Source organism: Sinohyriopsis cumingii, chromosome 7 (assembly GCF_028554795.1).
Source record: "Sinohyriopsis cumingii isolate HCF-2022 chromosome 7, ASM2855479v2, whole genome shotgun sequence".
Taxonomy (NCBI): Eukaryota; Metazoa; Mollusca; class Bivalvia; order Unionida; family Unionidae; genus Sinohyriopsis; species Sinohyriopsis cumingii.
The window spans coordinates 31,030,596-31,318,953 of record NC_142967.1 but is presented as its reverse complement, the minus strand read 5'-3'; the positions used below and the strand labels follow the sequence as shown (position 1 = coordinate 31,318,953).

At 38.3% G+C, this 288,358-nt stretch overlaps 1 protein-coding gene across 1 annotated transcript; it reads right to left on the bottom strand.

Moving 5' to 3' along the window:
• Positions 1-61,820: 61,820 nt before the first annotated feature.
• On the bottom strand, positions 61,821-199,001 carry LOC149794969 (protein mono-ADP-ribosyltransferase PARP14-like). Its single transcript, XM_089964629.1, has 16 exons — positions 198,762-199,001; positions 194,124-194,245; positions 151,428-153,609; positions 144,600-144,812; positions 143,871-144,116; positions 138,816-139,052; positions 132,925-134,514; positions 127,659-127,813; positions 126,650-126,883; positions 123,523-123,744; positions 111,384-111,468; positions 96,870-96,995; positions 86,606-86,671; positions 84,267-84,446; positions 73,122-73,301; positions 61,821-72,867 (listed from the first exon to the last, which is right to left on the bottom strand). Exons 1-16 carry the CDS (start codon positions 198,931-198,933, stop codon positions 72,722-72,724), a joined length of 6,156 nt encoding a protein of 2,051 aa, XP_089820755.1. The 5' UTR covers positions 198,934-199,001; the 3' UTR covers positions 61,821-72,721.
• Between the last annotated feature and the right edge of the window lie 89,357 nt (positions 199,002-288,358).

The window sequence follows — 288,358 nt, the reverse complement described above, 5'->3', positions numbered from 1 at the left end:
TAATTCGGACGAGACTCTTCTTGGTGTTGCGAAGGTCGTCCACCAATAACATCTTTTTGCATCCAGTTCCTTGAGGAGGAGAGACGTGGGCCATTTTCAGTGTGGCTTTACCATCGGTGATGTCAAACTGGTCATTAGATTGTTGCACCTGTTGTATCTTGTCCATGACTTTGGAAGGGGTCAGTTCTGCGGGTCTGCTAAACTCGATCCAAACAGGGGATTTCAAACCGTCGTGATCTATGGATAGTGTCAAGCGATCGTCTTCTTTGGCTTGACATTGTCGCTTGAGTGCGGTGAGCAAAGAATCCCACATCTCGGTGATAAACCCTTCTGCTTTCTCCAAGGGTACGTCGGCCTTGAAATCTTTAAACTTCACCGTGTAGGTGTAAGCCGTGGTTCTAAATTTTCTAGAGGAGCGCTTTTTCGTCTCTCGAATGGAATAGTACTTTTCATGGTTGACTAAGGGTGGTGAACTTGGTTTAGAGGGTTCGGATTCTGGTTCACTCATGTCCTCTTCAAAATCACTGGCATGAATTTGTGCCAAGATTTCAGCCCTGGTACGAGGCGATAGATCACGTTTCTGCCTCTTACTTTCTTCTTCTTCTTTCTTCTCGAATGAATGGGATCGTTTCATCTTGAGTGCAAAACGTCAAATGACTCAAGTTTAAACACCATAGACTAATTTATAGTCTTGGCAAACCAACGTATATAAAAAGGGTGTGTGTCTTGTCCTTTCACTATTCATTTCACTCTCAAGCCGAGCACAACGATGGAAGAGACTACCCAGATGGAACGTTTCGTCAGAGCTTTGCGAGGGGTCATTAGAAAATTCTCTTCAGACCAGCCGACGGACTACTCTCCTTCCTTTCGAGATAAAAGTCAACATACTTGCTATATCTGTCAGAAGAAAGGGCATTGGTCTTCAGAGTGTCCAGACCGTCAAAAAAAAAAAAAAAAAAAAAACAGGGGCTAAAAAAGACAAAAGTCAAGATACCTGTTATTATTGTAAAGAAAAAGGACATTGGTCTCCAGATTGCCCAAAAAAGAAACAAGAGGAGTCAGAAGAAAAGAAGGATTCTTCAGAAGAAGAGAGGGATTCTTCGGAAGAAGAGAGGGATTCTTCGAAAGAAGAGAGGGATTCTTCAGAGGAAGAAAGAAGACAATTCTATTTAAAAGAGGCAAAGAAACAGGAGAAGAAAAGAAGAAGGGAAGAAAATGAGGAAAAAATGGTGAAGAAATTCAAAAAACAGAGAGACTAAACAAGGAGAAAGAAGAAGTGTACGAACTTTTTAAAGTGTTCTGTGGTGAATTGTGAATTGGATTGTAAAAAATGGATAAAAGAATACATGAATGATATAAGGTAAGTGTCTTTGAGTTTTGATTTTAAAATAAGAAGCTACACTCAAGCACTCATACACAGACACGTACTATAAGGGTAAAATGGGTGGGGTTTATTTTTGAGTTATTGGCAAATTGAAATTGTATTTCTTTTCGAGAAATGTGGGTGGCCCTGAAAAGGGCCTTTTTTCTTTATGGTGTAGGAGTGAGTTTAACCAATCAACTTTAACTGCCTTAAGCCTTTGCCACGGCCAAGGCCTACTTATGATGATTGGGTTGAAATCACTAAGGGTGGTAGGACAGGCTTAGTCACAGGGTTGGCGTGTTTAGCTCGGGAAGGTCGTATTCTCTTCGGTCGTGATAAAGAAGTCTGATACATTTGTTTCAGACTTCTTAACTCCGCTAAAATGTCCAACAGTACCGTATCCGTTTGATTTTCACCCTCTTGTTTCTTTGCTGCTACTTCTTCTTGCTGTTGTTTTTTTCTTACCTCTTCTTGTTGCTGTTGCTGTTGCTGTAGGAGAAAAGCTTGTTCCGCTTCCTTTTGTCGTTGCATAAATGTCTCCAATTCTTCTTTCTGTCTCTGTCTAAAATTCTCCACTTGCGGTAATGAAGAAGGTAACGAAGGTTCCGGAACAAATTCTTGCGAGGTAAGAAAATCCACAAAATCCCAATGTACCTCTTCTGAAAGTAAGTCCGGGTTCCCTTGGGCAGTCTCCCCTGCTGGTGCACCCCAATGGATCGTTTTCTGAGTTTCCGTCATGTTGAATCACTGTCGCATAGATTGACTGCACACAAGCGCTAGCGAATCTATATAGACCAACTGACGTCACAGACTGCTCTCTTCGGATTGGATGCGAGCTGACTGAATTTTGTAACGCGTGTTCGGATTGGTGAATGAACTCAATCCGTTTCAATCCTACCTCTGCCTATAAATAAGCGCAGTTCAGTGCAATGATTCACTTGTTCTCGTCGCTTCAAGATGTGGACCGATGTGCAATCTTCTACGCTTGTGTCTTCCATGATGTTTAGGACGGACATGCTCATGTATGTCAGGTCCAAGTGGACTGTTGTTGATAGGACAGATACTAGTCAATGGATGAGGAGAGTTTACATAGAAAGACAAGGATGTCTCAATAGGGTACTTGTGTATGGACCGGCAGTTAGAAGGAGTTTAAGAAGAAGAAGAAGATGTGACAGATGCCATCTATGTTAATATTAATATTAACATAAACCCAAAGGCCCTTTTCAGGGCCAGCCATATTTCTCGAAAAGAGATAGCCTTTCCATTGCCTACCCCTTTTTTAAAACAATTTAAAAAAAAAAATCAAAAAAAAATCCCATGTTCAATTTCCCTTGACGCTATAAAGTCCCACCCTGTTTAAATTCCTTTGACGCTAAACCGTCCCACGATTTTTCTCCATGTTAATTTCCCTTGACGCTAATCTGACCCACGATTTTTCTCCATGTTAAATTTCCCTTGACGCTAATCTGACCCAGGGGTCTCTGTAATGCTAATTCCCATTGACGCTAATGTACCCCACCTTACTACTTACGTGTCTTTTGTATGAGTGCGTGAGTGTACGTTCTTATTTTAAAATCAAAACTCAAAGACATTTACCTTATATCATTAATTTATTCTTTTATCCATTGTTACAATCCAATTCACAATTCACGACAGAACACTTTAATTAAAAGTTCATTGACTTCTTCTTTCTCTTTGTTTAGTCTCTCTGTTTTTTGAATTTTTCACCGTCTTTTCCTCTTCTTTCTCCTCATTTTCTTCCCTTCTTCTTTTCTTCTCCTGTTTCTTTGACTCTTTTAAATAGAATTGTCTTCTCTCTTCCTCTTCTTCCTCTGAAGAATCCCTCTCTTCCTCTGAAGAATCCCTCTCTTCTTCTAAATAATTCCTCTTTTCTTCTGACTCCTCTTGTTTCTTTTTTGGGCAATCTGGAGACAAATGTCCTTTTTCATGACAATAATAACAGGTATCTTGACAGTAGTATAAGGGGTGAGAATAGCGACAATGGGAATTAGCATTAAAAACACCCCCTGGGTAAGATCAGCGACAATGGAAATTTAACATTAACCACCCTGGGTAAGATTAGCGACAATGGAAATTTAACATGGGCAAAAAACCCTGGGTAAGATTAGCGACAATGGGAATTAACATGGGGAATATATTTTCGGCCTGTCTAGCGACAAGGGGGAATTAACATGGGGAATAGAGTTTGGGCTTGTCTAGGGACAAGGGGAATTGAACATGGGGAATAGAGTTTGGGCTTGTTTAGGGACAAGGGGAATTGAACATGGGAATAGAGTTTGGGCTTGTCTAGGGACAAGAGAATTGAACATGGGGAATAGAGTTTGGGTCTGTCTAGGGACAAGGGGAATTGAACAGGGGAATAGATCGTGTGACTGTCTAGGGACAAGGGGAAATTGAACATGGGAATAAATCGTGGGACTGTCTAGCGTCAAGGGGAATTTAACATATAGAAATTGAACATGGTGGGTCTGTATAGCGTCAAGGGGAATTAAACATGGTGGGATTGTCTAGGGACAATGATGGTAGAGGGTCAAACACAACAGAGACAGAGACATACATACACTAGCACAAGCGTGAGATTTATATATAAAGCATTACCAAGACCTGAAATCTTGCTGGGGTGTTCAAAAATTTGCATAATTGTAATGATGCTATAAATAGCTATAATCAAGGAAATGCTCAACGACAAAATGGATGTGACTAAAAGTAACGCTAAAATGACGAAATTGTCCCAGAATTTAAAGGAAAATAAACATATCCCCGAAAATTAAGTTACAATGGTTTAGACTAAAATGGATACAATTAGTAACTACTTACAATATCAAGTTTGTGTGACGATCGTGGATAAACACCCATGTATCTATTTATAGCTATAATCAGCTAAAATTCATATGAAATCCCACTATCTACTTATACTACAACTTGTTGGTTATTCCTTTGGAAAATCCCACTATCTTTTTATAGCCTCAGCTTGAGTGACGTTCCTGTTTATGAACTCTAGTACATAAGTATAGCCTAACCTATGGAAATCCCCAAGTCCATATTTATAGTCTCGAAATTTCCAGCGTCAGTGACGTCACTGTACTGAACACTAGGGGATAAATGTCAACAGTGTTGCAAGTGGCTGACCTGAATACACACTACTGCAGGTAGGTAGGTAGAGTGTATCTGATAGGGATAAAGTGAGTTTTATGGGGACAAACAGAGACCAATACACCCACACACACACACACAACGAACGCGCGCAGACATACGCGCGCGCACACACACACACACACACACAGAGGGAAGAGGAAAAAACAAACCCCAAATATACTATCATCACAGAAGGGAGATAATACAAACCTCAAATAAACTATCCACACAAACGTACGCGAACCCATACAAACCCCAAATATACTATCAACACAGAAGGGAGATAATACAAACCCCAAACAAACTATCCACACAAACGTACGCGAACGCATACAAACCCCAAATATACTATCCGCACAACGTCGCTAACGCATACAAACCCCAAATATGCTATCCACACTCGGGAGGAAGAAGAAAAAACAACCAAACATACGATCTACACAACGTACGCGAACACACACACACACACACACACACACACACACACAGAGGGAAGAGGAAAAAACAAACCCCAAATATACTATCAACACAGAAGGGAGATAATACAAACCCCAAATAAACTATCCACACAAACGTACGCGAACGCATACAAACCCCAAATATACTATCCGCACAACGTCGCTAACGCATACAAACCCCAAATATGCTATCCACACTCGGGAGGAAGAAGAAAAAACAACCAAATATACGATCTACACAACGTACGCGAACACACACACACACACACACACAGAGGGAAGAGGAAAAAACAAACCCCAAATACACTATCAACACAGAAGGGAGATAATACAAACCCCAAATAAACTATCCACACAAACGTACGCGAACGCATACAAACCCCAAATATACTATCCACACAACGTCGCTAACGCATACAAACCGCAAATATACTATCCACACTCGAGAGGAAGAAGAAAAAATCAACCAAATATGCGATCTACACAACGTACGCGAACACACACACACACACACACACACGCACACCACAGAGGGAAGAAGAAGAAAACCATTATACACTATCCACACGCAGTGAAGAAATAACCCTTTATATATACTATCAACAGAGAGTGAAGAAAATAACCCATTATATTCCATCAACACAGAGTGAAGAAGAAAAAGTTTTTTGAAAGCAACTAAGCCCTCACCTGCAATGACCAACTCTGCCAAACACCTACACCCCACCCACCCCCACTCCCAACACTACAAAACCCATTTAACCCGTTATTTTATGGCATCAGTGTGTGATTTAGAAAACATCAAGACACAAAATGATGGACGAATAGACTGACTATTATTTACGGACTTGCGTGCCTAAAGAGCGTGCGTAAAGGAAAACATCCTTCCATTTCAATTCTAACTAAAACATGATCCAGAGGGATAGAGAGAGGTGAAAGAGCACAATTTCATAAAGTGTGAATAAAAACAAAACACGCCATCCTTATTATACAATGTCAAGACCAAGAGACACTTACGTTTTCTTTCTGGTCTATTCTCTTTTAGAAGGTAGTATGAAATTTCACATGAGGGCCAACGCATCGGCTCACATTGTCAATTTTTCCATTTCCATGTCTTTACTGGCACAAGTTCTTCATCATCTTCAATTTCTTCTTCTTCTGAATCCCTCTTCTCTGTTTCGTCTTGTTTTTGTTTCTTCTCTTTTCTCGTAGGGCACTCTGAATTCCAGTGTCCTTTCTCCTGACAACGATATTAGGTATCTTGACTTTTGTCTCTCTTTCTTAGACGAAGCAGGTATTCTGGAGACAAATACCCATTTACCTTTGCAGATATAGCAAACTTCATTAGCACTTACACACTTTCGTATGACTCTCATCAAATCAACGACCAAAAGAGTAAGTTTTGTTGCCACTTTCGCATGTGAATTATGCTTTCGTATGACTTTTAGCAAATATTTGACCAGCAGGTCGATCTGTGCTGACTCTTCCATCTTCTTGATCGTTTGAGAGCGGAATGAATACTCTGACGCTAAGACACTCTCCTTATATACATGGACCTGCTGCGTATGAAACCTAGTCAAATGTAATTTTGCAATAAGATGAAACGATTTCATTGAGGAAGTAAAAAGCAATGATGTACCGTATCGCCTCACACAAAACCTGAAGTTTTAGTTCAGATCCGTGTCAGCGATTTCGAAGACGACATAACTGAGCTTTAATCAATGCTCTCCAATTATGCCACAAAACCACGAGTCCTGATTCACGCCAAAAGAAATTTCGTTCGGTCCATAAAAAATAGTATCACATCTGAGAAACGCAAAAACGAACTTCCAGAAAACTGAGAACGACGGCTTACACCTACAACGTAAATGCGTGAGTTCAAGTAGTGCGTAAAACTTAGTCAAATTAGATTTTTATAGTCAAGACGAAACGATCTCTTTTCGAACAAGAAAGCAGACACCAAGCGACAATGGCGATCCGTGTCACACAACACTTTTCAAAATGTATATTATCAGAGGTTTGTTCTAGCGATATGCACGGTTACATTAAATGTTGATGTATTTTGCAATAAGACGGACACAATTTCCATGGGATCGCCCATGGTACGATTGTTCGTGCATTAGTTTAATTTTTAAAAATATTTTTTTTATATAAATCGCCTATAGGATAGACCCAGTAAAGCATGGCCATTCTCGTCACTGTCTGAATAGCTACTCAAGTCAATTCGAAGCGAACGCGCTAAGAAAATAAGTATAGCCAATGAAATGGCTTACAACGGGTGATGCATTGTTTTCTTCTAGGACTGTGTGGCATAATAATCCCTATGTTCTTGCGTTGTTACCATTACAGTGCAGACAGACTGAAATGTGAACTTACAAGCCCTCTTTGTGTGTGTTGTACCATTTCCTCTTACCACATCAAAATACTGAGCGTCACAGTATTGGTTCGCGTTTTCAAGCTGACCATTTTTTTATATCTCACTTAAACATTTCGACATAAACATTCACATCGGTAGAGTCAGAACAGACGTGTTACAGTATTGAGGGGCATGTTATCTTTTCTTTTTCAAACTAATAAATTTGGGGTTTGTATGAAGTAAAGAACCGAAAGTACAGTGAAACTCAAGGATGATGACCCAATCTGTCTGTCTATTGATGCGTGTATTTACTTAAGAAGAAATATGACCTCTAAAACACAAAGAGATACGGCAAGCATGATTAGATTAAACACAACGATGTTATTTCTTCACTGCGTGTGGATAGTGTATAATGGTTTTCTTCTTCTTCCCTCTGTGGTGTGCGTGTGTGTGTGTGTGTGTGTGTGTGTGTGTTCGCGTACGTTGTGTAGATCGCATATTTGGTTGTTTTTCTTCTTCTTCCTCCCGAGTGTGGATAGTATATTTGCGGTTTGTATGCGTTAGCGACGTTGTGTGGATAGTATATTTGGGGTTTGTATGCGTTCGCGTACGTTTGTGTGGATAGTTTATTTGGGGTTTGTATTATCTCCCTTCTGTGTTGATAGTGTATTTGGGGTTTGTATGCGTTCGCGTACGTTTGTGTGGATAGTTTATTTGGGGTTTGTATTATCTCCCTTCTGTGTTGATAGTATATTTGGGGTTTGTTTTTTCCTCTTCCCTCTGTGTGTGTGTGTGTGTGTGTGTTCGCGTACGTTGTGTAGATCGTATATTTGGTTGTTTTTTCTTCTTCCTCCCGAGTGTGGATAGCATATTTGGAGTTTGTATGCGTTAGCGACGTTGTGTGTATAGTATATTTTGGGTTTGTATGCGTTCGCGTACGTTTGTGTGGATAGTTTATTTGGGGTTTGTATTATCTCCTTCTGTGTTGATAGTATATTTGGGGTTTGTATGCGTTCGCGTACGTTTGTGTGGATAGTTTATTTGGGGTTTGCATTATCTCCCTTCTGTGTTGATAGTATATTTCGGGTTTGTATGCGTTCGCGTACGTTTGTGTGGATAGTTTGTTTGGGGTTTGTATTATCTCCCTTCTGTGTTGATAGTATATTTGGTGTTTGTATGCGTTCGCGTACGTTTGTGTGGATAGTTTATTTGGGGTTTGTATTATCTCCCTTCTGTGTTGATAGTATATTTCGGGTTTGTATGCGTTCGCGTACGTTTGTGTGGATAGTTTGTTTGGGGTTTGTATTATCTCCCTTCTGTGTTGATAGTATATTTGGTGTTTGTATGCGTTCGCGTACGTTTGTGTGGATAGTTTATTTGGGGTTTGTATTATCTTCCTTCTGTGTTGATAGTATATTTGGGGTTTGTTTTTTCCTCTTCCCTCTGTGTGTGTGTGTGTGTATGTGTGTGTGTTCGCGTACGTTGTGTAGATCGTATATTTGGTTGTTTTTTTTTCTTCCTCCCGAGTGTGGATAGTATATTTGGGGTTTGTTTATTCCTCTTCCCTCTGTGTGTGTGTGTGTGAGTGTGTCTGCGCGCGTATGTTGTGTGTGTGTGTGTGTGTGTCTGTGTGTATTGGTCTCTGTTTGTCCCTATAAAACTCACTTTATCCCTATCAGATACACTCTACCTACCTACCTACAGTAGCGCGTATTCAGGTCAGCCACTTGCAACACTGTTGCCATTTATCCCCTAGTGTTCAGTACAGTGACGTCACTGACGCTGGAAATTTTGAGACTATAAATATCGACTTGGGGATTTCCACATTTTGTAGCTATACATATATACTAGAATTCATAAACAGGAACGTCACTCAAGCTGAGGCTATAAAAAGATAGTGAGATTTTCCAAAGGAAAAACCCACAAGTTGGAGCTATAAATAGATAGTGGGATTTCATAGGAATTTCAGCTGATTATAGATACATAGGTATTTATCCACGATCGTCACAGAAGTTGATATTGTAAGTAGTTACTAATTTTATCCATTTTAGTCTAAACCATTGTAACTTAATTTTCCGGGATATGTTTATTTTCCTTTAAATTCTGGGACAATTTCGTCATTTTAACGTTACTTTTAGTCACATCCATTTTGTCGTTGAACATTTCCTTGATTATAGCTATTTATAGCATCATTACAATTATGCAAATTTTTGAACACCCCAGCAAAATTTCAGGTCTTGGTAACGCTTTATATATAAATCCCACGCTTGTACTAGTGTTTGTATGTTTCTGTCTCTGTTGTGTTTGACCCTCTACCATCATTGTCCCTAGATAGTCCCACCATGTTCAATTCCCCTTGACGCTATACAGATGCACCATGTTCAACTTCCATATGTTAAATTCCCTTGAGGCTATATCCCCCAGGGGTTTCCGTAATGTTAAATTTCCCATTGTTCCTAGACAGTCCCACGATCTATTCCCCATGTTAAATTTCCCATTGTCCCTAGACAAGCCCAAACTCTATTCCCCCATGTTAAATTCCCCTTGTACGTAGAGTGACCCACGATTTTTCGCCATGTTCAATTCCCCTTGTACGTAGAGTGGCCCACGATTTTTCGCCATTTTAAATTTCCCTTGTACGTAGAGTGGCCCAGGGGTCCCTGTAATGCTAATTCCCATTGTACGTAGGATGGCCCCATTTACTACTCACAGCATTTGATATGTAGGCACCTGTCCTTAAGTATGAATCGGTACGTGATTATCAGTTTTATTCTTATGACGCAAGACAACCAAATCAGCGGGGGAGAATCGAATTACAGGTTCAGGATACAAGTAGATATTTCTTGCCCGCTGAGGCGTTTATTGAAGTAGAAGGTGAGTAGTGAATAGGGGCACCCTAGCGTCAATGGGAATTAGCATTAAAAACACCCCTGGGCAACTCTAGCGTCAAGCGAAATTTAACATGGAGAAAAATCGTGGGCAACTCTAGCGTCAAGGGGAATTTAACATGGAGAAAAATCGTGGGCAACTCTATCATCAAGGGGAATTGAACATGGGGAATAAAGTGTGGGTCTATCTAGGGACAAGGGGAATTGAACATGGGATTTTGTTTTTTTTTAAAATAAAAAAAAAAAATAAAAAAAGGGTAGGCAATCGAAAGTCATTCTCTTTTCGAGAAATGTGGGTGGCCCTGAAAAGGGCCTTTGGGTTTTTTTCTTCTTCTAACTCCTTAACTTCTTCCACCATCCTCTTATTTTTTCCATCATTCCTTTCTTCTTCTTCTTTTCTGTTTCCGGTATCCAGTCCGGGTGACCCATGGCTCGGAACGTCTGTTGGATTTTTATCTAGTTAGCGTTCAGTTTCTCTTGTTCTTCCTTTTCCTTTCTATTTTCTTCTTCTTTTCTATCTTTTGCCCACCTGTCCTTTATTTTCTCCACTTTTTCATCTATCACCTTTCTCATCTTTTCTTCCCCTTTTTTCAATCTTTCAACAGTCCTTTTGACAAAGGGCCACTCTGACCTTTTTTCTATCTCTTCCATAAACCTTCTTACTTCTTCTACCTTCTCCAGGGCCTCTTTTAATGTCCCCACTCTGACATAAGGGGGATTTATTAGCCCTCTCAGTCTCTTCACTTCTTCTTCAATTAATCCTTCTATCATCTCCCTGGCTAATTTTACACACTGGTTCTTAACCTCCAATCTCTTTCAATCCTTTTAACTCCATATTCACCATCCACCATCCAAAAATAAACATGCCTTAAATCATTGAACAGTTGGGACACTTCCATCTTCTTTTTTTATTCTCTGTAGAATGGTTTGAACGACGAATACTGTGGGTTCTTATAGTAAAAGCGCGGACGTGATGGAAAACATCCCCAAGACATAAAATTGATCTTGCCTAGATCATGACCAAACAACGCGCGGACGTGAAGGAAAACATCCCCCACTTTCTCATTTCATATAATAAAACCCAAACTATACTCTCCACATACGCTAAGAAATAATAAAGAAACCCATAATCTACTATTCACACAAACTTACGTGAGCAGTTACAAACACAAACACAAACACACGAACACATACACTCGCACTATTAAAAGAAGAGTTAGTGTTTATATTCACACTACTCTACCTACACACACATTGGCAAATTGATGGTTATTTCTTTTCTTGAGTATTGGGTAGCCCTGAAAAGGGCTGGTTTTTTTGGAACTTCATGGACACCTGGTTAATGGTGGCACCTTCCAGGTCTGGCGCCACATACACATCTTGTTCCCCAGTTGCTTTTTACTTTTTTTGGGGAGAGAGCAGAGGCAGGATAAATAGCTTCAGAATCCCAATTTTCCGTCTCTGGGATTCTGACATTTCTTCTTCTCTCCTTTTCCTCCTCTTCTTTGTGTCTTCTCTCCTCCTCCTCCTCTTCTTTGTATCTTCTCTCCGCCTCTTCTTTGTATCTTCTCTCCTCCTCTTCTTTGTTTCTTCTTTCCTCCTCCTCTCTCATCCTTCCCTCTTCGACAATGGCCTCCGCGGCCAGTTCGTTCAACAGGCGCCTGGCATATTCCAGATGCACATGAAGTTCCAACAGTTTCGCTAGTCTGGTGTCTATTCTGGTGTTGATCAATCAACAAGGGTAGCTGGACTGCCGAACGAGTTTCAATTTATACTAAAAGTGCGGACGTGAAGGAAAACATCCCCCTAAAAACATAAAATTGATCTTACCTAGATCATGACCAAAAACAATGCGCGGACCTAAAAGAATCACTCACTCACTTTTTTTATACTTCCCATTCCTATTCTAAAAAAATTTTTTCATTAATCACTTCAATAGACTATTCACATACGCAAAGCAATCCAATCAAACCCCCACACTTCAAACACCAAAAAAAAAAAACATGATCTTAATCTACTATCCATACCAACGTACGTGAGCACTTACAAACACACAATCTTATACACAAACACATACACTCGCACTATTAAAAAAAAAGAGTTAGTGTTTATATTCACACTACTCTACCTACACACATTGGCAAATTGATGGTTATTTCTTTTCTTGAGTATTGGGTAGCCCTGAAAAGGGCTGGTTTTTTTTTTTTTTTTTTTTGTTTGCTATGGCAATCTTTTAGTTTCTAAGAATGCGATGTCCTCTGAGGATAGACTTTCTGGCGATAGGTCTGCTTCTTCGGAAAGAGAAGAAGAACTCTTTGGTGTCGATACGACAATCGACAAAGCCTCTGTCAGGTTCAGGTTGTTGCTGCTGCTGCTGCTGTTGTTGTTGTTGTTGCTGTTGCTGCTGTTGCTGCTGTCTCTGAAGTCTGTACTTCTCTGTCCATTCTTCTTTCTCCCTGTTCACTTCTTCTCTGAAGAGCTCTTCTATCAGGTCTTCAGTAACTTTTAATATTCTCACATTCTCTATCTCTTCTGGCTTCGGTATCAGACTGTGTCTGACCCTATGCAAATTCACGTAGGCTTCGTTTAGCTTAGCTAGTTTGGAGCACATCTTCGTAGGAGGATGAGTCGACAATGGATGGTTAGACTGGAAATTACCCCGGCTCTTAGTCAAAGCACGGACGTGAAGGAAAACATCCCTCCACGGTTTTCGAGCCGCAACGTTCAATGACTGTCATGAGAGGGATAGTAAGAAGTCAAAGAGCATGAATCAAACATTCTTATAGCCAAACAAAAGACAAAGGCATTTTTTCAAAACACAACATTTTTTATTCAAAAATCACTGAACACTAACCAACAACAACTCTAACATTTTTTAACAATAATCCAACATTATAACATCAAACATTGTTTTCAAAAATGACAAACATTTTTTCAATTCACAGTCTACTTTAAACAGGGCTGACAACGTTGTGAATGAAATTGTGATTTCCACTGTTGGAAGTCATTAGGCCATTGATGGACACTACGTTTCCTAGCTTGAGACAAAAGATAAGCATAATGGTCACAAAACCATCGATCTACTTTCACATCGTTTCTAGAAGAAGAACGAGGTTCAAAATGAGTCACTAAATGTTCTAAGGAATAACCCAGGCTGCGATGATGCAGAAAATACACACAGTAGTGTCCACACACCAAGGAATCTGTGCCTTGTAATTTCACATTATTGGATCGGGTGGTTTGAGCATTTCTTCTCATAAAGTCAATAATATCGTCTTCCAAATGTGGCAATCCGTACGAATCGAAATATTCCAGACATCCTTCTTGAGGAAAGTAGACGGCTACCCAGTGGGTTCCTGGGAGATGACTGTCGTCCGTGTTGATCACGTAAGCTTGATGGTCTTGAGGTTTGCGATGAGGGAGTTCATCTTTAGCACAGACGACAGGATTCCAAGAAGCCGTATACGAACTGTGGTTCAAAAGGTAATAAAGTTCCCAGGTATCCATTGTTTTGTGTGTTGTTTTTTTTTCTTCTTCACAGGTAATAATATGTCATCAATTCGATCCTGACTTTTTGCTTGAAAATGTTTGACAAATAACCGTTTCTTCGTTTTGTCTCGTCACTCTGATTCAGGAGAGCTTCGATACGATGGGACTCTTGAGTGGTTAATGGTGGACAAGAATGTTCACGCAAGTCTTTATACCACTGGTGTAACACGTCTTCGTCCGAGATGAGACTCCAAGCATCGTCCAGGTACTCGTCCAATTTTTCTTCTTGACTCAAGATCAGGCATTTATCGTGTTGAGTTTGACTGGGATGATCGTTTTGACATCCATAGCAATTTTTCTTGATCAATTCCGTCATTTTTTCCGCCAAGTGTTTAGCAAAACAGCAGACTAAATGGGCTTCTCGTTCTGCCCATCTCGACTTCTTCATGATAACTTCTTCGTCTTTGTCTTGAGATTCTCCTTCCACGGTCTCCTCACATTCCATCTCCAAAGTTTCTCCACTAGGTAAAGAGGGATAACAGTCTTCCATGGCTTCTAATAATCTAGAATGACTTCTCTCAAACTGTTGATTTCTATCGTATTATCGAATTCTGCATACAGGATGACGTTCACCGTCTCTGTTAGATTTGTAGTAAACTGAATTTCCACACGAATCTGGCCAGATTTTATAGGGTGGAAATGTCCCTCGTCGCTGCCTTGGTCTGGAGTGAAATCGAAAACCCACAAAGCGTAGCCTCCTGCGTAATCCTCGTACGTAATGCCGTGACTGGTGTTGGTTCCTAACTGACCAGTGGCTTCGTACAGGGACAAGTACGACCTCAAGTAATTCTTCTTGTCAAAGTTAGGTTCGAAAGGTCGGGTACACAAGGTCTTGCCATCGCGACTGACTTCGATCTTGGACACGTGAAAGTGTTTAAAGTGGAAAGGATTTTTAGCCAAACTTCCGTTGAAGGCTGCATTCTCGACAATACCAAGGATCAAATGTTTGGGTAACTGTCCTTGGAACAGATGATCTTCGATCATGGATCGCAGCCCCGTAGGAATGGTGAAGGTTTTCACTTCCACGCGTCGTATGGGATACTTGGCGGTCGTTCTGCTCAACGTCTGACTGATGTCGTTACCCACTTTAGGTAATACTTCCACGCATCGTACGTAGAGCCTGGCTTCCTCGATGACAGTTTTGTAAGCACTAGTACCTATCAAATGGAAAGCGGCACTACTACGATTCAGTCTCAGGCGGAGATTCACTCCGTTCAGCAAATACTTTTCTTGTAACCACATGTCCAAATGCAAACGATCCATCAGTTCTAAACTATCTCCACTTTTGATTCTGTCTCTTCGTTCTACAAATCCCGCATTGTGTTCTTTGCTTGTATTAATTTCGAATTCTTCAAACTGGCCTGCATCGTCAGCTTCCCATACCACACAGGCACTGAGATGAGTGTCCTTGGCGTCTATTCCGTACGTCAAGAGATTTTCCAGGTACGCTCGATAAGGGTAAGTATCCATGCTGCTACTGACTAGTTTGTTATTCAAGTACGAGTCCACTCCACTGAACAAGGAATGCATGAAATTGTTGACGGGAGCTATTACCTCATCACCATCTAGGGGCGTATTATCCTCATCGACAACTTTGACTTTCAGGTACAAGTAACTGCTATTCAGATCGATGTAATCTTCGGGCTGTCCTTTGATTTCAAACTCGATGGGAGCTGAGGCTGTCAAAGAGGAGACGGGGTGAAATTCCACCCACTGGGATTCTTGCATGGTCATCATGGTGGGGGGCATGGCAAACAGATCCAGTTCCGACTTGGAACAAGCGCAAGACTCTCGGTGCATCATTTTTTTCTGTTTTTTTGTTCTTTCTCAATAATCGAAAACGTCTAAGTCTCGAACGGTTCTTCTTTTCTTTGTTTTTCTCGCTTTAGACGTGTGAAGTCTGGTGAAAGGGTATTTTCTTCGTCGTTTCTTTCTGCCTTGTCCTTGCTGAATGCCTTACTCGGTAGCGTGCAGGGTATTTATAGGTGTTTCTCGGCGACACAAAATGTCTTTGCCCGTTTGCAGCAAGACATTTTTGCCAGGCCTCATGAAGGCTTCTTTAGGGTTTTTCTTGTCGATGGTGACATTTTGGAGAAATTCTTTGCCTTGCGTCAGTGCCGCATCTTTCAAGGCGTGCAATCCACGTGTCACCATCGGTTTCAACACCGGGGCCACCGAACGAAAGGCCGATTTTAAGATATCTCCTAAACCGTGTCCTCGCTGTCGAGCAACCCCTCGGTACACTGGATACATGACTTACGAGTCGTGAGAGAACCGTTTTCGAAAATGAAGTTTCACCGTAACTTTTCCTTTGGTGAATGGAATATTTTGTCCCAAATCTCCTTTTATAGCAATGTTGGCCGTGTCCAAATACGACTTGCTGACAGGCAAATAGTGAGGATGTACAAATTCGCGGTGGACGTGGTAAGTGTTTCCACCTTCTTCGTCAGTGTTCGTGGCAGAATCCACTTTGAAAGGAATGACACGCAGTAACGGTACGGAGGTGTGTCCCACCACGTTGTACTCCACCACATCGGAATACACGAACATCAAATTCAGTCCTTGATTCAGTTCTACTGGGGTACGAAATAACTTGCTAAAAGAATCGTTGTCGTAAACGATTGGTAATTCGTTTTTCTTCATCATGGTCATTCTCATGTTCATGTCTCCGCCCAACATGTCAAACAATTCAGGACAAAATAAGAAAGACATGATTTTACCCCCCTCAGGAAATTTCATCAGGAAGCGACGAGCTGTTTTGTGGTATTCCAGGGTGACACTTTTTTTGACATACTCCAAAGCTTTCAGAAACACGCCGGGCCCCGAGTGGCCGAGTGGTCTAAAGCGCTCACCGTTACGGATCACTGCCATCTCACCTCTGTCTGCGTGAGTTCGAGTCTCAGCCTCGGCTAACGTTGGTACGTGAGAAATCCTGCCAGTAGCTTCTCGTGGGTCGGTGGTTCTTCCCGGGGTTTTCCAGGGTTCTTCCTCCACCAATTATACTGGCCGCCATGTATAGCCTATCTTGTGCTGAAAAATGGCGTTAAACCCTACAACAACAACATCAGAAACACGCCATTAAACCTGGTGGCTATGGTGCTGACCAAATGTTGACCACTAAAATAATAGCCTGGGGATATGAGCAAGTGATAGGTAGTGTACTTTTGATTTTGTGTACGGGATTTCTTGTCATATTTGACGTTGGTATCCAACCAATGTTGCATTTGCTCGTCATGAACTTCCACATCAAATTTATTTTGATTGGGAAGGACATTGAGGACTTGGGTCGGGTGAATGATTTCCACTAAAGCCATTTCCCAATGGGCTTCGTGATCTAAGGGGATGGCTTGAGGTAATTTGGCCGTGTAACAGCACAACGTGTTGTTGGGAAACACCTCCATGGAACTGTCACTGGGTAAGGTTAAGTAAAATTGGTTTTCGTGACTCATAATTCCAGCGTTCTGTGGCTGTCCGAGGGGTTACTGGACGTCAGAGGCGTGTCTCCGTCCAAAATGGGGTTCTGGTTGTGGTTGTTGTTGGAGTGGTGACTGGTACTGGCACTGGACACAAGGTTCCCGTGGTTCCCGTTGGAAGAGAATTTCAGAGAGGGATTGGGAAGCAGGTAACCGATGCAACTGCTCAATAAAATGGTCCACAATTGTTTGTCTCCTTGTTGCAAATTCAAATTGGCGATGGCTGCCCCGATGACACAATACACCACGAAGATTTGGCAGAAAAAGACGATTTGCGTTTTAGGCACACGTTCTCCACACCACACCCACAAGGGTTGTTTTTGTAAATCTTGCACAGAAGAACTGGGTGAAGGAGTGGTCGCAGTAGCTGCGTCTGTGTGAAAGGGCATGATGGTCACTTCTTTTTATAGTCGATGATTTGCGAAGCGTCGATCCAAGAATCAAAACTGGGTGGATATCCTTTCCAACGTACTTTCACTTCTTTGACACGTCGTTTGCCTACTTTACGGGTTCTGCGTTCGAGAATGCTCTCGATGTCGTATACGTCGTCTTCCTTTTTGGTGACACGTTGTAACTCGGGCAAATAAAACGTTCCTTTGAGTACTTCTCCGTTCATGTCTTCCAATTTATAGACGGCAGGATGATGGCCATGCACTCGTCCAGTGACACGAAACAATTCGGTCGTCCAGTTAGGTAAGTAACCTTTGTCGAAAGTGCGTTTGGTTTTGCCAATGTGCACCCAATCTCCTACGACCAACTCTCCACTTTTCTTGGGGACAGCCCTCGTCGGGGACGTACCAAACAGGCGCTCAAACACCAACACTTCGTTGTCGGGAGTCACGTCTTGCGGGGCACGTCCGATGCTTCCATGGTAAGATTGGTTGTACGCTTGCACCAGGTGTGGTAAGATGTCGATGTACTTCAGAGTGTGGTGATGCGTAAAATATTTCCACATGCGTTCTTTCAAAGTGCGTTGAAAACGTTCCACGATGCTGGCTTTGGTTTCGGGATTCTCGGTGGTAAAAAAATGAATGTCACGTTTCTTTAATTCTTTTTGGAAAGCTTGGTTCAGAAATTCGGTACCTTTGTCCGTTTGCCATCGAAGCGGGTGACGACCGTTTTGTTTCAACACCCGTTGCAGGGCTCGCAGTAACACGCTGCTCGATTTAGAAGTCAAGGGTACGACCCAGGCAAATTTGGAAAAGACGTCGATGACACAAAACAAATATTTGTAGCCACGATTGTAGCTGGCCAAATGAGAGACATCGGCTAAATCGGCTTGCCATTGATGATCGATGCCTTCCACTCGTTTGCGACTTCTGGCAAACTTGCGTCGAATGGGTTTGTGTAAAGTGTAGGTAGCTTGTTCTTGTAACCATCGTTGCACTTGAGGTAAACGGAGACTTTTCAGTCGAGTTTTGGCAGCACGATACAATTTTTGAACTCCTGCGTAACCTGCAGGATGCGAGGGATCGTAGTAAATGCTGGCTAAGACTTTTTCCATTTTTTTGTGTTAATAAGACACCCACTCTTGGAGGATGCTACTCTTTTTCTCTTGGGGTATTTTCTTGGATTGCAATGCTTTGCGTGTGCGACCGGCAATAGGTGTTGAAGAAGAGGATGTCTGAGCGGGGGATATCGGTTCTTGTTTCACTTCTGTCTTCACTTCTGTCTTCACTTTCTTTTTCTCTTGTGATGAAGAAGGGGTGGCCATCATCTTTTTAATCCATCCAATTCTGGAGGTAGGTGGTGTTGTTAACTTGCGTACTTTTTCTGGTGGAGTTTGAAACCCTTCTTCTTCTTCTTCTCCTTTTTCTGTCTTGGTCACTGGTAGTGGTGGTACTGGTACTGGTGATGGTGCTGGACTTTTCATCAAGGTCTTAAAATCTTTCAGAGTGGGTAGAGCAGTTTCGCCTAAAGCTTTCTGGTGAAAGAGTTGCTGTCGTTGCAAGAGTTGACCGTACTTTTGCGATTTTTCTGTTTCGGACAAATCTTGGCGATCCATCAAGGACTGCAATTCGTGTTGTAACTGGGGCATCTCGCTCAAAATGGGATTGGGAGGTAAATGCGGGGTGTGTTGTTCTTGCCAACGATGGTATTCCATCCATCGTTTGTAAGGCACTAAAACCAGTTTTCGTCCTTCCATTGGGTTGTCAGGGGTCAATTCTGAGATCTTATGACTTCCGAGGGCCTTTTTATCTTGCTCCCACCAGTCCTCCCAACATGGTTCCCAAGACTCCTTTCAGTAAGGGACCTAACAACATGGGTAAAATGCCTCCACGTTGGACCAACATCTTCTTCTTTTGACGAATGGGAATTTTCTTTTGAACCATTTGGCCAAGAACGTGACGATGTTTGCCTAAGCATTGTTTCTGGTGTTTGGACAAAGGGATCGTGCCTTTCAAGACGTTCAAACAACATTCACACACGGTATCGATGACCTCTTTGGAGGCCGATTGAATGAGTTTTTTTCGTAGGGGTGGAGAAGCTTTGGACAGGACAGATAACATGTCCCCATGTTTGACTAAACGAGGAGGCAGTCCTTTCCTTTTCTTTCCTTGGGGTTTTCTGGAGGGTGACATCTTCAGGAGCACCAAAACACTGATACCCCGACTTGGTCACAGGCCTTTTTTATACTGGAACGCGTCGCCACTGATTGTCTTTACGTCGTATCAGTTTGAGGACAGGCATGACACGTCGTGCAGGGGTACGTAACGGACTAAATCGAGCCAGTTCTTGCTTGGACAAATCCAGTAAACTTTGTAACATGCCCGATCTTTCTTGGACTTTGATTTTGGGAGAAGGTACTTTGTAAGCAGCAGCCACTGCCAGTAAATTGGAGGGTCCTGCCACTGGGGAAGTTCTTTTTGGGGTCATCAACGGAGAAGTTCTTGGTGTGATCAACGTCTCCAAGTACTCTTCAGTTCTTGGTGTCATTAACGGAGAAGTGGATGAACGTGAGGCTGCCGAAGACGCAGTCACCGCCGTGGCACGTCGTGGTTTGCGAGTGTAAGGTTGCTTCCTGGCCGAAGAAGTGCCTCTCTTTCGAGTAGTTTTCTGCTGTGGGCTTTTCTTTTTCTGGGGACTTTTTCTCTGTTTCTTTTTCTGGGGGCTTCTTTTCTTTTTCCGGGGTGGTGTCTGGTAAGAGGAGGGTCCCGCCACTGGAGAAGTTCTCCTTGGGAACCTGGTCTTTTTCTTCTTCTTCTTGGGGCTTCGTTGGACTTTTTTCTTGGGGAGAAGATTGGGGGCATTAGGATCCCATCTTAAGAGAGAGCGAATGATGACCCCACCTAGAGTACCGCTCCCTCCAGGTTTCAAAATGATTTGTTTTTTGGTTTGAGTGTCGATGCGGGGATCGGCCAGTTGGACCAAAGCGACTTTGTTTCGATCGAAAAAGCGTTTGGTTTGACGAGGAATCTGAATGATTCCTTGGAGTAATTGACGTGCCGTCACCGTGAACCATCGTAAGACTTCTTTGAGACTAGCTTCTAAGACACGAGCTCGTATTTGTGGATTTTTTTCTCGACTGATGCCATAAAAGGCACGAATCAATTTGACGGGAAGATGCGACTGAAGGGACGTCATGTTCAAAATGTGTGTGAGACAGACGAAAAGGGTCTGAGGTTATTATAGTTTTTTTTATGGAGTGAAATTAAGTCGAGGACGGAGACGTGTACAGGACAGGCCCTCCGTCTTGATACCAGTGGTGAAACAAGTGGGTACGAAATCGCAAATCCTCGGGGGTCGTAGGTTTCAAATCGACGAGTAAATAGGCGTGTGGCGTTCGAGTGGCATCGTCGTACGCCTGAGTCAGCCAAGGCGTTCCTAACTGTTTGGCTAAGACTTGCACTTGCGATTTATCTCGAGGGCTTTTAAACAAGACCACGTAATGCGCATTGAGACTGATGGTGCGATAGGCTTTACTTTGTTGAAACAAGTTTTGGGTGATGTAAACGACACTGGCATTACGGTGATGCCCTTTGCGCGTAAACCACAGTTCAATTTCTTCTTCGTCTTCTCCTAACATGTCGTCGAAAATGACCAAATGGGTTTGACGGGAGTCAGAGACGATGCCGTCGTCTTCTTTTGGAATGCCTTCCACAAACACGATGGAATCGCCTTGACTTTCTCGCAAGAGGCTGTACGCCGATTGCCACTCTTTGTAACACCACACGATCCGTTGAGGTGGCCGATCGATCAAATGATGTTTATGTTCGATCAAACGTTTGACGAATTCGGTTTTGCCTGAACCGCTAGGTCCAGCAATGAGCATGTTAAAGGGATGGCGAAGATACAAAGTCTCCCAACTGGCACGATCTAAGTGTTCGTCGATGACTTTGACAGTAGAGGAAGAGGGAGCAGAGACAGCAGAGGTAGCCATGGTGTGAGAAATGTCACTTGTGACACGAAAAACAAACAAGACAAGAGTTTATATACTTTTTCAGAACACGTTTATTGAATGTTTTTTTCAAACATGAATACGAAAGACAAAAATACATAAAAGCCAAAGGCTTAAGTACAAGAATAAAAGGCACATGATAACCATGAACGTGGAATAAACACAAGTGTCTGTACAACATGTTTTGGGTAAAGTTCTAACCAGTTCTATAGTAGGGGGTAAGGTCACACAAGTGTCCTCCCGAAAGGGTCTTTCAGGCCTGTCCACGACAGTCCCGTCCTTGGTGACGGGTTCTTCTGGCACCGTCACTAACACGGGTTGAAAAGTAACTTTTTTATTTGAACAACTCTCGTGCATACTGGGCCACTTCTTGGGTCCAAGCCTCAAAATCCCATTCTTTCCAGGCACGGACATCTGTCCAATGGGGATGTAAGTCACAAGATACACACACATCGTCATACACGTCTTGGGTAGCTAAAAGTTGACGAATCTTTTTTTCCTGTTGAGGTCGAGAAGTATCCAGATGAAAACGCAAGGCTTTGAGCAAAAGGAGTTTTTCGTGACCATTTAAGGCCATGGGGATGTGGTAAGTACTGTTCGTAAAGAATCCACAAAGAATCGGCTGGTAGACGAAATCCCAGAAAACAAGTCACTAAGACACACACCACTTGTCGACCCAAATTGAATGGATACAGTTCTTGTAATATTCGATGGTAATGATCCACTGTTTGAATATGGTCATTGAGTTCCTTCCACGGAATCTGTTCAATAATATGTGACATAATCCGTGGCATGGCAACTTGATTTTATAGTCTCTTTGTTTCGGAAGCAATAAACGTAATTTCTAACTTGACATGTTCGTTCTCCAGTAGGGAATTTAAATGTTACATACTGTAACTGAAACGTCAGAGTTTGTCTAGATGTTTCGTCTTTCTCTAGGCAGATTCCATGTAACAAATGTTGGTAATCCTTTAACTCGTCTTCCTCAATACGTTGCAGTAAGTGAATCTCGAAGTAACCAAAATTACGAACGTCTAGTTCATCATCATTCACAAACTGAAAGTGTTCAACAAGGTCTGACCACTGAAAAAATTTCTGACGAATCAGTCCTCTTATACCATTCAGGTACCATGGTTAAAGATCTGGTGACGTAACGGATGCAACTGTTTTTTACGTTTCACTTGTATTTTGACCAGTTCTCGGTAAATCCTTTCTCTCAACTCCACAGGCAAGCCCAAAATGTTCTCTTGTAAAGTATCCATAAGTATATACACTGTTTTTGGAATCCTTGGGTGGTGGCCAATAGCCTCGTTTACCTTTGTGCCTGATGTAATATCCACTCATAATCAGTCTTCTTATACTTTGGAACAGAGCATAATTTAAAAACGGTTGAATAACTTTACGTTTGCGTTTCACTTGTATTTTAATCAGTTCTCGGTAAATGCGTTCTCTCAACTCCACAGGCAAAGCACGAATGTTCTCTAGCAAAGTATCCATGAATAGGTCATACTAAATCCTCTTTTGTCTGACACAAGACATGTACTGTTTGCACAGACATGGTTTTAATTCATTGTCGAATCTAAATCGTTTAGTTACTAATTTACACGTTACAATTCGTTCAGAAGTTTCCTCTTTCACCAAGTTGACACTGCGTACAAGATGTTGGTAATTCGTTAACTCTTCCTCTGGAATTCGATGCAGTACGTTTACAATGTAGTAGATAGAATCGTCAATACCAAACCATTCCTTTTTAAAACCAGGGGCTCGTTGATCAATGTCTGTCCAATGGAACACTTTCAACTCAATCAGTCCTTGTATAGCATTCAGGTACCAGTGGTTCAAACACCGGTGACGTAACGGATGCAATTGTTCTTTACGTTTCACTTGTATTTTGACCAGCTCTCGGTAAATGCGTTCTCTCAACTCCACAGGCAAAGCACGAATGTTCTCGTGTAAAGTATCCATGAACAGATTATGGTAAGTTACTTCAATGTCTCGGTCCCACTAAGGGTAAGTAATGACAATTCGGTGACCATCGAGCATGTTCTACGTAGGCCGAATCTTGCGGTTCACAGTGGTGAAGTGACACACCGCAACTGAAGCACTTGACTTTATCTCCTTCGCCCAAGTAGAAAAATCCGGCTCTGGCTAATTCTTCGGGGGTCGGTCTTCCCAGATACTTAGGCCATTTTCCTTTGAACGATTGAAGACGATTTTCAAAGGCACAGTATTCCGACAAACGCACAGGAAACGAATATTCGTCTTTCACAGGTTCGTTTCGATGAGGGTTGGGTGACATGAACAGGAGTTTGCTCAGGGATGGATGACATCCGTAGGGGAGTAGACGTGAAGGTGAACATTCCCCTTTAAAACAAAACCCAGTAAAATGTCCAAGAGGACGAGAGGCATCACTTTCGCATCCCTCAGGTTTGACACGCACAACATCACTTTCCATGATAGGGGTAGTGACACTAAAGTTCCCATGATGCTTTACGGCATCGCTAAGGTCACAACGTACAGCATCGTACCCATCGCAAGGCCCACAATCGCATTCCACTTCAGAAGCCCCACACTTGAATTGTGCCTTTCTAAACAACTTGTTTTGTGTTTCTCTGAAAATATTCATCTTGTTCGCTCGGTCTTGGTAGTCACAATGAACTATCAATCTTGCCTAGGGTTCCTTTTAATATACAGACTAATACCGACGTGTCCATACGGTAAGGTGAAATGATTGGGAAGTCGAACTCGCTTCTGGTACACGATTTGATAGACTTTTTCCAAGGGCCGACTGACGATGTGGTGAGTGGGTAAACGTACAATCTTGTTCGGTTGATAGGTGGTCACTTTAAAGTGTTCATCCTCTCCCGATTGCAAGGCTTCTTTCAATACCCAAAAGTTCACCACACGACTGGTACGATAATTCAGAGTGAGTCCTTTCACTTTGCACGTCGTGTGCACTTCTCCTTGTTTGTCACGGTATTCGTAGCCGTAATTTTTGGGACCGCCACTGACGAAACTTAGAATCATGTCGTCGGGATGCTCGTCTGTCCAGGCTCCTAAACGGTCTCCTTCGATGTTAGGGTGGTGTTGACTCGGGTGATGGATCTAAATGCAACTGTCCGTGTCAAAGTACAGGACGCGTTCTCCTAACAGTTCTAAAGCTTCGTACAATTTTAAGCGAGCATGGGCTGTCACGTAAGCCGCAATGATGACATTTCCAAAAGGGTCGTCTTGTACAAAGTCCAGATCTTCTTCGTAATTGACCAAGATCAAATCCTCTCGAACGACGTCCACGTGTTTCATGTATTTGGTTTGATCGTGAATCATCTGGAAGTAGCGGGAAGGTTCTGTCAAATACTCCGTCTTGGGTAAACACGGTCGTTGTGCCATTTTACCCCACAAGCAATTTAACATTACTTTGGCAAACGATCGCCTGCCTTCGTTTTTTTCGATGTGGTCTAAAGAGATGCCTTCTTGTTCATAGTATTTCTCTTTGAATTGTATTTGGTCTTCGGGAGTGTGACACCAGGAAGGATAGCCGCTGGCTTCTTGTTTCAGTTTCAAAACGGCATCCACGTAGTCAGCGAAAATGCCTTTCTGCGTGGGATCACCCTTGTGGTATTGTTGTGTCTTGGGAAAGTGACAAATTTCGTACACTTCTAACAGTTGGTATCCCATGTCCAGAGCTTTGATCAATTCTACGCTGACCCAGGTTCCCGTCAAGGCACGTTCTTCCTGGCTGTGCTGACAAGGTTGGTCTTGGTTGCACGTTTCGGCACAAGTACGGCACAAAGGAAACATCAGTTTGCCTTGACAATGGTGAGGTAAGACGGGATGGTATAGGTTCGTGGGAGGCAAAACTTTACACTTGATCAAGCCTTCGTATTGTCGAATGATTTTCAGGTCGATGTGTTCCGTTAACAATTGCGGGTGCCCTACAGGAAAGCGACAATATTTGCACACGTAGGGATACAGCGAACACACGTCCAAGTATTTGATTTCTTCTCCTTTCTCTTCGTCGGCTTGGTACAGCAAACAGGTGGCATTGGTCCTTCCTCCGTACAAACTATCCCTAGGGTTCAGCGGGTCCATGAACTGGTAACTTTCCACGAGGCGTTTATACTCGGGATCGGTTTTCATACGGTGATCGTACTCGTGTTCCCACATTTCCACCACTTGGTATCCTTCCTGTTCTAACTTTAGGCGTCGCTGACAAGTGTCCTGGTACAAGTCTTCCATGGTTCGTTGCAAAAACTGATTTTTAGTGCTACGATCAGGGTAACAGACGGGACATCCGTGAAATAACCAACCGTTAAACTCGTACACGATCTTGGGGTTTTCTAAGTCTCAGCCATCGACCGAATACGTTCCGATGGTCTTTTCACCCCCTCCGTTGCGAGCATGCTGAATCCACTTGTCTTTCTTGTCGCACAAGTAATGTAACCAACGTAGGGCTTTGACCGAGTATTGACGTTTGACATAGTGGGTCGTTTGAGGGCTGATGACAGCTACGGTGTTTTCAGGCATGAATCGTTGCCGGTACACTAAGGAACACGCTTTGGCAATGGTTCAAGCTTCTTTCAAAGGATCGACCCCTCCGTGTTCCATGAACAGTTCTCGAAATTTTCCACAGCAACGCCGTAAAATATCCACGTCGGAACGACAATACTTTAGCATTTCTTCCTGAAAGTCGAAAGGGTCCGAGGCGTGAGCCTGGTACCAAGCGTAGAAAGCTTCTCGTTGTTCGGTACGCATGTTGTCGGGGTCATAATAGTGAGCCTCAGGTAAATGGGGTAGAACGGCGTGTTGATTGGCTTCCGTATTGAAAAAGTGTGGAAAGTACCCTTTAGCCATTTCTGTCATTCCAAACGTTTTAGGCATTCGGCTCAAAGGCATGGCCAAGTAACTCATCGAATCTTTAAACTGTACTTGTCCCACTTGCATGAAAATGATTTTGGCTCCGTTCAAAGTGACTTTAGGACGTTCGGTGCCTTGTTCCGTATAGTATCTCAAAAGAAACTATCCATCGTATCCGGAAAAAATGTGAGCCATCACCGTGGCATGACGATGACAATCTCCATAACGTTCGATGTCCTCTTAGCTCCACGTCTTGTCGATGGGGTCTAAGACCCATTGGGCAAAATCGGCTAACGTGTTCGGTCCCCGAAAGATTTTTTCACGCCCTCCGGGAATCTTGCTGCAGTGAGGGCAATGACTGAAAATAGGTTCTTGAATGCACTTCTCGCACGCTCGATGAGCCACGCAGAAATTAGGAATGTGAATGCCAGTCTCTTGCATGCATTCGAAATCGAAAAAGATGAAATCGCCTTTCTTCTTGTGACCATCCTCTTTCTCTGGTTGGGGTTGGTATTTTTGCACGTGGCATTAGTGTTCCAAGTGCACGATGTGGTGACAAATGTGACATTTTTTTTTCCTGAACATACGTGTGCCTTGACAGTATTGGTACATAGGCCTTGTCCACACGTAAGGCACAATCTCAGCAGTTGACAAGGGCATTTCTGCTGTGAACCTTGTGTTTTCAAATGTTGTTGGTAACAGGTAGGGCTGACAAACGTGCGCAGACAAATTGAACAAGGCACTGGTCCTTCGCTCATACAGGGTGAAGAGGCCAAACATGCTGAACATTTCAATCGCAATGCTTGTGTTGCTCTCGATTATTATGGCCATAGTTACATTTCTCACAGTAATAACTGTATCCCAGGAATCCAGTGATACTGGTAATGGTATCGAAATGGTCATCGTGATAATAGACATGAATGTATTTTCCGTCCTTAAAGTCTTGGCCTCGAAACAACAGAGGCCCACGCACTTCTTGAGGGTGCACTTTCAAGGTGTAGCGTGGAGCTAGGACATCTTGCAATTTTTGCATTTCAGGAATGCCACAGGGTGTGTCTTTGGACAGGCCAGCTTGTTGTAACAGGAGTTCTGCTTCGTTTCGTTGTTTGGCTAGGTCCGATTGTTGAATAGTTTTCCAGGCTCTTTTCCATTCTGCCGTGTCGTTCTTGTTGGCATAGGTTCGTCCCACCACGATGGCTCGGGCTAAACACATCTGGTCTTGAGGGTTGTTAATTCGGACGAGACTTGTTTTGGTGTTGCGAATGTTGTCCACCAATAAGACCTTTTTGCGTCCAGTCCCTTGAGGAGGAGAGACGTGGGTCATGTCCAGTGTGGCTTTTCCATCGGTGATGTCAAACTGGTCATTAGATTGTTGTACGTGTTGAATCTTGTCCATGACTTTGGAAGCAGTCAATTCTGCAGGGGTACTAAACTCGATCCAAACAGGGGATTTCAAGCTGTCGTGTTGTATGGAAAGTCTCAAGCGATCGTCTTCTTTGGGTTGACATTGTCGCTTGAGTGCGGTGAGCAAAGAATCCCACACTCCAGTGATGAACCCTTCTGCTTTCTCTAACGGTACTTCAGCCTTGAAATCTTTAAACTTCACCGTGTATTTGTAAGCCGTGGTTCTAAATTTTCTAGAGGAGCGCTTTTCCGTCTCTCGAATGGAATAGTATTTTTCAGGGTTGACTAAGGGTGGCGAACTTGGTTTAGAGGGTTCGGATTCTGGTTCACTCATGTCCTCTTCAAAATCACTGGCATGAATTTGTGCCAAGACTTCAGCCCTGGTACGAGGCGATAGATCACGTTTCTGCCTCTTACTTTCTTCTTCTTTCTTCTCGAATGAATAGGATCGTTTCATCTTGAGTGCAAAACGTCAAATGACTCAAGTTTAAACACCATAGACTAATTTATAGTCATGGCAGACCAACGTATATAAAAGGGTGTGTGTCTTGTTCTTTCACTATTCATTTCACTCTCTAACCGAGCACAACGATGGAAGAGACTAGCCAAATCGAACGTTTCATCAGAGCTTTGCGAGGGGTCATTAGAAAATTCTCTTCAGACCAGCCGACGGACTACTCTCCTTCCTTTCGAGATAAAAGTCAAGATACTTGCTATATCTGTCAGAAGAAAGGGCATTGGTCTTCAGAGTGTCCAGACCGTCAAAAAAGAAAAAAAAAACAGGGGCTAAAAAAGACAGAAGTCAAGATACCTGTTATTATTGTCAAGAAAAAGGACATTGGTCTCCAGATTGCCCAAAAAAGAAACAAGAGGAGTCAGAAGAAAAGAGGGATTCTTCAGAAGAAAAGAGGGATTCTTCGGAAGAAGAGAGGGATTTTTCAGAGGAAGAAAGCAGACAGGAGAAGAAAAGAAGAAGGGAAGAAAGCGAGGAGGAAGAAGAGGAAATGAGTGTGACGGTGAAGAAATTTAAAAAACAGAGAGACTAAACAAGGAGACAGAAGAAGTGTATAAACTTTTTAAAGTGATCTGTTGTGAATTATGAATTGGATTGTAACTATGGATAAAAGAATAAATTAATTACATAAGGTAAGTGTCTTTGAGTTTTGATTTTAAAATAAGAAGCTACTCACGCACTCATATACACGTACTATAGGGGTAAAATGTTTTTTTTTTTTTGAGTTATTGGCAATTGAAATTGTATTTCTTTTCGAGAGACGTGGGTGGCCCTTGAAAAGGGCCTATTTTGGTGTAGGGGTGAGTTTAAGCAATCAACTTTAACTGCCTTAAGCCTTTGCCACGGCCAAGGCCTACTTCTGGACTGCGTACTGTTGATGATGATGATTTGGTTGAAATCACTAAGGGTGGTACGACAGGCTTAGTCACAGGGTTGACGTGTTTAGCTCGGGAAGGTCGTATTCTCTTCGGTCGTAATAAAGAAGTCTGATACATGTGTTTCAGACTTCTTAGCTCCGCTAAAATGTCCAACAGTACCGTAACCGTTTGATTTTCACCCTCTTGTTTCTTTGCTGCTACTTCTTCTTCTTCTTGTTGTTTTTTTCTTACCTCTTCTTCTTGCTGCTGTTGCTGTAGGAGAAAAGCTTGTTCCGCTTCCTTTTGTCGTTGTATAAATTTCTCCAATTCTTCTTTCTGTCTCTGTCTAAAATTTTCCACTTGCGGTAATGAAGAAGGTAACGAAGGTTCCGGAACAAATTCTTGCGAGGTAAGAAAATCCACAAAATCCCAGTTTACCTCTTCTGAAAGTAAGTCCGGGTTCCCTTGGGTGGTCTCCACTGCTGGTGCACCCCAATGAATCGTTTTCTGAGTTTCCGTCATGTTGAATCACTGTCGCATAGATTGACTGCACACAAGCGCTAGCGAATCTATATAGACTACGTGACGTCACAGACTGCTCTCTTCGGATTGGATGCGGGCTGACTGAATTTTGTAACGCGTGTTTGGATTGGTCAACAAACTCAATCTGTTTCAATCCTTCCTCTACCTATAAATAAGCGCAGTTCACTGCATTGATTCACCTGTTCTCGTCGCCTCACGATGTGGACCACAGTCGAATCATCCACCCTTGTGTCTTCAATGATGTTTAGGACGGACATGCTCATGTATGTCCGGTCCAAGTGGACCGTTGTCGACAAGTCAGACACCAGTCTGTGGATACGAAGAATGTACGTAGAAAGACAAGGTTGCCTCAAGAGGACACTGATTTATGGCCCTCGAGTAAGACGCAGCTTGAGGACAAGAAGATGTCGCAGATGCCCTTTATGTTAAGGGCATATTAACATAAACCCAAAGGCCCTTTTCAGGGCCACCCACATTTCTCGAAAAGAGAATGACTTTCGATTGCCTACCCTTTTTTATTTTTATTTTTTATTTTTATTTTTTATCTTTTAAAAAAAAAATCCCATGTTCAATTCCCCTTATCCTTAGATAGACCCACACTTTATTCCCCATGTTCAATTCCCCTTGACGCTAGAGTTGCCCACGATTTTTCTCCATGTTAAATTCCCCTTGACGCTAGAGTTGCCCAGGGGTGTTTTTAATGCTAATTCCCATTGACGCTAGGGTGCCCCTATTCACTACTAAGGTGAACTTGTAAAGGCGGATGATACTAACTACGACATCAATGACCGAGCTGGTTTTGTAACAATGGGATTATGGCGTTGTTTAGTAGTGCCACATACATGATTGATGGAAAAAATATTGAATCATTTCAGAATGATGTTGATGTTGCTACAACAATAATTGGTCTAGCGTGATATTCTGATGATTACACAAGATCAGCTGGTCCAACAATGATGTTTGCTAAGGATATTACTGACAACGCTGATCATATCAGGTATGCTAAAATACGAACACCAAGAGATACTGCATCTGATCCACAGCCATTTGCTGATGGTCCTGAATACGCAGCCAGACCAGCTGCTGCTTTTGATATTGTACGAGGTGATAACACGAGATACAACTTGGGATTTGCAACACGCCAAGCAGCGTTGTCAGGAGATAATAGAAATATTTCGTGTGCAATTCCATTATCTCACATCTTTGGATTTTGTAGAAATGTTTGAAAGGTCATCTTTGGAGCTAAACACACAGTTGTGCTCGCAAGAAAAGGTAGTGATAATGGTGCAATCTGGCGAGGCGCTGGTGCTGCTGATGCCGACAAAGTAAATATAACGAAGCTTTCATTGTGGATGCCAGTAATGACTCCATCTATTACTGAAGAACAAAAATTACTCTCTTTTATGGATCAAGGCGGTAAATCATTGTTATCATGGTTGACAGTAACCACAGATGCTGCTCAAAGTTCTGTTAATGGTTTATTTGCATGGCATATAGCATCACAACAAGGTGTTTCTGCACCACGGCATATTTTTATTGCGTTGCAAGATAATGCTAGGACGAATAATCAAACTCGTTCACATATGATATTTGACAAACTTGGAGTTAATGAAGTTTCCTTGCGGATAAATGGACATCAAGAACCAAGAACCAGCTGAATATATATTATTAAATTTTGATCAAAATCACGTAGCGCGTGTTTATCATCGTTTAATGTCATTTATGGGACGCGATCAAAATATAGATACTGGGTTGCAAATATCACAGATAGATTTACAACATTATATCCGATTAATTACTTTTTGCTGGAGCATCTTGATCTATCAAAACAGTCTGTCGTTGATATACACTTTCGAGCTCATGTTACTAGACCTCCTCCTGATATAGCTGGTCCACCCCTTATTCGCGGCACCTACAAAGTAATCACGGTTATACTCAGCGATAAAGCCATGTTACTTGAAGGTGGAAGTGGTCGAATGAGAGTCGTTGATGCACCAGTGGAAAATCTTTAATCATGTTATTTAGAAAAATATATTTTATATAAAAATATCGTATAGTCATGTTAATGTTACTCTGACTCCTGGTCAGGTAAAAAAGCTTCAATCAAAAACCACCAACAAATGTGGAACTAAAATATCACTAAAACGAGATCAGATTGGTGGTGGTCCAAACAAATTATCGTTGACAAATAATCAGATTAAACATTTCAATAAAGCCCTAGAATAAAAAACTGGAGTTCAGTTCCATCTTTCTCCGAGCGCCATCAAGGACATGGTTAAAACGGGTGGTATATTTCCACTTCTTGTGGCTATTTCAGCGTTATTAGCTGCTGCTGCTCCAGTAGTAGTAAAAGCAGCCGCATTAGGTGCTGTTGGAACAGCTGCTGGAATGGCTCTAAAGAAAACAACAGGAAATGGGTACAAAAAAAGGGACGCGGCCTAAAATTACCGGGATCTCGTTGGGGGAGAGGTCTGAGGCTTCCACGTTAGATGTTCCAGCATCAAATTTTGATTTACTTAATGCTGCTAAAAAATTAAAAATAAAAGCCTTTAGAGGTGTTTTATGCGAGATCAATTGCCGCACCGACCAAACAATCTCGAAACAGATATTATTAATCTCGACTCGAATTAAGGACCCGGTACTCATTGGGTATCATACGCGGTTGATCCACGTGGAATTGTTTATTTTGATTCATACGGGTTAGCTCCACCTGTTGAATTTATTAAGTATCTTGCACCACTTCACGCAAGATCCTCTGGTTCCAAAGTTTGGTATTCAACGCTACCCACACAAACAATGACAGATCCGCCAATATGTGGCCCTGAGGCAATTAATGTACTTAACGCTATATCAAAATCATCCAAACCGCCACATAAAGTTGTGCATGATTATACAAGCAACCGATTCGTTGCGCGTAAAGCGTTTTAAACAGATCTTGGATTATAATGGTTGATACTTACGGAAGAAGATCTTCACGCGTTGAGAAAAAAACCGGCGATGTTGATCTGTCAAAGTACGCGACTAAAGATGAACTTGCTGATATCATGAATCTTGCTGGAGTTGACCCAGATGAGGTTGTTATTTTTCAGGATCGATACGGAAAACTAAAAACGAGCAACATCAGATGGAATGATATAGTTCGACGAGTACTCGGTGCAGTTACGGATAATATACCTGTATTTACTGACAGCGGCAAAATCAGGGATTCAAGTATATCGTTTACAACCATCAGAGATGAAATTGCAAGAAGCGTTGCTAATCGCGTGAGAAACACCTGTGACAGAATGACGGGTGAACTCAGCATGAACGGAAATAAAATAGTAGTTTTGAGAGATCCAACATCCGACGAAGACGCAGCAACAAAAAAATACGTCGACGTCAACTACAACACCGTAGATGGTAAACTATCCACGTTGCGGGCCGAGTATGACGTTCACGTGGGCGCGTTTGCAAGATTTCGCAGAAACCATCTAAAAACCGACGAATCCATAGATAAGTTCTTTGGAACTCTGCACGCCATTGACATACAACTCCTTGATATCAAAACTAACCTAGACACGATCAAACGAACACAGCAAGACATCGTAGCGGGGATTCCTGATATCGTTAACAAAACCAGTTTGATTAAAATTTCAGCCGGAATTACTCCCGGGCATATTACCAACATCGTATACACAGTATCATTGGGATTTGCAACATGGTCGCAGCAAAATAAAACTATCAAATATACCACAACAGTCACTGGCGTGTACAGGCTATCTGTGTTTAGTGCTGCAAAATTTGAAATATTTACAACGTATCCATGGCGTCATTCAACGGATAGGTTTTCCGGGGTTGTATCTGTTATATTAAATAGCGGAACCGAAGAAATATTTATTCTGGAAGCAGCTGATAAGAAATTAACCGCAACATATTACCGGTGGTGTTTGGAATTTGTAGCTGAAACACCTCAATTGGTGACTGCATAAAAATATATGGACGGTGCACAATACAGGTACAATCAAGCGCGTGAATGGCAGGCAGCATTAAAAGATCGAGTCGAACAATATACAGTAAAAGTAAAAAAATATCGACGACGATTAGTTATCGTTGATGTGATTGCTTATTCAGTATCCGCTGTTGTTGCTGGAACAGGTGTTATATTATCAGCGGTGACAATGATGGCACCAGTAGCCGTAACTATTTGTATTTCAGCAGCAACAACTATTGCAGGTGTGCTCAATATCATCGCAAAATAAATATGTACTTGCACAAACGAAAAATTATCAAATTACATAATAAAATTGCACACAACGACGGTAGCATACTTGAAATTATCTTCGTTGATATCAGCGAGTCTCAGTGATGGAATTATATCTGATTTTGAATTTTCAATGATAACTAAAATATATCACGAAGGTATCGGTATTAAAGATACAAGTACTAATAATGACAGAATTACTCCAGCAGATCGTGACTAATACAACTCGGTCAAAGATAACGATGATCTCGGTAAGTTCAACTAATCCTGAATTTAGTATCAACTTTCCTACTGCAATTCCAGTAAAAGAAATAGCACTAGCGCAATTACGAGTATATTACAGCTGGCCAAATATCAGATCAAAATCATTTAATGGTACACCAGCAAATAATTCGCTTGTATTTGCTAACAAGAACAAACCAGATGGTACTCCTGACTGGACAGATGTTGGAATACCTATTGGTAGTTATGAGATTGAAGAGATCAATGAGGAATTTCAACGTAGAATAAAATCAATAACAGGAAAAGAAGCAAAAATATCAATTAACGTTCATGAACCGACGCTGTCCTCGACGATTGAAGTACATTCTCCTGATTATGCCGTTGATATTTATCAATCCACGATAAGATCCGTACTAGGTTGGCCGGATGTTCCCCCGGTGTATGAAGGACCACCAGAACCAAAATTAATTGAATTTCTCACGGACGAAGCCAGGTTTATAACAACTCCAGGATACCGAAATTGTATCCATGGGTTAGAAGGGAGGATAATACTTATATTTTTCATGATGGTAAAAGATATCCTATAACACCGTTTTCTATCACTGATTTTGATACAAAAACTTTAACTGATATTATTTATGAAAGAGAATTCAGTTCGAAGGCTAGCGAAATTAAAACTGAGTAAACAATTACATTAACGACATTAGTACGTTTATTTAAAAATTGTATCCTCGAGTATCCCAATATCGATCTAAAACATCAGATCATTGCAACGATACAACATTTAAATCAAATTGTATTAGATCTTAAATATTTTAATCAGACCATTATTGAGGTAATAAATACTAGTACTTATGATGTTGGAGAAAAAGATAAAATAACAACCATCAAGCGGATATACCTTGATCATTATAAAATAGCTGAAAGAGATTTATTAAAATTTACATTACCAGGATTTGAAACCGGCGAATTAATAAGATCAATCAATGATCTTATCACGGAAAATTTTCCTAAAATGCTAGCTGTGTGGAGAAAACTAGCACCCCCTCCAACTGTTCTCAGACATAATAATGATCCATACGGCGGCGGCAGACACGTATCTCCGGGAATCGTTAATATAACCAGCACCATCGTGGTCAATCTGGTTTGTGACGTAGTCGATGTCAGCTATCAAATAGATCTCGGAAAATCAAATCAAGCTCAACAGGGATATATTTTATATACATTTACACCACAAGTATCCCCTGGAAGTTTGATCGTGCAAGAACCAACTAATCCTGTGTACCTGCGGTGTCACAATAATATGTTAACACGAATAAATTTTACAGATCATCTTAATCGCTTAATTGACATACGTGGAGAGTAACTTGTAATAAATCTATATGTGAAATCTTAATTAATCCAGTAAATATTATATAACGTACCAGCACGTGAGGGTTTTTATACATGACAAAGAAGTACTTAAAAACGCCATCAGAACAGCGTTTTCACAACCTCCAAACATGGAGCAATTTAACGTTAATTTAGTTATTGATGAATACGGAAGCGAGGATTTCTTATTGACACAAGAACAGTTAGATGAGCTCCGTCGAAAACATATTATCGAGATCATTTGTAGCAGAGATCAGATTCGTAAATTATGCACACTCTTGTATTAAAGTCGATCAACTTGAAATCATATTTCTAAATAAATAATAAATAAAAATATTTTTTATTATTGATACAAATCAATCAGATGGGGTGATTGGTACTCAAATTCGTGTAAATTAATCAGTTTTGTAATTCTGATGGGGTGATTAGATCTTTGATTTTAATATTTTATTTTATTTTATTTTATCAGAAATATTTTATTTTATCAGAAATATTTCAACATTTTTAGTCAAATTTGTTATTTTTTTCAGCTATTTAAGTCGATTTGTCAAATTACAGTTTTTCGTCAGGTCAAACCTCGAGCGATTCTCTAATTGTTTCATCGATAAATCGTTAAAATCCTCAATATTTTAGAAAAATTACCAGAAAAATTAACAAAAATCGCATGAAAAATATTGTTTTTTGAGTTAATTTTACTGATTTTTGACGATTTATCGATGAAACAATTAGAGAACCGCTCGAGGTTTGACCCTAATGATCATTTTTCACTGACAAATGTTGAAATATTTTATTTTTTCTGAAAATTTGATTGTTTTGCATGGTTCTGAGTACCAACTAGCCCATCAGAATTACAAATTTGATTGGTTTGCATGATTCTGAGTACCAACTAGCCCATCAATTTCAGAAAAAAAAATATTCAGAATAAATATATAATATTTCAGAAAAATAAAATATTTCAGAAAAAATAAAATATTTCAGAATAAATATATATTTCAGAAAAAAATAAAATATTTCAGAAAAATAAAATATTTCAGAATAAATAAAATATTTCAGAATACATAAAATATTTCAGAAAAAATAAAATATTTCAGAATAAATAAAATATTTCAGAATAAATAAAATATTTCAGAAAAAATACATAATATTTCAGAATAAATAAAATATTTCAGAATAAATATATAATATTTCAGAATAATATTTCTTATCAAAGATCTACCCAGTTACCGAAATTTTCATTTTCTGCTACTCGAGGTTACCTGCTGACATAATTTTTCTTAAGTATCTTATGCGGGTACTGATTGTTTTTTCTTTTCATGCTCGTTGGATAATCCCGATCTGACCTTTTCTACTGCAGCAGAAAGAGGAATAAATTATTTTACTTGATCATCGTTCACCATAGCTAGTGATTGAAACATATCTGCCTGAATCCGTTTTATGAACTTATATTGAGATGATAGAACATACTTATTTTCATTTTTAAGTTCTTCTAACGTTTCAAAATCAGATATTATTTTTTCAGGATTTAGTTCATCAGATATATTAATTCCGTTTTCTTCTAGTTTTTTAATAGTAGAAATAATGTCTTTGATATTTTCATGGTTCATTATATAATATATAAATATTTAAAATAATTTTTTTTATCCCTATAGAACCCCTATCGAGTGTTTAGCGAGTTCGTCGGGATGTTTCAAGGACGGCACAAGTAGTATTTACATATTTACAGCCTCATTAAACTCGGAGATTGCCGCCGCATTCTACTAAGTTTAGAGGATACACAGAACACAACATATACAATGAATGAAAACTTAATTAAGGACAGCACAACCCAGAACTCGTAGCTTGCCACCGCATTCTACCAAAGTTCAACGGGCACACGAAACACTACCCCCTATGAGAGCCCCTAACCCGTCAAACAACGGTCTAGAGGCCCAAGAGGGTGCGTTTGGTAAAGACAACACAACATATAATCCCCATTAAACTCGTAGCTTGCCACCGCATTCTACTAAGTTTAGAGGATGCACGGAACATATAATCTTAATTAAGGACAGCACAACCCAGAACTCGTAGCTTGCCACCGCATTCTACCAAAGTTCAACGGGCATAAGAGGATACATATAAAGACAGTACAACCCCATAACTCCTAGATTGCCATCGCATTATAGTAAGTTTAGAGGCGGCCCCATAACTCCTAGTCTGCACCGCACACTAGCAAGTTTAGAGGCAAAAACATCGCGTATAAGGCCAGTATATATAGTGGAGGAGCCCGGAAAAACCCATAATTGGGGAATTTTTCTTGGGTTCTTTCACATCATCAAAATGATAAATGTATCTCTACAACAGATCTACTATTATACAATGTAACTGCAGTTATTTTTTTCTGTTTGTGAGTTAGAAACCATAAATATCCTTCTACGAGTATTAATTACGACGTAGATGGTTAAAAATACATCGCAAATTTGAAATAGACGTATTACAGCAAATTTCCGCTTACGATCGTGAACACGGTAAAGGGAAGTAACTCAATTACATGAGTTGCTCAACGGAGTTATCCCCCTTCTTCAGGTAAGTAGTTTACTCGTATACTATAGACCCAAATATTAAATAAATAGAATTCGATGTAGTGATGATAATTATTGATATTGGAAGGTGATTTTCTGTTTATATTGTTTTGAGAAAGCAGTTTTATATATATTTTCTGCAACGAGTTGTATCGAACGCGGATTAATATCGAAGTATTTCGCAGTAGCACGCATCTACTGAAATATAATTTCTTCACCAGTTTCTGTGTTTGTAGCCTTGATCACCCTTCTAGAAACTGTCTTACATCTACCAACATTACCACGTATATTATTCTCACTCCGTGAGATAGCTTGAAGGTTGTGCATGGAATTGTTCTGAGGATCTCCGTCAATATGATCGATGACAAGACCATCTTTGATCAACCCCTTGTGACATTCGAATACAAAACGATGACAGAGATAGGGTTTCTTTCCAGCAGTAAACATTAGATGACCAGTATTAATGATATAACCAACCGGTCTTTTAACATACAGTGTCTGATGACACCATTACGATCTGATTCGTAATTCTTGATGACAGGATGTGGGATAAATTTATTTTGCTCCATTTGTACAATAATAGTATTTGTTTAAATCATTGTTTGTCTGAAATCTTGATAAATAATCCTCCACGGATTTTATAGCGTTTTCACTGCTATTATTTTTTTTTGTCATAATATCTTTTAGGTTCTCTGAACCGTTTTCCACCACACTTTCCACATAATTCTGTTTTTCCTCTCACCCCAACACCACATCGCAGACATGGTATTGGTCCTAGACTTCCTCGCCGTATATTTTGTAAGTGCATCCAACAAAATTCACCTCTAGAGGATTTATTGCATCGATTTACTGAACCGATCATCAGCCATCTGCATTGAAACATTGTATATATAATATTTTTTATTTAAATATTTGTTTTAATTATATGAACGAGTTTGAGAGATTATCCCAAACTAGGCCTTCTAAATATAAATTCAATCTCGATAGATTATCTCCTGACTTACCAGTACGAGATTTGGTTGATATGAAAAATAAAAGTTTGATCAATAAAATTCATGACGCCAAGAAAGAATTTTACACGGATGGTGCATCTCATGTATGGTCAACGCTCAAGATTATTCGTAATACTGTCAAGGACGCTACAATGAATGACAAACGAGCGGCAACTATCATTAACTACATCGCTGAGTACGAGGGTAATCAAAAATATTTCTTCAGAGTAAAATTTATTGTATTAACAGAAACAGGTAGTTGGATTATTCGTGATAAATATGATCCTGTCCTTGGTAATAATAAAATTGCCATATTAAGTAAAAATTCCAGACCACGTCTATTGACTGGTATTGATAAACCGTATTATGAACGAGCGTACCCTGTAACAGCAGTTATTTATGGAATCTATGAGATAAATAAAAAATCCAGCGTTGATAAACTGGCACCGATGAAATTTTCAAGGTTATATTGTGTAGCCGAACGAGTAATAGAACACTTTACAAACTTTACAAACGCGATGCGTGGAAATGGATTAACTGATTTAAGACGTGAAAAAATAAACTCGTGGGCTGATTCAGTTAAGGATACCGGTGCTACAATAAAAGAAATTGCTGAATTAGAAAAAATATTAAAATTTCCAATAAAAATATCAACGATAACGGCAGAAGTCCTGTACGAATCAAAATATAAATCAAAAGGAGTTCCAATAAATATTATTGATCATGATGCGCATTCAAGGACCAGCGCAGTAACAATATTTCCACGTAATCGAACTGTGAGATTTTACTCCTCAGATTCGGGAAGCATGTTTGATTTTATTAACGAAATAAGTAAAAACGATCCTGTATCGGTATGGTTATTTAAAAGTGATGAGGAAGGTGGATTTGATCAGTTTGTTAGACCAAACGGTGAAATATATCGAGCAGAATTTCTCCACGACGAGATGAAAAATCTCGCAGAGAAGTTTTTAGAGTGCAAGCACGCGGAAATTACTGACAAATTATTAACTAATTGTTTTACCGTTCCATCTGTTGCGGCTCATTTCACTAGAAAGAAAAATGTATGGAAACCAACACGATTTGATTTACTTGAGGACGTACGCGCAAGTTGCGTCGAATACGGACACGGTGGATTGTGGAATACCAAGTATAATTACAATGATGTTATTTCGGTTGATATGGTTGCATGTTATCCGGGAAGTTTTCTAGGATACGGAGATTGTTCTGTGTACTTTAAAAGATTTGGTCACCCCACAAACGAGATGACGCGAGTGGCAATTAATGGACCATTACCTGATTTTGATCTCACTGGATTCGCTTGTGTTGAATCATTCGAGTTTAACGAAAATCTTCACAAGATTTGTTATATTTGGTTTGGTAGACATTTTTGTGAAAAACGTTGGGTGCCTATAGTTTTATTACGATATATGCTAGATTGTGCGATACTGACATCGTTGGTTGTCAGTGAGGCAATTATATCATATCACGCTCAGACCGAAGTTTGGTTGCCCATGCCAGATTCTATCAGTTTTGATGATGTTGTCATTAAGGAATTTAAGGAAAAATGTCCTGGTGTTTCCGAAAATGATATTGTCAATGAAGCTCCTAAAATTCTCGAGATTAAACTTAAACATAACGAAAAAACCGCAAAAGATCTAGGTAGAAAAATTATAGGTAAATTTACTCAGGGTGGTGCATATGATCATAAAAGACATTACGCACGATTAATTCTAGACGATGCAGAGTACGATTTTATAATCGCTGATACAACAGCGAGAAATATATTTGTAAATCGAGAAAGTGTTTATTTATCCGACGGAACAAAATTGGGTACGATCGTTAGTTACATAAATGATGTCTCACCGCAGTATACTCATCTAAGATCTTCCATGTTGACTTATGTTTCAATAAATTTATTATCGATGATTAATAGATTTCCTGAGACCGCAGTCAGAGTCGCAACAGATTCGTTTAATATTTCGAGTAAATATTTAGAATCTGTTATGGAATTTATAGGTAGTGATGAACGATGGAGTTGGTGGAGAATAAAAAAAGAAATATTACACAATTATACAGAATCAGCAGATGTTCCGATGAGAAATTTTTATCATAAGTGTGATAAAATATCAGAAATGTCGAAAGCGCCGTCGGTGAGTGATCCAATAACTAGATATAAGACAGTATATCTCAATGGACCTGGTGGATGCGGCAAAACGACTCGAGCAATTAATATTTTTAGAAATTCAGATATGATCGTGCTGACACCCACACATAGACTTGCACGAGAGATGAAACAACGGCAAGTACAATCGTGTACGTATCATAGTTTCTTTCGGTGGCGCAGGGATACATGGACTCCTGAACGAATGGGAGAAAAATATATACCTAGAATAATTATTTGGGGCGAGATATGTACGGTGTCATTGAATACATTAAAAACGTTTCTTGATTGGTTGCTGACGAAAACTACCGCTATAATAATGTGTGGCGATCATGGTCAGCCGCCGCCTTTTGTTGGACCATCTCCACATGATTGGTTAAAAGATTTCGTTGATTATTACGAAGAAATAGATGATGATCATAGAGCTCTCGATGAAAATTTAAAGGAATTTAAAAAATTAATCAGATTACAATCAAACAAAATTCAATGTGAAATAATACGCGGAGTAATCTCAGAGACCTCAATGAACGATATTTTAAATTTATGGAGACCCAACGATTTGATAGTAGCAAGCAGAAAAATAATCAGAGACGCTTTACAACAGCAGTTATTTTAGCTGCATAAAGAAAAATATTCAGAATTGCCCGTTCCGTTATGTTATAGACCATCAGATACACGAAAACTGAATATTAATGTTGATATTCCAGGACAGACTGAGAAGCAAAATCTCGTATTAAATGATATTGTCGCCGTTGATATCAGTGTGGTCGAAGATGCATTACGCGCTGACAAATCTCCATGGGTGTCGGGAAACGCTGTGACGATCCACTCGTCTCAGGGATTAACTATTTCTGATACACGAGTTTGGATTGTAGACGATCGTATTGAGTGGTCAAATTTAGTCTATTTAGCGGTATAGAGGGTCAGAAAAATATCTCAATTACGTAGAATTATAATTCCTGAAATCGTTAATAAATTTAACATCATCGATGATGATATAATAAGAAAAAATTAATGGATACAAACATTCTGATAAAAAAAATAAACGCGACTTTGATCTTGATGCTGAATTTATTATTGAGTTAAAACAGCAGCAGAATAATCATTGCGCAAGTTGTAATTGTATAATGCTGTGGAGGTATTCGAATAATAATTCAAGACAATTTACCGTAGACAGAAAAGATAGTAGTCGCGGTCATACACGAGAAAATGTGATGTTGACCTGTCTCGAGTGTAATCGACGTCGCGGCGCTAGTTATGTGATCGGGGTGGTAGTTGTGTGTCCTCTGGAATTATTTGTAGTTGTTCACGTGTAAATCCACGTTGTGGAGCAGCCGAATCTAGTCTGTAGATTGCAGGTCTACATGAGGATCTTGTCACAGTGGATATCTTGTGTGTGGTAACACTCCAAATAGGATCAGTCGCTCTTTTTTTACCACCTTCAAGTTCACCCGGTTCATATAAATATCTAACTGTAATATTACCTAATACTGGCTGTGTTAAATCACGTCGTTGTATTGGTATATATTTTTTGTAATTGCATTAATAGGTTTTATGTTGGTTGTTCGTGTAATCTCATTATTTAATGCAGTTATCACGCTTGGCAATCTTGCAACCCATTCGCTAGATCTTTTATCTTGAATAAATTCCTTTGCATATTGATATCCAAATAACCGCTCGGCAAGTGTTCGACTAAATCGCTCTACAATTGCCTGATCACGGTGAATTGCAGTATGCCCTCGTCGTATTTTGGTATTATGTCGTTTCATCAACGATGATACTGGACCAAGAAATTCCTTACCAGGATCAACCTGTAATAATTGTGGTCATCGTAATGGTCCTGTTGATAAATTCGTTCAAACGCATCGGCTAATTCAGATGATGTTTTCGTTGATAGCGGCTCTGTCTCTTTATATCTACTTGCAACATCAACAATAGTTAACGCGTACTTGTATGTTTTTCTACGTACAGTATCATGTGGTAAAAACATAATATCTGCTTGATGAACTTCATTAGGAACACTAACATCGAAATATGCGTACTGAATTCGTTTCGGTGGTGGTAGATAAATTTGCCATATTGCTTGTTTGGATAGCAGTAGAATGTTTAACCGCTGCTGTATCAGCAAGTTTACTAATTGCTGCTTTGCCTCTCCAGTATCCTCTTGGTGAATAATAAATTAATTCCATTATATATTACCAGCCCCTAATACGAGTTTAGTTTTCATCGCAGATCTTACCAACCAATTAGCTAATTTTTCTTTGATTTTTTTATTTTTATGGAATCTGGCGCATGAATTAATTTCACATCTGCAATATGCCTATCTTGTAGATTTTTACTTTTATAAGCTACATCATGAGCGTGACAAGCTCGATCAATAGCGTTTATTGGTTCCTCGCCTGGCTTTGGTTGATCTTGATTATCAAGCCTGATATCGAGTCTGGTACCAGGACCGCAATAATTATATCCTGGTAGATGTTTTTCTCCTGGGTATTTAGCCCATGAAGCACCTGTAAACTTTGACATCATATAGTGTAATTCAATACTATAAATGGCCATTAAAATTCATTTGACTTTGTCTTTTCGATATATTATAGTTTTTTTGGGAACAAAGAAGCTTAAATAATAAATTAAAACTTTTCTCGTCCTAGCTTACATTAATTTTTTTTATTTGTCTTTCATCTTTTTGAAATTTTTCGTTTTTGTGACTTTTCTCAAGTTTTCGTAACTTATTACTTTCGTAACTTTTCGCACTTTTCTCAACTTTTCGTAACTTTTCGCACTTTTCGCAACTTTTCGTAACTTTTCGCACTTTAGTCATACCCTCCTAGAACATTACTGTTGTAATAACAGGACCCAGAACACAATTAATTTTGCATTTGTTTATCAGTACTGAACTTTCCACTATGATACAATCAATACAATCAATACAAATCATATGTGAATCTAAACTACCGTCAGACATAACTTGATGATGAAGTTCTTGTTATAGGTTCACCGGTATTTCTTTGAGAGGCTGGAATGTAAACAAACCAACGTGCAATGGGACATATATATCACTCCCGGATCATCAGCAAGACCATAATATTCACTGTACACTGTTGCCGAAACAGACACAGGTAAACACACCATAAGCTCATATTCTAAAAAATAAACAATTACCTTTAAATCCATACCAAGAATGCCTAAATCTAATTATTGTGTCACCACCAAAAGGATAAAGGAAAAATGCTCTAAAATAGACTGGGACTACAGTCGTACTAGTACCCGGAACTAATAATATTGTGATCTGATTCCAACAGACGACCCAGGATAAATCAGTTCGAAGGCAATTTTCTTCTCCCATCAAGTTTATCATGGAGATGCTTTTATTTACACATGATTTATTCTTGACAACTATTTATTGAACCAATGTATATTTTCAATTTCTGGTTGTTGCGACGACAAACGAAAGAAATCCGATCATAAACGGCAAACTATTTTTATGTTAAAAAAGTCACACAGGTCATATACGCATTCAACATTGATTATTTCAGTCATGGGTGACAATTTTTAGAATTTGATACTACATACCATTAAGTGGCAAGTATTCACTTCATTTGCATTCTTATACATCTGCAGTCCTTTGACATGTCATTATTTAGATGCACCGAGAAGTGCCTACGGCATTTTCAATGTTAAAGTACGTATACATTTTTGGACGAAATAAACATGTAATGTTTTTGTCATTGAAGAATAAATGCAGAAGGCGTTCCATACTATTATTTAAATACAAGACATCAGTACAGTTAGGAAGTGGAGAAAAAGACTGAGTTGCACGTGTTTTTCCCAATGAACTTAAACCCTATTGAACATATAACATATATCAGCTGTTGTTGTATATCAATTTTAAGCCAGTTTGTAATGTCTGATTACTTTTACTGTCAAGTGATATATTAAAGCTCATTAGATTAAAGCTTACTCTACATCTGCCCTCCTGAGTATGTTAACATTAAAACGAAACCTGATCTGATGACCGCATTTCTAAACAAGCTTCCTCAGCTTCATTTGTACAAGTTCAATTACTCACGTGCTTTTGAAAATCTTCCCGAACGTGTGAAATATCTGTTCTGACTGGTTGGCACTGCTTTGCCTTCATCCGAGTCAGACAGAGTATCAGGTTTGAAACAGTCACTCTGAGAGGCTTTGATAATATGGTAGGTATGGGAATTAAATGTATCATATTACACCGTATATCTCCCTCGTCAGTTACTACCATGTATGAACGAGATGTAGACGCCTCAGATTTAACAATGCCTGAAGAAAAATGATCTCTAATCCATACTTTATTCCTTACTTAAATTTTTTCATATTTCGGGGACAATGTCGACCCTCATAATTTCTCGTTTGAGTTTCTTTTGATAGTTTTCCGATTTCTTAAGTTTCAATAAATCTGGCCATTTTGGCTGTAAGTTGTCTCGTGCCATTGGAAAAGGAGTTTGTAATTTCCTTCCCATCAATAATTCGGCAGGGCTGGATCCATTCGGTAATGATGTTGCGCGATATGTCAAAAGAGCTATGTAAGGGTCGTTTGCTTTTTTAAGCGTTCTTTAAATTTTTCTAACAGATATTTCAACGAGACCATTTCTCTGTCGATATTTTGGACTACTTGTAATATGCCCGAATCCATAATTTGTCGCAAATTCTTTGTTTATTGAGGAACATTATCTGAAACTAATACTTCTGGTATACCGTGTCGCACAAAGATTGATTTAAAATGACTGATAAATCCTTTTGAACCTGTGCCTTGCAATTTTGCTATTTTGATGTATCGTGAACAATAATCAATCACCAAGAGATATGTTTGACCATTCAGGTTAAACAAATCTTATGCGACTCTTTGCCAAGGTCGACTTGGAAATTCATTTGGTATCATTGGTTTAGCTTGATCTCTTGAGTTTTTGTTTATTGCAATTTAGGTAATATTTTATTAAGTGTTCTAGCTGAGTTCTTAGTCCTTTCCACCAAACTGACCATTTGGCGCGTTCTCGACATTTAACTATGCTTTGGTGACCATCGTGAATTCTCTTTAGTATTTCTTTTTAAAGTGATTTTGGTACGACCAGGCCTGTACCTTTCATTAAGTGACCATTTTAAAATTAAATTCACCTATTTCTGCGTAGTGCGATTGAAGTTTTCCGTTAGTAGCGGATTTCTCTGGCCATCTATCCTCTTAGAATTATAAAAGTTTTAACAAATCGAATAATTTCTATATTCAGACTTTACTTGTTCAAGTCGAGTATTTGATGCGGACAAATTGCTAACAATGTAATTAACATAGACGTTAGTTTTGGCCTGAAGTTCTCTGTCACTCTCAGAGTGATAACTTAAGGGTGCCCTGGATATTAGCCGTTACTAGATTTTATTCCGGAAACGTGAATTATACAGAAGTTGAATCTGATCAAACGCATTCTAAAGCGTTCAATTCTAGCGGGTAAATCTCCCAAGATTTGTGTGCTCATTAGTGTAATAATGGCTTATGTTCAGTTTCATGCTTGAATTGTGAGCCAATTAAATAGCTACTAAAGCGTGCACATGCCCAAGTGATTGCAAGGGCCACCTTTTCTATTTGAGCATAGCGTTGCTCAGTTCCTGACATTCCAGTAGTGGATATATAGGGGGTTTCTTAGCCAAACTAATATTTTGAACTTGGATGACAACATGAATTTTACCCCTCCCAGATGCCCCCGAGTTAGTCTAAACAAAATACGAAAATGACTTTGTTGAGGCAAAAGCTTCGATTTCATCATTCAGTACGTAACTCGAGGACCTATCATGGAAATCATCGTCGTCGTCAAACACAATAGGGGTTTGACTCAGAAACTCCCCATTAGATCCACTACTGCTGTTTTTTTATAGATAGATTACTAAAATTATACCATATCTATTTTTGACAGTCACACAACATTTACTGTAATAACCAATCTAAAATTCCACCTTCTAAAGTCAACATCAGAATTTTGATATCCAAACGCGTATGTGTTAATGCTAAAAGAACAATAGAGAGAAATACACCGTCTTTTGGATAATCTGAAAGATCAAATATTTATCGGCTATCGTGAAACTCTTGATAAACATCATCTGATTCTGTTTTGTACAATACCCAGTCTGTGCTTGTAAATAACAGCTCTGCATCAGGCCACTATACCTTAACAAAATTGTAGTGGAACCAGTACATTAACTTCTTTGATATTTCGAGTACTGCCATACCGACATGAACTGGCTTGTTCAACTTTAGATTTGCTTTTCTTTTAGGAACGGCTACTATATTTTGATTAAATATTTTCATACTAACAAAATCATCATATGCAACAAGTTTATTACAACGTTCCACTTTATTAACGATCTCAATATTGATTCGCTTTCTGATATTTTCTATAGTCTTGCCAAAGATGTTGTTCATGAGCTTGAAAAAGTTGTCTTTTCCCGTTTCCGTTGTTACAACTGCTCTTCGGCTAGAATTTATCTTTCGTCCAATGTTATTGACTGTATTTTTTAAGCACACGATCAACTTTTCTAAGTTCCAGACCATGATCAAGTGCCTGTTTAAAATTTTGTCATACGAAACGTGTCTTTGCTTGGTAAGGAGATTAGGAACTAGTTTATGAACAACAAATTTCCACTGCGAATAATTTTTTTTGTTTTTCTAGTAAAAAAAACCTGTAGTAGATTGGCATTGGTTCTGAAAAAAATGGATAATTATTATGCTTATCATGAAGCTCAGCAGGATAGTCAAGATCAATTTCAGCTAAGTAACTAGTATCGTCTGTTATGATTTTATCAGTTTCATCAAAAAATTGTTTTTCAAGATCCGTCAGAAGCCACTATACGGCATTGACTCAGACATGGCATAACCCTACATATTATTTGATTCGAGATAGGTTATAAATCTTAATGGCACTGTATTGCCATATTCGTGTAGCTATTTATTGTTGGCCTTGGCATATTTTTGTTGTAACATTCATTCTTCCTCTGATTTCCCGTTCGATGAAACAGAATACGTCTGGGACTGTTAACAACGCCAGTTTTATTTTGCTGTGTTTCCATAATGCATCCCAGCTTAGCCCCGGTGCTGAATAATACCAAGTTGGGTCAAGTCCGTAGTTATCAACGGTGGCTTCTCTCTGAAATTTTCAAATACATAAGCGAGCAACAACACATCTGTGATAAGATACAAGTCATGATAATCACCGAAGTTTTCCACTCGCACTAATCTCAAAGAGATTTATCATAAACATAATCACCATCGCTGACACTATCAAGATATAACCGAGAATAAAACTTTACTTTGTCAGTTCAACTTGTTTCATCAAATCTGCCCAGTCATCAAGGTACTCGTAGGGAAAAATCTTTTCGTGTCAACAATCGTGACTTGTCACCGAAATGCTCAGTCAAATTATCAAACTTACCGCAGTCTTTTACAAGCTCATCCAACGATGTTGCCATAAACTGCAAACTATCAATAAATCTTCACTTGCCAAGTATCACTGACGAATACTTTTCTGTGTAATTAGGAACACATTTTATTTTCAGACGTTTAGTATATATTTGTTGCTAAACGCCTGAACGATATGAGAATCACAACCACGAAAATTATGAAAGACAACAGGAACAAAATCTGGTGCGGTATATTTTAAATTACATTTATCACTTGCTGGACCACGATACTTATCAATAGTATGACAGTGATCTTTTGCACGAACTTGAGGCGCAAGCTCAGGCGTAAACCCCCGCTTACATATATGACATATTTCTGCTACAGCAAAATCATCTTGTTTTAGTGTCAGTGGTTTCATCGCTGTTGTCTTAGCTAGTAACATACGGATGGCATCGACTTCGCAGAATTCGCTCCACGATAATTTTTTTTATATTGGTTTTGATAATCCTTTATCAACAGCACAGAAAACTGTATATGATACTCGACAAGAAATATGATCCTGAATTAGTCTTGTCAAGGATTCATAAGGGTTATTTACTGCTCATAACACTGGAAGTAAAATAGACTCTAAATCTGCGTAAGTAAAAAAGACACTTCCATCTTGTGTCTGTAGTTTGTAAATTGTAATATCTTTTCATCTTCGCCAGACATAGATATCCACTGTGCGTTAGACCATTACTCGCTGATACTTGCAGTCGTGTAAGCATCTGACACAGAAATATTTATTTTCTTTATGCTTGTTGTACTGACCTCCGGCTAGCCCATTAAAGATTTTTTATCCACACAGAATGTTTTTGTTTAACAAAATAATACATTTATTGTTTGTTTTTTTGTGATGCTCGATTGCTCATGTATCTAGTATATATCTTTTGCGATTCATCATTGACACCAAATACATTAATGCCTCCTGATAACAGCAGTTTTGCTTTCAAATTTCGGAATTTGATTCTTAGCAAAAGGAAGGTCAATCTTACTTACGTGTAGATTGTTAACATGACAAATATAATTTGATACTCGATAAGGATGATCTCGTGCTAGAAATAACTGATAATATAGCCCAATGAAAGCACCTATCGTCACCAATTTTATATTTACACAGCATTTTGAGTTTTTTACTTTAGTTTGCAGTTGACATTTGAGTTACCTCGGAGTGGATTATATTTCACAGTGTGAAATAATACTTCTGTTATTTTATCAAACTCCAACCTGATCCTGATGATGTGTACTCATGAATTTTCTTCCATATTTCTTGAAATATATTATCTGACAACGACATCAAATCTGTCCAAGTTAAAATTCGACCCGATCTTGATGTGATATAAGAATCTGCAAATTCATAGCGTTATTGCTGCTGAGATTCTTGACTCCCCGAATAGATATATAGCTTTGAAATTGGATATTAAACTGAACACTGATATTTAGACCTTTGTGTTTAACAAGCTCAGATTTTACAGTTTTCAGAAGCAGATGATACTCGTTTGTGGCAGAAATATATGTTACAACAAATTTTTTATCAAATCTCCAGCTGCTATCGAACACAGCAAATGCAGTTGCAATTTCTTTAGATTGATAGCTTGCTATCCACATCAAATCTCGTTTTGCTATAACGACAAGTTTCAGCATCGTCATATTCTATTGTTTTACAATTCTTTAATTCAGTTTGATAAGAGAAATCGCAATTAGAGATTAGAAAAACACAACAAAAAAAGACACAAAATTTGTATCAGCCGCTACTTATCTCGAGCGATCTTGCGTGATTCCATGAAATATTCTGGCTTTACCCTAGATATAACCTCTTTGCTGGCAATAAGCTTGGCGTTGTGATACACATTCAAACAAAAATGATAGATCGGAATTTTAACTCCGGCTGGTTATACAATTTAGGTCAAATGTGAAAATGATGCAGAGCATAAGGAAATGTTTCTGCATGATTTCTTCTGTGTTTTGTTTAGCGGTGATGAGATTCCAGATGGAAGTCGAGTGTATCATATTAATGGCAGTGTAATAGACAATACTATCGCCAACTTAAGCTTAAAGGATGAGTCTCAACCACATCCAGTTTACAATTTATATGAGGCTAGCAAAAATGGAGTTATCAGAAATATTAAAGTAAAAAGCTGTTGGAAATATTAATAATCATGGCTACTTGAACGTAATGATTCGAGGAACTAGTACTAAGCAAGTTTGTTACGTATCGCACAAATTTGTTTATGAAGCGTTTCATGGTTTGATGCCCAGTGGTTTGGTTATAGATCATAGAAACTCGAGAGTATTGTTCTTGCAACACCGAAGGAAAATGGAAGGCGAGATAATGCCGGAAATGTTGACAACTTTAAAAATCTTAGCCCTGTTGTATCATTTAACTCTATTACAAAAGAAGAAATGTTCTTTCCTTCAATAAGGTCGGCGGCAAAACACTTTAACATTTACCCAGCATCAGTAAAACTCGTTGCAGATGGTTCTACCAAATCTGTTCTATAAAAAAACAAGCAGAGATAGAATCATCTTCAATAAGAATCAACCACTATTTAAAATATTTGTGACATCATTGTTTATCAGACAACAATTGACGTGTTTGTTTAACGGTTCCTTATCATATTCGACTAGGATCTTGCCGTATCGACCTCAACATCGCCAAGCAAGATCAAATTTTTTTCTTCTCTTTCTACTTCGAAATGAGCTATAACGTTGTTGTCGCCGCGAAATAAGTTTTTTATAACTGATAAGGATTCACCACATTAGCTCGAGTAACAAATATATCTATTATCTTAATAATCAGCACAAAATTGAGCTGTTTGCAGTTTATTTACAGATCTATCCTAAGAAAGTTTCTGAGATCTTTCCTCGTCAAACAACAGTGGGCCCACTTCTTAACAGTGCCTCTTGTCATATCTAACAAATATTGTTTTTGTATTCGACGAGTTCTAATACCTCAGAATCTGTCAGCAACACATTAAACGCAGAGTAATGATCATATTCAACTAGTACGCTATCATACATTTTCTGATTTTTTCATTGCTTATAAATATCTTTACAGCGTCGAGTAGCAGGTTCAAGTTTAAAATTTTAGCTCTCATGATGCTTCTTATTTCATCTAACATTTGTTTGCAGAAATTAGATAATAGATTTTTGTATAAGGTGTCACAGACGAAAAGGTTGTGAGATCTTTACTCTGATCTCGATCGTGATACTGCAAAGTGGAAGCACTCCTAGTGTGAATTGCATCAGGATTCTAAGTATCCAAATACTACTAGAAGTCCAATAGCTGTTACCAGTTTAAAGTTGCATCTAGAAACATCTATTTCATGTCGTCAAGGATACATTTGCTGATGAACCAGGTTAGTACCAGAAGATGAACAAGTTCATGAAGCAGCATAATACAAGTAGATCTTTCAGCTTATACATAACAGTATTGTTAACATTTTATCCACAACAAATATTTCCTCTGACCAATTTGGAGGAAATATGTTTCGAATATTTTCTTTACTAAAGAAATTCTAATCCGATCGCCTATCGTATACTTGTGTCTTCGGTACATATTATTAACCACCAGTATTGGATTATCAACTGCTTCGTTAGGCGACATTTCAAGTGTTGGATGTTTAGTGTTATTATAATCCGATACAATCGTTGGGAGATCATAAATATACCTAATAGTAGTTTCAGCTGTGAGTTGCTTTTAAATCTTATCTTTTAACATGCGATTAAATCTCTCTACTTTTCCCTTCCATTCCAGTGATCATGTTATTTTGTTCTAGAAACAGCTCGAATTGCTTTTTTAAAATACTTCGCTCCGTGATCAGTCTAAATTTTGTTTGGTTTTCTTGGTGTATCGCCATACGCTGTGTTGATAATAATATGTCCTAAAGCATTATGTATAGTTTTTCCTGTTTATCTGCAACAGGTACACTAAACGTGTATTAGCTAAAAATATCAACTACATTTATCAGGTATATTTTGCTGTCGTTGTAATGTGCAGTGTTTGACATACCAGCAAGATCTGTCGCCTAAATGGCATAAACTGCGTTTCCGACGACCTTTCGTCAAGGAAACTATTTTTATGGTTTGTGCAGTTCATGTACTAGGGTTCTTTGTACTCCTGTGTTATAAAAGTATATTTCTACCGAGCCGGGACTGAGCTACATGCGCCATACCGAGTCCAAGTTTATATTTCGCTCCAATAGTACCTTGCACTAGTTTAATGTCAATTCGCTCTCGTATTACGTTCGGTTGCATATCTCATAGTTCGTCAAGCATAATCACGTTTATCATTTTCGTTGTCCCGGTAACATATGTCGTGAGTGAACCTAATTATATGGTTCCTGACCTGGTATTGGGTTTTAATTTTCGTCAAGTTGTTGGTCAATCGGGTTCCAAGGTCAAGTGTATTTATGACGTGCCAATATCCATCCTCGGCTAGCTTTTTGTAATTTCCCAATACCTTGGTGCATATCTAAGCCGGATCCAATTACAGCTTGTTGGTTACAAACTGACAGTAAGTTAATACTTTGTCCTCCTCAATACCAATATCTTAATCAGCTTTACTTTTGCAGTTCATCATATAGTTTAACCATCGGCCAAAATACCATTAGAAATTCTTTGCGTTCCATCATCTCCAGATAGTGAGTCACTCAGTTTAGGTTTAGAAACATACTCTCTTTTTTGTGCCCAGGTAGCACATGCATTTTTTAGTATTAGTCTGATATTTTTAGTTGTTTTCGTAGATTCGTTTGTATTTTCCATTTTACTTCTGCACTTGAGGTAGTACGTAGTCATTTTTTTATATTTGCTTGTTAGACAAAATTGCAATGTTTTCGTTTTTCAAGCTTGGTTTAGGTGTAAACTGCAATATAAATTTTAGAAAATCACACGCGGAGTGCTTTGCATTCACGGTCATTTATTTGATAAACATAATACAGTTATATCCACAAGCCGCAGTTCCAACTGGCTGAAGTTGATTAGAGGAGAAGTTTATTTTATTTTTTATATTCTCCGATGCAAAAATGTACTGTTTGATAACGTTACTCGGAGGTAGAACAAACGAATCAAAGTAGTTGTTGCTGTAAAGATCTACCCAATGTGTATCAGATCTATCATAAAAATTTTGAATATTTATAACACAGCTGGACCGCTCGCGGTCTGGGTCGGTAAGCAGAGAGGGAAGCTCTTCGGGTTGAGATGATAACTCATCTTTTTAAAATACTCCGACGAATCCGTTAACATCTTTGAGTTTATCTAGAAACTCAAAGTTGTTTAATCGCGGGTTCCATGTAGCATTAGTCCTTTTCCTCTCGTTTTCTTTTTCTCGTTTGCATTCCCAGCCCATCCTTAGTAGATTTGGAAGTAGACTTCCCGCTATTCCGTCTAGCAACGGTCTTATGTATCCGTTTTGTTTTGTCGTCGACCGCGCTGCGTTTTTTTATATAGTTGTTTTACGTTTCCGAACACTTCGTGTTTCAGACATTTTTTATCACTTTTGTTAGATAAACACACACAAGTTGTTTGATTCCATCACCTTACACAGCCTTTTTTGTCGCACCTGATATGGTACCTGATGCTGCAGCTATACCTAATGTACTGGCCATAATTTCGGAAGCACTGTTTTTGCAATAGTTGCTAGTGCAAACCCCTGAAATCCTCCAAGGATCGCTTGCGATCTGGCCATTGCAGTAACTTGTAATGCTAATAAAATTAAAATAAAAGTTTTTTGCTGTCGCATTTTTTAATTTGTCTTTGTGTTAGCATCAGCTTTGACGGCTATGGATCTCTTTGCGCTCCGAACTCTACCTCAGCGAAACAGTCCTTTAACGATAGAATGTATTAGCGTTTTTTTAACTTGCCTCGGCGATAAATTTATTTCATGTAGAATATATTTCATAGTATTTTATTTTCCTTTTGTTTGATAAAATTGTACCACTTGCAGTAAGCGCAGAGCTCTTAACACCTGGATAGTCATTCTTGCTAGAAAATCAATACATTGTGCCGCTTGCTTGAGAATCAATAAATTCTGCCTTTTGTTTGATGAAATTGAACCGCTTGCGGTAAAGTGTAAAGCACTTCAAGTGCAGAGCACCTCATACCTGGATAGTCATTCTACCTTTGTAGCATCTATCATTAACTCATTCAGCCCCGATCCCGCCTGTAGGCGTGATGAGGGTGTACCCTACTTCCGAGCTCTGTAGCATCAAGGTCATTTACGATGCAGCAAAGTGGGCTGTATTACAAAAGAGCAAACAGATATAGCTCCACAATGATATCCAATTATCTGGATGTTTTAGTTGTACTATAAAGTACAGAGGGAGAGGGAAAAACCTAAAAAAATTTACCCGCTTTTATTTTCACCCAAAATTCGCCCGTGGTTGGAATTCGATTTTGTGTCCGGATTTTAGACCTTTTGGCCTCAGATCTAAGGCAGACCGGTCGCAACTGCATGCAGACAGATGAACCTTTGCAAAAGCTAGGATAAGGTGGGAATTTGGAATAAAGAGTGGTCTCCATATGAAAATGATGAGTCAATTAAGCAACAAAATAACCTCCAACTTTTACCTTTCTGCTGAGGCGCGAATAAAATAACCAAGGAAAACGATGTTTCTAATACAACTAGGCATTATGCTAATGGAAAATCTGTTGAAAGTCGATGTTATAGGATGTATACAGAAATAGCCACCAAAATGTGTTTCCTACTCGCATTTCAGGCGAAAACGACAAAATATTCCAGGGCTGAATGAGTTAAGAATCTATCAGGTACAAAAAGGCACATAAGCTTAATAATTAGCAGCTGAAACTCATCCTAGTGTCCATATAACATCAATATCAGACGTTGATCAAATAGCTCATTCGGGGTGTGTTGATCTGTCAAGGTATAATATCGGATGCAATTTCCAAAACACTTCAACTGAAAAAAAATTGAAATCAACTTTTAGCATCGTGATAATTTTGCATTGCTTCCAAAAGATACTTATTGTCACGGAATGGTGCAAATGTTATTCATTAAATACATGCATTCGGGTTTCGTTTTTTCGCTGTACAACGATACCCGAGGGTGATTATGTATATGGTCTATTGTATTTCGAAATCGTGAGTACGATTCGTCCTATGCCACACGTGCAAGGTGCTTTCGATACGGCAAAACGAAAAGTCTAAACGTATAAATGCTTTACTATATGTAAAGGGTCTTTACAATACTAATGGTTTTGTCAGCATGCTGCTTGCTTAAAGGATTCGCACAACTCCAGCTGTAGGGGTAGGTAATTTTTCGGTCTTAAGTGATAACTAGTGTATTACCATATTTACCTTTGCATGTTTGTTATTTAGTTTTCTTTATACAGCATAATGCGTGCATTTTTTTTATTCTTGTTGCAACGTAGTACAGGATTTATATTGGTAATGTAAAGCTACATTTTTTTTAAAGAATTGTTTACTATAGTCTTATCGAGCAGGGTTAGGTTTACTATTGAACCTGTCATTTTGTAATTGCCATAATAATATAATCTTTATAACTTACCATGTATGACGTCCTTACGTTATTATGCCTGTATCAAGTTTACTACACTGTATCGGGTATATTTTCAGCTGTCTGAGGGTAGGAATATCCGGGGTGCCCGGTGTTTGCCTGAGGGTAGGAATATTTGGGGTACCCGGTGTTTGTCTGAGGGTAGGAATATCCGGGGTGTCCGGTGTTGTCTGAAGGTAGGAATATCCGGGGTGTCCGGTGTTGTCTGAGGGTAGGAATATCCGGGGTGTCCGGTGTTGTCTGAGTGTAGAAAAATCCGTTTGTCCGGAGCGTTTAAGGTGCCGGAGTGTCTAATGTCTAGTGTCCGGAGTGTCTAATGTCAAGAGTGACTAAGGTGACCCAGCTGTAGAGCCGTCAAAGGACCAGGGTGTCCGGAGGGTCTAATATTTGGAGTGTCAGGAGGGTCTAATGTTCCGAGTAATCATAGTATTCCGAGGGTCCGGAGTCTGTGGCAGTTGTGAAATTGATTCGTAGGAGCTGTGGAGCGGATATGGTGCACGGGTAACGGGGAGTATCTCCATACATGTATTTTATTAGCTGTAGGCTAATTTTGGGTTAGTAAGACCCAGTGTATCATTCAGGACTGGACAGATAGATGGTATATCCGTTCTTGTGTTTAGCAACATAATTTCGCTACCTGAGCGAATACATTTTTACTATGAGTAAAAAACTTACATCGTTTACTATTTGAGTGAACTATATTCATCTTTCCATTATTGAATCATTTGTGAATCATTTATCCTGTGTTTTTTTTTGTGTTATTGAACTAATTTATTCGCATTTTTATTTCCATCTTTGAATCTGTGCGTTTTATGTTAAATAAATCCAATATTTGGATTATAAATACGCACACATCTTCATATAAATCACCACATTAAACCATATATATATATATATATATATGTCGTCAAAGCGTGTTCTGTTGTCAATCCGAAATATCCCACCCGGTTATCTTGTTACAAATGGTGATATTCCTACCCTCAGACAGCCCTCCAACTGGAGTTGTGCGAATCCTTTAAGCAGGCCGCTTGCTGACAAAACCATTAGTATTGTAAAGATCCTTTACATACAGTAAAGTATTTATACGTTTAGACTTTTCGTTTTGCCGTATCGAAAGCACCTTGCACGTGTGGTATAGGACGAATCGTACTCACGATTTCGAAATACAACAGACCATATACATAATCACCCTCGGGTATCGTTGTACAGCGAAAACACGAAACCCGAGCACATGTATTTAATGAATAACATTTACACCATTCCGTGACACTTATAAACACGAAATACGTTTAATTCTGCGCCAGCTGTAAAATAAAATTCGGTTGCTCGTCTGGATACTGCTTAGAATTTATTCTGACATAATTGTTTGGCATTTGCGTTGTCGAAAGCTGAATTGTTTTACTCTTGACTACCACGTCAGTTTTGTTGTTGAAATACAATAAACACATGTCTTGGTAACTGTTCAGTTGTCTCCGTTGTTATTCTCCATGTGCTATTTACCGCTTTTGGTACTGCAGTTTGAAAAATCTTAGTTTGTTCAAAGCATATTTTTATGCTATGAAAGGCTAACATTGTCACAAATTCGATTGCTTTATCGATAGATGCAACAACTCGTGGCATCCACAGTGCTAGTCGTGAAATTACAAGCTGACAATCAGCAGTACCTAAAGTTATTATCAGACATCCGTTTTGATCAGCACGCTCAAGGATGAGAGTGTTTTATTTTACTTAAAGACTTTGTTGTAGTCCCTACAAAAACCAAATATTATGCTGAACAGGAGCATCATCGTAATCTTATGTGATACTTTGGTAAACGCACTTCTACTAGCATAAGCTTCATTGTACCTAGAATTTCTGACAGGTACATTTAATGTTTTATTTAAAATTGCTGTTCCATCAGCTGCAGCACCTGGATCAGTAGTTCCAAGAATATTACAAGCGTTTATTATCGCAACTCTTGTATCGCATCTGCAGTTGCATCAGGTTAAGCAGCGTTGTCAATAAGATAATTTCTAACTATAAAGTCATTAGCAATAGCATAAGCGCCAGTAGCAAGAGTATTTCCAAGCAATTCAAACTCAATTGAATCAATATTATTGTCTCCAGTATCTTTTGACCACGGCATATTTGTTTCAATATATCGTGAGTAGTCGTCACTGAACGACACCATATTACGATTTGTACTTGCTGCTGGCAAGTGCATATAAATACCTTCTACAGTTTGATTAGGTAGTTGATATCTAACCCTTTTGAACAAACTTCAACCGTTGTTAAAAAGCGTTATTTTTGTATAAGCTGCAATATATCCAGGTGGATTAGCACTCGTCCGTTTTCTACCTCGTACTTCAAGTACGGCTTTATGCGGCAGCAGAAACACATCTTCGTAACGTGTGACCATCTTGTTAGGCTCATTTGAATTTTCATCGAGATACTCAACATATTCAATTGCTGTTGTAGAGTTTTCTGGTGGTATTTCCTGGGTCAGGTCAATGTAAATTTTGACAAACATTTGTTATTTGTAGCTGTTAGATAAAATCGTTAATCGCTTTGCGGTTTGAGGTTGTAAAAGCTACCCACTAGAACGCCGCAATATCTGGACGTGGTCTAGTTTAAGTTACTGATTTTCTGATAATCTCTTCGCCTGGAGGAAATAGCAGATTTTTTTCGTTTTAATCAACGCGGTAGCTGTTTCTGTTGTTGGTGCTATTTCAGAAATTGCTTGTTTTATATCTGCTGCACTTGGCACATACGCCGTTGGCGTTGTGTCCTCGATTTTATCAGCAATCTTTTATCCGACAGCTGTACCTAGATGCAGCACCTGTGGTAAAAGCTTTTGATGCGTCTAACGCGACATGTGCTACCTTATTTGCAATGCTAGGTACATTTTGAACTACTTTAAAGAATATATTTCGAAGAAACCTCCTATGATTTTTCTGTGATATATTTTTCGTTGTTTCATCTTGTTATACAAAACTGCCTGATAAAATTGATTGTGGTCATCTAAATGTGATTAGGTAAGTAATCTTGGTCGGTTAACTGATCGCAGATGCAGATAATATGTTATAATTTCGTACTAAGATTTAGCGGTCGACCTGATTGATTTGTCAACGTCATTGTGATAGACTATATTTGATTTTCGACACTAACATGGTATTATATTATCTGTCTTAGATGTACTTTCATGAGCGAGCCAGGTGGAACATCATAACTAAAATATACATTGTTTATCCTTGGCTACCTCGTGCTGAATACGATACAGTTGCAATAGAGTAGTTTATCAAAATTGTGTTTACATCTGTGATGCTAACATTTGATTCACTATCATACAGTATTGTTGCAACTCTTGCAGATCCATACTGTTGTGTATTGAATCCGAGTAATGATCCGATTGTATCTTTTTTACTGAGAACGAGGAATAAATTGTTTTTGAGATTTATTCTTGATCATAATGTGTCATAGCCTGGAATGAGCCCAAAATTATCTGATGAGATACCTGTGCTGCCAGCGTTTATATTTTATTGTTTTGTTTAGATCTGTAACATTGTAAGCGCCTTGTGGTATCGTAACAGAATTCCATACAATAGCACCTCCTGTTCTTACTTCGAATGTGATTTCATCATTGTTGCTGGTTTTTCACATTTGCCATTGAGTGCCAGACAGTAGCTGATACTAGTCCTATTTTGTAATGATTTTCGCTGTTAAGTTCGATTGGTGGATTATAAAAAAACAGACACGTTTGCACTGTCCGTCGTATTTTGAGATGAATGAAGTAGTAATGTAGTTGATAATATTCTTATTTTATCCGATAGATAAAACTCGGGAGTGCTTTGCGGTTAATAAATCAAATCGCCGCGAATTAACTCGCAGTGATAAGTTCACTATGTAAAATATTTGTCAGATAATAGACAACCATTTGATCTGAGATTATCTAAAATTTCAACAACTTGGTTGTCGATTTCTGTGCTCACATTTCCTGCTTCTTTTGATGAGATTAGTAACATTACTTGATCAACTATTTCAGCTTGAGAGTTAAAGATCTTAAGGTCGTAGCCTCTCTTTCTCTTTACTCGTATCTTATCAAGATCTCCCGCAAGAGTACTTATTTCTTTTTTCATCGGTAAACCCTTTTCCTCCTTTTCTATATACTTAATGATTTTAATATAATGGCCTGCAATAATGCCATACAAATGTCTTGCTTCCAATGGATCAGCTGATTCAATATCGTCAAAGGCTCTGTCATAATTTGCTCTAATAGTTTCTAGGTGTTCAATGATTTTATCCCTTTTATCGTCTTTCATGTTAATTTCTTTTACTAACGCTAATTTTCCAAACTTTTCTTTATACTCATCATTAGTAATCTCATCAAAATATTTATTTTATAACTTTTAAACAATTTGTTGTCGTTTGTCCTCCTTTATTTGCTCGAAAAAAATTCTTCTGCTATTTTATATATAAGCTCGTTTTGTTTCTGTTTTTGTTCGCCAATTTTTAAAAATATTCTTTCCTTAGCTTCATCTTGTCCCTCAATTTTTTCAGTAATTAGTTCTTTAAGTATCTTCTGCCCCTCTTCAAGTTTACCCAGCAAACCTTTCTCAGATATGTTTTTGACATATTCTGGTGATACATCAGAAATATCCGGTTGTTTGACAAGTACAGCTTTAGTCCCAGGTCTAAAAAGTCTAGCAGTTTCTTCTGCTGTTTGTTGTTGCCCTCGACGTTCTTGCTCAACTTTTTTCTTAAATGCAGCTCTTGTTGTGACAACTTTCTTTAGAACCACTATTCGTTTCGTATCCATTTTTATAAGTATCTGTTAGATGAATTCCACAGTCTAAATACTTGTCTATTCCACATCTAAGCACGTGATTTCGATCTCATGCTAGTTTATCAAATAGAGAAATTGTGCTTTCCTCGGCCAGTTGCTTCATGATAAAGTTCTGCAAATTTTTTTAAAAATACATCTCCACACTGCTCTCATACTATATTTTGTATGGCAATGTTGTCGAGTCCACTGAATAATATAAAACAACCTGTATTGTGCCTGATAAATCGATCGACACTATAGAAATCCTGTGTTAGAAAAACTACATTTCATTTTCTTTTGTGTGACAATGAAAAGTAAGATTTTATCTTCTCCATTTCGCTGTTGCTTAGTGCGATGTCATCAAATACAATAATTTGATGCTCGTCAGAATCTAGCTTGGCAACCAGAATGAGACCATCAGGTTGTTTATTTGATAAAAATATCATCACCAACGCCAAGTTCATTTTTTTCATTTTTCGTATTTGTTCTGCTGTGGAATTATTATGTAGATATTTACCTACTGTAGCTGAAGTTGTCATTAAGTAACAGATTCTTCAGCAGGTTAGTTTTGCCTGATCCAGTTCGTCCTACTATCAGATAATGACAATCTGGTAGGTGATGGTTATGTTGATGTTTGATTAATCACTCTGTGTCAAAGTTAATTATGCTCATTCTATATTAGGTATTCACAAATTTTATTGCATAACTTAAGAATGTCAGGTCAACAAATGCCTTGAAACAACATATCCTCCTGTCAACGTAAATAATACACAAGCTGTAAGTTATGCACAATTTAAAATGATTGATAATAGCAAGTTATTGCTGACAGGTGGAACAATGACTGGATTGATAAATATTGTAGGTAATAAAATAATAAATCTGGAAACAGAATACCCTCCTGCTAAATTAACTTACACACAGGCTGTAAGTTATGCACAGCTTAATATGGTAGACAATAACAAGTTGTCACTAACCGGTGGAACTACGAATGGAACCATAGATATGGGCAGGAAATTAATATCTTATATTCAACTTGATAGCACATCACTGACCGACTACACTTTTGTAGCAAATGTAAAGTTTTGTCAAAGACAATTTTGTGATAAAATCCAATGATATGATGACACATACGTTAAACATGGGTGCTAACAAAATCACATTGTTGTATAATGCAATTGCCGCATCTGATCTTACAAATAAACACTGAAATAAGTGTAGCATCAGCATGTACAATTACTGCAACAAATGCAATTTATGTAAAGAAATCGGGAGCTACGATAGCAGGTGTGATCAGTATGGTTGCCAACAAGATAACTTCTACTTATATTCCGTTTGTTGCATTTTATCTTGTAAATAAACATTATGTGTATAGTGTTGTTGCAGGTAGTACAAAACGAGCTAAATTAGTGTCAGTCACATCCCACATCTCACTGATGCACTTTATAATTATTGGGGTTTTATTGCATCTGCATCAACACACTATCCTAGAAATAATCCAAATCAAGCATTTGCATTTAACAGTCTTATATCTGGCGGGTTAGAGTGGACCACAAATGGAGAAATATATACCTAGTAACTCTTGGGTCAGATTACACTATCAAGGGACCATTGCAATATGGAAATTTTAACTGCAAGGTTGATTAAATGTTAATCTCAGACCAATTTATAATTGGCGATTAGAAGGATTGTCTGATAATATGGTCTGGATGACATTATATAATGTGACAAACATTTATATAACAAGTCAGCAATTTACTCTTGCTAATGCTAAAGCTGTTGACACGAATCTTTATTTTCAGATATATACCATCAGTGCACAAAGTTCTTATCCAGGTTTGACGATGTTTCAGACGTATACACTTGACGATTTAAATTAATGTAATTATAATTTATAATGTCTGTTGATCCTCCATTGATCAGAGTACAAAAGTGTTATAATTTTACACTAAATCCGAGAACAGAGATCGAAATAGCTGATGTTGATTCACTAAACCCAGAAAGTGCTGAGGAAGCAAGAGCTGTAAATATAGATGCTCGATTTTGAAAAAAAATAACTTTAGATTCACACGGTTTAAATGAGAACAATGACAACTTTGTTACATTTGCAGGAATGAGAGGCCCTCAAATGAAATAGGCAATTAGAGATTAGTAAATACTGTCCTGTAAGTGAATGTGAGGAACAACGATTACAACTTGAGGTTTTGTTGACAAATACACTTATTGATCTAAATAAAGAAAATCTGTTGACAATCAATAAATCTAACCTTGTAAAAACAAAATCACATGGCGGTAACACAACCAGAGCAAGAGTGACTAAAAAAGATTCATGACAAGCTAGATAAGCTTGCTGAAACAAGAAAAAATAAGTTTTGTAAAAATTCTAAGCTCAAAGACACATCTGCTAAACATCGAATATTTCTTGTACTAGGCATGAACTATTATGACCAAAAGACATTTCTGGAAATGGTAGATAATTGTACTGATGCTAACATGCTAACAACAGCATATATAGTTCTAACAGACTCTCTCATTGGTGATAAAAAAGTATAATGTATATCACATTAATACTGCATTAAATGCAATATCAGAAATTCAACATAGGATTAAGTCATATGATGATGCTGAGCGAGAGCATGACGATATTACAAATGTAGAACCTAGTATTGATAAAGATTATAATGCGTTGAAAATCAATAAAAAAGAAGCTGGAAACAAACATCATTCAACAAGTTATTGAAACAAAATCATCATTATTATGCAAACATAGTGAATATGGAATATGAGGAAGCAAGCTAAACTGGTTTTATGATTATTTATCATTAAAAAGAAAAGAGTTCTCTTAAATTCAGATACATCGTGCATAAAATATAATAGAGCAGGTATCCAAGAAGGATGCATACTTGGTGCACTATTGTTTCTTATTTATATTAATGATATTACAGGTTTATTTAGTGTTACCACATTATTGTCTTAAACTAATAAACAAGAAAGAGAGGTAACCAGCAAGTTTTATATCACTGAATTATTTTTTTAATTCCACAAAATTAAAAAGTGATAGAATTAAAAAAAAATTAAAAATTACTTACAGTATGGAATATAAATTCCTAAAATCCTAACAGTTCTATCAATTCCAATAGTTCCAAGCATTCCAAATATGTTCCAAAAGTATTCAGAATGATGACTGTATTGTACTGATGTGCCAACATTACAGAAGAATCATCACTGTACTGTAAATCCATATGTATTTGAATAAATTTGCAGTAATTGAAACACAGCTATTAATACAAATGTTAAAGCACTATAATACCACAGAATGATTAAAATTAAATAAATGAATCAAACCTCTCATATAAGTCTAAAAAGACCAGCAATACTATTAAGAATGTCTAATTCCATGTAATAATTATATTAAATATCAAGCTAACACACAATTGCAAGAATGCAATTCCAGGCTGTCAATGAATCATTGATTTTGAAATACTCTTAACAGTCAACAAGGGTCTTGTGATTTACACTAGCTAATCAGGAGAAAGGCCAGGAGCCATTTTTTAAAGAACACACAACCTGCATTCTCAAGAGCTCATGTACTTGTTGGATCATGCCATGTTTACTTGTACTTAAAAGCATGACTAAACCTTGAAACTTATGAATGAATGAATCTAGGCATTTGGTAAATGACTCATCTTATAGTACAAAACTATGAGCATAAGATTTGTAGCATAAAAATGTCATTAACTAAATGACCCTTACAAAATGTATTATTATGAAAATAGTATAAATAATATAGATATACATAATGCTAGTATAACAAGACTTTTTTCTGATGAGTTTTATGCCTTTAGTTTTAATTGACATTAATATTACTGAACTCCAAATATACCAAGAACTAGAAAGATAACATAGATGGATCAAAAACATTTACTTGTCTCTTTAAATTCAGCAAAAACATCAGCTGTCTCATTAAACATTTCTCATTTACTCAAATTTCTCATTCAAAATTACTTTTTGATGATACATATATGCCTTTGGAGATATTCACTAACACCTTGGAGTAACTCTGACAGGCAATGGAAGTTGGTGAAACCACACTAAAAAACTTATTTAGCATAATGAGAATAATAATAATGAGAACAATCAAGTTTATATATATATATATATATATATATATATATATATATATATATATATATATATATATATATATTTTTATATATATATATATATATATATATATATATATATATATAAAACTCATCCATTTTTAGAGAATGTATATGTAGTATGGGATGGGTGTAGCGAAACTGACACTAATCAACTTGAAAATGTATAAAAGCAAGCAGCAAAAATTATAACAAGACTTGCCATACATGTTAGCTCTTCAGCTTTGTATAAAGAATCTGGCTGGCTACCTTTAATAGGTTTTAGAAAAGTCCACAAACTTGTTACATTTTTATAAAATGGTTAATCATATGACACTTGGCTTTTAAAATGAAATTATTCCACAAATGGTTGTTGAACATGGAGGGGCCAGATATATTCTTTACAATACAGTTTAAAGTTTGAAGTACCATTTTGTCCTTAGAGGTACTAAGAGTTTATTACACTCTACTATCAAACTGTGGAACAATCTACTAAAGAACTGAGAAATTCAGCTTGAACATCTCTTCCAAAAACAGTTAAATAAAAACAAGCAAGGACCATCCTACTACTCCACAGGAAAAAAAACAATGTCTGTCATTCATGTCACACTGAGGAAGAAGTGTTTAAGGCTGGTCTATTTTGAACAATACTGGTGCCAATATACTGTATACTTGCTCCAAATCCAGTTTAACAGCATAATACAATTTCTTTGAATATAAATTAAGCAGTTATCCTCCTGATACTGGTAAATAACCTACACAAACTTCCAGTTCATAATGACCTATACATTCTTTTGTTTGGCAATGATACTCTTAATATTTAAGTTTTTAATTAGGTTCATTTTTATCTCAAATGTACTGCTTTTGAGCCTGCAGGCCAAACAATACAGTTTAGGAAAATTATATTGAAATGTCTTTTTTCCACAATATCACTGTTGCCATTTTAAAGTCTTAAGCACTGTTGTTGTTGTTCTTGTTGTTATTATTATTATTATTATTAATAGTAGTATAATTTTTCTGCAAGGGAATTTCTTGGTTTTCACTTCCCCAATCATCATTTAACTAATCAATATACATGTGTGTGTGTACTTAATCATGTTTGTGCAGATGTGTATGCATATGTGTCCATGTTTATGAATGTGTATGAAACTATAAGCATGAGTATCTACATGTATGCATGCATGCCTGTATATGTGTTTGCATATGCATGTATATCTATATCTGTGTAAATGTCAATATATTTGTATACATATAAGTTTACATATATCTGAAGCCATCATATTACAATTCAAATATGATAATGTTTATTTGTCCAAAAATGCCAGCAAAATGTTCAATAATAAAAGAACTGTTCCTATATTTGTATATGTGGATTAATACATTTATGTGTAACCTATCATCACATGGGAACTCACCCTTATTCCTTTATAAGTAAGGTTCACCTGATGCATGTTTTGTATTTGTAATGGGAAAGACTATTATAAGTTGGTATGATGTGTACCTAAACATTTTGCTTTCCAAACAAATACCATAAAATGAATTGAAATAAACAGTTGTAGTAACATGAAAAGCTCAAAATATTTTTCATTTTCCTTGACAGTAGCTTAAGTTAAGTTTATCAATCATATAAATATGGCTAATTTCCACTGTTGTCTGATATTCATCTGTCATGGTCACCATATTAAGGTTTTAGTCTGTATGCAAGCTACAGCAACATATTTCCCCCATCTTCACTAACTGCACAAAAATGTTTATTCAATATTTGAAAGTAACAACATGAAACATAATATACCACATTAATATGAAGAGGTAACTGCTAGGTCCTATGTAATAAGTTAGGATAATGAAAATGATGTATATAAATGGTACATGTTATTCAATAATGGACAAATGAACCATTTTTCAATGAGGACTTAAATGTCAAAAGCTGCATATCAGTATATATTTGTTTGTGCTCATTGAATTGCGGGAAGTAATATATAAGAAGTCTTCTCAAATATAAAAAATGTATTAAAATGTATTTATTTATATAATTTTCATTGTGTGTGCATGCATGTTTATCTGAGTGTGGCATTCAGAAATCACTGTAAATCAAAATATGCAGTATGCATGTGGGTAAAGTTATAAATAGTTCAATCATGATCAAGTAATGACCCTGAGGCCAAAGCTAGATAGCAGAAGATAGCATAAATGTTTGCCTAAAGGCCTATATAAAGGTACATTATTACAATATAAGCATAGAGTGTCTATTGTTGTTGTTGTTGTTGTGGGTTTAACACCATTTTTCAGCACATGATAGGCTATACAAGGTGGCCAGTATTAATGGTGGAGAAAGAACCAGGGAAAACTGCGGAAAGAACCACCGACCCATGAGAAGCTACTGGCAAGCTTTCTCACATACCCACATTGGCTGAATCCAAGACTCAAATCCATGCAGACAGAGGTGAGATGGCAGTGATCAATAATGGAGAGTGCTTTAGACCACTCAGCCACTCGGAGCCCCATCACAGATTGTCTAAATGTCTATATAAATGTACATTATTACAATATAAGCATAGATTGTCTAACCACCTATATAAAGGTACATTATTACAATATAGGCATAATGTGTCTAAATGCCTATATAAAGGTACTTTATTACAATAAAGGCATGGATTGTTTAAAGGCCTATATAAAGGTACATTATTATAATATATGCATAGATTGTCTAAATGCCTAAATAAAGGTACATTTTTACAATAAAGACATAGATTGTCTAAATGCCTATATAAAGGTACATTATTACAATAAAGGCATAGATTATCTAAAGGCCTATATCAAGGTACATACAGGCATAGATTGTCTAAAAGCTTATATAAAGGTACATACAGGCATAGATTATCTAAAGGCCTATATAAAGGTACATACAGGCATAGATTGTCTAAAAGCTTATATAAAGGTACATACAGGCATAGATTATCTAAATGCCTATATAAAGGTACATACAGGCATAGATTGTCTAAAAACCTATATAAAGGTACATACAGGCATAGATTGTCTAAAAACCTATATAAAGGTACATACAGGCATAGATTGTCTACAAACCTATATAAAGGTACATTATCACAATATACGCATAGATTGCAATTTCTAGATTTCATAGTAATAAACATTAAGGTACCATGCATTATTAAAATTTCATGCCGAGTTTATCAAAAGAGAGAGTGTAAGTAACAATGTATATGTTCATCTTGTATCATACCAAGAAATTTTAGACTCTATTCAACAGAAGTGGAAAGGCCTCCTCAAATAACAAAGAAAACCCTATTATTTGTAAATAAATAAAGTGCTATTGTCCTTAGTGTCACAATAAAAATAAAAAAAGACATGCAATTTTTATGCTAAACTATGGAATCAGACCATTAGCAAAAACCACCATATCCCTATAAAAATATGATATTCTTAAAGTGGCAAAATTCTAATAAATATGATGCAGAATTATACAAGTCCTAAACTGTCAATCATATATCAACAATTTTCTTGTCATATCTAAAAGAAACTGACAGACTGTTTTTGCTGTTTATATTTTGTAAACATATCAAATAAGTATTTGTATTTATCCTGTTTAAAAGTGCTGACACTTAACACACCTCTAGAAAAAGTACTTGTTGTACATGAATATATACATTTTTACCTATACTCTTCATTTGTACCACATCAGCCTTGGTCAGCTAAAATGGTATGTCTTTGGGCAAGACACTTTTGACCAATGGCCTCAGCACTAAATAACTTCCTTGTATTGCTGTGCCATAAAGCACCAAACAAAACAAAACAAAACTCTTCAATTGTATACATAATTTCATATGACAATGTCATACCATGTTCAGTCAACTGTTTGTAGAAGATAATTGTATTGTCAGATTTAATGCTGTGTTTAAATCAAAAGGCATACAACATTTCTGAGTCTGTATGATCACTTGACTACGGTAAAGATCACATCCTTTCAGAAGGATCTTAAGATTATTGTGTTGCAGTCATAATAGATTTATTAAGAGTATCAGTACCTTCTACATCATTCAGTTTGATGGGAGTGAGTGTTTACCTATGGAATAAATTTAACCAGACAGTTTCTTTATTCAGTTTATTTTTAGTCTCTTTTGGATGCATTCTGATGCAAAAGACCAAAATCTAGCCATCCACACTTAGTGCATGCCAAATATGTTGTATAGATTTGTATTTGCAAAGGGCAAAACAAGCAGCTTGAAATAGGATGTTGAGGACTGTTTGAAAAACTGTACAGTTCATGTCTCTACATGAACTCAAACAGTGTGTTGATGCAAGTCACACCTATTGTGTAAAGATCATAAACTGGGGAGAAAATGTAATGATGTAAATTGCAGCCAGCTCACATAAGTGGTAGTAAATAACTGATGTCAACATAAGGCAAGTGTTCTTGGGCTTTGTTGAGAAATTGTTTTAAAAAATACAATGGTTTTTATGACATGTGACTTCTCACCAGGCCTCTGGTTAGCTCTTTTTGGAGTTGTGGTAAAAATAGCTATAACATACATATAGGTACATTAGGGACAACAAGAAATGAATGATATTGTATCTATCTGTAAATAATCCTATGCTTTACATAGATGCATTATTAATATCACCTCAGAGACATACTACTACCAGATTAGTTGGGGTTATTGCTCCAGCAGGTGAAAACCATATGCTGTGTGCATGAACGCCACTTTTGTGGATGGCACGATGGGGGTGGTGCAAAGTTTCATAGACATAAGGTAAAAAAAAAGTAATATTCTTCATTTACACAGAAACAATGAAAAACAAGCATTACATAAATAAGAAGGTTTGATATTGATAATAATCAATTCAACAAAATGTACATAATTACAGGATATATACTCAATTGCACCAATTCTGTTTTCTTCATAGAGGTCTAAAATAAAAAAATCTAATATACATCAGACACATCATTACTTAACAATTTAATCTCTTAAAATATAAACATAAAAATGACCTTTTTCTATGAGAATTGGAAATTTTGTATATATGAATATATCTAAATGTATTATAAGTGGTGCCCAGTTAGAATTGGCATCCAAGGATACAGATTATATACAAAGATATATATATATATATATATATATATATATATATATATATATATATATATATATATATATATATATATATATGCACACACATATATATATATATACGTGTGTAACAGAAGATAGACAAATATCCATGCTTTATTTCTTTGAGCGCTTTCACATCATCTTTATGGATGCTCTTAAGGTGAATACATCATTCCTTAATAATATTTGTTTGTGTAACAATTGGCACATGGACAGATATATATCACTCATTTTAACAAGTCTACATGTCTATCTTTTGTTGAGTAATCATAAAATCAACTTCATAATTTCTGCACCAAGCATAACAATGTGCTCAACAACTCTGGCAGTTTGAAATCTGACCCTCGATAACTCTTAATTGTCTTTATATACTATCTGTGCAGCATTTACTCACTCATAACTTGCACCACCCTAAAGACATTCAAAACCTTTTCCTCATGTATGATTCAAGTACCTTACCGGTTTTTTTTATGGCCACTTTTATTTGAAGTTTCTCTGTTGATTTGTATCTTGACTACTATAACACCGTATAAAGGACAACATGTCTAGTCTACTGGAAAGTGAATGTACCTTGATTGTGATTACTTCAGGGATAACTCTTCCTTTATGCAAATGACTACTGGTTTTGATCCCAATATATAAATGTACAATACAGAAAAAGAGCAGATTTGTTGAAAAACTACACAATGTTATCTTTCAAATGCTCCTGATAGAAAACAAACTTTATTTTAATTTTAATTTAAATAGTTTTTGGGGGGTATTCATTTGTGATATACATAATGCCCAAATAGTTGCATTCACTCTGAAGCAGACTGGAACTACAAGTAAGAATGGCAATTAGAAAACAAGTTCTTAAATCTTACATGGGGTAAAGACTTGGAATGTCTTCTTAATGGCAGTGTAAGATCTGAATCACTAAATGCACAGACAATTAGCACATATAGTAGACAATTAGCACAAATAGACAATTAGCAAAGAGTGGTTAGATTTTGAACTGAGAGTTTGTTACCTTGTGTTAATTGGGAGTACAGGAATGGGTTATCATTAATATCCCACTTTTTACTATTACAAACAAGTGTCTTTGGGTGCACTGATAAGTCTGTTTAACTTAACATTGTGCACCATTTTTTGAAAAAGTACTGACTGGTCCGCTATCCAATTCTATATAATGAATCTGGGAGATAAGGTTTCAGATTGAAGTAACCATCTGTTTTCTTGGAAATATGTCAGATATCCATCAGCTATAAATAGCAATATGGAAAGTACATGTAGGTCTACAGTGAACAATCTTGTGCTATTCTTATGCAGCAATATTTTTTTTTAGATATCAAATTAATATGATGTGTGGAACTGAGATGATACTAAAAACAACACATTTTTTCTTCATTTTTATTTCTGTTTAATATACCAAAATGAACAATACATATAAATGTCAGTGTAAGGTGTAATCAAGTGAAAAAGGCAAAACAATTACCTCAAAAGCACAAAGGCTGAAAACATAGCTGTCACATTCTGACAGGTATTGCTATATTTGCATTGGAACCAGTAATGAAATCAATGCAACAAGAATTACCATTGCTACACTGCTCACTAGTTAAGCATGACCAATAAACAATGGATCCTGAGGTCAATGCCGCCATAATCTAGAGACACCCATCTTCAAATCATATTCAGTTAGATTTAATGGAACACTTTTGATTATCCTCAAGGCATCAAATGTCACCTGAATTTCAGGTTAATCCTATCAGAACCTCATCAGGTAATGGGAATATTCTAAGGCATCTGCATTTAAAATAAAGTCTGGTTTGGTGCCATGATACCAGATATATCTTGTTCACAAGGTTATGCTGTTTTATATGCATGTACTATAATCAAGTGCCCTATTAAATTGGATCACAAGTTAACAGATATAACTAGATCATTGAACCCTGTCAAGCATCACCACATCAAATTAGTTCTGGTTTGGTCCAGTTTTTGCAAGATATGCTACTCACAAATAAAAACTTGCAGAGTGAAATGCACCTTCATTGACAACATAAAAACAAGATGATTTTAATAATAATAATAATAATTATATCCTTTGTTTATCCAATGGTTAGAAAGACATTTTGCTCATAAATAAAGAATTGCATAGGTATACAACAGCACAAAAGCAATACACTCTCACTTGCCTTGGGGAAGGGGACATGATCTGAGTTAATAGAATACACAAGTCAACATTTTCATAATGTAGTATTCAGTGAACAAATATACCTGTCTCATTCAGCAGATTTGAAATTATTTCTCTGGGAAATTATTTTCTTTCTAAAAAGAAAGCAGTTTTACAAAGCCTTCCAGATCCTTGATGGCTTCTTGTACATTAAACTCTGAATCTGCAGTGATGATGAAGACCAGACTGCTTTGCTTGCTTTCTCTTGTGGTGTATTTTCCTGTTACTGGAGTACTACACACTGAAAGCAAAGAGAAAAATTTTGTTGTGAAAAAAGATGTCCCTGGGGTACATTGTAAATTATTGACATCATACACCCTTAGTGCTGAGACTGTATTTTTTCCAATTATACAATTTTGGGGTAAGCAAAACAACACATAGATTTGATATTCCTCTTAGTTCATATTCTTGTTATTTGCCTACACTGAACTTTTCACTCACAATATGGTGAAAATCTGATATATGTATTATACCTCTAAGGGGAAAGTACTATACCTTGGGATTCTCCTTGACCAGAGCTGTGGGTACTGATTGCTTGAACAAATTTTGTCAACATTGTGTCTTGGAACAGGACCACTCGAATCTTCTTCAGATAGACTGGCTGCGATTTGGCAAATTCTGTGCATGCAGAGTACATCACTTGTGCAATCTTTTCTGGTGACAGGCCTACACCACCTGCAATGAAAGAAATATATTTTTACCGTGAATAAATACTGTTAACAGTTCAGATAAGCCCATTCCAATTCAATTTAATTTACAAATACTATCATAATGCTAATGTTTGCAATGCTGATGAAAGATAATTTGATTGAACCTAAACTTCTGTTGTAACACAACATAATTATTATCTTCACATGCAATTAACTGTGGCAAATCATTGAGTGATGTCATACTGATTGAAACATGACTTGCATGATGCTACCAACAGGACACATTTTACCAGAAGTCTAAGTGGGTCTTACAGCCTTTACCTGGCTGGCATCATGTGTTTGACAGCACTGTACAAGAGGAATCAGTCAAGAAATCTGGGTCAGTAGTGTGATGTCTGTAGAAATCTGTCATATGATCATGATTGGATATATTATGAAAATAATTTTTTCAAGGTTTCTCCAGTTTTCTATCCTCATCCATACTTGACAGCACATTAGCATCCTCTGTTCAAATTGGTCAAATTTTGTTGTTCTGTGGAACACTTTATAAAAAAAATATTTGTATTGTTCAGTGAATGTTTCTTTCTTTCTGCATTTAGTAATGGTGGTCAAATGCTATTTTGGAGTTTCTGATTTGGTTTGGTTTTCATGGCATTGCAACGAACATAGGTTATTTAGTACCAAAGCAATTTTTGGAGCACAAAGCCTTGCCCAAAGGTATGCATACCACAGTAGCTTACCTGGGTGGATTCAATGTCTGGATTTGAACCTGCAACTTTTGATTGCAAGTCCTGTATACAAAGCACCAAGCCCATGTGGCTCATGCCTCAGTTAGTCATTTCTACAACATGCAGGAATGCACAGTGGGCATATTCTACAGTTACTGAGAAGGCTATTGGTAATAACAGCTGTATTTGATGGCATAACAATTTCCATCAATTTGAAAAATCTTTATACCAGGATGTTTTCTATTACATCCAGAAATTGTTTGTTGAAGAGTTTGTAACAGGAAGTCATTCAAAGATTTTGCCCAATATTATTAACTACAGCCACACTTAGTTATATGACATATCAGCATCCAATGAACAGATCTGCTTAAAATATTAATGTCTTCAAATACAAATATACTTCCTGATCAGAAAACTAATGGAACAGGTAAGAGGTGGTACATGATACATCTCCTTACCCAACTTCAGTCTCCAAAAGTATGTGCTGCAGCTTCAAATCTTGAGAGAAATATACAGGCTGCAGTACTGACTCTTTATGCCCAGAATGGCTGATTGGGATAATTTTTCTCCTTGCAAGTTAAGTGCAAGTTGTCAAAGCAATGAGAAGCTGCTGAATGTAAAACTCTGTCCTCCATCCACAGGCTTGTATGATAGGACATTGCAATAGGCACAACGATTGTTAAAGAAGATTTCTGCCCCGAAAGCTGTGCTTGTGATGACTGCCCTACCATCATAAGCCAAGATGTACAAGAAATTCTTTTATCTTGGGTTAGCTACTGTTATGCAAAGCTGATAACCAATCATATCCAGGAGATATTTACTTTTCCCCACACTGAAAGATATAAATAAGCAACATCTACCTCTATTAACCATTTCGGTTTATTTCTTGTAACTTTCAAAGCTCTCAGAGGTCCTGTAGGTGACTATGAGGCATTGTCCATTGAAGAAAGATTACCCTCTGATATGGGAGCCAGATCTTCGCGAAACTGAACAATCATAACGCAATTCACTGATCATGAAAGCTCTTCACTTCTCTTTATATCTTTTCAGGTCTTCTTGCATAAGCAATTCTGTTTATGACTTGTTTTGGAAAATGTTTGCTCCTGTGGGCTTGTTTGATATAAACCAGAACAAAGCATGTTCAAGAGAATGGTTTGGATGAAACATCTGTTAATAAGCCTGTTTGAGTAGGTGAGGAAAGACCTCAATTTTCAGGGCCCCGAGTGGCCAAGCTGTCTAATGTGCTCACTGTTACTGATCATTGCCATCTCACCTCTGTCTGCGTGGGTTCGAGTCCCAGGTTCAGCCAATGTGGGTATGTGAGAAAGCTTGCCAGTAGCTTCTTATGGGTTGATGGATCTTTCTGGGGTTTTCCCAGGTTCTTCCTCCACCATTTATAATGACCGCCATGTATAGTCTATCTGAAAAATGGCGTTAAACCCTACAACAACAACCTCGGTTTTCTTTGGGATTTCTGCTGCCAGGTTGAATGTATTTATCCAAGAGTGGGAATCAGGAGATATCTTGGACGAAAAAGCATACATGTCCATACCATTCCAACTATGTAATAGGCAGTGACTGAGAAGTTTTTGGATTTGGGACTGGCAAGATTTGGATTCCAGCCTGTGACAAATAGATTCACACATGAGGAGATGTAATAAAAATAAATTTTCAAGATGGCCACTATGATGGCCAAATTGGATATGTGAGGACCAGCTATGCATCATAAGAAGTCTTTTAGTGAAAAGGCATTGCAACACACATAGGTTACTTAGTACCAAATCAATATTTGGAACACAGAGCCTTGTCCAAAGGTATGCATACCACAGTAGCTTACGTGGGTGGATTCAATGACTGGATTTGAACCTGCAACTTTTGGTTGCAAGTCCTGTATACCAACCACCAAGCCCATGTGGCTCATGCCTCAGTTAGTCATTTCTACAACATGCAGGAATACACAATGGGCATATTCTGCAGTTTCTGAGAAGGCTGTTGGTAATAACAGCTGTATTTGATGGCATAACAATTTCTATCAATTTGAAAAATCTTTATACCAGGATGTTTTCTATTACATCCGGAAATTGTTTGTTGAAGAGTTTGTAACAGGAAGTCATTCAAAGATTTTACCCAATATTATTAACTACAGCCACACTTAGTTATATGACATATCAGCATCCAATGAACAGATCTGCTTAAAATATTAATGTCTTCAAATACAAATATACTTCCTGATCAGAAAACTAATGGAACAGGTAAGAGGTGGTACAAGATACATCTCCTTACCCAACTTCAGTCTCCAAAAGTATGTGCTGCAGCTTCAAATCTTGAGAGAAATCTATCGGCTGTAGCACTGACTCCATATGCCCAGACATGGATGATTGGGATAATTTTTCTCCTTGCAAGTTAAGTGCAAGTTGTCAAAGCAATGAGAAGCTGCTGAAGGTAAAACTCAAGAAAGTTATTTCTGCCTTCCATCCACAGGCTTGTATGATGGGACATTGCAACAGGCACAACGTCTGTTAAAGACGAGTTCTGCCCTGAAAGCTATGCTTGTGATGACTGCCCTACCATCATAAGCCAAGATGCACAAGAAATTCATTTATCTATTTATCTTTTGCTACCTTTATGCAAAGCTGATAACCAATCATATCCAGGAGATATTTACTTTTCCCCACACTGAAGGATATAAATAAGCTACATCTACATCTATTAACCAGTTCAGTTTATTTCATGTAATTTTTCAAAGCTCTCAGAGGTTCTGTAGGTGACTATGAGGCAATGTCCATTGAAGAAAGAGTTTTCAATACAAACACCTGAGTACCCTCTGATGAGAGCCAGATCTTAGCGAAACTGAACAATCATGATGGAATTTGCAAAGATTAGGTCAACATACAGGTAACGTAATTCACTGATTATGAAAGCTCTTCATTTCCCTTTATATCTTTTCAGGCCTTCTTGCATAAGCAATTCTGTTTACCACTTGTTTTGGAAAATGTTTGCTCCTGTGGGCTTGTTTGATATAATCCAGAAAAGAGCATGTTCAAGAGAATGGTTTGGATGAAACATCTGTTATTGAGGCTGTTTGAGTAGTTGAGAAAAGACCTCAATTTTCAGGGCCCAGATTGGCCAAGCTGTTTAATGTGCTCACTGTTAATGATCATTGCCATCTCACCTCTGTCTGCATGGGTTCGAGTCTCAGGTTCAGCCAATGTGGGTATGTGTGAAAGCTTGCCAGTAGCTTCTTATGAGTTGGTGGATCTTTCTGGGGTTTTCCCAGGTTCTTCCTCTACCATTTATACTGACCGCCATGTACAGTCTATCTTGTGCTGAAAAATGGCGTTAAACCCTACAACAACAACAATAACCTCGGTTTTCTTTGGGATTTCTGCTGCCAGGTTGAATGTATTTATCCAAGAGTGGGAATCGGGAGATATCTTGGAGGACAAAGCGTATGTGTCCATACCATTCCAACTATGTAATAAGCAGTGACTGCCAAGCTTTTGGATTTGGGACTGGCAAGATTTGGATTCCAGCCTGTAACAAACAGATTCACACATGAGGAGATGTAATAAAAATAAATTTTCAAGATGGCCACTATGATGGCCAAATTGGATATGTGAAGACCAGCTATGCATCATAAGAAGTCTTTTAGTGAAAATCCCATGCTGTTATGACCATCCATTCAGGAGGAGTAGCAACAACACCATAATTAAGATTAGCACTGTATTGGCCATACTGAAATGTGTGAGTGGCATCATTTTTATTTAAGACCAACTAGACATGACAAGAAACTGCATCACAATATGATTTTCTAATTTTTTGGAGTAGTGATAAAAATAATTTCAAGCTGGCTGCTGTGGCAGCCCTATTGAACATAGATCAGCATCACTTTCATTTATACCTAATCCTAAATGGTAGAAAGTGTTTAGTGAAAAAATACTATGCTGACATGACCATCCACTCAGATGGAGTAAGTGATAACAAGATTTTCAAGATGGATGTTGTGGTGGCCATACTGAATGTGCAGGTGGGACTATTTGCATATTTAAGACTGCCCAGCTGTACTTCTTCCATAGTATACACTGGAAAAGGATTGAATATCTTGGAAAAACATGGAAAACCCTGGAAAACAGTGCAAGAAATATTTCGAAGAATTTATCCTGGAAATCCTGCTAAATACCTGGTAAACTATGGACAGTTTGGACTTATATACGGAAAGCGCTGGAAAAGAACGTAGAATTATTTTTCATTTTTTCTTAGAATTATTTTTAATTTTTTCTGCTTAACTGATTAGAGTTACCGGTACAAAAAAATCTCACCAATTCTCATGAGCTTCTCATAACTGCACATGAGAACCTTGTTAGAAATGTGTGCAAATTGGGTAGATTTTGCAAGCTAATGTGTGCAGTTTGTTAGATCTTGTGAGCCAAGGAAACAACTAACCAAATCTTCACATTTTTATCACATGAGAATTTGAATGTTCTGATAAGAAAGTATAGCTTAGATAACATTCTTTTCCATTACATATATGGTAGAAAACAAGGCACAGTTCTAATTTCTTATGTGAGTTATCATGTGAGAAATTTGGACTTTGATTTTGATTTGACACATGTTAAAATTGGATTTTCTCATGTGTGTGTTTCATATGCACAATTTGGACTTAAATATTCTGTGCAAATGCTGGATATCTGGCATGGCATCCAGATTACTGTCTTATAGACTTTACACTGGAATACAATGTTACTCAAAGACAAGATTCTAATGTCTAAGTGCCCATACTGCACAGCATATTCAATGTATCTTAAGCAATGGTATCAAAATGCTGAATTTTTAAACGATTTCAAGTTGCAAAATGGCACTTGAAATAACCTTATGCTAACAGTGCCCTCAATTAAATTAAAGATTATTTTTTTATTTCCACTACTACACTTTTATTACATTTAATATTTAATATTTTATTCAATATTTCCAGGATTATATATTTCTGAATCTGTTAATATTAAGACGTTTAATAATAATAATAATAATAATAATAATAAACCCCATTATTTAAAGATAACTAAATGAATGTGATTTTATTTCCTATATTATACATTTCCGTACAATATTAATGCTTACATAAAAAGGGTGGGGAATAAATCATTATTGAAATATGTACATTTTTTAAAAATATTTTGTTTCTTATCGTCAGGTACGTTATACCTGTTCCGGTTATTATTACTCTAAGTGTTGTTGTGAATGGTGTGAAACAGTATTATTATGAATATGGTGATTATTATTGTTATTATTATTATTATTTGCTGCCACAAGAAAAAAAATAGTTGTCAGATATTTTCATACTAAATAAAAAGTTCAAAATGTATATAATTTTTTTCTTTGACAGACATACCCATCCCATTTGCCAGCATTCTGTAAAGAATTAAGCTTCATGAAGTTTGCTTTTCAAAAATGAAATCAAACAATAAAATCACGCAAAACGAAACATGGTTTTCTGTGACAGAGACCTAATTTGATATCAAGACCGTAATGTTGGTTATTTCCCTTATTTATAATCTGGAAACTGGTTAACAGACCTCCAAATATGCACACAACATATTTTGGGTATTAAAAGACAGAACTATCATGGCAGTCTCATTTTCAAACAGGCTCCAGATTTAAGATGGAACCATCACAATTTACCTCATCAATTTAAGAAATTTAATTGCAAGCAATATCAGTAAAACTGCACAACTGATCACAGAACCATGGAATTACCGGTAATTTAAAACCATGGAGTTATCATGGTGAATAAAGTCAAGACTGTGTTGCATTTTTTCAGTTTATGTGACTGCAGTTTCATGGATGATTTATAGTTCTACCGTACCACTGCTGCGAATGTTTTCCCTTATGATTTAAATGTCGAATTAGATGACTTTGTAATCTTGCTTCCAATAATAATTGAGATGATAAATTTGCAGATCATCATTATTTTCAAACTGCAGTTCTTGCTGCAATGCTCTCAGTTACTGATGATAGGTTGATGAGATAAGCAGACTGCAAGCTTGTTAAACTAATTTTCATTTTTCTTAGGGACTTATTTTTATCTCACATATTAAAATCAGCAATTGTTCAGAGGTCATTGCATCTAATTTTTTCCATTTTCAAAGGAGATGGCAGTCATTCTATTTCAAAGGTCTTAAGGTTACAAGTGAGTAATTTCAATGTCTTTTCTGTCGCTAAATATGTGTAAAGTACCAAACATCTGACATATGTCATAGACCTTTCAAAATGGATGGTAAAACTAAAAGTTAGGATCTCCTTAAACGGTGGTCATGAATAACATTTAGAGATGTTTCTAAGATTTGTGAAGTGATTTCGAATGTTGAACTAAACAAATGAAATGTTTTTGCCAAACAGGGGGCCCTGAGTGGCCGAGTGGTCTAAAGTGCTCTCCGTTAAGGATCACTGCCATCTCACCTCTGTCTGCATGGGTTTGAGTCTCAGATTCGGCTAATGTGGGTATGTGAGAAAGCTTGCCAGTAGCTTCTCCTGGGTCAGTGGTTCTTTCTGGGGTTTTTTCCAGGTTCTTCCTCCACCATTAATACTGGCTGCCATGTATAGCATATTGGTGCTAAAAAATGGCGTTAAACACCAGAACAACAACAACATTTACCAAACAAATCAACAGTCTAATTTATGTATAGGACATGCTGCTGTAATCTATTTCAGTGGACAGTATCTGAATCATACAAGAAGCAGGCGTAGATGCAGGACTTTATTCTGATAGGATCAGTGTAAATCAAATGGACAGCAATCTCGTGCATCAGAAAAGAGATTACTGGTATATACAATATGAATGTGTGCAGGTGTACTTGCATGTGTTTCTTTTTTACATAACATTTGTTATCCCTCAATTATGTTAGATTATATGGTGACATTGGGATTGTTCCCCAACCCAGTGGTCAACCTATTATGAGGACAATAAAATAACCCAAACATTATGTTCTAGTGAAATCTCTTGTTTTCACGAAATATTTTCAGGGCTTTCCATATAATATTATGTTTTTGTCCAGAGCAATATTCCAGTGATAAGTACAGATCTGCAGACAATGACGGCTTGGTTCATATCACCTCTACGAATGCCACAATCCAAACTATTCAATCCAGTGGAACTCGGACTAAGTTTTGGTTGGTGAGGAAGTTCATCCCAACATACGCAAATTCCTGTAATAGAAGAAATTCCAACATCTTGAGGTTTGGTATTAGACTGTGGACCAGCAACAGAACAGATGCTGATGAAAGGAATTAACCACTTTTTGGATCAGCCAGAAGAAATTCAAAACAGCAGAACCCAGGACTGAAAATCTTCCTAAGCAAGATATTTGCAGCATGGAGAAAACATGAGGCTGTGCAAATAGGCATCCTGAAAGTCATCCAAGATCACCCAATCTGACAAAGTGCATTCTCGATTGAGGGGTGGTCTCCATCTTGAAAAGTTCCTCCAGAAGAAAATGATTTAAATGGCAATTATAATGCAAAACTTTCAACCTTTCTTGGTAATCAGAAAGATTTGGGAATAAAATGTGGGAAACTGATAATTCAGGGCTCTATCAACTACCTCGTTTCTGCAAATGCGTGTGCACCACCTCCATCAATTTCACCAGACAGGATCGGTAAAAGAACATGAGGGTTCTTGATAGAGGAGGATTATTCTCAAAACTGGAGTCAGAAGCCCTTGCTTATGATAGAAAGGACCCAACCATCATCAACTGATGCTCAACCAAGCCTCTGAAATAAGGCCTAGGGAACATTTGGGAGGATGAATGTCAGGAGAGGCTGTGTCCTTGAGACTGTTCCCCACTTCTTTCAGCAGGAAAGGAAGGTGGGTTGGAGAGCCTTCCTCCTTGGGGCTGTGCAGCATCGACCTGTGTACAGTGAATCCTATTGAAGAGGATGTATAGTTTGAGGTTGTGTACTGGACTGCATCTGTGAAAAACTTGGCAGATAGCTTATGAAGTAAATTTGCGTCAACATGCTTCCTGACCATTTGTGATAAACTAGGAGTGGCTGTGAATGATCATTGTTGATGAACCTGCAAATTTTGAGAAACCACTGAAAGGACGATTCCCCCAGACAGTACTTGGCTTTGAATGCAGCAGCCCTTAGAAGGTCTTGAGTGTGGTTAAGAAAGACAATTGAGGAGTCAAATGCGACATCATAGTGACTGTGCAGAAACTGGGCCTGATAGGAGGTGTCAGTGGTGCTGCTTCTATCTCGAACTCATTGGAGTAAACAAGGATAGAGAGGGCATCATTATGATCATCTAGCATACTTATTTGTTGTGAAGACGGAACTAGAGCATTTTTGCCATGGCCATAATTCAGCATGGTGAGGAGTGGCTATAGTGGCATGAATTGTAGGGAAAGATGAGACTGTCGGTCTGCCCTGGATGATACAATGCCTCTAGCCTTCAAGGCGGACATCACCTGATGAAAAGGTGATGGCAGAACATGAGCTGCATCATCACCTCTAAAGTGGCAGAGTTCTGAAACCCATGTGGACATAGAGTACAAAGGAACATGAGGTAGAGGGCCCCACATCCTATAAGGGTATTGTTGAAATGAAAGGGATACCAATCAAATGCACATACCAACTCCCAGTCTGGTGGGTAGACTCCCAATCCTGCACAGGATAGGACAGTAGAGGGGTAGAATGGGGACTCAGTCTGTACCTTATCCCCATACAGCGAGGCTACTGAGTGATAATTGGAGAATACCTATTCCTCAACTGAATTATCACTCAGAAGGGTGTAGTACTCATCCTTCCAATCAGGGGTGGGGGGGCACAGCATGCTGCCTTTGAAGTGTTGGGAGTGGCACACCACCTCTCATATGGGATGGAGTTGCACGCTTCCCATGACATAGGTCATGTAGTACACCACCTACTTAACAGGAGGGAGCAACATGATACTTGGGACATGAGGTGAGTGGTGCACTACCTCCATCTCGGGAGGGAACAACACACTGCCCTGAATGTGAGGAGTGTCATAGTTCTCCCCTCTGGGGAAGGCAATCAACTCCTCAAACATTCAGTCCCACCTTCTGGACTACACTAGCCTCTCGCTTTCCATTTCATGTGAGGCAGTTTGCTGTTATTCCTTCACACAAAGACTAACATATACCTTAGTTGCATACTGAAAACTAGGAGTGTACCCAAACCCTTGATGGATGGGATACACAAAGTATTTCTTATGTCCCTTTATGAACTTAATTCTAAATGGGAGAAAAGGTTACCAGCACATAAATTATAATTGAATGGATAGTGTAACAGTGTGATTCAAATTAATTGTAGAATGAAGACCACTAATGTGGAAAACAGTTGCTACATGCAAATTTTCTCTGGTGATGATCTTGGCATAATGTATTGAATGGCATCCTTGAAAAAGACACCCATTGTACACATGTGCAAGGACAGGTGCATAAGTGGATTGCATCATACTGACAATTCTCCTCTCTGTGGGAGAATTTATTCAAATGAAATGAACAGTGGTTGCAATAGTGACAGCTAAGTTATTGCTATCAAAATACAAATTTCTGATCATCCTTGAGAAATAATTTAAATGTCAATTTGTGAATTTTAAGTTCACTACAAACTTGAACTCGCTACTCCATAATCAACTGTGTCTGTGAAACAAAAGCTTTTCATGCACTGAGCAGTCCTTTCACTTGTAATTATCTTGCTATCATTGGTCACATTTGCAAATTAGTAGAATAAACTACTTTTTAATGTAAGACACTTTAATTATGTTATGAATATAATATTTATAAAAGAGTACATGAGTTGACCTCACACAGTATCATGACTAGATCTTACATGGGTAGGATTTGTATGCCTTTTAAACTGTTTTTTAAATTATTATTTCCACGGGAAACTTAACCAAATAAATGACTGCCAGTTTTGAATATAAAAAGAGTAATATCTTAAAGTTACAATTACTAGCTTCACATTCAACAAATAGGGACCAATTCTTTTAGTATTTTCAAGAGGAAAAATGGATCCATGCCTATTTCCGTGTTATATGTTGGGTCATGAATTATCCAGGTGCAAGTTATCAAGGGAGGGGTGAATGTTTTTGCCCTCAAAACAGGGGTTTAAGAAATGTGGAGTGCATTACAATTTTCTAGCCATAAAGATGAAAGTAGCTTCCTGTTCAGATCCTCACCACCTTCATTAAAGCAGAACCCAATTGTGTCAGTGCATCTTTAATCTATGGATATTTGTACCTGTGCCAAGAGCAGGAAATGAGATGGATGACCATCTTGATTGTTCTGTTTCAGTGAGAACTCTTTTAATTATATCCTTCCACTTGTGATCTTTATCCTGGGCTGCCATGTGAATTATCTTTTTGCATAGCAATCTTCCTGGATATGTGACTACGTATCCATGCTTCTTGAAGTCTGCATCTACAAAACAAGTGCTTGTAATCTATACTTTATTGTTTTTAGTTAAACTCTTTCTTCCTAAGCAAAAGCTGTCACTATTAAGTTTATCAGAAAAGAAATTAAAGAGGTATATTTATTTCATGATTATGTCAAAATATAAGTTAAAGCACAAATTCAGGTAAGAAACTTTGATTGAAAGTTAATATTCTTTAATGGGCTTAATCAAGAGCCTAAATGACACAAACATACAAGTACTTCCCAACTATTGCACATGTCACAGTGTGATTTCAGAGAATAGCAGGAAATTCAGCAACTCCCCCTGTAACCATGCATACTACCATTAAAACTTAAATATTCATACAGATGCAGATTGTCAGAACACATCGGGCATGCCATTGTTCTGGACATTAGTGGTGGTGGGGTTTCAGACCTAGATGTTGGTTTTGTGGTCCCATGGGGGTGGGTGACTGTCATTTTGCATGGTGCATGTAAATGACTTTCCTAATTAATGAAAAGTTAATAACAGAGATGTAGTAGATAATATAGTTATTGAACAGCCTTTCCCTCAGAATATATGTAAATTAAACATTTACATACACGTGAACCTCCTAGACAGGAAAGATTTTCTCCTGAGATGATGGCTGACTCCCATCCCTACCGGAAATATCCCATATATGCAAAGTTATTATTAATTTAAAAAACAAAACTTCTTCACTTTTTGCTCCTATTATATTTATGGTAATAATGTCTGTGATCACATGACTATTAAATGGTTAAACAAGTGAGGCTGCTAATTTCAAGCAGCATAAAATAATTACAATCCCTTTAATTTTGACAGTATGGCCTGCTGGCCTCAGTTTTTGATGCATGTTGACATCGATTATACTATATGTGAGGTAATTCTGAAAGGATTGAAGAGATTAACTAATTATGCCTGGATTACTAAAGAGCTCAATCAGCATAAAACAGGGATGGTTTGGCTTTGATGTTTAAGGTTTGTTCAGATGTTTAAGTGTGTGTTATCTCCCAATGCTAACACACCAAATCTAAGCAACCAAACTATCACATGAAATTCAGTCACAGATGGAAATGAGAATTTCAGTGGTTGGAATTAAATTCAAGGGGGATGAATATGCATTCTGCACTTCCCATAAATCTGATTTTAAACTCTGTTTCTGGCAAGAATAACATTACAAGTTATGCAGCATATTAAATACAGCAACAAGTATGTAATCCATGAAATCCATTGATATGGAATCTTCATCAAATGTGGATAAAGATATATGTGCCAATAAACTGTTTGCCAACTTTATAGCTGAACATAATCTCCCATTAACAGCAGCCGATCATATTTAAGGTCTTGTCAAAGTTATGTTTCTTGACTCAGAAATTGCACAAATGTTCTCACACAAATGGACAAAACGTATCACATAGTTACCCATGCTTTGGGTTGACATTTTGGAGAAAGTCAAAGCCATGTATTGCAATGAAAATTTCCCTATTCTCATTGAAAATTAGCCTGATTTTGGAGTCAAAACTCCAGATCAAACTTTGAAAATCTCTTAATTTCTCCTAAGCTGACATCTCTGTTTTGTCATATGTATGCATCAGTCGAATACTGGGTAGAAACAATGATTTCTTAAAATAAAATTCACCCTTCTGTTTGTAATACCTTATGTTACTATCATTATCTTATTTTACTGTTATTCAAACAGAAGGAATGAATTTTAACATTAATGTTCCCAATTTTTTGCATGCTTTCATTCTGAACAATCTTATTGTTCATGACCAAAAAGCCAATTATTTACTCTGCCTGCAAACTGCTTTGTTATGGAATGTCTGTAGCTTCAATGGCAGTTTCTTTGGATTCAGACAGCTATAGTTTGTAAGAAAAAAATCTTAAATGCCTTGCTAAAGGTAAAAATAAATTTCAAAATTTTCAAAATTAAAAGCAGAAGGAATGTTGTAGTAGTGTTTAAGTTAATGATGGACTTTTAAGTCCCTAAAATTCATCATATTGCAATTTTTGGAAAATTGCATTACTGAATATCAACACCAACAACAGTCATTACGACATACAATACATATATTGATTACTTCATGCAGAAATTATTTTTCTGAATATAACTTCTTTAAAAAATGAAAGAGAAATTAAATCTATTTGAAATTGAATCTCTTACCTTTACCCTGACAGCCTTGTTGAATGGACGTTCCTCCAGCTGTAAGAATGGCTTTTGATACCTGACCTGCAAAGTTAATCAAATTTAGCTGTATACAAAAAATACATTTTTGTTGTTGAGTTTAATTATAGTGGTGTGCGCACAATTGTGCATGTGCCACTTTTTTCTGACTGCACCGCAGCCTGCTAGTTGTTCCTGGGGAAGGGGATGGTGCCACCTTGCCCAGGCTTTTATGGATTCAAGGAACCCTGATAGTTTGGCCTCAATCTGTGGGTCCATAAAGGTCCCTACAGTTGAATGGTTGGCTGTCATTAGTGGGAAGATGAGCTCAGGAATGGTCCTGCTTGCTTTACATCGCTGGTTTCTTGTTGCATTTGCCTGGTGTTTTTTTTATTTATTATTTTTGAAATTATTTTCAAGATTTTTAAAAAAAAAATTTTTCTTCTTCAAAATATTCTAAAAGGAGGGGGGATGTTCTATGCTGTTTATAGAGATTCTTAGTAGATATCATGTATGAAGAGAGATTTTCAAGGTTATTATGGTATTACTAGTCGAGGTGTTTAGGGTGTGTTTCCTACTTTATGTTATTCATAAGTTTTTAGATATTACCTCTTTAAGTTATTTATAAATTGATGTTTTTAGAGACTGAATGTTATTTATACTTTATTTAGCAAGAGACTGGAGTCCTAGCCGATTACACGGTTTGTTAAGGACATCTAGGACCGGAATCCTAACTGATTACTCGGTTTGTTAAGGACATCTAGGACATCTAATTTTGTGGTTTCCTTAGTTTTTTATATGTGCTTCGTAAGTGAATTATTTATTAATACTTTTATAAAATTGAATGATATGTTATGGGTTTTTATGTGGTGACTTCTAAATTTATTTAGCTAGTTACTGGGTCTTTTGGTTTTGTGGGGATAGTAATTATATTTTGTTCCTAAGTCCTGCTGAGTCTATGAATTGATTTATATTTTTATATGCTGATTGTTTATTTTTATTAGAGTCCATAATTTTTATATGCTGATTGTTTATTTTTATTAGAGTCCATAAGTAACTCTGGGTATGTGTGTGGTGATCCAATCTCTTTTTGGTTTTTGATAAATATTTTCCGAGCGGGTTGACATTTTGGGCATATATTGAATACGTGGTGTAGATCTTCGGTGGTGTGGAAGTTAAAGCAGTTAATGGTTGCTGGTTTGGGTTCTATAAACCTTCCAAAATTGCTTGTTAGTTTAGTTTTTCCAGTTATTATCCTGTTTATGGTTTTCTGTTCTAAATAGGTACCCTTAGGTAGCTGTATGTTCCTATCTACGTTTTTTTGGGTTTCATGGTGCTTTTGACCTTTTGTGGAGGAGTTCCAAAAATCTTGCCATGTTTGGTCTATATATGTTTGTGCGAAGCTTATTGCTTCTGTAGAGCTATAGTTAAGCTTGATAGAGTTTGGTTTTTGCAACTTTGTCTGCTGTTTCGTTGCCAGAGATTCCAATGTGCGACAGTATCCACATGAGCTCGACTAATTGATGTGCTGTGGTGATATCATCAATTAATTGGCATGCTCTGTCGAGGAATTGTTCCCTAGAGTGTGTATTGTGATTTTGGATCGATTTGATAACGCTTAGGGAATCGCTTATAATGACTGCTTTAGGTATTTGGTTGTCTTTGATCCATTGTAGTGATTCAAGTATAGCCCAGAATTCAGTGGTGTCAATGGAGCAATAGTCAGGTAATCTGGATCCCGTTTGTATATTGAATTCAGGGATGACTATTGCTGCTGCTGTTCTTGGTGGGTTGTTTGTTTTTGATCCATTGGTATATATTTTAACATAGTCCTGGTATTTTTGGTTGATTTCGTTTACCAGTACAGGTTTTAGTAAGTTTTCTTGTCCTTCTTTATTGCTTAATTTGGTAGCTTCAATGTTAATCCTTGGTGGTTTTTGTAACCATGCTGATTTGTTCTGGTCTGTATTGTTTGTTACCTGTTTTTTTAGTAGAGGTATCTTTTCTTAGTTCAAGGATTACTTTGCGACTTCGTGTGATAGGTATGATTTTGGGTTTGAAGATAACTTTACACTTATTTATAGCTATTTTGGTGGGATGGTTGTCTGGGTGGGTATCTAATCGAATGGAGTATCGGAGGAGCAGTTCTTGCCTACATAATTTTAAGGGTAGTTCTCCTGTTAGTGTTTGTAGTTCTTCTAATGATGTTGAGGGGAGTGTTCTTGTGCATAATAGTAAGGCTTTTCTCTGGATAGTGTCAAGCTTTTGTAGTACAGGCTGCTCAGCCGAGTTATATGCTTGGCAACCGTAATCCAGTTTTGATCTAATTAGGCTTTTATATATCATGAGGAGGGTTTCCTGGTTGGATCCCCAGTCAGTCCCTGTGATGTTCCTGAGTAATTTGAGATCTTTGTTACAATTCCGGGTGAGTTGTTCAATGTGCTGTTTCCATGTGAGGTGGTTGTCAAAGAACATTCCTAGGAATTTTACTACTGTTACGTATTTGATTAATTGATTTTGTATGTAGAAGTTTGGATAGACTAGGTTGTTATTTCGTTTGGGCGTGAATATGATTGCCACAGTTTTTTCATGAGATATTTTGAAACCCCATTTGTCCGCCCATCTCCCTATGTTGTCTAGGCTCTGCTGGATTTCTTTAACTACTGTGTTATTGGCAGGATTTCCATTCCTCCACATGCCACTATCATCTGCAAATTGTGACAAGTTTATTTTTGTGGAGGCTACATTGAGGTCAAGGTTGTTTACCATTAGGTTAAATAGTAATGGACTTATTACACTGCCTTGCAGTGTTCCATTTTCAAGTGAAAATTCTTCCGAATGGGTGTTGCTTATTCTTGTGGTAATTTTCTGGCCTGTGAGGAAATTGCCAATCCAGTTGAACAAGCGTCCAGTTATTCCAAATTGGTTTAATTTGCCCATTAGTCCATTGGTCCATACTAGGTTGAACGCTTTTTCTAGGTGTAAATAACTGCTATGAGGTTGCAATCGGTTTTCCTATGTGCATTAAAAGCAAGTTTGATGTCTGTCAAAAAATACATGATATTTGGTATAATACACCAAGAAAAACAGAAGAAAAATACATTTAGTATAAAAGCAAAAAGTGAAATGCATTAACAGAATAAAATGGAGTGAATGTATTTCAATATTTACAATGAAAACAACCTTTCAAGATGACAGTCATACACTTTTGTACTGAATATATTTGGATTTTTTTCTGAACTGATGGTTTTGAGGAGTTCATTCCATAGAAATGGACCAGAAATTTTGCAGTATTTGTTTTTGGAAACGGTGTTTTGCAATATTCATTTAAAACTGATGTCAACCTAGTTTCCTGGTACTTTTATCTGACTTTAAATGAAACATTCAATTCAAATAGTGTGGATAAATTTACTTTTATCTGACTTTAAATGAAACATACAATTCAAATAGTGTGGATAAATTTACTTTTATCTGACTTTAAATGAAAAATAGTGTGGATAAATTTTGTTCTTCATTTGGACCATTAATTTTTAGAACATTAATCTGAACTTAAATTTCAGCCATTTCAATTTTGAGAATAGAATTCTGTATTGTGTATCAAATCGTAAATTTAGGACAATTCTTGCTGCCCAATTATGAAATTTGTGGATCGTTTCAATATTGCTATCAGTTGTATTTCCCCAAATTTTGCAAAAGTGTTCCAAAAGAGGAAGAACGAATTCACTGTAAAAAACATTCTGCAAGTTGACTGGTAGATACCATTTTATCTTCTGCAGAAGTAAAGATTTAAATTTATCATAGAACTAACATACACCACTTGCTTAAACCTGTCAAGATTCTTATATTCATGAACTCACAAAAGTTGTTCAAAGTCAACATTTTTAATCTGATTATATAAGATATACAGTACAAGAATCAGATTGCCTAGTTCCAAGCAGTATCGCCTCAGTCTGTAGGGACTGATAAACATGTTATTCAGCCAGCACCACTATTCAAGTATATATATATAAATATTTACCCAATGTTTTGTTCAAAGCCATAGCATTAGAATTAGACTTGTACAAAGTAGTCTCATTGGTATATAGATCAGTTTTTGAATGCTGTACATGGGGTGGTGGTAAATCATTCAAAAAATAATATGAATAGTACAGGCCCTAGCCCATGGAATTCCTTTAGTGATGGACATCAGTTCTGATATATTGTTACCAATAATAACTTTTTGGCTTCTGTCAGATAGGTTTGATTTGATCTAATAGAGTGATAAGTGATAACTGAGAACATGTATACTTTCAAGTTTCCATGTAAGTATATTATAATCACCTAAGACAAAAGCCATCTTAAATCAAGATATATCATTCCAACCATTTCTCCACTGTCCATGCAAGCAGCCAAGAACCTTACTTATGAAGTATTCTCTATCACAATAAAAATGTTTAAAACTTTACAGTTACCGATGGTGGTACATAATCCATCAATGTAAATCTCTAAATGTACTAATCTCCAAGTATTTAATAAATAATCTTATTATACTTATTAAATGTTGAATTTTAAACACAAAATGAAACATAACAAGAGTAATCTAAAGACAACTCATCTCTCCAGTCCCTTTCTTAACTAAAAGCTCCTTCCAAAGTACCCTATGGGACAGCATTCCAAATATGTATACAACTCCACATACAAATATATAGTGGAAGCAGATAGTCTTCCCTTGCCAGTCCATCCCATCCCATCATGTCGTTCATATTTCATCTCTGCTCAGTAACTTTTGTTAAAAGGAATTCAAAACAAATTTGATTTTCCAGTCATAAAACCTAAGTCAAGTTCACTTATCACCATTTTCTCACAAAAAGTTGATAAAATTATGGCCCTTGCATGGTTAAATATAGGCTATGCCCCTGCTCCAATGACTCTTGTCATCTATGGTGCATGAAAATTCCCTCCATGACATCTGTAGGGCACAATAAATGACCCACAAAATATGGATAAAAGATAATTTCTGTGGATTTTGGACTGAAATGAGTGCATCCCATGCTTAATGAATACAGTGTGCTCATTTCCAAAGAAGCATAAGACAATCAATTTCATTGGCTGATCTAAATGTCTTATTGATTTTGATTAGCCTGGGCACCAACAAAGCACAACTGTCACGATCCATGATTATTGATGAAAAGACTACTTCAAAAATGCAGTCTCATATTTCCAAAATAAATTCTTTATACATGGAAATGTTTACTTGAGCATGAGGAATTCAAATCCCTGTAAGGAAGGCAAATAGCAGGAGAGGCTTAAAATAATCACAGGTGCTGAGGTCATAGATTTATTAATTTTTGGAATAAATATAAACTTTTCCAGCATTTATTTTATACCCTGAATCATCGCTGAATCATACTATAGTACAGTTTGCTACAATTTCCTTGTGTACTAAACAACTGTGACACAAACAGCGAACATGGTAATAAATAATTGAATACAAATGGAGATATCCAAGCCGAATGGCTTACATTTGTTGGAAATTAAAATCTCTGAGTATGGGCATCTAAGATTTTAACATTTTCTGCCTTATTATTAATTTTAACAATACACTGAGTTTCGATTAATTAAGAACAATTACCAAACTTACAACTTATGATACCGTAAGTTGTCTTTGTTAGGGAGAGGCTATTTAATTGTGGGTGGGGGCAAAGGCACGATTTTTGCTCTTTCTTGTATAAAGGACACTGACATTACCTTTTTTGCTTTAAATAATTCGCGTCAGCTATAATATAACATTTAACATTTGAAAACAAGGCACATTTACCTATTTACAAGACAGGCAAAATGTGCCATTTGATCGAAAGTGTTCAGCCACCGAAAATAAAAGCAATAGTTGAATGAGAATGATGAGAAATAATTCTTATAATAGGGAAAAGCATGGTGGAAAATTTCAGAATAAATGGACAAAAGACAGGGAATGGCTGAATTGTCACAAGGAAAGGAACATTATGAGGTGTAACTGGTGTACGCAATTTGCAAAAAGAAACACACAGAAAACATCCAGTATTGGTGGTGATTGTTCAAACTTTAAAATTGAATCGGTAAACATACATGAAAGCTGTGTGACATTGTTTTGTGAACAGGACTAGTGAAGATTTGGCATGACTAATACATTTCTCAATACACTAGTCCTTCTGGCTAAAACATAAAATTGTATTAAATTCTAACCCTGTACTGGTGGGATAGAGAAATGTACCTCCTTAAAGATTTTTGCTTATTCAGAACATTTTCAGTTCATTAAAGTGATTTTTTATCACTGGCTATTTGAACTTTGTGGTAATTCTGGTGTAAAAAAATCATTTAAAACATTTGCAATGTCAGGTCATCAGTGACTATGGTGTCATTTACCAGAAGTGAGTGAATTTTTGTGTTAAAGCAATGATTGATAATAAGTTTGTTTATTTTCCTGGTAAGACAACATTAACTTAATCGGGTCTATTTTTCACAATATACCTTGTACATGTAAGTGACCTATGTTAAAACCTTTTGTATTTCGTTTCATATCAATTATATGTATGTCTTCATGCAATGGGGTACTGACTGAGATTGTCTCAATAATCATTTTATCATTCTGACATCCTTTTTCCACATTTAAATGTACAAAATGTGCATTCAAAGTTACATAAAGACCATGAATTTACAATAATGACCATTGCATTTACAGAAGTGTCCATTCAATAGTTACAGTCAAGATTCTCACTAGGTTCATTTAGATTTTTTTAAACCCAGCATTTAGTGCTCTGTACTAGTGTGCAAAACATTTATAATTATAGCTGGTAAATGCAACATATAAGTGTAAAGCTAAATTGCAACATATGAAAACTTTAATCAGTAACTGATGTTAAAATTCCAGAGGGATAAATAAATCGTTTTGTACATATGCTCACTGAATTTTTATCATGTTATATATGGTTTACTATTTATCTGCTTGGAGTAAATATTTTATGTACACATGGATTAAACCTTTATCTCGCCAAGGATTGGCATGTAAAGATAAGGGATTTGTCCTTTTGGAATGAGAGTGTGTGTGTAGAATTTTGCCTTTTAATTTTCATTATGCATATTTTAATTAATAGTTTAACATTGTTTTTATCTGAGTTTATCGTGGTATAAACTGTCAGATGCCGACTCACACAGCAAATAATGCCCAAAGGGTGTTATGTAAACTGAGTCTGCAACTTTTAGTTTATACCATGATAAACTCAGAAGAAAAAACGTTAAACTCTTATAATCAAAATTTCAAATATTTGTTATGTTATTTTGTTTGCATCATTAAAAAATATCAATCTTAATTGAGAGTAGTAATACATGTTTTAGTGTCCTGCTTGATCGTAATGAGGTCATTATAATACCAGTCCTTAATTTATTTAATACATTTATAGGCATGTAAATAACAGTACTCATACATTGACACTATGTTTAATCATCAATTTATTATATATTTTTATTTGCAGTGCTGAAAGACAAAAATATTACAAACACCAGACAAAGGCCAGATCATACCCATCAAAATACCTGTCAGTTATTATTGATGGAATGGATTAAAGACAGACATATGTTCTGCATTTTGTGTATGCCAGCAAATACACTAGTTCCATGTGGAAGCTTAAGATGCATCTAATTGGTGTTGTTGTACATAGTAATAATAACATTCCATCAACCAATGGAAGCCAAATTTATTTAATAAAATATTTAAATTGTTAGAATGTTCTGTTTCTTTAATGCTTACTTTATCTGCCTTAACTAACAGTGTTTATGTTATGCTCTACAGGTGACTATTTATAGAAGTGGGTAATGTAGTTGATTTCCTAAAATTGCAATGCCAGTAGCTGGTAAAGGAAAGTAACATTTCCATTGGTCAGAATGTTACCATGTGATCAAAATGAATTGTGTTCATTTCTGTATGAACTGTAAGGAGAACTACTTTTCTAAGAATAACCACTTCTATAAATAGACTCACATTTACAACATAAGATAAACACTGCCAGCGAAGGCCAACAAGATTATTCTAACAATTTATTTTTAAAAAATTGAATAAATTTGGTTTTCATTGGTTGAAGGACTGGTATTATGATGATCTTGTTACAATAAAGCAGGACAATCCCAATTGATATGAATAGTTACATCACCAAAAACCCCAAACATGTATTACTATGCTCAATTAAGATTTGTTTTTTAATGATGCAAACAAAATAACATAACGAATATTTGAAATTTCAATTATAAGAGTTGAACGTTTTTTTCTGAGTTTATCGTGGTATAAACTAAAAGTTGCCTACTCACACAGCTTACATAATGCTCTTCGGCAACTGACAGTTTATACCACGATAAACTCAGAAGCAAACATTAAACTCTTAATGACCAGGTACTAGCATTGCAATTATAGTACAATCAATCCAAATCTTTATGAATTGACAGCAATTGCCACATTTAATTGGAAGTAAGAGTCACATGATACTGGTTTGAAATTTGTTATACATTAATAAATACGTGGATATTTAAAAATGGTGTTTGTTATATTTGAAACCTAATATAATGATATTATGTCTAATCTTAAACAAGTATAATAATGGGGCATATTAACATATTTCAAACAATAAATATAAAAAGTCTAATCTTATTTAAAATAAAATATTGTCTTACATTATACCCAGAAAAGGGTACAACGTTAATTTATTTAAAAATACAAGACTTGGTTGTCTTTCCTTATACAAGAATAAGGTTAGAAATTCTAATTTAAAAAAATTAATTACCTTAAACCAAAATAAGGCTAGAAAGTCTCATCTTATACAAATACAAGACTAGGGTGTCTTACCTTATACCAGAATAAGGTTAGAAAGTATAATCATATACAAGACTAGGGTGTATTACCTTATACCAGAATAAGGTTAGAAAGTCTCATCTTATATAAGAATAAGCATAGCTTGTCTTACCCTATACCAGAATAAGGTTAGAATATTATACAAGCATAATATTGGGATCTCTTAATGTATATCAGAATAAGCATAGTGTCTTACTTATACCAGTATAAGGTTAGACAGTAAAATGTTATACAAGTATAATACCATGGTGTCTTATTTTATACTAATATAAGCAAAGAATATCTTACTTTATACCAGAATAAGGTTAGAAAGTCTAATCTTATACAAGAATAAGCATAGTGTCTCACCCTGTACCAAAATAAGGTTATATATTATCATGTTATAACAGTATAGACATATCGTGTATTACCCTATAAAAACATAAGCTTAGAAACCATATTAGACATGTATAATCTTACAGCATTTTACCCAATACTATCAATATAATTGGTTTTTGGGAATTGAAAAATTTCAAATTCCGAACAATAAAATAATTTCTGAGCTTTTTAATATACTGTTAATCTCAAATTGCATATGAACACAACATTAAATGACTCCACAGATTAATATTGTCACCTGACTAAAGATGCAACAAAATACACAGGACATGGTTAATTTTTAATGAAAAATTCCATAAAATTTGTAAACATAGCTGCTTCCAGAACCCTCTAAGTTCATAAACAAGGTCAGGTCTTGAACTCAAATTCAAGTAAACATCTTGGTTACCACTTATGACTAAAACAAAACTCAGGTGACATTACATGACAATTGTCAGGTAGGCCAAAACTGTACCCTCAATCATGGACAAAGGTCAATTACACAATATAAATGCAAACATAACACAGCTATGTCCTCCTGTATTACAGATGTGTGTGGGGGAATATTGACTACCTTGAAACTTAGTACTTTACTAAGAATGTATGTGCTAATCTTCATCTAGAGGTGCTGTGATGAATCTGTGAATACTTTCTTTGCAAATCATTTCACAAACATCTGTCACAGACCATTTCCAATATTTTTCTATGTAATGATCATATTCTGGAACAAGTTTTCTTCTTTTAAATCAGTCTAGTGCAACTAAGTGCAAGCAACAAATAAAATTCCTGCTGTTACAATGTTCTGGCTTTTACATTTTGCTTGAAAATGTCTGTTGCTCATGATGCTATGTACAATGTTTCACAGTGATTATCATTAAGTACAACAGCAAACATGGTAACAAGTCATATCATTAATCAATTTATGTTCTAAGGTATTTCTTAAAGTTCATTTTCAAACATTTACCAGAAGCCATATGTGTTAAAATTTGAACATGACAACTACGGTGATTTTGTATTCTATGATTCTATTTGAAATGCAAGAAAAATAGTGACCTTGATCGAGATTCAAGTCTGACATGACACTGTTGACAATAACATCTGTCATCTCCTTAGTGATGTCCCCCTGAACTATTTCCATAACAACCGAGTGAGGCAAGGTGCATCTGCATATCCCATGAGCTGCAAGGAAAACAAACAATATCATTCAATGCCTTATATAAAGAATAATTTGCTCCCATAATTCAGTCCATACAATTATCTTTAAATGCCTTCCCTTGAGGACAAGTTGTGTGATTACTAAAAGTTCAAACTGCAATAAAACAAAGACTGAGTGCTGTAAAGAATAATGATGATTAAAAATAAGTGTAAATGGAGTGCATAAATAAAATGTAAAAATAAAACTCATCTAATGATAACATATCAGTCCCCAGATTACGTAAAGACTGCTACTTACCTTATGCTTCCCCACTCTGAATTTATATACTAACTACTCTATGGTCCCCCACTCTCAATTTATATACTACTTTTTCTTGTACTCTATGGTCCACACTCTCAATTTAATTAGCACTAATGCTGGTCCTCTATAGTCCTCCACTCTCATTTTATATACTGCTAATGCTAGTAACTCTATGGCCCTCCACTCTCAATTTATATACTACTTTTTCTTGTACTCTATGGTCCACACTCTCAATTTAATTAGCACTAATGCTGGTACTCTATAGTCCTCCACTCTCATTTTATATACTGCTAATGCTAGTAACTCTATGGCCCTCCACTCTCAATTTATATACTACTTTTTCTTGTACTCTATGGTCCCACACTCTCAATTTAATTACCACTAATGCTGGTACTCTAAAGTCCTCCACTCTCAATTTATTTATTACTAATGCTAGTACTCTATGGCCCTCCACAATCAATTTATATACAGTGTGACCCCACTATAGCACTCTCCGTTATAACACAAATTTGGATATAACACCATTGCGGTGCAGTTCCCAAAACTTTATATGCATGTATTTTCTGGCACACAAAATAAAAATTTCTTTCTTAAAAAGTACGAAAAAAATGTAAAAATTTTACTATCATTTTGGGGAAGAGATTGTGCAAGAATAATGCAAGACGATCGTGGTGTGGCTCCTGAAATTTTATATGTATTTTTCTCATACACAAAAAACTATTTTCTTCTTAAAAGTATAAAAAATAAAGTGTAAAAAGTTTATTCTAGGATCGCGTAGGGCTTCACCAATGTCGCAAGCTGCAATTTTATTTTCCTTACTGGCAGCAAAATATACCATCTGGCGATTTTTTGTATTGGCGACATTGTTGGCTGTTTAAACTTGTATATACAACCATTGGTTTGGAGTGGAGAATTTCATAGGCCCCATGAAAGGAAGCCACAAACTTGATATAAAATGCACTGAAATTTATCTATTGTTGCATAAACAATTTCTTTGTCCATATTGACAAACCATCTTAACAGTGCATTGTTAAATCATAATCCACTTAAGTTGACATCGAGCATGAGTACTGATATGTTGTGAGATATCCTCTTTTTTTTGTTGACATTTCTGGTAGCGGAGATCAATCGGATGAGGTATTATTTCATAATCTATTTTTCATCGGATTTTTGGCCGCTTGCTAGTAATTAATTTATTTACATTGACTGACATTTGTGTGTAGATGGTAAGTAAAATTCCTCTTCTTTCCACTCAGAATTAAATCCTTCAGAACACCCACATTTTCTGTACTAATCCTTGTCAACAGACCAGAACACCTGTGTCTCTTTCGTCCATTGACAATTTGTTAAATTTCTGACACATGAGCAGAAGGCAGCATCACTCCACTACCACAAATGTAAAAAAACCCAACATTTTACCTATTGGTCTATTCAATAAGCAGGGAGGAACTGTAATTACAACTGACAAACAATGGCCAATTCCTTTTTTAAAAATGTACCCAGATAAAATAGTCTGCTGAAATTTCAAAGAAAACATTACCTTTGAAGCACCAACTGTTATGAAAACGTACTTAGCAAATCGAAAAATAATCTGTCTCAGTCATGCAATATAATTATTTGATGTTGCCGCCACAATAAGAAATGGGCATTTGCTTGGTTCTCCAAAGCTGGCCTTCAGCGGTGACTCCAATAACGCATGCATCTTTCATTTATGAAAGCTGACTACAATCTTCAATAAATAAATGAACTTTTCTTCAAAGACGTCAGTACCAAACTTAATTAAAAGCAATATAATCTGATGGATTGTTTCATTTTCCAATGTGACTGGAACATGTTTACTGTGCCGTAAAAGTTTCCTTTTTGCAGGGAACAATTTTGTGCTTACAGACGCTACCAACAGTGGCTTAAAACGCAAACTAACTTTTACTGACTTTGGGACATACTGAAAAGTAAATGTGCTTCATCATTCTTTATGTGATTGTGCTATGTTTATCCACTGAATTCAGACCTACATGACCTGTGACAAAATTATTGAATATGTTAAATCTGTGTGTGTGCATTTTCTCGATGGAATTACTTGAATTGTGGATTCAATGTATGTGATGAGATTTGCGGGTGAGTACACGGTGTTGATACTCTATTCATGCCATAATAAGACATGTATATATAAACAGTATAGACGTATATATACCAATCCGTGGTTCTCTAAAGAAAGTAAAATATTATATATGCCTTCTCTGTGTTCTCTACAGGTGTATTTCCCATTTAATATGCATCAATTTAAGATGGTAGCTGTGCCAATCTTGGCATTCGTCCGTCTACGAGAGACAATGGCATAGCTCCAAAGTACGCTTTTGCTTATCCTTCCTTTTAGCTCTCTTTTCAGCTTGCTTTATTCTTCTCTTTTCCTCTGCGTTTTGAACTCCCTGCCTGACAGCTAGATGCCAGATGGAACGGTTGTTTGCACAGCTCTCCCAGTCGTTGTTTGCTGTCTTCATATCCTTCTTGCAAACATCTTTGTAGCGCAGATGTGGTCGTCCAGTTGGTCGTGCACCTTCTGCTAACTCCCCATATAACAGGTCCTTGGGAATGCGACCTGGGTCCATTCTCTTGACATGGCCGAACCAGCGAAGGCGCCTCTCGCTAAGTATGGAGAACATGCTGTTCATGTTGGCGCATTCTAGAACCTCTGTGTTGGGTACTTTGTCCTGCCACTGGATGTGCAGAATGCGCCGCAGACATCTCAGGTGGAAGCTGTTGAGTTTCCTCTAGTGTCTTGCATAGGTGGTCCATGTTTCGCTGCTGTAGAGAAGTGAGCTGAGCACGCACGCTTGGTAGACACGCAGTTTGGTCTTCTCTGTGAGGTTGGGGTTGTTCCAGACCCTCTGGTTAAGTCTGGCCATCACTGCTGCTGCCTTGGCAATCCTGCCGCCCACCTCAGAATCAATGGAGAGTGAGCTGGAGATGTTAGACCCAAGGTATGTGAAGTTCTCGACAACTTCCAAATTGTACCCATCGATGGAGACAGAGGGAGGGGAGTCAGTGTCCTGTGCCATGACATTTGTTTTCTTCAAACTGATGGTCAGTCCAAATTCCTTACATGCATGGGAGAGGCAGCATACCAGCTGCTGAAGTCCATCTTCCGTGTGTGATGTCAAGGCTGCATCGTCGGCAAAGAGCAATTCACGGATGAGTACTTCTGTGACTTTAGTCTTAGCACGGAGACGGGCGATGTTGAACAGCTTGCCGTCAGCCCTGGTATGGATGTACACTCCCTCGCTGCAGTCCTTGAATGCGTACTGGAGAAGCATAGAGAAGAAGATGGCAAAGAGCGTTGGTGCAAGGACACAGCCTTGTTTGACTCCGCTAACGACTGGGAATGCTTCAGATGTTGCGCCACTGAAGCACACTGCTGTGCATGTTCTCGTGGAATGACATAATGACAGCAAGCAGACGTGGGGGGCAGCCGATCTTCTGCAGGAGTCTGAAGAGTCCACTCCGACTAACCATGTCAAACGCCTTCGTCAGGTCTATGAAGGCAATGTAGAGGGGCATCCGCTGCTCACGACACTTCTCCTGCAGCTGACGTAGAGAGAAGATCATGTCTACAGTTGACCTGCCGGCTCAAAATCCACACTGGGATTCTGGGTAGACGCGGGAGGCTAGGATCTGCAAGCGTGCCAAGGCAACATGGGCGAAGGCCTTTCCGACGATGCTGAGGAGGGAGATGCCCCGATAGTTGTTGCAGTCGCTAAGGTCTCCTTTGTTTTTGTACAAAGTGACGATGTTGGTGTCACGCATGTCCTGTGGGATGTATCCCTGTTCCCAGCAAAGGCAGAGGAGTGTGTGTAGGGGCTGGAGCAGTGCTGGTTTTCCGCTCTTGAGGACTTCAGGCGGAATGCCGTTGCTTCCAGGAGCCTTCCCACAGGCAAGGCAATCGATGGCTTTTCCGAGCTCTTCCAGGGTGGGCTGTGTGTCTAGCTCCTCCATGACAGGCAGGTCTGGAATGGCGTCCAGGGCAGTTCCAGTGACATTGTTTTGGGTTGCATATAGCTCGAGATAGTGCTCAACCCATCGCTGCAGTTGTTTCCCCTGGTCTGTGATGACTTCGCCCGTCTTGGACTTGAGGGGGCGGTCTTGTAGCTGGGGGGGCCTGTCGCCTTTTTGATACCCTCATACATTCCTCTTGTATCCCCGGTGTCAGCAGCTGTCTGTATACTGTTGCAAAGGTTCAGCCAGTAGGTGTTGGCACAGCGGCGGGCGGTCTTCTGGGCGTTATTCCTTGCAATCCTGAGGGCTTGTAGTGTTCTGGGGCTAGGTGCAGCCTTGTATGCCATGAGGGCTTTCCTCTTTGCCTCAGTCACGGGCTCCATCTCCTCCCAGTTTGCCTCATACCAGTCGACATTCTTTTGCTCCCTCTTCCCGTAAGCTGTGATGGCTGAATTGTACAGAGTCACGGATATGGGACCACTTGGAATCAATGGTGTCATCAGGTGGCACTTTGGTGAGGGCTTCCTTCAGTTTGCTGATGAACTGTTGTGTTTTCTCTGGGTTGCTTGCACAGCAGGTGTTGATACGTGGGTGACCCTTCTTCTTGGCGTGGTGCAGCTTCTTGGGTAATATTCACACCTTGCTGGCCACGAGGGAATGGTCCGTGTCACAATCGGCACAGTGGTAGCTGCGGGTAAGGAGGACACTGGCCAGTTCTGCACGCCTGGTGATGACGAGGTCTAGCTGGTGCCAGTGGCGTGAACGTGGGTGTCTCCATGACACCTGGTGGATCTCCTTGCATTTGAAGAAAGTGTTTGTCACACATAGACTGTGGGAGCAGCACATCTCCAGCAGTCGCTGACCATTCTCGTTGATCTTGCCCCTTCCGTAAAAGCTGAGACAGGTGGACCAGGCCTCATGGTCAGCTCCCACTCTAGCACTGAAGTCTCCTAGTAAGTAAAGGCTTTCATTGTTGGGGATACTGGATATTGCCTGATCCAGAGCCTCATAAAACTTGTCTTTCTCCTCGTAGGTGGAGTAGAGGGTTGGGGCGTACACACTGAAGATGTTGACCGGGCCTAAGGATGTTGACAGCCGGAGGGCAAGGATTCTCTCAGTACCTGATGATGGAGGTTCAATGAAGGTGATTAGCGTGTTCTTGATGGCAAAGCCTACACCATGCTGCCTAGGTTCATCCAAGGGCTTCCCCTGCCAAAAGAATGTGTAATTGGCTTCCCTGATGGTGCCGCTGTCAGCCAGTCGGGTCTCCTGGAGGCAGGCAATGTCGATGTTCAGTCGGGAGAGTTCTCTGTCAATGACGGCAGTCTTCCGTGCATCGTCGATCTGCTGTAGGTCAGTGGCCAATCCAGGACACATGGTCCTGATGTTCCAGGTTGCAAAATGAAGAGTTGGAGTCTTTTTGTTTCTTCTTTTAGTCTTTCCTGGTGCTGAGTTTTGTGGCCCACTTCTCGAGATGGTTCTCTAAGCTCCACGCACCCAGTGAAGCAGGCAGGCCATGGCGGGCAGCACCCTACTGACTGGGGGCTGCCCAGCTTGAGGCGGGCGGTAGCTGTCCAGTGAGACCTGATGATCTCTCCCACCGTCAGAAGTAACCCCTGGCGCCAAGCTCTATGCCAATCGAGCTTTGACTTAGAACTGGTAAACTGCTACTTCTCGTGTTGTGCCGACGCCGTACGACGACGCTGGAGTGTCCTCTCCAGTGGAGCTATGAAGCCTGGGCAGGGTGGTATGGAGAATCAGCTGTTGCCCATGCAGCAGATCCCCCCTCTCCATGCAGCTGGTGTGCCCAAGGGAACGACGAATGCCGATACAGCTTGGCACCAACGGCATCGCAGGAGTTGCCGGAATGACGTGGAAGTCAATGTCATACCGCCTTAGGGACTCCATCTCCGGATTTTCTGTCGGGGTTTACTCCCTTAGCCTTTCCCATGAGTGGGTATAGCCACAAGGCAGCAGAGGTTTGGAATCGGAGTTTTCCTTCTCCTAGATGAGCTACCATCCAAGGTTTATAGTCCCATCTACCCGAAGCAACTGGTTTTAAGGCGCCAGTGGGCCGCCTTCACCCCTTCTCCTGTTAGTAGAAAACATGTTCTGCCAGGCTTCAAATCTAAGCCACTCGCGAAGGCCAGGAGCTGGATTTTAGTTGACAGAGGCAGTAAGAGACGCAGGCCGTATGGGGCATTTTGGAGGATTGGGGCGCTTGTCTCCCACTCCCACCCCAGGCAATGTCAACCTTAGACCACAGCTGTGCCAATGAAGCACATATTTTACCCCCCAACCCCACAAATTTTTTGGGGTACATGCATCATTTTCTTCAGCTAACTCACCTGGCTGCTTATAACACGGTTCAGTCTGTAACATGGTTGGGTTCTATGGCTACCAGCTACCGTGTCATAGCGGGGTCAAACTGTACCACTAATGATAGTACTCTATGGTACTCACTCTCAATTTATATACTATTAATGCAAGTACTCTATGACCCTCCACTCTCAATTTATAAACTAAATATGTCAGGCTTTGTTTTCATGGTGACATTAAAAAAAATATTGATTGTGGAAAACAAAGTTATAAAGGGTACCTCTATGGAACTGGCCTGACATATTAGCTGAAATGTATTTTTTGTGGGAAGATAAACCTAATTTTAATTGTGTAGCTTATTACTTTTTCATGTCAAAATATCCCTCCTTTCAATCCTTTCAATGTGAATATATCCTCCCTGAGAGGAAAGTTGCCAACAGGTACTGGTACACTCATATATCCACCATGCCTGCACAGAAATAGTCATCTTTTTCATAGATGACAGTCGCACAAGGAAGAGTGATCGAGATAGTCCATGAGGCAGCCATGGTTCAAACTTCAAGGGCTTCACCAGTATTGTGACAGAAGATCCTTTCTGTGATTAGAGACCTGGGTAGACTGATCAACAGTTCTAGAATATTGTTGAACCATGATGATTGTTGGGGACACAGAGGGCAACAGGAATGATATGAGTAGTGGAAGTTCTTTCTATTGCAAATGTTTAGGTAGCAGATGGAATGGTGGGAAAGCTTATGTGAATAGTCAATCCCACTGAAGGCTGAAGGTATCTACTGCCCATGCTCTCTGATCTGGGATAGGAGATACATTACAAGGGAAGCTTGCTGTTCAGCCTGAGATCGCAACCATATCTACCAGATGTGTGTTATGGAGTGGTGAAGACACCATTCCAATAAGATGGCTCCACATTCTTGAAAAGGCCATGCACTGATATGTTTTTCTACCCAAGAAAGTGGCAGACTGAGAGGGTGATGTCTCCCGAGGTGGTCCAGTGCAGGAGGTACCAGACCTTCATGGAAAGAGAATGGGAGATATGGTAAAAAGGATAAGTTGTCTGAGGAGACAATGACACTTTGATCTTTTGCTCTCGATGCAACCTATACAATCGAGTGGAACTGGGACAAAGTTCTGGTTTGTTAGGAAGTTCATTGCCACATAAACAAGGCTGTGAGTTGGAGGAGGTTCTGGCTTCTCAATATTGTGCAGAAGACCCAATCTGGTTACCACAGACCAACAATGGAAAAGAACCTGATGAAGGGACAGAACCCGAGTATTCTGGATCAGCCAATCATCAAAACACTGAAGAATCTGTGTTCCCAGTAATCAGAGGTATTTTTCCCATAACACAGGTGAAGACTCTGGGTGTGGTAGAGATTCCAAACAGCATGACCCCAGGTTGAAAAATTTCCTGTATTACAAGCAAAACCAGAGGTATCTACAGTACAGAGGAACTATTTGGCTCTGATGATAGATGGAGACTGCCCAATCTGGAACAACAAAGAGCATTCCAGATTGAGGAAGAGGTTCCATTTTGAAAGGTTCCTCTAGGAGAAAAGAATTTAAAAGGGGATAAATACAAAACATTCTGCCTTTTTGAAACCAGGAAGATTCTCAAATATAATGTGGGAGACTGATCATTCATGACAATCTGTAAAAAGGTATGCACTTCCTCCCTTAATTTCACCAGATTGGACTGATGAAAAAACATGGGGATCCTTGAAGAGGTTGTTCCCAAACTGGAGTTGAGAACCATCAATCACGAAAGGACCCAACCATCATCCATGATGCTTGACATGGGCTCTGAAAAGAGGTCTAGCCAAGCACCTATGGGTATGCGAGGTGGAGGCATGTAAGGTAGGGAGGGTTTGGGAGTGGAATGGAAGGTATAATGATGACATAGTCCAGGTTCAGGTTGTGTGTTGGACTGGGGCTGCATCTGTTTTAAAACTTGTAGAATGGTCCCTGAGGGCGTTTCACATTTACACACAACAGGTTGATCTGCAATCGGCCAGGAGTGGTTGTGAAGGATCAGTGTTGATGATCCAGCAAGTCTTTGGAAGCCAATGTTGGGACGAAACATGGAGAGGGTCTCAGCTTCAAACTGAGCAGCCCTAGAAGGTCTTAACTTTGGTTAAGCAAAACCTTAGATGAGTCAAAATCAAATATCATGGAGAAGATGTTGAATTTCCACAAACATGCCATCACAAGAGAAAACACATGTCTGAACATCTTTGCCACAGCTTCCAGCATGCATTGTAAGGTGGCTGTTCAGACTAGCTTCAACATTATAGACTGACATTTTTGCCTGTGGCAAACCATGCTCTGATAATTTTCCTCAATCATGGAGGAAAGAGGAATAAGCAAGAGATGGCATTATCATCGGTTAGCACACTTTGAATTGGGGATTGTTGGGCATCAAATAAGGCATCAGCACACTCTGTGCCATGTCTCATAATTCAGAGTGGTAAGGGGTGAGGTGACAGGTTCATCTGTCTGACCTGGATGAAGTGAACCCTCTAGCCTTCAGACTGACAATCTTGTACAGGATGGGGTGGTGGTGGTGGGGTAAACTAGTCTGTACCCATCCCCATACAGTGAAGCCACTGAATGATAACTGGATAATACTTTATCCTCAACTGATTCATTGCTTAGAAGGTGCAGTGCTGGTGCACCATCTCCCATGTGGGAGGGGGCAACAAGCTTCCCTGAACATGAGATGTGCAGTGTACCACCTTCCTAACAGAAAGGAACAGCACACTTGTGTGATACTCCACCTCCCTAATGGGAGGGATTTTGTGGTGCTCCACCTCCTTATCTGAAGACAGCAACATGATTGTGCCACTCTCCACCACCCTTATGGGAGAGAGCACACATGCATGGTGCTCCACCTACTTATCTGGAGAGAGAAACACATTTATGCTGTGCTCCACTTCCTTATCTGATGAGAGCAACACTCTTGTGCAGTGATACACCAATTTATCTGGTGATAGCAAGATGCTTGTGTGGCTCCTTGCCACCCTAATGGGAGGAAGAAATATGCTTGTTCAGTGCTCCACCTCCCTAACAGGAGGGAGTAACATGCTTGTTCAATACTCCACCTCCTTATTTGTGGAGAGCACCACGTGGATACTTTAGACATGTGAGGCAGTCTGGGTTAGTGCCCATGGGCCCTTCTTGAGGACACGCTTCCAAACAGACTGTACCAACAATGTCTTTCTCTGAAATAAATGTTCTATCTGAAAAAGAACCATAATAAAAATAATAATAATTGTATTATTTGTTCCAAACGAAACTCACCTTTTTGTATGTAAATGTTTTAAACACACTCCACCGTACTTGCCCAAGGTAAAAGATTGTTTTCTGAATTGAAATTAATTGAAAGAGAACAATAATTATTATAAACTAAAATAATAATGTTTTATTATTGTAATACATGAAACTCACCTGTTCATAGCTACCACATGCTACAAAAATTACACTCCAGTGTATTTGTACCTCACCTGTTTGTAGTGTGCAATATGCATCCCTGTGTATTCACAATGGTAAACAAAATTGAATTATCATCTTCTAACTCCTAGCTTTTAATAAGGAAGATGTTGAACCTTTATTCTACTCTAGGGGCAATGCTGAGACAATGCGCCACACACAAGGATTAAAATATAATGGCGTAAGAGACCAAAACACAGAGAATGATGTTGAAGCAAATATTCATTAATGGCATGACATATTCCTGAGGGTGTACTGTAGGTGGACTTATGTTAGCAAGACTCATCCATGAACCATTTGTATTATTTTGACAAATAAGATAAGTGTGTCCTGACTCTAAAGGGTAGAATACAATGTGATAAACCAAAACAACCATTTTAGAATTAATTACTAAAACACAGCAGGGGTTACTGACATATAAACAAAATATATGATGGATGAATGTAACACTGGATGAAATATAACTGATGGGAGAACAATACTTGCTTCAACTCACAATTACAGGCAATTTTGCTCTATCACAATTTAAACAACATAACCATCATCACGGCATCATTGAATAAAGATGACTGTTTCTGTGCAGGTGCAGTGGATACATGAGTGTACTGGTGATGTTGGTTGACAATTCTCCAGGGAGGATGTATTCACTGAATGCACAGGAATTTTCGTCATGAAAAGGAGATGAACTAAGTAGTAGCAATTAATTATGTACTTTGCTATTAAAGTACCTTGCATGGTTAGAGTTGTTCTGTGTAAATAAAAATGTTTATGGCTAGACAGATATAACAATTGATATATCCACTCTTATTATATACTGTGGAGAATAAGATAAGGGACACTACAGAGATTGTTCAGTTTCTTCAACCAAGACAACTTTAACAACTTAAAATTGTCTGCTCTTCGATGCTATAATACCAGTACCAACAAAAACATGCAAGGGAAGTGCAATGTGCTAAGGGTGCATTCTTAAACCCAAAAATGCCAGTTTCACCCCAATTTAACAAATCCCTATATATTGATCATTACAAAGGGGCTAAGGTACATTAATGTTATCCAACAGCTCAATCAAGGAGCAATAATGGAACAAGGGTTACATATATAAAAATATTGTGCAAAAGGAATTGTAAACTGTTCTTGAATTCTATGAAGTGAGAATAGGCAGATCATGAAACCAGTTTTGTCTCTAGGGGTTTTCATGGCTGCAATGGAGTTACTGATCGTAGCGCCTAATATTACCTCCCTTAGCTCCAATGCGCATGCACACAAAAAAATTTCAGTTCCGGATAGTTCACCATTCTGCACTTGGTTAGAGAAACATTAAGTCAACAAAGGAAGGAATCTTAGCTGTACTACAGATCATTATGGTTAAACCAATGAATCAATTATCTTTAGTTCATACTAGAATATTAATTATAGACATTACATCAGATAATTAGATTCAGTGTCCATACTTACATTATATCAGATAATTAAATAATATTTACTTTCCATTCTTAAATGATATCAAATAATTAAATTAAATACACTTCCCATTACTGATAATATATATTCATTATCCATAATTTCAGATACATTTGTAGGAACATTTCACTTTGCTCTCCGATTATAAACATTTATTGCACATTTTTGGTTATATAACTTTAATGAAAACAATCTCAACAATTTGCATTCATATGTTGATATATCCTTCTTTCTCAGGTACTTTTGCAAGGCTAATAGTTTGTTCATAACACAAGTTACAAAATTTATAATGCAAGTTCAATAAGAAAATTATAAAAAGAATTTGATACCTTAGCTGATTTGTAATGCTGAATATTTTAAAACAGAAAAGTTTTGTTTTAAAAAAAAATGGAACACAGTATTTTAATGTGTTCAGAGGAACTTAATAAGGCAATAATTACATTAGCTATCATAACGATAAAGGAGTGTAATTAATGCAGACAGAATATTTATTCATATTTGGGTGTAAATAGCGTACAATATTCAGATTAAATAACATGCCCAGTGATGTTTATTTTTGTTTCATTTTCTTTAGAACTTTTGAAACATCAAGTACCAGACGGTACATGAAATAACTTTCAGAATAATTTTTCTTTGCTTATGGTGACATGTAATAACTCTCTAAGTTCCTGGGGTCTTTAGACAACATTTCTGATTGCCGCCAGCAAATTCATCTAGAACAGCTTTCTTAAAATTAGTTTAATTCTGTTTAACTCTCCTTGCATCAAATATGTAAGTTTTAAAGATCCAATTATTTCACAGATTCTGTCCTATTACTTTGGTTCACCTTTTAAATTAATATTGATTCACATGACCGGATGTAAAATTGCAAACAATATGACTTAAAAAAGAGACTGCTTGTAAGAACATACTCTACAAGTCAATAATAAATGGATACTCACAAATATTCATATTTGTTGTCTTTATCTATCTGTCACTCTTTCTATCTCAGCATCATTTTATACTTGTTTTTAACCAGAAGTATGTTTATGTAATATACATATGTGAACACACATTCATTTGAGGATATATACATACCCATGCACCAGATGAAATGAGACAGACATACATACAGACAGGCAGGCAGATAGGTGAGAGCCACAAATGTCCTATACATGCATAGTGTGTCTAGCATCAACATTTCTCCAAATTATATACTCTAAAATTTCCAACCGTTCAAGGAAATAAAATTAAAATAATCATCAAAGAGACTCGTATGTGCGCCTGTCTGTTCAAGCGTGGTTGACATTTATGCATTTTGAAAAAAACTGAAGTTATTTCAGGAAAAATATAATGAACATTAATAGAAAAGCAACAGTCTAAATCAATAATAAAAGAACCTTAAGAAGTTAGAATTTTTTTCTGGTTGTCATTCAACTTCCATTAATTGTTATGATTGAAGCTGTAAAAAATAAACATATTTTCATTATTCTTCAAGCAAGATAAATTGCAGGAACTTTTTACGCAGTGAAACACTTTCGCACAATCAAATAATAAAAACTAGAGCATAAGGTAGTAATGTAAAGATAATGCAGTTCTGAAATGGGCAGAGAATATTTATTTGAAAGCTGAGAGCAGCGCAAGTTAGTGAGAAAAAAAGATGTAAAACCAACTGATCAAATACTGATAGAATTTCTTTTTAAGATAGTGAGATATCGGTCCTGCTTGCATAATGTGAGCAGTCTGTCGCATTTTCTTGATCTACATCTGCCATCTTAATTGATTGAACTATCCAGAAGTGACTTGTACCGAGATGCCCTCTGGTGTTTTCAAGGGAGATACTAACCGTGAAACCCCCTATATAAGAATGGGGTCTTTTTTTAGTTAATTATAATATTTTCAGTAAGTAATACCTTATGTAAAATCCCATAATGAGAAATATATTTATATAATTCTGTTGAAATATGACAAAACATGTAATTATGCAAGAAATAAGTATCAGTCTATGAGTAATATTTATGTAGAAACTTAATTTTTAACTTATGATATGCACATCATCAGATAATGGTCATAACATTTTGTAACTCTCGATGATCCACTGAAATTTTTGAGTCTTGATGCATTCACAAGAATATTTCAAATATTGTATTCAGATGCTAATAAAAAATGACAATAAAGTTTTCATAAACATTGCTGACCATTAAACAGCCATCAAGAATTGTGACTAGCTACACTAACAAGACTGTATACCAGATGAAGTGATAGACAACTGGACAGATGGACACAAAAATTCCTATGTATCCCCATATGATCTAATCTTAAAAGATTAAAACTTGTTCTTCGTTTACTTTCAATAGAATTTAATGGATTCACTACAGTAATCGATGCAATGAGATCAACTGGTGAGTAAACGTGTACTTTTTAACTATTCATGACATTCAGCAGACAATTTTTCCTACATTCAAAACATTAACCATGTAATTACTGTATTTTCATTACTGCTTGTTTATAGAATGAGCATCAATTTAAGTTGGCAGCTGTCACAATTAAGTCCATATTGTTGCACCCTACCTCCTTTTTAAACACCACCTCCTTTTTTGTACACCCAAGAGGTTATACATGTAACATTTTTTTCAATTAACTGACTAGTCCTCATGTTGTATGATAGGTTACATAACCCAACGGCAATGTGGACCCTGAGCATCATGCTTTTAGCAGGGCAATACAAACTGCATTCATCAAACACACAGAAAATGTATTTTTATTTATGAAATATGCATGAAATTCCAGTAGATTATATACATATTTCTCAAAATTTTCAGCCTTAAGGAAACCAAACTTTCTAATGAAATAATTACCTGTTGATATGATTGAAGAGGATGAGGCACTCCTTTGAGTACTTTCAGATGTCACTGTTGTTCCATGAAGCGCAGTAGTAAAAGCCTGAAAAATACATGTACAATATGGGGAAATGTTTGCTATCTTTATCACAGTCAATACAGTTATCCTATAGTATGTGCAGTTTCATATTTTTGATATCATAATGTATTACATATCACTTTATGTGACTCTGATTGATCCAAAATAAACTCATGAAATTATTGTGCAATATTCTCTTTACTGATTGGCTGTGATTGTGGGAAAACTTTTTTAACGCTGCCTCCTGGAATTTTTTGTTTTCAATGAACATTTGGCAACCATTTTTCGAATTGAGTCACAGAAGGGAACTGGGGAAAAAATGGTCTCATCTACCTGAATATTGCTAAGTTACCCCCACTGGGGCTTCTCATGTCGTGTATAACATACCATCATATGAAAAGTGGTGTCACACCCCAAGACAAGAACAACAACAAGAAGTAATGCTAAGGGTATTGCTCAGTTGATAGCAGGTATGTGGGGTGGGGTTGGAGTGGGATCGTATACCTGTAACATGGAATCTACCCTATACACAAATATGGTTTAAATGTTAATTTACAAAGTAAATAAACTCACCTCTGTTCACAGAAGAATGTGGACATAAACCAGTCTCCCAACTGAAAGAACTTTATTGAACTACAGCATATTTATTTGGTAAATATGTGATGCAATTCTGACTCAAAATGAAACTTGTGTTCTAAATCAAATATTGCAAATATCCGGTCATAAAATCATTACAGTAAATAATGGAATTTTTGGATCCGGTAATACTCCTATAACATAAATATCACATGTAATGTGTAGTTGTGAAAGTGACACTTTAGGGTAAACAAGGATTATCTACTGTACTCTGACCAGTACAGTACTGTATCAAACAATGCAACATCACTCACACTGAACACTCTGTGTTGGAAACTTATTTTTGTCTGTGTAAATGGTTCCGTTTATTTGGAAGGATGCTTGTTCTTTGATTAATAGTTTGTAAAAAAGTATAATCTACCTTTAAATGTTAATACAACTTCAACATTTTGGGGACTACTTTTTATACACAACAAATGAAAGGTGCAGCATCTGTCTGAATATACAAAATTATGAATTCTTCTTTCCATCTAAAGATTTTCCACTTTAAAAAAAAATATGCGAAAAGAATCTCAAATGGATAATGATACAATATTAAATTTATCAAAAGCTGTTCAACTCATTTCATAAATTCAATATTAAATAGTCTGCATGAAAATACCTTTTAATCATGAATGAACATAAATGTAGATGGGCTTTGTTGCTATGTACACTGGTACCCATAGTGATTGGTTTTAACAGTGGTCACTTTGAAATACTGCTTTCTGTTAATAGACTGCAGCACACTTCAAGTGATGTCAATGGGGACCCATTTACTCCAAGTTCTCTGGCCATGGATTTGACCAGGTTGAAAGTACTTATAGTGCTATTTTTTTATCATAAGGTATAGGAATATTGACATAAAGCTATACTTTTTATGGAAACAATCTTAAGCTGTAGAAGTATGTGCAATGCAAAATTTCCTTCTTTCTTGCTATCCATTCCAGGTGAGGAAAGTGATTATTATATACTGAATGTTTTGACATTTTAACTAAATTTTCTGTCACATAAAGCCATGCTATCAGATAGAAGATTGTTTTAAATCAAACATTTTATAGTTGAAGCTGAATTGAATTATATACTGTACACATTAAATGATGAGAAATGTTGAAGTTTTATGACACAGTTTGTTTATTCTAAACCAATTCAAGTATGAACATTGTTATTATAATACTATTTTGCACTACAGTCTTATAAAAGAAGAACTATTTGTTTAATGTAGTTAGTTCATATACATGCATGCACAATGTATATCACTGTATTTGCACTTAAAACATATCTTGTGTATTACATGGTTCAGTTATCGTATTTTCAGCCATTATGGGCTGTTGTCAAATTCCTCATGACTGTTTAAACCATACATTGCAGTTAATGGTGACATTAGGTCATGGGATGATACTGAGAATTCATTATCGTCATCAGGATGCCACGAGATAATAGCATCATTACTGTTGATGGAATATATATATATATATATATATATATATATATATATATATATATATATATATATATAGATATATAAGGTTTTCTACCAAAAATTCGCTTCCATTATATATGAACAATACATTGATCATATTTATTCAAAAATCCATACAATGATTATATTTGTTGATAAATTGATATATCAATCACGTATGTTGAGAAAACCCATACATTTATCATATTTGCTGACGAGACCTTACTGTTTTATCTATTATATGTTGAAATGTAATTTTACCCTACAGTGTGTTTGTTGAAGAATGACTCATTTGTTATATCCATTGATGAGGTTTGTGTACATGTGAGTGGCAGGGTGTCCAGTTGTTTTGGTTTAGTTTGTGAAAAACGGAAATGACAGTGTCAGAGATTCAGTTATCGTCACTTTGCATTATAAACATCTCCTTCGTATGCTTTCATCATGTGTCTTTCCAAGATCCAATCCCATGTGGTTTCATCCTGTTACAATCAGAATACAATTTAAGAACATCACCAAATAGTTTGAAACATTTCATACCTAATAATTTCTTCTATAAGATAAACTGAAAAGAAAAACAATTCCTTTAATATTATATGCAAGTCTGAATTTTGTAAACAGTTGTCCTGATAAAGAAGAAAATGAAAACCATAATAATGATTCATCCAGTGTATGAAGATAATCCATCATGAGGTTAGGAAAAAGAAGCAAATGAAAAGATCTAAGTGTAAGCAAGCATGTCACACAATGAATTGTCCTGTAATATTGATTCATCCAAAGCATGAAGAAAATCTGTCAAAGCATCAAGGAAATGAAATGGAACCAAAACCTGATCAAACATTTTCAATGACTGTAACCTTTACCACTGGGTCAAATGTTAAAGCATGCATGATTGGGAATAAATTGTCTTACCTTCACAATGACTCTTCCCAATTATAAAGAAAATCCATCTAAGGGTATAGGAAATATATGCTAATTAAAGAAGCTATCACCAATATATTGATGCAAATTTTCTATGACTGTGACCTTGAGTTCAAGATCAAAGTATCAAGCAAACAAGTTGTTGAGTTAAGTGTTGCCATCATCAAAAAGTGACCGGAATTAGTGAGCCATCATGTATCCATTCTATATGATACATGTCAATGCAATATTTATTCACTGAATAAGTATAACAAGATTGTGTAATTTCTATTTAAGTTCTCATTTTTTATATAAATTAGTGACACAAAAAAAGCAAAGAATTCAAACTTTCTACTATAAAACATTTTTAGGCAAAGGAGTTTGACATTTTGTCTTGTTTAATTGCTATTTAAGGTATTTTAAGAGGACTGGCAATTTTTTTCTTTTTTGGGGGGATCAAATCATGTCAAAATGTCAAAGGTAAACATTTTTCCAGTGCTAAAATATATACTGACTAAGAAATAATCAGACTTTTGGCAGGTGCAGGCAAGTAGCAAAGATCCCAAGTTTGTATTGTGTGTTTTTGTAAAATCAATTTTAAGATAGCAATTGGAGGAAGAAATTATATTACCAGGCATATGCATACAAAATCACATAGGAGCAATGATTCATCAACAACAAACACATCACTCTGAAGGCCTTATTTGAGGCTGGATCAAAAGTTCTCTCACTGCCACATTCCAACAATGATTCAGAGAGGACATTCACCATTATCAGAAAAAGCAATGAATCGTTCATGGGGAAATCTGGACCAAAAGACTACTATGATAGTATTAAGTGTATAACTTAACAAAACAACAAACGTATTATGTGGTCACCTGGCATTAAAATAGTGAAAGAAACAAAAAACTGACTGTGAATTGTATTTTAAAAAATCTTTGCAGTGAACTATGATATACAGTTCTTTCTTTTTCATTGAATTACCAATATTCTTACTCATAATAATTACTGTAGCATATGCTATCAGAATCTGATCTTTATTCAAAACTTGCTGATTCAGCATAATATGAAGAGAATAATAGTGCTTTATTTATAGATATTATGGCAAATTTAGAAGCTCATCTAATGATCAAAGTGTTGAAATCTGAAAATCAACTGATTTGATGCATTGGTTTTGTAACATGTATGCAGTAGTCACGACTCCAGTAACACAATGTTGTGGAATGCTAGTAATCACATTAATTCAAGGTCTCATCAATGTTAAATTTCGTTGAAAACTGTAATCCTTAGTAAAGTTATAGTATAGAAACCAATTTAGGACGATGGAAAATCAGGTCATAATGCCTCCAAATAGTGTTAATGCATTAGAGATGAAATACACCCTGGGTTTCATAAAAATCCAATCATACTTATTTTTTATCATGCCTACAAGCTGACAAAGCTAAATTAAATTGGTTTGGTTTTCATAGCACTGCAACACGTATAGGTTACTTAGTGCTAAGGCAAAACCACAGTAGGTGAACCAGCCTTATACAATGGCAGGATTAAACCTGCACCATTTTGGTGATGATTCCAGCCTGTTAACCAGTTTGACACTGCAGCTCCTGGTTCTAATAATTACCCCTTCATAGCATGCATGATGACAAATCAGGTCAAATATACATCTAAGAGCTTGCATGAGGTAGGGATGGTCTGAATCAGGACGTTTGACCTTAAAATCTGAGTGCTGACTATCAATCTGTTCATTGCAACTAAATAAAATGTAAAAAAATCTCTTGTATATAGACATGTTGTCACTGTGTCATAAACTGAATGTAGTCCAAAGAGGAAAGCAATGGCTATTGCCTTGACTATAAGGTCATTTAGATCTGGTTTAAAAACTCCTTCACAAAAGTGCAGATGTTTGTTGTCAGATCATTTTCATTTAGAACTAATTAAATATTTCAAGAAGTGTATTAGTGAAAACCCCATGTAAATACTATCCTTAATTAATACTATATAATTTAGAACCAGCTACAATTCATAATAGGTCTTTTAGTGAAAACTGAATTTTGCCATGACAATCAATCCTGGAGATGTAGCAATAACATGATTTTCGAGACAGAAAAAATGGTTATGAAACTGAAGGGCTTACTGGTGCCATTTCATTTAGGACCAACTAGACATATTATGGAGTATTTTTAGTGAAAACTCTATGATGAAATGATCATTCAGCCAGGAGAAACATTGAAGCCAAAATGTTTTAGATCGCAGTCATGGTGGGCAAATTTACTGTTAGAATGTCACCATTTACTTTTAGGACCAACTATAGACATATGAAAAAGTCATTTAATGAAATCTCTATGTTGATATGACCATCCTATTTGGAAGAGTAACCATAAATTGATAAAAAGATTATTAAAATGACCACCGTGGCAGCAACATTAGATTTAGATAAAAAAAGCATGACAATATGACCAGTCATTTTATTGTAGTCATGTTAACAAGATTGTCAAGATGGCCACTGTGGTGGCAATACTGAATGTCCAAGGGACAATTTTCATTTATGAACAACCTTGGGACTGATGTATGTGTTAAGGTTTCATGGCAATCTTCCCAGTAGTTTAGGTGGAATAGCAAAAACAAACTTATGCTAATGGATGGACAATGGACACTGGGTGCTGTTCAACTGACAATGAGCTATCATATAAGATCTTAAGGTCTATGTCCAGTATTGCTAACACTTATAAAATATCTTAATTATATTAGGCTATTTACTTATTCTAATTAAAACTGATAAGGTTACAATCTCTCAAGTGATAATAAGCTCAGTTAAATAAATGCCAAGATTACCTCATAAATACTTGTATATCATGATAATAATGAAAATCACTGAGCATCATGACAATGTAAACCCATTTACAAAGTTGGACTGAAATCTGACAACACAGTATTGTCTCTGGAGCAGCTGAAAGTTTGTCAATCAGATGCAAGATCATCACATTTATATGGGAGGATTTGATCAAACCTGTCTGAGATCAATACCTATGATGGCTTTATCCATCATACATGTGTAATGAAAAGGTTGATCCAACCAAATGAAAATTGTCTTGTATTGTGCAGCCTTAATCGTAATGATGTTGTGGTTGTAATTTTATAAGCTTGTATATCAAGGAATTTACTCTTCAATTTTTGCAGGAACATAGCTTTCAATTCATAATGAATTACACAGGATTATTATAAGTTTTTCAAGGGCTTGTTTAAAATAATTCACCTACATTTCTTAGCTGAATTCTGAAACCTCATTTACTATATCTTCTGAAACCTCTTTTACTGTATTTCTGTTGTGTTGAGTCCATCTTCCAAATTATAACATAGAGTGTGAAGCATTTAAGCCTTTAAATATAAATATCAACATATATACATAATGGTACTGTCAACAGAAGTTACTGTCATTACCATTTTTCCAGATGTATACGATAATGCATGAAATCATTGTATTCTACCTTCAAGCTAAGGGCTGTTCCAGTAAAATATACAACCCCCAAGGGTAGGTACTTCCCAAATTAATCAATCTACAACAGAAGCAATGAAAAAAAATTATGATCCACTGTTGGATGTATTTTAATCAGAAACACTGCCCCCTACAAAAACATATTATTTTACATAATTTCTGGCTAAGGTGTGGTGGGCGGAAGCAGCATTTTTAAGATAGGGTTGGGTTACAAATATAGCAAGTCAAATATTATTTCATCATGAATTAGATTATAAATGTACAATCAAGGAATTATTTCTTCCCAGCGAACTTTTAAAATCAACGTCAATGCATGTTCTAATCCCATTAGAATCGATTTAATTCATTTTTTAAGTAACTTAATTCACGTTGGTTTAGTTAACTGTACACCCTTTATGGTCCATTCTTTGATGTTATTTCTTACTAAGTTGAGAAAACAATGTTGCACACATTAACAAATGAGGCACGTTTATGCTCATCATTGTTGTTATTATATACTTCTCTATTCCAGTCTGTTCTAGTGATTGTATACTCCCATACTATTTGTCTTGTTTTTTATATGTATCTAAATTTGTCACATGCTTATCTGACTACTATGCTAATTGTCTGTGAATGTGTATACCAATATAAAATGAAACTAGCAGACTGAATTCAAAGACACCAAACCTCTAAATTTCTGGATTTAATCTGTTTGGATTCAGTGTTTGCCAGGACTCAGGGTACTAATTCAGTTCCCATAGTAAACCTCTGCAAAGACCATGATATTAAAAAGTCAATAACTTAAAATTTCAGAGTGATCATGATCAAACTTATATCAGTATATACCCATCTTTGATGACAGCTTCTGTGTAGAGAAACCACATGAGCTGCGGCATTTTCTGCATTAACATTGAGTTTGAATGTGCTTTCAACACTGCGCCAAAGAGTGAGGTGCTGATTTCAGTTATAAGTCTTCCAAACGCAAGTCTTACTACAACAATGTCTGCTTTCTTTCAGTTACACTAGGATAAGCTCTCAAAAGCTTTTTTTTACCCCCAATAAAATCTTATTTTCATTATCAACCAATCCTGGCCAGCCAAATCCATATGTATTCCATTTTCACCCATTTCTAGACTGTTTCCCATTCTTCCATATCATTAGTACTGTGAGTTCTTCAACAACTTCCAACTGTTGTATACTTTCTGCGCCATGCTGACTGAATACACTGTAAGATAATGTCCAAGTAACAGAAATACCATTGGATAACTTGAGACAACTTAAATAACCTGGTCAAGTTATCTCCCCTGCAGGATAGTTGCCAGGATTTCAGCATTTTATCTAAGTGAATGTGTGTGTGTGTGTGATCTCCGCCACCCTTGTCAAAATAAGTGGGGAGTAGACAACAAAAAATGGGGGGGGGGAGGGAACAGCCATTGTTCAATATATATCCCTAACACATAAATAGCTCTCTTTCTTACTGCTCTACTCTGTTAAGGCTCTATTTAAATCAAAGTCCTCAAAAGATGTCCCCTCTAGGTGTTTAGCAGTTATCAACGTGACGTCATTGGACATGGTCACATGGGGGGGGGATCTCAGGGCCAGGTTGGCAGAAAGACCGTAAGCTTACTCCACCTCCATCAGTCAAGGTTTAATAAACTAAAGATGAAATTAATACATCTGCATCAGAAATTATTATAAAGGCTACTTCAAATAAATGTGTTTTTCGTGGGAGACTTTAATGCCAGAACTCATAACATCATTGATTTTTGGGCTAAAAAATAAATTCCTTTTCAAACAATTCAACTTTAGTGCAGATTACATTATGTTTTTTAATGATATTGTGATAAATTGCACAAGAAACGAGTAACAATGGATCCAGGCCTGGCCCTAGGATGTGTGGTGCCCAAGGCAGCATGTGTGTCCAAGGCAGCTAAAGCGATCAGCGGGGGCCCAAAGCCTAAAAATTGCATTGCAGAGTTGATTCCTGAAAGTGTGGGGCCCAAGGCAGTTGCCTCATTCACCTTGCCCTAGGGCCAGGCATGAATGGGTCAAGAATAAATACCTCTCTGAAAAATAACAATAATTTCTGCGTCTATAAAGTTTACCCACTTTTCACATTAGTCACTTCTTGTTAATTCCTAGTTTTAAACTTTACCACAAAAATTAAGCAGGCTTAACCAGTTTTCAATAATACTTTATCATAAAAACTGAGATGGCATGAAAACAGAAGGGATGATTTTATTAAAAATATTGGTACCAGTAAAGCAAAAGAGATGATAAAGGCTCAGGATGAACATAATATTCATATAGAGTGACATCAGCAGCCTTTATTCGTCAATTTCATTGTTAATTAATGGCATTGTTAAATGTTTTGTAACAGATAATAGCAAACCACTTCATAATACACATAACAAATTATGATTTGGACCTAAAACCAATAGGCCTATAGAAAATATAACCATGCAAGAAATTTACACAATAACCAAACACAAACAAATTTGATCCATCTTGATTATGAGATTACATACATTAGTCAGTCCCTTATAATGTTTAATATCATTTAATTTTTGCATATAATAATAAGAATAATAATGAGGATTTTGTATAGCACCTAATCTTTAGAAGCTCTAAGTGCTTTAAAACATTAAACAACACCTATAAGATAAAAATCATATAATAATATTATTACAAAAACAAATACCATGAAATTAGAAAAACATTAAAAAATAAAAAACATGCTGAGAATATTTCAGGTAGGAAACATTATTAGGTCTTTAAGTTTGTTCTTGCAGTTGAATTGAGTTTTGAGAGCCCTCTTGAATATGATCACTGTGTCTTTGTGTCCAAGTTCAGTTGGCAATTCATTCCACGTTTCTGGGTCTTGGTATGCAAAAGAACGCTGTCCAAATGACTTTGTTTTCATAGTGGGAATAATGAGTATACGATTGTCAGAAGAGGAGCGTAAGTATCTTGCTGGTGTGTACACATGGGTGAGATCGGATAGGTATGTTGGACTAGAGTCCGACAGTGAAACATAGCACAGAGAACAAATTTTGTGTTTGATTCTGGATTGAATGGATAGCCAGTGTAGGGTACAGAGCAGCGGGGAGGTGTGCTCTGAACGTGGTACTCTAAGTATGATCTGAGCAGCTGTGTTTTGAACTTTTTGAAGTTTCTGGAGTAGATATTGAGATGAACCAGACAGAATTGAGTTACAAAAGTCCAGTCTTGAAAGTACTAATGAACACACAAGTGTTTTAGTGGCATCAACTGAAAGATATTTGTGAACTGAGTTGATGCATCTTAGCTCAAGTTATGCAGCCTTGCATATATTCATGACATGTTGGTGCAGTGTGAGAGTACTGTCCAGAGTAACACCTAGGTTTCGTACTGATTGTGTGAATTTAATGTTGGCGTTGCTGATATTTATTGTTTGAGGTAAAGGATGTGAATGAGAAAGTCTTTGTGTTGTGATCAGAATGGCCTCAGTTTTATCATCACTCATCTGCAGCTTTTTACATGTCATCCATGATTTCAATCAGAAATGCACCTCTCTACACCTTGGATGGTAGCATCAACTTCAGTTGGGTGGCTAGATTTGTATATTTGGGTGTCATCAGCATACAATTGGTGAGACACTGGATGATGATCTATGACACTTGAGAGCAACTGAGTGTACAGAATGAAGAGAACAGGTCCAAGAACAGACTCCTGTGGAACACCACAACATAGATCAACTGGGCTGGAGTGTATTCCATTTGCAGATACAATTTGTGTCCTGTTGACCAAGTAGGACTTGAACCACAGTAAGGCCGTATCATGAATGAAAAATACATGCTGGAGACAGTGAAGTAATATATCATGGTCTATCGTGTCAAATGATGCAGACAAATTAAGGAGGGTGAGGACTGTAATCTTTCCGCTATCCAACGCAGAGAGAATGTCATTAACTACTTTTAGAAGAGTAGTTTCAGTACTGTGGCAAGGGTGATATGCAGATTGTACATTGCTAAAAAGACTGTTTGAATTTAGATGAGATACAAGCTGGGATAGAACAACCTTTTCTAAGAATTTTTATATGAATGGGAGATTAGAAACTGGGCGGTAGTTCTTTAAATCGTTATGGTCTAGTGTTGGTTTCTTCAGCAGAGGCTTTACAATGGCAGTTGTGAAAAATGATGGGAATTCCCCGGATGAGAGAGAGGTATTAATAACATCAGTTAGTGAAGGCAATACTGGATCTAAGCACTCAAACGGCAGTGATATAGCGAGCATGTGCTTCATTTGGTAATAAATCTGCATAATATGAGAGTTTGTTTCATTTATTTGCTGCAACAAACCAGATCTCGCACATGCCTAATCGTGATGTTGTATGGGGATTCTCTGACAATCCATTTGAGCATTAATTTGTTGATTGTTTCTGAATTTAATATGATTCTCATCTATTTATGAATATTATTCTGTGCTGAGAACTCCCTTTCGTAATCTATTGTATGTAAAGTTATTTTCATTTGTGTATATATAGTCATTAGTGATAAGTCTCAATCAGTGCTAGAAACGTACCTAAAAATATAGCTTATTTCTAATATTGATATTGTTTCATAATGTACAGATTATCTATGATGACAGAATGAATCAACAAAATAATATATACTGCTTTATGTTATGAAAATGTGAAAGATAATCCACACTTTACTTCAAAAATGGTTGAAATGATCTTGACACTATAAACTAAAATAATTGCTAATGGTTGCTCTAAATAATCTATGTCCAAAATGAGGTTATCAATGGGAACTCTGATAATGAATAAAAAGGAGACAGCAAGATTTTGTGTGACCTTTATGTCAGAGATATTGACCACTTCATCACAAATACCATTAATACTGGCCGCCATATATAGCCTATCGTGTGCTGAAAAATGGCGTTAAACCCTACAACAACAAATAAATGTAACAGATTAGTTTACTGGGAAATTTAAGTTTACTCTTATCTGGAAAAGGGATTCCTTTATAAATAGTCTTGATTTATGGTACTCAAAATTTGTCCATATTGATTTGCATGATTGCTTTGTCTCCCTTTGTAAGCACTCCAGCAATAAAAATAGAAAAAGCCTACAATCACGTCAGCTTAATGCAACACCAATGGCAACTGATTTATACATTTATGAATGTGATTCATTTTAACTAAATCTGCCCACTATCTTGAGACAAAATGTAGTTTTTCTGTTATAACAACCTTACAACTCATTTTGTTTAGAGAACTGCAGAGCATGGTCATGCCTTTTGAAACACCTTCACTTAGATTCCATGCGATAATTACGGTAATCAAAACAGCTGCAAAACCTAAGAGTTGATTACTTAATCAACAGGTTTTGAAAACAGGGTGTCTCTAAAACTGGAGGGTCTGATTATTTAGGTTAATCATGGTATCTGCAGGAATTACCAGTTGAAACTTTATCCACACATCAAATGACATCAAAATTAATTATTATAACATATTTGGCATAACCCTACCATATTCCCATGTACAGGCAGGCATATGACAAAAGAAAAAAAACTAAGAAATGAAACATGGACAAATAGCACAAAATGAAACATAATAATTATGACATTATTCAGTAAGTCTGATGACAAACCTTGATAATTTTTTCATCTGTAGGGTACACCACCAAGGCAATGTTTTTCAAATTTGTGTAAGTATTTTTCCTCCCAAAATTCTTAATACATTCCACCATAAGCTTCCCAACTTCATCAGCTGGATATCCAAGGTTTCCAGTCCCAAGGGCTGGAAAGGCCATGGACCTAAAGCCACTCTTATCTGCTTCTGCAAGGCAATTCATGACAAAAGTCCTCATGACCTGAAACAATAAAATATTACAACAATTCTTAGTGATAATAAGGCTCTTTCTTTGCTGCATACCAGAGATTAATATATTCATTAGTAGCTGGTCACTATGATTCCTTTGCTGCATACCAGAGATTAATATATTCATCATTAGCTGGCCACTATGATTTCCATGGCATTGCAGATGAAAAACTGAAAAAGATATCCCAGATATTACTTTCAAATAAATTTTGGACAACAGCATGGAATAGGTTCTAATGGTAAAAAGGCCTGGAATTCCTGAAATTTTTATGTCAAGGACTTGGAATTTTAATCAATTTTTAGAAATCCTAGTAATATTTGAACTGAGATGGAAGGTTATGCATGCAGAATTATTTTGTATTGAAGAAAAATGGTAAATTTTGAAGATTTCATGCCATTATCATCCATGCCGATACATGTATTACACCTCAAAATACATCTATATTCTCAGTCATGAAAGTTTTTATGAATTTCAAGTCAGATTGAAGTGATATACATAAAAGCTTGGCTGATACAAATTAAACCTCCAAAGATTTAAACCATTAGGACTAAATGAAAAATCAGAATTTTGAGGGATTTCCAACACAATGAAGTTCTATATTTTCTTGCAAAAGTGAGATGCGATCTCTTATGTCCTTTTATAATGGATGTTTAAAGTGGCTGTAGACCTAACTGTTTACTGATGTCTGCTTTAATACTATGGATCTGCAAATGCATAGATTATTTTCAAAATTTATACCTTAAGCATACTAGAAAATAGAAAGAGAGCAAGAGTCACAAAGGGTCCTGCATTGTAACAACATGCAAGAAAGGGTCATAACTCTGTCCAAAATGAAGAAAAAGAAGCAATTATCTTACTGACCACAGGCAAATTTCTACGAGAAATATTATAAAAAATGGATGGCAAGAGAATATGTTGAAATATTTCCAAGCTATGATGAGTTCTAAATGGTTAATAAAGTATGAGATAAGAAACTGATTACAGAGGCCCATTACTCTTTTGAAAAAAATATATAATGGGCAGAAGACATGTATTTCCCAAATGGGATATCTACATCAAGGAAACATTGTCAAAGAAAACTGCATAGAGATATGTTCAGTGGCTTCTGAATTAACTAGTTACTGGCAACTTCCATTAGTGACAATATGAAATTGACTGACAAGACCCAAAAGTGTGCAAAGAATGAAATGTAAATGATGAAAAATGTAAAATGCATGTATCTATCTGTTAAACTGGGTTAACATTTAACTGCATCACACTGAATGTCTGTGGAATAATTACTGAGCTACATGTACTGTATGCTGTTTCATAGTTAATACCAAAACTTTAAAGCAATCTTACACGACAAAGCATATTATAATAGGCACAAGTTTGCCTTCGATCATAAAGTGATAATGGCCTCTTGCATGAACAACTGTTTTATCAAGTGGCTCTTAATTTTTATTGTTGTATTGAGACAAACACTGGAATGGTCTGTATAACAAAATGCATGTAAAGCATATGAATAAATGAAATTGTACATATTTTTTTTTGCCTACAGTAATTTATGCTGAAAAATTATTTTCACTTGTGGTTGGAGGTACAGATCTCTGCCTTGTGTCTGAGGATTTATCTCATTTTTGTTTGCTGAAAACTATAAAAGTATCTGCAAGTTGGAAATGAAATATCTCCACTGGGGTTTAATGCATCTCTTTAACACTTTAAGTATACTTCAGATATAACCATAATACATAAAACTGGATTGGTAACAACACCACAGACCAATTTCCAGTAGTATTTACAAAACAGGGAAAAAAGTTGAAGAACCAAAACCATCACAACTAATATTAGTACAAATACAAAAACAAGTAAAGGAGAGTATAAGTAATATGTTGTAATGGTCAAACTATAAAATCATTCAATTAACAGCAGCAACAATAAATTAATTTAAATATTAATGACAGTCAAATAATTATGATTCACCTTATTTCATAGTATAAAGGCCATCTTATCTTGGGATCATTAAAAGTTGGGATCCATGTTTTTGTTGTTAATGTTTGAAAATAAATTTTCTGCTATGAAGCTTTGGTAAAGCTGTTAAACTTTGTACCTAGTCTGTAATTTTGTCCATATCTTATGGTAGGTCTGAACCACTTGTATGAACAAGAAAGGCCTTAATACACAAATACACAGTTCTGTAAAGTAGTTTTGGAGATGAAGTAATTTTTAAAAAATTTCTAATTTAGTAAATGTGAGCAAGTCCTATTTCTTATATATTGGCAGTGCTGTATAAAACTTAAAGATTTTGAATAAAAATTGTGTTAAATTCTGATGAGCTGATTTTAAGACTTGATCATTTATAAGTTTTTCTATTTTGTTAGTAGTGGTGACCATATTTACATGGCTTCATTAGTCACAAGGTCTTAATGCCAGAATATGAGCAGATCTCTGTTAAATTTGGTTTAATCTGATCAAGTATTTTCTTCTGTATTACAGTATCTTTTTATTGCAGTACTGCATATGTTGAAAGATGATCTGTTTCAAATCATGGGCAAGCAGCTGGAGGAATGGCCATACAATATTTTCAGCTCCCATCAGCCTTAGAGGCTGGTGAACTAAACCTGAGCTGAATATTAAGTGCACAAATATACTATCATCAGCAGTATTAAAAGTTCAAGTCCAGGTATAAACAATCTAAAAGGGAACATTACTTAATTATTCAAAGGACATGACAAAGAGGAAAACAATAAAACGAAATTCTCAATATTTTAAGACCAACAAAGACTGCTATAGCAAAAGTATCTATCTATGGACAGCAATTGGCTGGCAAGCCTTTCACGTAATCCTGTGCCTCCCATAAAAGAATATTTATTTGGCTGTATCTGTGTGTTTTTGCTTATAATTTCAAATTTCTTACCTCTATGGAGTTTCCATGGATACTATTATATATTCCTAAGCAGCCATGATAGACTTTTTTACAGCTAAGCATGCCTCCACTTGTGACAACAACTTGTCCAGAATTGAGTCCACTGTAATACTGTTGTCGACATTCGCTCTGGATACTATCCCCACCGTATTTCAGGATTGATTTTGAAACTGCCCCAGTGTTAAGGTCAAAATTCGGACTTGCTGAATTAACAATTACATCCACCTGAGTGTTAAAAGAATGCATTTTTTAAATCCATTTATCTTGCAATATTCTATTCATTCAAGCACTAATCCATCTTTCCATCCATAAATAGAGACATATCTTCAAACAGAATAATGTGAATTTATCATTGCTCATGAGGTACCTAGTTTCAAACCATGAATTTAAAGACTCATTCAATGATCCTCTGTGGAAACAACAGGTTTCTCCATAATCCTTTTTTCACCTTGATCTGTGTTTGGTGTGCCTTGTTTTCAGATACTTACACCTGTTTGGCACTATATAGCTAGGACTGTGCTGATATGCAGTTAAACCACATACATACATACATACACACACGCACGCACACACACACACGCATGCATGCATACATACATACACATACATACACACACACACATACATACATACATACATACATACATACATACATGCACATACAGACACATACACATACATACATACATGCATACATAAATAACCACTAATCAACATAAAGAGCTCAAACAAGAAGCAAATGTATAAGGAATGCTCTTACAAGAACACTGAATACATGATGGTATAATCAGAAATTAAGGTATACAGAAAGTAACTGGGGAAGAACAGGGTCTGTAGACAGTTTTTCTATTTCCATATATACATTCTATGATGTCTGGCATGCTTTTTGTTCTATTTCCATATATATATATATACCATGACATCAACATGAAAAGACCAGGAAATGAAAATGTAATCTACAATCAGATTGAAAGTACTGACCAAATAACATACTGCCTACCTTCTGTAGGGCGAGTTTCCCTTGAACAACAGATACCTTGATACCCCAAACATCAATATTGTCACCACCACAGTCTCCAGAGGGTTGCCAGTCCATTGGCTCATAACTCTGGTCAGCATTTCCATCACTTTTACTGCTACGGCCACCACTGGCCCCTATGATAATAAAATGCTGTAAGCATTGTGCAAGTACGTGTGTGTGTGTGTGTGTGTGTGTGTGTGCATGTGAATGTGTTTGTACATATATATGATGTCTAAAATACTCATATATGGCAGACACATCTGACATTACTGGTTTTTGATGAACTATTAGATGCCCAGTTTAGGCATTGGGTGTTTATAAATAAACACATAATAGGACTGGATATGTAATTGTTTGAACTGAAAAATCATACACAGGAATCAACTGCAAACTGTATTTAAGATAAATTGCAGCAAATGTGAAACAGCTTCAGGACCTATAAACAACACCAGGTTATGTCTACTACTAAACTTAGGTAGGAAACTAGTCCTTGGTAAAGGTTAGATTACATATAAGTTCCATGGCCATTTCACACCTACTGGATTTTACATCTTGTGTATAAGATAAACTCAAATTACCTGTGTATGGTTTCAATGAAAATTATTTATAACATTTAAATATAAGTTTCATGTGGTTTAGCAGAAACTCTTCATGTCCAATTTCAGCATTTAATAGTCTGTCAAGAAGTCAGTTCCATCAGACATGATCAGTATATATGAACAATTATGTTGGTTGATGATTCCACAACTGGTTAAGAAAAACAAAAAGGAATACTCATACTCACTGTAGCAGTGTATACTGCTGTTGGATGGTATCTGTATGAGCCACTTTTTGTGCTTTGACTATTGGGAACCAAAGAAAATTTGCCTTTGCTTTGGTTAGCCAATGAGCAATGGCAAAAGGAGGAGAAAGTGACATGAAATTGCCAAAACTTGGCTTTCATCACGTCCCCCAGAGACAAACGAGTTTGACATGCCATTGAGGTAGCAGTGGCTTGAACCTCATGGACTTTAATCTTCATAAATGAAAGGTTCCTCTCAGTAATGGACTGACCAGTTCTCTTGATAGATAGTCGACCTCAAAATGATGGAAGCTAAAATACCAGTTGTGCTCTTAAGTGGGAGGAAAGGATGCTTCCTACCCTATTTTGTCCCTTTCCATGCTGGCAAATAAAATGTGAAGCTCTAACTGGACATAAAGTCTGTCTCGATCATCCCCAGTATAGATATGACTGAGACAATGCATTTCCTACTGCATTACAGTATTTGCTAAAACTTTTCCACTTGGTATCATGGACTTTGGATGTAGATTGTCTCTTGATCTAAAAGATGTACTTGATGACTTTGAAAATTTGTCAGGAGGAAAACTCCTTTGAGATGAGAGAGCTTTGAGTTGTGATAGAAGGTCTCTCTTCCTGGGTAATGTTCTGGACTGGTCTTCTCAGATCATTGAATCACACTCATTGCAGTCACAGTGGGGCCATCAAAAGGAGCTGAACAGTGGAGTTCCTTATCTTTGAACTACTTATGAGATCATCTTGAAAGGTAAGAAGACATAATCAGACAATTTCTTCCAATTTCTTTCTCTTGATTGGTTATACGATTCAGCCGGGTTACTATGGACCAACAGAAAGAAAGATCTAGTCTCAGGGACTCAAGCTAGACCTTGTGCATTCACCAATCATAGAAGTATTAGATGATAGGGATGTCCAGTGATCTTATGTGGGTTGCATCTACTCCCATGACCTTGGTAAAAGCTGTGGGTTTGGATTGAGGCAAGGCCACAAGGCAGGGTGCAAAAAATAGTAGTGTAAGAAGGAAATCACAGGGATGTGCAGGTATGCATCCTGAAGATAGATGAAGACCACCATGATACAGGATCTTATGGCATTCCTGATTGAGAAGGTGGTCTCCATCATGAAAGGTACTTCTTGCAGAAACCTGTTTAATGAGGAAAGGATGATATATAGTTAAAACTTTCGCCAATGTTAGGTACCAGGAAAATCCAGGAGTAGAAGGCCAGTGATTGATTGCTGATCACTCTCTCTACTGCATCCATTTAGAGAAGGGAGTGTACCTTGTCCTTTAATTGCACCTGAATCAACCAGTGAAATCACATGGGGGCCCTTACTAGTGGAGGGAGATCTTGAAACCAAAGTTAATATTCTCCTTTTATTATTATCCTTTTATTATAGACAGAACCCAGCCAATGTCAATGATGCTGGACCGAGCCTCTGAAAATTTCAGCCTGGCACTGACAGGAACCTACAGAAGAGGGTCACAATGTAGGAGAGAGAGTGAGTTCCTAAGGCTGTTCCATTCCCCCTTTTCTCTAGGAAAGAGGGAAGAGCCCATGAACTTCCTCTATGGCACACCATCTTGCTAAGGGGGAGCTCTGAATTGGGGCTGTTGCTTTGACTGGGGCTGCATGACTCTGAAGAACTTTGCTGATGCACCTTGTGGCTGGTCAAGATGATTTTGCTTCTTCACCAGATTTGAGGGACCAGAAGAGGACAAGTGTTACTAATTTCACAAATCCTAAGAAGCCACAGACAGAATGAACCTTCTGAAGAAGGTTTCTGTCTACAGGAGAGCAGCCCTAATATGGTCATTATTCAGATGTAGTAAGACCCTGGATGTGTCCAAAGAAATATCCCCTGAGGTGAAGAAGCTCAGCTGATGAAGCTATGAACAAGTATAATGAATGCCCAGATATTTTGGCCATTGCTTCCAACAAACACTGAAAAGTAGTTGGGGACAGTGTACCTCCTTCAGTAAGCTGAAAGAGGCTTCCAAAAGGAGGATAGCATGTGAGGCAATAGTTACTAATGACCGAGCCTTTAGTTCAAAGACCTCCATTCCTGGAAGGCAAGTCCAACTTCCTGAGGCTATACCCACTTGTACCACTCTGACATCCAGGGTATGATGTACAAGGAGGGGTCAAGAACATCTGTGAACCCTATAATTAGTATTAGATACCAAAGGTCTTAAAGTTGTGGTAGGGGAAAAGAAAGTCCAAAACCTCAAAAGACCTTTGAGAAACCTCCTTGTTTGTAGCCAAGTGAGCCAGCAATGAAAGATCTGGTGGAGATGTGGCACCAGAGGGTATCTCGAAGCTGGAGAGTATTTTAGTGTTGTTGGGCCCTGAAGGCTTTGGGAACCGATCGCTGAGTAAAAAACAGTAAATCTCATTAATCACCTTCTCAAACAACTAGATTTGTTCCTCCCCTGCTGCCTTGGCCAATGGCTGGAGCAGGAGGTATCACCTACACCTGTTCTGCGTCAAACTCATGAGAATCTACAAGCATAGACAGGATGTCTTCATCCAACTCTGTTGTGGAGCAACGTAACTATCCCTAGCAGCAGACTCAGCAGGAGGGTGACAGTGACTCTCAACCATTCTGGGGTATTTGGGGGAAGAATGTTTGCCCCCCTCAGTCCTACCTGACCTAACTTTGTTAGAGGAAGATGTCAGTCCATGGACTGCAGTATCAACCTTATTACCATGGGGCCAAGGCCCTGTATGCATGGAAAGGGCCAATCACTTCCCTGTGGTGGAAGACCCCACATCCCATAGGGATTCAGTGGGATTCTAGTTAAAGGGGAAGATGCAATCCATTCCCTAGGCTGGCATCTGCACACCAATTCCTAATTACAAACAGAATTAAATGTTAGCCTGGAGACAGGGGTCTCAACCTGATCCCTATCCCCATACCAAGCTGACTCCAATGACCAGTGACAACCATTTCTCCTCTTGCAGTCCATACATGCTAGACAGGTACTAGACAGGTGGTGTGACTATACCAAGGAGCTTTCTTATGCCCACACATACTTACAACTTGCTAACACATTACTGCAAGAAAATGCTGAAAGCAGTTTTTACAAAAAACATCTATGGAAGTATTATATAAAAGTATCATGTAATCGAATGAACCAAGTCATGGCTAATCAAAACAGCAATAACTCACCATTTTCAGGTGTTATCCAAATAAAACCTAAGACAACCACATTAAGTTTTAAAACAAAACACAGCAATGCTAAGCTTAATACGGAATACAAAAAATTAAAAATTAAAACAACTAATAATACTGAAGACTTAATCAAAGATGGTGTCTACCATATTTATTCAAGCACCTCAGATTAATAATTAGCTAAAAAAGAGCTTAGTAACATTGCTAAAAATAATATAATAATAGCAATGAATATTATTGTATATACAGTCTTTTCAGTATAAAAAGACTTTCAAACCCTAAAAGGTTACGATTGGTGTGAAAAATCCTTCTGGTGAATAAAAACAGTAAATAGCTGGATTAAACAGAACATAAATTTTGATGACTGGTACTGTCCAAAACAAACATAACAGAATCAAGATGAGGGCGCAACTTAAATTGACCAAGATAGCTAAATACCTACCAAAGCCAGAAACAAAATCATAAAATAATCCTGTGGGTGGTGGGTAACCTAAACATAAGGTTATGAAAAACATGCCAATAACTCAAGACAGAGCACTTAAATTCTGAACAGGAACAATACCTGATCTTAGGGTATTATAAAATGATGAATGTAATGAAAAAGTTCAATTTGTAACATATGCTTGAAGCAAGGGTAATTTTCTACAAAACAGTTCATAAAATCCATTTTAGACATGGACAATGAATAAAAACAAATAAGGACTATTGTAAAACGGCCAGAATTAGCTAATGATTGGACTTGAAAACTTTCTGGAGTCATTCTAAGGGAAGATGAAATCTCATCATACTACTGAGGGTACTTTTCATCTGGAAACAAGTAAGCTATACAATAACAACATGTTAAATGTTACTCATATCAAAATTGGAATCAGTCCACCAAGTCTGTTCTTAATAATAATTAGAACTCATCTTCAAATCTCCCACCCAATTACCAAAATACTCAACAGTTTTATCCATCTGATCTGCTTTTATTTATTAATATACAGGTAAAGTGTGATTACTCTGCTGTGAGACTGAAATGATAATGTGAAATCACGTGTAGATTTAGCTTCCTAGCCATAGAAACTCTTGAGTCTAGATTTTCATCTGTGTTTTGTTGTTGGACATTGAATGAAATATTATTGCATGTTTCATAGTCAAAATCAAAAAGAAAATATGTTAATTTTAAGATCAACTGGGTCAGGGATATAAGAAGTCTTTCATGGCTGAACTGTAAGAAACATCAGAAACTTTTAACCAATAAACAAAGTGAATACATTTAAACTACATAGATACCTTCTTGTTCCAGGCTACTTGATGTGCCTGAATCCTTCATCACAATAAAACATTTAAATCTTTTCTCAACAGAGATTAGCTTGTCATCCCATTTATAACCCTTCAGGAACTCTTTCAGTCCTTCTTTACTGACCATTCTATGCTCCTTCATGATGACTGTATTTGCCATTTTTGCCAACTCAGTCTTGACTACACTGCATACGTCTTTTGTGCCATTTATTTTGATGCCTTTCTTGTCACCATAATCAATAACAGAAAGCTTCACATGTGAGCTTGCAAATTTCTTTTCCAAAGCTTTGATATCCTCATTCTTGTATCTTCCAATAAACTTCACCTTCATTGGCTCTAATGTCAAAAATAATTCTTCAGCAGAATGTTTCTCAAGGTAAATGTTTATTTCATCAAAGACATCTTGAAATATGTCATCCACAGCAACAATCAAGATGCTCCTCAAGCTAGTTTGTACTACAGCTTTTCTAGCATGCTTTTCCTGTATCCTTTGGATGAGTCGTGGCCAATGTTGCTCTTTAATAATCTCCACCATGACATCATCTAGTGATATCTCCCTCTCAACAAAGCAACTCCTGACAAGCTGGATTGCCTTCTGAACTTCTCTCTTGTCTTGTCCAAACATCTGAAACTCATCTTGATGAACTACATACCAAACTCCAATGATCTTCTGAGACTTCATGTTCTGCTTGATGTAGTCTGTAACTTCTTTGACAAATAGTAGATCCTTGACTGCTTTAGATATTGGCATAGTTATGCTCACAAAACTTTGAAGTTTTTCATACATTTTTACAACTGCTTTCTGTACAATATCAGCCTGACCAACAAAAATTGCCTTGTTTTCTTTCTGATTCAAATCAAACTGTAAACCAGGAAACACCTTTTCTATATCTTGTTTGAAATGTGTTTCTCTTAGTAAGATCATCTCATACGTCTGCATTGACTTTGTTTCTGTGGCTCTCTGCTTCTCAAGCTCTATCTGTCTTTTAACTGTATTAATTATGTCCAGGATAGTTTTCTTTAACTTCTCAACAGCTGCTTTAGGACCAGCTACAGTAATGTCATTCTTTTCTTGCTCTACAAACACTCCCAAATCTTCAGGATTATCAATAGTAACAGTCTGCAGACTCTCCATCACTCTTGACCATGCCATCTGTATAGGGCTTAACTTGACCACCTCGATACCAGATGCAAAACTGTTTACTCTGTCCACAATCCTTGTACTCCAGCCCTTGAAAACTGAGCCAGCACTTTTGTCCTCCATTTTCACAGTGCACTCAATTATGACATAGCCATCTACAGAAGAAGGCCATTTAGCAATCCCATTTACATCTGACAGATTATTTTCAAATAACTGTCGATGCTTTTCATTTTTCAAAAGAAACCTCAGGATCTGAGGGTTCAAATCTTTGATCTCAACTGGATCTGGTAACTTGAACTCATCCACTGTATCTTCTGTTCTATGGGTTAAGTCAGAAAAATCATCTACATCCAAGCCATCATCCAAGTATTCATAATACAGGCACACTTGAATCTCTTTCTTGTCAATTGTGTGTGGCTTCATGCATACTCTTTCAGCATCTGTAAGAAGAAGAATAGACTGAAAACATTTTCCTATCATAAATGCTTTGATAATACGACAGGCAAATTAAGCAAAACTAAAATGAGACTAAATTAATTACACTTGAATACCAAAACACCCTTCTTTAGCCTAAGGTAAAATCCAACTGACAATGGGGTCAAAGATATAAGGCCAAGGTCCTTGATTCTCCAAATAGTTTCTAATTTGGATTTTGCTTCAGCAAAGGTATCTGTTCTTGTGGACATACTAAAAAGGTGTTCCCCTCAAGCCCCACATTAAATCATTTGGATTTATCAGTCAATAATTATTCTGCATGATAAGGTCCCCATTTCTAAAACTAGCCTGATTATCAAAAATTACACTACTTGTAGTTACAGGGTAAATCCAATACATCTGAGGTAGTTTAATACTTTTTCCCAAAAGAGATGAAATTACATAAAACAGTACATTGTAACAATTATGGGAGAATAAGGAATCTTTATAGGGTACAAACCAGATTAAGGTGCAATTGAATCTGAAAAATTGCTGAACCAGATGTAACATGCATACCTACAAATTAACAAACAATTTCTTTTGAATGAAAGATTACACTGTATTTCTTCTTTACACAGTATTTCTTAATTCATATGGATAATTGTATATAAGCAGAATGAAAGCTAGTAAAGTTATACCAGTCTGAATTTGTACTTTGACAAAGTGAAAGATTGTCACTTAACCAGACAACTAAGCATCATAAACATACTAGAATGTGTTTTTGATGCAATACTTCTTTTTTCTAACAAAAAGGTGATGATTGAGGACAATGAAGTTTTATGGAAAACTCCTGAATTATACAAATGGAATGGCTCCAAAATGAAAAAACAAAAAGTTACCATTTGATATGTAAATGTAATATAACCACCACAAAACCCTTATATTTTTTTGTTTACCTCTCTTGATCTGAGTTAGGGTACATGCTTGTAAAACATTACAGTTCATTTCGTTTAGCTCAAATAATGGATGCATTGTATTCCAACTCCAATGGTTCCAATCTGGGTTTCTGAAGCACTGCTGAAAGCAGGGAGAGCACATGGCTGATACTGTCACAATGTAGAGCAATTTAGCATCCAGTTATGTCTTTTGCCTACATGTCATTCAACTGACTTCTAGTTTCCAGCACAGGGACATTCTACTGGCCAAAAACAAATCCAAGGAACTCAATACCATTTCTTCCTTTTAACTGCTGAGTTTTAATGTGTCTCTGATAACATGGCATCACCCTGGCTTTTTTCAGCCAAATAAGTAATTTGTGAATGGTGGATGATAATCTCTGACTGTCTTTCTGTTTCATTGCATCTGTAATAATCTGTTGTTTAATCTGCCCTGAGGATAGTTTCTTGTGGGCCCTAGGCAGGACCATTTACTGTTTTTACATACTACATGCTAGAGGTACACACAGTGGTAGTGAAAAATCTCTCTCTCTCTCTCTGTCGATTTAAAAAAAATTATTTTTCTAACATTACAAACAAATCATATTTTTCTAATCAAGACCATGCTGCAGAAGTGGGAGCAGTTTCATGTTCATCTAGTGACACTCATGTTATGACAGGTATGCTTGTTTCTGGCTTTCTGTTTCTTGGTCCAAAAGGATGATACAGTTTGATGGCATCTCTTGGGCTGTAATCATTGATGTCTTGTGAGTAAGAAATACCATCATTAGTGTGATTCCAGCTATGTTTTGTGAAACTTTGCACACCCATCAACAACTGAAGTGTCCCACACACTTTCATCTCTCTCCAACTACAAAAAGCAAAAATTGCACAACATCAAAGCCTTTCCAGGGTCATATTTGATCCATCTGTATGAATTTTTACAACATTTCTGGTACTTTCTTACTCTCTTTTCTTGATCATATTTATGATGAACTCTCTCTTGCCATCACCTAATTCCTGACATTTCTGTGGCAGTTGTGCAAAGATTTTATGACAATGACCAGTGGAAATTTTTCAGTGCTTCAACAGGTTAACTAACTTTGTGGCCAGAATTTTATTGACCTGACAGCAAAGTCACTGACCTTGGATTACTAGATTAGCATTTATTTTCAGCTCTGCTTATAACAAAACTAACAAATTTTCTTTTACTGTCTAATTTATAGATTTTATCAAGTAACTTTGACATTCAAAATTATATGCTCCTGCACATAATTGCTGCAATATGTATCCTCAAAGAATACACAGTTATGATGAGCTAAATATAAACACAAAATTTAGCATAATAATTATAAAAGTATACCGTCCTCCTAACCCTTACATGGCAATAATAGACCTCCTGACCTTTACATAATGTTAATAGCTGGCCTAACCTTTATACATTGGTAACAGCCTTTCTAACCCTTACATAACAGTAGTAGCCCTCCTAATCCTTACATAATGTAGTCCCACTTTCCCTTACACAATGGTAATCACCCTCTTAACCCTTACATAATGTCACTAGCCCTCCTAACCCTTACATAATGTTAGTAGACCCACCTTCACTTACACAATGGTAATCACCCTCTTAACCCTTACATAATGTCACTAGCCCTCCTAACCCTTACATAATGTTACTAGCCCTCGTAACCCTTACATAATGTCACTAGCCCTCCTAACCCTTACATAATATTAGTGTGGCCGAGTGGTCTAAAGCGCTCTTCATTACGGATCACTGCCATCTCACCTCTGTCTGCGGCGGTTCGAGTCTAAGATTCAGCCAATGTGGGTATGTGAGAAAGCTTGCCAGTAGCTTCTCAAGGGTCAGTGGTTCTTTCTGGGGTTTTCCCGGGTTCTTCCTCCACCATTAATACTGGCCGCCATGTATAGCCTATCGTGTGCTGAAAAATGGCGTTAAACCCCACAAAAACAACAACAACAACAACATAATATTAGTAGACCCACCTTCCCTTACACAATGGTAATCACCCTCTTAACCCTTACATAACAATAGTAGCCCTCCTCATCATCATCATCATCATCAGTCTCATGACCTAGTGTGGTCGTTGAGGCACTGTGCTGCTGAACATCTGACCAGTTCCCTCCACTTGTCTCGATGATGTGCCAATGCCTGTGTCTCCGCAAACTTTTTCCCTGTCCATTCTGTGATGTTGTCAGTCCACTTTTTTCTCTGTCTACCTCTCCTTCTGCCACCCTTGACGCTGCCCTGCAGGACTGTTGTGGATAGACTGTTGGCTCTAGTGACATGGCCATACCATTTCAGCTTTCTCGTTTTGACAGTGGTGAGGAGGTCCTCATATTGGCTTACTTCGCACCTGATGGTGTTACGCACTTCTTCATTTGTGATGTGGTCCATGTAAGAGATGCCAAGGATGGTTCTGTAGCATCTCATTTCAAGTGACTGGATTCTTCGTTGTAATTCTGCTGTCAGGGTCCATGCCTCACATGAGTACAAAAAGACTGAGATGACTAGAGCTCGCAATAGTCTGATTTTAGTTTTCAGACAGATATTCTTGTCTCTCCAGATGGGTCTTAGCTTTGACATAACTGCCATTGTTTGTGCTGCTCTTGACAAAATTTCTGCTCTTGATCCCTCTTCAGTGATTATGGAACCAAGATATCTGAACTGGCTCACTGTTTCCAATTCATATCCTCCTAATCCTTGAATAATGGTTGTAGCCCTCCTAACCCTTACATAACAGTAAGTTTGTAATATTTTGTTGTCGCTAAAAGGGCAGGCTATTTTGACTTGAAATTTATTGGTGCTGGAACAGCAAGCAGACATTAGCTTAAAAAAATGTTCGATCCTATCCCACAATAGTCACTCATTAAAACTGTACATCACGTCAATGTGCTTATTATGCCATGCACAACACAATGTTTCTAACAGATGTAATATTATAAAAACAAATGTTTGCCAATCTCCAAACAGCAATCCTTGTTTAAATCAAATTGGTTGTACAATTAACTATTTATCATTTCTGATGACTTAAAGATGCTTAGAAAATTCTCTGCAAATTCTAAAACAAAAGTTATATTGCTCACATCACATCTTTTTTAACTGCTATTTCCTAGTGAAATGGCAAAAATATAATGCACCAAATTTGTCAGTGTGGAATAAAGAAATCACACCCTCATGATGAGAATCAGTTGGCAGAAACTCAGCTGAGCCTCATTTCTGTCAACAAATTCTGTAGGGTGAATTTTCCCATCCCACTGTGATGCATTTAATGGAATATGTAAAAAGTCTGTTTTTTTTATTAAGAAGCATCCATGCCTGTGTAACGCTTTTAATTTTGTAAAAGAATTTTAAAACATTTACAATTTCTTACCCTCTGAATGTTTAAAGGAAACAATACAAGACTGTTTCTCCCTTGCAAGCTTGACATCTGCAACTGGACCCCCACCACTGCGCTTTGGATTGTCAAAGTACAATTCTATTGTGTCTCTTGTAGTTGATAGGGACAATCCTGACAGCTGAATGCTGGAAGTGACTGGGACTCTTATAACCTGGATATTCTGCCCCTCAAGTGGCCTTTCCTTCACCTTCTTCAGTAGCAATTCAACATCTGCAAGAACAAATGAGCATGTGTCAAATCTGCAGTCAGTAAAGTGTAAATATTTTGAAGAATTTGTATGTTCAACTGAACAAGGACCAAATGCAGCCACGTAAACAGTAATATATTTTGTCGTGTTAGGTATAGTCAATAATAGCCAAGTGGATTTGAAGGATGGTTGATACAGAAACACACTTAGGCTAAATGTATCATGGGTTCAAGCCTAAATGCTAGAGATATGTTTATTTCCCAGGTCTATATGATTCACAGAAGCAACCACAATAATAATTCTATCGATGTTTTCACAAATCTTTAGGGTCAAAGCCAACAAGTGTTGTCAGAGGAAAGCTTAGCACATCTGTCATGTAGTGTGAGATTTTTTTTTAACAATTCCTGATTCATGTTTATAAATGTCTGCTGATAGAATTCGTAATTCAAAGTACCTTGTGTAATGTCAATACATGTTATATAATATTACGACTTTAGACCAATTCTGAAACAAAGAAAATACTTGTCTGTGAATTAGCCGTACGGTCAAACTCACGGTTACTTGCTTTGAAGATCTTGCTGTGGGGCGAGAAGCTCTGTTTATTTGCAATTAGCAGTTATGTCACTGGTTGGCTTAGGCATGAAGGCCAGATACCCAACAATAAAACACGTCAGTGCAACACCACCACCCACCCCCGAAAAAAGTTTTCAAAGAAACCACCAGTATCCAATCAGAACTAATTTTGGGTGGGTTTCTTATGCAGACATTATTCTGTTTAATCTATTGTAAGAGAATCAGCACATGTCTAGACATTGAAGAGAGCAGATCACAGGAAAATTAGAGCCACCAGACTGCGCTCCAAATGTCAAAGTTTTGCAAGCTTTAAAAGGAGCAGGAAGTTAGTTCTAGAAACTTTGGAAGAAATTGGAACAAAGACTTCTGAGGAAGCTTTTCAGGTGAGAACGGACGTCACCCAAAGATTAGAGAGAAGAAGACATGGAGAGCACATACAGATAGGCTGTTGTGCGAGGGAGGGCATGAGAACAGAAACAAGGATACAGAAAATACCAATAAGGAAGACCGATAGAACAGAAATGAAGGCATTAGAAGTACTGACATGGAGGGCAAGAGCATGGAAATGACAGTACCGGAAGTACTAACAAGGAGAGCCAGGAAAGGAATACAAAGTGGAAGTTACAGATGAGTAACATAGAAGGGACATGGAAAGGAAACACTCTTGCCTTTAATTTCATGGGATGAAGTAACTGGCAATTTGGATAGGTCATGGATTGATTGGAAGCAATTGCACTGAAAAAATTTCCTGTATTTGTGGAATACTGTGATATAGTTTATAAAATTGTTATACCTTTCACCTCATTAATTTTATATTTTAACACCTAGACCATCGGCTTTGCTGAATGGGGGCTCTGAGCTATTTAACCTTTAAATTGTCTGTCCTTCTCCAGGGTTAGGAATAATTTCATAGGGGGCACATGACAACATCCATACAACAATGTGAATGTGACATTGGTAAAGACCAAATTCTTCAATTTCTAGGGAAATTCTAGATTAATGGGCAATTACTTTTAATTTCTTGTCATCAAAGGTTTTAAGCAAAATAAAACTCTCTTAAAAATATTGCCTGCCTTCTGGAGCAAAGTTAACTGGGCATTTTATATTGGACTTTCAGCAAATAGTAGAAGCAGGAAAATTGGGTTAATACATTTATCAATGTCCCTCTCTAATTAGGTGATTACTATTCACCAAGAAGAATAAACATGCATGAACAAGTACCTACATAATCAACAGTGCATATCACACTTATCCCAACTAATTTTAAGGAAAGCCAACGAAGCAGGAAATATAGGTCACAGTGACCTACTTTTAGAAATGATGGTGTCCAACTGGAAACAAGCTACAAAATCGTATGTAACTATACCATTAAGATTACTTTAGAAACTAATCTACCAGTAAAGTCATGGATGCATGAAATATACTCATGTGATGCTCTAGTGCTCAGTATAATCCACAAAGCCAACTGACTGGAAACTACTAAGACACTATGACCATATGCCCAATGTAAAGGAATTCACTGAAGCATGAAATGTGGATCATATTGACCTTATTTGTGACATGATGGTTTAGTTTCTTTTAAGTTGGGTCCTCATATGAAATTAAAAGACCCAGCCCACAAGTGAGAATGCCTGAAATAAATGCATCTAAGTAATACAAAACTCAAAGTAGATCCTAGGTTGAATTTGTCTGATAAGTTTCATGGCAACTACCAATACATACAAGAAAGCATATCTACCAATACATACTAAAAATACATTATGAAAGTAGAAGGATTTCACTGCATGTAAAAAAAACTGTTTCATATCTCCAATACAAATGTTAGGAAATGACTTTCTGCAAGATCTTCATGTATACATAGCAGTTAACGATCACTTCTTCTAAGATATATCTTTAGGCTATTCTGCCAAAAATGTTTATATCAGTATTATAATTTTTAATAAAACAACATTAGGTACAAAAGTAGAGAGATGTTCATACATTGAGTTTATATATACAAGAAATTTTTACATACTTTTATAAATATTCTAATATAATATATGCATAAGAATCAAGTGATAAATTTGAAGAGTAAGAATGTAATAAATCCAGAAATCAAACTTATATTTTCTAGTTTGTTGATATGTAGATTGGAAATAATGTGTACATATTTGAAAATGATTTAACTGAATCAGCTTATTAAATATGAGCAGTGAGTTTCCTCTTTCTACTAAGGAATGAAATTTTAGATGGACTTGTGACCTACACATATTGTCTACATGTTTTTCCACTTGTTTCAAAAATGAATCCTAATAGCTTCTCATAGTTTACAATTTCAACTGCTTTATTATTGATGTACTGTAGAATTTCTATTCTGCAAAACTGTCGCATGCAGTCAAGTTACATCAGTACCATACTTTTTCATCAAACAACATTAGAAACAAAAGTTGAGAGATGTTCATAATATATATATATATATATATATATATATATATATATATATATATATATATATATATATATACTTTAAAAAAATGATAATACATAAGATACAAAACAACCAAGTGATAAATTATAAGAGCAATACTACAACAAATCCCTGAACATAAACTTCAATTTTTTTTCTTCTCCAGTTTGTTCATTAATAGTTAGGTCTGAAATACTGCAATTTAAAGGATTTAACTGAATCCACAGATCAGCTGTTGGCAGGGAGTTGATTCCATGTTTTTAGCCCTTGAATATGTAGACTTCCTTTGAACTGCTCAATGCCAGGTTTTGGTAATTCTAAACTGTTGTTAAAATTTGATTTTACATTAAAGGGAGAAGACAATTTGTAGATTTAAACTTTAAAAACCAGAAATGCCTTCAGAAAATGTATTCTATCACCTATTCTTAACAATTTTAATTCTGTGAACAAATCTGATGATCATGTATCGATCCAGGCATCAAGAATCACCTGAGCTGCATGTTTTCAAAGCCTGTGAATTCAGTCTAGTTGGAACTAGTACAACATCTCCATACTATTGAACAATAGTCAATTGATGCAATGTCTGAACTAAGTTTGCATTCCAGGGTATAACCATTGCTACCTGATGAAAAAACTGTTGCATGTTGAGTATAGAGTAGAAGATGATTGATAAATAAATGAAAGAGCTTTGGACCCAGCACAGAACCCTGTGAAACACCATACTTTATATAACATTAGATGGAGTGAAAATTTCCCTTAGACTTGTTGCTTCCTATCACATAAATATGAATTAAACCAATTGTTTGTATGGTCATGAAATATATAACAATGTAGTTTACTTTGGAGAATATCATGCAAAACCAGATCAGCGGCTTTCTTAAAATCTAGAAATATTATGTCAGTTAGTTTGCCATTATCAATTTCTTCCAGCCATTGATCAGTTAATGAAAGCTATTTGATATGAATGTTCTTTGTGGATGCCTGACTGCTCCTTGTGGAAAAGGGAAAATATATTAAAGTAGTTATAAACCTGTCTTGCCACATATTTTTAAAAAAGTTGATACAGTTGATAGCACAGAAATAGGTCTGCAATTCCCAGGATCACTTCTACATCCTTTTATAAGAATAGAAGTAATTTTAGCACACATTTAAGTTTATCTGGGAAGACACCAGAACTAATACTGCGGTTTATCAAGTAGATGGCAGACCATGCTATAACTGTTGCTGATAAATGTAAAAGTTTTCGTCCCACCTCATCTGTATCAAATGTTGTTTTTGTGTTAATTTTGCTAAGAGTGTAGAGAATATCACATTCACTCAATATCTATGGCAAATTGTAAATCATTTGGAACTCTAGCCATTACAAATCAAAACTTAAACACAAGTGTTAACCTACCATGTCCCCCAATGCCAATGCTGACCCCAATGATGGGATCAAAGTATAAGCTCTCCTGTACTACTAACATTGAGCTGCTATCCACATCCCCCAAGGCTGACCCAAACACTGAGGTCGTCATAGAAATTCTCCTGTGCTTTGTAACAACAAGGTAAGAATTCAAATTAAACTTGTTATTCCCACAATAATGATCAAGATTCTTGAAGTCAATGTTGACCTAAACACAGGGATCATTGCAGAAGTCCTGTAATTCTGATATAAATGGACAGACACTTTTCTATACAAGAAAGAATAAAATGATATTTGACTATTTTTTTTTTTTTTTTTGCAAATATATGAAAGTATTTTATGCTTAAATAAATACATTCCCAGGAACATTTGACATACTGGTATTTCAAGTAGCTTAAACATTCAAAATTTGCATACCTGGTGGCTCAGAAAAGGTAACTAAAGCTGTTCCTGGTGATCTTCCAAAGAGAATCTCAGTTGGTGCTGCATTACAGCGGGACTCCAGATAGAGAATCAATAATTCCTGTGTTACTCTGGGGCTGAGATTTGTCAGGAAAAGTCTACGGGGATCTGGAGGTGGCGGGACGTACTCCTCAACTGTCAGCTTCAGTTGCTCCAAGTGGAATGTTTCTCTCTTTTGTTTCTCCAACACACTCTGTACAACTTAATTTGTAACACAGTTATTAAAACTTTTAAGTATTTCTTTCCTTAAATTATATAAACTACCAATAAATGTCTTATAACTTATTAGTGCTATGCTCTCTGTACAATCGGTCATTCATAAACAGACTTAACCCATAATCCAAAGGTGGCATCTGTCAATCAACTATCAAATAAAAGTTTCCAATGGACAGACAGCTGATTTATTTATCAGCTATATATGAATTGTGATATAATACGGTGACCAATCAAGGCAAACATAATAATTTAGTATATAACATTTTCAAATCAAGCTCTGCATAACCTTGATATTTCTGACCCATTCACTGGCATTTTTAAAAAATCTGTTTCTGTAGATATGGCATACCATTCTTCAGCCTGATGATGGTTTTCTATTAATAAATAAGCAAATCAGTTTGCAAATCATTAATTATGGGATACATTATATAAACATGATAACAAGGGATACAAGGGAGTTCACATTACCTGAGGGATCTTTGAAGGTAATAAAAGCCTCTCTCTTATTTCTTCCCCATTCCAGCTTCTCTATTTCTCCGCCACCACACCTCTTTTTATTTTCAAAGAACAGCTCCAGAGCATCCTGGGAAACAGACTTTGCTAAACCCAAGACTCTGATCATCCTCGGGGTTTGAGCATTTTCCTGATCTTTCTGGGGTTTACTTTCAATCTCTCTAGGAACTGATGGGATAAGAGACATTAAAAATGTCAAGATTTTTAAATGGCTAACCACGCACTATATAAAATCTAGTTTTTGCAGTTCTGGTCATGATACATAAACAATACATGTTATGATACAGTAAAACCTGACTTAAGAAACTACTTAATGAAAGACTTCCTGTCTTGAATGCCCAGATTCTAGATGCTCATAATTATTTAGTTATATACAGAAATTACCTACAAAGAGAGCATTTTCCTGATCTTTCTGTGGTTTACTTTCAATATTTTCAGCATCTGACCAGATAAAAATGTAATGATTTTTTGAATGACTTAAGTAAGAACTAAACCAAATCCAGCTTTTACAGTTCAAGTCATGATTACATAAATACATATTAATTATTTAGTAAAACCTGATTTAAGAAACTACTGTTATGAGAGAACAATTGTTTGAGGGGACGAGATTCTATATGAACAAAATTAATCAGTTATATGAAGAAATGACCTCCAAAGAGAGACCACCTGTCTTAAGAAACCAGGATGTACTGGCAATAGTCTCTCAAGACAGGGTTGATAGTACATGACAATTAACGGTGTGCAAAGAATAATCTTTAATCACTTGAATGCATCTCCATTTAATTATGTCAGTATATATTTCAGTAGAAAATCTGTAAGAACTATACTTGTTTTGAATTCACATACTCATCCTCTTAAAAGAATACGCCCAAGAAAGCCTCAGATTACATGAAGAACTGGCTGATATTTACTTAAAGGCAACAATATTTATCTAAATAAGTACAGAATGGTGTGCCAGATTTGGACAAATGCTTTCAACTGGTGTTTTGAATGTGAAAGGTTTTGATGAAAACAAGTTTCTGTCATCTATTGCTTCCAATTTTGTTTAATGTTTTTTTCAGAACTTTTTTCAAAGTTGCACTTTTTAATTAATGTCAAGGCCATTGAACATGTATGAAGAATTGGCACCTGCACAAAATTAATAGCCCTTATCCATGGATGGTCATATAAATTGTTTCTAAATTGATCAAGCATTGTTTGGGATTTTCTTTTGTTTTTCTTCATGGGGGAAGACAGGGTCGGGGGTGTTGGAAAAAGCTAATGTGAATGTATTGATGGCTGCACAATGCACAGCAGGTATTGCTTTTCAGGATACTAGCCATAGTTCACATGGCTTTATGGTCAGATGCACTAACAAACAAATATAAATCTATAAGAGTAAAAACTATTAATTGGAAATTATCCCCCCAGCTGCCATAATGATACTGTCATACCATATTGCATGATGATAAGTCCAGGGTCATCCCTAGTTATTTTGTAAAATGTTGAGGACAGTCATATTATGAGGTAAGACAGAGACAGGTCAATAGGAATTTTTATATTAAAAAACCCTTGATCATTACATTATACATCTATCCACTAATTAACTGTACCATATGTAGTGTTAGGACTCTATGGTCTTAAACTAATAATCTGAATAAATATTTCCACCTAATTCAAATACTGAACACGATAATAAGAATGATTCTGCTAAAGATGTTAAAGCAAGAATAAGTAATTTCTTAAGTAAACAACATTATGTAAAATGTTGACACAAAACAAAACCAGGATGAGGGTCAAAAGCCAATTTCTGGAAAATTCTAAGGTGTCAACATGATATAATCTGTTACTTTATAACAAGGAATGTGGTAAACAGGTAGACCTGGTATTTCATGGGAGAATTCCAATATCCAACACCCAGAGCCACATAAACACATGTATCTTGATTGATAATGAACTGAATATTAAATCAACACTCCCAGAGAAATATTAGCTATGTATCATGTTGTTTATAAAATAAATGAACTTGATTTTGGACAAAATGATATACTTAATACAATTATAAATAATATATAATTATGAAGAAAAAAAAAAAAAAAAAACAATACAAATTAAATATACATACCAATAGGCACTAGTATACAATGGTTGACTAGGGATCAGTGACCAATTGGTCTCAATGATGTGAACCTTTGGTTAAACTAATACAGTCAAGAAACAAAGTTAATCTGCAGAAACCATTATTTTCATATTATGACCATGACCTCTGACCCCTTAATCTGTAGATTGGATTATTATCTTAAGTGCATGCCATCCACAAAATTTGTTGAAAGAACTTACTCAAAGACAAAAGTTATTCAGCAAAACTCATTTTATAGAAGTCAAAATGGCCGTAACTTTTCACCCCAAATTTATAGACTTCTAATATACCACAAGGAAAAGATCTCCACAAACTCTTGTCAAGATATGTGGTTTAGAATGTCCAGCATGCAAGCCATCAAAAACTTTTGTGAATTACAGTCACAATGACCTTGACATTTGACCACAAAATCAGTACAATTTTCATTCATTTACCAAGTGCAAACTTATCCATAATGTCTAGACATACTGTGTAGCATATGACTCATGTTATTTTATGGAAACCAAAATGAATGTGTCTTTCTTGTTTCTTGTTTAGGGAAGGCATGTGATACAGACTTAAGTAGTTTTGTGGAAATCATTTTTCTTCTTTCAGTCCATATAACCTTGACCTCTGACTTACTGAAACTAAAATAAACAGGTGTCATCTCTGCTTCAAGCATGAAAATATCCACAAAGTTTAATCAAAGCAGATGATAAAAGATCGGTATATCATATGGAGACCATCTTTCTTCTTGGAGTCACCAAGCCATTCAACTTTAATGAATGCCAAAATCAATAGGTCGATAATTTCTCATCTCAGATGCAAGTCATTTATTCTCATCTCAAATACAAATAATTTACAAAGTTTGGTCAAGGTACCTGATATACACATAAATTTATTGCATATAATTATTTCCCTTTCATCAGTCCAATTCTTTTACCTTAACTTTTAATTAGTACCATATAGCAATTACTGTTATGATGTACCATTAAACCCTACTACACTCACACTCACACATACACACTCTCTACCAACCCCTGTGACCTTGACCAAAGAATGCATTTGATATAACAAATTGTGGTCATATATTTTAAGGATTTTTAATTTTAATCCTTTTTCTTTTTAAATAGCTAAGAGAATAAGGTTATCTTGCACCATTTACCTTTTATCTTGTATGTGAAAATATTTACTTTAATTTGGAAGGCTTTAGCTTCCTAAAAATTGAAATAAGTTTTATCATGTATATTTGTGTATGCTATCTACAAAGTCAAGTAACATGAGATCATTATAAATGCAGTTATTGCAAACCATTTTTCTTCCTTCAGTCACAGTAATAAGGAAAAGACATTAATCAAGTTTGGTAACTGTAAATGGGAGAGCACTCAAGTTAATTTGATAGAAATAATGTTTTCTTTTTTATGTGACTATGACCATGAAATCAATAGAGCTCTTTCTCATCCAAAGTTCAAGCCATTCCATGAAGTTTGGTAACTGCAGATGGTGGAATACTCAAGCTATTGTGCAGAAACCATTTTTCTTCTTTCAGTCAATGATTCTGATCTGTGATCATTTTACTTTGCAATTGACACTATCCATAAAGTTTGGTGACCTTAGAGATGGTTCAATGATGCATTATAATCATTTCTTGTTATTACTCTAATATTTAACTTCTGACCTAAAAATTTATAAGGTACTTCCCAATCCCAAGTTCAAGCAATCCACAAAGTTTGGTAACTGTAGATAGCAGTGAATTCCATGTATTTTACATAAACCATATCTTCTTTCAGTTTTGGACTGAAAAGTCAATCAGGTTCTTACTTACCTCGGCTACAAGCCATGCACAAAGTTGGGTAACTGTAGACTATTTAAATCTCAAGTTATCATGCCAAAAAACAGATAGATGGATGGAATTGACAACACTTCATGCTCCACCTTTTGGTGCTTGTCTGAACAAAAGGATTGAGGCAGGAAGTTTCAAAGACAAAGATTTAGAGACAATTCAAGTCAAACAGATAATAGGTAATGTACATTCAAAACTAGGCATTTAAAATTATAGAAAATAATTTTTGCTTATCAAACGTATTTAAGAAATTTATATTTCACCTAAACAATTTCAAGAAAGAACTATTTCATATTTATTGAATACTGTCTCACATGCTATTAATTGCTATATCAAACTTATATTACATATTTCATAATGAGATACTGAAATGTATGTGAAAGAAAAATTCATACCACTGCTGTGGAAATAAAAGTGGTGTCAAAACTGTGGCAATATAAAAAAAATTAACTGATTTATTTTTATCATTTTAGAAAGGTATCTATCCATATGCATGTCATATTTACATATTAAGGCCTAATAAAGTTTTCTCTGTCTTCTCATCCCATTCTCTCTCCATCAGAATGAAAATGTCTCAAGCTATGACAACAATGATATGAATCCTGTGAGGTGCCAAAAAATGCCTTAGAAAAATCAATCCAAACAATAAGTAGGTTTCAAGTGACAACTTACTTAAATACTTCTCCTCATGAATTGAGCCAACTATCACAGACTGATCTAACAAAAATTATAACTTCAGTGTCACCCATATCTGTTAAGCTCTCTGGCAAATGGTGAATGTTTCTGAGGGCATAATTCTGGATTAAATGTATTATTCAAAATGTCTGAACATGACGGAAATATCAGTCTTTAATTGAGTGTTGATTGCCAACCAAAATTAAATGATTATCGAAATTTGAGTGTAGAATCTGTTAACCTACCTTAAGACTGCAAGCTTCCCAATTACACATAATACATGTCTGGATTCAAAATTTGAGTGTAGAATCTGTTAACCTACCTAGACTGCAAGCTTCCCAATGACACATAATACATGTCTGGATTCAAACTTTGAGTGTAGAATCTGTTAACCTACCTAGATTGCAAGCTTCCCAATGACACATAATACATGTCTGGATTCAAAATTAGAGTGTAGATTCTGTTAACCTACCTGGACTGCAAGCTTCCCAATGACACATAATACATGTCTGGATTCAAAATTTGAGTGTAGAATCTGTTAACCTACCTAGATTGCAAGCTTCCCAATGACACATAATACATGTCTGGATTCAAAATTTGAGTGTAGAATCTGTTAACCTACCTAGACTGCAAGCTTCCCAATGACACATAATACATGTCTGGATTCAAAATTTGAGTGTAGAATCTGTTAACCTACCTAGATTTCAAGCTTCCCAATGACACATAATACATGTCTTGATTCAAAATTTGAGTGTAGAATCTGTTAACCTACCTAGACTGCAAGCTTCCCAATGACACATAATACATGTCTGGATTCAAAATTTGAGTGTAGAATCTGTTAACCTACCTAGACTGCAAGCTTCCCAGTGACACATAATTCATGTCTGGATTCAAAATTTGAGTGTAGAATCTGTTAACCTACCTAGACTGCAAGCTTCCCAATGACACATAATACATGTCTGATTCAAAATAAACAATATGCCAATCCCTAATAGGTAATATGACCATTATGAAAACCTTTTGCATAATGCTGTTACACTCTAAAGTGTGTTGGTACAATGAGGTCTGTAATGATTCTACCCCCATCTCATCATTATTCATTGATTTAATCCATGCAAGAAATGTGTTGATTAAAATAAAAAGCAATTATTCAAATGATATAGCCATTAATTTAACAAAATAGTATGAAACATTATACTGTATGTAGGAGATACCATTTTAGTCTCCTAAGACTTTTAAGTTCAAAGTACATGTTGGTATGTTTAAAATATAGCAAGTTGTGATTCAAAACTTATTTTCAAAAAATATATAACTGCTCAGCAAATATTTACTTCAAAATCAGCAATCCCTGGTAAAATTATGCTGCAGAAACAAACGACATGAATACAGGTATCATAGGCAGGATATAAAGCTCTTTCCAGTTCATATGAATATAAAGTTACATATTGCATTTAGTTAAAATCCAACAATTCCCAGTAAAGTTCTCATATGGAAACCAAATTCTTGATGTTGACAACTGACCCATGGGAAAATACTTGCAAGCTTTCTCACATATGGAAGTGATCAGAAAAGGTGAGCACTTTGGACATATATTATGAGGCACTTTCACAAAATAGATCATATGCCACTTTCTGGAAATATATTATATGTTACTGCCTGGAAATAGATTATATGCCACTTTCTGGAAATAGATTATATTTTACTTCCTGGAAATAGATTATATGCCACTTTCTGGAATTAGATTATATGTTACTTCCTGGAAATAGATTATATAGCACTTTCTGGAAGCAGATTAAGATCTAATCAATATCAAGCTGTATGCCAATTTTTTTGCTCAAAGTCAGCAAAGCTTGGCAAACTAATATTGCAGAAACCAAAGTCAGGAGGATAGGCAATTAGAGCAAATAGCTTTATGGTCAGACGGATAGACAGACATATATGATTACTATGGGCTCTGTTGACTTCATTGAGTGCAGCCCAAAATATATTGGTATACATTTGTATTTCATGTCAATACAAGAAATTATTGTTCAATATATTCAATTCATTTACCAGAATCTTCATTTGATTCCTTCATTCTTTCATAGCCCTCATTATCTACATAGTAAAGCATTCCAGCATTATCCTCTAATGGTAGTATTTCTACTGGCTTCTTTATGTTTTTTACCTTTTTCAGCATGGTCCATGTGGGCATTTGATGAGGCTTCCTTGTCATTTTCAAAACCTTTCAATACATCACGTCTGTCTTCATAGGAAATTCTTTGGGAATCAATGAAGTTCACTCTATCAGGATGACCTTTGTTTTCCAGGGAGTCTTTGTTGAATTGAAATTGATTTTCACTTAATTTGGGGTTGAGCTGAGACTGACGTCTATCTTCATTCAGTTCAGATTCATCCCTTTTCCTCATCTCAAGATTTTGTTCAACTGTCACTTTTTCATACCTATCTGCTGTATTCATTTGTTGAATGCCTTCTGCTTTAGTAATAGTCTGTGGTCTTCCAGTCTTGTTCATACAGCCTAAATCCTCTTGCACTGGACCAGTTTGTGAAACTGATGCCATCTGCCCAGCATTATCAATTGGTCCCATGAGTCCAGGGAAACCTCCTTGAGTGGGTGGGCAACCAAGTGGTGGCCTCAAAGACTGCATACTGTACATGAATGACACCTGTGATGTTGGACATGAAGGCTGTGAGAATGCTGCTGGTACATGCCGCTGAGTGAATGGAGGTAACTGATGCAGCCAGCCATAAGGATCATAATTCATTTGAGGTCTACCAGGTGGCATGGATGGCATGGTTTGCCAGGAGTTATGAAGATAATGACCGGCATAACCTGGAGGGACCATGTAGTTACCTCCTGATACTGTCGCTTGTCCTGTTGCTACAACTGAATAAATCTGCCCTTCTATGTAAGGTGAATTTGCTTGCCAAGATGTTCCAGGTGGTACATGCATACTCTGTATGGGCAATCCTGTAATTGGTTGGGGCATTCCCATATAGGGTAGCTGAATATCAGTGTTAGGCTGTGGCACTGTCAACCTCTCAAAGGACACTTCTGCATAGGGCTGTGGCATCTGCATATATGATGTTGTCATGGTCATATCTTGTGATGACACTCCTTGGATGGGTTGGGACATTGCCAAATTTGGTGAAAATCCTTCAATAATTGGCTGTGGTTCTGGTATTGTCGATCCCTGTGCAGATATTCCTGTACATGGTTGAAGCACCTCTGTCTTTATTGGTTTATCCATCACAGATGTCCTCAGTGGTTCAAGTGGTCCCTCATTATGTACTGAAGGATTCTCATATGACCATGCAATCTCAGGGTTTTCCTTTGTTGAATTTTCTTTCTGTGGATGACTATTGACATCTTCATCTTTTATATTTAACTCCCTCGTTGTATGATCAAGATCCTCAATATCTGGAGAAGGATGGTGCTGACTGTGGCATACATCAGTCTGACCCTCTTCATCTTCATCACTAACAACATTCCCTTTGCTACCAATATGTGGAAGGTGCAGTTTCTCATGTCCACATTCTTTGGTTTTTTGACTGTCTCTGTCTTGTTCACAAACATCCTCTTTCACACTTGGAGTAACTAAATACTGAGGGCCACGTCGGCCTGTCAGAGATATTGGACCTTGCTTTTGATGTGTTGTCTTTGTCTGGATTCTATCATGATCTATATGTTTGGTCACAACTTCTTGAGAGTCAGAATGACTTGTATCTGTTGTGTATTGCAGTCTTGCAGTTCCCATGGCTATTGATCCAGATTTAAGTGGAGACTCAGGGATCAATAATTCTGACTGAGAGCTCATGCCCTGGAAATAAGCTACCTGACACATTTCATCTGGGTCTGAGTCAGTGCAGTTTCCTTTTTCTCCATCAGATTCTTTTGGTCTCACTTCCTCTGACTGAGGCCTGCCTTGAGGAAATCTGGCATGCTGATTAATTGCTTTTGGAAAATTATTGGCAGTGTCATCTTCCACAGCCATATGCAAGAGTTTCTGTGGGGTATACAAGTTAGCATTTTGACCATCAGTACCATGGAACACCATCACATTTGGTTCTTCAATGGAATAGGAATCAAAACTTCCAGGTAAGTCATGTGATTCTTTTGATTCATGTGACTTGTCTGGGTCAGAGTTAGCGTGGTTTCCTTTTCCTCCACTGGCCTCCTCTGTTCTCATTTTCTCAGATAGAGGCTTGTCTTGAGGAAATTTGGCACAGACTGGTGTCACACTTAGTTCTTCACTGGAATAAACACTTCCAGACAAGGTTGGTAATTGGTTTGATGCAGGGGTCTCAAGTTTGATCCATGATCCATCTAAACTTTCGTCATCAGAATCCTGTAGAAAGTAAATAAAATTTTAGTGTTGTACCATACAATGCAGGTCTCTTGGATGAGCTTAAAGGTAATGAACAAGGGATATTAAAGACACAAAATAATAAAAATGCGTCAAAAGCATTATGATAGAATATTATTAATTGTTACATATTTGGTAACTGAAAACTATATACACAATAATACGTTTCAGCTTTATTCCACATCAGTAGATAAATCAAGTTTCATATTGTCTTGGGATACAATTAGGTCATCAGGTGAAGGGTATTCAGATATCATACTAAATTTTCTTTTCAGAGGCACTGAACAAAACCAAATACATTATCTCTGTCTTTATACTTTTAAAATTTTATAATGTAAATGAAATATTTAAAACATATATATATATATATATATATATATATATATATATATATATGTGTGTGTGTGTGTGTGTGTGTGTGTAATTTGGTGGACCTGTGAATATCATCAACATGCAGACATCAATCAAAAACTTAAAATGATTCCAGTCTTAGTGTGTGAGATGGAGACGTGGTTTGAACATATATATCAAATGAAATATCAACCAAGTAAAATTAAACAGGTATGTAATAAAACAAGATGCTCTACTAATGAAAAAGAATTTCCAGGAATCAAAGATAAGTCTGTTTCTTCTCTTTAACTGATGAGTAGTAAAATGATCTTTAATATTTTTTTGGAACTCAAACACACCACATTTGCCAACAAAATAATTTAGTATATTTGATTTAACATTTTCACCTGAAACATGCAAGTGCAGTGCACATTTCTTTATCACAGCCTTTGACTTTGAACACACTATTGTGGATTGAACATACCTGTCTTATAAAATGTCACAATCTAACCACATGCTAAGTTTGATTAAATCTTTAAGTATTATTTTTGGGAGAATAGTATTTTTCAGAGAATAAGGCCTAAGTTATTGAAATGGTGGCATTCAGTGCTAAAATCCATTCATACTGATTTGTACTATCATGCTTACAAACTAGTATAATTTAATACCTAAGTCAAAAGTTACAATAAATATCAGGGTGCTATAAACTTTTTCACTGGAATGCAGTGAAATACCATGTCTGTGGGAGTAAACCCAGACAGAAAATCCGGAGTGGAGCCCCTAAGTCGGCTGGGGGTCAACTACGACCTCCTTCCCGCAGCTCCTGCATCCAAACTGGTGCCAAATGCCATGCTCAGCATTCCTTTGGACCTCACCAGCAAGGCCAAGAGGGGGACCCTGACGTCTGGGCAGCCCAGGATCTCCATACTCCATGCCCAGGCTTGCGCCCTGGAAAGGACACTCCAGTCTTGCTACTGAGTGAAGAATCAACACGGAAGCTGACAGTTTACGGGTTATAAGTCCCACCCGATTGGCGTAGGGAAGGGGCGCCATGGGTCAGCTTTGATGGTGGGAGAGATCATCGTGTCCCACTGGCCAACTATCGCCCGCCTCAAGCCGGGCAGCCCCCGATCAATAAGGTGTTGGCTCATCATCGTCTGCCTGCTCCAGCGTGTGTGTGGAGCTCAGTGTGTTGTTCAGCATGAAAAGCAGACGGTAATTCCACACCAGACAAAAGAAACAAGAAACTAATAAAGAAGACTCCAGCTCTTCGATTTGCAAGGTGGAATGTGTGCACTATGTGTACAGGCATCTTCGACGACCTCAGAGAAGTGGACGACACCAGAAAGATGGCCATCATCAATAGAGAACTCACCAGACTAAATATCAGCATAGCTGCCCTCCAGGAAACCAGGCTTGCCTCTAGTGGCTCCCTCAGAGAGGAAAACTACACTTTCTTCTGGAAGGGTCGAGAGCCTGAGGATCCCCGCCAGCACGGAGTGGGCTTCGCAATCAAAAACAATCTCCTGGCCGCAGTTGAACCTCCCACAGTGGGCACTGAGCGTCTCTTGTCCATCTGCCTCACCACTGCTTCAGGTCCTGTCAACATCACCAGTGTCTACGCCCCAACCCTCACGTTGTCAGAAGACACGAAGGATCAGTTTTATGGTCAGCTGGACGAACAGATCAAAGGATGCCCCCCAAAAAGCTATTCCTCCTCGGCAACTTTAATGCCAGAGTAGGTGTGGACCAAGAGTCATGGCCTACCTGCCTCGGATATCATGGCACTGGAAATACCAAAGAAAACGGTCAGAGACTGCTGAAGCTATGCACCTACCATGGCCTGTGCGTCACAAACACCTTCTTCAAGTGTAAGCCACAACATAAAGTGTCATGGAAACACCCCAGATCTCATCACTGGCACCAACTCGACTTGGTCATCACCAGGCGCTCTGCCCTTAACAGCATCCTCTCCACCAGAACCTACCACAGTGCAGACTGCGACTCCGACCATGCCCTCGTGAGCAGCAGAGTGCGACTACAGCCACACACGCTACACTGCTCAAAACCAAAAGGACGTCCTCGCATAGACACTGCGCAGATGTCAATCCCTGCCAAGGTGGAGGAGTATGTGTCCGCCCTGGACGAGGCTCTACAGGACCTGCCGGAGCACAATGCTACAGCCAAGTGGAACGCCATGAAGGGTGCCATCTACAGTACACCTATGTCAACGTTTGGCAAGAAGGAACAACCCAGCCAGGACTGGTTCAACGCACAACTATCAAGGATGGAACCAAAAATCGAGGAGAAACGAAAATCCTTCATAGCTTACAAAAAATGCCCCAATGAACGGATGCTTGCTGCTCTCAGAGGTACTCGAAGTATCACCCAACACATTGCTAGACAGTGTGCGAACGAGTACTGGCAACAACTGTGTGAAGGGATCCAGCACAGTGCCGAGTCAGGAAACATCCAAGGTATGTACAGTGGCATCAAGAAGGCTCTAGGCCCTACAGTGAAAGGGGTCGCTCCCCTGATATCTCTGACGGGAGAGAAGATCACAGACCATGGGCAACAGATGGCCAGATGGGTAGAGCACTACTCAGAGCTATACTCCTGAGAAACGTCAGTCACCGATGCAGCCCTCAGCAGCATAAAGAATCTGCCCACCATGGAAGAGCTTGACAAAGTGCAGCCTTAGAGGAGCTCAGCAAAGCAATCGACTCCCTTCCAAACGACAAAGCACCAGGTAGTGACAGCATCCCGCCCGAAGCCATCAAACGTGGAAAACCAACATTGATTAAACCACTGCACGAGCTACTTTGCCTCTGATAGGAAGAAGGAGTAGTCCCCCAGCAGCAGAGAGGGTGAACAGACCACTTAAGGGAAGGGTCACCCTTGTGTTAAGACCCAAAAAAATAGTGACCCTTCATAGAGGTCGATACCACGTCTACGATTATTGTTTGTCCCAAACAGAATTGTAGACGAACCCTCTCTGCTGCTATCAATATTGGGAATCATCATCTGAATCATGGGAATCTTCATCTGAATCATGGGAATCTTTTGTTTTGTTCTTCAAGTAATATTCAAGTTCTGATGGTGGTTTTTCTATTTTTGGATTTATGTTCTTTCTTTTTCTGTAATAGTTCATCAAACTTCTGTATCGATCTCCACCGCAATTTTTGCAAATCTGATATAATCCTCTAACGCCGTTGTTACATCCAACACATCTTTGTGAACCAGCATGAGGATTTTTCTTTAAAATATAATTATGTTTTTTACAATATTCTCCACGGCACCTTTTGTTGCATTTATTTGTTGTTCCTTGAATTAACCACGCACAGTTGTTCATTATATGAATGATATCTGTTTAATTAAATTTACACCCTCTCTCTGCTGATATCAATTAAAAAATTGTTGTATTTAAAATAATTGTACATCCAGAATCTCATAATGCAAGAATGGCACGAAAACGATTAGAAGCAATTAAAAAATTTCTTCCGGTCAGAGACTCATTTAGAAAAAATCTACAAGCGCAGCAAGAAGCACAAGTTGAGTACGAAGAAGCTAAAAAACTGTTTAAACCCGTCACTGCAGCTACTGAAAAGGTTACAGCTGTCATCAAAGAAGATCTTCTTCCGGTATCAAAACAAACAGCAGAACAAACTGAAAAAATAGCAAGAAGAAATAAACAAAGAAGATTTTACGAGATCTTCCACCTGGCATAGCCAGGGAAATAGCTGCGGCTCAACCTCCACCTGTTGGTGAGGAAATACTTGAAAGTATTGGAAAACTTCGTACTGAAGTTGCCGACGTGAAAAAAGAACATGCACCTGAACCTGAACTAGTAGAAAAAAACTTAGAATTGATTGCAAAATTTAGGGGGGTGTTGTTGTTGAAGAAATTAGAAATACTAAAGAAGAACAATTACCCGAAGCAATATTAAATAGTATATTTAATAAATCTAGTATTTTAAAACCCCATTATGAAAAAGTAAATGATGATAATCTTATTAAATATATATATATATATATATATCGCGTATATTACAACAAAAAACAAGCTAGAGGTCAAAAATATAAAATTATTAATGAAGAAGTAAAAAGACTTTATAGAGAGAGACTGAAACAACAAGAACAACTCGCCCAGCAGAAACTTCCTCCACCTTTACAACAAATAGAACAACAGCAATTGATGTTGAAACCATCTAGAGAGAAAAGGAAGCAGATGGCAAAGGAAATGAAGCAAAAGGCAGAAGAAAAATGGAAACAAGAAGAAGAAATATTTAGAGATATAGAAACTAAACAACAGGAGAAATTACGTTCACTGGGTAAAGAAAGAGATCCTGACGATGATCCTCCAAGCGCTGTAGGAAGTGGGTTCCTGACTACATCAGAAGGAAATAATTTTATTTGTCCTGATAATATCCTCAATGACGTGTCACGGTTAGAAGTTCTCATAGGAGGAAAACGTGCCGGAAATAATTCACCAGAAATAATTAATGAAGCAGCTGATATTTGTCGGCGATTATTTCAAGGTGGCATCATGGATATCGGAGTTTACCGAGAACTTATCGATGAACTTGTTGATGACTAATTGTTAGATAAATGGTAAATTAAAAAAGATGATCATACATAATAATCATCGTAAACCTGTACAGGTCAGAGCGGTAAACTCACGATTACCAATCTACAGAGCTACTTACGGAGATGGACTTGGTGATGTTGTGCGGAGATTATTCATAAGGATAGCTCCAAAAGCAGCACCCGTTGCAAAACAAATATCGATGAAAGCTATCGATATTGTTCGTGAAAAAGCTCCTGGAGCAATTGTCAATGTTGCTGGTAAGGCGTTTTCGGCAATCAAAGAAAGACTAGCACGATTATTGCGACGAAAACAACAACCACCAGTGAAACTGGCAAGTACTAATATTATGCCCGCAGACGTAAGTAAAATAATAAATCAGGCTGCAAATCAAAATCTAGCGGAATTATCTGAAGAGGCATAAAGAAATATAACATCAAATTTGATAGATCAAAGACTCAGTGAATCAGGAAATAATATTTCAAGCATGATATCAGGAAGTGGAGTGTCCTAACACGGTTTTCGTGTTAGACGAAAATAATTATAATAAAATGTTTAAACGTGAATCCGATGAAGCATTTGATATGGAGGCACCTGTCCTTAAAGATGAATCGGTACGTGATTATCAGTTTTTTCTTATGAGGCACGAATACCAGATCAACGTGGAAGAATTGAACTAGAAGTTCATGATACAAGTAGATACTTTTAACCCGCTGAGGCTTTTCTTGAGGTAGAAGGTACAATTATAAAAACGGATGACACTAATTACGGAGGCGCAGTAAAAGTTGGTTTTGTCAACAATGGGATTATGGCGTTGTTTGATAGCGCCACTTATATGATCGATGGAACAAATATTGAATCGATTCAGAAAGATGTAGACGTTGCTACAACAATAATAGGATTAGCAAGATATTCTGATGATTATACAAGATCAGCAGGTCCTACAATGATGTTTGTGAAAGATAACTCCAATCACCCTGAAAGCGATCCGTATAATATAAGACGACCAAGAAATTTTGCCAATAACGCTGATGCTGATGTGGCCCCAGTGGTTCATGGTTCTAGGGAAAATTTCAACTTGGGATTTGCAGCACGTAAAAATATGTTACTAGGAGACAATACAAGATTTTCATGTGCAATTCCACTATCGCATATTTTTGGATTTTGTAGAAATTTTAGAAAGGTTATTTTTGGAGCTAGACACACGGTTGTTCTTGTGCGAAAAGGTGATGATAACGATGCTCTGTGGAGACCTGTTGGTGATGCTGGTAAAGTAATATTGTCTAAACTTTCACTGTGGATGCCGGTAATGACTCCAACGATCGCAGTAGAACAAAAATTAATTTCTTTCATGGACACTGGTGGTAAATCCTTATTGTCATGGTTAACAAGAAGCACAGATAGTATGCAAACTAACGTTAACGGTCAGTTTACATGGCATATATCATCACAACAGGGTGTTTCTGCACCGCGACATATTTTTGTTGCGTTTCAGGAAACTAATCGATTAGGCTCACAAGTTCACTCTCATATGATATTTGATAAACTAGGTATCACAGATATTTCTTTAGGGATAAACGGACAACAAGAACCAACAGAAAATATACAACTAAATTATGAACAGAATCGTATAGGACGTGCATATCATCGTTTAATGTCATTCATGGGACGTGATCAAAATGTTGATACTGGATTGCAAATATCACAATATGATTTCAGAACTTTGTATCCGATTTATTATTTTTCACTGGAACATCTTGATCTATCAAAACAATTTGTCGTTGATGTACATCTTAAAGCAACATTGAATACAGGTGGTGCTAATTATAGAGCAATCGCGGTCATACTCAGCGATAAAGCCATGTTACTTGAAGGTGGTAGTGGTCGAATGAGAGTCGTTGATGCACCAGTGGAAAATCTCTCATTATTCAGAAAAATATTATTTATATAAAAATGTCGTATAGTCATGTTAATGTTACTCTGACTCCCGGTCAGGTTAAAAGGCTTCAATCCAAAACCACCAGCAAATGCGGAACTAAAATATCACTAAAACGAGATCAGATGGGTGGTGGTCCAAACAAATTATCGTTGACAAATAATCAGATTAAACATTTCAATAAAGCCCTAGAATCAAAAACTGGAGTTCAATTACGTCTTTCTCCGAGCGCCATCAAAGACATGGTTAAAATGGGTGGTATATATCCACTTCTTGCGGCTATTCCAGCGTTAATAGCTGCTGCCTCTCCAGCCGTAGCAAAAGCAGCCGCGTTAGGTGCTGTTGAAACAGCTGCTGGAATGGCTCTAAAGAAAGCAACTGGTGGACGATATAGCAAAAAAAAAAAAAGGGACGCGGTCTAAGATTACCGGGATCTCGCTGGGGAAGCGGTCTGAGGCTCCCACGTTAGTTGTTTCAGCATCAAATTTTGATTTACTTGATGCTGCTAAACGATTAAAAATAAAAGCCTTTAGAGGTGTTTTTATGCGAGATCAATTACCAAAACAACCAAACAAACTCGAAACAGGTATTATTAATCTAGACTCGACTTCAGGACCCGGTACTCATTGGGTATCATACGCGGTTGATCCACGTGGAATCGTATATTTTGATTCATACGGGTTAGCTCCACCTGCTGAATTTATCAAGTATGTCGCACCACTTCACGCAAGAACCTCTGGTTGTAAAGTTTGGTATTCAACACTACCCACACAAACAATGACAGATCCGCCAATATGCGGCTGTGAAGTAATTAATGTACCCGACGCTATATCAAAATCATCCAAACCGCCACATAAAGTTGTGCATGATTATACAAGCAACCGATTCGTTGCGCGTAAAGCGTTTTAAATAGATCTTGGATCACATATAATGGTTGATATTTACGGAAGAAGATCTTCCCGCGTTAAGAGAAAATCCGGCGATGTTGATTCGTCGAAGTATGCGACTAAAGATGAACTCGCTAATATCATGCGCCTGGCTGGAGTTGACCCAGATGAGGTCGTTATTTTTCAAGATCGATATGGTAAACTAAAAACGAGCAATATCAGATGGTATGATATAGTTCGACGAGTACTTGGTGCAGTTACGGATAATATTCCTGTGTTTACTGACGGTGGTAGAATCAGAGATTCAAGTGTATCATTTGCAACAATTAGAAATGAAATTGCAAGAAGCGTTGCTAATCGTGCGAGAAATACCGGTGACACAATGACGGGTGAACTCAGCATGAACGGAAATAAAATAGTGGTTTTAGCGGATCCAACATCCGACGAAGATGCAGCAACAAAAAAATACGTCGACAACGTAGTTGGTAAATTGTCCACGCTGCGGGCCGAGTATGACGTTCACGTGGGCGCTTTTGCAAGATTTCGCAGAAACCATCAAAGAACCGCAGAAGAATTCTTCGACACTCCGCACTCCGTTGACATGAAACTTTCTGATATCAAGACGAACATCGACACGATCAAACGAACACAGCAAGACATCGTAGCGGGGATTCCTGAGATCGTTAATAAAACCAATTTGATTAAAATTCCAGCCGGAATAACTCCTGGGCATATCACAAACATCGTATGCACTGTATTATCGGGATTCGCAACATGGTCGCAGCAAAATAAAACCATCAAATATACCGCAACAGTCACTGGCGTGTACAGGTTGTCTGTCTTCAGTGGTGCGCGATTTGAGATATTTACAACGTATCCATGGCTTCATTCAACGGATAGGTTTTCCGGGGTTGTATCTGTTATATTGAATAGCGGAACCGAAGAAATTTTTATCCTGGAAGCAGATGATAAGAAATTAACCTCAACATCTTACTGGTGGTGTTTGGGTTTTGTAGCTGAAACACCTCAATTGGTTGCTGCATAAAAATATATGGATGGTGCACAATACAGATACAATCAAGCGCGTGAATGGCAGGCGGCGCTAAAAGATCGAGTCGAACAATATACAGTAAAAGTACAAAAATATCGACGACGATTAGTTATCGTTGATGTGATTGTTTATTCAGTATCCGCTGTTGTTGCTGGAACTGGTGTGATATTATCAGCGATGACAATGATGGCAGCAGCCGTAACTATTTGTATTTCAGCAGCAACAACGATTGCAGGTGTGCTTAATATCATCACAAAAAAAAATATGTACCTGCATGAATGAAAAAGTATCTGATTACATGATAAGATTGCTGATGTCGAATTTTCAATGGTGACTAAAATATATCACGAAGGTATCGGTATTAAAGATACAAGTACTAATAATAACAGAATTACTCCAGCACATCGTGACTAACACAACTCCGCCAAAGATAACGATGATCTCGGTAAGTTCAACTAATCCTGAATTTAGTATTAACTTTCCTACTGCAATTCCAGTAAAAGAAATAGCATTAGCTCAATTACGGGCATATTACAGCTGGCCGAATATCAGATCAACATCATTTAATGGTACACCAGCAAATAATTCGCTTGTATTTGCTAACAAGAACAAACCAGATGGTACTCCTGACTGGATAAATGTTGGAATACCCACTGGTAGTTATGAGATCGAACAAATCAATGAAGAATTTTAACGTAGAATAAAATCAATAACCGGAAAAGAAGCAAAAATATCAATTAACGTTCATGAACCGACGCTGTCCTCGACGGTTGAGATACATTCTCCTGATTATGCCGTTGATATCTATCAATCCACGATAAGATTCGTACTAGGTTGGCCTGAAATATCACCACCGATAACACCGATACCACCAGAACCAACTCGAGCTGATTTTATCACACATGAAAGGAAATTTATAACAGTTCCTGAATATCGAGGTAAATATCCGTGGAAACAGCCCGGATTCCCCATTTTTATAACAGCAGATGATGGTGAAGAACTTCCCAAAATAATAGATGATAGTTAACGATTTGCTGATGGAAAAATTGTAATACTTCCACTCGTCAATGAGGAATTTATTCAGTCATATTCTGATCCTGTTAATTTTGAATTTAAACAATCAATCAACAAACTACGAAATTTCTTTTCTGATAGCTACAGCGATGATGTGAAACAGCAAATCATTGAGACGATAAAACATCTAAATCAGGCTATATCAGATCTTAGATACGTTAATAAAACCATCATTGTGAATATGGTTAAACTCGGTAATATAATTATTGATAATTATAACGCTAAAGAATGGTTTCTCAATCATTACAAAATAACTGAACAACAATTACCAACATTTGTAATACCAGGGATTAATGCTGAAGAACTAGCAAAATCACTCAATGATCTTATCAACGAAAACTTCCCTAAAATATTCGATGCGTGGAGAAAACTAGCCCCACCTTCAACTGTTCTAAGACATAATAATGATCCACATGGCGGCGGCAGACACGTTTCTCCGAGAATCGTTAATATAACCAGCACGATTGTGGTCAATCTGGTTTGTGATGTAGTCGATGGCAGCTATCAAATAGACCTCGGAAAATCAAATCAGGCTCAACAAGGATACATCCTATATACATTTACACCACAAGTTCCCTCTGGAAGTTTAATTGTGCAAGAACCAACTAATCCTGTGTATCTGCGGTGTCACAATAATATGTTACCACGAATAAATTTTAAGCTCACAGACCACCTTAATCGCTTAATTGACATGCGTGGAGAAGAGCCTGTGATACATCTGTATGTGAAATCTTAATTAATCCAGTAAATGTTATATAATGTACCAGCACGTGATTGTTTTTTATACACTTGAAAAACGCCATCAGAACAGTGTTTTCAAAACACAGAGCAATTTAGCGTTAATTTAGTTATTGATGAATACGGAAGCGAGAACAGTTAGATGAGCTCCGCCGAGAACATATTATCGAGATCAGATTCTAAATTATACACACTCCTGTATTAAACTCGACCAACTTAAAAAAATAATATTTCAGAATAAATAAATATAATCACTGATGGGATAAATTAATCAATTTTGTACAATCTGATGGGGTGGTTGGTACTGAAAATTACACAAATCAATCAGTGTGCTAATTCTGATGGGGTGGTTGGTACTGAAAATGATACAAATCAATCAGTTTGCTAATTCTGATGGGGTAATAATTGGTGCTGAAAATTATACAAATTAATCAGTTTTCCAAAAAATACTACAAAAAAAAATTGTATTATTATTCTGAAATATTTTTATTATTATTCTGAAATATTTTATTTTTTTATGAATCAATCTGATGGGGTGGTTGCTACTCAAAAGTATACAAATCAGTCAGTTTGCTAATTCTGATGGGGTGGTTGGTACTTAAAAGTATAGAAATCAATCAGTTTTCCAAAAAATATTTTATTACTATTCTGAAATATTTGTAAATTAATTTTGATGTGATATACAGTGAGGAAAATTATATTAGTACTCAGTCTTTACCCGCTGACATAATTTTTCTTAAGTATCTTATGCGGGTACTGATTGTTTTTTTTTTGTTTCATATTCGCTGGATAATTCTGACCTGATCTTTTCTATTGCAACAGAAAGAGGCATAAATTCATTTACTTGATCATCGTTCACCATAGTCAGTGACTGAAACATAGCTGCCTGAATCTGCTTTATGAACTTATATTGAGATGATAGAACATACTTATTTTCATTTTTAAGTTCTTCTAACGTTTCAAAATCAGATATTATTTTTTCAGGATTTAGTTCATCAGATATATTAATTCCGTTTTCTTCTAGTTTTTTAATAGCAGAAATAATGTCTTTGATATTTTCTTGTTCATTATATAATATATAAATCTTTAAAATAAAAAAAAAAATTATCCCTGAACCCCATATCGAGTCTTTAGCGAGTTCAAGGTACAGGCACACGAAACACTACCCCCGCTATGAGAGCCCCTAAGCCGTCAAACAACGGTCTAGAGGCCCAAGAGGGTGTGTTTGGTGAAGATATACAATGAAATGGGTATGTACAATGAAATGGGTATGTACAATGAAATGGATATGTACAATGAAATGAATATATACAATGAATGAATGACGGCATAAACATATATTATGAAACGAGTTTTTAGCAAGTTCATTAAGTATCAATGAAATGGGTATGTACAATGAAACGGGTATATACAATGAAATGGGTATATACAATGAATGAATGACATTACAAACAAATATTATGAAACAAGTTTTTTAGCAAGTTCATTAAGTATGAAATGAAATATATACAATGAATAATTGAATAAGGACGGCACAAACATATACGCTCAGCAAAAACCCACCCACAATAATCAAGCCCGTGGGTGATACGTGGTTCAGTTATTATAAAAATCGCAATTATGCGCAAACCACCGACATGTTGTCAGCCATGGGGATTCGATCCTGGACCGCGAGCGTCACAGTCCAATACGATACCGATTGAGCTATCAAATCTTGTTACAAACATATGCTTCGGAAGTTAATATATAGCTAATAATCATTGAAAAGGAACTAATTTCGAATTATACAATTCTGAATTCAAGAAATACGTTTATATGATATATTTTCACCAAACAAAGCTGAATTAAGGAATTTCTATTTACTATACCACGCCATGTATGATAGAAGATCCGGTCTAGATCATCTAATTGCTAGACTGGTCAAAGGGAGTTTACTCGATAAATAAATAATCACACATACATACACAATCTCGCATTATATTTCTGCAGTGAACAAGGAAAATGCACTGATTTTTAATTCCAAACACTATCGTGGACCTATGAGTCAGTACATTGCCACACGATACAGACTAGACGCTGGATTCTGCACTCAGTAGGCTGGAATATACAAGTCGGTTTTCTGTAGGTTAGGATGAAATATACATGTATTTTATGTGTTGCATTCCTTGAACAAACAATAGGTAGCAGTGATGTCCTAAAGTATACATGGTTATAAGGTGGGTCGAATGCGCTGTTCTAAATAGGGCAGAAAAATACACGAAATGTATATTTTTGTAAGTTAGAAATCTGTAATGCATACTGTATCCACCAGGCATCACAGACCTTGGATGTTGTATATGATTATGACCATAAATTACTTCCCTTTCGTGAGTAAAAAAATAAGTAGTATAATAATGACAATTTCTGACCCCCCAAAAAAATAAACATAATTCGAGGTGGTGATGACAGTTAGCAGTACTGAAAGGTGATTTTCTGCTTATATTTTTTGAGAAAGCAGATCTGGTTATATTTTCTGCTACTCTTTGTGCTGAACATGAGTGAATATCAAAGTATTTCGCAGCTGAACATATTGAACGAAATATAATTACTTCGCCAGATTCTGTGTTTGTGCAATTTACCGCCCTTCTAGAAACTGTCTTACATCTTACAGTATTACCACGTGCAGAGTTCTGACTTTGCGTGACAACCATCAGATTGGATAAGGAGTTGTTCTGAGGATCCCCGTCAATATGATCAATAACAAGACCATCTTTGATCACTCCGAAGAAACACTCAAACGTGAATCGATGACAATGATACATTTTATTTCTTCCAGCGGTGAACCTTAGATAGCCAGTATTAGTAACATTACCAACTGGTCTCTTCAACCTACAGTGTTTGATCATGCCATTACGATCTGATTCATAGTTTGTTATTGTGGGATGTGGGACAAATATACTTTGCTCCATATATGCAATAATATTATTTGTTTAAATCATTGTTTGTCTGAAATCTTGATATATAATCCTCCACGGATTTTATAGCGTTTTTACTATTATTAATTTTTTTGTCATAACATCTTTTAAGTTCTCTGAACCGTTTTCCACCGCACTTTCCACATAATTCTGTTTTTCCTCGCACTCCAATACCACATCGCAGACATGGTATTGGTCCTAGACTTCCTCGTCGTATACTTTGTGAGTGCATCCAACAAAATTCCTTTCTGCATGATTTATTGCATCGATTTACTGAGCCGATCATCAACCATTTGCATTGAGACATTGTATATATATAACTTTCTTTATTTACATATTTGTTTTAATTATATGAATGAGTTTGAGAGATTATCCCAAACTAGGCCTGTTAAATATAAATTCAACCTCGACAGATTATCTCCAGACTTGCCAGTACGAGATCTGGTTGATCCGAAAAATAAAAGTTTGATCAATAAAATTCACGACGCCAAGAAAGAATTTTACACGGATGGTGCATCTCATACATGGTCAACGTTCAAGATTATACGCAATACTGTCAAGGACGCCACAATGAATGACAAGCGAGCGGCAACTATCATTAACTACATCGTTGAGTATGAGGGCAATCAAAAATATTTCTTCAGAGTAAAATTTATTGTATTAACAGAAACAGTTAGTTGGATTATCCGTGACAAATATGATCCTGTCCTTGGTAATAATAAAATCGCCATATTAAGTAAAAATTCCAGACCGGGTCTATTGACGGGTATTGACAAACCGAGCGAGCGTATCCTGTAACAGCGGTTATTTATGGAATCTATGAGATAAATAAAAAACCCAACGTTGATAAACTGACACCCATGAAATTTTCAAGGTTAAATTGTGTAGCCGAGCGAGTAATAGAACACTTTACAAACGCGATGCGTGGAAATGGATTAACTGATTTAAGACGTAAAAAAATAAACTCGTGGGCTGATTCAGTTAAGGATACCGGTGATACAATAAAAGATGTTGCTGAGTTAGGAAAAATATTAAAATTTCCAATAACCGTAGCGACAATAACGGGAGAAGTACTGTACGAATCAAAATATAAATCAAAAGGAGCTCCAATAAATATTATTGATCATAACGCGCACGAGTGGACCAGCGCAGTAACAATATTTCCACGTGATCGAACTATTAGATTTTACCCCCCAGATATGGGGGCAGATATGTTTGATTTTATCAACGAAATAAGTAAAAACGATCCTGTATCGGTATGGTTATTTAAAAGTAATGAGGAAGGTGAATTTGATCAGTTTGTTAGACCAAACGGTGAAATATATCGAACAGAATCTCTCCACGACGAGATGAAAAATCTCGCGAAGTTTTTAGAGTGCAAGCACTCCGCGGAAAATACTGACAAATTACTAACTAATTGCTTTACCGTTCCATCTGTTGCGGCTCATTTCGCTAGAGAAAGAAATTGATGGAAACCAACACGATTTGATTTACTTGAAGATGTACGCGCAGGTTGCGTCGAATACGGACACGGCGGATTGTGGAATACCAAATATAATTACAATGATGTCATTTCGGTTGATATGGTTGCATGTTATCGTGGAAATTTTCTAGGATACGGAGATTGTTCTGTATACTTTAAAAGATTTGGTCACCCTACAAACGAGATGACGCGAGTGGCAATTAATGGACCATTGCCTGATTTTGATCTGACTGGATTCGCTTGTGTTGAATCATTCGAGCTCAACGAAAATCTCCACCAAATTTGTTATGTTTGGTTTGGCAGACATTTTTGTGAAAAACGTTGGGCACCTATAGTTTTATTACAATATATGCTAGATTGTGCGGTACTGACATCGTTGGTGGTTAGTGAGGCAATTATATCATATCACGCGCAGACCGAAGTTTGGTTGCCCATGCCAGATTCTATCAGTGTTGATGAAGTTATTAACGAGTTTAAGGAAAAATTCCTGATCTTTCCGAAGATGATATTATCAAAGAAGCTCCTAAAATTCTCGAGATTAAACTCAAAAACGCAAAAGATCTCGGTAGAAAAATTATAGGTAAATTTACTCAGGGTGGTGCATATGATCATAAAAGACATCACACAAGACTAATTCTAGATGATGCCGAGTACGATTTTATAATTGCTGATAAAACAGCGAGAAATATATTTGTAAATCGAGAAAGTGTTTATTTATCCGACGAAACAAAATTGGTTACGGTCGTTAGTTATATAAATGATATCTCCCCACAGTATACTCATCTAAGATCTTCCATGTTGGCTTATGTTTCCATAAATTTATTATCGATGATAAATAGATTTCCTGAGACCGCAGTCAGAGTCGCAACAGATTCGTTTTATATTTCGAGTAAATATTTAGAGTCTGTAATGAAATGTACAAGCAATGATGAACGATGGAGTTCGTGGAGAAAAAAAAAGGAAATATTACACAATTATACAGAATCAGCAGATGTTCCGATGAGACATTTTTATCGTAAGTGCAATAAAATATCAGAAATGTCGAAAGCGCCATCGTTGAGTGATCCAATAACTAGATATAAGACAGTATATCTCAATGGACCTGGTGGATGCGGCAAAACGACTCGAGCGATAAATGTTTTTAGAAATTCAGATATGATCGTGCTGACACCCACACATAGACTTGCACGGGAGATGAAACAACGGCAAGTACAATCGTGCACGTATCATAGTTTCTTTCGGTGGCGCGGGGATACATGGACTCCTGAACGAATGGGAGAAAAGTATATACCTAAAATAATTATTGGGGCGAGATATGTACGGTGTCATTGGATACATTAAAAATGTTTCTTGATTGGTTGCTGACGAAAAATACCGCTGTGGTGGTGTGTGGCGATCATGGTCAACCACCGCCTTTTGTTGGACCATCTCCACATGATTGGTCAAAAAATTTCGTTGATTATTACGAAGAAATAGATGATGATCATAGAGCTCTCGATGCAAATTTAAAGGAATTTAAAAAATTAATCAGATTACAATCAAACAAAATTCAGTGTGAAATAATACGCGGAGTAATCTCAGAGACCTCAATGAGTGATTTTTTCAAATTATGGAGACCCACCGATTTGATCGTAGCAAGCAGAAAAATAGTCAGAGACGATTTACAACAGCAGTTATTTCAGCTGCATAAAGAAAAATATTCAGAATTACCCGTACCGTTGTGTTATAGACCATCAGATACATGAAAACAGAATATTAATGTTGATATTCCAGGACAGACTGAGAATCAAAATCTCGTATTAAATGATATTGTCGCCGTTGATATCAGTGTGGTGGAAGATGCATTACACGCTGACAGATCTCCATGGGTGTTGGGATACGCTATGACGATCCACTCGTCTCAGGGATTAACTATTTCTGACAAACAAGTCTGGATTGTAGACGATCACATCGAGTGGTCAAATTTAGTTTATTTAGCGGTATCGAGGGTAAGAAATATATCTCAATTACGTAGAATTATAATTCCTGAAATCGTTAATAAATTCAACGTCATTGATGATGATATAATAAGAAAAAAATTAATCGGATACAAACAATCTGATTAAAAAAATAAACGCGACTTTGATCTTGATGTTGAATTTATTATTGAGTTAAAACAGCAGCAGAATAATCATTGCACAAGTTGCAATTGTATAATGCTGTGGCGGTATTCGAGTAATGATTCAAGACAATTTACCGTAGACAGAAAAGATAATAGTCGCGGTCATACACGAGAAAATACCATGTTGACCTGTCTTGAGTGTAATCGACGTAGAGGCGCCAGCGCCTTGGGTGCTGCCACTAGTGCTAGTTAAGTGATCGCGGTGGTAATTGTGTATCCGTGGGAATTATTTGTAGTTGTTCACGTACAAATCCACGTTGAGGAGCAGCCGAATCTAGTCTGTAGATTGCAGGTCTACCTGGCGATCTTGTCGGTGGATATTTTGTGTGTGGTAACTCCAAATAGGATCAGTCGCTCTCGCGCTACCACCTTCAAGTTCACCCGGTTCATGTAAATATCTAACTGTAACATCACCCAATATTTTTTGTTTTTCAGTATCTTTTCGCTGTATTGGTATATATTTTTTTGTGACTGCGCTAATGGGTTTCATGTTGGTTGTTCGTGTGATCTTGCTATTTAATGCAGCTATCACGCTTGGTAATCTTCCAACCCATTCGCGAGATCTTTTATCTTGAATAAATTCCTTAGCATATTGATATCCAAATAACCGCTCAGCAAGTGTTCGATTAAATCGCTCAACAATTGCCTGATCACGGTGAATTGCAGTATGACCTCGTCGTATTTTGGTATTATGTCGTTTCATCAACGATGATACTGGACCAAGAAATTCCTTACCAGGATCAACTTGTAATAATTGTGGCCATCGTAGACCACTTTGTGGTCCACCACCTCGTTGATAAATTCGTTCAAACGCATCGGCTACTTCAGATGATGTTTTTGTTGATAGCGGCTCTGCCCCTTTATATCTACTTGCAACATCAACTACAGTTAACGCGTACTTGTATGTTTTTCCACGCACAGTATCATGTGGTAAAAACAGAATATCTGCTTGATGAACTTCACTAGGAACACTAACATCGAAATACTCGTACTGAATTCGTTTCGTTGGTGGTAGATAAATTTGACATATTGCTTGTTTGGATAACCACGCTCTAGCAGTAGAATGTTTAACCGCTGCTGCATCAGCAAGTTTACCAATTGCTGCTTTGCCTTTCCATTATCCTTTTGGTGAATAATAAATTAATTCCATTATTAATTACCAGCCCCAAACGCTAATTTACTTTTCATCGCCGATCTTACTAACCAACTAGCTAATGATTCTCTGATATTTTTATTTTTTATGGAATTTAATGCATGAATTAATTTCACATCTGCAATATGTCTGTCTTGTAGATTTTTACTTTTATAAGCTACATCATGAATATGACAAGCTCAATCAATAGCGTTTACTGGTTCCTCGCCTGGCTTTGGTTGATCCTGATTATCGAGTCTGATATCGAGTCGAGTACCAGGACCGCAATAACTATATCCTGGTAGATGCTTTTCTCCTGGGTATTTAGCCCATGGAGTACCCGGAAACTTTGACATCAAATTAGCAACATCACCACCGCGCTTATTAGGTAAAAACGAAAATTTCTTTCTACCGCACACAGAACATTTTCCACCATACGCTATTTTTTTATTTTTTGTTATAACTGTAGCTAAATCAGTAGTCGGAGTTTTAACTCTACAGCGTAAACAATATAAATTCATGTTATAATATATATGGATATAATTGATTTCTCAGCAACTCGGCAGCGAGAACCTGTTAAGCATCATCCTGCGCTACCGAATTCCATCAGAATGATTATCATAGGACCATCTGGATCGGGTAAGACACAGTTATTACTTAATCTGATAATGAGATGGTTGAAATGGGATAAATTATATTTGGTAGCACCATCCGCTGATGATCAACGATGTTATGAAGTATTAAAAGATTTTAACGAAAACGCGCGATTACTGGACGAAGATAATGATGTTATAGAGTTTATAACAGATATTGATGAAGCACCGTCCCTTGATTTTTTAGACGGATTTATTAATAATTTAGTTGTGTATGATGATGTGATGCTAGATAAACAATCAAATCCAGCCAGAATATTTTCTCGCGGCAGACATAAAAATACAGATGTGATCTATGTTACTCAGCGATATACACAAATACCAAAAGTGATCAGGGACAATTGTAATATTTTAGTTGTGTTTAATGGTGTAGACACACACAAGCTGCGAAATATTCATCAAACTTGGTGCAGCGGTGACATGGATATAATTAAATTCAAAAATTTCTTTTCACGAGCGCAAGCTACTCTGCATGGATTTATAACAATAAATTTACATGATCCTAGAACAAGATATCATGTGGGTCTTGACAAAATATTTGGATAAATTAATAAATTTAATTAAATAGATATCATTCATATAATGAACAACTGTGCGTGGTTAATTCAAGGAACAACAAATAAATGCAACAAAAGGTGCCGTGGAGAATATTGTAAAAAACATAATTATATTTTAAAGAAAAATCCTCATGCTGGTTCACGAAGATGTGTTGGATGTAACAACGGCATTAGAGGATTATATCAGATTTGCAAAAATTGCGGTGGAGATCGATACAGAAGTTTGATGAACTATTACAGAAAAAGAAAGAACATAAATCCAAAAATAGAAAAACCACCATCAGAACTTGAATATTACTTGAAGAACAAAACAAAAGATTCCCATGATTCAGATGAAGATTCCCATGATTCAGATGATGATTCCCAATATTGATAGCAGCAGAGAGGGTTCGTCTACAATTCTGTTTGGGACAAACAATAATCGTAGACGTGGTATCGACCTCTATGAAGGGTCACTATTTTTTGGGTCTAAACACAAGGGTGACCCTTCCCTTAAGTGGTCTGTTCACCCTCTCTGCTGCTCCCCCAAGACATGCATGATGCCACCATTGTGACCCTTTACAAAAACAAGGGCGACCGCAGTGACTGTAATAATTACAGAGGGATCTCGCTCTTGAGTATCGTTGGTAAAGTGTACGCCCGCATCATACTCAACAGGCTGCAGTTGCTGGCGGACCGTGTGTACCCAGAATCACAGTGCGGCTTCAGAGCAGGCAGGTCAACGACAGACATGATCTTCTCCCTACGACAACTCCAAGAGAAGAGCAGAGAGCAAGGTCATTCACTCTACATGATGTTCATCGACCTCACCAAGGCCTTTGACTTGGTCAGCAGGAAGGGCCTTTTTGAACTTCTGAGTAAGATCGGTTGCCCCCCAAAACTCCTCAGCATGATAATCTCTTTCCATGCAGATATGAAAGGAACAATCCTGTATGATGGATCCTCCTCAACCTCCTTCCCAATTAACAGTGGCGTGAAGCAGGGCTGCGTGCTGGTACCAACAATTTTTGGGATCTTCTTCTCCCTGCTTCTGTCCTATGCCTTCGACATGTCCACCGATGGCATATATCTACACACCAGGTCCGACGGGAGGCTGTTCTACCTGGCACGACTGCGCTCAAAGACCAAGTGAGAGCTGTGCTCATCAGGGAGATGCTTTTTGCAGATGATGCAGCTCTTGTGACCCACACCAAGGAAGCCCTCCAGAGACTGGGAGACCGTTTTGCTGATGCCTGCATGCAGTTTGGTCTCACCATCAGCTTGGAAAAAACAAATGCCAGCGTGCAAGATACCACCATTGCCCCTTCCATCAAAATCAATGCTGTCACCCTGGAAGCAGTCAACAACTTTACCTACCTAGGGTCAACCATCAGCAACACTCTCTCAATTGATATGGAGATGGACAGAAGGCTTGGAAAGGCAAACACCATCATGGCTTGATTAACGAAGAGGGTGTGGGAAAACAACGTGCTGACAGAGCACACCAAGGTCCGAGTCTACCAGGCCTGCGTTCTCAGCACCCTTCTATATGGAAGTGAGACCTGGAGTACCTACATGAGGCAAGAACGCCGGCTCAACTACTTCCATATACGGTGCCTAAAACGCATCCTGAAAATCACCTGGCAAGACCGCGTTCCACACAGCGAGATCCTGCAGCGTGCAAGTACCCCCAGCATGTACTCCCTGCTGAGCAAACGCCGCTTTCGATGGCTAGGACACGTCCGATGCATGGAGGATGGAAGGCTGCCAAAGGACATACTATATGGACAACTTGCCACTGGCATGAGAAGAGTCAGATGCCCCTCACTCCGTTTCAAGGATGTATGCAAGAGGGACATGAAGGCATGCAACGTTTCACCCAATGGCTGGGAAGAGCTGGCCGAGGACCGAGACACCTGGAGACTAACGGTAAACAATGGCATATCAGTCGCTGATGTGAGGAGAGGCCAGTTGGTGGCAGAGAAACGTAAGAGAAAGAAGAACGCGGCAGCAACCACAGTAATGCAGACTTCCAAGTATGTCTGCACCAACTGCAATAAGGACTGTCACTCATGTATAGGCCTGCACAGCCACGGCAGACGATGCCAACAGAGACAGACAACACCCCAAGGGCGCTATTTGCATGGTCTTTCGAGACTGAGTCGCCAATGATGATGATGATGACCATGTCTGGTTAAAATTCAATTGTATATATATGCACAAATCAATGTATTCATAAACTCGGTCAAGAACATAACTTCAAGCCAGGAACTGACTCCAGATCATAAAGGTCTATTTTTCAAAACTTTTCCATAAATTTACAGATATCATGGTGGATTCTTCTGCACCATTTTCACTGAGGACCAATTAAATATTGCAAGACACATTTTAATGAAAATCCCTTGTCAGTACAAACATTCATGCAAGGTGAGTGATATAAAAATCTTTTAGAAGTCTTTTTGCCATGTCTGAGATCATTTGAGCAGGTAAGAACCATTTGCATTACCACTAGCTGTAAACAAGACCAACGAGACATCACAAGAAGTCTTTAAGTGAAATCCCAATGCAAATATAAAAATCCATTTAGAAGCAGTAACAGTAGATAAGATTTCCAAGATGGCCACCATGACGGCAATACCTAATATCATATTTACTTTGGAACAAAACAACAATACTAAGTCTTTTATTAAAAACCCTACATCAGTATCTTCTATTAAAAACCATATGTGAATATGAGAATCAGTTCAGAATTATTAGTAATAAAAAGATTTTAAATATAGCGATGGTGGCAACCATGTTGGTTGTATGAAACCATATCTGATAGGTACCATTTCAATTAGACCAACTAGACATCACAAGAAGTCTTTTAGTGATTACCTGATTTTAACACAACCATCTGTTCAGGAGGACTGATACAAAATTATGTAGTGGTATGCGATGGCTGTCATACTGGATGTCACATAAAATCTTTTAGTAAAACCCCATTTTAACATGACTCAAGATTTGTAGTAATTTCAAAAATTTCTAGATGGCCACCATATTCAATTGTTGCAGATGTGATGATATCATTGTCATAATTAACATAATCTGAGAAATCAATATCATTTATGGTGCATTTATGTCAAATATAATACAACTGTCTTCATCTCAAAACTTAAAATACATAAAAATTTAGAGTAAAGTGTGTCAACAATGACTGTAAACAGTTTAGACCCCTTAGCAGTGAAATCTGAATAGAATTATATAAGCAATAGAACCTAAACAGCTTAGATTCATTAGCCACCCCAGTTAGTTTGGTTGGTCATATTTTTTGTAGCTTTTACAAACTGAATCTGAAGAAATTGCATGTATGCAACTGTACCTGCAACACCTTACATGGCTACCTTCACATGTCTGACTCATAACACTAGAGTTGTTTGTGACCTCAAGCTGTTAGCAAAAAGGAGCTCACAAGATAACCTTCACTTCCATGATGACACCAATTGGTACATTTGAGAGTGGACAACTAACTAACCACAGATTGTTGGTCACTACATGCAAGTTTTGGTGTAACAAAACTGATGTCCCATATGCACTTTTGTATGCACATTTAAAACGTGTTATAAATTGAACACAGACACCATTTTATGTAGTTTTCTATAAAAAATCAGAAAAGAGGTCATAATTTTAATGTGAAATGTTTTAATTCTATGTTTTAATTCTACAATCCATCTTGGTGTAAATTGCATATCAAAAAGTGACGAGGTATTGATATTTGAGCCAAGTAACACTTTGACCCCATTATTTTTGTAATAAATAGTAGGTCATAGTGATGCAGTGTAACACACATCCATCCAATCCCAAAATACACAAAAAGGATAACTGTTTTTATTAGTTTTACATCAAACCTTTAAAAAGAACACTGTAGTGACCAAATTCTGGTCTGAAACATACCCATCTTAAGTTGCACTTATTATAAGTTTTATATAGGTTTTAGCAATATAGCACATACACAAATTCTAAGCAACTGTAAATAAATTCTGGAAAGTTGGGTTCTGTGACACAGTTTTGTGTGTAACATGTTTATTCCAATATGTAGGCAAGGTGCAAATGTTTATGTAAATAAATTTTATTACAAGTTTTAATATATACTGGAAATTAGGAAATAGCAATCACTCCGGTAAGCAACATATATCCATCATAAAATGCACCTTTAGTTGATGTCGTTTTGAAAATGGTGAAATGGAATGAGAACCTAAACATAATTTTTACCCATTTTTTTTTCTTCTTCAATAAATTGTGGAAAATGATCACAGTGATTCAGTTTTGATGCATAATACATGCTCATCCCATGCTCAGTTACATAATAAATCTGATGTTAGTAAGTGGTACACCATAGGATTAATAGTGTGGGCCAGGTAGACAGATAGATGGAGATACACAGATAGATAAAGTAAATTTCATATACTGCCCACTTACTGAAATGAAAGTATATAACAAAATATTTTGAAAAGGATGTAACTCAAGAATAAGTGTATACTTTAAGTGGGCATGAGATGGGGTACTAAGCTTCAATTCAAGTCCAAGCCCATTAAAATAACAATCTGCAGGTTAAAAGACATTTTTTTCCTGGTTATATTAAACTTAGCAAACAGCTTCTGCGCCTCCAAAGATACAACTACTTTAGAAAATTTAAAAACAATTTGTTCTTTAATTTTCAAAGTTAGATGTAAATTTTCATGGATATTTTTCACCTGATTGTGATGTATAAAACAAAACAAATGGTTGCTATGGAGGCAATAAGAAAATCCCAAGACTAGAATGTCACATGGAACATTTCCTGAATGTTTGATAACATTATGTCACTCCCTGCATTCATGCATGACTAATAATGAATAATCTACAATATTGCATGCAACCACTCATTTCTTGGACTATTTCATGACAATTTTCATGTGAAGAGTTCTTTGGTGCCAAAGTTACATAATGGTATTTGAACTAATGGAAAGTTATTTGGGAACAGAAATCTTCAGAACAGCATGTCTACATGACTTTCTGTTTTATCTGTTCTTAACCCAATACTATAATAACCTCATGCTAAAAAGTTGATGAACAATCCGTGACAAAAGCAGCTAAAAGAACATGCTCAAAACACCAATCATTTCACAGCAAAGCCACTAGACTACCATGTACCCCATCAAAGTCTACAGCTATGATCTTGAAGGTCACAACAAAACAGTGAGATGTGCCATTATTTTGAGATTTTAAGTAACCAGAATATTATATGTCAATTGCAGGACCATTTCCCTACCAAATTTGATCTTTACCTTTGAGCCAAAAATCTACCAGTTACATGATAAGGACTGTAAAGCTGGGTTAAATTTCATCAAAATATCTGGGGAGTGGGCAGAAAGTAATATCTTGGAGAAGGAAAACAAGCCAATGATTTATTTTATTTCTTGTTTCTGACCTATATCTTGTAGGCAGTGAGCAAAAGTGAAGAATGCCTTAATATGATATTGCCCTGCTTGATATGTCTATAAATTTTGGGCATCAAGTTTCATGTCATAATTTACCATGACAACAGAGTTGCATGTCACCGGAACACTGGAAGTAAAGGTTCATGCCTTGAGTTGACCTTGAGAAATGATCTAGAGCATAGCACATAAGACAGTCTCTAATCATTATAGATCAGTATACTGTCTTTGAAATACCTAAACAGCTTCAAAACTACAACCTGGTTATAAAAAAAGAGTGTCTTACCTTCAAGTATTACGTATATCTATACTGTGTGCTTAACTTTTGTCCACGATTGTAGGTTGTACTTCAAGATAATGGACATTTGTAAATATAATGTTGTTGTAGCTAACTTTTGTCCATGATTGTAAGTTGTAAATAGGATTTTACATAGCATTTGAGACTGCAACATTCTTGGTTCTGTCTTGTTTATAATTAGACTGGAATTTTCCATGGAATGATTCCCATCTAGGTCAAGTGAAAATGTGTCTAAATAGGGCTTTGATAAACAAGTAATTAATTCCTTTTCTATATCACTCTTTGGGAATCCATGATCAGCGTTTGCAGTTATGTTCATATATAATCTGAGAGGAATTATTACTAAAGTGCTCATTGACTTTTTGGATATATACACACTACTTTTGATTTTTGTGAACTCATTGAAAGACATTCTGGATTACATCATTGCCTTACATCAGGACATTCAAGAATATTGAAATTCATTTGGAAAATTTTGTATTTCTGGACTTATGATTGGACATTTAAGACTGTTTGAGATTTAGATCACAAAAGTCTAAGAATCTCTTGAATTCTCACTTTGTACTGTAGAGAAATACACTGCTTGTTGATTTTACTTAAATTATGGTTTTGCTCCTTTCTGTTGCATATTTGAAGACCTATAGTCATAACACAAGATAGAACCATGAAAGTGGTACATGAAAAACTGTCAGGTCTTCATGGATATAAGCATATTCAGTTTCATCTCTCTAAATTACACAAGTTGTTTTTCAAGATTTGGCAAGAAAAATATGTATGTCATTTAATCATGACCTTGAGACCAATACTGTGAAAGTCACACAATAATAATAAAATATGTAAAAATGTACAATACTGACAATACCGCTTTAAAAGGCTACAATAGGTGTTATACATAACCTTGAGATGACTCATCTTAACTTTAGACTCTGGATAGTGGTACAAAAAACAGCAATCTAACCAAGCAGCTTCTGAGCTACAGCCCCCCCCCAATTCTGACCTTGCAAACTGGATCATAAAAGTGTGCTAAATGATGTCAACTTCAGTCATGATGTATGAATACACAATGTTTCGTCTCATTATTACATCCTTGTAAATTTCTGATACTATGTCCAGTCAAAAAACAAAAAAAAATAATGATTCTCTATGATCTTAACCTTGGTGGAAATACCATGGAAAATCAGTGACATTTACAAGTTATGATGTAAACATAAGTTTCACAACCTACAACAGTTTTAAAGCTACAGTAACAATACTAAATGTGAGTAGCCTCAGCTGTGACTTTGATAGGGTCATATTATGGTACATACCTGATACACCCTATACACTGTGACTTTGATAGGGTCATATTATGGTACATACCTGATACACCCTAAAGCTGCAGTTTAATAGGGTAAAATGTTTCATTCCATTATCTGTAACAATGTAACAGCTTCAGGTGATAATCTGGGCACACAAAAAATGAGACTTGAGAACTGGCATTATATAGACAGTGTATCCCCCAGGGGTGTAAAATTGAGGGTACAAAAAAAACCTAGGTGTCAAAACTGGGTGTCAAATAAAAAATGTGGGGGTAAAAAATGTACTGACAAATTTTCATACAACTCTTACTTTTTCAGCTTGAAATATGATATTGCAACTTGCACAACATACTCCTCTCTCCCTCTCTCTCTCACTCTTTCTCTAAACATACAAATACACCAACATGCACAATTAACAAACAAATGCATTGTCCATTCAAACAATAATTTTATTAGTTCATTTTCTTTTAAAGTCGTACTTTTAACAGTCTCCTCAACAATATTATAGCCCAATACATTACATATAAGCCAATACAAAAAGCCAAATAAATCTTTTTAACCAAATGGGAGTTAATTTACTGCCTTTCATCAAATGTGTACTATCATAGGTTTCATTGTACTTCGTCCTAGAACACATTTATCCAAATATCAAGGAGGATACTGATTCATCTTCTTTCTAATAAGTTACACTTGAACTTTAAGATCTTTCTTTTATTGCAGTAAAAGTTAAAAACCAACAAAATCTGCAATGACCCGCTGACTTTGTAATCCAAATAACGCATTTGTCTCTGAAGTTTACTGATTTCTATGTGTGAAATAATGTCTTAGGTTATAATGTGTTCTCAAGATATCTTATGGTGAACAAGGGCCTATTTTTAAAAATTCTAAAATCCTGTCAAGAAAGGATTATTCACTTTTGCAGTCTTTGCAATCACGCGATTAGAAGTCACACCGGTGATCATAATGAAAATTCCAGTCAAGGGAATAATTTTCTCCATTTTTCATTAAAGTCAGATCCACAGTTACTCTTTTGTGTTTTGCTTCTTTCACTTTCTTCGCAGGGCCCCAAGTGGCCGAGTGGTCTAAAGCACTCTCCGTTACGGATCACTGCCATCTCACCTCTGTCTGCATGGGTTTGAGTTTCAGATTCGGCTAATGTGGGTATGTGAGAAAGCATGCCAGTAGCTTCTCGTGGGTCGGTGGTTCTTTTCGGGGTTTTCCTGGGTTCTTCCACCACCATTAATACTGGCTGCCATGTATAGCCTATCGTGTGATGGGGATCCTCAGAATAATTATTTATCCAATCTTCAAGCTGTTACACAGAGCGAGAACTCTGCACGTGGTAATACTGGGAGATGTAAACAACCAGAAAAAGGGCGGTAAAATCTACAAACATAGAGATGGGTGAAGAGATTATATTTCAATCAATGAACGCGGCTGCGAAATATTTTGATATTAATCCGCCTTCAGTACAATTTGTCGCGGAAAATACAAATAAATCCAAATTTTCTAAGAAATATAAACAGAAAATCATATTCCAATATTGTTAGTGAGATAAACTATCATCACTATCAAGTAATTACCATAAATTGCATATATTACCCATTTATTATTTTGGATCGCAGCATTTCCCCCATATACTAATGATTTTTTTACTTATGCGAAAGGGAGATTACTCCTGTAATATAGTTTTATTCGTAGATTTCCGATTTTTATGGTCGTAATTAGTTAATTAATTATCTACATCGTAATTAATATCAATAATTATACCAAAGAAAGATATTTATGGTTTCTAACTTACAAAATAGAAAAATAAATGTATTTCACACCGTACAATATAGCGAGCTATTTTTAGATCTGTTATGAGAAATCGAGGCAAAACACGCTGTTTTAATGGAGATATTTACAATCTGTTCAGAAATACAGAAATATTTAAACCGATCTGCAGGTCGTAAAACGTTGATGGTGCAGTGGTAGTATGTAACTATATTTTATCAAGGCAGAGCCCGCTGTTTTAATGCAGATATTGACAATCTGTTATGAGAAATCTTGGCAGAACACGCTGCTCTCATTTACATATTTACAAACCGCTGTTTTAATACAGAAATATTTACAATCTATTCAGAAACCGCTGTTTTAATACAGAAATATTTACAATCTATTCAGAAACCGTTGTTTTAATGCAGAAATATTTACAATCTATTCAGAAACCGATCTGTAGCTATATAATAACTTCTGAAACATATTGTTAGATAATTCGATAGTTCAGTTGATAGCGTATCTGGCCGTGATACTCACGGTATCAGGATCGAATCCCATGACCGACAACTGTTGGTGGTTACGCATATTAGCGATTTTTATAATTAATTGGGGCACCGCCAGCCCCCCTCCGCTCAGCAGAACCCCTCCAACCACGCGTCACTGGTGGTTGATACATGTTTTGTATCACTCACAGGCTGATTATTGGATGGGGGTGTTCTGCTGAGCGTAGAAAATGGCCTCATATATGTTTGTGCCGTCCTTAATTAAGATTTCATTCATTGTATATATTTCAATTCATTCATTGTATATATTTCATAAATGTTTCTGCTGTCATTCATTCATTGTATACTTACTGAACTTGCTAAAACACTCGAATAGAAGTTCAAACGTAGGGATTATCATTCATCATATATGTTTGTGCCGTCCTTGAAACATCCTTGTGAGCTCGCTAAAATACTCGATTTGGGGCTAACACGAGGATATATATTTTTTTTATTTAAAAAATAAATATATACTAAATAATGAACTACGAAAATATTAATGATGTAATTGTTGCTATTAAAAAATTGGAAAAAGATGAAATTAATATATCTGATGAACTAAATCCTGAAAAAATAGTTTCTGATTTTGAAATTTTACAAGAATGCAGGAACCAGGACATACACACACTATCATCTGAATACAAGTTTATGAAACAGATTCAAGCGGCGATGTTTCATTTGCTAGCTACCATAGAAGAAGATCAAGTGAAGGAACTAGTCCCTCTCTCTGCCGCAGTAGAAAAAATCGGATTGGAGTTATCCCACGAATACGAGGCAAAAAAAATAATTAGTACCCATATAAGACAATTAAGAAAAATTATGTTAGCGAGTAACTTCGTTAGTGAAACGATCCAGAGTAACTTCGTTGGTGAAATGACCGAGCACGTGTAATATTTTATTTTATTCAGAAACATTTTTGTTTTATCTTAGATCTTTATTCTTTATTTTATCAGAATGATTTTATTTTTTCTGAAATATTTTATTTTTTCTGAAATTTATGGGCTAGTTGGTACTCAGAACCATGCAAACCAATCAATTTCATAATTCTGATGGGCTAGTTGGTATTCAGAATCATGCAAACCAATCAATTTTGTAATTTTGATGGGCTAGTTGGTACTCAGAACTATATAAAATGATCAAATTTTCAGAAAAAATAAAATATTTCAGAAAAAATAATATATTAAGATCAAAGATCTATGATAAAATAAAATGTTTCAGAAAAAATAAAGATATTTTTGATAAAATAAAATGTTTCTGATAAAATAAAATGTTTCTGATCAAAGATCTATGATCAAAAATCATTACGATAAAAGTCTTTAAGACGAAGATCTACGATCTTACATATAGATTAACAATCAAATCCTCATTACGCAGGTCAATTAATCATCCTATGTGGTCTGTGAGTTTGAAATTTATTCATGACAAATACTGATTATGTGTACGTAGATAAACAGGATTGGTTGGCTCTTGCACGATCAAATCGCCAGGGGGAACTTGTGGTATGAACGTGTATAAGATGTATCCTTGTTGAGTCTGATTTGATTTTCTGAGATCTATTTGAAAGCTGCCATCGATTACGTCACAAACATGATTAACCGTGATTGTCGATGTTATATTAACGATTCCGGGGGATACATGCCTGCCGCTTCCCTATGGATCATTATTATATCTAAAAACGGTTGCTCCACACAGCTAATATTTCATGAAAGTTTTTATTGATAATATCATTGAGTGATCTTATTAATTCACCGGTTTCAAATCATGGAAGTGTAAAATTTAATAAATCCACTTCAGTTATTTTATAATGATCAATGTGTGCTTGTTTGATACTATTTTTTTCTCCTGAGTCTATATAAGTACTAGCATTTATTACTTCAATAATAGTCTGATTAGTGTATTTAAGATGTAATACAATTTGATTTAAATGTTGTATCGTTGCAATGATCTGATGTTTTAGATTGATATTGGGATACTCCAGGATATAGTTTTTAAATAAACATGCAATGTCGTTAATGTAGTTGTGCATTCGGTTTTAATTTCATTAACTGATGATTTGAAATTTCTTTCATAAACAATATCAGTTGAAGTTTTTATATCAAAATCAATGATAGAAAACGGTACCGTAGGATATCTTTTACCATCTTTCAAAATGTAATAATTATCCCTAACAGTCCATGGATACAAATTTTGGTATTCTGGAGTTGCTGTACACTTGGCATCGTCAGTGAGAAATTCATTTAATTTTGGTTCTGGTGGTCCTTCATGCACTGGTGCAATATCAGGCCAACCCAGTACGGATCTTATCGTGGACTGATAAATATCAAAGGCATAATCAGGCGAGTTTATTTCAACCACAGAAGATAGCGTCGGCTCATGAACATTAATCGATATTTTTTATTCTTTTCCTGTTATTGATTTTATTCTACGCGCAAGTTCCTCATTGGTTTCTTCGATCTCATAACTGCCAGTTGGCATCCCAACAACGTTCCAGTCAGGTGTTCCATCTGGTTTGTTTTTATTAGCAAATACAAGTGAATTATTTGCTGGTGTACCATCAAATGATTTCGATCTGATGTTTGGCCAGCTGTAATATACTCGTAATTGTGCTAACGCGATTTCTTTTGCGCGAATCGCAGTTGGAAAATTAACACTAAATTCGGGATTAGTCGAGCTTACCGAGATCAACGTGGTCTTGTGCAGAGTTGTGTTTGTCACGATCTGCTGGAGTAGCTCCTGTGATGTCATTATTAATACTCATACTTTAATACCAGCGCAGTTGTATATTTTAATCATCTCTGAAAACTCAAAATCAGAAATCATTTCATCACTGAGGCTTGCTGATAACAACGAAGATAACTTCGAGTAGGCGACCGTCGCTGTGTGTAATTGTATCATGTAATCGGATAATTTTTCATTCATGCAGGTGCATGTTTTTTTTGGTAATGATATCAAGCACACCTGCAATAGTTGTTGCTGCTGAAATACAAATAGTTACGGCTATTGGTGCCATCATTATCACCGCTGATAATATCACACCGGTTCCAGCAACAACAGCAGATACTGAATAAACGATCACGTCAACGATAACTAGTTGTCATCGATATTTCTTTACAATTGTATCGTATATTGTTCGACTCGATCTTTTAACGATGCCTGCCATTCACGCGCTTGATTATACCTAAATTTCTGAACGTCGATTGAGGTACTCATTATATTTTATGCAGTAACCAACTGAGGTGTTTCAGCTACAAATTCCAAACACCACCAGTAAGATGTTGCGGTTAATTTCCTATCAGCTGCTTCCAGAATAAACGTTTCTTCGTTTCTGTTATTTAATACAACAGATACAACTCCAGAAAACTTATCAGTTGAATGACGCCATGGATACATTGTAAATATTTCAAATTTTGTGGCACTGAACACAGATAGCCTGTACACGCCAGTAACTACTGCAGTATATTTAATAGTATTATTCTGCTGCGACCACGTTGCGAATCCAGATGATACTGTGTATGCTATGTTGGTAATATGCCCAGGAGTAACACCGCTGCGAATTTTAATCAAACTGGTTTTATTAAGGATCTCAGGAATCCCCGCTGCGATGTCTTGCTGTGTTTGTTTGATCGTGTCAATGTTCGTCTTGATATCAACGAGTTTTACGTCAACGGTGTGCAGATTACCAAAAAATTCCTCTGCGGTTTCATAAATTTTTCTAAAGTTTCTATGAAGATTTGTGAACGCGTGTAAGTGAACGTCATACTCGGCCCACAACGTGGATAATTTACCATCTGCGGTGTTATAGTTGACGTCAACATACTTTTTTGTTGCTGCGTCTTCGTCGGATAATGGATCCGCTAAAACTACTATCTTATTCCCGTTCATATTGAGTTCTCCCGTCATTGTGTCACCGGTATTTTTCACGCGATTAGCAACACTTGTTGTAATTTGATCTCTGATGGTTATAAACGATATACCTGAATCCCTGATTTTTCCGCTGTCAGTAAACACAGGGATATTATCCGTGACCGCACTGAGTACTCGTCGAATTATATCATTCCATTTGATATTGCTGGTTTTTAGTTTTCCGTATCGGTCCTGAAAAATAATAACCTCATCTGGGTCAACTCCAGCAAGATTCATGATATCAGCGAGGTCATCTTTAGTCGAGTACTTTGACAGATCAATGTCGCCGGACTTTTTCTTAATGCGGGAAGAGCTTAAATATCAACCATTATAGAAGATCTAAGATCTAAAATCTGTTTAAAACGAAGCGGTTGCTTGTATAATCATGCACGACTTTATGTGGTGGTTTAGATGATTTTGATATAGAATTAAGTACATTAATTACTTCACGGCCGCATATTGGCGTTTCTGTCATTGTTTGTGTGGGTAGCGTTGAATACCAAACTTGCGCGTGCAGTGGTGCAACATACTTGATAAATGCAATGGGTGGAGCTAACCCGTATGAATCAAAATAAACGATTCCACGTGGATCAACCGCATATGATACCCAATGAGTACCGGGTCCTGAATTTGAGTCAAGATTAATAATACCTGTTTTGAGTTTGTTTGGTTGTTTTGGTAATTGATCTCGCATAAAAACACCTCTAAAGGCAGATATTTTTAGTTGTTTAGCAGCATTAAGTAAATCAAAATTTGATGCTGGAACGTCTAATGTGTTCCTGGAAGCCTCAGACCTCTTCCCCAAAGAGATCCTGGCAATCTTAGGCTGCGCCCTTTTTTTGTATCCCTTTCCTGTTGCTTTCTTTAGAGCCATTCCAGCAGCTGTTCCAACAGCACCTAACGCGGATGCTTTTGCGGCTGGAGCAGCAGCAGTTATTAATGCTGGAATAGCCGCGAGAAGTGGAAAAATACCACCTGTTTTAACCATGTCCTTGATGGCACTTGGAGAAAGATGAAATTGAACCCCAGTTTTTGATTCTAGGGCTTTATTAAGATGTTTAATCTGGTTATTTGTCAATGATAATTTGTTTGGACCGCCACTAGAAATTTGATCTCGCTTTAGTGATATTTTTGTTCCGCATTTGCTGGCGTTTTTTGATTGTAATTTTTTACCTGACCGGGAGTCAGAACAACATTAACATGACTGTATGACATTTTATGATAAATACTTACCACGCTCCAAATAATGATTAAAGATTTTCCACTGGTGCATCAATGACTCTCATTCGAACACTACCACCTTCAAGAAACATTGCTTTATCACTAAGCATAACTGCGATTGCTCTATAATCAACACCACCTGTATCTAATTTTGCTTTAAGATGTATATCAACAACAGATTGTTTTGATAGATCAAGATGCTCCAGTGAAAAATAATAAATCGGATACAAGGTTCTGAAATCATGTTGTGATATTTGCAACCCAGTATCTACATTTTGATCACGTCCCATGAATGACATCAAACGATGATATACACGTCCTATATGATTTTGTTCATAATTTAGTTGTAAATTTTCTGCTGGTTCTTGTTGTCCGTTTATCCATAAGGAAATATCTGTGATACCAAGTTTATCAAATATCATATGAGAGTGAGTTTGTGAGTTTAAACGATCATGGTTTTGAAACGCAATAAAAATATGCCATGGAGAAGAAACACCTTGTTGTGATGCTATATGCCATGTAAACTGATCGTTAACATTAGTTTGCATACTATCTGTGCTTGTTGTTAACCATGACAACAGGGATTTACCACCTGTGTCCATGAAAGAAAGTAATCGCTGTTCCTCTGCGATCGTTGGAGTCATTACCGGCATCCACAATGAAAGTTTCGATAATATTACTTTACCAGAATCACCAGCAGGTCTCAACAGAGCATCGCTATCATCACTATCATCACCCTTTCTTGCCAAAACAACCATGTGTCTAGCTCCAAAAATAACCTTTCTAACATTTCTACAAAATCCAAAAATATGCGATAGTGGGATTGTACATGAAAAACTTCTATTGGCTCCTAGCAACATATTTTTACGCCTTGCAAATCCCAAGTTGAAATTTGGGTTAGCACCATGAACCACCGGCCACACAGCAGCATCAGCGGTATCGTCAGCAATTCTTGGTCGTCTTATATTATACTGATCGCTTTCAGGGTGACCAGTATTATCTTTCACAAACATCATTGTGGGACCTGATGATCTTGTATAATCATCAGAATATCTTGCTAATCCTATTATTGTTGTAGCAACATCAACATCTTTCTGAATCGATTCGATATTTTTTCCATCGATCATATAAGTGGAGCTATCAAACAGTGCCATAATACCATTGTTGACAAATACAACTTTTATTGCATCTGTGTAATTGGCATTAGTTGTTCTTACAATTGTACATTCTATCTCAATAAAAGCCACAGCGGGTAGAAAATATCTACTTGTGTCATGAACTTGTAGTTCAATTCTTCCACGTTGATCTGGTATTCGTGCGTCATAAGAATAAAACTGATAATCACAAATGCTGTGTCGGACATGCACTTGAACATTTTATTGTAATTATTTTCATCTAACACGTTGATTACCGCGTTCGGGAAATTCCACTTCGGGAAGTTCCACTTCCTGATATCAAACTTGAGATAAATTCCTTGGTTCACCGAGTCCTCGATCTGCTAACGCTGCTAGTTTTTGATTTGCAGCTTGATTTATTATTTTACTGACTACTGCGGGCATCACTTCAGTACTTGGTAATTTTACTGGTTGTTGTTTTCGTCTTATTAATCGTGCTAGTCTATCTTTGATCACCGAGAACGCCTTACCAGCAACATTGACAATTGCACCGGAGCTTTTTCACGAACAACATCGATAGCTTTCATCGATAATTGTTTTGCAACAGGTGCTACTTTTGGGGCTAACCTTGTAAATAATCCCTGAATAACATCTCCGTAAATTGCTCCATAGTTTGGTAATCGTGAGTTTACTGCTCTGACTGATACGGATTTACGATGATTATTATGTATGATCATGTTATCTTATTTATCATTTATGTAACAACTAGTCACTATAATTATGAACAAGTTCATCGATAAGTTCTCGGTAAACACCGATATCCATGACGCCACCGCGAAATAATCGTTGACAAATATCAGCTGCTTCATTGGTTATTTCTGGTGAGTTGTTTCCGGCAAGTTTTCCCCGTATGAGAACTTCTAACCATAACACATCATTGAGGATATTATTAGGACAAACAAAATTATTTCTCACTGTATTCAGGGAACAAAGACCACTTCCAGTAGCATCAAAAGAATCATCGCCAGGATCTCTTTCTTTACCCAGTGAACGTAATTTCTCCCGTTGTTTAGTTTCTATATCTCTGAATATTTCTTCTCTTTGTTTCCATTCTTCTTCTACTTTTTGCTTCATTTCTTTTGCCATCTGTTTCCTTTTCTCTCTAGATGGTTTCAACATAATCTCTTTCTGCGGTGAAGAAGATTGTTGTTGTTCTATCTGTTGCAGAGGTGGATGAAGTTGATATGAAGGTTCCTGCTGGGAGAGTTGTTCTTGCTCTAGTTGTTTTATTTTCTTTCTATAAAGTCTTTTTACTTCTTCATCAAGACTTTTATATTCTGGACCTCTAGCTTGTTTTTTGTTTCTATATATGCGATATATCCCTTTAATAAGATTATCATCACTTGCTTTTTCATAACGGGATTTTAAAATATTAGATTTATTAAATATACCAAATAATATTATTTTGGGTAATTTTTCTCTTGTAGTATTTTTAATATCTTCGACAAACACTTTCCTAAATCTTGCAATCAATTCTAAGTTTTCTTCAACTGGTTCGGGTTCAGGTGCAAGTTCCTTTTTCACGTCGGCGACTTCAGTACGAAGTTTTCCAGTATCTTCACCAATGGGTGGAGGTTGAGCTGCAGCTATATTAGTTGGAAGATCTCGTAAAATCTTTGTCTGTTTGGTTCCTTTTGCTATTTTTTCAGTCTGTGCTGCAGTTTGTTCTAATACTGGAAAAATACCCTTTTTCCTCTTCTCATCATCCTCAATATCTCCCCATACAGTTTTTTCAGCAGCCGCTGCAGCTTTTTCAGTAGCTGTAGTGACGGGTTTAAATAACCTTTTAGTGCCTTCCTCATACTCAACTTGTGATTGTTGCTGCGCTTGTAGGTTTTCTCTAAATGAATCTCTAACAGGAAGAAATTTTTTGATTGCTTCTAATCGTTCTCATGCTATTCTTGCAGTATAAGATTCCGGATGTACCATTTTATTATAACATAATGATTTAATTAATATAGCAGCAGAGGAGGCAGGACCTCATGAAGACGTAATTGCGTAAAGCGCGTACATAATAAACTAGAAAAAATCACCAATGACAATGGAGTAATATTAATTGGAAATTCCATAGAGATTGTCTCAGTAAAGTATTAACGCTTTTTTAAATCTGTCAACGTTTTTATATTTCGATCGTTCGTAGGAAGGCTTATTTTCAACATTTGGACGTTCCTATAAAGTGGTCTGTTCGCCCTCCCTGCTGCTAGACTGGTGATCAGCATATTGCATCCTAAATGTGCAGATTTCCAGTAATAATTTACAACACCAGTCTCTCACTTTTGATCAATCTGCTTGTATCTTTTATGACTCTTTCAAGATGTTTCAAGGATTGAAAAACATATTTTCCGCAATTTATAAGAACAAAGAATAAATAAAAAAGGTCAAAATGGCTAGTGTTGCTTACATATGACCAGTCCATGGCTAAATATAGTTGGTCCCAGACCTAAGACAACTGTAATTTTCAGGCCCTGCACTGATATGAACATTCTGGTGGAATTACTATATAACTATGTAACTGCATGACTGGATACTAAGCTTTATCTTAAACTTGAATACTGCACAGAATAATTAGAACTAATGTAATAAGATTATGATGGATCCAGTTTTAAAATAAATCATTTTCCTAAGATCTTACAAAAGAAACTCTAATGTCATATCTCTAACAAGGCTTTACAAATTTAAAAAAAGTAAGCTTGCTTGGGCAAGCTAACTAGAAAACTGAACTTGTCCAGCAGACAAGAATAGAACTGTGCTAACTTAACTTTTTTTGATGTTGTAATATATCATAAGACTTTTTGGTATCTCTGTTTAAATACCAACTAATCATGCAAAATTTAGTATAAAATCCAGTATTAAAAAAAACCCAGGGTAAAACCTAATCCTAAAGTAAAATATTAAAATGTCAATGATTTCACCCTTTGATTTTTTTTCTGGGATGTCTCATGTCCAGTCACATGACTGCTTCCACATTCATGTCAGCCAATTTTAACCTTGAAATCGGCAAAAGATATGTAATTACTCTTTGACAAATGCTTATTTAATCCAATTAATTATTTTCCAAAAGATGAATATGTATTTTTATCCTGCTATGATCACATAAACAACAGATTTTAAACACTACATGTGGGTGCTAAATTTTCAGGTGGCTAATCATCTGAGATATGTGCCTTTTGATTTTAAACACAACTGTGAAAGAAATCTTACAGGTTATATTATTAATTATCATCACCTAGTAATGCTCAAAAAGCCTCATATCCTGATGCCCAGGTCCCCTCTAACTTTACTTCAGATCCCTCCTACATTGTAAGTGAAGTGCCCTCCAGCTTGTCAAAAAAAGTATCGAATTTGAAAACATTGATCACACTGACAAAATGTGGAATTTTATTTTCAAGTTTTTGAAAGCCTAGTAAATTATTAATATTCATCCCCATGTATGCCAACTGCCCTTATGAAAATCATCTAAACACTGCATTTCTATTAAACAGTGTAAGCATTACAAGGCAAAAACAAGTGATCTATGAATGGGGAACAGATTGTCTGGGTTACCTATAATTACTTACTCACTTGGCTTTAAAATACATGCTGGTGCATTATTCAAGACATTTTAATTTAAAGTTTAATGACTAATAATTCAGTTATCCCTTGCTCATGCTGACACTAGTGTAATGCAACTCTGGTTAAACATTAAGTTTCACTTAAAAACAACATCAAAAGTGTAAAGAGAAATTATTAAGCAAGATACATTTCGGATGCTGATGAGCATCAACACTGCTGATGCAGTAAGGAGGACACTGATATAGCAACAGGACATTTGTTGATGTTAGGACATAGAGGAAAATATTTCTTTACATGAAATAATTAGAGACCTGAATAAACACACAAGACAATTTGCTATGATTTTTTAAATTTCTTTTCAAATTTAAAGTACAATGCTTTGTGACAAAAAAACTAAGCAATATTAGGGACCATTTGGACATGTGAAATTTGAGACAGGTCTTCTGAATTGTTTTAAAATCACCAGCCCTAGGCCTGTGTGAAAATATTTTCTTTGAAAACTGCCTAGTCAGGATGAAATCAATGACATGTTTCAAAACAATTTTTGACATACTGTTTGTTTAGAGTTGACAATCTTGGCACATTCAAGCTCACCAACTGCCATGTCTAAGTTCAGACTTAAAAGTTAGTTAATCCCATTTATGAAAAATATTACAAATATTTCCTATTTGTTAAAACTTGTTTTAAACAGTACAGTCATACATATTATCAATTCTGCTTGAATATCCCTGAAATAAAGGATCAAAAGAAACTGCCAGAAGTTATTTCTTTGAAGAATGTGGTACACACAAACATGAAAGAAAGATACTCATATATGTAATGTGGTACATACAAACATGAAAGAAAGATACTCATATATGTACTGTGGTACATACAAACATGAACGAAAGATTCTCATATATGTACTGTGGCAAGATTACAGAGTTCAAAACTTGCAGAACATAAAGCATAATGTAATGAATACATCCTCTCTCTCTCTCTCTCTCTCCTTCTCTCACTCTCTCTCTTTCTCTCTCTTACAGACTGTTAGACTTGCCTTACATACAAGTACTTTGCAAACATAAGCTTGTCTGTATTGAATTAAAGCTTATCACAGGAGTCAGGAAAGTGGATTTGTGAAGCCCTCCATGTCAATTCTTGATCTGAGGAGAATAATTGTTTCTTACTCCTGCATTTTCATTGAAAATCATGACAAAATGAATTAATAGCATAAAAGGGGTAGTTGCTCTCCTAATTCAATATAATGAGAATAAATATCAATTTGTATACTGAGTTAATAAAAAACATAATAACAGTCAGGATAAAGGCCTATTTTTGAAGGTAAACTGAACAAAGACTTTTTTGCCAGAATAGTAAAATTATTTGTCAAGGACGACAAAAAGCCTGTATCATTATGGTAAAATAAACAAAGCTTGAAGTTCCAGAAGATTCCAATTAGGATCCCACAGGATAAAACAAAGCTTGAAGTTCCAGAAGACTAAAATTAGGATCCCACAGGATAAAACAAAGCTTGAAGTTCTAGAAAAATGCTGCTGGAAAAATCTCTTCATCAAGCACAATAATCTTACTGCTATGGTTGTAACTGGACCAAGCCATGACTTGTCCCCCATATAGCTACATGATAATTAAAGTGGAATGTGTGTTCAAAAGGTTATACCACTCATATTCTGTTTAAACATTATTTTAAAAGGCAACATTAAGTATAAACTTCAGGCAAAAATGACATACCTTGATAAATGGCTGCTTTCGAAATGCTGCTGACAAAACTTACCTCACGTTTCTCAATCCAATCATCAGGAACAATACACTCAGAACAGTAGTCTGGAGTCACAGTTACCTCCCCTGATGGCAGATTAACTTTCCAGCTTCCTTGCCTGATAAAATCTCTTGCAGCTGCAATTAATGAAAAGAATAAAAAAAGAGAACCAGTTTATCTTTCAATAATTTCTTTTAAAAAATGACACTTATCTGATAACCATTTCAAAACCCAAAGATATGACTGTTTTTGTATATAAAATTTGTATTAAGTAATTGGTATTAAGTATTGGCTTTTGTCCAATAGTATATGGTATTGTATATTTAATTTGTATTCTGTGATTGAACTTTATCCATAAGTGAAGGTAGGAATTTGAGTCTACCTGGCTAATGTCTTTTTTTAAAAATACAACATAATACATGGCTGATTTTTTTCTATGATTTTAGATTATACATTAAAATCATTACTGCTTGGAAATAAACATGGTTATCTAGTTTCTAGAAGGTTCTTGTTTATGAATTTGATGTGAAAATTACCCTCATTCTGGTTCTGTTATTGTGTCTTAGTTTTATATAAGAGAAAAATAAACAGAACTTCTTTACTGCTGTCTTAACATCGGTCTTTAGAGGAAGCAATTTTAGTTGTGTTCAGTTTAATTTAAAAGGATTTATTTATTAAAATTATTCACTGGAATTACAAAATGCTCATTAATACTTTTGGACTAATTCACTATTTTGGGATTGTTGTGAATTCATTTAAATTCATTTTGGATTATGTGATTATGTGATTGTGACACAACAGGACTGTCAGTACATCAACACTGTTCCAGGCTGTTTGAACATCAGCACTTTCAAGATTGGAATTCATTTGGAACATAACTGGAATTCATTTAGAATACTCTATACTTTTGGACTTGTGATAAAATGCTTAGGACCATTTGTAATTTAATTCAGAGTACTGTAAGTTCTTTAAAATTTGGACTTCGTCATCTATGGAAATAAATTATTTGTTGAATTTTATCGAACTTGTTGGTTTTTGCTATTTTCTATTACTTGGTTGAAGACCAAAGAGTCGTAAGATATTTGGGAGGAAGCAGTAATAAGCAACTTACATAAATTCAGTATAATACAACAAACTATTTATGAAATCTGTTCAGTTTTTAAAAAAATCTTTGTTAAAACATAAGTATCAATTTTATAGCTAAACATATAGAATGCATAGCAATTTTATAAATAACATATTCATTCTACATTGACCCTTGGCATATCTAGGGAACTTGCTAAAACAAAAACAATATTTTGGCTTGATATAGACATGCCATAGAACAAAATGGATCAATAGTGCAATACATTATGCAAATGTTGGTTAAAACAAGATGATGATACATGAGGGTAAATGATGGTTTAAACAAATTCCTGTTAATTCTCAATATACAGTACACATATAGGGATCACAGTCTTTAAGTTTCTTTAACTTAGCAAATAAAATATCTGAAATAATTGCTGTTCAATACATTTCATCAATAATCATCAATGTATTTCAATTACAACAATTAAGATGAACATGACACTTTACAAGAAATCTGAAAATTGTTTAGAGATTACATAAGAAATTTCACATAGAAGTTGGTACTATTATCAATTTTTGACACATCAAAACTTCCTAATCTGCCAACTCGTTAATTTTTTTAAAAACCTTAGAGCTAGAATAATACGGAACTCTATTAATACTGAACTGTTACCAAACTGTAACATGTTATGGATTTTAAAGGGGAGGAACACTTTAATTTATATGTATTTATGTATAATGGGATGGTTTAGAGACAATGGCAAATACATAATTATAATACTGAGTGCTTTAGACATCTAATTTAAAATGTTTCATGGCTGGTCCAGACATCATATTTAAAACTACTGAAAACAACCTGCAGAATTAAAATAAAGATTTTGTTAGTTTGATTACATATCAGCAATGGATATATGTAGTAGGGACTTTCAATATGATTTAACTGTTTTCCAATTTTCTAGTCTTGTACATAGTCATGCTGAATAGAATCCACATTTCAAGACATGTACGCTTATAAGATACAACATAAACTCTTTCAGAAGTATATCAAATAAAAGACAAAAGTAAAAAATTTGACATCCTTAAAATATGGGCCAAAATGCGTGATACAAACAAAGTTCTTTTGAAATAATATTTTATCTTGTGATACATGATTATAAAAGTTCTTCCATGAATTCATGTAAAAAAGACAATAATGCACAAATTCCTGGAGTGTAAAGAAACATATTATACATCAACAATAAAGATGCTCAATCTGACAATGTAAGTGCTTGACTTCTGGATCAATTACCATAACCAAGCACTTACGTGACTTTTTGCAATCATGCAATAAGGATGTTTGACAAATATTATAGTTATTTGAAATGTTTTACCAGCTGCATGTAGTTACGATTGTGAAAAGATAGGCATGCAGTTTTTAGTATTTTGGTTTAAAGTCTACTGTTACAATTCTAATGAATATGACATAATGTCATTGTTATAACACATCATAACTGATGACACTGTGCCAATAATAAGGATAGAACATGAATAATGAAGTACCAGCTTTTGCAACCAAACCAAGCTGTTTATGAGTGGAGATACATCTAAGAATGATAACAATCAAGTCTGAACTGTTTCTTATATGATACTTTCTCCACATGAATTGAATGTTTAATTCCAAAAATGTATTTATCAGTTTTCAGAAAAACGTAGTCCCACATGATTTCATTAAAATAAATAAAGTCTAAAACTCTTGGTTGTGGTACAAAATAAGTTTATAGCTTCATTTTTAATTAGGACAAACAATGAAAGTCATAGTAAGTCACATTTGTCAGAACTCATCTCATGAATAAATATACCCTTTGTTCTACACAATATTCAAGAGGAATACATGTACCCTTTGCCCAATGCAATATTCCAGAGGAATACATGTACCCTTTGCCCAATGCAATATTCAAGAGGAATACATGTACCCTTTGCCCAATGCAATATTCAAGAGGAATACATGTACCCTTTGCCCAATGCAATATTCAAGAGGAATACATGTACCCTTTCCCTACCCAATATTAATTTTCACACAAATTATGGACCTTCATAAAAACTTTATCATGTGTGTTTATAAACTAATTTCTACATAATATATCCATGTTTAAGTTATATGAAACTCAATAAAAAAATAGAAAATGCTTTTATTTACCAAACCAATGTGGAACAAACTCCATAATGGCATTTTACATTAACTGATGACTCAATAAGTACATTATTGTACACATGTTGAAAAAATCCTCTACTTATATATAAGCATTCAAATGATTTTTCTTCCACAAGCAACTGCTTGTACATACTCAGATGAAAAGCTGTATCTTCATTATAAAATAAATATTGCACTGACTTTGGGTTTGTTGACATTTAAGTATGTAAGGAAGGAAATATGAAAAATTAATAACAAAGCTACTATTATTTAGAAAATTCTTTGTCATTCATATATATATATATATTGAATAGCAGACTAACTTCTTTGCAGTAGTGTCCTCAGTTAAATTGAATGCATTAATTTGGGAAGGAACATTTGCTTGAATGAATATATATATATATATATATATATATATATATATATATATATATATATATATATATATATATATATATATATATATATATATATAATAACCTCACCGAAATCATCATACTAAATTAAGTTTCACACAATAAGATTTATAACTGACAATGTGATAAATATCTTGGGAATAACTTGGCATATGCACAGATTATTTCCATCTTGCTGAAACAACCAAGCAGGTCTACTGGATTGAGGCTTCAGAATGTAAACAGAGCTCACTTAGAAATACAAAATTACAGAGATATATTCAACTGGTTGACCGCCTCCAGTGTTTATGATTAAAATATCGTAATATATAAAAATAAAAAGTATGGGAATTTCAATTCTTTTAAAATTTTATTACTTTTGAGTCTATGAGCTGCTTAATGTCACATATATGTGGATGTTTATTATGTCGGGTTCCAATGCTTTTGCATTCTAATATATCAAAATTAATATAACAAAATACCCTTAAAAACAAATCACTGTTAAGCAGCAAAAGAAATTGGGAAGCTATAAAGAGTTAGGTCCCCTGACAATCTATCCCTACAAATAATGAAGTTAAACAACTGTATCTTTTATCTTTATTTATTTAAAATTATTTGTCATGCACATAGAGAAACACTCAGTCAGAAGAACGCATGATCAGTTTAAAAGGATGGGCAAATAATGGAGTAGATGCTCCAAGGATCCTGCCCAGGACTTGTGGGAGGGGGCGGCGCAACTCATTGAAATCGTCAGGGGTGGAGGTGGGGTCTTTTTTTTATATAGTTCCATAGCGTCATAACACTTTAATTCTACATTGAGTACCCAAATCGCTAGATTAAAGGGATCGAATCAGCTGGGGTGGTTACTATGTGACCTCATAAAGACCAATGAACATCGATAAATATTATACAGGGATCATACTACCAAAGCACGATGATTGAGAGGAAAAACTATACATGGATTTGGTTAGTTATGTTAAAGAGATTTAAATATAATTTAAGTGAATTAAAAGAGATAACCTTCTGAACTGGAAAACAAAAGAATCCATCTCTTGTCTGTTCTGCTTTCACTATGGCTATGAACCTTCAACACTGTTAGGTTTCGTTTATCCAAACACCTCTGAAGATCTTGCTCTGTAGCATCAGGGGATAATCCTTTGATTAATACACAGCTACTTGATATATCTGCCATCTTGAAATAGAGCTCTGATTTTCTAACCTGATTTTCGTCTCATCTGTATCAAAAGTTCATGTTTTATCTTCCGTTAATTATCTTCCGTTCTACTTTCGTTTTCCATTCCAGGGAAATTTTTGGTCTGGTTTACTGTTCGTTTACATTGACGTAGCACTGAATGCTGTATTATCGCGGTACTTAATGTTGTTATCGGTACAAATAAACCCGATCTGATATTGCTGCATTGTTACGAATTGTAAAGTTTTTCTGAATTTTCCTCATCTATTCCTATAAAAAAAATCTCTGTCAATTTAATCACGTAAATGTAAATAAAACCGCATATCGCAGCTGAACAAGATTATCGTACCATGGGGGAACAACTCTATATATCGCAGTAGGTCACCTAACTTACGCATGGTAGCATGCACATATTATAATAAACATAAATTTGAAAATTGTGATAAGATGGAATGTCCACGATTTCACTGGCTGAATATTACCATCAAAATAAAGGTTCCAATGACTAAACTGAATACACTAATGCCAGTTAAGTTAAAATGCATGATAACAACGCTAGAAATTAAAATAAAAAAAATATATATCTAATGATCTGAATTTTATTTGCCATGTTGACGAAAAAAAATCTATACAGACAAATGAATCTATTATTATATTAGTACTAATACTGAAATATTACTGATTTTAAAAACAGTATTGCTTTCCTATTTATGTAGGATAAGTAGGATCATAAGAAACGTTTTGTTAACTTTGGTCCATTTATTTTGTCTACCATGGAATTAAATTCCAAGTGTAACCTTGTAATGACATGAATGTCACTATCAGTGTATGACCTATAATCATCAAACATCAACGCCAATGCAGGTATTGCAAGTTCGACTTGAGTTTTGTATATGATGATCATCGTAATTGCATGCACTTTATAAAAAAGTAGACATTTTATAGGAAATTGTGCTATAAGATATTTGTGTCCTTACTGACTAGTTTTTACATCTGTAAATAACCGCTAAACAGTATGTGTTCAAAATTAATCGGAAAATCCAGTTTGCCGCGATAATATAGAGCCCGCCATAATACAGCATCGGGATAGAGATTCGTTATTTTACTTTCTCCGTGCCGCATAATTAATTTGTAAACGCATATTATATCTTGTGCAAATAAACATATTAAAACCAAGTTACGTCACTCATTAGTCCATGCTTATTTTGTCCGAAAATATTTCAAAAAGATTCACATGTCCGAACGTATCTGAAAATAGGTTCCTTGATTCAAAGATTCAATATTTAGAATATATATTTGATAAAGACTCATTAATCCGAACATATTATAAAGAAAGTACACTGGTCCCAAGGTGTTATTGTAGTTCGTTCCGAACAGCATAACGAATGGTATCCGTGTTTGTAGCTCAGAGATTCTACAGGTTAGCGTCGTTAAATGTACCTAAAAGTAACTAATTAGTTTCGATCGCGAAGTATTTCAACACCGTTCAAATCGACATAAAGTGTAACATATCTCATTGAAATACATGCAAACAGGGTGGTCTGTTTACATTAAATTGCTCGATGCCGCAATATGCCCTGAATGAGAGGATTTTTTTTTTCTTCAGGTGTTACCAGCTTTCCTATACGACTGTATTCGGCCATAATGTTGTTACGTCGGTTTGATTTCTTTGCAGTATGAAATAGAAATATGGACTCTTCCAGAACTCAGGGCAGTAGTGAATGGGGATACTATAGCCTCAATGGGAATTAGCATTACAGACCCCCCCGGGACACTATAGCCTCAATGGAAATTTAACATGGAGAAAAATCGTGGGACGATATAGCCTCAAGGGAATTTAACATGGAGAAAAATCGTGGGACTGTTGAGCCTCAAGAGGAATTGAACATGGGAATAGGGGACTGTATAGCGTCAAAGGAATTTAAACAGGGTGGGACTGTATAGCGTCAAGGGAAATTAAACATGGGATTTTTTTATTTTTATTTTTTTAAAAAGTTAAAAAAAAGGGGTAGGCAATCGAAAGTCATTCTCTTTTCGAGAAATGTGGGTGGCCCTGAAAAGGGCCTTTGGGTTTATGTTAATATTAACATAGATGGCATCTGTCACATCTTCTTCTTCTTCTTAAACTCCTTCTAACTGCAGGTCCATACATAAGTAACCTCTTGAGACATCCTTGTCTTTCTATGTAAACTCTTCTCATCCATAGACTAGTATCTGTCCTATCAACAACAGTCCACTTGGACCGGACATACATGAGCATGTCCGTCCTAAACATCATTGAAGACACAAGGGTGGATGAATCAACTGTGGTCCACATCTTGAGGCGACCAGAACAGGTGAATCAATGCAGTGAACTGCGCTTATTTATAGGTAGAGGAAGGATTGAAACGGATTGAGTTCATTCACCAATCCGAACACGTGTTACAAAATTCAGTCAGCCCGCATCCAATCCGAAGAGAGCAGTCTGTGACGTCACGTGGTCTATATAGATTCGCTAGCGCCTGTGTGCAGTCAGTCTATGCGACAGTGATTCAACATGACGGAAACTCAGAAAACGATCCATTGGGGTGCACCAGCAGTGGAGACCGCCCAAGGGAACCCGGACTTACTTTCAGAAGAGGTGAATTGGGATTTTGTGGATTTTCTTACCTCGCAAGAATTTGTTCCGGAACCTTCGTTACCTTCTTCATTACCGCAAGTGGAGAATTTTAGACAGAGACAGAAAGAAGAATTGGAGAAATTTATACAACGACAAAAGGAAGCGGAACAAGCTTTTCTCCTGCAGCAACAGCAACAAGAAGAAGAGATAAGAAAAAAACAACAGCAACAACAGCAAGAAGAAGTAGCAGCAAAGAAACAAGAGGGTGAAAATCAAACGGTCACGGTACTGTTGGACATTTTAGCGGAGTTAAGAAGTCTGAAACAAATGTATCAGACTTCTTTATTAGGACCGAAGAGAATACGACCTTCCCGAGCTAAACACGTTAACCCTGTGACTAAGCCTACCTTACCACCCTTAGTGATTTCGACCCAATCATCATCATCAACAGTACGCAGTCCAGAAGTAGGCCTTGGCCGTGGCAAAGGCTTAAGGCAGTTAAAGTTGATTGCTTAAACTCACCCCTACACCAATAAAAGGCCCTTTTCAGGGCCACCCACGTCTCTCGAAAAGAGATAGCCTTTCAATTTGCCAATAACTCAAAAATCAACAACATAAAAAACCCATTTTACCCCTATAGTACGTATATATGAGTGCGTGAGTGTAGCTTCTTATTTTAAAATCAAAACTCAAAGACACTTACCTTATATAATTAATTTATTCTTTTATCCATACTTACAATCCAATTCACAATTCACAACAGAGCACTTTAACAAGTTCATAGACTTCTTCTGTCTCACTCTTTAGTCTCTGTTTTTTCAATTTCTTCACCGTCACAGGCTTTTCCTCTTCTTCCTCCTCACTTTCTTCCCTTCCTCTTTTCTTCTCCTTTTTCCTTGCCTCTTGTAAAAAGAATTGTCTTCTTTCTTCCTCTTCTTCCTCTGAAGAATCCCTCTCTTCCTCTGAAGAATCCCTCTCTTCTTCTGACTCCTTTTGTTTCCTTTTTGGGCAATCTGGAGACCAATGTCATTTTTCTTGACAATAATAACAGGTATCTTGACTTTTGTCTTTTCAAGCCCCTTTTTTTCTTTTTCGACGGTCTGGACACTCTGAAGACCAGTGCCCTTTCTTCTGACAGATATAGCAAGTATCTTGACTTTTATCTCGAAAGGAAGGAGAGCAGTCCATGGGCTGGTCTGAAGAGAATTTTCTAATGACCCCTCGCAAAGCTCTGATGAAACGTTCGATTTGTGTAGTCTCTTCCATCGTTGTGCTCGGTTAGAGAGTGAAATGAATAGTGAAAGGACAAGACACACACCCTTTTATATACTCTGGTCTGCCATGACAAAAATTTAGTCCATGGTGTTTACAATTGAGTCATTTGACGTTTTTTACTCAAGATGAAACGATCCTATTCATTCGAGAAGAAAGAAGAAGAAGAAAGTAAGAGGCAGAAACGTGATCTATTGCCTCGTACCAGGGCTGAAGTCTTGGCACAAATTCATGCCAGTGATTTTGAAGAGGACATGAGTGAACCAGAATCCGAACCCTCTAAACCAAGTTCGCCAACCTTAGTCAACCCTGAAAAATACTATTCCATTCGAGAGACGGAAAAGCGCTCCTCTAGAAAATTTAGAACCACGGCTTACAAATACACGGTGAAGTTTAAAGATTTCAAGGCTGAAGTACCGTTAGAGAAAGCAGAAGGGTTCATCACTGGGGTGTGGGATTCTTTGCTCACCGCACTCAAGCGACAATGTCAACCCAAAGAAGACGATCGCTTGAGACTTTCCATACAACACGACGGTTTGAAATCCCCTGTTTGGATCGAGTTTAGCACCCCTGCAGAATTGACTGCTTCCAAAGTCATGGACAAAATTCAACACGTGCAACAATCCAATGACCAGTTTGACATCACCGATGGAAAAGCCACAGTGGACATGACCCACGTCTCTCCTCCTCAAGGGACCGGACGCAATAAGGTGTTATTGGTGAACGAGCTTCGCAGCATTAAGCGTAGCCTCGTCCAAATTCACAATTCTCAAGACCAGATGTGTTTAGCCCGAGCCATCGTGGTGGGACGAACCTATGCCAACAAGAACGACACGACAGAATGGAAAAGAGCCTGGAAAACTATTCGACAATCGGACCGAGCCAAACAACGAAACGAAGTAGAACTCCTATTGCAACAAGCCGACTTGCCCAAAGACAAACCCTGTTGCATTCCTGAAATGCAAAAATTGCAAGATGTCCTAGCTCCACGATACACCTTGAAAGTGTACCCTCAAGAAATACGTGGGCCTCTGTTGTTTCGAGGGAAAGATTTTAAGGACGGAAAATACATTCATGTTTATTATCACGATGACCATTTCGATACCATTACCAGTATCACCGGATTCTTAGGATACGGTTATTACTGTGAGAAATGTGACCATGGTTATAATAATCGAGAGCAACACAAGCATTGTGGATTGAAATGCTCAGGATGTTTGGCCTCTCCACCCTGTCTGAGCGAAGGACCAGTGCCTTGTTCAACTTGTCTGCGCACATTTGTCAGCCCTACCTGTTACCAACAACATTTGAAGACGCAAGGTTCACAGTAGAAATGTGCTTGTCAACTGCTGAGATTGTGCCCTACGTGTGGACAAGGCCTACGTACCAACAGTGTCAAGGCACACGTATGTTCAGGAAAGAAAAAATGTCACATTTGTCATCACAACGTGGACTTGGAACACCAATGCTACGTGCAAAAATACCAACCCCCACCAGAGAAAGAGGACGGTCAAAAGAAGAAAGGCAATTTCATCTTTTTTGATTTCGAATGCATGCAAGAGACCGGCATTCACATTCCTAATTTCTGCGTGGCTCATCGAGCGTGTGAGAAGTGCATTCAAAAACCTATCTTCAGTCATTGTCCTCACTGCAGCAAGATTCCCGGAGGGCGTGAAAAAATCTTTCGGGGACCGAACTCGTTAGCCGATTTTGCCCAATGGGTTTTAGACCCCATCGACAAGACGTGGAGCCAAGAGGACATCGAACGTTACGGAGATTGTCATCGTCATGCCACGGTGATGGCTCACAATTTCTCCGGATACGATGGACAGTTTCTTTTGAGGTACTATACGGAACAAGGCACCGAGCGTCCTAAAGTGACTTTGAACGGAGCCAAAACCATTTTCATGCAAGTGGGACAAGTACATTTTAAAGATTCGATGAGCTACTTGGCCATGCCTTTGAGCCGAATGCCTAAAACGTTTGGAATGACAGAAATGGCTAAAGGGTACTTTCCACACTTTTTCAATACGGAAGCCAATCAACACGCCGTTCTACCCCATTTACCTGAGGCTCACTATTACGACCCCGAAGGATACCAAGTGGTGGAAATGTGGGAACACGAATACGATCACCGTTTGAAAAACGATCCCGAATTTAAACGCCTCGTGGAAAGTTAATAGTTCATGGACCCCCTGAACCCGAGGGATAGTTTGTACGGAGGAAGGACCAATGCCACCTGTTTGCTGTACCAAGCCGACGAAGAGAAAGGAGAAGAAATCAAATACTTGGACGTGTGTTCGCTGTATCCCTACGTGTGCAAATATTGTCGCTTTCCTGTAGGGCACCCACAGTTGCTGACGGAACACATCGATCTGAAAAACATTCGACAATACGAAGGTCTGATCAAGTACAAAGTTTTGCCTCCCACGGACTTGTACCATCGTGTGTTACCTCACCATTGCCAAGGCAAACTGATGTTTCCTTTGTGCCGTACTTGTGCCGAAACGTGCAACCAAGACCAACCTTGTCCGCACACCCAGGAAGAACGGGCTTTGACGGGAACCTGGGTCAGCGTAGAATTGTTCAAAGCTCTGGACATGGGATACCAACTGTTAGAAGTGTACGAAATTTACCACTTTCCCAAGACACAACAATACCACAAGGGTGACCCCAGTCAGAAAGGCATTTTCGCCGACTACGTGGATGCCTTTTTGAAACTGAAGCAAGAAGCCAGCGGCTATCCGTCCTGGTGTCACACTCCCGAAGACCAAAAGGCATTCAAAGAGAAATACTATGAACAAGAAGGCATCACTTTAGACCACATCGAGAAAAACGAAGGCAGGCGATCGTTTGCCAAAGTGATGTTAAATTGCTTGTGGGGTAAAATGGCACAACGCCCGTGTTTACCCAAGACGGAATATTTGACAGAACCTTCCCGCTACTTCCAGATGATTCACGACAAAACCAAATACATGAAACACGTGGACGTCGTTCGCGAGGATTTGATCTTGGTCAATTACGATGAAGATCTGGACTTTGTACAAGACGACCCTTTTGGAAATGTCATCATTGCGGCTTACGTGACAGCTCATGCTCGCTTAAAATTGTACGAAGCTTTGGAACTGTTAGGAGAACGCCTCCTGTACTTTGACACGGACAGTTGCATTTACATCCATCACCCGAGTCAACAGCACCCTGACATCGAAGGAGACCGTTTAGGAGCCTGGACAGACGAGCATCCCGACGACAAGATTCTAAGTTTCGTCAGTGGCGGCCCCAAAAATTACGGCTACGAATACCGGGACCCACAAGGAGAAGTGCACACGACGTGCAAAGTGAAAGGACTGACTCTGAATTATCGTACCAGTCGTGTGGTCAACTTTGGGGTATTGAAAGAAGCCTTGCAATCGGGAGAGGATGCAAACTTTAAAGTGACCACCTATCAACCGAACAAGATTGTACGTTTACCCCCTTACCACATCGTCAGTCGGCCCTTGGAAAAAGTCTATCAAATCGTGTGCCAGAAGCGAGTTCGACTTCCCAATCATTTCACCTTACCGTATGGACACGTCGGTATTGGTCTGTATATAAAAAGGGGCTATGGTCAAGATCGATAGTTCATTGGGACTACCAAGACCTAGCGAACAAGATGAATACTTTCAGAGAAACACAAAACAAGTTGTTTAGAAAGGCACAATTCAAGTGTGGGGCTTCTGAAGTGGAATGCGATTGTGAGCCTTGCGATGGGTACGATGCTGTACGTTGTGACCTTAGCGATGCCGTAAAGCATCATGGGAACTTTAGTGTCACTACCCCTATCATGGAAAGTGATGCTGTGCGTGTCAAACCTGAGGGATGTGAAAGTGATGCCGCTCGTCCTGTTGGACATTTTACTGGGTTTCGTTTTAAAGGGGAATGTTCACCTTCACGTCTACCCCCCTACGGATGTCATTCAGCCCTGAGCAAACTCCTGTTCATGTCACCCAACCCTCATCGAAACGAACCTGTGAAAGACGAATATTCGTTTCCTGTGCGTTGGTCGGAATACTGCGACTTTGAAAATCGTCTTCAATCGTTCAAAGGAAAATGGCCTAAGTATCTGGGAGGCCAGACCCGCGAAGAATTAGCCAGAGCCGGATTTTTCTACTTGGGCGAAGGAGATAAAGTCAAGTGCTTCAGTTGCGGTGTGTCACTTCACCACTGGGAACCGCAAGATTCGGCCTACGTAGAACATGCTCGATGGTCACCAAATTGTCATTACTTACCCTTAGTGGGACCGAGACATTGAAGTAACTTACTATAATCTGTTCATGGATACTTTACACGAGAACATTCGTGCTTTGCCTGTGGAGTTGAGAGAACGCATGTACCGAGAGCTGGTCAAAATACAAGTGAAACGTAAAGAACAATTGCATCCGTTACGTCACCGGTGTTTGAACCACTGGTACCTGAAGGCTATACAAGGACTGATTCAGTTGAAAGTGTTCCATTGGACAGACATTGATCAACGATCCCCTAGTTTTAAAAAGGATTGGTTTGCTCTGGATTATTCTATCTACTACATTGTAAACTTACTGCATCGAATTCCAGAGGAAGAGTTAACGAATTACCGACATCTTTTACACAATGTCAACCTAGTGAAAGAGGAAACTTCTGAACGAATTGTAATGTGTAAATTAGTAACTAAACGATTTAAATTCGACACTGAAGTAAAGCCATGTCTGTGCAAACAATACATTTCTTGTGTCAGACAAAAAGAGGATTTACTATGACCTATTCATGGATACTTTGCTAGAGAACATTCGTGATTTTCCTGTGGAGTTGAGAGAACGCATTTACCGAGAACTGATCAAAATACAAGTGAAACGCAAACGTAAAGTTATTCAACCGTTTTTAAATTATGCTCTGTTCCAAAGTATAAGAAGACTGATTATGAGTGGATATTACATCAGGCACAAAGGTAAACGAGGCTATTGGCCACCACCCAAGGATTCCAAAAACAGTGTATATACTTATGGATACTTTACAAGAGAACATTTTGGGCTTGCCTGTGGAGTTGAGAGAAAGGATTTACCGAGAGCTGGTGAAAATACAAGTCAAACGTAAAGAACAATTGCATCCGTTACGTCACCAGATCTTTAACCACTGGTACCTAAATGGTATAAGAGGACTGATTCGTCAGAAATTCTTTCAGTGGTCAGACCTTTTTGAACACTTTCAGTTTGTGAATGATGAACTAGACGTTCGTAATTTTGGTTACTTCGAGATTCACCTACTGCAACGTATTGAGGAAGACGAGTTAAAGGATTACCAACATTTGTTATGTGGAATCTGCCTAGCGGAAGACGAAACATCTAGACAAACTCTGGCGTTTCGGTTACAGTATGTAACATTTAAATTCCCTACTGGAGAACGAACATGTCTAGTTAGAAATTACCTTTATTGCTTCCGAAACAAAGAGACTATAAAATCAGGCTGCCATGCCACGGATTATGTCACATATTATTGAATAGATTCCGTGGAAGGAACTCATTGACCATATTCAAACCGTGGATCATGATCATCGATTATTACAGGAACTCCATCCATTCAATTTGGGTCGACAAGTGGTGTGTGTCTTAGTGACTTGTTTTCTGGGATTTCGTTTACCAGCCGATTCTTTGTGGACTCTTTACGATCAGTACTTACCACATCCCCCATGGCCTTAAATGGTCACTAAAAACTCCTTTTGCTCAAAGCCTTGCGTTTTCATCTGGATACTTCTCGACCTCTACGGGAAAAAAAGATCCGTCAACTTTTAGCTACCCAAGACGTGTATGACGATGTGTGTGTAGCTTGTGACTTACATCCCCATTGGACAGATGTCCGTGCCTGGAAAGAATGGGATTTTGAGGCTTGGACCCAAGAAGTGGCCCAGTATGCACGAGGTTTGTTCAAGGAAAAAAGTCACTTTTTAACCTGTGTTAGTGACAGTGCCGGAAGAACCCGTTACCCAGGACGGGACTGTCGTGGACAGGCCTGAAAGACCCTTTCGGGAGGACACTTGTGTGATCTTACCCCCAACTATAGAACTGGTCAGAACATTACCCAAAACATGTTGTTGTACAGACACTTGTTTTTATTCCACGTTAATGGTTATCATGTGCCTTTTATTCTTGTACTGAAGCCTTTGGCTTTTATGTATTTTTGTCTTTCGTATTCATGTTTGAAACATTCAATAAACGTGTTCTGAAAAAAGTATATAAGCTCTTGTCTTGTTTGTTTTCGTGTCACAAGTGACATTTCTCACACTATGGCTACCTCCTCTGCTGTCTCTGCTCCCTCTTCCTCTACTGTCAAAGTCATCGACGAACACTTAGATCGTGCCAGTTGGGAGGCTTTGTATCTTCGCCATCCTTTTAACATGCTCATTGCTGGACCTAGCGGTTCAGGCAAAACCGAATTCGTCAAACGTTTGATCGAACATAAACATCATTTGATCGATCGGCCACCTCAACGGATCGTGTGGTGTTACAAAGAGTGGCAATCGGCGTACAGCCTCTTACGAGAAAGTCAAGGCGATTCCATCGTGTTTGTGGAAGGCATTCCTAAAGAAGACGACGGCATCGTCTCTGACTCCCGTCAAACCCATTTGGTCATTTTTGACGACATGTTAGGAGAAGACAAAGAAGAAATTAAACTGTGGTTCACGCGCAAAGGGCATCACCGTAATGCCAGTGTCGTTTACATCACCCAAAATCTGTTTCAACAAAGTAAAGCCCATCGCACCATCAGTCTCAATGCGCATCACGTGGTCTTGTTTAAAAGCCCTCGAGATAAATCGCAAGTGCAAGTCTTAGCCAAACAGTTAGGAACGCCTTGGCTGACTCAGGCGTACGACGATGCCACTCAAACGCCACACGCCTATTTACTCGTCGATTTGAAACCTACAACCCCCGAGGATTTGCGATTTCGTACCCACTTGTTTCACCACTGGTGCCAAGACGGAGGGCCTGTCCTGTACACGTCTCCGTCATCGACTTAATTTCACTCCACATAAAAAAAATCTATAAAAACCTCAGACCCTTTTCGTCTGTCTCACACACAGTGTGAACATGACGTCCCTTCAGTCGCATCTTCCCGTCAAAATGATTCGTGCCTTGTATGGCATCAGTCGAGAAAAAAATCCACAAATACGAGCTCGTGTCTTAGAAGCTAGTCTCAAAGAAGTCTTACGATGGTTCACGGTGACGGCACGTCAAATACTTCAAGGAATCATTCAGATTCCTCATCAAACCAAACGCTTTTTTGATCGAAACAAAGTCGCTTTGACCCAACTGGCCGATCTCCGCATCGACACTGAAACCAAGAAACAAATCATTTTGAAACCTGGAGGGAGCGGTACTCTAGGAGGTGTCATCATTCGCTCTCTCTTAAGATGGGATCCTAATGCCCCCAAACTTCTCCCCAAGAAAAAAGTCAAACGAAGCTCCAAGAAGAAGAAAAAGACCAGGCCCCCAAGGAGAACTTCTCCAGTGGTGGGACCCTCCTCTTACCAGACACCACCCCGGAAAAAGAAAAGAAGCCCCCAGAAAAAGAAACAGAGAAAAAGTCCCCAGAAAAAGAAAAGCCCACAGAAGAAAACTACTCGCAAGAGAGGATTTCTTCGGCCAGGACACAACCTTACACTCGCAAACCACGACCTGCCACGGCGGTGACTGCGTCTCCGGCAGCCTCACGTTCATCCACTTCTCCGTTGATGACACCAAGAACTGAAGAGTACTTGGATACGTTGATCACACCAAGAACTTCTCCGTTGATGACCCCAAAAAGAACTTCCCCAGTGGCAGGACCCTCCAATTTAGTGGCAGTGGCTGCTGCTCACAAAGTACCTTCTCCCAAAATCAAAGTCCAAGAAAGATCGGGCATGTTACAAAGTTTACTGGATTTGTCCAAGCAAGAACTGGCTCGATTTAGTCCGTTACGTACCCCTGCACGACGTGTCATGCCTGTCCTCAAACTGATACGACCTAAAGACAATCAGTGGCGACGCGTTCCAGTATAAAAAAGGCCTGTGACCAAGTCGGGGGTATCAGGGTTTTTTGGTGCTCCTGAAAACTAAAAGATGTCGCCCTCCAGAAAACCCCAAGGAAAGAAAAGGAAAGGACTACCACCACGTTTAGTCAAACATGGGGACATGTTATCTGTCCTGTCCAAAGCTTCTCCACCTCTACGAAAAAAACTCATTCAATCGACCTCCAAAGAGGTCATCGATACTGTGTGCGAATGTTGTTTGAACGTCTTGAAAGGCACGATCCCTTTGTCCAAACACCAGAAACAATGCTTAGACAAACATCGTCACGTTCTTCGCCAAATGGTTCAAAAGAAAATTCCCATTCGTCAAAAGAAGAAGATGCTGGTCCAACGTGGAGGCATTTTACCCATCTTGTTAGGTCCCTTACTGAAAGGAGTCTTGGGAACCATGTTGGGAGGACTGGTGGGATCAAGATAAAAAGACCCTCTGAAGTCCCAAGATCTCAGAATCGACCCCTGACAACCCCATGGAAGGACGAAAACTGGCTTTAGTGCCTTACAAACGATGGATGGAATACCATCGTTGGCAAGAACAACGCACCCCGCATTTACCTCCCAATCCCAATTTGAGCGAGATGTCCCAGTTACAACACGAATTGCAGTCCTTGATGGATCGCCAAGATTTGTCCGAAACAGAAAAATCGCAAAAGTACGGTCAACTCTTGCAACTACTGCAACTCTTTCACCAGAAAGCTTTAGATAAAACAGCTCTACCCACTCTGAAAGATTTTAAGACCTTGATGAAAAGTCCAGCACCATCACCAGTACCAGTACCACCACTACCAGTGACCAAGACAGAAAAAGGAAAAGAAGAAGAAGGGTTTCAAACTCCAGCAGAAAAAGTACGCAAGTTAACAACACCACCTACCTCCAGAATTGGATGGATTAAAAAGATGATGGCCACCCTTTCTTCATCACAAGAGAAAAAGAAAGTGAAGACAGAAGTGAAGACAGAAGTGAAACAAGAACCGATATCCCCCGCTCAGACATCCTCCTCTTCAACACCTATTGCCGGTCGCACACGCAAAGCATTGCAATCCAAGAAAGTACCCCAAGAGAAAAAGAGTAGCATCCTCCAAGAATGGGTGTCTTATTAACACACAAACACAAAAAAAGAAAAATGGAAAAAGTCTTAGCCAGCATTTACTATGATCCCTCGCATCCTGCAGGTTACGCAGGAGTTCAAAAATTGTATTGTGCTGCCAAAACTCGACTGAAAAGTCTCCGTTTACCTCCAGTGCAACGATGGTTACAAGAACAAGCTACCTACACTTTACACAAACCCATTCGACGCAAGTTTTCCAGAAGTCGCACCCGAGTGGAAGGCATCGATCATCAATGGCAAGCCGATTTAGCCGATGTCTCTCATTTGGCCAGCTACAATCGCGGCTACAAATATTTGTTTTGTGTCATCGACGTCTTTTCGAAATTTGCCTGGGTCGTGCCCTTGACTTCCAAATCGAGCAGCGAGTTAGTGCGAACCCTGCAACGGGTGTTGAAACAAAGCGGTCGTCACCCTCTTCGATGGCAAACGGACAAAGGTACCGAATTTCTGAACCAAGCTTTCCAAAAAGAATTAAAGAAACGTGACATTCATTTTTTTACCACCGAGAATCCCAAAACCAAGGCCAGCATCGTGGAACGTTTTCAACGCACTTTGAAAGAACGCATGTGGAAATATTTTACGCATCACCACACTCTGAAGTACATCGACATCTTACCGCACCTGGTGCAAGCGTACAACCAATCTTACCATCGAAGCATCGGACGTACCCGCAAGAAGTGACTCCCGACAACGAAGTGCTGGTGTTTGAGCGCCTGTTTGGTACGTCCCCGACGAGGGCTGTCCCCAAGAAAAGTGGAGAGTTGGCCGTAGGAGATTGGGTGCGCATTGGCAAAACCAAACGCACTTTCGACAAAGGTTACTTACCTAACTGGACGACCGAATTGTTTCGTGTCACTGGACGAGTGCATGGCCGTCATCCTGCCGTCTATAAATTGGAAGACATGAACGGAGAAGTGCTCAAAGGAACGTTTTACTTACCCGAGTTACAACGTGTCACCAAAAACGAAGACGACGTGTACGACATCGAAAGCATTCTCGAACGCAGAACCCGTAAAGTGGGCAAACGACGTGTCAAAGAAGTGAAAGTACGTTGGAAAGGATATCCACCCAGTTTTGATTCTTGGATCGACGCTTCGCAAGTCATCGACTATAAAAAGAAGTGACCATCATGCCCTTTCACACAGACGCAGCTACGTTGACCACTCCTTCACCCAGTTCTTCTGTGCAAGGTTTGCAAAAACAACCCTTGTGGGTGTGGTGCGGAGAACGTGTGCCTAAAACGCAAATCGTCTTTTTCTGCCAAATCTTCGTGGTGTATTGTGTCATCGGGGCAGCCATTGCCAATCTGAGTTTGCAACAAGGAGACAAACAATTGTGGACCATTTTATTGAGCAGTTGCATCGGTTACATGCTTCCCAATTCCTCCCTGAAATTCTCCTCGAACGGGAACCACGTGAACCTTGTGTCCAGTGCCAGTGCCAGTCACCACTCTAATAACAACAACAACAACAACCCCATTTTGAGCGGAGACACGCCTCTGACGTCCAGTAACCCCTCGGACAGCCACAGAACTCTGGAATTATGAGTCACCAAAACCAATTTTACTTAACCTTACCCAGTGACAGTTCCATGGAGGTGTTTCCCCACAACACGTTGTGCTGTTACACGGCCAAATTACCTCAGGCCATCCCATTAGATCACGAAGCCCATTGGGAAGTGGCTTTGGTAGAAATGATTTACGCAACACAAATCAAAAACATCACTGAAACTTCAAAACACTTTTGACGTCGAAATTCTGGACCCAACAGTGCAGCAAACCATGACGACCACTTCTCAACATAAATCACTTCCCAAGACCCCAATACCCCGCAGCAGCAGTGACACTTCTCCTTTTTACGTTTATCACTTTAAAATTAACTCAGGCCATTATTTTAGTGGTCAACATCTGGTGGAGGCCATCGCTGACAAATTCTATGCAGTATTTGACAAAGTTCTGACCGGACTAAAAAAACGTGTCACCATTGAGTACCATAAACTGTCTCACCGTCTACTCATCAAATTTGAAAGTGAGGATAAAAGTATACGTATTAAATTTTGCCCTGTATTGTATGACATTTTGGGTGGAGACCTCAATATGGTCACGGATAAGCAGACCAAAAAAATTCACATGGCAGACATTGACAACAACGGGCGTTTTGCGAGGTATTTTCGTTTCCCGGTAGAACTGAACCAGGGACTTAATTTGATCTTCGTTTACTCCGATGTGGTGGAGTACAACGTGGTGGGACACACCTTCGTGCCGTTACTGCGTGTCATTCCTTTCAAAGTAAATTCTGCCACGGCCACTGACGAGGAAGGTGGAAACACTTATCACGTCCACCGCGAATTTGTACATCCTCATTATTTGCCTGTCAGCTAGTCGTATTTGGACACGGTCAACATTGCTATAAAAGGAGATCTGGGACAAAATATTCCATTCACCAAAGGAAAAGTCACGGTGAAACTCCATTTTCGAAAACGGTTCTCTAGCGACTCGTAAGTCATGTATCCAGTGTACCGAGGGGTTGCTCGACAGCGAGGACACGGTTTAGGAGATATGTTAAAATCGGCTTTTCGTTCGGTGGCTCCGGTGTTGAAACCGATGGTGACACGCGGATTGCATACCTTGAAAGATGCGGCACTGACACAAGGCAAAGAATTTCTCCAAAATATCATCATCGACAAACAAAACCCCAAAGAAGCCTTCATGAGGGCAGGCAAAAAATGTCTTGCTGCAAACGGGTAAAGACCTTTTGGGCCGACGAGAAACACCTATAAATGCCTTGCAGGCTACCGAGTCAGGCATTCAGCAAGGACAAGGCAGAAAGAGACGACGAAGAAAACACCCTTTCACCAGACTTCACACGTCTAAAGCTAGAAAGGCAAAGAAAAGAAGAACCGTTCGAGACTTAGACGTTTTCGATTATTGAGAAACAGCAACAAAAAAATGATGCACCGAGGGTCATATGCCTGTTCCAAGTCGGAACTGGATCTGTTTGCCATGCCCCCCACCATGATGACCATGCAAGAATCCCAATGGGTGGAATTTCACCCCGTCTCCTCATTGACAGATTCCGGTCCCATCGAGTTTGAAATCAAGGGACAGCCCGAAGATTACATCGATCTGAATAGCAGTTACTTGTACCTGAAAGTCAAAGTTCTAGATAAGGATGATAGTGGAATAGATGCCACTGCTGAGAATATAGCTCCCGTCAACAATTTCATGCATTCCTTGTTCAGCTCAGTGGACTTGTACTTGAATAACAAACTGGTCAGCAGCAGCATGGATACTTACCCTTACCGTGCCTACCTGGAAAATCTCTCGACGTACGGAATAGATGCCAAGAAAACTCATCTCAATGCTTGTGTGCTATTGGAACCTGACGAAGCGGGCAAGTTCGACGAAATAAATAAAGACAATGACGGCTTTGAAGAAAGACGAAACAAAATCAAAGGTGGAAAGAGTTTAGAACTGATGGATCGTTTGCATTTGGACATGTGGTTGCAAGAGAAATATTTGCTGAATGGGGTAAATGTTCGCTTGAAACTGAATCGTAGCAGTGTCACTTTCCATTTTTTGGCTGATGATGATGCTACTAAGACGACTAGCAAACCTAAAAGCAAAATCGAGGACGTCAAACTCTACGTACGACGCGTGGAAGTGTTACCTAAAGTGGGAAATGACATCAGTCAGACGTTGAGCAGAACGACCGCCAAGTATCCCATACGACACGTAGAAGTCAAAACGTTCACCATTCCCGCTAGCCATCATTCCATGATCGAAGATCATCTGTTTCAAAGACAGTTACCCAAGCGTTTAATCCTTGGTATGGTCGAGAATGCAGCCTTCAACGGAGACTTCGAAAAAAATCCTTTCAACTTTCATCACTTCAAGGTGAAGAAAATCGAAGTCAGTCGCGATGGCAAGACCTTGTATACCCGACCTTTCGAACCTGACTTTAGTGACGAGAAGATGAATTACCTGAGATCGTACTTGTCCCTGTACGAAGCCACTGGACAGTTAGGAACCAACACCAGTCACGCTATTACGTATGAAGATTACGCAGGAGGTTATGCTTTGTGGGCTTTCGATTTCACTCCAGACCAAGGCAGTGACGAGGGACATTTTCACCCTATAAAATCCGGCCAGATTCGTGTGGAACTTCAGTTTGCAAAAGAACTGTCAGCGACAGTCAACGTCATCCTGTATGCAGAATTTGATAATACCATAGAAATCAACAGTTTGAGAGAAGTCATTCTAGACTATTAGAAGCCATGGAAGACTGTTATCCCTCTTTACCTAGTGGAGAAACTTTGGAGATGGAATGTGAGGAGACCGTGGAAAAAGAAGAAGTTATCATGATGAAGTCTAGATGGCCAGAACAAGAAGCCCATTTAGTCTCCTGTTTCGCCAAACACTTGGTCGAAAAAATGACGGAATTGATCAAGAAAGATTGCTATGGATGTCAAAACGATCATCCCAGTCAAATTCAACACGACAAATGCCTGATGTTGAGTCAAGAAGAAAAATTGGACGAGTATCTGGACGAAGCTTGGAGTCTCATCTCGGACGAAGTCGTGTTGCACCAGTGGTATAAAGACTTGCGTGAACATTCTTGTCCACCATTAACCACTCAAGAGATCCATCGTATCGATGCTCTCCTGAATCAGAGTGAGGAGGCGAAACGAAGAAACGGTTATTCGTCAGACATTTTCAAGCAAAAAGTCAGGATCGAATTGATGACTTATTATTACTTGTGAAGAAGAAGAAAAACCCACACAAAACATGGATACTTGGGAACTGTATTACCTTTTGAACCACAGTTCGTATACGGCTTCTTGGAATCCTGTCGTCTGTGCTAAAGATGAACTCCCTCATCGCAAACCTCAAGACCATCTAGCTTATGTGATCAACACGGACGACAGTCATCTCCCAGGAACCCAATGGGTAGCCGTTTACTTTCCTCAAGAAGGATGTGTGGAATATTTCGATTCGTAAGGATTGCCCCCTTTGGAAAACGATATCATTGACTTTATGAGAAGAAATGCTCAGACCACCCAATTCAATAATGTGAAATTACAAGTCACAGATTCCTTGGTGTGTGGACAGTAATGTGTGTATTTTCTGCATCATCGCAGCCTGGGCTATTCCTTAGAACATTTAATGACACATTTTGATCCTCGTTCTTCTTCAAGAAGCGACGTGAAAGTAGATCGATGGTTTTGTGACCATTATGCTTATCTTTTGTCTCAAGCTAGGAAACGTAGTGTCCATCAATGGCCTAATGATTTCCAACAGTGGAAATCACAATTTCATTCACAACGTTGTCAGCCCTGTTTAAAGTAGAGAGTGAACTACAAAAAAAGATGTTTGAGATTTGAAAAATAATGTTTGATGTTATATTGTTGGATTATTGTTAAAAATGTTAGAGTTGTTTGTTAGTGTTAAGTGATTTTGAATAAAAAATGTTGTGTTTTGAAAAAAATGCCTTTGTCTTTTGTTTGGCTATAAGAATGTTGATTCATGCTCTTTAACTTCTTACTATCCCTCTCATGACACTCATTGAACGTTGCGGCACGAAAACCGTGGAGTAATGTTTTCCTTCACGTCCGCGCTTTGACTTTAAGAACCGGGGAAGTTTCCAGTCTAACCATCCATTGTCGACTCATCCTCCTACGAAGATGTGCTCCAAACTAGCTAAGCTAAACGAAGCCTACGTGAATTTGCATAGGGTCGGACACAGTCTGATACCGAAAGCTAAAGAGATAGAGAATGTGAGAATGTTAAAAGTCACTGAAGACCTGATAGAAGAGCTCTTCAGAGAAGAAGTGAACAGGGAGAAAGAAGAATGGACAGAGAAGTACAGACTTCAGAGACAGCAGCAACAGCAACAACAACAGCAGCAGCAGCAGCAGCAGCAGCAGCAGCAGGAACCTGAACCTGACAGAGGCTTTGTCGATTGTCGTATCACCAAAGAGTTCTTCTTCTCTTTCCGAAGAAGGAGACCTATCGTCAGAAAGTCTATCATCAGAGGACGTCGCATTCTTAGAAACTAAAAGATTGCCATAGCAAACAAAAAAAAATCCAGCCCTTTTCAGGGCTACCCAATACTCTAGAAAAGAAATAACAATCCATTTGCCAATGTGTGTAGGTAGCGTAGTGTGAATATAAACACTAACTCTTTTTTTATAGTGTGAGTGTATGTGTTTGTGTATAAGATTGTGTGTTTGTAAGTGCTAACGTACGTTGGTGTGGATAGTAGATTAAGATCATGTCTTTTTTGCTGTTAGAGGTGTGGGGAGAGTAGATTTGGGGGTTTGATTTGATTGTTTTGCGTATGTGAATAGTATATTGAAGTGATTAATGAAAATTTTTTAGAATAGTAATGGGTAGTATAAAAAAGTGAGTGAGTGTTTCTTTTAGGTCCGCGAGTTGTTTGGTCATAATCTAGGTAAGATCAATTTTATGTTTTTAGGGGGATGTTTTCCTTCACGTCCGCGCTTTCACTATAAATTGAAACTCGTTCGGCAGTCTAGCTACCCTTGTTGATTGATCAACACCACCAGAATGAACACCAGAATTGTGAAACTGCTAGAACTCCAGATGCACCTGGAATATGCCAGGCGCCATTTGAACGAACTGGCCGCAGTGGCCATTGTCGAAGAGGGAAGGATGAGAGAGGAGGAGGAGGAAAGAAGAAGAAAAGAAGAGGAGGAAAAGGAGAGAAGAAATTTCAGAATCCCAGAGACAGAAAATTGGGATTCTGAAGCCACATATCCCGCCTCTGCTCTACCCCCAAAACGAGTGAAAGGAGACTGGGGAAGAAGATGTGTGTGTGGCGCCAGGCCAGGAAGGTGCCAGCATTAGATAGGTGCATCTGGAGTTAAAAAAAAAAACCAACAGCCCTTTTCAGGGCTACCCAATACTCTAGAAAAGAAATAACAATCGATTTGCCAATGTGTGTATGTAGAGTAGTGTGAATATAAACACTGACTCTTTTTTGTGTGAGGGTATGTGTTTGTGTGTTTGTGTTTGTAAGCGCTCACGTACGTTTGTTTATTGTTTCTTAGCGTATGTGGAGAGTATAGTTTAGGTTCTGTAACCGCTCACGTACGATTGTGTGGATAGTAGATTATGGATTTTGTTTTAATGATTTGCGTGTGTAAATAGTAGATTTTGGGTTTGTTAAATGTTGCTTCACTTATGTGGATAGTATATTATATGACATGAGAAAGTAGAGGGATGTTTTCCTTCACGTCCGCGCGTTGTTTGGTCATGAACTAGGTAGTATCAATTTTATGTCTTAGGGGGATGTTTTCCATCACGTCCGCGCTTTTCGTATAAGAACCCACAGTATTCGTCGTTCAAACCATTCTACAGAGAAGATGGCTTCAAACCACCTGGATAAAATGCAAACATTACAAGACGTCCTGGACAATTTGGGCATGATGGAACAAATGCTAGTGAGACTAAATGAAAACCACTATTCTTATAGTCCCCATCGAGCAAAGATGGAGATTGATAACTTAGAAAAGTAAAGGACATGATAAGTGGTGTGATGAAAGAAATAAAGGAGGAGAAGGAGGATGAAGAGGAAAGGATAAGGATAAGAGAATGGAATGAAAAAATTGAAAAAGAAGAAGAAAATGAGAAGAGGAAGAAAGAAGAGGAGGAGAAGAAGAAGAAAGAAGAGGAGGAGAAAAAAGAAAGAAAAGAAGAGAAAGAGCGTAGGAGAGAAAATAAGAAGTTGGTGGAGAAATAGAAAAAATTAGAAGCAGAAGAAACCCAAAGGCCCTTTTCAGGGCCACTCATAGGTCTCGAAAAGAGAATGACTTTCGATTGCCTGCCCCTTTTTTTTACTTTAAAAAAAAAAAAATAAAAAAAATCCCGTGTTTAATTTCCCTTGACGCTATACAGTCCCACACTGTTTAAATTCCTTTGACGCTATACAGTCCCCTATTCCCATGTTCAATTCCTCTTGAGGCTCAACAGTCCCACGATTTTTCTCCATGTTAAATTCCCTTGAGGCTATATCGTCCCACGATTTTTCTCCATGTTAAATTTCCATTGAGGCTATAGTGTCCGGGGGGGGGGGGGGGGGCTGTAATGCTAATTCCCATTGAGGCTATAGTATCCCCATTCACTACTCAGGGCAAACATAGGTGGTTTACATGTACAGACTTGTCTTTGTCAATATATGTCGAATGAATCATGCTGCGCTGTATGTCAGAATGAATTATGTTTAAATCATTTGTGCACGATACAAATTCTGTAATTACAGCTTCGTTTCGAGGTTCTAATGTAAAAGTGAATCGAGAAATAGATGCGGATACCATTCTTTATCCTGTGCGGAACGAGCTATACAGTATGAATGCATCCGAGTAACGGTTAATTTGGTACAGTACTAAACATTGTTTTAAAAATGTCTCCGAAATTGTCTGAAAAAGAGTCCCTACGTTAGATTCACTGGAAAAAAATATTTTAAATAGCAGTTTAGTCCTTTCATTTCCTTTTTTAAAAAAATAAAATGAAAATAATTTCCTTTCATCTTAATTATTGTTCTTTGAAAATGATGCACTGAAACCAAAATATTACAAAAGCACAAGGAACTTGAATATTGGTTTAATTATTATTTAAGTAATATTAAAGCTACTTCGAGCAAATGAATTTATATTAGATCTGCATTTCATCGTAAAAAGAAAGAAATATGTAATTAGGCAATGCCACAAGAAAGTTCATGACTGTAAAGACACAAATATAAAGAACAGTCTTTAAAGGTTCGAAGCTGTTAGAGAGAATTAATTGGGTTTCCACTCAAAGGCAATCTATTAACGAAAATGCACATTTAATTTTATAATAAAATCACTCTATAATTTGTTCAGACTTGTGTCATAAACTAAGTAACAGAAAGAAAAAAAAACAACATTTTGTTTAAACTTAGCAAATAAGTTAATTATCAAAGTTACAAATGAAAATGTAAGAGGCACTTACAGCATTATGAAGTGGATTAAAGATGATACTTACATTTTCTATTCAGATCCAAAAGAACAAAATGTTCCGAATCAATTTCAGATCATCGAATATACTTATCACAATGGCACTGTCCTTTGAATAATTCACAATAGTCCCAGAAAATATTTTAGTCGAACGAGCAATTTCTATTTCCACTGAATAATCCAAAGAAGTATTTTTCTCTAAAATACTATCTGAATACAATGTCTGTATATTTTATGGCACAACATGAACATAAGAAATAAGAATCCGAAGTAGGAATGAATCTGATTGCTCAGTTCTCGCCTTATTTAAACCTCCCATACTCTATTACGAATATATGTTGCAATATATCCCACGTGAAAGATCTTAGTACTCAATCCAATATTTCAAAATACTTCTTTGTATGACCTAACCCATTCAATGGGAAATAATTTAATTCTTCAAAGAACCCACCTGACCTAAACCATCCAGCCAATGAGCAACTACCCCAAAGTTGTCAACAGGTTTTATTATTAGAAATCTGACAAGATATATTTATCGAACCTACGCAATCTGTACTCGTAATATCTTAAAATAGAATTTTTACCCCTGTACAAGAAATTTGCTACTTAATTTCTTGATTACAGATGACCATTACAAATTGTTATAGTCAAGAATAAAAACTACATTTAATGAACTAAGAGTGTAGACAAATATAGTTAAACATGACACCAAAATGCTAGTTAACGGTGTTACGTATATTTTATTTAATTTATGTTTGATTTATTTTAAATATTTGTTTTGTTAGTTATAATTATTTTTGATTCGATTGTAATGTAACGTTTTTACTGCATTTGACATTGTCATGAATAAAATCTACACATAATATAGATAAATTCATGAACCAAGAGTTAAAAAATATATAGTGACACATAACACCAAAACACTAGCTAATGGCGTTTTAATATAAAATATAATTTTTATATTGGAGACGAAGGTCGCCACCCACAGGTATTAAATGAAAAACAAATTCTTTTTTTTGTACAATTAAAGAATGTTTATTGCAACCAATATTTGCGGTAGTATAGGGGATTAACATTTGTAGAAAAATGGTTGGGTAGAGGTCGGTACAAGGGAAATAAACATTAGGCATCCATCTTGGAGTAATGTGAGTCTAGCTCACAAGGGAATTCAGTCTTCAAATGTCAGTTAGATTTAACACTAATGTGACCTTATAGGTACTGGGGGAGGGGAATTAACGTTAGACCTTTGACATGGCATTTCCATTGTACATATAAGCCTTTCTTGTCTTGTTTTGTGTTTGTTTGTTTGTTTAGATACAAAAATGTGAGTCTGGGTACAATAGGGATTCCATACTAAAATGTCCATTGCGTTAAGATGGCGGGACTGTCTGGGGACAAGGGGGATTTAACATTAGCCTAATCTACACCCTCACCTGCTAACAATACGCGTTTTGGCTGACCAACATCCAGCCATCTGATGACCGGCAATCACATCTTCTTAGTAAAAGAAAATGGTATGAATATGCAAAAGAATACACAAAAACACACTTATACATTATCATACACAAAATGATTGGAAGTGTAAGGAGAAAGCCGTGAGAGAGAGAGAGAGAGAGAGAGAGAGAGAGAATTAATAAACATGCACACAAACATCAACGAAAAGGGTATGAATGTACACTCCCTAAACTGACAAACACACTTATTTACTATCACACATGGCTAAGAGTCTTCGTAGACTACACCCCAAATATACATCGGGATTTAAGTTTTATTCGTGAAATACAAAGACATACAAAGTAAATACTGACATTGATTGAATAGTATATTTCTTTTTCTTTTGCTCAAACCCAAAACGGGATGGAAACATTAATTATATGAATCGACAGTTCATTTCAGTTGTATGTATTTCGATGCGTTCTCTCTCTCTCTCTCTCCTATGGCATGTGACAAAAAAGAAGTACCTGTTCTAGTCGTGTGATAATTCTTCATATACCAAGGTAAAAACAGGTTTCAACGCTCATAATGTATGTGACAATTCAGTGAGCGAATGTTTCAATCTTCCAATCAAATACAATGGACGTGCGGCTCACGTTCGGTATGTATCTGAATGTTCCTACTCTTCGTAAGTGCTGAACGGTTTGAGTGCAGCATAACGTTACTGAAATGAAAGCGTTGTGTTGGGGTGCACCTGGATTTAATACCTTGTATACTCAGAGCAATATTATGACTACTGATGCAGCAGCGATCATTATTCCAGAGGAGAATGACTCGAATTCGATTTTTTTTGTTGCGATTTCTTATCTTCACTGGATTTTTTTGCCGATGCAACCTTCACTTCATTCCTTACCACTGCAGCCTATGTCGATTTTAAAAAGAAATAGAAAGATGAGTTAGAAACTTTTTACTACGCCAAAAACGAAGAAAACATTTGTTCTTAAACAACAAAAAGAGAACAAGAGACATTAGCAAGAGGATAACAAAATGGTCAACAGTGAACTGAAGGATAGGATTGAAAACAAAACTGTCAGTTTGTTATAGGACATTTTGACGGAGTTAAGCACCTGAGAGAAATGTATGAAACTTCATTGACGAAGCCTAAGAGAAAGATAGTTAGCGGCAGCAATCACTACTACCAGTATATCAGCAGTATGACTTGGACGTAGAAAAGGTTTAATACAGTTACATTTTATGTCGTCAGGTCCAATGCATCTTTTTCAAAACCCAACAACCCTTTCAGTCCACAGAGTTCTCTTAGAAAGTATATGCTATCCAATGATTGCCAAATAAAGAAAACCAAATCGCATCAAAAATGTGTGTTATGTGTTTGCTTATATTGTCTCAGTGCTAAAACAAGCACTTAACATTTTTTATATTCTCTTCAAAAAAATTATGATGAAGTACAAAAACCATACACAAGAGTAGAGAATGGGGACGATCTGGCGACAATGGGAATTAGCATTACAGACCCCCCTGGGACTGTCTAGCGACAATGGAAATTTAACATTAACCACCCTGGGACTGTCTAGCGACAATGGAAATTTAACATGGACGAAAAATCGTGGGACTGTCTAGCGACAAGGGAAATTAACATGGGAATACAGTTTGGGACTGTTGAGCGACAAGGGGAAATGAACATGGGAATAAATCGTGGGACTGTTGAGCGACAATGGGAAATGAACATGGGATTTTTAAAAAAAAAAAAAAAAAAAAAAAAAGAAAAAAAAGAAAGGGTAGGCAATGGAAAGTCAATCTCTTTTCGAGACCTATGAGTGGCCCTGAAAAGGGCCTTTGGGTTTATGTTAATGTATCCATTAACATAAAGGGCACCGCATTGGTCTTCTTCTTGTCCTTAGGCTGCGTCTCACTGTAGGACCGTAAATCAGGACTCTTTTGAGGCATCCTTGTCTTTCTACGTAGATCCTACGTATCCACAGACTGGTGTCTGTCCTGTGGACAACTGTCCACTTGGATCGGACATACATGGGTATGTCCGTCCGGAACATCATTGAAGACACAAGCGTAGAAGATTGCACATCGGTCCACATCCTGAGGCACCGAGAACAGGTGAATCAATGCAGTGAACTACACTTATTTATAGGTAGAGGTAGGATTGAAACGGATTGAGTTTGTTGACCAATCCAAACACGTGTTACAAAATTCAGTCAGCCCGCATCCAATCCGAAGAGAGCAGTCTGTGATGTCACGTGGTCTACATAGATTCGCTAGCGCCTGTGTGCAGTCAATCTATGCGACAGTTATTCAACATGACGGAAACTCAGAAAACGATCCATTGGGGTGCACCAGCAGTGGAGACCGCCCTAGGGAACCCGGACTTACTTTCAGAAGAGGTAAATTGGGATTTTGTGGATTTTCTTACCTCGCAAGAATTTGTTCAGGAACCTTCGTCACCTTCATTACCGCAATTGGAGAATTTGAGACAGAGACAGAAAGAAGAATTGGAGAAATTTATACAACGACAAAAGGAAGCGGAACAAGCTTTTCTCCTACAGCAACAACAGCAAGAAGAAGAGGTAAGAAAAAAAACAACAACAAGAAGAAGTAGCAGCAAAGAAACAAGAGGGTGAAAATCAAACGGTCACGGTACTGTTGGACATTTTAGCGGAGTCAAGAAGTCTGAAACAAATGTATCAGACTTCTTTATTACGACCGAAGAGAATACGACCTTCCCGAGCTAAACACGTTAACCCTGTGACTAAGCCTACCGTACCACCCTTAGTGATTTCAACCCAATTATCATCATCAACAGTACGCAGTCCAGAAGTAGGCCTTGGCCGTGGCAAAGGCTTAAGGCAGTTAAAGTTGATTGCTTAAACTCACCCCTACACCAAAAACCAAAGGCCCCTTTCAGGGCCACCCACGTCTCTCGAAAAGATATAGACTTTCAATTGCCAATAACTCAAAAATCAACAAAAAAAAACATTTTACTCCTATAGTACGTGTATATGAGTGCGTGAGTGTAGCTTCTTATTTAAAATCAAAACTCAAAGACACTTACCTTTTTATAGCTAATTTATTCTTTTATCAATAGTTACAGTCCAATTCACAATTCACAATAGAGCACTTTAAAAAGTTCTTACACTCCTTCTGTCTCATTGTTTAGTCTCTCTGTTTTTTAAATTTCTTCACCGTCACATTCTTTTCCTCCTCTTCCTCTTCACTTTCTTTCCTTCTTCTTTTCTTCTCCTGTTTCTTTTTCTTTACCTGGCTGCTTTCTTCCTCTGAATAATCCCTCTCTTCTGAAGAAGAATCCCTCTCTTCTGAAGAAGAATCCCTCTTTTCTTCTGACTCCTCTTGTTTCTTTTTTGGGCAATCTGGAGACCAATGTCCTTTTTCTTTACAATAATAACAGGTATCTTGACTTTTGTCTTTTCTAGCCCCTTTTTTTTTCTTTTTTGATGGTCTGGACACTCTGATGACCAATGCCCTTTCTTCTGACAGATATAGCAAGTATCTTGACTTTTATCTCGAAAGGAAGGAGAGTAGTCCGTCGGCTGGTCTGAAGAGAATTTTCTAATGACTCCTCGCAAAGCTCTGATGAAACGTTCGATTTGGCTAGTCTCTTCCATCGTTGTGCTCGGTTAGAGAGTGAAATGAATAGTGAAAGGACAAGACACACACCCTTTTATATACGCTGGTTTGCTATGACTATAAATTAGCCCATGGTGTTTAAACTTGAATCATTTGACGTTTTTCACTCAAGATGAAACGATCCTATTCATTCGAGAAGAAAGAAGAAGAAAGTAAGAGGCAGAAACGTGATCTATCGCCTCGTACCAGGGCTGAAGTCTTGGCACAAATTCATGCCAGTGATTTTGAAGAGGACATGAGTGAACCAGAATCGGAACCCTCTAAACAAAGTTCACCACCCTTAGTCAACCCTGAAAAGTACTAATCCATTCGAGAGACGGAAAAGAGCTCCTCTAGAAAATTTAGAACCACGGCTTACAAATACTCAGTGAAGTTTAAAGATTTCAAGGCTGAAGTACCGTTAGAGAAAGCAGAAGTGTTCATCACTGGGGTGTGGGATTCTTCGCTCACCGCACTCAAGCGACAATGTCAACCCAAAGAAGACGATCGCTTGAGACTTTCCATACAACACGACGGTTTGCAATCCGCTGTTTGGATCGAGTTTAGCACCACTGCAAAATTGACTGCTTCCAAAGTCATGGACAAGATTCAACACGTGCAACAATCTAATGACCAGTTTGACATCACCGATGGAAAAGCCACACTCGACATGACCCACGTCTCTCCTCCTCAAGGGACCGGACAACGCAATACTGGTGAACGACCTTCGCATCACCAAAACGAGCCTCGTCCAAATTCACAACCCTCAAGACCAGATGTGTTTAGCCAGGGCCATCGTGGTGGGACGAACCTATGCCAACAAGAACGACACGGTAGAATGGAAAAGAGCCTGGAAAACTATTCAACGATCCGATCGAGCCAAACAACGAAATGAAGCAGAACTCCTGTTGCAACAAGCCGGACTGTCCAAATACACACCCTGCGGCATTCCTGAAATGCAAAAATTGCAAGATGTCCTAGCTCCACGCTACACCTTGAAAGTACACCCTCAAGAAGTGCGTGGGCCTCTGTTGTTTCGAGGCCAAGACTTTAAGGACGGAAAATACATTCATGTCTATTATCACGATGAACATTTCGATACCATTACCAGTATCACTGCATTCCTGGGATACGGTTATTACTGTGAGAAATGTGACCATGGTTATAATAATCGAGAGCAACACAAACATTGCGGATTGAAATGCTCAGGATGTTTGGCCTCTCCACCCTGTCTGAGCGAAGGACAAGAAAAAGTACATTGTCCTGCTTGCCTCCGCACGGGTGTCAGCCCTACCTGTTACCAACGACATCTGAAGACGCAAGGTTCACAGTAGAAATGTGCTTGTCAACTGTTGAGATTGTGCCCCGCTTGTGGACAAGGCCTTCGTGCCAATAGTGCCAAGGCACACGTATTGTTCAGGAAAGAAAAAATGTCACATTTGTCATCACATCGTGGACTTGGAACACCAGTGCTACGTGCAAAAATACCAACCCCAACCAGAGAAAGAGGACGGTCAAGAAGAAAGGCATTTTCATCTTTTTTGATTTCGAATGCATGCAAGAGACCGGCATTCACATTCCTAATTTCTGCGTGGCTCATCGAGCGTGCGAGAAGTGCATTCAGGAACCTATCTTCAGTCATTGCCCTCATTGCAGCAAGATTCCTGGAGGGCGTGAAAAAATCTTTCGAGGACCGAACACGTTAGCCGATTTTGCCCAATGGGTCTTAGATCCAATCGACAAGACGTGGAGCCAAGAGGACATCGAACGTTACGGAGATTGTCATCGTCATGCCACGGTGATGGCTCACAATTTCTCCGGATACGATGGACAGTTTCTTTGAGATACTATACGGAACAAGGCACCGAGCGTCCTAAAGTGACTTTGAACGGAGCCAAAATCATTTTCATGCAAGTGGGACAAGTACAGTTTAAAGATTCGATGAGTTACTTGGCCATGCCTTTGAGCCGAATGCCTAAAACGTTTGGAATGACAGAAATGGCTAAAGGGTACTTTCCACACTTTTTCAATACGGAAGCCAATCAACACGCCGTTCTACCCCATTTACCTGAGGCTCACTATTACGACCCCGACAGCATGCGTACCGAACAACGAGAAGCTTTCTACGCTTGGTACCAGGCTCACGCCTCCGACCCTTTCGACTTTCAGGAAGAAATGTTAAAGTATTGTCGTTCCGACGTGGACATTTTACGACGTTGCTGTGGAAAATTTCGAGAACTGTTCATGGAACACGGAGGGGTCGATCCTTTGAAAGAAGCTTGCACCATTGCCAAAGCGTGTTCCTTAGTGTATCGACAACGATTCATGCCTGAAAACACCGTGGCTGTCGTCATCCCTCAAACGACCAACTTTGTCAAACGTCAATACTCGGTCAAAGCCCTACGTTGGTTACATTACTTGTACGACAAGGAAGACAAATGGATTCAGCATGCCCGCAACGGAGGGGGCGAAAAGACCATCGGAACGCATTCGGTCGATGGCTGGGACTTAGAAAACCCCAAGATCGTGTACGAGTTTAACGGTTGCTTATTTCACTGATGTCCCGTCTGTTACACTGACCGTGGCACTAAAAATCAGTGTTTACAACGAACCATGGAAGACTTGTACCAGGCCATTTGTCAGCGACGCCTAAAGTTAGAACAGCAAGGATACCAAGTGGTGGAAATGTGGGAACACGAATACGATCACCGTTTGAAAACCGATCCCGAATTTAAACGCCTCGTGGAAAGTTACCAGTTCATGGACCCCCTGAACCCAAGGGATAGTTTGTACGGAGGAAGGACCAATGCCACCTGTTTGCTGTACCAAGCCGACGAAGAGAAAGGAGAAGAAATCAAATACTTGGACGTGTGTTCGCTGTATCCCTACGTGTGCAAATATTGTCGCTTTCCTACAGGGCACCCACAATTGTTCATCGACATCGACCTGAAAAACATTCGACAATACGAAGGCTTGATCAAGTGTAAAGTTTTGCCTCCCACAGACTTGTACCATCCCGTGTTACCTCACCATTGCCAAGGCAAACTGATGTTTCCTTTGTGCCGTACTTGTGCCGAAACGTGCAACGAAGACCAGCCTTGTCAGGACACCCAGGAAGAATGGGCTTTGACGGGAACCTGGGTCAGCGTAGACTTGTTCAATGTTCTGGACATTGGATACCAACTGTTAGAATTTGTCACTTTCCCAAAACAGAACAATACCACAAGGGTGACCCCAGTCAGAAAGGCATTTTCGCCGACTACGTGGATGCCTTTTTGAAACTGAAGCAAGAAGCCAGCGGCTATCCGTCCTGGTGTCACACTCCCGAAGACCAAAAGGCATTCAAAGAGAAATACTATGAACAAGAAGGCATCAATTTAGACCACATCGAGAAAAACGAAGGCAGGCGATCGTTTGCCAAAGTGATGATAAATTGCTTGTGGGGTAAAAGGGCGCAACGGCCGTGTTTACCCAAGACGGAATATTTGACAGAACCTTCCCGCTACTTCCAGATGATTCACGACAAAACCAAATTCATGAAACACGTGGACGTCGTTCGAGAGGATTTGATCTTGGTCAATTACGAAGAAGATCTGGACTTTGTACAAGACGACCCTTTTGGAAATGTCATCATTGCGGCTTACGTGACAGCTCATGCTCGCTTAAAATTGTACGAAGCTTTGGAACTGTTAGGAGAACGCCTCCTGTACTTTGACACGGACAGTTGCAATTACATCCATCACCCGAGTCAACAGCACCCTGACATCGAAGGAGACCGTTTAGGAGCCTGGACAGACGAGCATCCCGACGACAAGATTCTAAGTTTCGTCAGTGGCGGCCCCAAAAATTACGGCTACGAATACCGGGACCCACAAGGAGAAGTGCACACGACGTGCAAAGTGAAAGGACTGACTCTGAATTATCGTACCAGTCGTGTGGTCAACTTTGGGGCATTGAAAGAAGCCTTGCAATCCGGACAGGATGAACATTTTAAAGTGACCACCTATCAACCGAACAAGATTGTACATTTACCCACTCACCATATCGTCAGTCGACCCTTGGAAAAAGTCTATCAAATCGTGTACCAGAAGCGAGTGCGACTTCCCAACCACTTTACTTTGCCGTATGGACATGTTGGTATAAAACGTTGGTTGTAAGCGGATAGCCACCCACCAGAAGGATGACTTCGCCACAGCAAGAATCGAGTGAGAAACCCGATGAGAACTCCAAGTTCAAACCCTACCATTTTCCGGTTTTCTTGCCTGACTATTGTGATTGTGCCCGTCGACTTGACACGTTTCAAGCATGGCCTACGGATAGGAAAGGATTACCTTCTTCGCATATTTTAGCTAGAACAGGATTTGTCTACTTGGGACCAGAGTCAGGATTGGGATATGAAGTACAGTGTTTCGCTTGTGGCCTGAAGTTACGAATGGATCTATGTATCTATAAAGATTCAGCTATTCTGGAACATACTCGATGGTCTCCGCACTGCCCTTACCTTTCTATGGCCTTTCCACCCATGACATTACGGTACAATGATGACGGTACCTTAGAGACGGTACCTTCCAAAACACGACATAAAAAACATCAAAAAGGAACGATGTACAAGCTTGAGACTGCGTTGCGACTAGTATAAAGAGGGACTATGGTCAAGATCGATAGTTCATTGGGACTACCAAGACCGAGCGAACAAGATGAATACTTTCAGAGAAACACAAAACAAGTTTAGACAGGCACAATTCAACTGTGGGGCTTCGGAAGTGGAATGCGATTGTGAGCCTTGCGATGGGTACGATGCTGTACATTGTGACCTTAGCGATGCCGTAAAGCATTATGGGAACTTTGTTCTCACTACCCCTATCATGGAAAGTGATGCTGTGCGTGTCAAACCTGAGGCATGCGAAAGCGATGCCGCTCGTCCTCTTGGACATTTTACTGGGTTTCGTTTTCAAGGTGGATGTTCACTTTCACGTCATCCAGCCCTGAGCAAACTCCTGTCCATGTCACCCAATCCTCATCGAAACGAACCTGTGAAAGACGAATATTCGTTTCCTGTGCGTTTGTCGGAATACTGCGACTTTGAAAATCGTCTTCAATCGTTCAAAGGAAAATGGCCTAAGTATCTGGGAGGACCGACCCCCGAAGAATTAGCCAGAGCCGGATTTTTCTACTTGGGCGAAGGAGATAAAGTCAAGTGCTTCAGTTGCGGTGTGTCACTTCACCACTGGGAACCGCAAGATTCGGCCTACGTAGAACATGCTCGATGGTCACCGAATTGTCATTACTTACCCTTAGTGGGACCGAGACATTGAAGTAACTTCTTACCATAATCTGTTGATGGATACTTTACAAGAGAACATTCGTGCTTTGCCTGTGGAGTTGAGAGAACGCATTTACCGAGAGCTGGTCAAAATACAAGTGAAACGTAAAGAACAATTGCATCCGTTACGTCACCGGTGTTTGAACCACTGGTACCTGAAGGCTATACAAGGACTGATTCAATTGAAAGTGTTCCATTGGACAGACATTGATCAACGATCCCTTAGTTTCAAAAAGGATTGGTTTGTTATGGACGATTCTATCTACTACATCATTGTAAACTTACTGCATCGAATTCCAGAGGAAGAGTTAACGAATTATCAACATCTTGAACACAATGTCAACTTAGTGAAAGAGGAAACTTCTGAACGAATTATAATGTGTAAATTAGTGACTAAACGATTTAAATTCGACACTGAAGTAAAACCATGTTTGTGCAAAGAGTACATTTCTTGTGTCAGACCAAAGAGGATTTAGTATGACCTATTCATGGATACTTTGCTAGAGAACATTCGTGCCTTGCCTGTGGAGTTGAGAGAACGCATTTACCGAGAACTGATCAAAATACAAGTGAAACGCAAATGCAAAGTTATTGAACCGTTTTTAAATTATGCTCTGTTCCAAAGTATAAGAAGACTGATTATGAGTGGATATTACATCAGGCACAAAGGTAAACGAGGCTATTGGCCACCACCCAAGGATTCCAAAAACAGTGTATATACTTATGGATACTTTACAAGAGAACATTTTGGGCTTGCCTGAGGAGTTGAGAGAAAGGATTTACCGAGAACTGGTCAAAATACAATTGAAACGTAAAGAACAATTGCATCCGTTACGTCACCAGATCTTTAACCACTGGTACCTGAATGGTATAAGAGGACTGAGTCGTCAGAAATTGTTTCAGTGGTCAGACCTTGTTCAATACTTCCAGGCCCCCGATGATCCACGTGTTGATCATTTTGGTTACTTCGAGATTCACCTAGTACAACACATTGAGGAAGACAAGGTAAAGGATTACCGACATATTTTACGTGGAATCTAGTTAGCGGAAGAGGAAACTTCTAAACGAAGTCTGACGTTTCGGTTACAGTATGCAACATTTAAATTCCCCACTGGAGAACGAAGATCTCTGGCTGGAAAGTACGTGTATTGTTTCCGAAACAAAGAGACTATAAAAACAGGCTGCCATGCCACGACTTTTATCGCATGTAATCCAACAGATTCCGTGGAAGGAACTCAATGACCATATTCAAACCGTGGATCATTACCATCGATTATTACAAGAACTGTATCCATTCAATTTGGGTCGACAAGTGGTGTGTGTCTTAGTGACTTGTTTTCTGGGATTTCGTTTACCAGCCGATTCCTTGTGGACTCTTTACGAACAGTATTTATCACCCATTCAACATGAAAGTGGTGCCTTTAAATGTTCACGAGAGACTCCTTTTTCTGAAAGCCTTACGTTTTCATCTGGATACTTCTCGACCTCTACGGGAAAAAAAGATTCGTCAACTTTTAGCTACCCAAGACGTGTATGACGATCTGTGTGTAGCTTGTGACTTACACCCCCATTGGACAGATGTCCGTGCCTGGAAAGAATGTGATTTTGAGGCTTGGACTCAAGAAGTGGCCCAGTATGCACGAGAGTTGTTCAAGGAAAAAGTCACTTTTCAACTTGTGTTAGTGACGGTACCAGAAGAACCCGTCACCCAGGACGGGACTGTCGTGGACAGGCCTGAAAGACCCTTTCGGGAGGACACTTGTGTGACCTTACCCCCTACTATAGAACTGGTCAGAACTTTACCCAAAACATGTTGTACAGACACTTGTTTTTATTCCACGTTAATGATTTTCATGTGCCTTTTATCCTTGTACTTAAGCCTTTGGCTTTTATGTATTTTTGTCTTTCGTATTCATGTTTAAATCATTCAATAAACGTGTTCTGAAAAAAATATATAAACTCTCGTCTTGTTTGTTTTCGTGTCACAAGTGGCATTCCTGACACTATGGCTACCTCTGCTGTCTCTGCTCCCTCTTCCTCCACTGTCAAAGTCATCGACGAACACTTAGATCGTGCCAGTTGGGAGTCTTTGTATCTTCACCATCCCTTTAACATGCTCATTGCTGGACCTAGCGGTTCAGGCAAAACCGAATTCGTCAAACGTTTGATCGAACATAAACATCATTTGATCGATCGACCACCTCAACGGATCGTGTGGTATTACAAAGAGTGGCACTCGGCGTACAGGCTCTTGCGAGAAAGTCAAGGCGATTCCATCGTGTTTGTGGAAGGCATTCCTAAAGAAGACGACGGCATCGTCTCTGACTCCCGTCAAACCCATTTGGTCATTTTCGACGACATGTTAGGAGAAGACGAAGAAGAAATTAAACTGTGGTTCACGCGCAAAGGGCATCACCGTAATGCCAGTGTCGTTTACATCACCCAAAATTTGTTTCAACAAAGTAAAGCCCATCGCACCATCAGTCTCAATGCGCATTACGTGGTCTTGTTTAAAAGCCCTCGAGATAAATCGCAAGTGCAAGTCTTAGCCAAACAGTTAGGAACGCCTTGGCTGACTCAGGCGTACGACGATGCCACTCAAACGCCACACGCCTATTTACTCGTTGATTTGAAACCTACGAACCCTGAAGATTTGCGATTTCGTAGGCACTTGTTTCACCACTGGTGCCAAGACGGAGGGCCTGTCCTGTACACGTCTCCGTCCTCGACTTAACTTCACTCCACAAAAAAATCTATAAGAACCTCAGACCCTTTTCGTCTGTCTCACACACATTTTGAACATGGCGTCCCTTCAGTCGTATCTTCTCGTCAAATTGATTCGTGCCTTGTATGGCATCAGTCGAGAAAAAATTCCACAAATACGAGCTCGTGTCTTAGAAGCTAGTCTCAAAGAAGTCTTACGATGGTTCACGGTGAGAGCACGTCAATTACTCCAAGGGATCATTCAGATTCCTCATCAAACCAAACGCTTTTTTGATCGAAACAAAGTCGCTTTGACCCAACTGGCCGATCCCCGCATCGACACTCAAACCAAAAAACAAATCATTTTCAAACCTGGAGGGAGCGGTACTCTAGGAAGGGTCATCATTCGCTCTCTCTTAAGATGGGATCCTAATGCCCCCAAACTTCTCCCCAAGAAAAAAGTCAAACGAAGCTCCAAGAAGAAGAAAAAGACCAGGCCCCCAAGGAAAACTTCTCCAGTGGCGGGACCCTCCTCTTACCAGACACCACCCCGGAAAAAGAAAAGAAGCCCCCAGAAAAAGAAACAGAGAAAAAGTCCCCAGAAAAAGAAAAGTCCACAGAAGAAAACTAGTCGCAAGAGAGGCACTTCTTCGGCCAGGACGCAACATTACTCTCGCAAACCACGACCTGCCACGACGGTGACTGCGTCTCCGGCAGCCTCACGTTCATCCACTTCTCCGTTGATGACACCAAGAACTGAAGAGTACTTGGATACGTTGATCACACCAAGAACTTCTCCGTTGATGACCCAAAGAACTTCCCCAGTGGCAGGACCCTCCAATTTAGTGGCAGTGGCTGCTGCTCACAAAGTACCTTCTCCCAAAATCAAAGTCCAAGAAAGATCGGGCATGTTACAAAGTTTACTGGATTTGTCCAAGCAAGAACTGGCTCGATTTAGTCCGTTGCGTACCCCTACACGACGTGTCATGCCTGTCCTCAAATTGATACTACGTAAAGACAATCAGTGGCGACGCGTTCCAGTATAAAAACGGGCTGTGACCAAGTTGGGGTATCAGTGTTTTTGGTGCTCCTGAAGACACAAAGATGTCACCCTCCAGAAAACATCCCTGTTCTAAACAGCCCCAAGGAAAGAAAAGAAAAGGACTGCCTCCTCGTTTAGTCAAACATCGGGACATGTTATCTGTCCTGTCCAAAGCTTCTCCACCTCTACGAAAAAAACTCATTCAATCAGCCTCCAAAGAGGTCATCGATACCGTGTACGAATGTTGTTTGAACGTCTTGAAAGGCACGATCCCTTTGTCCAAACACCAGAAAAAATGCTTAGGCAAACATCGTCAGGTTCTTCGCCAAATGGTTCAAAAGAAAATTCCCATTCGTCAAAAGAAGAAGATGTTGGTCCAACGTGGAGGCATTTTACCCCTCTTGTTAGGTCCCTTGCTGAAAGGAGTCTTGGGAACCATGTTGGGAGGACTGGTGGGAGCAAGATAAAAAGGCCCTCGGAAGTCCCAAGATCTCAGAATCGACCCCTGACAAACCCATGGAAGGACGAAAACTAGCTTTAGTGTCTTACAAACGATGGATGGAATACCATCGTTGGCAAGAACAATGCACCCCGCATTTACCTCCCAATCCCCATTTGAGCGAGATGTCCCAGTTACAACACGAATTGCAGTCCTTGAGGGATCGCCAAGATTTGTCCGAAACAGAAAAATCGCAAAAGTATGGTCAACTCTTGCAACTACTGCAACTCTTTCACCAGAAAGCTTTAGACGAAACAGCTCTACCCACTCTGAAAGATTTTAAGACCTTGATGAAAAGTCCAGCACCATCACCAGTACCAGTACCACAACTACCAGTGACCAAGACAGAAAAAGGAGAAGAAGAAGGGTTTCAAACTGCACCAGAAAAAGTACGCAAGTTAACAACACCACCTACCTCCAGAATTGGATGGATTAAAAAGATGATGGCCACCCCTTCTTCATCACAAGAGAAAAAGAAAGTGAAGACAGAAGTGAAGACAGAAGTGAAACAAGAACCGATATCCCTTGTTCACACATCCTCCTCCTCGACACCTATTGCCGGTCGCACACGCAAAGCATTGCAATCGAAGAAAATACCCCAAGAGAAAAAGAGTAGCATCCTCCAAGAGTGGGTGTCTTATTAACACACAAACACAAAAAAATGGAAAAAGTGTTAGCCAGCATTTACTACGATCCCTCGCATCCTGCAGGTTACGCAGGAGTTCAAAAATTGTATCGTGCTGCCAAAATGCGACTGAAAAGTCTCCGTTTACCTCAAGTGCAACGATGGTTACAAGAACAAGCTACCTACACTTTACACAAACCCATTCGACGCAAGTTTTCCAGAAGTCGCACCCGAGTGGAAGGCATCGATCATCAATGGCAAGCCGATTTAGCCGATGTCTCTCATTTGGCCAGCTACAATCGTGCTTTTCAAATATTTGTTTTGTGTCATCGACGTCTTTTCCAAATTTGCCTGGGTAGTGCCCTTGACTTCCAAATCGAGCAGCGAGTTAGTGCGAGCCCTGCAACGAGTGTTGAAACAAAGCGGTCGTCACCCTCTTCGATGGCAAACGGACAAAGGTACCGAATTTCTGAACCAAGCTTTCCAAAAAGAATTAAAGAAACGTGACATTCATTTTTTTACCACCGAGAATCCCAAAACCAAAGCCAGCATCGTGGAACGTTTTCAACGCACTTTGAAAGAACGCATGTGGAAATATTTTACGCATCACCACACTCTGAAGTACATCGACATCTTACCGCACCTGGTGCAAGCGTACAACCAATCTTACCATCGAAGCATCGGACGTGCCCCGCAAGAAGTGACTCCCGACAACGAAGTGCTGGTGTTTGAGCGCCTGTTTGGTACGTCCCCGACGAGGGCTGTCCCCAAGAAAAGTGGAGAGTTGGCCGTAGATTGGGTGCGCATTGGCAAAACCAAACGCACTTTCGACAAAGGTTACTTACCTAACTGGACGACCGAATTGTTTCGCGTCACTGGACGAGTGCATGGCCGTCATCCTGCCGTCTATAAATTGGAAGACATGAATGGAGAAGTGCTCAAAGGAACGTTTTATTTGCCCGAGTTACAACGTGTCACCAAAAAAGAAGACGACGTGTACGACATCGAAAGCATTCTCGAACGCAGAACCCGTAAAGTGGGCAAACGACGTGTCAAAGAAGTGAAAGTACGTTGGAAAGGATATCCACCCAGTTTTGATTCTTGGATCGACGCTTCGCAAGTCATCGACTATAAAAAGAAGTGACCATCATGCCCTTTCACACAGACGCAGCTACGTTGACTACTCCTTCACCCAGTTCTTCTGTGCAAGGTTTGCAAAAACAACCCTTGTGGGTGTGGTGCGGAGAACGTGTGCCTAAAACGCAAATCGTCTTTTTCTGCCAAATCTTCGTGGTGTATTGTGTCATCGGGGCAGCCATTGCCAATCTGAGTTTGCAACAAGGAGACAAACAATTGTGGACCATTTTATTGAGCAGTTGCATCGGTTACATGCTTCCCAATTCCTCCCTGAAATTCTCCTCGAACGGGAACCACGTGAACCTTGTGTCCAGTGCCAGTGCCAGTCACCACTCTAATAACAACAACAACAACAACCCCATTTTGAGCGGAGACACGCCTCTGACGTCCAGTAACCCCTCGGACAGCCACAGAACTCTGGAATTATGAGTCACCAAAACCAATTTTACTTAACCTTACCCAGTGACAGTTCCATGGAGGTGTTTCCCCACAACACGTTGTGCTGTTACACGGCCAAATTACCTCAGGCCATCCCATTAGATCACGAAGCCCATTGGGAAGTGGCTTTGGTAGAAATGATTTACGCAACACAAATCAAAAACATCACTGAAACTTCAAAACACTTTTGACGTCGAAATTCTGGACCCAACAGTGCAGCAAACCATGATGACCACTTCTCAACATAAATCACTTGCGAAGACCCAAATACCACGCAGCAGCAGTGACACTTCTTCTCCTTTTTACGTTTATCACTTTAAAATTAACTCAGGCCATTATTTTAGTGGTCAACATCTGGTGGAGGCCATCGCTGACAAATTCTATGCAGCATTTGACAAAGTTCTGACCGGACTAAAAAAACGTGTCACCATTGAGTACCACAAACTGTCTCACCGTCTACTCATCAAATTTGAAAGTGAGGATAGAAGTATACGTATTAAATTTTGCCCTGAATTGTATGACATTTTGGGTGGAGACCTCAATATGGTCACGGATAAGCAGACCAAAAAGATTCACATAGCAGACATTGACAACAACGGGCATTTTGCTAGGTATTTTCGTTTCCCGGTAGAAATGAACCAGGGACTGAACTTTATCTTTGTGTACTCCGATGTGGTGGAGTACAACGAGGTGGGACACACCTCCGTGCCGTTACTGCGTGTCATTCCTTTCAAAGTAAATTCTGCCACGGCCACTGACGAGGAAGGTGGAAACACTTATCACTTCCACCGCGAATTTGTACATTCTCATTATTTGCCTGTCAGCAAGTCGTATTTGGACACGGTCAACATTGCTATAAAAGGAGATCTGGGACAAAATATTCCATTCACCAAAGGAAAAGTCACGGTGAAACTCCATTTTCGAAAACGGTTCTCTAGCGACTCGTAAGTCATGTATCCAGTGTACCGAGGGGTTGCTCGACAGCGAGGACACGGTTTAGGAGATGTGCTAAAATCGGCCTTTCGTTCGGTGGCTCCGGTGTTGAAACCGATGGTGACACGCGGATTGCACGCCTGGAAAGATGCGGCACTGACACAAGGCAAAGAATTTCTCCAAAATGTCATCATCGACAAACAAAACCCTAAAGAAGCCTTCATGAGGGCAGGCAAAAATGTCTTGCTGCAAACGGGCAAAGACCTTTTGGGCCGGCGAGACACACCTACAAATGCCCTGCACGCTACCGAGTCAGGCATTCAGCAAGGACAAGGCAGAAAGAGACGACGAAGAAAACACCCTTTCACCAGACTTCACACGTCTAAAGCTAGAAAGACAAAGAAAAGAAGAACCGTTCGAGACTTAGACGTTTTCGATTATTGAGACACAGAAAAAAATGATGCATCGAGAGTCATGCGCTTGTTCCAAGTCGGAACTGGATCTGTTTGTCATGCCACCTACCAAGATGACGATGCAAGAATCCCAATGGGTGGAATTCACCCCGTCTCCTCACTGACAGATTCCGCTCCCATCGAGTTTGAAATCAAGGGACAGCCCGAAGATTACATCGATCTGAATAGCAGTTACTTGTACTTGAAAGTCAAAGTTCTAGATAAGGATGATGGTGGAGTAGAAGACACTGAGAATATAGCTCTCGTCAACAATTTCATGCATTCCTTGTTCAGCTCAGTGGACATGTACTTGAATAACAAACTGGTCAGCAGCAGTATGGATACTTACCCTTACCGTGCCTACCTGGAAAATCTCTTGACGTACGGAATAGATGCCAAGAATACTCATCTCAATGCCTGTGTGCTATTGGAACCTGACGAAGCGAAGGAGTTTAACACATTAAATAAAAGCAATGACGGCTTTGTGGAAAGACGAAGCAAAGTTTTAAATAAGAAGAGTTTAGAACTGATGGATCGTTTGCATTTGGACATGTGGTTGAGACTGAATCGTAGCAGTACCGCTTTCCATTTGTTGGCTGATAGTTCTGCCAAAAGCAAAATCGAGGAGGCCAAACTCTACTTACGACGCGTGGAAGTGTTACCTAAAGTGGGAAACGACATCAGCCAGACGTTGAGCAGAACGACCGCCAAGTATCCCATACGACGCGTGGAAGTAAAAACGTTCACCATTCCCCGTAACCATCATTCCATAATCGAAGATCATCTGTTTCAGGGACAGTTACCCAAACGTTTAATCCTTGGTATGGTCTTGAATTCAGCCTTCAACGGAGCCTTCCTGAAAATCCTTTCTACTTTCAGCACTTCGACGTAAAGAAAATCGAAGTCAGTCGCGATGGCAAGACCTTGTGTACCCGTCCTTTCGAACCTGACTTTGGTGACACAAAGATGAATTACTTGAGATCGTACTTGTCCCTGTACGAAGCCACCGGACAGTTAGGGACCAACACCAGTCACGGCATTACGTACGAGGATTACGCAGGAGGTTATGCTTTGTGGGCTTTCGATTTCACTCCAGACCAAGGCAGCAACGAGGGACATTTCCACCCTATAAAATCCGGCCAGATTCGTGTGGAACTTCAGTTTGCAAAGCCACTGGACGAGATAGTGAACGTCCTCCTGTATGTAGAATTCGTTAATACCATAGAAATCAACAGTTTGAGAGAAGTCATTCTAGACTATTAGAAGCTATGGAAGACTGTTACCCCTCTTTACAAAGCGGAGAAACTTTGGAGATGGAATGTGAGGAGACCGTGGAAAAAGAATCTCAAGACAAAGACGACGAAGTTATGATGAAGTCTAGATGGCCAGAACAAGAATCACATTTAGTCTCCTGTTTTGCCAAACACTTGGTGGAAAAAATGACGGAATTGATCAAAAAAGAGTACTATGGATGTCAAAACGATCATCCCAGTCAAATTCAACACGATAAATGCCTGATGCTGAGTCAAGAAGAAAAATTGGACGAGTATCTGGACGAAGCTTGGAGTCTCATCTCGGACGAAGTCGTGTTGCATCAGTGGTATAAAGACTTGCATGAACATTCTTGTCCACCATTAACCACTCAAGAGATCCATCGTATCGAAGCTCTCCTGAATCAGAGTGAGGAGGCGAAACGAAGAAACGGTTATTCGTCAGACATTTTCAAGCAAAAAGTCAGAATCGAATTGATGACTTATTATTACCTGTGAAGAAGAAAAAAACCACACAAAAATGGATACTTGGGAACTTTATTACCTTTTGAACCACAGTTCGTATACGGCTTCTTGGAATCCTGTCGTCTGCGCTAAAGATGAACTCCCTCATCGCAAACCTCAAGACCATCTAGTTTATGTGATCAACACGGACGACAGTCATCTCCCAGGAACCCACTGGGTAGCCGTCTACTTTCCTCAAGAAGGATGTGTGGAATATTTCGATTCGCATGGATTGCCTCCTTTGGAAGACGATATCATTGACTTTATGAGAAGAAATGCTCAGACCACCCGATTCAATAATGTGAAATTACAAGGCATAGATTCCTTGGTGTGTGGACAATATTGCGTGTATTTTCTGCATCATCGCAGCCTGGGCTATTCCTTAGAACATTTAGTGACTCATTTTGATCCTCGTTCTTCTTCTAGAAATGATGTGAAAGTAGATCGATGGTTTTGTGACCATTATGCTTATCTTTTGTCTCAAGCTAGGAAACGTAGTGTCCATCAATGGCCTAATGACTTCCAACAATGGAAATCACAATTTCATTCACAACGTTGTCAGCCCTGTTTAAAGTAGAGTGTGAATTGAAAAAAATGTTTGTCATTTGAAAAAAAAAATGTTTGATGTTATATTGTTGGATTATTGTTAAAAATGTTAGAGTTGTTTGTTAGTGTTAAGTGATTTTGAATAAAAAAATGTTGCGTTTTAAAAAAAATGCCTTTGTCTTTTGTTTGGCTATAAGAATGTTGATTCATGCTCTTTGACTTCTCTCTCTCTCTCATGACACTCAATTATCGTTCCGGCTCGAAAACCGTGGAGGGATGTTTTCCTTCACGTCCGCGCTTTGACTTTAAGAACATGGGTAGTTTCCAGTCAAACCATCCATTGTCGACTCATCTTCCTACGAAGATGTGCTCCAAACTAGCTAAGCTAAACGAAGGCTACGTGAATTTGCATAGGGTCAGACACAGTCTGATACCGAAAGCTGAAGAGATAGAGAATGTGAGAATGTTAAAAGTCACTGAAGACCTGATAGAAGAGCTCTTCAGAGAAGAAGTGAACAGGGAGAAAGAAGAATGGACAGAGAAGTACAGACTTCAGAGACAGCAGCAACAGCAACAACAGCAGCAGCAGCAGCAGCAACCTGAACCTGACAGAGGCTTTGTCGATTGTCGTATCGACACCAAAGAGTTCTTCTTCTCTTTCCGAAGAAGCAGACCTATCGTCAGAAACTCTATCCTCAGAGGACGTCGCATTCTTAGAAACTAAAAGATTGCCATAGCAAAAAAAAAAAAAAAAAAAAAAAAAAAAAACCAGCCCTTTTCAGGGCTACCCAATACTCTAGAAAAGAAATAACAATCCATTTGCCAATGTGTGTATGTAGAGTAGTGTGAATATAAACACTGACTCTTTTTTATAGTGTGAGTGTATGTGTTTGTGTATATGACTGTGTGTTTGTAAGTGCTCACGTACGTTTGTGTGAATAGCAGATTAAGATCATGTTTTTTTTTGGTGTTTGACGTGTGGGGAGAGTAGATTTGGGGTTTGATTGCTTTGCGTATGTGGATAGTATATTGAAGTGATTAATGAAAATTTTTAAATTAGTAATAGGCAGTATAAAAAAGTGAGTGCGTGTTTCTTTTAGGTCCGCGAGTTGTTTGGTCATGATCTAGGTAAGATCAATTTTGTTTTAGGGGATGTTTTCCATCACGTCCGCGCTTTCAATATAAATTGTAACTCACTGGGCAGTCTAGCTACCCTGTTCATTCGTTAACAAGACAATGAATACCAGAATAAGCAAACTTCTTGAACTCCAGATACATCTGAAATATGTCAGGCGCCTGTTAAATGAACTGGCCGCAGAGGCCATAGTAGAAGAGGAAAGAATAAAGAAGGAAGAGGAGGAGAGAAGACAGAGGGAAGAGGAGGAAAAGAAAATAGGAGAGAGGATGGCTTACAAGATACCAGAGACAGAGGATTGGGGTGCTGAAGCCAATCATCCTCCCTCTGCGCTTTCAAGAAAAAAAGTAAAAGGAGACTGGGGAAGAAGATGTGTGTGTGGTGCTAGGCCTGGAAGGTGCCATTATTAACCAGGTGTCACTGGAGTTCAAAAACAAACAGCCCTTTTCAGGGCTACCCAATACTCTAGAAAAGAAATAACAATCGATTTGCCAATGTGTGTATGTAGAGTAGTGTGAATATAAACAATGACTCTTTTTTTAATTGCGAGTGTATGTATTAGTGTTTGTAAGTGATCAAGTAGGTTTGTGTGAATGGTAGATTATGGGGTTTTGTAAGCGCTCACGTACGTTTGTGTGGATAATAGATTATGAATTTAGTTTTAATGATTTGCGTGTGTAAATAGATTTGGGGCTTGTTTATTGCTCGTTCACGTATGTGGATAGTAGATGATATGAAATGAAAAAAGTAGGGGATGTTTTCCTTCACGTCCGCGCGTTTTCAGTAATGATCTAGGTAAGATCAATTTTGTTTTAGGGGGATGTTTTCCATCACGTCCGCGCTTTCACTATAAGAACCCACAGCATTCGTCGTTCGCACCATTCTAAGGAATAAACAAAGAAGATGGAGGTGACAAAATTATTTAACGATTTGAGACATAGCTATTTTTGGATCATGGATGGGATGTATGTAGTAGAAAGATTGAATAAGGAAGGAAGATTTGAAGGTAGCCTGAACAATGTGAAGAGTCTTGGAGTAGCAAAAGATCAAATAGGGGGAATGATTGAGGAAGAAGTAGAAAGAATCAGAGGATTCATTGACCCACCTTACGTGAGAGTAGGTACTTTAAAGGAAGCCTTAGATCATATCACAGAAGTCAGGAGCTTCCTAGAAAATAGCTTTCATTGGACTGACTGGTGGTACGTAAAGTGGGGTTGTAACCAGTTGATAAAAGCAGAAGAACTAATTAGAGAGGTAATGAAAGTAGAAGTGATGAAGATAAAAGAAAAATGGAGCAAAGAGAGAAAGGAAGAAGAGAATAAGAAGAAGAAACTAGAGTTTGAAAGATTAAATAACAACTGGATGAAGATCCAACAGAACTTTAGAGAGATGGGCCATCCTGACTGGATAACAGAGGAGGAGAAGAAGAGGAAGAAGAAAGGAATTTTGGGAAAGATAAGGGGATGGTGGAAGAAGTGGAGGAGTTAGAAGAAGAAACCCAAGGCCCTTTTCAGGGCCACTCATAGGTCTCGAAAAGAGATTGACTTTCCATTGCCTACCCCTTTTTTTATTTTTTTTAAAAAAAAAAAAATCCCATGTTCATTTCCCATTGTCGCTCAACAGTCCCACGATTGATTCCCATGTTCATTTCCCCTTGTCGCTCAACAGTCTCAAACTCTATTCCCATGTTAATTTCCCTTGTCGCTAGACAGTCCCAGGGTGGTTAATGTTAAATTTCCATTGTCGCTAGACAGTCCCAGGGGGGTCTGTAATGCTAATTCCCATTGTCGCCAGATCGTCCCCGTTCACTACTCACAAGTTTTTTTATTTTAATAAATACTGTTATCTGTTTTGACGTAATGCACTGAAATGGGTTCTTCCGCTGTTTATTCTGCTTTTATTTCTTTGCGTTTATTACTCGAATTTGTTCTGCCATTTTCTATGTTTGTCTCACTTCGAATTTCTTCGTTGGAATGAGGTCTTTTGCTTCTGAACGTTCCTCGTTCTCTTTTCACTTTCTTGTGGCATTCTGAAAACCAATGTCCTTTTACTTGACTATGATAACAGGTACCTGTCCTTTTCTCTCGAATTGCTTTCTACCATCTTGATTCCTCTCCATTGACGAGGTGGACATTCTTTGCTTAATGTTCTTTGTTTTGAAGACAAAACATATATCTTAAACTTTATTTTGAGAGCTTCTCCAGAGAAGTTGTAGGTGTATTATCTAATCACCCTTTGTAAATCTCCGATTTGAAGTGTGATCTATCTGCAAAGGCTGAAACTGAATGAGATTTTTCTCTCTTAGGTAGAGGAGTCTCTCTCTCTCTCTCTCTCTCTCTCAACCACTCCGGTGGCCTAGTGGTTAGAGCGTCCGCCTCGGATGCGGGAGGTCGTGGGTTGATTACCCGGCCGAGACTTACAAAAATGGTACTAAAAGCTGCCTCGCTTGACGCTCAGCATTAAGAGGTTAGTGTTAGGACTGGTCGGCCCGGTGTCAGGATAATGTGACTGGGTGGGACATCATGCTACATGTCTGCGGCATGATGCCCCAGTGCTAGACATCACTATAAACTGCCACATTGCAGACATCGTAGCGATATGACTGAAAAATTGTTAAAGCTACGTTAAAAAAAAATCCAAATCACAAATCACTCTGTCTGTCTGTCTGTCTGTCTGTCTGTCTCTGTCTCTCTCTCTCTCTCTCTCTCTCTCTCTCTCTATATATATATATATATATATATATATATATATATATATATATATAGAGAGAGAGAGAGAGAGAGAGAGAGAGAGAGAGAGAGAGAGGTAACCTAATCAAATTTGAATAGTCTCTCGTAATGAAAACATCATACCTTTTCAAGGAGAAACCACAACGATGTTCTTTGTCGCCTTATACGCTTGGAGTAATGTTGACACTCATACTATTTTGAAAAAGACGTGAGTGATTCTTATCCAACACCATTAATCTCTACAAGACCAAGACGGACAAGATCGACAGTGAAATTTGTTTTCTAGCTCCTGAAGATTGTTTTCATACTCGACAGAATGCTATAACTTCTGCTACACTTACCCGGTTAAATTTCAATAGTTAATGACTAAAGTCCTGGCAGAGAAACATCTGCTTTCGTTACCGACTTGCTGGAAACTATGTTAAGGAATTAAACCAAGCTAAAGATCAAGATCGTTTGCAACTGTCCACCACTCACACCTGTGACATAAACCTGTTCCCTAAAAATGCAGGATTTTTTTCTTCACACAGAACAGTACCAATAGGACGATGACAGCAGTCCAGGGATTTCTGCACGCTGCGTTAATGAGTTTCTGAAATTGAAACAAGAAGCCAGCAGTTATACTTTTGACATCATACTCCAGAAAAGAAAGATCAGTTCAAAACGATTCAAACAACGGTACAGATACCCAGAAGGCACTATTCTGTTCTGTTTCAACACTTGGACGTGTCCAAGATGTAAGTCACCCGAGAGGATCAGGGTTGTGTTCCCGACCTTTGGAACTTAAGTTTCCATGACAAATTGTTTGGGATCTTGCTTGACTCTGAAGCTACAAAAAATTAGGAGCCCAGAAGACCCACAGAGTTTATGTCATCAAAAATGATGAGAGTCATCAGCTGTGATCCCACTGAGTAGCCGTTTACTTTACAAAAGACAAAACCACGGAATATTTTGATTTCTATGGATTACCTCTTCTGGAAGATAATTTCATAGACATTTATAAGCCGAAATACTTTTTCATTTAGCTCGTTAACATGGTGTCAATCGATGGCAAAATGACATGGTTCTAACCTTACTTTACAACAGTGTTAACCTTATAACTACGTTCATGTTTAAAATTTGATTTGGTATTTATCATTTGTTCACGAGGAGGGAGGACAGGCATTAATCCTCATTCATTTCTTCAAAATAATTTTGTGACATACGTTATGGATTTCTCTCCGTCGATCCTTTTCTTTGAGTTTCTGTGGAAAATGTATCTTAAGTTGACTTTTGAACTCCGTGTCAGATCTTAACAGTGGACACACGGCATGAGCCTGGTATGCGATACATCGTCTATCAGATATGCATATTTGTACAAAGTTTCGTTAAAATCCCACTACCCATTCAAAAGGAGTCGTCATTGCAGTCCTTATGCTGACCTTTGAACCGTATCTGTAACCTTGGCCTTGGGGCGACGAGACTGGGTGCTTTAATCAACACACTTTCAAATTAGGAGACACATTTATGCAGTTCCTTTGCTTACTTAAACGTTATGGACGTGACATGAAAATCCCTATATTGACCTTTGAACTTTGTTTCTAAAGCCTGAAATTAAGTCATGGGATTTGATGTGGTACAGAGCATATCAAGTAGTGAATACTGACATTTGTGCAAACTTTGGGTGAAAGGTTATGGATCTGACACGAAAATCTCTATATATTGGAGCTCCGTATGTGACCTAGACCTTTTGGTCTGGATTTGGTGCGCGACACATTGTCAAGCAGATACGCATGTGTGCAACGTTTTATCGAATCGCTCAACCTGCTGAGAACTTATGGACTGGACATGACATGACATGAAAGACGGAGTGACAGATTGACAACCGAATACAATATCCTGCCCGACTAAAGAAGGAGGCGTAATAATATCTTCTAATATAGCTGTTATTTAATTGCGTGCTTGAATCAAATGATTATCAATATATCATATGAATTGGTTAGGGACGCATGTCTCTTACATGATAACATTATTTGTGACCAAGTTATTGTAACAAGTGCATATTAGAACGTATAACCTCAAAGTACCTTTCAATCTCTAAACATTTCAATATTTTGACCAAATAAGCGACATTACTGCAGCAAATAAAAAAAAATGAAACTTTAAATCATTTACTTTTTTCTCTCCAGATATTGAACGTATCATAAGCTACTAACAGAGGGTTTGATATTTTTTTTCTTACATTTCTTTTCTCAAACACATTACAGTGTCAAGTCTGGGAGTCTTGGTTAACGTGTTATTAGTCAATAGATCTATAAAATATTCATAATGGTGTATGAAATTCCTCCAATACGAATTAATGTCCCATATTGTTATTTTGTTTGGAAATTTTCTAGTGAAAATAAAGTCGTTGAGATAGTCTTCTAAATCATACTTTTTGAGTACAGTATTTATATCATATATAAAAGAGTTGTAGCTATGTTGAGGGTCAAAAATCAAATTTCCAACAGCCCAGAGGAAAACCTTTTTAACAGGTAAGTTTGCTGATGTTCTACACATGCGACCAATGAATACGAGTTTTTGCTTATCTATACGATCTTGGGGAGAGAGAGAGAGAGAGAGAGAGAGAGAGCATCATGATATATAGACTGTACACTTAACGTAAGTAATAGTAGGTAATAATAGGTGCCACCCTAGAGACAATGGAAAAGCCGGTCAAAAAGGTCGCGGGTCACTGGCGACAACGGGAATTTAACATGGGGGATTTAATGGGCCACTCTAGCGACAATGGAAATCCCAGTCAAAAAGGTCTGGGCCACTTTGGCGACAAGAGGAATTGAACATGGGAAACGTAACGTGGCGTGAATGGGGCATTGAGCATAGCGACAAGGGTCTAGGCCACTTTAGCCTCAATGGCAATCCCAGTAAAAAGGTTTCATACGATTTTGGAGGGGGGGGGGGATTTAATAGGATACAAGGGGAATTTTACATGGGGAAATGTATCATGGAGTGAATGGGGAACTGAACATAGCGACAAGGGATTGGACCACTTTAGCGTCAATGGGACCGTAACGTTAGAAATAGGTATATCAAAATTGGCGTCAATGGTAATTTAACATGGGGATGGCACTTAGAGGTCAATGGAAATTGAACATTGGTGACATCATGGGTTTATAGGGTTAAAACTATTTATAGGGTGAAATGTGATTGTAGGGACAAAGGGTTGATAGAGACAAACATAGACATACAGAAACAAAAAAATACACATCCAAACACACATAAAAGAGGACAGAGATGTTCCAAAGAAAGACTCCATGACATAATAGAAACTCCAATAAGAAAAGTCTATTCAATGAGTACAAAACATTTTATCAATTATATACATTGGCTTTCTGGCCCGTGCTTTGGTCTAAGCACTATCTGTTCAATACATAAATATTCGGGCATGGAACAACCGATTCACGTGTTATTTATTTCTTGTTTCTAGTAAACTACTTTAAAAAAATTAAAGTTCATGCCTTCAAAAAAAACTCACTTTATTTACAACGAATATGCATTTCATAAAAGAATGACAATTTTCATATTACAAGCTAAAACAAAATAAGTAAGAAACAATTAAATAGGACAAAGCTCATATTTCTATATATATTCGTCAAACACGTTGTTTAAAATCTGGCCACCTACCACTTGTGTCCCAGTGTAGATGTTTCCTTCAGGTACTCCCTTTCATTCGTTTATCTGCTGTTATGTCCATCATGCTAGGTAAAGTTATCGATAAGCAGATCAAGTGCAGTCATCATCTTCTTCCCATGGAGGTACAACGTATGCCATATGAATGGTCACCTTTCCATCGGTGATGTCAAATTTTTCTTTCATCGTCCGCACGTCTTCAATAGCCCTCAATAGTTTGGAAGAAGCTAAGTCTGCAGCCGTACTAAACCCGAGACATACAGAAGAGTTCAGACTGTCGTGATACATAGATAGGCTCAAACGACCTCGATCTTTGACTTGACACTGATGTTTGAGTTCCTATAACAGTGAGTCAAGCAGGTCCGTGATGAAACCTGCTGCTTCATTGGCTGGAACGTCAGACGCGAAATCTTTAAATTTCACCGTGTATGTGTAAGTTGTCGTCCTAAATGTTCTCGCGGTCACTTTCTGAGTCATTTGGATGCTAAAATACTCGTTTAGGTCTACTGAATCCATTCCCTTCTTGGACGCGCTTTGCTGTGACGATATGATGGTGGGGAAAGAGGCCAATGATGTTTATTCTTTCTCTTTTATTCATCTGCGTAGAGTAATTCATCTTTCTCGTCGCTTGTCCTCGCAATGAAGTGTCGTTCTTTGAAGTCGTCCCCTTTTTATACTGGTGATATCAGCGTGTCCATAAGGTACAGTCTTATAGTATGGAAGTCCCACTGGTTGCACAAAGTTTTCCATGGCGTTAGTACATAAACAACTACGATGTGCTACTGCAATGGTGATTTCATCGTGAGGTACAGCATCGCACTCGAGTTTCTTGTTGGAATTGAGTGTTACGCTCGATACTTGCTGTTTGAAATGATTCATCTTCCTCGATTGACTTTGGTAATTACAATGAACTATCGATCTTGGACATTGTCCCTTTTTACATGCTGACCAATATCAACGTGACCGAATGGTAAAGTGAAGTGGTTGGGTAGCTGTACTCGCTTCTGGTACACGATTTGATACACGTTTTCCAAAGGTCGACTGGCAATTTGGTAAGTGGGTAAACCGACAATCTTGTGCGGTTCGTAGGTGGTCACTCTAAAACTTCGATCCTCTCCTGACTGCCAGGCTTCTTTCGATACCCCAAAGTTTACCACTCGACTAGTGCGATAATTGAGAGTCAATCTTTTCACTTTAAACTCGGTGTGCACTTTTCCTTGTTTGTCCCGGTATTCGTGGCCGTAATTTTTAGGACCACCACTAGCAAAACTTAGAATCTTGTCGTCCGGGTGCTCGTCTGTCCAGGCTCCTAAATGGTCTCCTTCAATGTTAAAGTGACGTTGGCCAAGGCGATCGATGTAGATGTAACTGTCCGTGTCAAAGTACAGGACGCGATCTCCTAAACAGTTTTAAAGCTTCGTACAATTTTAAGCGAGCATTTGCTGTCAAGTAAGCCGCAGTGATGTCATTTCCAAATTCGTTGGCTTGTACAAAGTCCATTTTTTCCTCATAATTGACTAATATCAAGTCCTCAGGAACGAAGTCCACGTGTTTAATGTATTTGGTTTTATCGTGAATCATCTGAAAGTAACGGGAAAGTTCTGTCAAATACTCTATCTTGGGTAAACACGATCGTTGTGCCATTTTACCCCACAAGCAATTTAACGTCACTTTGCAAACGATCGCCTTCCCTTGTTTTTATCTACGTGGTCAAAAGTGATGCCTTCATGCTCCCAGTATTTATTTTTGAATTTATTTTGGTCTTCGGGAGTCTGGCACCAGGAAGGATAGTGCTGAATTCTTGTTTCAGTTGAAAAATGGCATCCACGTAGTCTGCGAAAATACTTATCTAGTATTGTTCTGTCTTGGGAAATTGGTAAATTTCGTACACTTCAAACAGTTGTTATCACAGGTCCAGAACTTTAAATAATTCCACGCTGACCCACGATTCCGTCAAGGTGTGTTCTTCTTGAGTGTCCTAACAAGGTCGGTGATGGTTGCACGTTTCGGCAAAAGTACGGCACAAAGGAAACATGTCTTTTCTTTGGCAATGGTGAGGTAAAACGGGATGGTACAAGGCCGTGTGAGGCAAGACTTTGCACTTGATCAATCCTTTGTATTGTCGAATGTTGTCTAGGTCGATGTCTTCAGTCAGCAATTGCTGATGTCCTGCAGGAAAGCGACAATATTTGCACACGTAAGGATACAGAGAACACACGTCCAAGTATTTAATTTATTCTCCTTTCTCCTCATTGGTTTGGTACAGCAAACATGTGGCATTTGTCCATCCCCCGTACAAACTATCCTGCGGTTTCAGTTGGTCCACCATTTTGTAACTGTCCAAGATGCATTTCAACTCTTGATCGGTTTTCAAACGGTCATCATACTCGTGTTCACACATTTCCACCACTTGGTATCCTTGCTGTTCTACCTTCAAGCGTCTCTGACAAGTGGCCTGGTACAAGTCTTCCATGGTCCGTTGCAAAAACTGATTTTTAGTGTCACGTTCAGTGTAGCAGAGGGGACATCCGTGAAATAAGTGACCGTTAAACTCGTACACGGTCTTGGGGTTTTCTAAGTCCCATCCATCCACCGAATACATTCCAATGGCCGTTGCGCATATGTTGGATCGATTTGTCTTCCTTGTCGTACAAGCAATGTAGCCAGCGTGTGGCTTTGTCCGAGTATTGACGTTTGACAAAGTTTGCCGTTTGATGGCTGATGACAGCCAGTTTGTTTTAGCGGTACACTAAGGAATACGTTTTTTTTTTGCAATGGTGCAGGCTTCTTTCAAAGGATTCATACCTCCGTATTTCATGAACAGTTGTCGAAATTTTCCACACCAACGTCGTAAAATGTCCACGTCGGAACGACAATACTTCAACATTTCTTCCTGAAAGTCGAAGGGATCTGAGGCGTGAATCTGGTACCAAGCGTAGAAAGATTCTCGTTGTTCTGTGCGCATGCTGTCGGGGTCGTAGTCGTGACTCAGGCAAATGGGGTCGAATTGCGTGTTGATTGGCTTCGGTATTGAAAAAGTATGGAAAATAACGTCAAACGTACAACTGGTTTTCCCCATGTACAAAAATCTGAAAACTATACAAATAAGCCCTAGATGCCAAAAACATCATTTTTAGAAAAACTGGAAAAGCTAACGCTACTTGGCCTAAGTCTCACTGAAAAATCCCCATCACACACACACACACACACGCACTCACGCGCGCGCGCACGTGCGAGCGCCGCGGCAGCGCTTGAGCTGTCCTAGTAGCCACTTTTGCTTGAAAATGAGTACTGAACAGATTATTACTTCAGAGTAAAGAATACTTATAAATTAATGCGGAATAAATTAAAAGGAATAGATCTGCGTTTAGTTATAATTATATTTATTACATTAATGGCAACTTTTTTGATTTCTCCAAGAATATTATTTAAAAAAAATAAATTTAACTACTGCAAAGTCTGATATAGACAATAAGTAATACTGGGAAGAGATGGTTTAAACCATAAAGAATTCAAATATTAAAAAATTTGATCTTGTATAAAACGACATTCTGGCCCACGCTATATTTTTATATAATCTATGAACGAGTTCCTATACCATAAGGATATTTTGGAACTTGACCTTTTTATATGTTCAGTAAACAAATACACGTCCAGGTTCCTAACACCACAATGTATTTCTTCATCGAGCAATGACTTCAGCAGACAATAAATTTAATATTAGTACATAATAAATAATAGCAGACTAAGATACGTTTTTAATGCGGTTAACATATTAACTGGTATTGTAGACCTATTTACAAAATTTTGATGGTATAAATGTAAAGTCGAAACATAGCTGTGTTCAGAAACCGCATTTAAGAGAATAGAGCAATTGATTATAGATTTCGAAAATAAAGAATACCCTGCAATATTCCAGAACATATGAGGATTACTTATAAGTTCCCTGATGACATAAGAAGAAATGAAAAGTGACAACATTCATAAATATGAATTCGATTCAAGCTACATCTTAAAAAGGTATAAAAATACATATATATTGTACAATCTTAATTTCTCTCCTACATGATTTTGAAAGAGATCAAATGCAATAAAAAACGCATAGCTGCTGATATAATCAAGAGGACATTTAACTTTGCTTCAGATGTATTTCAAAGGAGGTATAAAAGCAACTCAAGCAAATATTCAGCCAAATATGTAGTTTTCCTGGACGAAAGATCACAAACAACTACCACAATTAAATAATATGTAAGTATTTGCATACCTGTTTGATAAAGTAAAAACCAGTACACATTTCAATGCATTGTTTTCATAGAACTTTGATTTGATAGTAAATGAAATGAAAGTACTAAAGTAAACAACAACTTCAAGCTTGCAGAGAAATACTGATATTACAAATGCGAAAAACATTTTACAAAAACCAGATGTGTAACAATTATGTTATCGAAACGTGATAAATGTGGCGAAAGTTGATACAGCAGCAGAGAGGGTGAACCCACCTCAATTTATAAGCGTTATTTTGGTAAACTAATTCTTATACAAAAACGAAAAAAAAAAAAGAGAGAGAAAAAGGCTGATAACGTGAAACCGAGGCGTCTAACTTTCCGAGAGTCCCCCTGGGGGTTAGCTTCCTGTTACTTTTTTTACGCATCGTCGTTTTAGAAAAAACATATCGTAAGTTTTACTACGTTGATGCCTTATCGAGGTCGCAACCTGTCTGATTCTGTCAATTAAAAAAAGTTGTATCAAATAATGACAAACCTCTGAGATTGTTATACAGCTAGATTAGCTCGAGAGCGACTAGAAGCAATTAAAAATGTTCTCCCGTGAGAGATTCTTTCAGGAAAAAACTACAAGTACGGCAAGAATCTCAAGTTGAATACGAAGAAGGCACATAACAGTTATTTAGACCTGTCAAAGAAGTTACTGAAAAAGTCGTAACGGCCATTAAGGAGGATCTTCTTCCAGTATCAAAACAAACTTCTGAACAAACTGCAAACAATAGCAGAAAGAACTAAGAAAAGAAAAAAGATTTTACGAGAGCTTCCAACTGAAATAGCTACCGCACAACCTCCACCTGCTGATGAAGAAATACTTGAGGGTATAAGTGAAATAAAAGAGAAACTCACGCCAGAGGTAAAATTAAGGGAAGAAGCGGAACCGGAAGAGCGATACATTTACTAATGACGCTATTAAGCAAATATATATGATCGATGACATTTCCAAACTAGCAGCGTTTGCGGCTTCAAGTTATAATTACAGAGACAGGTATTTAAAACACGAATATGATAAACCCGTAAGCAAGATTTGGTATAAATGGATATTTAGCATAACATTTAAAAAGGATCGAATCTCAAATAGTAATATAGTGTATCTAGCGTATTTAAATGAAATAGATAAACATCCTCTAGGTGCTCAATTTCTACAACAACCCGTTCAGCGAAAACCACAACCAAGCCTCAGCCATATATCGTGGCAATACCACCACAACCTCCGCCACCCCAACAACAAATATCCTTTGCTGAAATGTTTACTGATTATGCTCATTAGCGATTTGCTGTTAAAAATACAAAAACTACAGCTAGTATTGCTGCGTTTGGGTATAACAACATAAAAAGGTATTTAAAACCCGACTTTGACAAACCGGAGATATTAAAACAAGGAAACTGGGTTCCTTTAGTGTTTTCTGCTGATGAAAACCTACCAGAGATTGACAAAAATCATCCAAAATACAGCACTTTTGCACAAGAAGTAAGAAGACAACGACAAGAGTGGAAGAAAGAAATGGAGCAAAAAAAAAGCTCTCAACAACAGCAGATTTCGTCACAACTACAATTGCAACTTCTTCCACCGCTGCAGCAGGCAGAACAGCAACAACGACAACAAACAAAAGATGAAGATTTTACTGAACTGATTGGAGATCCTCCAAAAACTGGAAGTGGTCTTATTCCATGTCCTAACAATATTCTCGATGACGTGCAACGACTAGAAGTTCTCATAGGAGGAAAACGAGCTGGTAATAATTCTCCGGAAATAATTAATGAAGCAGCTGATATTTGTCAACGATTATGTACAGGTGGTATCCTGGATATTAGCTTTTACCGGGAACTTATCGAAGAACTCGTTGACGACCTTGACTAAGTGATTAGTTGTTACAATGATTAGATAAATGGCAAATAAAATAAGATGATCGTACATAATAGTCAGTGTGAACCTGTAATGGTCAGATTAATAAACTCACGATTACTAACCTACAGAGAGATTTACGGAGATGGACATGGTGATGTTGTTCAAGGATTAATCAGAAGGTTAGGTCCAAAAGTAGCACCTGTTGCAAAACAATTATCGATGAAAGCTATTGACGTTTTTCGTGAAAAAGCCCCTGGTGCAGTTGTCAACGTTGCTGGTAAAGCATTCTCGGCAATCAAAGAAAGACTCGTACGATTAATACGCATACCGCAAAACCAGTTAACTTACCAAGCACTGAAGTCATGCCTGCAAATGTCAGTAAAATAATAAATCAAGCTGCAAATCAAAAACTAGCGACCTTGATGGATCAGCGGGACAGCGAAACATATCAGAATATTGTTTCAAGTTTGATATCAGGAAGCGGGGTTTCCCGAAGGCGGTAATCCTCGTGTTAGACGAAAATAATTATAATAAATATGTTTAATTGTATATCCGACACAGCATTTGATATGGAAGCACCAGTCCTTAAAGATGAGTCTGTGCGTGATTATCAATTTTATTCTTATGACGCACGAATACCAAAATCAGCATGGAAGAATTGAATTACAAGTCCATGATACAAGCAAATACTTTTTACCCGCTGAGGCTTTTACTGAGGTAGAAGGTGAATTTATAAAAATTGATGATACTGAGTATGCAGCCGGTGATAAAATTGGTTTTGTCAACAACGGCATCATGGCATTGCTTGATAGCGCCACCTATATGATCGATGGAAAAAATATCGAGGTAATTCAGAAGGATGTTGACGTTGCCACAACTATAATAGGTTTAGCAAGATACTCTGACGACTTTACAAAATCAGCCGGTCCAACAATGATGTTTGCAAAAGACACTAATAACACCCCTGAAAGCGATCAGTATAATATAAGACGACCAAGACAACGCACTGCCGCTGCCGATGATGCAGATGTAGAAGCTGTGGTTCATAGTGTTAATCCGTAGAGCATTTTCGTGTGCAATTCCACTGTCACATATATTTGGATCTTGTAGAAATGCTAGAAACGTTATCTTTGGAGCTAAACACGCACTTGTTCTTTTGAGAAAGACTACCGACGCTATCTGGAGACTTGCTGGTGATGCTGCTAAAGTAATACTAACAAAACTTTCGTTGTGGATGCCGGTAATGATCCAGAAGAACAGCAACTATTATCTTTTATGACAACGGTAAATCACTACTGTCATGGTTAACAACAACCACTGATAGTATACAAACTATGAACAAAATCGTATAGCGCGTGTTTACCATCGGTTAATGACGTTAGTAGTGAAGTGGGTCACCCTAGCGACAATGGGAATTAGCATTACAGAGACCCCTGGGTCACTCTAGCGACAATGGAAATTTAACATGGGAAAAAATCGTGGGTCACTCTAGCGACAAGGGAAATTTAACATGGGAATAAATCGTGGGTCTGTCTAGCGACAAGGGAAATTAACATGGGGAAAATTATTGGGTCACTCTAGCGACAAGGGAAATTGAATATGGGATTTTTTTTTTTAAAAAAAATAAAAAATTTAAAAAAAAAAGGGGTAGGCAATTGAAAGTCATTCTCTTTTCGAGAAATATGGGTGGCCCTGAAAAGGGCCTTTGGGTTTATGTTAATGTATCCATTAACATAAAGGGCATCTGCGGCATCTTCTTGTCCTCAAACTGCGTCTTACTCGAGGGCCATAAATCAGTGTCCTCTTGAGGCAACCTTGTCTTTCTACATACACTCTTCGTATCCACAGACTGGTGTCTGACTTGTCGACAACGGTCCACTTGGACCGGACATACATGAGCATGTCCGTCCTAAACATCATTGAAGACACAAGGGTGGATGATTCGACTGTGGTCCACATCTTGAAGCGACGAGAACAGGTGAATCAATGCAGTGAACTGAGCTTATTTATAGGTAGAGGAAGGATTGAAACGGATTGAGTTCATTCACCAATCCGAACACGCGTTACAAAATTCAGTCAGCCCGCATCCAATCCGAAGAGAGCAGTCTGTGACGTCACGTGGTCTATATAGATTCGCTAGCGCTTGTGTACAGTCAATCTATGCGACAGTGATTCAACATGACGGAAACTCAGAAAATGATCCATTGGGGTGCACCAGCAGGGAAGACTGCCCAAGGGAACCCGGACTTACTTTCAGAAGAGGTGAATTGGGATTTTGTGGATTTTCTTACCTCGCAAGAATTTGTTCCGGAACCTTCGTTACCTTCTTCATTACCGCAAGTGGAGAATTTTAGACAGAGACAGAAAGAGGAATTGGAGAAATTCATACAACGACAAAAGGAAGCGGAACAAGCTTTTCTCCTACAGCAACAGCAAGAAGAAGAGGTAAGAAAATAACAACAGCAACAACAGCAAGAAGAAGTAGCAGCAAAGAAACAAGAGGGTGAAAATCAAACGGTCACGGTACTGTTGGACATTTTAGCGGAGTTAAGAAGTCTGAAACAAATGTATCAGACTTCTTTATTACGACCGAAGAGAATACGACCTTCCCGAGCTAAACACGTCAACCCTGTGACTAAGCCTACCGTACCACCCTTAGTGATTTCAACCCAATCATCATCAACAGTACGCAGTCCAGAAGTAGGCCTTGGCCGTGGCAAAGGCTTAAGGCAGTTAAAGTTGATTGCTTAAACTCACCTCTACACCAATAAAAGGCCCTTTTCAGGGCCACCCACATTTCTCGAAAAAGAGATAACCTTTCAATTTGCCAATAACTCAAAAAAAACCAACCCATTTTACCCCCTATAGTACGTGTCTGTGTATGAGTGCGTGAGTGTCCTTTCTTATTTTAAAATCAAAACTCAAAGACACTTACCTTATATAATTAATTTATTCTTTTCTCCATTGTTACAATCCAATTCACAATTCACAACAGAACACTTTAATATAAAGGTCATTGACTTCTTCTTTCTCCTTGTTTAGTCTCTCTGTTTTTTTAATTTCTTCACCGTCTTTTCCTCTTCTTTCTCCTAATTTTCTTCCCTTCTTCTTTTCGTCTCCTGTTTCTTTGCCTCTTGTAAGTAGAATTGTCTTCTTTCTTCCTCTTCTTCCTCTGAAGAATCCCTCTCTTCCTCTGAAGAATCCCTCTCTTCTTCTGAAGAATTCCTCTTTTCTTCTGACTCCTCTTGTTTCTTTTTTGGGCAATCTGGAGACTAATGTCCTTTTTCTTGACAATAATAACAGGTATCTTTACTTTTGTCTTTTTTAGCCCCTGTCTTTTTTCTTTTTTGACGGTCTGGACACTCTGAAGACCAATGCCCTTTCTTCTGACAGATATAGCAAGTATCTTGACTTTTATCTCGAAAGGAAGGAGAGTAGTCCGTCGGCTGGTCTGAAGAGAATTTTCTAATGACCCCTCGCAAAGCTCTGACGAAATGTTCGATTTGGCTAGTCTCTTCCATCGTTGTGCTCGGCTTGAGAGTGAAATGAATAGTGAAAGGACAAGACACACACCCTTTTATATACGCTGGTCTGCCATGATTATAAATTAGTCTATGGTGTTTAAACTTGAGTCATTTGACGTTTTGCACTCAAGATGAAACGATCCTATTCATTTGTGAAGAAAGAAGAAGAAGAAAGTAAGAGGCAGAAACGTGATCTATCGCCTCGAACCAGGGCTGAAATCTTGGCACAAATTCATGCCAGTGATTTTGAAGAGGACATGAGTGAACCAGAATTTGAACCCTCTAAACCAAGTTCGCCACCCTTAGTCAACCCTGAAAAATACTATTCCATTCGAGAGACGGAAAAGCGCTCCTCTAGAGAATTTAGAACCACGGCTTACAAATACACGGTGAAGTTTAAAGATTTCAAGGCTGAAGTACCGTTAGAGAAAGCAGAAGTGTTCATCACTGGGGTGTGTGATTCTTTGCTCACCGCACTCAAGCGACAATGTCAACCCAAAGAAGACGATCGCTTGAGACTTTCCATACAACACGACGGTTTGAAATCCCCTGTTTGGATCGAGTTTAGGACCCCTGCAGAATTGACCGCTTCCAAAGTCATGGACAAGATTCAACACGTGCAACAATCTAATGATCAGTTTGACATCACCGATGGTAAAGCCACACTGGACATCACCCACGTCTCTCCTCCTCAAGGGACCGGACGCAAAAAGATGTTATTGGTGAACGAGCTTCGCAGCATTAAGCGTAGCCTCGTCCAAATTCAAAACCCTCAAAACCAGATGTGTTTAGTCCGTGCCATCGTGGTGGGACGAACCTATGCCAACAAGAACGACACGGTAGAATGGAAAAGAACCTGGAAAACTATTCAACGATCCGATCGAGCCAAACAACGAAATGAAGCAGAACTCCTGTTACAACAAGCCGGACTGTCCAAAGACACACCCTGTGGCATTCCTGAGATGCAAAAATTGCAAGATGCCCTAGCTCCACGCTACACCTTGAAAGTGCACCCTCAAGAAGTGCGCGGACCTCTGTTGTTTCGAGGCCAAGACTTTAAGGACGGAAAATACATTCATGTCTATTATCACGATGAACATTTCGATACCATTACCACTATCACCGGATTCTTGGGATATATTTATTATTGTGAGAAATGTGATTATGGTTATAACAATCGAGAGCAACACAAGCATTGTGGATGGAAATGCTCAGGATGTTTGACCTCTCCACCCTGTCTGAGCGAAGAACCAGTGCCTTGTTCAACTTGTCTGCGCACGTTTGTCAGCCCTACCTGTTACCAAAAACATTTGAAGACGCAAGGTTCACAGAAGAAACGTGCTTGTCAACTGCTGAGAATGTGCCCTACCTGTGGACAAGGCATACTTACCAATAATGCCAAGGCACACGTATGTCGAGGAAAGAAAAAATGTCACATTTGTCACCACATCGTGGACTTGGAACACCAATGCTACGTGTAAAAATACCCACCCCCACCAGAGAAGGAGGACGGTCACAAGAAGAAAGGCAATTTCATCTTTTTCGATTTCGAATGCATGCAAGAGACTGGCATTCACATTCCTAATTTCTGCGTGGCTCATCGAGCGTGCGAGAAGTGCATTCAAGAACCTATCTTCAGTCATTGCCCTCACTGCAGCAAGATTCCCGGAGGGCGTGAAAAAATCTTTCGGGGACCGAACACGCTAGCCGATTTTGCCCAATGGGTTTTAGACCCCATCGACAAGACGTGGAGGCAGGAGGACATCGAACGTTACGGAGATTGTCATCGTCATGCCACAGTGATGGCTCACAATTTCTCCGGATACCATGGTCAGTTTCTTTTGAGATACTATACGGAACAAGGCACCGAGCGTCCTAAAGTGACTTTGAACGGAGCCAAAATCATTTTCATGCAAGTGGGACAAGTACAGTTTAAAGATTCGATGAGCTATTTGGCCATGCCTTTGAGCCGAATGCCTAAAACGTTTGGAATGACAGAAATGGCTAAAGGGTACTTTCCACACTTTTTCAATACGGAAGCCAATCAACACGTCGTTCTACCCCATTTACCAGAGGCTCACTATTACGACCCCGACAACATGCGTACCGAACAACGAGAAGCTTTCTACGCTTGGTACCAGGCTCACGCCTAGGACCCTTTCGACTTTCAGGAAGAAATGCTAAAGTATTGTCGTTCCGACGTGGACATTTTACGGCGTTCCTGTGGAAAATTTCGAGAACTGTTCATGGAACACGGAGGGGTCGATCCTTTGAAAGAAGCTTGCACCATTGCCAAAGCGTGTTCCTTAGTGTATCAAAAATGATTCATGCCTGAAAACACCGTAGCTGTCATCAGCCCTCAAACGACCCACTATGTCAAACGTCATTACTCGGTCAAAGCCCTACGTTGGTTACATTACTTGTGCGACAAGGAAGACAAGTGGATTCAGCATGTTCGCAACGGAGGGGGTGAAAAGACCATCGGAACGTATTCGGTAGATGGCTGGGACTTAGAAAACCCCAAGATCGTGTACGAGTTTAACGGTTGCTTATTTCACGGATGTCCCGTCTGTTACCCTGACCGTGGCACTAAAAATCAGTTTTTGCAAAGAACCATGGAAGACTTGTACCAGGACACTCGTCAGCGACGCCTAAAGTTAGAACAGCAAGGATACCAAGTGGTGGAAATGTGGGAACACGAGTACGATCACCGTATGAAAACCGATCCCGAGTTTAAACGCCTCGTGGAAAGTTACCAGTTCATGGAACCGCTGAACCCGAGGGATAGTTTGTACGGAGGAAGGACCAATGTCACCTGTTTGCTGTACCAAGCCAACGAAGAGAAAGGAGAAGAAATCAAATACTTGGACGTGTGTTCGCTGTATCCCTACGTGTGCAAATATTGTCGCTTTCCTCTAGGGCACCCACAATTGTTAACGGAACACATCGACCTGAAAAACATTCGACAATACGAAGGCTTGATCAAGTGTAAAGTTTTGCCTCCCACGGACTTGTACCATCCCGTCTTACCTCACAATTGGCAAGGCAAACTCATGTTTCCTTTGTGCCGTACTTGTGCCGAAACGTGCAACCAAGACCAACCTTGTAAGCACACCCAGGAAGAACGTGCCTTGACGGGAACCTGGGTCAGCGTAGAATTGTTCAAAGCTCTGGACATGGGATACCAACTGTTAGAAATGTACGAAATTTGCCACTTTCCCAAGACACAACAATACCACAAGGGTTATCCCAGTCAGAAAGGCATTTTCGCTGACAACGTGGATGCCTTTTTGAAACTGAAGCAAGAAGCCAGCGGCTATCCGTCCTGGTGTCACACTCCCGAAGACCAAATACAATTCAAAGAGAAATACTAAGAGCAAGAAGGCATCTCTTTAGACCACATCGAGAAAAACGAAGGCAGGCGATCGTTTGCCAAAGTGATGTTAAATTGCTTGTGGGGTAAAATGGCACAACGACCGTGTTTACCCAAGACGGAATATTTGACAGAACCTTCCCGCTACTTCCAGATGATTCACGACAAAACCAAATACATGAAACACGTGGACGTCGTTCGCGAGGATTTGATCTTGGTCAATTACGAAGAAGATCTGGACTTTGTACAAGACGACCCTTTTGGAAATGTCATCATTGCGGTTTACGTGACAGCTCATGCTCGCTTAAAATTGTACGAGGCTTTAAAACTGTTAGGGGAACGCGTCCTGTACTTTGACACGGACAGTTGCATTTACATCCATCACCCGAGTCAACAGCACCCTGACATCGAAGGAGACCGTTTAGGAGCCTGAACAGACGAGCATCCCGACGACAAGATTCTAAGTTTCGTCAGTGGCGGTCCCAAAAATTATGGCTACGAATACCGGGACAAACAAGGAGAAGTGCACACGACGTGCAAAGTGAAAGGACTGACTCTGAATTATCGTACCAGTCGTGTGGTCAACTTTGGTTTATTGAAAGAAGCCTTGCAATCCGGAGAGGATGGAAACTTTAAAGTGACCACCTACCAACCGAACAAGATTGTACGTTTACCCACTCACCACATCGTCAGTCGACCCTTGGAAAAAGTCTATCAAATCGTGTACCAGAATCGAGTTCGACTTCCCAATCATTTCACCTTACCGTATGGACACGACGGTATTGGTCTCTATATAAAATGGAACCCTAGGCAAGATCGATAGTTCATTGGGACTACCAAGACCGAGGGAACAAGATGAATACTTTCAGAGAAACACAAAACAAGCTGTTTCGAAAGGCACAATTTAAGTGTGAGGCTTCTGAAGTGGAATGCGATTGTGAGCCTTGCGATGGGTACGATGCTGTACGTTGTGACCTTAGCGATGCCGTAAAGCATTATGATAACTGTAGTGTCACTACCCCTAATATGAAAGGGATGCTGTGCGTGTCAAACCTGAGGGATGCGAAAGTGATGCTTCTTGGACATTTTACTGGGTTTCGTTTTAAAGCGGAATGTTCACCTTCACGTCTACCCCCATACGGATGTCATCCAGCCTTGAGCAAACTCCTGTTCATGTCACCCAACCCTCATCGAAACGAACCTGTGAAAGACGAATATTCGTTTCCTGTGCGTGTGTCGGAATACTGTGACTTTGAAAATCGTCTTCAATCGTTCAAAGGAAAATGGCCTAAGTATCTGGCAGGCCCGACCCCGGAAGAATTAGCCAGAGCCGGATTTTTCTACTTGGGCGAAGGAGATAAAGTCAAGTGCTTCAGTTGCGGTGTGTCACTTCATTACTGGGAACCGCAAGATTCATCCTATGTAGAACATGCTCGATGGTCACCGAATTGTCATTACTTACCCTTAGTGGGACTGAGACATTGAAGGAACTTACCATAATCTGTTTATGGATACTTTACACGAGAACATTCGCGCTTTGCCTGTGGAGTTGAGAGAACGCATTTACCGAGAGCTGGTCAAAATACAAGTGAAACGTAAAGAACAATTGCATCCGTTACGTCACCGGTGTTTGAACCACTGGTACCTGAATGCTATACAAGGACTGATTCAGTTGAAACTGTTCCATTCGACAGACATTGATCAACGACCTCCTGATTATAAAAAGAATTGGTTTGGTATGGATGATTATATTTACTACATTGTAAACGTACTGGATCCAATTCCAGAGGAAGAGTTAACGAATTGCCAACATCTTTTACGCAATGTCAACTTAGTGAAAGAGGAACCTTATGAACGAATTTTAATGTGTTGATTAGTGATGAAACGATTTAGATTCGACAATGAATTAAAACCATGTCTGTGCAAACAGTACATTTCTTGTGTCAGACCAAAGAGGATTTAGTATGACCTATTCATGGATACTTTGCTAGAGAACATTCGTGCCTTGCCTGTGGAGTTGAGAGAACGCATTTACCGAGAACTGATCAAAATACAAGTGAAACGCAAACTCAAAGTTATTGAACCGTTTTTAAATTATGCTCTGTTTCAAAGTATAAGAAGACTGATTATGAGTGGATATTACATCAGGCACAAAGGTAAACGAGGCTATTGGCCACCACCCAAGGATTCCAAAAACAGTGTATATACTTATGGATACTTTACCAGAGAACATTTTGGGCTTGCCTGAGGAGTTGAGAGAAAGGATTTACCGAGAGCTGGTGAAAATACAAGTCAAACGTAAAGAACAATTGCATCCGTTACGTCACCAGATCTTTAACCACTGGTACCTGAATGGTATAAAAGAACTGATTCGTCAGAAATTGTTTCAGTGGTCAGACCTTGTTATTGAGTTAGTGAATGAACGAAATGTTCATCATTTTGGTTACTTCGAGATTCACCTAGAGCACAGCATTGAGGAAGACGAATTAAAGGATTACCAACATATGTTACATGGAATCTACTTAGTGGAAGAGAAAACTTCTAATCGAAGTTTGAACTGTAGGTTACAGTATTCTAGATTTCCTTCTGGAGAACGAAGATGTCTGGGTAGAATGTACGTGTATTGCTTCCGAAAAAAAGAGAGTACAAAAACAGGAATCCATGCCACGGCTTCTGTCACAAGTGATTGAACAGATTCCTTGGAAGGAACTCAATGACCATATTCAAACCGTGGATCATTACCATCGATTATTACAAGAATTGTATGCATTCAATTGGGGTCGACAAGTGGTGTGTGTCTTAGTGACTTGTTTTCTAGGATTTCGTTTACCAGCCGATTCTTTGTGGACTCTTTACGATCAGTACTTACCACCTCAATGGCCTTAAATGGTCACGAAAAACTCCTTTTGCTCAAAGCCTTGCGGTTTCATCTGGATACTTCTCGACCTCTACGGGAAAAAAAGATTCGTCAACTTTTAGCTACCCAAGACGTGTATGACGATGTGTGTGTAGCTTGTGATTTACACCCCCATTGGACAGATGTCCGTGCCTGGAAAAAATGGGATTTTGAGGCTTGGACCCAAGAAGTGGCCCAGTATGGACGAGAGTTGTTCAAGGATAAAAGTTACTTTTCAACCCGTGTTAGTGACGGTGCCAGAAGAACCCGTCACCCAGGACGGGACTGTCGTGGACAGGCCTGAAAGACCCTTTCGGGAGGACACTTGTGTGACCTTACCCCCTACTATAGAACTGGTTAGAACATTACCCAAAACATGTTGTACAGACACTTGTTTTTATTCCACGTTAATGGTTATCATGTGCCTTTTATTCTTGTACTGAAGCCTTTGGCTTTTATGTATTTTTGTCTTTCGTATTCATGTTTGAAACATTCAATAAACGTGTTCTGAAAAAAGTATATAAACTCTTGTCTTGTTTGTTTTCGTGTCACAAGTGACATTTCTCACACTATGGCTACCTCTGCTGTCTCTGCTCCCTCTTTCTCTACTGTCAAAGTCATCGACGAACGCTTAGATCGTGCCAGTTGAGAGGCTTTGTATCTTCGCCATCCCTTTAACATGCTCATTGCTGGACCTAGCGGTTCAGGCAAAACCGAATTCGTCAAACGTTTGATCGAACATAAACATCATTTGATCGATCGACCTCCTCAGCGGATCGTTTGGTGTTACAAAGAGTGGCAATCGGCGTACAGCCTCTTGCGAGAAAGTCAAGGCGATTCCATCGTGTTTGTGGAAGGCATTCCTAAAGAAGACGACGGCATCGTCTCTGACTCCCGTCTAACCCATTTGGTCATTTTCGATGACATGTTAGGAGAAGACGAAGAAGAAATTAAACTGTGGTTCACGCGCAAAGGGCATCACCGTAATGCCAGTGTCATTTACATCACCCAAAATTTGTTTCAACAAAGTAAAGCCCATCGCACCATCAGTCTCAATGCGCATTACGTGGTCTTGTTTAAAAGCCCTCGAGATAAATCGCAAGTGCAAGTCTTAGCCAAACAGTTAGGAACGCCTTGGCTGACTCAGGCTTACGACGATGCCACTCAAACGCCACACGCCTATTTACTCGTCGATTTGAAACCTACAACCCTCGAGGATTTGCGATTTCGTACCCACTTGTTTCACCACTGGTGCCAAGACGGAGGGCCTGTCCTGTACACGTCTCCGTCCTCGACTTAATTTCACTCCACAGAAAAAATCTATAAAAACCTCAGACCCTTCTCGTCTGTCTCACACAATGTGAACATGGCGTCCCTTCAGTCGCATCTTCCCGTCAAATTAATTCGTGTCTTCTATGGCATCAGTCGAGAAAAAAATCCACAAATACTAGCTCGTGTCTTAGAAGCTAGTCTCAAATAAGTCTTACGATGGTTCACGGTGACGGCACGTCAAATACTCCAAGGAATCATTCAGATTCCTCATCAAACCAAACGCAGTTTCGATCGAAACAAAGTCGCTTTGGTCCAACTGGCCGATCCCGGCATCGACACTCAAACCAAAAAACAAATCTTTTTGAAACCTGGAGGGAGTGGTACACTAGGAGGGGTCATCATTCGCTCACTCTTAAGATGGGATCCTAATGCCCCCAAAGTTATACCCAAGAAAAAAGTCCAACGAAGCCCCAAGAAGAAAAAGAAAAAGACCAGGTCCCCAAGGAGAAGAAGAACTTCTCCAGTGGCGGGACCATCCTCTGACCAGACACCACCCCGGAAAAAGAAAAGAAGCCCCCAGAGAAAGAAACAGAGAAAAAGTCCCCAGAAAAAGAAAAGTCCACAGAAGAAAACTAGTCGCAAGAGAGGTACTTCTTCTTCGGCCAGGACGCAACCTTACACTCGCAAACCACGACCTGCCACGGCGGTGACTGCGTCTCCGGTAGCCTCACGTTCATCCACTTCTCCGTTGATGACACCAAGAACTGAAGAGTACTTGGAGACGTTGATCACACCAAGAACTTCTCCGTTGATGACCCCAAAAAGAACTTCCCCAGTGGCAGGACCCTCCAATTTAGTGGCAGTGGCTGCTGCTCACAAAGTACCTTCTCCCAAAATCAAAGTCCAAGAAAGATCGGGCATGTTACAAAGTTTACTGGATTTGTCCAAGCAAGAACTGGCTCGATTTAGTCCGTTGCGTACCCCTCCACGACGTGTTATGCCTGTCCTCAAACTGATACGACGTAAAGACAATCAGTGGCGACGCGTTCCAGTATAAAAAAGGTGTGTGACCAAGTCGGGGGTATCAGTGCTTTTTTGGTGTTCCTGAAGACTCAAAGATGTCACCCTCCAGAAAACCCCAAGGAAAGAAAAGAAAAGGACTACCACCACGTTTAGTCAAACATGGTGACATGTTATCTGTCCTGTCCAAAGCTTCTCCACCTCTACCAAGAAAACTCATTCAATCGGCCTCCAAAGATTTCATCGATACCGTGTGCGAATGCTGTTTGAACGTCTTGAAAGGCACGATCCCTTTGTCCTAACGCCAGAAACAATGCTTAAGCAAACATCGTCACGTTCTTCGCCAAATGGTTCAAAAGAAAATTCCCATTCGTCAAAAGAAGAAGATGTTGGTCCAACGTGGAGGCATTTTACCCCTCTTGTTAGGCCCCATACTGAAAGGAGTCTTGGGAACCATGTTGGGAGGACTGGTGGGAGCAAGATAAAAAGGCCTCGGAAGTTCCAAGATCTCAGAATCGACCCCTGACAACCCCATGGAAGGACGAAAACTAGCTTTAGTGCCTTACAAACGATGGATGGAATACCATCGGTGGCAAGAACAACACACCCCGCATTTACCTCCCAATCCCCATTTGAGCGAGATGTCCCAGTTACAACACGAATTGCAGTCCTTGATGGATCGCCAAGATTTGTCCGAAACAGAAAAATCACAAAAGTACGGTCAACTCTTGCAACGACTGCAACTCTTTCACCAGAAAGCTTTAGACGAAACAGCTCTACCCACTCTGAAAGATTTTAAGACCTTGATGAAAAGTCCAGCACCATCATCATTACCACCACCACCACCACCACCACTACTACCATCCCCAGGGGTCACCAGAGATGCTACCCCACGAAGGCCTGAGGAAGAGGAGATGCGAGAAGTGTTTCAAAAACCGTCAGCAGCCCCCATTTCGAGTAAGATTGCAGCATCCTTGTTGACCCCGTCCCCCACACCCCAACGAGAAGAAATGAAAGCTTGGGTTAAAAAGATGATGTCCACTCCTCCTTCGACAGAAGTGAAAAAGAAAGAAGGGAAACCAGAAGTGAAAAAAGAAAAGAAAACCAAAGCCATTCCATTGCCACCTCCACCACCAACACCACTACCTTCGACTTCTACTCCCGTAGCCCATCGGACACGTAAATCCGTTTCTAAACCACCCTTTCGACCCACCCAAAGTAGCATCACCGAAGAGTGGGTGACTTATTAACACACCAAAAAACACAAAAAAAATGGAAAAAGTCTTAGCCAGCATTTACTACGATCCCTCGCATCCTGCAGGTTACGCAGGAGTTCAAAAATTGTATCGTGCTGCCAAAACTCGACTGAAAACTCTCCGTTTGCCTCAAGTGCAACGATGGTTACAAGAACAAGCTACCTACACTTTACACAAACCCATTCGACGCAAGTTTGCCAGAAGTCGCACCCGAGTGGAAGGCATCGATCATCAATGGCAAGCCGATTTAGCCGATGTCTCTCATTTGGCCAGTTACAATCGTGGCTACAAATATTTGTTTTGTGTCATCGACGTCTTTTCCAAATTTGCCTGGGTCGTGCCCTTGACTTCCAAATCGAGCAGCGAGTTAGTGCGAGCCCTGCAACGGGTGTTGAAACAAAGCGGTCGTCACCCTCTTCGATGGCAAACGGACAAAGGTACCGAATTTCTGAACCAAGCTTTCCAAAAAGAATTAAAGAAACGTGACATTCATTTTTTTACCACCGAGAATCCCGAAACCAAAGCCAGCATCGTGGAACGTTTTCAACGCACTTTGAAAGAACGCATGTGGAAATATTTTACGCATCACCATACTCTGAAGTACATCGACATCTTACCGCACCTGGTGCAAGCGTACAACCAATCTTACCATCGAAGCATCGGACGTGCCCCGCAAGAAGTGACTCCCGACAACGAAGTGTTGGTGTTTGAGCGCCTGTTTGGTACGTCCCCGACGAGGGCTGTCCCCAAGAAAAGTGGAGAGTTGGCCGTAGATTGGGTGCGCATTGGCAAAACCAAACGCACTTTTGACAAAGGTTACTTACCTAACTGGACGACCGAATTGTTTCGCGTCACTGGACGAGTGCATGGCCGTCATCCTGCCGTCTATAAATTGGAAGACATGAATGGAGAAGTGCTCAAAGGAACGTTTTATTTGCCCGAGTTACAACGTGTCACCAAAAAAGAAGACGACGTGTACGACATCGAAAGCATTCTCGAACGCAGAAACCGTAAAGTGGGCAAACGACGTGTCAAAGAAGTCAAAGTACGTTGGAAAGGATATCCACCCAGTTTTGATTCTTGGATTGACGCTTCGCAAGTCATCGACTATATAAAGAAGTAACCATCATGCCCTTTCACACAGACGCAGCTATGTCGACCACTCCTCCTTCACCTAGTTCTTCTGTGCAAGATTTACAAAAACAACCTTTGTGGGTGTGCTGTGGAGAACGTGTGCCTAAAACGCAAATCGTCTTTTTCTGCCAAATCTTCGTGGTGTATTGTGTCATCGGGGCAGCCATCGCCAATTTGAGTTTGCAACAAGGAGACAAACAATTGTGGACCATTTTATTGAGCAGTTGCATCGGTTACCTGCTTCCCAATCCCTCCCTGAAATTCTCCTCGAACGGGAACCACGGGAACCTGGTGTCCAGTGGCAGTGTCAGTCACCAGTCGAACAACAACCACAACTAGAACCCCATTTTGGACGGAGACACGCCTCTGACGTCCAGTAACCCCTCGGACAGCCACAGAACTCTGGAATTATGAGTCACCAAAACCAATTTTACTTAACCTTACCCAGTGACAGTTCCATGGAGGTGTTTCCCAAGAACACGTTGTGCTGTTACACGGCCAAATTACCTCAAGCCATCCCCTTAGATCACGAAGCCCATTGGGAAGTGGCTTTAGTGGAAATCATTTACCCGACCCAAGTCCTCAATGTCATTGGCAATCAAAATTTTTTATGGTGGCAGTTCATGACGAGCAAGTGCAACAGGAGTTGGATAAGAGTGTCAAATATGACAATAAATCCTATGATGACAAAACTAAAACGTGGACCTACAACTTGTTCATTCCCCCAGGCTATTATTTTAGTGGTCAATATTTGGTCAGCACCATGGCCTCCACGTTTAATGTCGTGTTTTTGAGAGCTTTGGAGCTTGCTAGAAAAAGTGTCACCCTGGAATACCACAAAGCAGCTCGTCGCTTCCTGATGAAATTTCTTCCGGGGGGGGGGGGGTAAAATCCTGTCTTTCTTATTTTGTCCTGAATTGTTTGACATGTTGGGCGGAGACATGAACATGAGAATGGCCATGATGAAGAATAAGGAATTACCAATCGTTTACGACAACGAGTCTTTTGCCAAGTTATTTCGTGCCCCGGTAGAACTGAACCAAGGACTGAATTTGATGTTTGTGTACTCTGATGTGGTGGAGTACAACGTGGTGGGACACACCTCCGTACCGTTACTGCGTGTCATTCCTTTCAAAGTGGATAGTACCACGACCAATGACGAGGAAGGTGGGAACACATACCACGTTCACCGCGAATTTGTACATCCTCATTATTTGCCGGTCAGCAAGTCTTATTTGGACACGGTCAACATTGCTATAAAAGGAGATCTGGGACAAAATATTCCATTCACCAAAGGAAAAGTCACGGTGAAGCTCCATTTTCGAAAACGGTTCTCTCAATAGTTGTAAGTCATGTATCCAGTGTACCGAAGGGTTGCTCGACAGCGAGGACACGGCTTAGGAGATATGTTAAAATCAGCCTTTCGTTCGGTGGCCCCCGTGTTGAAACCGATTGTGACACGTGGATTGCACGCTTTGAAAGATGCGGCATTGACACACGGCAAAGTATTTCTCCAAAATGTCATCATTGACAAACAAAACCCTAAAGAAGCCTTCTTGAGGGCAGGCAAAAATGTCTTGTTGCAAACAGGGAAAGACCTTTTGGGTCGACGAGAAACACCTATAAATGCCCTGCACGCTACCGAGTCAGGCATTCAGCAAGGACAAGGCAGAAAGAGACGACGAAGAAAACACCCTTTCACTATACTTCAAGCGAGAAAGGCCAAGAAAAGAAGAACCGTTCGAGACTTAGACGTTTTCGATTATTGAGACACAGAAAAAAATGATGCACCGAGAGTCTTGTGCTTGTTCCAAGTCGGAACTGGATCGATTTGCCATGCCACCCACCATGATGACCATGCAAGAATCCCAGTGGGTGGAATTTCATCCCGTCTCCTCTTTGACCGATTCTGCTCCCATCGAGTTTGACATCAAAGGACAGCCCGAAGATTACATCGATCTGAATAGCAGTTACCTGTATTTGAAAGTGAAAGTGATCGAACCACCCAACGTTAACCTAGAGGCTGATGATGTAGTAGCTCCCGTCAATAATTTCATGCATTCCTTGTTTAGCTCAGTGGACTTGTACTTGAATAACAAACTGCTCAGCAGCAGCATGGATACTTACCCGTATCGAGCGTACCTGGAAAATCTCTTGACGTACGGAAAAGAAGCCAAGAACACTCATCTGGATGCTTGCGTGGTATGGAAACCTGACCAAGCGACTAAGTTCAACAGCATTGCAGTTGTTGGGGATGGTCAAAATTTATCGGGATTTGTAGAACGACGAACAAAAATTGCTGGAAGTCGTAGTTAAGAACTGATGGATCGTTTACATTTGGATATGTGGTTGCAGGAAAAGTATTTGCTGAACGGGGTGGATGTCCGCTTGAGACTGAATCGCAGCAGTGCCGCTTTCCATTTGATGGCTGCTGCTGATGCCACTTACAAAACCGTCATCCAAGAAGCCCGACTTTACGTGCGTCGTGTGGAAGTCTTACCTAAAGTGGGAAACGACGTCAGTCAGACGTTGAGCAGAACGACCGCCAAGTATCCCATACGACGAGTGGAAGTGAAAACCTTCACCATTCCCGCTGGACAGCGATCCATGATCGAAGATCATCTATTCCAAGGACAGTTACCCAAACGTTTGATCGTTGGTATCGTCAGGAATTCATCTTTCAACGGAGCCTACAACGAAAATCCTTTTGAGTTTCAACACTTTAGCGTGACCAAGATTGAAGTCAATCGTAATGGCAAGACCTTGTGTACCCGACCTTTCGAACCTAACTTTGGTGCCGCGAAGAATTACTTGAGATCGTACTTGTCCCTGTACGAAGCCACCGGCCAGTTAGGAACCAACACCAGTCACGGCATTACGTACGACGATTATGCAGGAGGCTATGCTTTGTGGGGTTTTGATTTCACTCCAGACCAAGGCAGCGACGAGGGACATTTCCACCCTATAAAATCCGGCCAGATTCGTGTGGAAATTCAGTTTACATTCCGAGACCCCGCTGTTACTAACCCAACGTTGAACGTCCTCCTGTATGCAGAATTTGATAATACCATAGAAATCAACAGTTTGAGAGAAGTCATTCTAGACTATTAGAAACCATGGAAGACTGTTATCCCTCTTTACCTAGTGGAGAAACTTTAAAGATGGAATGTGAGGAAACTGTGGAAGAAGAATCCCAAGAGAAAGACGAAGAAGATATCATGATGAAGTCAAGATGGCCAGAACAAGAAGCCCATTTAGTCTGCTGTTTTGCCAAACACTTGGTCGACAAAATGACGGAATTGATCAAGAAAAATTGCTATGGATGTCAAAACGATCATCCCAGTCAAATTCAACACGATAAATGCCTGATGTTGAGTCAAGAAGAAAAATTGGACGAGTACCTGGACGAAGCTTGGAGTCTCATCTCGGACGAAGACGTGTGGCATCAGTGGTATAAAGACTTGCGTGAACATTCTTGTCCACCATTAACCACTCAAGAGATCGATCGTATCGAAGCTCTCCTGAATCAGAGTGAGGAGACGAAACGAAGAAATGGTTATTTGTCAGACATTTTCAAGCAAAAAGTCAGGATCGAATTGATGACATATTATTACCTGTGAAGAAAAGAAAAAAAAACCACACAAAACAATGGATACCTGGGAACTTTATTACCTTTTGAACCACAGTTCGTATACGGCTTCTTGGAATCCTGTCGTCTGTGCTAAAGATGAACTCCCTCATCGCAAACCTCAAGACCATCAAGTTTATGTCATCAACACGGACGACAGTCATCTCCCAGGAACCCACTGGGTTGCCGTTTACTTTCCTCAAGAAGGATGTGTGGAATATTTCGATTCGTACGGATTGCCCCCTTTGGAAGACGATATCATCGACTTTATGAGAAGAAATGCTCAGACCACCCGATTCAATAATGTGAAATTACAAGGCATAGATTCCTTGGTGTGTGGACAGTACTGTGTGTATTTTCTGCATCATCGCAGCCTGGGCTATTCCTTAGAACATTTAGTGACTCATTTTGATCCTCGTTCTTCTTCTAGAAACGATGTGAAAGTAGATCGATGGTTCTGTGACCATTATGCTTATCTTTTATCTCAAGCTAGGAAACGTAGTGTCCATCAATGGCCTAATGATTTCCAACAGTGGAAATCACAGTTTCATTTACAACGTTGTCAGCCCTGTTTAAAGTAGATTGTAAATTGAAAAAATGTTTGTGATTTGAAAAAATGTTTGATGTTATATGGTTGGATTATTGTTAAAAAAATGTTAGAGTTGTTGGTTAGTGTTTTTTGAATAAAAAATGTTGTGTTTTGAAAAACAAATGCCTTTGTCGTTTGTTTGGCTATAAGAATGTTTGATTCATGCTCTTTCACTTCTTACTATCCCTCTCATGATACTCATTGAACGTTGCGACTCAAAAACCGTAGAGGGATGTTTTCCTTCACGTCCGCGCTTTGACTTAAAGAACAGGGGAAGTTTCCAGTCTAACCATCCATTGTCGACTCATCCTCCTACGAAGATGTGCTCCAAACTAGCTAAGCTAAACGAAGCCTACGTGAATTTGCATAGGGTCAGACTCAGTCTGATACCGAAGCCAGAAGAGATTGAGAATGTGAGAATGTTAAAAGTTACTGAAGACCTGATAGAAGAGCTCTTCAGAGTGAAGTGAACAGGGAGAAGGAGGAATGGACAGAGAAGTACAGACTTCAGAGACAGCAGCAACAGCAACAACAACAACAACAACAGCAGCAGCAGCAACCTGAACCTGACAGAGGCTTTGTCGATTGTCGTATCGACACCAAAGAGTTCTTCTTCTCTTTCCGAAGAAGCAGACCTATCGCCAGAAAGTCTATCCTCAGAGGACATCGCATTCTTAGAAACTAAAAATGATTGCCATAGCAAACGAAAAAACAAAAACACAGCCCTTTTCAGGGCTACCCAATACTCAAGAAAAGAAATAACCATCAATGTGCCAATGTGTGTAGGTAGAGTAGTGTGAATATAAACACTAACTCTGTTTTCATAGTGCGAGTGTATGTGTTTGTGTATAGGATTGTGTGTTTGTAAGTGCTCACGTACGTTGGTGTGGATAGTAGATTAAGATGACGTTTGTTTGGTTTTTTTGGTGTTTGAGGTGTGGGGAGAGTAGATTTGGGGGTTTGATTGGATTGCTTTGCGTATGTGGATAGTCTATTGAAGTGATTAATAAAAAAATTTTTTAGAATAGGAATGGGTAGTATAAAAAAGTGAGTGAGTGTTTCTTTTAGGTCCGCGCGTTGTGTTTTTTTTTTGGTCATGATCTAGGTAAGATCAATTTTATGTTTTTAGGGGGATATATTCCATCACGTCCGCGCTTTTACTATAAATTGAAAGTCATTCGGCAGTCCAGCTACCCTTGTTGATTGATCAACACCAGAATGAACACCAGACTAGCGAAACTGTTGGAACTTCATGTGCATCTGGAATATGCCAGGCGCCTGTTGAACGAACTGGCTGCGGAAGCCATTGTGGAAGAGGGAAGGATGAGAGAGGAGGAGGAAAGAAGAAACAAAGAAGAGGAGGAGAGAAGATACAAAGAAGAGGAAGAGGAGAGAAGAAACAAAGAAGAGGAGCAAAAGGAGAGAAGAAGAAATTTCAGAATCCCAGAGACCGAAAATTGGGATTCTGAAGCTATTTATCCTCCCTCTGCTCTCTCCCCAAAAAAAGTAAAAAGTAACTGGGGAACAAGATGTGTATGTGGCGCCAGGCCTGGAAGGTGCCACCATTAACCAGGTGTCTATGAAGTTCCCCCCAAAAAACAGCCCTTTTCAGGGCTACCCAATACTCAAGAAAAGAAATAACCATCAATTTGCCAATGTGTGTAGGTAGAGTAGTGTGAATATAAACACTAACTCTTTTTTTTCATAGTGCGAGTGTATGTGTTTGTGTGTTTGTGTTTGTGTTTGTAACTGCTCACGTAAGTTTGTGTGAATAGTAGATTATGGGTTTCTTTATTGTTTCTTAGCGTATGTGGAGAGTATAGTCTGGGTTTTATTATATGAAATGAGAAAAGTGGGGGATGTTTTCCTTCACGTCCGCGCGTTGTTTGGTCATGATCTAGGTAAGATCAATTTTATGTTTTAGGGGGATGTTTTCCTTCACGTCTGCGCTTTTCGTATAAGAACCCACAGTATTCGTCGTTCAAACCATTCTACGGAATAACAGATAAAAGATGGAAGTGTCGGCGTTGTTTAATGATTTAAGAAATGTTTACTTTTGGATGATGGATGGAGAATATACTATTGAAAGGATAGAAAGAGAATGGAGGTTGAGAAAAAGTCTTGACTATGTCAATGAACTAAAATTAGCGAGGAAGATGACAGGGGAGATGATAGAGGAAGAAGTTAAGAGATTGAGAGGATTGATTCAACCAGAGTATGTAAGAGTGGGGACTATAAAAGAGTCTATGGACAAGGTAAAAGCAGTGAGATGCTATTTAGAAGAGCTAGAGAAATGGTCAGAGTGGAAGTTTGTGAAAAGGGGCATTGAATAACTAAAGAAAGCGGAAGAAAAGATGAAAAGGATAATAGAGGAAGAAGTGCAGAAAATTAAAGACAGGTGGGCAAAAGATAGAAAAGAAGAAGAGAATAGAAAGAAAAAAGAAGAATATGAGAGACTGAACAATAACTGGATAAAAATCCAACAGAAGTTCCGAGCCATGGGTCACCCGGACTGGATACCGGAAAATGAAAAGAGAAAGAAGGGAATTTGGGGAAAGATTAGGGGCTGGATGAGGAAATGGAGGAAATAGAAGATGAAGCAGAAGAAAGCCAAAGGCCCTTTTCAGGGCCACCCATATTTCTCGAAAAGAGAATGACTTTCAATTGCCTACCCCTTTTTTTAGACAGACCCACGATTTATTCCCATGTTAAATTTCCCTTGTCGCTAGAGTGACCCACGATTTTTTCCCATGTTAAATTTCCACTGTCGCTAGAGTGACCCAAGGGTCTCTGTAATGCTAATTCCCATTGTCGCTAGGGTGACCCACTTCACTACTGACGTTTATGGGGCGTGATCAAAACGTAGATCATCATCATCAGTCTCTTGACCTAGTGTCGACGTCGAGGCGCTGTGCTGTTGAACATCTGACTAGTTCCCTCCACTTGTCTCGATCATGCGCCAATGCCTGTGTCTCCGCAAAACTTTTCATGGTCCATTCTGTGATGTTGTCAGTCCACTTTTTTTTCTGTCTACCTCTCCTTCTGCCACCCTGGACGCTGCCATGCAGGACTGTTATGGATAGACTGTTGGCTCTAGTGACATGGCCATACCATTTCAGCTTTCTCTTTTTGACGGTATTGAGGAAGTCCTCATATTGGCCTACTTTGCGCCTGATGGTTTTACGCACTTCTTCATTTGTGATGTGGTCCATGTAAGAGATGCCAAGGATGTAAAACGTAGATACCGGTTTACAAATCTCACACCTGGATTTTAAAAGCCGATATCCGATCTATTACTTTTCGCTGGAGCATCTTGATTTATACAAACAATCTGTCGTTGATATACACTATGCTATCATTCGCTGTTGAAATAAATTCACCGGATTACGTCATTGATATATATCAGTCATCAATCAAATCAGTGCTAGGATGGCCTGAAGTTGCTCCACCAGCACCTCCGATACCACCTGAACCAAAACGCGAGGATTTTACGTCGGATAAGGAGTCATATCATGGACTTAATCCAACTTATTTAACTAATGTTATTCAGTTGGGGGAGGGAGAGGCAGAGGATATTAACTCATGGAGCATAATTCACTGAAATTGGGATGAACGAGATAGATTTCATGTCGGCATGGATGGTAAATTTTTCTCTGGCATTTAGTGAGTAAAAAATGTTTCTTATTCTATCAACTATAACGAGCATACTGTTAAGATTACTTTAAGAAGAATGAACCGTGAACATAAACAACAACTAGAAAAATTACGCCAGCGTTTAAATGAGTATCTTTTCAACGTGACTTCTATGCGAGATGAAATCATTACTCAAATAGAAATTCTAAATCAAATTGTATCCGGTTTGATTTATTTTCATAGTAGAATTATAAGTTTAGTTTTTGAAAACAGAAATTATGAAGATAAAAGATCCTTTCTCGATAAATATTCTATCACAATAGCTGAACTGCCAGATTTTAAATATCCCGAATACAAACCAGACGAATTAAAAAAATCCATCAATGATATCATCGATGAGTATTTCCCTAAAATACTCGCTGAATGGAGAAAGATAACACCGCAGCAGGATAGCATTCTCAGATACAACAATGACCCATACGGACAAAGCCATCATATCTCACCGGGAATTGTAAATATAACCCCAACGATCGCAGTCAACCTTATTTATGATGTAATTGATGGAAGTTATCAGACAAACACTGATATAAATCAAATCAAGAACAGCAAGGACATATTCTTTATACTTTTACACTTGCAAGTCCCACCTGGATATTGCATTGTGCAAGAATCGATTAATCCAGTCTATCTAGCATGTCATAATCTGCTAGTATCAAGAATAAATTTCAAACTAACTGACCAGAACAATCATTTGATTGACCAACGTGGAGAGGCTCTGAATCTGAATTTATATGTGAAATCCTAAATATCTACGATAATCGTAGAGTGTTGTCTCCTCTCATCAAAGATGAAAAGAACAGCACATACCTTAAAAATGCCACTGACGCTTGATACACATTACAAACAGTAAAAAAAAATAATCTCCTTTGTCATTGGGGTGGATATGTTTTTTCTACTGACAAATGGACTACAATCAGTGGGAAAAAAAGGAATAAAATCTGAAACACTTTCACTTTCATTTCCACGAATGACTTTAACTTTCATTTTCATTACCACTGACAGTTTCTGATATAACTTTTCTTATTTGTCTTATGCGTGCATATATTGTCTTTTTGCTTCGTATTCACGAGACAGTTCTAATCTAATTTTTTCAACTGCGAGAGAGAAAGAGAGAGAGGAATTCCCTCAACCCATTTTCTTTTACTGTAGCTAACAATTGAAACATCCCCGTTTGAATTCGTTTTACGAACTTGTATTCCTATGGCAGGGTGTATCCACCTTCATATTTACGTTCTTGTAATGTTTGAAAATCAGAAATAATTTTTGCAGGATTTAGTTTATCAGATATATATGCCATCTTGTTCTCATTTTTTTAATAGCAGAAATAATATCATTGATATTTTCATAATTCATTATATACTAAATATACTTTTAAAAGAAAAATATTTTACACTTATGTTAAATCCTAGATTGCCATATGACATTCTAGCAAGTCCAGAAAGGTGGTTTATTTTTTGCACTAAGGACGGCACAATCACCATGTGAAAACCCTAGATTGCCATATGACAGTCTATCAGGCTCAGGAAGATATATTTACAGTAAACGTTAATTCTAAGGACGGCACAGAACATTTAGTATTTATAGTATTTACAGTAAGGGCGGCACTGTACATATAGTATTTACAGTAAGGTCGGCACAGTATATATAGTATTTACAATTAATTAAGGACGGCACAAAACATAACATACACTGGGGCCATTCTCTACGCTTTAAAGATTTTTGCACACTCTCCCAAAATCAACTCATGGAGAGTGCACAAGTATACCCACCACGTGGTGGCAAGGCGGGAAGGTGTATTTGTCTATTGAGTTTCGAGCAATCGGGAGAGAACCGCCAATAATAAAACGGGTTATATGATATATAAGCCTACTGATACTCAGAAATCCAACAGTAGCTCACGCGATGGGCGTGGTTTATTTGCTGTTTGTATTCTCATTTTTTTCTTCTTAATTATAATCGCAAAACAAAATAGATGAAACAGGTAATCCGACGGATTCAGTAAAGCAAGAATATTGTTTCTGAAAACAAAACATCATTTATCCTTAATAAAAGATTAAACCTGCCTTTACTGGTAGTCCTTGATATAAATCAACGTAGATAACTGATACTTCCTTGAAATACAATGCCAACAGCGCTCTTGAGACTGTAGTCATTTACTTACGTGTTTGTCGAATTAACATTATAGTAATAGGTCTGTCCTTTGTGTTGAAACAATTTCTTCAAAAATCGATTTGATTTTTTTTTCCAACCATTAGACTCTGTGACTTTTAGGAATACCTGATACAAGAAACTCCATGAGTAAGAATTATCCACCAAAAATATTTATCTACAAGTCCATATTATTGCGCAATCTGTTCCCGTTGATTTTATCGAGTCAACGTCCTTGACAGAGTCAAGGGGAATAACTCTATCAACAGCGTTACATATCCGCGGCAGAGTTGTCTCCGTTAACTTTTATCAAATGTGTTGTCCGTATCTAATACGATTGGGATATAATAAAATGAAATCCATTGTTCATACGTGTATGAAAAAGCTGATTTGGTTATTTTATTTGCGACTTTTTGTACCCTGTTCGAGTTATAAGGAAATACTTGGCAGCCGCATTCATCGATTGAAATATTATTTCTTCACCGGTCTCTGTATTTTAGGATTTATCCGCCTTCTTTGAAAAAGTCTTACATCTTCCGGTATTTCCACATGCAGAATTCTCACTCTGTGTGATAGATCGAAGGTTGTGTAAAGAGTTATTGTGTTTTTGTCCGTCGATATGATCGCTCACAAGACCATCTTTCATAACCCCATGAAAAGTCTTGAACATGAATCGATGATTGTAGTAATTTTCCTTCCCAGCTGTGAACATGAGATAACCGGATTAGTAACAAAATCGACTGGATTTTTCAGCTGACAGTGTATGATTACACCATCACGAGAAGCTTCACAGTTCTTGATGATAGGATGTCTGACAAATTCTTTTTGCTCCATTTTATATATAATATTTTTTGTCTAAATTATAATTTGTCTTTACAAATCTAGCTATAAAATCTTCAGGGTTTCTTATAACCTTACCAAGAGCTGAATCCTTGACAGAGAAGGGGTTGTTATTGTTTATCATAATACCGTTTTAGTTCTCTATATCTTTTACCACCACATTGCACACAACACTGCGTTTTCCTTTAACTCCAACACCACACCGTAAGCACGGTTTTGGACCAAGTATCCCTCTTTGTACGCTTTGCAAATGCTGTCCGCAGAATTCATCTACGCAAGATTTGTTACAAGGAGTTGAAGACCCTATCATCAACCACCTGCATTGATTCCTTATTTGTATCATCGTATATATAATATTTTTTTTTATTTAAATACTTGTCTAAAATATAATATGGAAGAATTTGAGAGATTATCCACAATCGATCCCTGGAAAACTTCGTTTCCTGAATCCAGATTCGATCTTGACAGAAGAACCCCTGACTTGCGATGGCTAGCTTTGGCTGATCCGACGAATAATCTGATTAATAATATTCGGAATGCTGAAAAAGAATTTCGTGATGATAGGGCATCTCACACATTCAAAATTATACGCAACACCAAAGGTGTTGACAAAGTCATCGACGAAGTCATTGATTCTACCATGAACGATGAGCGGGGAAAAAAGATTATTGATTATTTCAACGATCAAAGATATTTTTCAGAGTAAAGTTTATTGTGCTAGCAGAAACAGATTCCGAAGAGTGAATTATCCGTGACAAACGTGATGCTGTTTTTCATAAAGGAAAAACCGCTGTGCTAAGTAAAAATTCCAAGCCAGGAATGTTGACTGGAATTGACAGACCATATTACGCTCGAGCGTATTATATGACTGCGGTTATTTATGGAATTTATCAGCTAAATGATAACCCTAACATTAATGATCTTGCACCAATGAGATTTTCAAAGCTGAATTGTGTAGCCGAACGAGTAATCGAACATTTTACAACCGCGATGCGTGGAAGTGGGTTAACGGAAATACGACTTGAAAAAATAAACAAATGGGCTGAATTAGTTAAGGATACCGGAACTACAATAAATGATGTCGCTAAGTTAGAAAAAAAACCCACTAAAATTCCTAATAAAAGTAGCAATGGAAACAATAGATATTTTATACGATTCGAAACATTATAAAAAGGGAGGAGCTCCCATAGAAATCGTTGATCATAATGCTCACGCTTGGACTAGTGCAGTAACAATATTTCCACGAGATATTACCCCCAGAGAACTATATGGGGGAAATATGTTTGATTTTATTCACGAAGTAAGTAAAAATGATCCTGTATCAGTATGGCTAATTAAGAGTTCCGATGATGAAAAATATGATCAATGTGTACGACCTAACAGAAATATTTCGTAAAGAATCTCTCCATGATGAAATGAAAAATCTTGCGCAGACATTTTCAACGGAGGATACGGAACAATTACTAAATAATTGTTTCACCGTTCCGTCAGTTGCAGTTCACTTTGCAAGAGAGAAAAAATCGTGGAAGCCAACACGATTCTAATTTCTTGAAGACGTGCAGCTAAGTTGATGTGAATACGAACACGGTGGATTGTGGAATACTAAGTATTATTACAGCGACGTTATCTCGATTGACATGTTCTTGTGTTATCCGGGAAATTGTTTTGGTTACGGAGAGTGTTCTGGAAATTTTAAAAGATTTGGACACCCCCCACACGAGATGAATAGAGTAAGCAGCAGGAGGGCAGACAGACCTAGGGTTCCCGACAAAGAATAAACCTTCCACAGAAAACTCTCTCGTAGAAAGGTTTTATTTACTGAATAAAGGCTTCCTGGAGAATTTTATTCGGTACTGAACCCTGTTCCATCAATAAAACCTTAGTCTGAAGATTTTAGCTGAAAAAAAAGTATTCTACGTTAATTTTAATTTTTTTGTTGTTTATTACCGTACGGCCGACCATAGGTAGAGCCCTCCTTGCTGCTATTGCCTAATTGCACAGAATTATACCAATCAGCGTTAAAAGATTTTATCCAAACCTATTCGATATCTTGACCTGGGATCACATAGATTTACCGTTACAAATCCATGAGGTGTAGCTCGTGAGAAGAAATTTTTGAATTTATTTATAGCCATGTCGCCACCGCACCAGGTCTGATGAATATTTCTTAATGTATGAACATCGACGCCGTTAAAAATAACCAAAACATTACAATTATCTCTGATCACCTTAGGTATCTGAGTATACCTCTGAGTCACATAAATGACATCTGTATTTTTGTGTCGACCACGGGAGAATATTCTGGCTGGATTAGTTTGTTTATCCAGCATCACGTCATCGTAGACAACTAAATTATTGATCGACCCATCTATGTCATCAAATGAAGGAGCCTCCTCAATGTCGGTGATAAATTCAATTATATTTTCACCATTATTCAGCAAGGCTGCATTTTCATTAAATACTTTCAATACCTAATATTAACGTTGATCATCCACAGATGGTGCAACCAAATACAATTTATCCCATTTTAACCATCTCATTATCAAATTCAACAATAATTGGGTTTTTCCACTCCCTGATGGACCTATTATTATCTTTCTAATTGAACTGGGCAATGCAGCATGATGCTTGACAGGAACGGATTTTTTTGTAGCTGAAAAATCAATTACATTCATGATATAATAAATATTATGGATCTATATTGTGTCAGATGTAAAACACGCACACCAACGGTAGAGCTCACTACGGTTGTTACTCGCAACAAGAGATCAGCAGTCACCGGTAAATGTGAAAAATGCGGTACAAAAATGTTTAGATTTACCTCATCAACAAAAAAAAAGATTCCACGGAGGTGATATCACCTCAAAATTATCCTCGCCACCAGGATTCCCCTGGGCTAAATACTCAGGAGAAAAACACCTACCAGGATACAACTACTTCGGACCAGGTACCAGACTCGATATCAGATTAAATAATCAGGATCAACCAAATTCAGGTGGAAAACCGATTAATGCGATTGATCGGGCCTGTTTGATTTATGACATAGCATATCGAAATAAAGATATTCAACAACGACATCTTGCTTATATAAATTTAATTCACTCAATAAATTCCATAAAAAATAAATCTATCAAAGAGAGGTTAGATTCGTGGTTAATTAAAAACGCAATGAAAGGTAAAATAATCTTCGGTGCTGGTAATTAATATGGAAGCAATTTATTATTCTCCTGCTGGATTTTGGAGGGGTAAACCAGCTATCAAGAAGCTTGCAAAGGCTGCTCGAGTAAAACCGTCAACGGCTGCAATAGTGTGCCAAATTAGGTTCATCATTCTGATATAATGTTTCTGCCACACGATACTGTTCACGGTAAAATCTACAAATATGTACTAACCGTAGTAGATATCGCTAGCAGATATAAAGAAGCTGAGCCATTAACCAAGAAAACAGCCGCTGAGGTAGCTGATGCATTTGAGCGAATATATCAGCGAAGACCACTAACATATCCGATTTTACTTCAGGTTGATCCCGGACGGGAATTTCTTGGTGCGGTTACTTCATTAATGAAACAAAAAAATACAAAAATAAGACGCGGTAAGGTTAATACTCATAATGACCAAGCAATTGTTGAGAGATTCAACAAAACACTAGCTGAGCGACTTTTTGTTTATCAATACGCGATGGAATTTATTCAGAATAAACGATCTAATGACTGGGTTGTCAGGCTACCCGGTGTTATTTCTGCAATAAATAACGAAACAACGAGAGCTATATCAATGAAACCAGCAATTGCCATACAGAAAGATTTTATACCGATAAAACGACGTGATTTTTCAAATCGACATGTTCTTGGAAGTGTCATCGTCAGATTTCTATACAAACCGGGCGAGGCTGAGGGTGGCAGAAAAAGAGCAACAGATCCAATCTGGAGCACGACGACACACAATATAGTATCAGTGACGAGATCATCAGGTAGACCAGCAATTTACATGCTCGATTCGTTAGCGCCTCAGCGAGCATTTACTCGCGAACAATTACAGGTAATACCAGCTGATACTCAATTACCACCTCAGTCACTCAGAGAATCAACTCCACGATTATTTTTTTATCGGTCTTTTTATAGCTGATCAATTTTTTTAAATCACATACTCGCCAATTTCATCGTTAATATTTATTCTATCTAAAACAATCGGTCCTAGTTGATTTATTTTTCTGACTCTAGATACGGCTAAATACACCAAATTAGACCATTCTATGTGACCGTCAACAATCCAAACTCGAATATCGGTTATGGTTAATCCCTGCGAAGAATGAATTGTCATGGCATATCCTAACGTCCACGGAGATTTTTCTGCATTCAACATATCATTGACAAAATCAATATCAACAGCGACTATATCATTCAACACAAGATTCTGCTTTCCTTGTCCTGGTATATCAACGTCAATATTCTGCAATCTGGTATCGGCTGGTCTGTAACATAACGGCACTGGCATCAGCGGAAATTTTTCTTGATGTAATTTAAATAATCTTTGCTGAAGTATGTCACCTATTATTTTTCTGCTAGCTACAATTAAGTCATTTGGAGTCCACGCTGATAAGAAATCTTCCATGGATGTTTTTGGAATTATTTCTCGCATCACACTACATTGAATTTTATTTGGTTGTAATCGAATTAATCTCTTAAATTCACTCAACCGACCATCAAGAGATCTGTAATCGGTGTTAACTTCCTCATAATAATCAACACAATTCTTTAGCCACTCATGAGGTGATTCTCCATCAACAGGATTGGGTTGGCCGTGGTCGCCGCACATAATTACCGCTGTGTTTTTTGTTAGCAACCAATCCAAAAACATTTTTAACGTTTTAACGAATACAGTACAAATTTCATCCCATATAATTACTCTGTTCACGTATTTCTCTCCCATTCGCGAAAGATTCCATGTACCACCATTATACTTGAAAAAGCTATGATACGTACATGAGTTAACGCCGCGTTGTCTCATTTCTCTCGCTAATCGATGTGTCGGCGTCAATACAATTACATCAACGTTCTTAAATAATTCTATAATTCTGGTTGTTTTACCTGATCTACCCGGTCCATTCACGTAGACTGTCTTAAATCTTGATGCGGGATCATACACAGATGGTGCTGTCGAAATTTCTGATATACTATCATAATTATAATTATCCTCAACAGGTACATCGGCGTTTTCGCAGTACCATAAAATATGTTCGTCCTTTATTCGCCATGTACCCCATGATCCATCGTCGGTTAATTTTTCCAACTCTGGTAGAAATTTTTTATCAACATAAAATGAATCAGTAGCTACCCTAACAGCGTCATTGGGGAATCTGTTTATCATCAATAACAAATTTATACTCGCATACGCCAGCATTGACGATCTTAAATGAGTATACTGTGGTGACTCTCCATCGAGATAGCTAACAACAGTACCTAATTTTGTTCCGTTTGATAAATAAATATTTTCTCTGCTGCTAAATATACCTCTCTCAGCGGTATCAGCGATTATAAAATCTAATTCAGCTTCATCCATGATCAATCTGCAATTATGTCGCTGATGATCACACGAACCACCCTGAGTAAATTTTACGATTATTTTTCTGCCTAAATCTTTCGCGTCGTCATGTTCAGTTGGCAGCCAAACGTCATTTTGTTTTTTATATGATACAATAGCCTCGCTGACCGTCAATGATGTTAGCATCGCAGAATCTAGCATATATCGCAATAAAACAATTGGAACCCATTTTTGTTCTGAAAAATGTGTACCAAAAAAAAACGTAACAGATTTTATGCAAACCATCATTAAATTTAAAAGATACAACACGAGCGAATCCTGTCAGGGGAAAATCTGGCAATGATCCATTAATAGATACTCTGGTCATCTCATCGCGAGGATGGCCAAATTGAGTAAAATATTTACTGCACTCACCCGTTCCGAGAAAACTACCAGGATAACACGCTATCATGTCAAATGAAATCATATTCATAGGATTATACTCAGTATTCCATAAGCCACCATGACCGTATTCGATACAACTCTGTTGTATATCTTTAAGAAATTCACGTCGAGTTGGCTTCCATGAATTTTTCTCTCTCGCTGCGTGAGCAACAACAGATGGAATCGTAAAGCAGTTAACCAACAAATTTTCACCCGCTGAGTATTTTTTTTTGCCATTGCTGTCATTGAATCATATAAAGATTCACTTCGATATAATTCTCCGTTAGGCCGTACGAACTGATCGTATTTCTGATCTCTGAAAAACAACCAAATAGATACCGGGTCGGATTTACTTATTTCATGAATAAAATCAAAAATATATCCGCTGTAAAATTTAACAACGCGCTCTCTTGGAAAAATTGTTACCGCGCTGCTCCATGCATGTGAATTATGATCAATTATTTCTATGGGTTCTCCTTTGGATTTATACGCGGATGAATATAAAACCTCACCTGATATTGTTTTTACCGTGATGGGAAATTTAATTTCGCTGATAACGCAGCAACATCGTCAGTTGATGCACCATCAGCGACAGATTCTGACCAAGCGTTATTTTTTTCTCGCCGTAGATCTGTTAACCCATTCCCGCGTTTCGCGTTTGTAAAATGCTCTATTATTCGCTCAGCTACGCAATTTATCTTCGTGGACATCTTCATCTTAGTAAGATTCTCAACGGTGGGTTTATTTAATTTATATACGCCATAAACAACCGCTGTGACAGGATAACCTCGCACATAATACGGTTTGTCTATGTAGGTCAATAATCCTGGTTCAGATTTTTTACTCACCGTTACAGATTTTTTCCCGCTGATTACAGGATCGCGCTTGTCTCGAGTAATCCATACATCATTTTCGTTGTATACAATGAATTTGATTCTGAGTATGTATTTATCATCACCGAGTAAATCAATTAATTTTTAGCTCTTGTATCGTTCATGATATTGTCTATGTCGTTTGTTCTCCATGTGGACCATACATGAGCCGCTCCATCATCGTAGAATTCTTCCTTAGCGAGATCTGCTTCAGGAACAACATACTCAATATCATCTAGGTCGAATATTTTCATTATTATATTTTAGACAAATGTTTAATAAATAAAATGTATCAACGCAAATGGCTAATGGTTGGTTCGTTGAATTACTGCAACAGGTCTTGTAGAAAAGAATACTGTGGAATACATTTAGCTTATATGAAGCGAGGTGGAGTTGGCCCAACCAGATGTATCAGATGCGGCGTTGGAATTCGAGGAGGAACGCGTATTTGTTCAGGTTGTGGCGGTAAAAAATATAGAGAACTCAAGCGATATTATGATAAAAAATCTTCCGATAGTGATCTCGCTATCAAACGCGAGGAAGATTATCTAAATAGGTTTTCAGACAAACTTTGATTTAGACAAATGGATATTGTATAATGAATTCTATATTCAGAAGACATCCAATCATTGATAATTATGAAGCATCACGCGATGGTATTGTCAGAATCTGCAGATTGAAAAAACCAGTTGGTAACGTTAATAAAGCTGGTTATCTCGTGTTTGTGGTTCCTAACGAAAAAAAGAATTATTCTAATCATCGATTTGTGTATGAATGTTTTCATGGACCAATTAAGCGCGATCTGGTAATAGATCATACTGATGGAAATAAACTCAACAATGCCATAGAAAACCTTCAGGCGATAACACAGAGCGAAAATTAGCTGAGGGGTAATACGGGTAAACATAATAAAATATCAAAGGCGGTCAAATCAATCAACATGG

What these genes read in the sequence shown, in the direction of transcription:
- LOC149794969 (XM_089964629.1), bottom strand. Translation starts at nt 198,933, where the DNA reads ATGGCAGATATATCAAGTAGCTGTGTATTAATCAAAGGATTATCCCCT. An exon ending in TTTGTTTTCCAGTTCAGAAG is followed by an intron (nt 194,246 to 198,761) that starts GTTATCTCTTTT and finishes CATTAATTGCAG; the next exon opens with CTGCAAGAGATTTTATCAGG. An exon ending in CATGGACCATGCTGAAAAAG is followed by an intron (nt 144,813 to 151,427) that starts GTAAAAAACATA and finishes TTATCCCATCAG; the next exon opens with TTCCTAGAGAGATTGAAAGT.